Source organism: Anser anser, assembly GCF_964211835.1.
Source record: "Anser anser genome assembly, chromosome: 19".
Classification (NCBI taxonomy): Eukaryota; Metazoa; Chordata; class Aves; order Anseriformes; family Anatidae; genus Anser; species Anser anser.
In genome coordinates this window covers 7,404,159-7,676,276 of record NC_139740.1, presented here as the reverse complement: position 1 = coordinate 7,676,276, position 272,118 = coordinate 7,404,159, and the positions used below count along the sequence as shown (strand labels likewise).

The 272,118-nt window shown below is 59.2% G+C and overlaps 14 protein-coding genes and 2 long non-coding RNA genes across 44 annotated transcripts in view; 6 read left to right on the top strand and 10 right to left on the bottom strand.

The window, feature by feature from the left end:
* Positions 1 to 7,603, bottom strand: part of EXOC7 (exocyst complex component 7) — a 21,318-nt gene extending 13,715 nt beyond the window's left edge. For 7 of the 12 annotated variants that reach the window (XM_083805534.1, XM_083805527.1, XM_083805525.1 and 4 more), the window contains exons 1-6: positions 7,389 to 7,603; positions 6,836 to 6,901; positions 5,600 to 5,784; positions 5,009 to 5,114; positions 4,241 to 4,463; positions 2,521 to 2,688 (exon numbers count right to left, since the gene is read on the bottom strand). In XM_083805534.1, the coding sequence (XP_083661660.1) occupies positions 2,521 to 2,688; positions 4,241 to 4,463; positions 5,009 to 5,114; positions 5,600 to 5,784; positions 6,836 to 6,901; positions 7,389 to 7,448 (808 nt within the window). In that variant the 5' untranslated portion in view covers positions 7,449 to 7,603. Of the gene's footprint in view, positions 1 to 1,447; positions 1,460 to 2,520; positions 2,689 to 4,240; positions 4,464 to 5,008; positions 5,115 to 5,599; positions 5,785 to 6,835; positions 6,902 to 7,388 lie in introns of all 12 variants that reach the window. The other 5 variants (XM_083805533.1, XM_083805523.1, XM_083805524.1 and 2 more) reach the window with 1 other exon arrangement.
* A 9,555-nt stretch (positions 7,604 to 17,158) lies between these two features.
* FOXJ1 (forkhead box J1) lies at positions 17,159 to 24,690 on the bottom strand. Its single transcript, XM_083805564.1, has 4 exons — positions 24,548 to 24,690; positions 24,373 to 24,428; positions 22,795 to 23,348; positions 17,159 to 20,032 (listed from the first exon to the last, which is right to left on the bottom strand). Exons 3-4 carry the CDS (start codon positions 23,308 to 23,310, stop codon positions 19,217 to 19,219), a joined length of 1,332 nt encoding a protein of 443 aa, XP_083661690.1. The 5' UTR covers positions 23,311 to 23,348; positions 24,373 to 24,428; positions 24,548 to 24,690; the 3' UTR covers positions 17,159 to 19,216.
* Positions 24,691 to 25,940: 1,250 nt separating this feature from the next.
* Positions 25,941 to 45,925, bottom strand: RNF157 (ring finger protein 157). Of its 4 annotated transcripts, XM_083805549.1 has the most exons (20): positions 45,721 to 45,919; positions 41,812 to 41,930; positions 37,863 to 37,951; positions 37,217 to 37,363; positions 36,941 to 37,058; positions 36,649 to 36,715; positions 36,511 to 36,554; positions 36,315 to 36,362; positions 36,158 to 36,229; positions 35,453 to 35,612; positions 35,140 to 35,252; positions 34,580 to 34,824; positions 34,380 to 34,488; positions 34,001 to 34,112; positions 33,704 to 33,882; positions 33,492 to 33,557; positions 33,155 to 33,203; positions 31,479 to 31,589; positions 28,362 to 28,402; positions 25,941 to 27,681 (listed from the first exon to the last, which is right to left on the bottom strand). In XM_083805549.1, exons 1-19 carry the CDS (start codon positions 45,806 to 45,808, stop codon positions 28,362 to 28,364), a joined length of 1,977 nt encoding a protein of 658 aa, XP_083661675.1. In that variant the 5' UTR covers positions 45,809 to 45,919; the 3' UTR covers positions 25,941 to 27,681. The 4 variants fall into 4 exon arrangements, with proteins under 4 accessions (XP_083661675.1, XP_083661673.1, XP_083661674.1 ...); XM_083805547.1 differs by lacking the exon at positions 28,362 to 28,402 and having other exon boundaries at positions 45,721 to 45,920; XM_083805548.1 differs by lacking the exon at positions 28,362 to 28,402 and having other exon boundaries at positions 37,863 to 37,924; positions 45,721 to 45,920.
* A 3,807-nt stretch (positions 45,926 to 49,732) lies between these two features.
* Positions 49,733 to 55,577, top strand: UBALD2 (UBA like domain containing 2). Its single transcript, XM_083805574.1, has 3 exons — positions 49,733 to 49,944; positions 51,069 to 51,131; positions 54,450 to 55,577. Exons 1-3 carry the CDS (start codon positions 49,825 to 49,827, stop codon positions 54,777 to 54,779), a joined length of 513 nt encoding a protein of 170 aa, XP_083661700.1. The 5' UTR covers positions 49,733 to 49,824; the 3' UTR covers positions 54,780 to 55,577.
* Positions 54,934 to 65,631, bottom strand: QRICH2 (glutamine rich 2). Of its 4 annotated transcripts, XM_083805491.1 has the most exons (18): positions 65,503 to 65,626; positions 64,651 to 64,911; positions 64,398 to 64,502; positions 64,076 to 64,126; positions 62,837 to 63,938; positions 62,507 to 62,601; positions 62,346 to 62,419; positions 62,115 to 62,229; positions 61,756 to 61,986; positions 61,509 to 61,634; positions 61,339 to 61,413; positions 61,060 to 61,224; positions 60,752 to 60,873; positions 59,047 to 59,112; positions 58,367 to 58,766; positions 58,087 to 58,174; positions 57,883 to 57,984; positions 54,934 to 57,626 (listed from the first exon to the last, which is right to left on the bottom strand). In XM_083805491.1, exons 1-18 carry the CDS (start codon positions 65,563 to 65,565, stop codon positions 57,439 to 57,441), a joined length of 3,429 nt encoding a protein of 1,142 aa, XP_083661617.1. In that variant the 5' UTR covers positions 65,566 to 65,626; the 3' UTR covers positions 54,934 to 57,438. The 4 variants fall into 4 exon arrangements, with proteins under 4 accessions (XP_083661617.1, XP_083661618.1, XP_083661616.1 ...); XM_083805492.1 differs by lacking the exon at positions 62,507 to 62,601 and having other exon boundaries at positions 58,367 to 58,520; positions 58,665 to 58,766; positions 62,115 to 62,419; positions 65,503 to 65,628; XM_083805490.1 differs by lacking the exon at positions 62,507 to 62,601 and having other exon boundaries at positions 58,087 to 58,171; positions 62,115 to 62,419; positions 65,503 to 65,631.
* Positions 65,632 to 66,882: 1,251 nt separating this feature from the next.
* Positions 66,883 to 93,036, bottom strand: PRPSAP1 (phosphoribosyl pyrophosphate synthetase associated protein 1). Of its 4 annotated transcripts, none has more exons than XM_083805560.1 (11): positions 92,828 to 93,036; positions 92,254 to 92,358; positions 83,844 to 83,896; positions 82,169 to 82,235; positions 77,592 to 77,764; positions 77,067 to 77,182; positions 75,944 to 75,999; positions 75,271 to 75,416; positions 69,417 to 69,487; positions 68,588 to 68,734; positions 66,883 to 67,945 (listed from the first exon to the last, which is right to left on the bottom strand). In XM_083805560.1, the coding sequence occupies exons 2-11, from the start codon at positions 92,334 to 92,336 to the stop codon at positions 67,787 to 67,789; spliced, it is 1,071 nt and encodes a 356-aa protein (XP_083661686.1). In that variant the 5' UTR covers positions 92,337 to 92,358; positions 92,828 to 93,036; the 3' UTR covers positions 66,883 to 67,786. The 4 variants fall into 4 exon arrangements, with proteins under 4 accessions (XP_083661686.1, XP_083661689.1, XP_083661687.1 ...); XM_083805563.1 differs by lacking the exon at positions 92,828 to 93,036 and adding an exon at positions 92,504 to 92,803; XM_083805561.1 differs by lacking the exon at positions 92,254 to 92,358.
* A 6,666-nt stretch (positions 93,037 to 99,702) lies between these two features.
* Positions 99,703 to 112,003, top strand: SPHK1 (sphingosine kinase 1). Its single transcript, XM_083805558.1, has 5 exons — positions 99,703 to 100,247; positions 104,303 to 104,452; positions 104,700 to 104,794; positions 105,046 to 105,161; positions 105,611 to 112,003. Exons 1-5 carry the CDS (start codon positions 99,761 to 99,763, stop codon positions 106,380 to 106,382), a joined length of 1,620 nt encoding a protein of 539 aa, XP_083661684.1. The 5' UTR covers positions 99,703 to 99,760; the 3' UTR covers positions 106,383 to 112,003.
* Positions 108,315 to 170,910, bottom strand: UBE2O (ubiquitin conjugating enzyme E2 O). Of its 2 annotated transcripts, none has more exons than XM_083805487.1 (18): positions 170,361 to 170,910; positions 139,612 to 139,671; positions 133,953 to 134,063; positions 132,913 to 133,010; positions 131,346 to 131,409; positions 129,460 to 129,603; positions 128,696 to 128,805; positions 127,746 to 127,896; positions 126,409 to 126,911; positions 123,616 to 123,770; positions 122,040 to 122,152; positions 120,884 to 121,009; positions 119,516 to 119,605; positions 116,499 to 117,156; positions 115,394 to 115,530; positions 114,693 to 114,896; positions 113,917 to 113,974; positions 108,315 to 112,275 (listed from the first exon to the last, which is right to left on the bottom strand). In XM_083805487.1, the coding sequence occupies exons 1-18, from the start codon at positions 170,826 to 170,828 to the stop codon at positions 111,512 to 111,514; spliced, it is 4,014 nt and encodes a 1,337-aa protein (XP_083661613.1). In that variant the 5' UTR covers positions 170,829 to 170,910; the 3' UTR covers positions 108,315 to 111,511. The 2 variants fall into 2 exon arrangements, with proteins under 2 accessions (XP_083661613.1, XP_083661614.1); XM_083805488.1 differs by lacking the exon at positions 170,361 to 170,910 and adding an exon at positions 157,635 to 158,429.
* Positions 170,911 to 175,538: 4,628 nt separating this feature from the next.
* Positions 175,539 to 183,364, top strand: AANAT (aralkylamine N-acetyltransferase). Its single transcript, XM_083805468.1, has 3 exons — positions 175,539 to 180,670; positions 180,775 to 180,929; positions 181,377 to 183,364. Exons 1-3 carry the CDS (start codon positions 180,514 to 180,516, stop codon positions 181,680 to 181,682), a joined length of 618 nt encoding a protein of 205 aa, XP_083661594.1. The 5' UTR covers positions 175,539 to 180,513; the 3' UTR covers positions 181,683 to 183,364.
* On the bottom strand, positions 182,726 to 200,446 carry RHBDF2 (rhomboid 5 homolog 2). The gene is made up of 20 exons (XM_083805467.1): positions 200,350 to 200,446; positions 196,078 to 196,189; positions 191,925 to 192,066; positions 190,609 to 190,758; positions 190,375 to 190,499; positions 189,773 to 189,965; positions 189,467 to 189,679; positions 188,936 to 189,064; positions 188,323 to 188,456; positions 187,967 to 188,173; positions 187,666 to 187,777; positions 187,311 to 187,385; positions 186,799 to 186,960; positions 186,617 to 186,717; positions 186,074 to 186,137; positions 185,845 to 185,939; positions 185,567 to 185,642; positions 185,089 to 185,189; positions 184,696 to 184,849; positions 182,726 to 184,179 (listed from the first exon to the last, which is right to left on the bottom strand). The coding sequence occupies exons 4-20, from the start codon at positions 190,732 to 190,734 to the stop codon at positions 183,760 to 183,762; spliced, it is 2,487 nt and encodes an 828-aa protein (XP_083661593.1). The 5' UTR covers positions 190,735 to 190,758; positions 191,925 to 192,066; positions 196,078 to 196,189; positions 200,350 to 200,446; the 3' UTR covers positions 182,726 to 183,759.
* Positions 200,447 to 201,044: 598 nt separating this feature from the next.
* Positions 201,045 to 210,452, top strand: LOC310883942. The gene is made up of 2 exons (XR_014573953.1): positions 201,045 to 201,889; positions 204,367 to 210,452. It is a non-coding gene; the product is annotated as an uncharacterized lncRNA (long non-coding RNA).
* On the bottom strand, positions 208,765 to 222,035 carry CYGB (cytoglobin). The gene is made up of 3 exons (XM_083805032.1): positions 221,462 to 222,035; positions 214,118 to 214,349; positions 208,765 to 213,538 (listed from the first exon to the last, which is right to left on the bottom strand). The coding sequence occupies exons 1-3, from the start codon at positions 221,602 to 221,604 to the stop codon at positions 213,374 to 213,376; spliced, it is 540 nt and encodes a 179-aa protein (XP_083661158.1). The 5' UTR covers positions 221,605 to 222,035; the 3' UTR covers positions 208,765 to 213,373.
* On the top strand, positions 217,560 to 235,094 carry LOC310883935 (uncharacterized protein; the record flags this gene model as incomplete). 6 transcript variants are annotated; one of them, XR_014573943.1, is made up of 5 exons in its annotated part: positions 224,259 to 224,557; positions 224,691 to 226,409; positions 234,125 to 234,207; positions 234,368 to 234,528; positions 234,957 to 235,094. XR_014573943.1 is itself a non-coding variant. In XM_083805025.1 (3 exons), exons 1-3 carry the CDS (start codon positions 220,726 to 220,728, stop codon positions 229,349 to 229,351), a joined length of 942 nt encoding a protein of 313 aa, XP_083661151.1. In that variant the 5' UTR covers positions 217,560 to 220,725. The 6 variants fall into 6 exon arrangements, 1 of the variants encoding a protein (XP_083661151.1); XR_014573946.1 differs by lacking the exons at positions 224,259 to 224,557; positions 224,691 to 226,409 and adding exons at positions 228,250 to 228,309; positions 228,826 to 229,056; XR_014573947.1 differs by lacking the exons at positions 224,259 to 224,557; positions 224,691 to 226,409 and adding exons at positions 228,287 to 228,426; positions 228,826 to 229,056.
* LOC310883936 (uncharacterized protein) lies at positions 233,279 to 249,554 on the bottom strand (the record flags this gene model as incomplete). 2 transcript variants are annotated; one of them, XM_083805026.1, is made up of 3 exons in its annotated part: positions 233,279 to 233,779; positions 234,331 to 234,427; positions 234,934 to 235,253. In XM_083805026.1, the coding sequence occupies 3 exons, from the start codon at positions 235,251 to 235,253 to the stop codon at positions 233,279 to 233,281; spliced, it is 918 nt and encodes a 305-aa protein (XP_083661152.1). The 2 variants fall into 2 exon arrangements, 1 of the variants encoding a protein (XP_083661152.1); XR_014573948.1 differs by lacking the exon at positions 234,934 to 235,253 and adding an exon at positions 238,174 to 249,554 and having other exon boundaries at positions 233,577 to 233,779.
* Positions 249,555 to 251,479: 1,925 nt separating this feature from the next.
* Positions 251,480 to 255,108, top strand: LOC310883941. The gene is made up of 5 exons (XR_014573952.1): positions 251,480 to 251,616; positions 252,319 to 252,425; positions 253,444 to 253,532; positions 254,261 to 254,332; positions 255,028 to 255,108. It is a non-coding gene; the product is annotated as an uncharacterized lncRNA (long non-coding RNA).
* Positions 255,109 to 256,370: 1,262 nt separating this feature from the next.
* ST6GALNAC2 (ST6 N-acetylgalactosaminide alpha-2,6-sialyltransferase 2) lies at positions 256,371 to 267,021 on the bottom strand. Of its 2 annotated transcripts, none has more exons than XM_083805022.1 (10): positions 265,888 to 267,021; positions 261,113 to 261,202; positions 260,942 to 260,999; positions 260,225 to 260,399; positions 259,280 to 259,445; positions 259,061 to 259,199; positions 258,783 to 258,886; positions 258,593 to 258,676; positions 257,818 to 257,917; positions 256,371 to 257,709 (listed from the first exon to the last, which is right to left on the bottom strand). In XM_083805022.1, the coding sequence occupies exons 1-10, from the start codon at positions 266,010 to 266,012 to the stop codon at positions 257,542 to 257,544; spliced, it is 1,209 nt and encodes a 402-aa protein (XP_083661148.1). In that variant the 5' UTR covers positions 266,013 to 267,021; the 3' UTR covers positions 256,371 to 257,541. The 2 variants fall into 2 exon arrangements, with proteins under 2 accessions (XP_083661148.1, XP_083661149.1); XM_083805023.1 differs by having other exon boundaries at positions 260,942 to 260,996; positions 265,888 to 266,281.
* Positions 267,022 to 272,118: the final 5,097 nt, after the last annotated feature.

The following is a 272,118-nucleotide window of genomic DNA, read 5'->3' as shown; positions in this document are numbered from 1 at the left end:
GAGGAGACGATTTGGCTTTAGAAGCATCTCCAGCAGTCAAAGTTTTAATTGCACGCTGGAACAAGAGGAAACAGAACAGGGTGCACCAACAACTGCAGCAGTGATGGAGAGATGAAGACTCAGACAAAGCACGGATGTGGAATATGTTCTCCAGAACCCAGCACAGTGGCTGGGGGAGGGAGGGTGGGGGTCTCTGCCTGGTGAGCTTGTCCCTGCTAGCTTACCTTCCCTTCAGCTGCAACCTCCCTTCCATTTTGCTTTGTAAAAAGGTTATAGCACATCAGATTTAGTTGGTTATTTATCCCCTGCAAGAGGTTAAAGTGTGCGCTGGGGTGTGCGCTGGGATATTCTTCCTGAAGGAATAAGGAAACCAACTCCCTTGTTGAAACGGCGAGAAAACCGCTCGTCTGAAACAGTTTTGTGGGAATTCCCTTACCGAAGCGAATGCACAAAAAAAAAATCTTTGTCCATAACTGAACAAAGGCTAAAACCAGATGAGCCAAATGCCACCAGAGGAATACTGTTATGAAGAGTGCCACCGTGCCAGTGTGGAGAGAGTATTAGAGCTCCACATCAGAAGCTGTCCTTGAAAGCTGACAGAACTGCAGAAAAACTGGTGAACCTCTGCTCGAAGATTATTTTTCCCTCCTCTTTAATTTCATTCCAGTACAATTCCGCAGCCGTAAGAGATGGCTGCTGTGTAAGGTTTAACCACCCCCGTCCTTCAAGAGCTACAGTCCGGTTCTGTGTCCTTGTTCACAGATGACTGGAGACAAATTAGCCATTATTTTTTCCTTGAGACTGCAATACCCCAATAGATCACCTGAAATCCTTTCCTTCATACACCGTGAGCTCTGTGAGAGCATTCAGACTGTGCTCACTGCCTGATACCTGGCCCGTCTCACAAACTGATTAAATTTGGCCGAAAGATGCCAAAATCTCCTGGCAAATTTACAGCTGAGACATTCATCACGACAAGCGATTTTGGATGCCCAAACACATCCATTTTGGATGAGATAGAGAACAAATGCTTCTCAAACACGTGGGCTGTTTTCTCTCTCTGTGGACATCCAAGATCCAAGACTCGTTAAAAAAACCATTCCTAGTGATTTTTTTAATCTTCCTATGAAAAAAAAAAAAATCTCCTCTATTTCTGACTGTCTACCTAAAGCGTAAGAGCCGTTCACCAGAGAGTTCAGCAGCTGCAGCTCACGCTTCAGCTCTCAGGAACAGCTCCGGGGCACAGCAGCAGGGGCACAGATTGATTTTAAAAGCCCAGGGAGGCGATCGCTGGCTGTCACAGACTTCCCCGGGCAGCCTGCCCTCTCCAAATATCCCAGGCACACCCTCTGCTGTAGCACGAAGAGGCCCACCAAAGCCCCTCCATTCAGAAGTGAAGAGAGCGAGCACCAGGGCCAGCACACACACACACATAGACGCACGTTACCTGGGATGAGGACTGCATTCACATCAGGATTATAAAAATAAACACAACACAATTAAAATGGGTACTGCTTTCCCTCCCTTTCCCCATCCCATCAATTCCCAGTCCCTACCCGCAGTTCTTAAGTTAGTGTTTTCCTGGACTCAAGGAAGGATTTGGACAACGCAGGAAAAATACTGGGGTGGGAAAGAGTTTTTGCCAGGCAAACCCCCAGAAATCCGAACTTCTGACTTCCATCACTATTACACAGGAGACAACAGGGCGCTGGGAGACGCAGAGGGACAGCATCAGTGCTCTGCTGTCAGGCCCACGCCAGCTGTGGCTGGCCCTCCTTCTGGCCGTTTTCCCACTAGATGGCACATTTCAGAGGCCAGGACGCCAGCTCCACGCTCGAGCAGGAGCAGCCCAGGGGAGGGACCGGCCTCCCAGCTACAGAAAATGCAGCAAAACTCCATTACAAGGAGAGGTGGAATAACTCCCCAGCCACATTCACGTCTCTTCCAGAGACAGGCTGAGACAAAAGCTTTAACAGCTCTTCCAAAATCTGATTAGGATGACTTTGGATCTGTAGGCAAATTCCCAGACCCTCTTTCAATTTCTGAGAGATTCTGTTTCCTAGCCCAATAATTATTTACACGTAAGTAGTGATTAGAGTGATGTGCTTTATCAGGTCTCAGTTTTCCATTTTGCTGTAACACTGGATATAATCCATGTTCCAAGGCTGAGGACAAATGTTCTCAAACCATATTCATCTCCTCCTCTCTCAGGTCTCTTTTTGCTGATCTCCTTCGTTAAGGTAATGGCCTTTTCCTTATCTGTTTACAGACCCCATCCTGCCCGTCCCACTTCTTTACGGTGCCCAGAGAACAGATCTGATGATTTGAGAAATGGAAACAAGGTCTGTAACCTCTGCCCTGGCTTCAACACCGAGAAGAGGTGCTTCTCTCTGAAATCCCACCCTGCTCCTGCCCTGTAAGCAGGCAGAGGCCACCTCAGCAGCGAGAAGCCCTGCAGAAGTGTGTCAGATACCCAGGCGAGAAGATAACGCTGTACAGGGATCCCTGACTCGGACTCACCTGGTCTCTTGACTGGCTTTTTGGTGGGGGTGTCCTTCCTCTTGTTCTGAATGGCAGGGGAATACGGCACCCCCGTGGAGGAGCTGTTCTTACGAAAATGGTCTTTCAGCCCCTTGATGGAGCGGTCAAGCTGGACAGAGCGGATTTGGAAGTACACTGTCATGAAATCTAAAGAGACGAGGTAGAAACGAGATTATAAATAAACAGAAAACACGATAAGGAAAAACAAACCTTTCCTGAAACACAGTGGCCCAAAGACGACTTAGCGGTGTTCACGTGAGACCCCATCTAAGCGTTTTTCCCTACCAAAATACCAAATCCAGCAGTGCTAAATCCAGAAAGAAACCAAAATACAGACAGACTCAACAGAAAGAGCAAAAATGTAGTACAGAGGAGACAGGTGTTTCTCTATTTCACAATAGAGAAACCAAAGCACCCAAACAATCTAACAGACAAAAAGACAGCGAAACCTGAAACAGAATCCAGGCAACCGCTCTGAATCTTCCATTCCCGCAGGCAACTTTTCCTGTTCTGCCGCAGCCCTGAGATGTTGACTTTGAAACCAAGAAGCCATAAAGTGTCCTGTCACACCTTCCACACCGGGCCCAACCATTTCACCTCCAGGCCTTTCTTCCAAACAGAACCCTCAGAGGACGAGCCGATTAACCCACAGTTCAGTACACCGCTCTCCCCCCCCATCTCCTGTTCACCTTTCTTGCATTTCCACCCCCTTCCCTTCCTTTCCTCATGTGAACGCCACACCCTGAACCTGCCTCTTCTCCAGCCCGGGTCCCTCAGAACTTTCCTTAAGACTCTCTCGCATTTGATTCCAGCACGCAGACCGCCTCCCACACTGCAGGGTCAGCTCCTGTCCTGTTTGTACCCTAAAGCCGGAAAAATCTCCTGTTTTCTTCCAAACCCAGCTTCCTTCCCCTGCAGTGTTCACTCCTGCCCTCCCACCACACCCAACAGCAAGTCCACACGCTACTACCAAGAGCGCATCAGTTTTGGAAGCGATGGGGAGTCAATAAAGGGGTATAAAGGTGTAGGTAGATTCTGGTGCTGCAGAACAGGAAAGAAGAGATGTGTATTGACTGAAAAAAAAAATCCTGTGCTGCTTTTATACCCCTCTTTGGTCACATTTAACACACAAGGTTTCGTTCATAAACAGTTCCCCCAGGAGAGTTAAGTCATCAGCGTCTTGTACAGCTGTAGCACCTGGGCACTAGGTGACTGCAGCTCCAACAGGAGGTGTTGCAGGTGCACGTTAAATAACATGCTCCTGGCACGGATTTCTGCTGCAGGCCAGGCTACGCTTTAAGATGATTTGTGCTTTACTTACGCAGCTTTTGCTCTCATCAGATCACTGTTCAACTGACAGAGCGCATTTCAGCCCTACTACAAACGGCATAAGGAAGCAGGCTCTTAAGAAGGGAATTGAAAGGAGACTGAACTCCTACCCTAGAAGGTGCCGCTAAAGCTTTTTCTCGTTTTGCTCGTGCTGCTAGCTACCAGCGGCAGCGTGACCCTCGCTTTGTCAGTCCCGACCTCACCTGAGCAGAGGCTTCGTGGCTGGAGGTGTGTGATCTGCAAACTCACCTGCACAGTGCTAACAACAACCCTCACCACTCCACTTCTGCTCTCAACCAGGAGCGACAGTCAGCTGGAGAGCACTGACCTGACACAGAACCACAAGGGAATAACGCGCAGCGCTGCCCACCTTGGTTCCTGCCGTTCTCCACCAGCCAGCCAGAAATGCGGATGATATCGTGCAGGACACTCTCCGGGAGGTGCTCCAGCGACATCTCCTCCTGTGTCTCCATTTCATCATCTCCGCTGATCAGGTCCAGGATGAGGATGGGCGGGACTGGCTTGGTGTGCCGTGTCATCAAGCTGCGGAACTCCGACTCCAAGGACTCTTTCCCCCTCTCAAAAAGGGATTTCTGGCACAAAAGAGCAGAGGGATAGAAGAAGCACAGGGTTCCTGTAATCACTCACGGGTCTTTCTGCATGAGGTCTCATTTTCTGTAGTGTTTCTAACCACTGTCAAGTACCGCATGCTTCGAGCTCCGACAACGCCTGTAACTAAGAGACTTTTAAGGTGAATTAAATACAAAAATGCCTGGGAGCTGCTCAGTTTACAAGTGGAATTGCAACAGATCTCACATTCTGCTCAAGCGATTGAAGGATGGACAAGAGGTACGCAGGGGGAAGTTCAATCAACTCCGCCACACGTGCAAGATAGGCTTTCACAAGTCCGAACGGCACGAAGCATGAAGAGAGCACCACAAGCAGAAACACTGCTGGGCTCGTAAACACTTAAAAAGAAGCCATAGAAACCATTTTTTAGCTGTTCCCAAACACCTTTTTCGCCAGGCAGCAAGCCCACCAGCCTCTCGCAGCAGGAGGGCAAGCAGCACATGTCTGTCTGTCTGTCTGTCCGTCCGTCCCTCTCCCGCCCCTGCCAGCTTCCAGATCCGCGACCTACCACACGGTTCAGCTCTGGGCTGTCCGGACTGTTGTCCTGGAAGTATTCCACTGCCTTCTGGATTTTGTCCATGCAATTCAAGTATTCCTCCAGCCTCCCGGTGGGGCTAAAAATAAAAGCAAAAATAAAAAACGGTGCCCCAAAGACCAAAGGAAGAAAACACCAAGTAAGCACCAGACCAAACTCAGGATGAAAGTAATACAGAAAATTCCAATTTACTTTCTGTGTAAGAGAAGATCATGAACTCTGTTTCGACTGCACTCATTGCCACAACTGTGCAGTTCCTGCCAGGGCAGAAAGAAACTTTAGGAAAAGGGCAGAGGAAAGAAGAGAAGCCACCAATGCTCATGAGCTTCATATGGCACCACGGGTGTAAAATCTGGAAGAGACATCGGTACAGTCTGAGCAGACTTTGCCCTCTGGGGATTGCTGATATTCAAGCCAGGAAGCTTTCTGGATGACTGGGGGGGGGGGAAGAACGTGGGAAGTATATTAGGAACATTAAAATAAGTGTGCAGAGTCGGCTCCTACCTCTGTCCCAAAAGACCAATAGGATGAAGCTCCCCAGCAAGATCCAGCTGCTGAACTCACCCTTCCTTTATGATCTTCTCCGTGTCTTTAGCCACGTGGTAGTAACTGATGACATGATCCAAGCAGGACAAGGTCTTCTCCACGTTCTCCTGCAAGCGCTGCAGATTCTCTGTCTGTTTATGGACAGGGATGATCGAGTTCTCCAGTTTCATCAAACGGCTTTCAAAGGAGGATAGGATAGAAACCTACAGAGAAACAAAGAGAGCTGAGGACATCCTTCCACAAGGATCCACGCAGTAGGTTAGTAGTTAGATTGGGGCAGTCCAGGACCTTCAGATTCCAGCTTCTACGCTGGGCTCCTTAGAACATAGAAGATTTAAACAGCCTGCCTAATTTCTATCAATAATTACAAAACAAATCATCTGCCATCAAAGATAGGCCAGCTTTGAATTAGATGTTTGAAAACCACACAAACAGTGCACTGAAACAGTACCAAGGAAGAGAAACTTTTACCTGACAGCACAAAACAAAGCCACAGGAAAAGCCTGGAGGCATCCTTGGTAAACGGAGCAACAAAAGTAAAGCCTGGCAGCCACTTTGCTCTGTACCACTAAGATCTAAAACTGAGACATACAATGCGAAGACACACTATAGCATGAACCTTCTTTTGCACTGTGGACATTTGGTTTTTAAAAAGGGACTGCGGTATCACTTCTGAATGGTGAAAAGCCTTAGCAAGCACATAAAGGGTGCCTTAATGCCATCTTTTCTAGGACAAAATGCAGTTCTTTCAAGACGCACTCCTATGCTATGCTTTCCAGATTTCTCTAGTGATGCTTCTATGCCTTTCTTAAGTCACTGAACCCAAAACTGGACACAGTATGCCAGTTGAGGGCTTACTAGCACCACTTAGAGTGCAATAATTACATTCTACCTCTTTAGGAAAAAAATTTCAAAATAAACCCCAAACGAGACCTGCCTTTATGAAGCAACGATGGGATGCTGTTGCACAAATTAGTTTGGGGTTTGTTAATATCTCTTCCCATGAGAAAGCACAAACTGTAAAGCCAACAGCGCATTTACGCCCACATCTTCACAGGAAAGAGGCTTGGGTTTTAAACATTCACCAGCCTTTCCTTTTGCCCAACCACCAAAGTGTAAAACCGAGATGCCGAGCAAGTGGCTTATTACCGTATATTCTTCAGACAGGCACAATGAGGCTCTAGAAAATTGATTTTCCTACGGGTGAGCAGCCCTTGACCCAGCCATAAGGCTGAACCTCAAAGACCTCCTTACCATGTTCTTCGTGAGCTGGTCACTCTTCTCAAGACTCTCTTTGATAAAGGACAGAGTTTCTTCTTCCTGTCATCAGGATGAAAAAGTAGTTAGCTTTCACTGCAGAGCACCGAGCATTTAGCTCACTCAACTCCACATGTAGGGTTTCACAAGCCCTGCTAAACACAGCAGCGAGCCACCTTTGGTCTGATGCTGAGGCCACTTTTTAACATACCACCTCCTAACAGATACTAAGACATTTAACCCAAGGTGAGAGATACAACATAATGAGTGTGTTTTTTTACAGATTGCTCCTTTCCCCCCCAACACGCCGACCCCTCGAGCCTTAGCACACTTTGTGGACACCCTTACCCCCCCCGATTTACACCGCACACCCCCGCCCACCACAGGTGCGGTGCAGCCACCCCGACCCCCACAGACCCGACCCCCGCAGACCCCCAGCCCCTCACAGCAGGCCCTGAGGGGGGGCCCCGGGCCCGTCTCCACGGCAACGCGCGGGGGCTGCGGGCCCGGCCCCGCCAGGCCCCGCCGCAGGCCCCCGGCCCGGCCCCACCTGCTTGAGCTTGCCCTCGATCTCCCTCCTGCGGGCCGACACCTCCTCGCTCGGGATCATCGTGCCGCGGGGCGCCGAGGCCGCGCTCCACCGGGAAGCCGCCGCCGCTGCTCCCCCCGGCTCCGTCCCGTCACTGCCGCGGCGCCATCTTGGGAGCGACGGGGGCACTGCGCATGCGCAGGAGCGACGGGCGCCATCTTGGGAGTGGCATTTCAGAGAGGGAGACGGAAGGGCAGCGGGGTTGGAGCGCATGCGCGCTGCGGGTCTTGGCGGCCAGCATGGGAGTGGCGGGCGGGCCGTGCGGCCATCTTGAGAGTGGCGGGGGTGTGTCGCGGTTTGTCCGCTGCTGTGGGCCAAGATGTCTGGTCCAACCATCACTGCTACTACTGTCACCCACTGAGACATGTCCCCAAGCACCACGTTAAACACTCCAGGGATAAACCATGTCCCCAGGCACCACATCCAGCCTTTCCCTGAACACCCCCAGGGACGGTGACTCCACCACCTCCCTGGGCAACCCGTCCCCAACGCCTGACCGCTCTTTTCAAGCAGAAATGTTTCCTCATTTCCAACCTGAACCTCTCCTGGCACAACTTGAGGCCATTCCCTCTAGTCCTGTCACAGTTACCTGGGAGAAGAGGCCGACCCCCAGCTCCCCACACCTTCCTTTCAGGCAGTTGCAGAGAGCAATGAGGCCTCCCCTGAGCCTCCTCCTCTCCAGACCAAACCCCCCCAGGTCCCTCAGCCGCTCCTCACAGGACTTGTGCTCCAGGCCCTTCACCAGCTTTGTAGCCCTTCTCTGGACACGCTCCAGGCCCTCGATGTCCTTCTTGTAGTGAGGGGCCCAAAGCTGAACACAGCACTCGAGGTGCGGCCTCACCAGAGCTGAGTACAGGGGGACGATCACCTCCCTGCTCTTGCTGGCCACACTATTCCTGACACAACCAGGATGCCGTTGGCCTTCTTGGCCACCTGGGCACACTGCTGGCTCGTGTTCAGACGAGCATTGACCAACACCCCCAGAACCTTGTCCTCTGCACAGCTTGGAGGAGAGCAGGGCCATGGGAACAGTGCCAGCACAGGGGAGCTGAGGGACACGTGGAGGCAAACACGTCCCGGGCTCCCCACCACCCCCCTCGCACCGCACCCAGCTTGGGGTCACACACCAGGGCTGCCCGCGGAAGGAGGAAACAGGGCGCCTCGGCAGGTCACGGCCATTGTTTGCCTCTGGAAAGGAGCTGCACCCTTTCCTGAAAGGTGATGCGAGGCGAGGCATTGCCCAAGATTGCCCTTTCCCCCACGGGCTGGAGCTGGTCCTGCCAAAGTCACAGCCAGGTAATCTATCAGATCGGAGATCTGGGTAGGAATGGGGGAAAAAAGTCAATATTGTCATTCATTACATTAAGCATATATTAGCCATACTAAGCACAGGGCAGCTCTGCTTGGAAAGATCTCCCTGAGGCTCACGAAGTCCAGCTGTGGTGGGATTTACCAGCCCCATGGCACTGGGGGGAGAACCAAGGTGTGCAGGAAGGTCACAGAGGCTTAGCCCCAGGGTAGACGATGAATTGCAGAAATAGAGGCATTTGCAGGAGTGTAGAGCCCTCTACCCCCGTCCTGTATCTTCTCCAGAGAGAAAGGCTCCCACCACGAGAAGGCTGCCTCCACCTCCCTGCTGCAGCAGTGTGGCTGGGTTTGTCGGGAATGGGGGCGGTCATGGGGCTGCACAGCCTCAAAAACCACGTCCAGCCTAGGGCAAGAGCTGATGCTACCGCCGCAGACAGCCCCAGCCTCCCTGCCTTGCGCTGCTCCGAGGCAAGGGCAGCCTCCTGCCGCGTGAAGGGACCGCCGTGTTCCCATCCATCTTCTGCTTGTCAGCCCACCCCGGGCTCTGGAAAGGAGCTGAAACAACCCAATGGGCCTCTTTTGTTCAACAACTTTGGCACATTTCATAACCTACCTTATCATGCTGCAAACAGCTGTGCGCTGGCTCTGGCCACCACGAAGGGCAACGCGCGTGCAGAGCGCTGTATTTTCTGTATGTGACATTGCCTGGCCGTGACTGCCCACCCAGGGTTTATGGGGACATCTGCTAGAGGGGATTGTGTCCTGGGAATGCGAAGAGACAAGCTAGCTCCCTCTCCGGGTTGAGCACCCGATGCTTCTCATGCTTTTCCCTGCTGAGCTGGCAAGGTTGGGAAGGATTTTTTTCCTGTATAGCAGAGCCATCTCTTTTTTTTATAGTAATCCGTACCCGTTCTGCTATTGCTCACCCCACTCGTCAAGGGGCAGCCAGAGCCAAAAGGAAATTTACCTCTCCCTGAGCCCAAGGAATGATCATCCCCACCAGAGTCATCCACCCCTGTGAGCTACAGTGCTGGAGGTATGGGGACATGAGAGCCGTGACATGCCCCTGTTGTGCTACTCCCCTGAATTTAATATATCTCCTTAAAAAAAATGCAGAAAGGTCCCTCACCCCCTCGTGGGATGAATGAGCAAAGAGGGGGAGCTGGGCTAGATGCACCCGGGCCACATTCCAGCTGGGGTGTAAAGGGTGAATGCATGCACCAGTAAAGCCAGGCTGCCAAAAAAAACGTAAAAACTGCAGGTATCTGTAAAAATATAACGTGCAACGCCACATCCGAGGGGAGACAGCGGGCAAAAACAGGCTTGCAGCTCAACTGCAAAGAGTCAAAGCAGCAGGGGGCATTTCTGTTAAAACGAGAAAGACGGAGCAGAAACAGAATAAGTCTGAGCGTGCGCTAACACGGTGCGAAAGGGCGCCCAGCACACCGGGACCTCCAGGCGGCTGCTCCCGCGGCGGGGGCAGCCAGCAGCAGGACAGCCCCATCCCGCCGGTGCCGCCGCGTTCCCGCTGCTCGTGCCTGCCTTCCCGCCCCGCCGAGCGCCCGGCCCGCCAGCGATCGCTTTCCGCGCCGCGGCGGCCGATGAAAGGCAGCCACGGTGACCCAGCGGCGGCCGGAGGAATGCTGCGTCGCCCCTTGCTTCCTCCCCCTGGGAAGGAGGGGAGAGAAAAAGCCCCCTTTTTTCTCCCTGGGAGGCTGTCACCATCGGCACGGGCATGGCCGAGCCGGCATCGCTTCGCCAGCGCAATGTTTGGTTGGGGCTGCGATGTGCTAATAAAAGAGTTAACGAGTCTGTTTTGCAGCATTTGCTGGGGAAAGCTGGCTGTGCCGCTCCAAAAACCAAGCACAGGATCCCATCAGAGCCCCTTAGGGTGTTGGGACCTGGGGTTGGAACAACGTCACAGCCCCGTCGTTCAGCAACGGGAGCTTTCTCCGCCACAGGCACGAGGAAGTGGCTGCCACTGGCGGGGCCGTGCCGGCCGTTCCTCTCCAGGCGTGGGGTGTTTGGGGCGATGGTCTCCCAAAACGCTGGGGACAAGAGACCGGACCTGATGGGCACAGGGGGAAACTGAGGCAGGAGGTGCCTGGCTTTGCCTTGCACGCTCAGGGGCTGGCGCCAGGTCCCTGGAGAGACCCAAATGCCCCCCAGATCCACACTTCTGTCAGCTGCCTTCATGATGGCAAGTGTTATTGCACAGAAGGTGTAATCTTGACAAGATTGGGATAAATTCAATTGATAATAGCTCTCAAAGCGAGGACTTTCTGCCCCCTGCACTGTCGTTCACCCCAGGAAGAGTTCCTGTTTTTAAAAAAAACAGTCATTTAGTTTCAAAAATGAATTATGCTCGTACCCTCCTCCCACAGATGGGATTAATCCAGCTCCTGCATGGAGGGGACAGAGGGGACGTGGCAGCAACATGTCACTCCACACGCTGCAGGAGCACGCAGCGGTGAGGGAATAACAAGATTAATGCAGCCAGGAGCCTCCAGAGGGGCTCTGCATTTGATGTGAGGGAGGAGAGAGATCAGAGCGTGGAGGAGCTGGGATTAACATAAAATTACAAAACTTTCATTATGGGCCAAGGGGCGTCCCGGACGCGTGCCCCCACGGGGTGACCCGGGCCACAGGGACGCATGGGAACACCGTTCCTGGTGGCACTGCCATCGCCTCCTCCCCAGACACAGCCTCTTATGTCTCCCCTTGGGTCAGCCAGATTGAAAAGACGATTAATCTTTAGCCAGATTAATCTTCATCCAGAAAAGCCAGGGGCTGGCCGAGAAGTCCCTGACTTTCCCTTCCAGGTGGGGTCAGGACGGGAGAGCCACCGAAAGAGAGCACGAGCGTGTTCAGACAGCACCCAGGCATGCGCCGCCACTCTTAGGATGCCCGTGAACTTGAGGGGAGACAAGGGAAGCGAACCCAAAGGACTTTGCCTCCCCGGTGATATCTCAAGCCCTACCAGCTTCGCTTTGATCCGTGACACGCCTTAGAGATACTCAGTGTGCTGGAATAGTGGGTCCATGTGGGAGAGGGGCTGCTGTTGGGCTCCTGCGGCTCCCCAGTCCTTCCAGTACGGCACTGGGGAGGACCGGAGTGCTCAGGGCTGGACCACCCCAAGGGAAGGATGCAGCACAGCAGCGGCTGCACCAAAACAGTGCTCGAGCAGTCGGCTGATGCGGAGTCCCTAAAAAACAAAGCAAAACAGGCAAGCAGAGCTCCCAGGCTCGTTGCAGGAACAGGGTGGTGGGGATCAGCCCCTTGAGGGCCGGCCCCAAAAGTCCCCCAGGTCCCCATCCGCTGCAGACACAGGCTGTGCTGTCCCTCCAGCTTTATTTGCCGAGGGAATTAAGGTCCTGCTGGGAAAACCTCCCTGGTGCTCTGATAACTGCCTGCGTAGCCAGCTCTAAATGGCTTTTTGTAAATGAACAGTCAGGATTAATGAGGCTCCCCCATCGCTGTTTACTGAGTTCTCCCACCACGGAGGGCCGTGGGAGGGGACGGGACAAGGCGCAGCCCCCCTCCTCCAGCCAAGCCCCTCGGGCCACGGGGGAGCTGGCACACAGAGACCACCACGACGCCACCCCACTCACGCCCAAGCCTTTCCTCTCCTTAGATCAGGAGCTGAGCTTCCTATGGGGTTTCTTTTGGGGTGGGGGGCTGCGCACGCACCAGGAGCATCAGCCCCAGCGCAGAGGAGCTGCAGGGCGCCGTGTTCCAGGGGCTGGGGCCAGCCTGGGGGCGATGCTCATTTTCTCTCTCGGCCACGTTGCTGGGGGAGGCGGGGGGTGTTTGCCGTGCGGGTCGGCAGCGGGCGTGCATCCCTTCACGTGATGGGGCTGGGGAGGAGGCGAGGGGCTGCAGCTGGACCCGTCCCCCCCGGCAGGAATGTGCTTGGTGACCCCGGGGTGGCAAGGAGACAGCCGGACAGGCCAAAGGGACAGCAATCGGTGGGGGTTCGAGGAGCCCCGTGCCCGGGGGACCCTCCTCTGTCATCCCTCTTGGGGTCCTGCCTTCGCCTGCTCCGCTCCCAGGGGCTGCAGCAGCTGCCTTGCCACCGACCTTTGGATGTTTGCACATTCCTGCTTGTTAATGTGTCTCGTAACCAAAAGCTGCGGGATGGAGCGTTGTGTCCCCGCCGCCCGTTCTGCTCTCTTCCCTGGCTGGAAATCAGCACCCACGCCGGGTGGGCGCACACACGCTCCCCAGCAGCTGCCTCGCCGCACCCCAGCGTCCCGACAGCGCAGGAGGGCTCCGAAAGCTCCCGGAGCTCCCTGGGCAGATGGCAGTCACCTCTCCCGGCCGTGCACGGGGAAACCAGGCACCATTAGGGAGCGGAGCCGTGCCTCCCTTGGCCGCCAGGCTGGCACGCTGCCCACCAGCACGACGCCAGGCCAAATTCTTTGCGATTCCTAGGTTAACGCCCGCCGCTCGTGGTGCCCCCGCGTCCTCCTGCCGCCTGCCTCCAGCCCAGCGGCCCCACGCACGGGACAGGAGCATCCCAGGGGATCTGCACCCAGCGTCCCCATGCTGCCCAGCCTGGCCCCATCTGTAACCCCTGCCTGTTTGGGACTTACACACACACTGCCTCAAATTGGGCCGTTCTCCAAAATCACCTGCTTGCCCCCACGCCGTCCCTGCCTGCAGCAGCACCCGTGGGCGAGCAAGGTCTGCAGGGCGCAGAGCCTGCAGCCTGCCTGCCCTTCTGCCGTTTCTGGGGTGGGTGGGTTAAAGCCCGTCCCCTGGGGACAGACACCAAAGGAGGGTGTTTGCTTTGGGTTTCTAAAACGAGCGTCTCATCATCCTGAAAAAAAAATAAAATAAAAATCTCAGGACGTGGGATGACCCTAACGCTCCGAATCTGGAAATAAATCACCTGGAGAGGAGGAAAAAAAAAAAAAAAAGGCTTTGTAAAGAAATCCCCGTGGCCCCAACGCTTGTTTGCACGGTGGCCAAGTTTCGACCTCGGCATGACGTGGTTTCCCAAAGGAGGAGGCGAGGCTGGCGCTTCCCTGCGGCTCAGTCCCGCCGTGGGGGGGTTGGATGCGTCCCCCCCCAATTTCCCGCTGCGGCAGCGCGGGCTGGGCTGGAGGAGCCCCGTGGGGCCGCAGCCACCCACCCGGGCACGCGTCAGGGGCACAGCGGGGAAGAGGAGGAGGAGGAGGAAGGGGCAGCATGCCTCGCATCTCCTCGTGACAGCACTTACACAGGGGCCGTTGCGCGGCGCTCCCCCCGCCGCAGGGCAAGCCCCAGCCTGCCGGAGCATTGTGCTGGCCCTGCCGCGGGGAACGGCTGCTGGCAACAGCCCCTGACCCTCCCAGGCACCCTGGGGCGCGGAGGGAAGCGGGTGATGGAGGGGAGATTTGCTGGGGGGGGGCTCTGGGGCACTGGCAGGTGCACCCCCCTGTGCACGGTCCAACAACACGACCGAAAATAGGAGGACAGAAGCATGTTCCCAAAGCGCTGCCCGAGCATTGCTGTGGGGTATAAGCAGCCCCCAACAGAGCCCCGCACCCTGCAAAACCACAATAGGACCTAAAGCAGCTTCTGCAGCAGGAAAGAGGAGCAGAACTGGGGTGGGCACAATGAACACAGAACGCAGGGGCAGCACTGCAGGGGGCTCTGCTTTCCCCACCGGGCACTTTGTGCCCAACAGTGGGGTTTGGGTTCAGGTCCACGTCAAGGCACCTCCTCGCCCTGCCTCAGTTTCCCCATCGGGCTGTTGCGCCAGTTGTCCAAGCTGTGTGAGTGCCACAGGTCCTGCTGGGCTCTGAACGCAGTGCAAGGGCATGGCTGGAAGAGCAGAAAAGGGGCTTCGCCCCTCTTTGCTTTCAGAGATGCATTTCCCAGAGCCCTGGGGGCACCAAGGACTGGGAAGCTTGGAGCAGGAAGGTGTTTGCATCCAGCCCAAACCCTCCAAGCAGAAACATCGGGGTCCATCCCCATCACAGTTTTCCCACCGTTCAGCCAGTCCGGGTGTTGCCCCGACACCTCCACCCCCTTGGGTACAAACCCCTCCGAAACCAGTGTCACAGGAGCAGGGAGTCCCCAGGCTGTCCCCAGACTGATCCGTTTTCCTTGCCGCCTGGTGCCGTCCCCATCCCGTCCCACCCAGGGTCCTGCCAGCCCTGCCCAAAGCCCTTCCCATGAGATTTCTCACCCACGTGAACCCCTGGGAGCACGTTTAGGAACCTGGGTTTTTCTTTTTCACCCAAACTTGGGAAGTTTGTTCATTGCTATGCAAGGCAAATCCATTCCCTACCCTCCTCCATCCTGCCTCCCCCTTCTCTCCCCCCACCACTCCGGCCCGTCCCAGCCTGGGAAGTGAAAGTGGGCTGAATTTTTCACGACGAGGAGAAAATAATAATAATAATAAAAATCCGGGGGTAGGGGAAGAAACCAAGAGCTGTGACCTCCTCCAAAACGGCACCAAATCCACACAAGGAAAACAAAAGGCAGCGAGATTAGCATTTCCAAACGGAGCAGAGATGGCCCCAATCTTTGAGCTGTTTATTCTAGGCGTTGATTTTCAATATTTAGGATGATTAGCAAGTGAAAGCCGGCTGTTGCCAGAATGGCTCCGCGCCAGCCCCGCACTCAATGGAGGAGAAAGAAAGACACGGCAAGAAAAGGAGAGAAAAGAAGGGCTTATGTGTATATTTCTTCCCCCCTCCGTGAACGGGGAGATTGGTTTGAGGTGTCAACGTTTGCCCATCCGGGGAGGGTGACGGATGAGGGGACGGCTGCGGGGGAACGGGAGCAATAACTAATAACGGGACGGCCGCCATGGGTTTAACAACACCGCCGGGCTGGGGCAGGAGGAAGGAGCCGGGCACTTCCAAGCTCGGCAAGCCCGGGCAGGCCGGGCCCCGGTGCCCCTGGCATGGCCACGCCGCAGCCCAGGCCTAGGCCCCGGCCTGGTGCCGAAACCCCAGCGCCAGCCGCCCCCTCGTAGGGAGGGGGGAAATAAAAATAACAAAGAAATCCACGTCCAAGTTTGTTGTGTTGCTTTCAGGCGCTGAACAAAACGAGGTTGTTCCAGGCCTCGCCTGGTGCCTCCTTTATATTCGCCCTTTTTCGCTTTACAGCCCTCGGCTGGCTCAGGCAGGGAGGAATGTTTTTCTCCTGGCAGAACCCTCTTTTTGGTCCCCCCCCCCCGGCAGGGCTCTGCTTTTTGCAGGGGGCTGAAGCAGAAACTATGTGGTCGTGGCCAGCAAAACACAGTAAACCAGAGAAGCGAGGGGGCTGCCAGCTTTTCCCAGCCCTGCCGCTAACCCCGTTAATGTGGAGAAATGGCTGCCAAAGGGGAACGAACAGGAGGAAGAGCCACTGCTGGGGTTTAGTCACAGAATCATGGAAACATCTAGGCTGGAAAAGACCCCCAAGATCACCAAACCCAACCATCAACCTGACCGCCCAAGTCCCATTGCTAAGCTGTGTCCCTTAGTGCCACATCCTAAATATACCCCCAGGGACGGGGACTCCACCACCTACCCACATGGCCAATTCCAATGCTTGACCGCCTCCAATTCCCCATTGCCCTTCGGGGTTCCCAAGGTGAAAGGAGAGCCGAGATTTGCCCCTGGAAGACCCCAAAGGCATCAAAGCACAAAGACAACCCTACCTCATCCAGATGGCTGCATCCCAACCTTCCAGCACAAGCTAAGGCCACTGCCAGCAGTGAGCCCAGCCTTTATTTTGGGTTGAGATTGGCTGGATTGAGACCAGCTGTGACCGCTGTCGAGCTAACTGGCAGCCCTGCTCTTGGGGATCCAGCAGATCACCAGGGAGGTGTTAGGGCCTGAGGACTGTGATGTCCTGGAGCCGGGTCCAGCTGAAGCTCCGAGCTGGATGAGCCCGATGCAAGGTCCAGAGGGGACATCTCTGCCCCGAGGATGCCGATGTATGACCAGAAGCCCCTTCCAGCCCCTTCCTCCCACCACCCCCAGCAGCATCGCTGCCCCATGGATGTGGCCATGGACACCCCCAGCCCACCTGGCGTTGCACTGAGCCCTGGTCCCCAAGCCAGCCCAGCACCCCCTTGCCCTCCCCGAGCCTCCTGCTCCCCACCCACGCGCAGGCTCGCTTTGCTGCCGCTGCTTTGCTTCCCTGCCCTCGCACAGCCCAACTGCTCCTCGGCATAATTGGTCTCATGAGGGCTCAGCTATTCCTGAGGCTTTTGTGCAGCTCCTCTCGCCGCCCCGCACCCAGGAGGGCTCCCAAACCACTTGTGTTTCTGCAGGGTGAGGTGGGGACAGGGCACAAGCAGGAGAGAAACAGCGCCAGGCACCTGCACCATCACCCCCAGGAGCAGGGAAGGATGCTCCAGGGCACCTCTCAGCACCTGGCACACCAGGCACAGCCACCCTTGTGCCCCATAGATGGTGTGTAACAAGTGCCACACATCGGGTGGTTCGTGCCTCACTTTCCCTATGGGAAGGGGCTGAGAGCACCAACACTGCTCCCACCTTGTACTGGGCTGGACTGTGACAGCGAGATACCCCCTGCTTACACGGGAGAGCCTCAGACAGAGCCAGGCTGTGCTGGAGGGAAACAAGGAGACAAAGTATTTTTTTCCCCTCTCTCCCATTTTCTTTTCCTTTTTTTTTTTTTTCTCTTTTCCTATAAAAAAAATCTTAAAGTAACTTTCCATGAAAAAAGGTTAAATTGCACATGTATCTTTGCACTTCTCCAGCATCAGTCTGGAGGCCCAAAAACAGGAAAACATGAAAAAAGTAAAAATAAAAACCATCACCAGTACTGGTATATACATCTACACTGGCCCCCAAAGCTACCCCGAGACACAGCCCTCACTCCCCACCCCAGGGACACCACCCCTGGCTGGGTGGTGGCATCCCAGCGGGCTTCAGCTGCTGGCCCCAGCCCCAGCCCTGCTTCCATGAGCTGAAGTTGTCGGGCTCACAGAGCAATTGGGTCAGATCCTGGGGAGGGATCTGCCAGGTGAAAACCCCCCAGCAGCCCCCCGTCCGGATCTAGGGGTGCCACCAGCCTGTCCCACGCAGGACTGGTGCTCCCATCACTGCAGCTCCGACTTCAGTGCCTGATGCCCCCTCACACAGCACTATGTGTGCAGATTTGAGTGCAAATTACTCCAAGGGTAATTTTAATTTTATTTTTAAGACTGGTTTATTGACTCTTAAACTACAACTATATTCCCGCTAAGTTATGTTGCTCACATCAAAAGTCCTAAGTGCTTTTGTTAAGATTTTCTTTTTTTTGGTTGCAATCTTCCATTTTTCAGCAAGTCTAAGACACACCACCAACACTACAGCTTTTCCTTACTCCTATCTAGCAGCTACCATCACCTAAATCTCCTACAGCGAAGGGAAGGTGAAGAATCCAGTTCCCGAGAGCTTCAAGTCGAGTTTCGGCACAGTTTGGCTCCGCTCCCCAGATGTCTCAACTTTGCCTGGAGCTCCTCCACAGGCACTGGGAACGGTGGTGATGCTGAAACACAGGGAAGGGTTATGCTGGTCTAGGCCCTTGGGCAATCGCGGCGAGGATTCTGGGTGTAAAAGATATGAAAGTCACTTCTGGGAGCGACCCAGTCCCCTCTGCTCCTCTCCTGCCGTGGCCGAATCCTGGATCCTGAACGAAACTGCCGCTGCAGGAAGCCTCCCTGGCGCACACTCAAAGCGGACGTGCAGGACGCTGCGGTCTCGGTTTGCAGAGTGACGAACACGAGCTTTTACTCAGCAAAAATACAAAACAACCCCCAAACTGCATTTCCCCTATCCCCTCTAAAAAGACATTCTAATGCTAAAAATATAGGTTTCTTTGAATATATAATATATAATAGATTATATAAAAACATCTAAAGAGACGGATTTGCATCTGACTTTACAGACCTTTTCTTCTTCCCTAGGCACAATTCAGGAGGGAGGTTGAACTTGGAGAATCCAGAAGGGACCTCTATTTGCCTACTAGCTAATTATCGCCTTACACCTACAAACTACCCTGGACAGAAAGAAAGAGATAAACGGAGAGAAGAAGGGGTGAGGAAATTGCACGTAGTCTATCGAGTCCTAAGCCACCAGGAATCTCCTCTCTTGGATCCATTTAGCAGGTGCTCTCCTTTAGCCCAGGAGGAGTGTGTGCCGTGTCCATTTCCACGGAAAAAAAATGTAATTCACATTTCTTTCTTTAAAAAGTAAAAAAATAAGTACTGCTATATCCCTTTCTTGAGCAAACTCATGGACCACAGACTTCTGGTGTGTCCTTTAAAGATATTTCAAGCAATTTCTGTGTTAATGTGTCATTCCCCACCCCCCACCTTCCCACCCTCACCCGTCAGCATGTCTGTGAATAACCCTACGATGAAGCTACAGAAGTTGCTGTGGATGTCTGCCTCTAGAAAATCTTGTCCCCTGTGTGAGTTCCAGCAGCACAGGGGGAGCACCCTAAAGTCTCTGTGGGCTTGGTTGAGTCTTTCAAGTGGCCGCTTATAAAAAGGATCCCACACTGCTCCAGTCGTTCACATCCGCAGGCAAAGCGGTGTCGCTGAGCTCTAACAACTGCTCCACGCCGACGGAGCTGGAGAGGTAATCGTTCCTGCCTTCGTCCCAGGGGTGCTGCAGGAAAGAAGTGGCCATGAAGGTCTCGTCAAAGTCCAGGTTGTTCTGGCTGGATTCGCTGAGGACCTGCTCGTGCCCAGTGGTGCACCACTCCTGGGGACAGTCGTTGTGGCACCCGTGCACCGTCAAGTCCACGTCGCGCCTTATCGGGCTGATGGGAGGCGTGAGCTCCAGGTCCTCGAAAGTGGAGAAGTCTCCGTTCAAGTTGGTGTCGAAGATGGCCTCCCAGTCAAAGTCACCCTTCAGCGATCCCAGCTCGGTCTGCTCCTCCTGGGTGAGCAAGGCAGGGTTGGAAAGCCGAGATGACTTGGCCGTACGCTTGGGCAAGGGCTGCTTGCGCTTGTGGCCTGCCTTTCTGTCCGCCGGGTTCCAGTTCTGGTCACCGGTGACTTCTTCGAACTCCTTCAGCAGCTGCTGGGACTCCATGTTGACGTTGAGGACGTTACCGTTGGTCCAAGTGGAAGCCGCGGGGCTGGCGACGCAGCGCACTTTTTGCTGGGCTCTGCTGGTGAAGGCCGGGTGGATCTGCACCGGGGGCATCCTCCGTTTCTTGAAGGCGCCGTTCATCAGCCGGTCGGCGTACTGGGGGTCGATCTTCCAAAACCCGCCTTTCCCTGGCTCGTCCTTCTCCCGAGGCACCTTGATGAAGCACTTGTTCAAGGAGAGGTTGTGCCGGATGGAGTTCTAGACCCAAAAGAGAAGAGAGCGGGGTTGAGCACCTGCCTCCTGCCGCAGCACCTACCTGCTGGGGAGCCGGGTGGGAAGGCGTGTCGTCAGCAGGCAGCTTTGGGGGAAAAAGAAGGCAGAAATGGCAATGTCAAAACATCCCAGGCTACGTGCCCAGCAGAAACTCCCCTGCCCCAGGCAGTTTTCCTGCCCCTCATCTAGAAGCAGCAGGAGTCAAAGGATCGAGCTAGGACTTGCCAACCAACGGGAAGCGTTTGGGAAACTCTCCTTGGCTGTACACCGGGGCCACGGGGCTTTGGATGATGCAGAGCACTGGGAGAAACCGGCCAGACCTGCTGCAGGAGCTCAGGTCCTGCACAGCAGATAAGGAGGAAGAGGAGGGACTTCACACCGCCGTGGCCACAGCCACGTTGCAAGTGGCAATGCGTGGCAGCGCAGCGGGGGACAGCATCATCCTTCCTCACATCCCCCAGTTTTCCTGAGCTGATTGCTAGCAGCAAGGGGGGAAATATTTCTCCCCAAACCAGCCACTGTGCCTCCCTGCAGCCAGGCTGACGCAAAGGAGCTGGGCAAAGCCAAAGGGGCCCCCAGCTGTCCCACCGCAGCCCCGGGCACAGCCAGAGCTCGCCCGGGCTATCTGCCCCCAGAGGTGCCTCCTGGCCCAGGAAGTCTGGTGTGAAATCGCCACATCTTCATCAGCCATGGCTCAGAGTAGCTGGAGGGGGAAAAAAGGAAAAAAAGAAAAAAAAGAAAAAGAAGAGTTTCTGCTCCCGTCGAGCTGTTCTGAAGCCCTGAATGTGCCTAGAGTGATGTGAATAATCAGAAAGGAAACTCAGTTATTGGGTAAATAACACAGCGTCGGACTCCACAAAGCCAAGACTGTATTAAGAGATTGGATATGGTAGAGGGTTGGTTTCTTTTTTTTTTTTTTTAAATGTTGCCTGGATATCTTTATGCTTATTCATCCATAATCCGTAGTGCCGAGTAGGAAAAAACAAGGCTTGAATGCTCAGAGCTGTTGAAAAACACGCACACACACACACACGCACAACAAAACCCTGCTCTGGGCTGAAGCTCCTCGGGTGCGTTGGCTCCTCTCCAAAGCACTCAGCTCCCACAGGAATAGATCCATCTCCCCCCGGAGTACGGGTGGCATGACCTTTCGAGGCTGTCTTCACATACGGGAATTGGGATAGTGGATGAGAACACAGCCTCGGAGAGAAAAAAGGAAGGAAAAAAAAAAAGAAAATGAAAGAAGGGGAAAAAAAAAAAAGAAGAAGCGGGAACCGCAGATATCCCTGCGAACACTGCAGGCTGTGGCGATTCCAAGTTTACAGTTTAATGAAATTTTACAAGGGTCAGAGCCTTGCAAGCTGAATTCTCTGCTGTCTCCCCTCCCCTCCCCAAATTTCATTCAGCCTGGGCTGCCCTTCGTTATTCCCCAGCCAGTTAACATATTTATCATTCCTCCCTGCAACAATCCCGTGAGCCCCCTGCATGTCTGCAGAGAGGGATTGAAAACTTTTTTTCTTTTTTAATAAACACATTTAATTAAAAACACGGTGATTAGCTGGCCGTGAGTTTGCAGGAGAAAGCCAACATGCTGGCACACCACTCCTCCCCCCAAAAAGCTCCCGGACCCACCGGTAAAGCGGTTCAGGCTGACCGTCCCCGAGGGCTCCCGGTTGCTGGACCCCAGGCCCCCTTGTCCCTGGGGTCCCCTTGGGGACAGCGTGGGGACGATGGTCCCCGTGCACCCCGTGGCTGCGCCCCAACCCCAGCAATGCCATCAGGGAGCTTCTGCTTCACACCCCAGAGGCTCGAGGGGGCCCAGATCCTAAGGGAGGATGCAGGTCCCACGTGGCCCCAAAGAAGGATGGGGGTTCCCTTTTCTGGGATGGGCTTATGGGATGCTGGAGACCCTCCTGCCTGGGGAGAAGGTGGCCAGGGGGGTTGCAGCAGCTTTGCCTCGTGCTGCCCAGCTCGGCACCCGCTGTGACGGGTGTTGTGCTGCGGATTGTGGCTGGGAACGACCCGAGGAGAGGGGTGAGCCACCCCGCTGCCATCCCTCCTGCCCCACTGCATCCTAAAAGCCTCACGGAGACCTCGCGTGGGGAGGGAGGGCACCGAGCTGGGAAAAGCCCCTGGGTTCGGGCTGTCCCCAGAGCCGATGAGCCTGTGGGGGGGGGCTGTCCCCTACCCCTGGGGACGGGTTTGCACAAGCTGGGGGACAGCAGCCCTGCCCGGCCTCCCTCTGAGGCCTCACCAGCTCGGCACAGCGATGGGGCCTCCTCCACCTGCGGCGGCGTTTCTGCTCCGAGCCTCCCCAGCGAGGGATTTGCCCAACAAGCAGCACCTCCATCCCTCTCCTCGGGGACACCTGATTCAGCGATTTCCCACGTGCTAAGCCCCGAGGGGAGCCACCAGGGCCCCAGAAAGGTGGGGCTGAGGGCAGACACCAAGCATGCGCCTTCCTGCTCCTAAAATGGCCCTGGGCTCTCCCCCGTAATGGCTCCTTCCCTCTGCTGCCCTTGTGGCTGCATCATCCCTGTGTGCCCAAGCCCGAAGCTCCTTCTCTCCATCCTTCCTCCCTCTCCAAGCACGGGGCCGGAATTTGGGGTCTCTCCATCCCTGGGGACACCCGAGCTATCCACAGCCTCCCCAGGAGCAAATTCCCCTTTACACCGAGGATTATCCCCACCGCAGACCCGGCACCCCGCACATGTTGGGGGTCTGCAGGCCCACCCCAACGCACCCACCTGCCAGGTGGGGTCGGCGTGTCGGAAGTAGCAGAAGTTATCGGTAATCCACTTGTAGATGGCCGAGAGGGTGATTTTGGTCTTCTTGCTGGCCTCCATCGCCATGCAGATGAGGGTGGCGTACGAGTAGGGCGGCTTGACGTGCGGGTTGCTCTTGTAGTCGATGTCCTCGGCGGGGGGCTGCACGCCCACGGCTGGGTGGGCCGTCCGCGAGGTGGAGGACGAGGTGGGCTTGCCGGGGGTGTGGGGCATCCCCATGCACGCCGGGTCGGCGGCCAGGGGCGAGCACGGGGCGGCGAAACCGGGGATGCGGTGGTAATCGTGGGGGTCCGGGCCGCTGGGGCACGAGGACGACTTGCCCACGTTGGCGTTGATGATGGAGAACTCCTGCAGCCACTGCAGGCTGGTCAGGCTGTCGTCCAGGTTGCTCGAGTCGCCCATGCCGCCCTCCTGGCCTCGGGCCTCGGCCGCCCGCAGGCTCGGCCACCCCTCAGCCATGCCGGGGCGCCCCAGCATCCACGGGGGGTGGCGCAGGGAAAGGGACGGGGCCGATCCTGCAACGGTAACGGGGAGGGGATCAGGGTCCCCGAGGGTGACACCCGGCCCCGGGGGGGATGCGTGACGGAGCCACCGCCGTGCCCCCCCCCCCGGGGGGTTAGGGGAGCCCTGAATTTTGGGGAAATTCCGTTAGAGGCCTGCACCCTGCCAGCTCTCAGACCCCGTGTGCTGGTGATGCCCGGCAAGGCAGAAGAAAAGGGGAAAATAAGGAAACAAACAAAAAAAAAAAACCACAACAGAAAATCCCCACAACCAAACAAAACCCAGGCTCGCAGTCCCACAAAATGAGGATGCTTCTCCCCAAGGGGCAGGGATGCTTCTCCCCAAGGGGTCACCCACCTCTTTTGCCCCCTTTTGCCCCCCTTTTGTCCCCCTTTGCCTTAATGGGATGAGAATCTCAGCACCCAAGGTGCCAATAAACCCCCTTAAAGCTCCCCCCTGCTACCGACTTCCCTCGGCAGTTGGCTGATCCCTCCACCTCGCACCCCTACAAACGACCGCAGGGAACACAAACCCACCCCAAAAACACCCTTGGGGCCAGCGGGGGGGGGTTCAGGCCGCGTTAATCGTTGTGGGGACGGTGTTTGGTGTCCCAGCCCGGCTGTAGGGCCGCCGGAGAGCCCCCGAGCCCAGCTGGGGACGGCAGCCCGTGGGGGTCGGAGCTGCGGGTTCCGAGTTCCGCCGTTCAAATAAAGCGGCTGTAACAGCTGGGGGGGGGGGACCCAAAAACCCCATCCCGCTCCCCAAAATCGGGGTCATCCCCCAAAAAGGGGCTGAGGGCGGTGAGAGCCCTTTAGGACGCCTGCTCCCCGGGTCATGCAGCCAGGCCCTACAAACTCTGGAGGGGGAAATCCCAGAGCCCTTCGCTTTGGAGGGGATGGGGGGCAATAATAAAGGAAAATAAACGTCCCCCCCCCGCAAACAGCCGTCCCCAATGGCCACAGCTGTGGGATCCCCTCGGCGGAGCCACCCCACGGGCCCGTCCCGCGCCCACCCCGCTACCCCAAACTACTGCCTTACCCCGTTCCAGCGACCTTCCCCCGCTCCAAAACTTGACGGGAGTGCGCAGGAAGCTTCTGGAATTTAAAATTTAAACAACAAAAATCAAAAAATAGAAGAAAATATTTAACAAATTAGAAAAAAATAGGAAAAAATAGAAAAAAAACAGAAAAAGAGGCGCCAAAAAGAAACCAACCAAGCACCCCCGGCCCTGGGGCAGCCGGAGGAGGGGTGTGGGGGGGCAGCGGGGGTTAATTTTGGTTTAATTTCCCCCGTTTTTGGGTAAATGACGCCCCGGGCGCTGCCCGCCGTGATTTGCCGCCGGCCGCTGGGCGGCCATTAAGTAGCGGCTCCGAGAGGCTTCGCGCGTTGCCATGGCGACGCCCCGCCCCGTAAACAGCTTCGCGCCCCGCCATTGGTCGCCGAGTTGCCATGGTGATGGGAGGGGGGGGGAGCCTGCCCGCCCCTGGCGGCGGCCCCGGGAAGGGGAGGGGGCGGCCCCGAGGGGTTTGGGCTCAGATCGGGGGGTTTTGGGGTGCTCCGTGGGGTCTGGGGGGGTGCACCCCCACCAAGGGGTGTGGGGCATGGCCTTCTGCCCGAATGGGGCCTCGCATGGCCAAAAGGGGCCCCAAACAGCCAAATGGGGTCCCAAAAAGCACCGGGAGCACCCCAAAACCTAAACCCCGTGCCCCAGCCCTCTGTGGGGTCTGTGTGGGGCAAACCCGGCCCTTTCCTCCCCATCTGCGTCCCCAGAGGGAGCAAACACAGCACTTTCCTCCTCACCTGTGACCCCAGAACGAGCTGGAGGGGAAAGGGGGGGCTGCCAGATCCCCCCCTTATTTAATTAACGTGATTAACGCCGCTGGCCCTACAGGTGCCCCTGACCCCCACACACCACCCCAAAGGCTGTCCTTTGCCACAGGACTGGTTGGGGGGAGGATTAAACCCCATACATTACCCTGCCCCGCAGGGGAAGGGGCTGGGTGCCGCTCCCTGTGTGGAAAGGGGGCCGCCCGCCTGGAAGGTTTTATTGCCCCTTTTTTACAGGCCAATCCCATAAAAAGCCCCAAATCTGGCTGGTTTCTACCCTTTCACAGCAGCTCTCCCAGCAGCGGGACATGTCCCTGCAAAAAAACCCCTCCTAAGGCAGCGAGGGCTGGGGGGCAGCCAGCCCTTAGCCCACGGTGGGGTTTCCTGAGCGGCCCCATGGAGCATTTTAGGGTTGGCTTCTCCCATCCCCATCCCTTGGCGGGATCCCTTACCCTGCTCTCGGTGCCCCCACCTCCCCCTTCCCCTCCAGGGAGGGTCCCTCTGGCCGTGCCCTCGCCCACCCCAAAGCCACCAGCCCGGGCTCTTCCCCTGTGGGGTTTGTGTTTCGTGCCTTCTCCGGCCCAGCCAGGCCGGCAGAGCTGGGAGGAGGCCGGGAAATTGGGGTCGGAGGGGAGCTGAGGACGTGGGGAAGGACCTTTGAAGCACCTGGGCTGATTGCGGGGTGGTACCGGGGTGGTGGAGAAGGGTTTGCCCCCACCGAGCCCCGAACACCCCGATTGTGCTCGCCTCGCAGCCACAAAGGGATTCTGGATGCTCCGTCGACGTAAGATACCCTTTATTAAACATACTCTTAAAACCCGAAACATGCTCGAAGCAGAGTCGTAAGCAGCAGTCTGGTTTCCTTCCTTCAGTCCCTGACGGGTGGGTGGCTGGAACAGGGGGGCTGCCCCGCGGGGAAAGGGGCTGCCGCCCTCGCCCCGCACTGCCGGGGCTGGTGCCGGGGGGGGTCCGGGGGACGCAGCTCGGGGACACGCGGCTCGCAGCAGCCCCAGCACCCCGCTGCTCACCTCCTGGCACCCCCCCGGGGCCAGGACCTGCCTGCTGTCCCCCAACCTCCCCGAGCACCGCGGCAGCCCCGTGCCACGGTGCCTGGGGAGCTCTCCTCGTCCCTGCTGGAGCCGGGAGGGATGCAGGGACACCCCGCAGCATCTCCCTCGTTTTCCCCGCGCACACGGGGAGCCGGGCGGCAGGAACGCCCCTAAAGGGCTTTGTTCCCTTTCAGAACCCACCTTTCCGTCCTAAAGTGGCTCTGAAATGCAGTTTCCTCCTGAAAGGAGGAGGGAGGGCTTTGCTCTCACATCTGCTTCGGGGGCTCTCGCCCAGCTCGTGCTGCTGAGAAAACCGTGGGGAAGGGGCTCAGCAGCCCCTCGGGGGGGGCAAAGCTCACTGCGTTGGGGTGCTGGTCCCCGAGGAGGCTTTTGATGGATCCTCGTGCTCTTCAGCGTGGAGCCTGGCCTCTGACAACGGCCCCATGGGGTCCCCGAGGTCTGGGGCTGCATCCCTGCCCCACGGGTCCCTGAGTGCCCGTCCCCCTGAGCAAACCCCACTAACGCTGCCAGCCCAGTGCTGGAGGGATGGGGATGGAGGGATGGGGTTGGCAGGATGGGGGGCAGCTCCCCCACCCTCGTCCAGCCCCTGCTACGAAGTGCGATGGACACACAGAGCAGGACAGGGTGGCAGGGGTGACAATTTTGGCACTTGTTCCAGAGAGAGGGCACAGCCCCGAGCCCCGAGCTCGCAGCGGGGCGGAAGACAGTGAGGTTAAACTGGCGATGCCCCGGGGCGCTGGTGACGGCGGGGACCAGGTCCCCTGCCACCCCCCTCCGTCCCTGGGGACAAGCCACCTTGCGGAGCTCGCATGCTGCCCAGGAGGAGAAAGGGGGTGCAGGGGGCCGGGGAGGGGCAGTGCCATCACCGCCAGTGCACCGGTGGGGACATCCCACGGCATGGCACGGGGACGTGCCAGCAAACCGGGGGGGCCAGCCCCCCACGGAGGTCACCAGCTCGTGCACTGAGGATGCCACTGCTGCCACCTGTCCTCAACCCGTGGCCACCCTCCTGCCATCGTCCCCCTGTGGCCGTGCCCCGGGACCCCCTTTTTGGGGTGACCCTGTCCCGTCCCGCTGTGTGCTGCAGGGGGGGCAGGAGGGGGACCCCAGGCTGTCCCCATCGGTGCTGGGGGACAGAAAGGTGCTGACAGGGGGGGCTGCGAGGTGACACAGTTCTCACCACCCCCCCCCCACTCTGAGCTCCCAGCTGTGGCCACCCCGTCCTTCCACTGGGGCAGGGGACAGGGAGGGAAATACGAGGTTATCGGCTTTTCTTTCAGAAATAATCAGTTGCGCTACAGCCCAGGGGTGGAGGTGGCGGTGCCCGGGTCCCTCTGTGCGTGGTGGGGGGGTGCGTGCGCCCCCCGGGCTGAGCCCTGGCACGGGCAGCGCTCCCACGGCCGCCGCCTGCTCCGCGGGAGCCGCACGTTGTTTTTGGCTGCCTCCGGGCCTGGGGGAGAAAAACGGGGGGTTAGGGGCTGTGGGAGGGGGGCTCGGGGCTGAGAACACGACGCTGTACCCGAACACCCCCAGGGGAGCAGGGGCTCGTGAGGGGGGGAGACCTGGGGGGAGCACGGTGCCGCTTGGGGCTGCCAGTTTGGGCAGCTCAGCTGGGAAACCCCAAATCTCCGCTCCTGTGCCAAAATATCAGTTCTGGCAGGGGGTTCCCTTCCAGCACCATCCGGTCACCCGAAACTCGAGGTTTTTACAGGGCTGTCCGGCGATGCAAACTGCTCCGGCCTCAGCCCGCTGGGGCTGGGAGCTCAGCCAGGGGCAGGGCAGGCTGCGGGGTCCCCAGCCCTGGGTGCGGGATGGGGCCAGGGCACTGGGCTCTGCGCCCTCCCCGAGAGGAGGGACAAGTGCTCACAGCCCCAGCCCCGCGTGCTGCGCACCCAGGTCGCGTCCCCCCCCCGTGGGAAATGGCTCGGGAGAGGGACAAACACGAAGCGCCGTGCGGCACGGCCAGGTTTCACCAACCCCAACTGAAGGGGGCTGCCTCTGCCCCCGCCGTGCACGGGGAGGGGGCCCAACGCCGACCCCCTGCGGCCCCGCAGGCGCCCAGGGAACCTCACCCAGGACCGCGCGGGGACCGCCAGCAACGCCGGAGCGCGGGCTCTGCAGGTCTCCTACCTATTCGTCAATGTCTATGGGGCAGGAGTCCGGCACCGCGGCTGCGTGGCGGGGAGAGAGCAGAAGGCACGTGGTGAGCCCCGCGGGTTATGGGCAGTATTCGCACGGCGAGGGGCAGCGGCACGGCGGCACACGAGGGACGGGCGCCGGGGCTGCTCCCGTCACGGGAACGGTCGGGGAGAAGGAGCCGCGGGCACCGGGCACGGTCGATATCGCTTGTAATGACCCGGGGAGGGGGGACAGGCAGAGCCTGGGACCCGCTCACCGCCACCCCAGACACCAAGGTCACTCACGGTGGTGTGCTGGGAGGGGATGACCCCCGAACCATGCTCCCCCCGCCGAGGTTCAGCCCCGTGCCCAGGGCAGCTCTGAGCCCCGGGGGCTGCGTGGGGGCACCTCAAGGTGAGGCTGAGGACAAGCGCTGAGGTTTTTTCAGAGGAAGCAACGAAAACCCGCTGTGTGATGTACGGAAGGGGACGGCTGCCACTTCGAGTGGCTTTTCGCAGCAAGCTCAGGCTGGAGAGGGAGGCAGGTGAAGCCTGCGGGTCCCAGAGGGCCTGGGTAATTAAACAGGACCGCACGCACGCACGCACGCAGAAATCACATTTAGAGCTCGCTATTGCCTACGTCGCTCCAGCGCCACGGTGCCTTTGCGCAGATCCAGGGTGTCCTGGAAAGGCTCCCGAGGCTCGGGGCGGGACGCGGGGCCACGGCCACGCGCACACACACACATCTCCTTCCCTGGGGAGACAGGGACGGGCTCCCCCCGTCCTGCACAGACCGGCTCCCAAAGAGCAGCGAGGCAAAACCCGAGCAGCTCACGCAGCCCACGGCTCAGAGAATCCATGGGGTCACACCAATAAAAGCTCCTGCGGGATTTCAGCTCTTCCCAGGGCAGCGGAGCTGCCTCCACGCACTCCCCACCTCGCTGCTGTTATTTCCAGCACGTGCCTGCCCCCGGCTGCCCTTCCGTCCCCAGCAGAGGCAGTGGCCAGAGGCTGCTCGGCCCCAGGAACCCCCCTGCAAGCCCCCAGGGCTCCAGGAACTGCCTGAGGATGCGGGTCTGGGGTTTTTCCTTAAGCCCTGTACCCTAAATCCCCAGGATGGGGCCTGTCAACTCCTCCCGAACCATTCTCCCACCAGATTTAGATCCGCAGAGATTTCACAGCAGTGCTAGGGACGAACAGACATTTCCACGCTGAAGAACCACGTCCTGCGCCTTCCCTCGTTACAGAGAGGGCAAAAACCCACCCGTGGGTCTAACCACGGCTAAATGTCCCCACGAGAGAAACCAGGGGAGGAATATTTAAAAAAAAAACAATAATCCCTGGTCAAGGTGACGTTAAGCATTCAAGGCACGAGGCCCCAAATTAAAAACCTCCGTTGTTCATGCCTGCCTTGTGGATGCGGTCACATCCGAACCTGTAAGAGCCGGGTGGGAAACTCCGTCCCCAGCTCCCCACTGGGAACTTCCACCTCCTCCAGCCCCCCCGGCACCGGCCCAGCCCCGTGGATCGCAGCCCAGCACCGCCGACACGAATATCAAATCGTGGCTGCTCCAGTGCCGGGCTCCCACTGGGAGCTCCTTGCACCTCTCCGCCCCTTCCAGCGCAGAGCCCCCGCGCCCCTCCAGCCGTGCTCTCCCCCTGCAGGCCAGGCACCCAAAGCCCCCTCCCCAATTTTTCGGAGGGGGGGGGGATGGCAAGCAGCGCAGCCGCCGGGTGCGCGGAGAAGCGCGGGGGGGGGCAGGCAAAGGATGGCGGCCGCATCCTTCGCTGCCAGCCCATCGCTCGGGCTGCAAAGCTCGCCCCTCTCCCTCATCCTCCCCCCCCCGGCACGACCGAGGGGGACGCAGGCAGGGGTGTCTTGAGCACTGCCCGGGGCACCCAAGGGACACCCAAGGGGCACCCAAGGGACACCCAAGGGACACCCAAGGGACACCCAGGCAGCTGCCTGATGCTGGAGGGGGACGGGGCAGCTGGGGCAGGCGCCTGTTCCTCCGCCAGAGCCTCGCCGTGGTTCCCCAGAGCAGAAAACCACCGGGAACAGGGCAGCCGGCAGGCGAAGCTTTCCCAGAGGGGAAGGGGGGAGAAAGGACCCCGGACTGGGGGGGGGTCCGGGTGCTTTCAGCCCCCAGCCCGGCTCTCCAAGCGCCCACCGCAGCTTGTGCCGAAGGGAAAAGGCTGGGGGGGGGGGTTGCTTTCAGCTTGTCCACAAATGTATTGACGCAGAGCTGAGCGAGAGCTCCGGGCTCGCAGAGGGCTCTTTTTGGCTTTTTTGGCCCCATTTTTGCCCCCCACCCCGGGGCTGATGGAGAGGACGCGGGTCCCCTGCCCTCGCCCCCCCCGTCACCAATACATTTGTCACCTCTCCGCAGCTCCGGGCAGGGAGGGGGCACAAGCACGGGCTGAGAAAAACGTGTTGGCACAGAGTGAACATGAACTTCCACGTGGACGGAGGGGCCGCGGGACGGGAGAAAGAAGAGGGAAAAAAAAGGATGGAGAGAGGGTGGGGGGAAACAGAAGAGAGGCAGAAGGAGGGGGGGAGAAAAGGTACGAAGGGATGGAGGAGAGGGATGAGCCTTTGGGGCTGTGCTGGAGGACAGCCGGACCTGGAGATCCTCATCTCCCTGGGCCTGGAGGAAGAGGAGGGGGAGGCAGGCAGCTCCCTCCTGCTGTCCCGACGCTGCGGGGCCAAGGCTGGAGCACCTCTGGGTCCCGTCCTGACCCAAAATATCACTAAATACACCGTGGGCTCCGGTTACGCCACACGGCCACTCGTGGGGAGGCCGGTGCCCATGCTGGCATCCAGGGCCGACGTCCCCCAAGACCCTGGCCAAGGGACAAAGCGTCCCATCCGCGGTCCCCGGGCACCACGGCGGGGACAGGAGGATGCTTGGACATATGGCCGGGGGGGGGCACGTGCCTGGTGCTCAGCCTCGTGGCAGAACGGGCGGTGAGGAGCTGGTGGTGGGGCTGGGCATGGAGGGGGATGAGGATGGGAGGTGAGGAAGAGGAAGGGGGGGTGGGATCCGAAGGGCAGGGGTGATGCGGGGAGGAGTGGAAGCACCCCCCCCCCCCCCAGCCCCAAGTTCATGTTCAGCAGGCGGCCACTCACCAGGTAAGCGGGCCTCAGAGCACAGCTTATTGTCCAGCGCTTTCACGTGTGCGATGCCCAAGTCATTGTTATTGTCACACCTCAGACCGAGGAACGCGCCTGTCCTCCGGCCTGGAAGGGAGTTAACGCGGTTAGCCGGGGGCGTGCGGCCGGGGAGGGGGGCGCTGCGGGTTTTCCTCTCCCCACCCCCTTTAAAAACAAAGCGGGTAGGTTAAAAATATCGCTTTTAAACCAGGAAGAGAGCGGAGAGGGCCAAGAGCGGACAATAATGCCTGGGCTGGGCGCGGGGGGGGGGCACGGTCCGAGCCGCTCCTTTCCCTTGTGCCGGGGGGGGTCCACGGGGGCACCTCCCTCGGGCACCAGCAGCGCGGGTGCGGGGGTGCCGGGAGGAGGCAGCGACCGGCGCGTGGGGCGAAAGAAGCCGTAGCCAAGCTTTGCACGGAGGGAGGAGGGTGTTTTTTTTTTTTTGGGGGGGGGGGGGGGTGAGAGGTAACCCCGCTTCTTACAGCGTCACGCGCACGCCGAGAGGCCAGCGCCCCGGTGGCGCGCGTCCCTTGGATGCGGGAGGGACGTTCCCAACCGCCAGCGGCCCTGCTGGGAACGGGCGTCAGAGCTGGAGGCTTCCCCCAGACACCTCATTTCCCGGTGTTGGACCCAGCAGGCTTGCACCCGAGCTGAGCTCCCCACGAAGGAAGGGCGGCCTCAGCCTCTGGGGGGCCCAGGGAATGCCAGGAACGGCCCCCGCTCGCTCCTCACCACGAGCCGGAGCCTCCCCGCGGGGCTGGGACAACCCTCTGCTCTTTTTGCCGGTGAAAACCCGGCGCTGGGGAGCGGCGCTGAGCCAGGCTCCTGCTCTCCAGCTGGGCTGATTGTCCAGGTTGGACAGGGGGGAGAGGCTCGGGGCCTTTTCATTATTTAGAGACTCGCAAGCAGGGGAGGGGACGCACCGGGGGCCTCCCCACGTCCCGAAAGAAACCCAACCCAAGCCGCCTGGCAGCTGGCGGCACGGGGGTGACACCACCTTTCCTCGGCTACCTGAGCGCGTGGCAGGGGGCAGGAGGAGCGCTCAGCGCGCACGTGGCGGCTTGTGAAAGCACGCCGGGGGCGGGGGGAAAAAGAGAAGGAGGAAAACAGCCCGAGGGGAACAGCTTCGCACCCCCTTCCTACGGAAACCAACGTGGGGATAGCGCAGGGAGAGGTTTTCGGAGATGTAGAGAGAGACCTTCTTGGCAGCTTGGGGGAAAAACAATGAAAAAAACCATCGGGAAGCCTCCTTTCCTCTTGGAAATGGCTCCGGCTGCGTCCCGCGGAGGGGCAGCAGGATGCGGCCAGGAGCAGAGCAGAGCATCGCCCCCGCCTGCGGCACCCGGCCCCCGGGGAGCCCCACTGGGACCCCCCCGTCCACCACCCCGGCAGGGATACAGTCCCCGAGCACCAGTCGTCACCTGCTGCCTGCCCCGGTGTTCCCACAGCCACCTGGCCGTCCCCGTCCCCCTGCTGTCCAACCCACCCGTGGACGGCCCCGCCGTGACGGACGCGCCCCCAGCCCCGGTGCCACCAAGACCCCCCGCACTCTCCCCGTGGCAGCCGGGAGAGCTGGGAACAGCACGGCATCGGCCACCCGCGGTGACACCAGACCAAAAGCAAAGGGGACAAGAGCGACCCGGGCCTTTTACCGTCGTCCTGCGTGGGCGACGCGTCCTCGTCCTCCAGCACGGCGTTGCCCTGCGGCACAGAGAGGCGGCGCTGAGCGGCAGCCACCCCGCGGCACCCGCCCCTGCACGTGTCCAGGTCCCTTCTGGGCAACGTTCCCCGGCCCCGGGGGTGTCGGGAGGTTGAGCCCAGATGCGGCACCTCTGGGTGCTGCGGGGAACGGCCCCACCGCCCCATGTGTCCCCAGGGAAGCGCCCTCAGCGTGTTGGGGATGCTCAGCCCTCTGTGTGCACCCCGTAACCGGGCACAGCTGGGGTCCCCACGGTGCCGGGAGCGCCGTTTCCCCACGCCACGCGTTACCTCGGCGTCATGCTCCTCGGCCGAGATGCTGACGAAGTTTATATCCAGGGACCCCACAGGCGTCGACTGCAAAAAAAAGGCGAGAAAGAGGGGGGAAAAAAAAAAATAAATGAATTAAAAACGCCCATAAAGGCGGGGTGCTGGTGGGTTTGGAGGAGCCCCCTCCCACCCCATCTCAGGCAGCCGGCCGCGGGGGGCTGCCAGCCCCGTACCTCTCCGTCGGAGGCGGTGGCGGCCGCGGGCGAGGGCAGCGTGTCCCCTTCCTCCTCCGTGCCGGGGGCCACGTAGGAGCCGGACATGGAGGAGACGGTGTCGGTGCTGAGCTGCGAGTGCTGGCTCTGCGAGGACGCCATGGACATGACGGACTGGGCCAGGCTGCTGCTGACGGGCTCTGCGGGGAGCACAGCGGCGGGTAATTAACGGCAGGGCTAACGAGGAGGAGCGGGACGTGGGACGAGGACCCAGGAGACCCTCCGAGGCTGTGGAGAGGGGGTCTCCGGCGGCCGCACCTTCTGGAGAGGAGATGGTGGAGGACAGCGGGGTGCCGGTGCACGAGGACTGCTCGATGGCGCCCGACGAGGACAGGGTGAGGTTCTCGCTCTCCGGTGTGACGCCGCACTCCTGGGAGAAGGGACGGCGAGCTGGAGGGAGACGCCTCCGTGGGGAGGGCGGGATGGGGCGTCTGGGGCAGGGCTGGGGCCTCTCGCCCCCTGGGACAGCACCCGGCGTGGATCCCGATCTTCAGTCTTCATCCAAAGCACGCCCAGGAGGGGAAGTCCCCACCCAGACCCTGTGTTCCCTGAGAGGCTGCTTGGGCCCCCCAAAAACCCCGTGTCCCCCCCCCCAGAACATCCTCACCGGCTCACCGTGGTCACGGCAAGCTCTCACCTCCTCCAGCCGGGCAGGAGATTTCCTCCTGGTGCCCCTCAGCTCCGACTCGGTGCCCGACTTCTCGTCCTCCTCCTCGGGCAGCACGGAGGAGTTCTGCGAGACGGACCTGCGGGGATTTGGGGCGGGGGGATTCGGGGACCTGCACCCCCTCCCCGGGGACCCCCACCCACCGCCGTTTTGGGGGGGGGGGCACTCACTTGGAGATGCTTTTCTTCAGCTTGAGCCCCGGCGGGGCGCAGTCCGACAGGCGCTCGAGGGGCGAGAGGGCGCGCAGGGGGGGCAGGCGGCCGTCGCTGCCGTAGGGGGGCAGCGGCCCCGTGCCGGGGGGGGCCGCGTCCCCCAGCGCCCGCAGCCGCACCGCGCCCGGCGAGGGCGTCAGCGGCCCGTTGAGGGCCTCCAGCAGCGACACCACCTCGTAGCCCAGGGGGATGTTCTCCGAGGACTGGGGAGGGGGAGACGGGGTGAGGACCCCCCCCGCCCCGTGCTCCTTCTTTGCCCCCCCCCCACCCTTTTGCTCCCATGGGACGCCTGAAAACCAGGGCTGGGACAAACCCTCCGCACCCGTGAAAGCCCCAAATCTGTCCACCGAAGCAGACGCAGGCGGGCAACGCTTTCTCCCAATATCTCCCCCCCCCCCCCCCGATTTCCAGCTCGCGTTTTTGTGCTTCCCGGCTTTACAAACCCCGCAGGGCACGTCCATCCCCAGCCCTTCCCCACCCACCCCCGCGGGGCACCCGAAGCCCTCCCGAGCGCTGACCGAGTGCTCCTCGGAGTCGGAGGTCTGCGAGGCGATGATGGGGTTGAAGCCGGTGGGCGAGAGGGGCCCCAGCTTCTTCCTCATGGCTCGGATTTGAAGCAAGGCTCGGAAAGCTGGAAGAGAGGGGGGAAAAAGGGAAGGAGAAAGGGCGGGCTGGGAACCGGGACGGGAGCACCCCAAAGAAGCCCAAAACCCCATTTTTTTTTTTTTTAGGAGGGTCACCCCCGCATCACCCAGCCTCGTGCATCACCGAGGCTCTCCCCGGGCCGAGGGACCCCAAAACGGGGGTGGGAGCTGCCGGCCCCCCCCTTACGCAGCCTGCAGATGGGGCAGTTGTTGGCCTGGTAGCGCAGGGTGTCGGCGCACGTGTTGCAGAGGCAGAGGTGGCGGCAGGGCAGGATGAGCGTGTCGCGGACGTCCGAGAGGCAGACGACGCACTCGGCGCTGTTATCGCTCACCTCGTCCTCGGCGACCTGCCCGGAGGAGACACGACGACGGCTGCTCTGCACCCCTGGCAATAGGCAGGGTTGCCCCAAAATATCCCCCCCCCCCGAGCGCCCTGAGCTCGCTGCAGGACCCTGCTTCTCCTCCGGGTTTGGCTCCTCTTAAAATGCAGCCCCGGGACCTTGAACCTCCCCTGCTGGGAGCTGGGTCTGGAGGCGGCTGGCCCCACGCGGGGGGACGCAGGAGATGTGGCAGAGCAGCAACAGATCCCTCACCCCGAGCCCCACCGCCCCTCCTGAGCCATCGAGACCCAGCCGCCGCCACCCCAGGGCACCACGCAAGGCGGGGACGCGGGGACAAGCCTTCGAGGGGACAAGCCTTCAGCTTCCAGCCTCTGGCAGCTCCTCTGTGCCCCTCCGTGCCACCAGGTGCCCCAGCCCCGCACCGCCCCGGGCGGCTCCGTGCCGTGCTGCCACCCCCGTCCCACGGGAGCGACGTGATCGGGGGCTTCGGGAAGCGGAGGGGGACGAGGGCAGGTCCAGGGCGGTTCTGGATGCGCCCATCAGGCGCCTACCTTGGAGTCCTGCGTGTTGTACTTGTTCTCTATGCCGTAGATCTCCTGCAGGAGGTAGCTCACCCCGTCCACCTGCAACGGCGCGGGGAGGACGAGGAGGTGGCACCCCGGGTGCCGCTGCTGTCCCCGGGGACACCAGGGGACGTGGCGCACTCACCACTTGCTTCTGCTTGAGGGGCTTCACGCAGAAGGTGCCGTCGGCGTGCTGGGGAGGGGAAAACAAGGGGGTGAGCGCCGGGGCTGAGCCCTCGAGCCTGGGGACCACCCCAAAACAGCCCCAAGCACCTTCCCGAGCTCCCTCAGCACCCGCTGGGTGCCGGGAGGGGGCAGGAGGGCCCCAGCCCCGCTCTCACCTTCTCGAAGGTGGCCAGCAGCACGTGGCTGTGCCCGGCGTGCTCTGCAAGAAAACAACGAGCCGGGGGGGGGCTCAGGGCACACCGAGCCACGGCGGCACACCGTGCAGCCGGGAAAATGGGTGTCCCCTCCCTCACCGTCGCCTTCATCCACCACCGCGTGCACCACCATGGGGAACACCTCCCGGTCCAGGTCGAAGCCCAGCTGCGGGGGGGGGACCGGAGGAAAGGCTCGGTCAAGAGGAGCGAGGTTTCGTCTCCCACCCGCTGAGCCGCAGCCCCCCAGACACCCCCGGGTTTGCCCACCCCAAGGGGGGATGAGCTCCCGCGGGTGCTCCCAGCCAGCTGGGAGCGTTTCAGGGCCATTCCCCAGCCGGTTTCAGACCTCGGGGGTCCCGCACCCGACCCCGTCCCGTCTGACGCCGCTCACCTCCTCCTCGGTCCACTCGGAGGGGTCGACGGTGTGGGAGGGCACGCAGAACTGCTGGCACACGCCCCGCTTGTAGCGCACCGTCTCCGACTGCAGGCTGCTGTCCCTGGGGACGTAGCTGTCCCTCGGGCAGAGGGCAGCGTCAGTAGGGGAGCAGGAGGAGCCGGTGCTCTGCTTCCCTAGGGGACGCGTCTCGGGGCCGGGGCAAAAAGTCCTAAAAAGGGCTAAAATAATTCCACTGGGAGGGGGGACACAACGCCAGGCTGGGCTCCTCACCTCGCCACCCCGTTGTGAAACTCCTCGCTCGCCTGGTAGTAGATGGTTATGGCCACGCGGGCGTCCGTGTCGAAGGTGAACTCCACGTTGTAGTGCACCTTGGCTTTGCTCACTTCTTCCCCCGGGGTCTTCACCTCCTCCGAACACCTGGGGGGGGCACGGAGGGTGCGGGCACCCCGCGGGGACGGCTCAGGGACCCCGCAGGGACGGCTCCCCCGGCTGTTGGGGTGCCACGGGGCGTGCCACCGAGGTCACCACCCCGTTTGTGTCCCCTCCTCACCGACGGCCCCAAAAGGCTCTCAGGGCCTGACCCCCTCCATCAGGGGAAACTGAGGCACGCCAGGAGCGTGCAGCCCGCCCGAGATCCAGGCAGCTTCCAGCCCTAATCCCAACCCCCCCCCCCCAGCCGCAATCCCCGGCCTCCCTCCGATAAAGCCTTTTTGGGGGAAGAAAAAGCAAAAACCACTTCAAAGGCAGCGCTGAGCTCCGCTTAATCCCCTCGCCCCGAGAGGCGCGGGCTGGCGCGGGAAGCTCGCCCGTGCCGGGACTTGGGGAGGGGGCACCCGCACGGGGCTGGCTCCGTCCCCCTGCGGACAGCGGGGACGGGAGCACCCCCCCCTCGCGGGGAGCACCCCCCCGGACTCACCTGACGAGGCGCAGGGTGTCCTTGCGGATGTTGATCAGGCTCCTGAGGGTCTTGACGGGTTCCTGGGGAGGTGGAGCAGCGTAAGGGAACTAGGACGAGAGAGACACCGATGAGAGCGGGCGTAGGCTCCCCTGTCCCACCGCGATGGCAGAGCCCCCCAAAACCCTGACGGGAGCCCCCCCAGAAGCCCCCCAGGCCGGGGCAGTGCCGTGGGGACACCCAAATCCCCTCCCAGGCTGGGCAGAGCCGCGCTGAAGGGAACCTCTCCCCTACAGCCACCTCCCCAAAAGCCCCCCCCACACCGGCACCCCACACCGGCCTCCTAAATGCTCCCACTCCCTGGGGGCCGATCAGTTCTTTCTTTAAGGACCCTACCCTGGGGGCTCCTTTCCTTAAGGCCCCCACCGCAACAGGGCAGAGCCAGCCCCCAGCACCCCCCAGCCACGCTCCCTGACCCCAAAACGAGCTCTGCATCCACCCCAGGTAGCAGGTGGCGTGACAACGGGGACATCACCCTGCTGGGGACAGTTTATGGGGTCTGGCACGCAGAGAGGGGGTGTCTCAAGGACAAAGGGGAAGCGGGGCTGAGGTGCCCGAGCCCCCCCCCCCCGTAGATCCCACGGCGCCGCGGGCGGCCGCTGCTGTATTTTTAGACCGCTGCTGCAGCACGGAGCTGGGGGAGGAGGCTGGGCAGGGGGAGCACGGAGTTAGCTCGGTGCCTGGCGGCAAAGGAACGGCCACAAATCCCCCGGTTTTGACCCCAAGGTGGATGGGGTTCGGGCTGTGGGGTCCCCATCAGCCCCGGTGCAGCAGGGGGCTGCGAGGGGGAGAGCAGAGGTGCGCCACCCTCCAAGGTGACCTTGTCCCTCCCGTGTCACCTGCAGCCACCACGGGGGCTGCGGGGCTTGTAGAGGACGGGGGACACCGCGGCAGACCGAGGGCATCAGGAGGGACCCAGGGGGACACCTCCCCCCAGTTTCTGCCCCTCCTTCGGGGGTCCCCGAGGCGTGCTGAGCCCCGGGGCGCGCTCAGCCTCCCCGGGGGACGATGGAAACGTGATGGAGAGACAGAGCCGGGGGGCAGCTCATGCTGGGATTAACGCCCGGCTCGGTGGCGAGCTGTCACCGTCCCAAGGGGACATCAGGCTGCCGGGCGGGCAGCGGGTGCCAAGGGGACAGCAGGCACCGGCAAAAATCGAAGGGTTTGGGGCTGAGCTGGTGCCTGGGGAGCGGGACCCGTCACCAAAGGGAGCTGCTCGGGTCCCTTCACCCCTCCCGGTGCCCGTCCACCACGTCCCTGGCGTCCTCGCGTGGGAAAGCCACGGTCACCTTCCCCCGGCCGTGGGGCTCGGTGGGGCAGGGGACGGGCAGGGGACGGGCAGGGGACGGTCCCAGCACCCACCGGTGGGTTGAACCTGGGCTGGAGCCGCTCAGCCCGCAGGTGGTGGTGGCAGGGGGCCCTTTGAAGATTAATCCACGGCACCTGGAAATTGTCACCTTTTCCTTGGGGACGGAGAGAAGGGCTGCTGAGTCATTAAGCCGTGCTAACGAGCTCTGCCAGGAGCCTCGGGCACCCACAGACTGCCCGGTGAGGCTGGGAGGGAGCAAGAACCCGCGAGCCGAGCACAACCCGCAGCCACAACCCACGCCACGGGACGACCCATCCTCACTACCCTAATTAACGAAGCAATCCAATCAGCTCACTCATTTACACCTCACCATGCCCTAAACACCCCACGGACCCCAAAAGCCACCCGTCACCCATGGGTGCAGGACCCCTCCACGTGCAACAACCCCGGCGCAGCAGCCACGGCAGCCAGCAGCGTGCCATGGGGCACAGCTCCCCCCACGGCCCCCGGGGGGCCCTTTTGGGCCCCCCCAGGAATTTGGGGTCGGGGCAGGCAGCAGCAGTGGGGCTGGGTGGAATGGGGAAGTGCCGGGGGTAAATTTCTTGCTGCAGGAACCGTTCGGTTGCCACCGTTGGGCCCTCTCGCGCTCAGCTGCGGGCCCTTTTCTGGTGCCTTTTTTTTTTTTTTTAATGAAATTTTGCAAGCCAGATTTGCACAATCACAAAGGGGCCATTTAGAGGACTTCTTTCCGTCCCCTTGACTTAAATCAAGCCGAAAAACAACAGCGAACAATCCTCGCTCCGACCACTATCCCTCTGGGAACGCCGTGCGTGCGCCTGCAGCGATGTTTGGTCCTGGCCAGCTCCTGACGAGGCCAAAAAACCCCCAAATATCCCCGGGGTTTGTCCACGAGCAGGCCCGGGCTGGTTTCTGTGGCTCTGAGGAGCCCCCAGGCCCTTCCCCACCCGCTGCATGGCTGCAGAAGCACCCTGCACCGAGGACATCGGGGAGGAGCGGGCAGGGTCCCGCGGGCAGGATGTGGCCACCCCCGGCCAAACCTCTGCGCCTGCCCAGCCCCGTCACCGCCCTGCAGCTGATATTGAACAGCTCACCCCGAGCTGCTCGGCTTAGAGAGGATTTAGGGCAGCATTTCCCAGACATCAACCCCCCAGCTCTATGGGGACATCCGAAGGAACCCAAAATAAATCTCCCGGCGAAAAGCACCGGCGGCCTCTGACATTTCCAGCCCCGCCACGTCTCTGTAACAGCAGCCCGAAACAAAACAACAGCCACGGAGCATCAGAAAAGGGCTGGGGGCAGCACCAGGGATGCTTAAATGGGGCCTGGACACAGCATCGGGCCGGAACCAATGCGGGTCCTCCAGCCCCAGCCCTCAGATTCCCGCTGTGACCCCAAAATCTCCGAAGCTCAGCCGCTCAGCGCCCCCAGTAATTAAGCCCGAGTGATGCAATTCGGTTTGCAACGCCGTGTTAATTCCTTCTGCTGCTTCCAAGCTGGTCGTCTGCCTCCCCTGCTGCTCCCGGCAGGCTGCTGGCAGGGTTTGTGCCCCCAGAAGCGCACGGGGGCAGCTGGGAGGCTTTCACTGGCGTCAAGGGGATTTCTCAAGGGAGAGGAGGTGAATGCTGGCCTCTGGTTTCGGGGAAAGCAGGCGGGATGGAGAGAAACGTTCGGAAGCTGAGCTGTCCGGGGCGGGCACGCTCATCTTGATCCACCAGAAAAGCTTGGGTGCCTTTTAATTCCTCACCTCGAGGCTTTTTACTGCCTGACCCCTCCCAGAAACGAAACCCCACTGCCAGGACGGTCCTGGTGCCACTTCCTTGCTTTCTAAATGCATCAGGAGCAAACCCCAGCCCCAGGAGCGGGCGCACAGGGACCGTCCCCGGGGAACTGCGGCAGCCGGGCTTCCCCCTGGCTGGCACCCAGCACCCTGCTCGCACACGCACAAGAAGCAAACTGGCCCTAAATCCCTTTCGTCTGGGTAGAAATCCATTTAATAAAAATAACACCGGATTCGGAGAAGCTAGAAAAGGGGCAGAACAGCTCCTGCCCCAACCCCGCAGCTGCCTTTGCCCTTCAGCCGCACGCGAAGCAGCAGGAGCAGAACCGCCCGAGTCCCCCGGGGCAGAGCTCGGGCTCGGCTCGGCCACGGCTCGCGGCTGCGTGGTGAGAGGCGGCAGGAGAAAGCTCTCCAAGAGGGAGAGGGAAAGGAGCCGCGATAAACCAGCCCCTCGCCCCTCACCGTCTCCAAACCACGCGTGCCAGCAGCCCGTGCGCACCCCGGCCAGGCAGGGCGGGTAGGAAAACGCACACGGGCGCGATGGGGGTGATGCTCGTGCCTTAGGGTGGCACCCGAGGGGAGATGTCACCCACCACGCTGCCCCGGGGCGCGCCTACAGAGCCGGTGAGCACGGGAGGGCAGCCCACGAGGGGACACGGACCAGTCCCCTGCGGGGGGTGGCAAGCGGCCAACCTCTGTATCAGGCAGCAGAGAATCCACTCGGCCCGCCCCAGTGCGCTCGGCCGGCTCTGCCCTCGCGAGCAGACGGACACACGGACACGTGCAATCCCCCCGGTGCCTACCAGGACGGGCCGGTTCCCCAGGAAGTTGAGGTCGCTGTTCTCGCCGAAGAGGTAACCCTCGGGGTGCGTGGAGTCGAACTTCTCCCCTCCCATGATGAAGTGGTTGGCGAAGTAGCTCCCTGGGGAGGAAGGACGGACGGACAGACTGAGCGGAGGGGGCACCACGGGGGGGCCGCTGCCGGCGGGGCCAGCGGGTGGCTCGGGGTGGCTTTGTCCCCAGGGCGGCTTTGTCCCCAAGGCCACCTCGCCCAAAGCCTTTCGGACTGGGGCTTGCGGGACGGGAACGTGCAGGGGTGAAGGAGCGACCCTTTTGGTAGCCCTTCTCCCACCCGTTTTGCCCTTTCCCCTACAGCCGGGAGAGCCCCGGGGAGCAGGGGACGAGGCAGCCTCGTGGCGCAGACCTGCTCCCACGGCCCCATCGCTCGTCACGGGTAAGGAGCCGCTGCCGGCTCTGATTTATCGCCCGGAGCAGCCGCGCAGGCAGAGCCGAGATGGAAATCGGCTGGTGCAGGGGCACGGCCCCGTCGCAGCGCCCGGGAGGCGTCTGCTTGGTCCAGCAGGATTTAATCCGAGTGGATTCACCCCAAGCTTTAGCCACGGCCCCTGAAAAAAACACCCACGGCCCCTGGTTGCTTCCGTGAGGCCACATGGCTACACAAACATCCCCAGCTCCTCTAGGGAAATGCTCCAGGAGGAAAATGTTCGGGGTCTGCAGCTCCAAGTGGACGGGCTTTGGGCACTGAAGGCAGAGGCTGCAGCTGGCTCCCAGCCGACGCAGCTCCTGCTCGGGCCTTAACATCCCACGGAAAACCCCAAAACGAAGCCCAAAGCTTGGCGAGGCGCAGGGAGAACAGACCCAGGCTCATCCCAAGGCTGCGGCGCCCCGGTGAGAAGCCGCCCGTCGGTTCTTGCCGCCCGCCGCTTTCTGCCCCCGTTTCCACGGCCGTAATGCCCAGGCGGCTCCCCAGGGAAGGACGCGGCCGGGTGGAAAAGCCCAGGAGCAAAGCAGCACAGCCAAGGGGGACTGCGGTTATCCCGAGCTTTTCCTGACGTGGACTTTGGACAAAAGGAAGAGATGGAAAAAAAAAAATGTTTAAACCTACAGGAGAGCTCCCAGGCACCGGGGAGAAGCCAAAAAATGGAGCCCAGGCTCTGCGCGACGACCCCGGCCGTGGCTTGCTGGCACAGACCATCACCCAGCCTCCCCGCCGGAGGCTGCGAGCACCCTTGGGTGCTGCAGGTCCCCGTGGCACGGCCCAGGACCCTCAGCTCCCCCTTTGTGTGTCCTGGCGGGGCCGGGGGCTCCTGGCCGCGCTCGGCTGCGCCTTCGCCCTCCCGCGGGACTCGCCGCCGCGCAGAGAGCTGCATCAATCGTACACGGGCTGAGCGCTGCAGCCGGCAGCAAGGGAGGTTAAAGAGGCAGGAGATTAAAAAAATGATGGTGTTGGCTTCGGCAGGACGCTGCCAGCCCCGCCGGGTGACCGTGGGCACGGCCGGGCCCCACCGAGGGGCAGACAGGGAAGCACCAGTGCTCTTATTACGGGCTAATTGTAATTAACTCCTCACCCGAGAGCTGCCCCGGGGGGAGGAGAGCCCGACAAGGACGGTCACAGCGCCCGGGGACAGCCGGGCCTTAACGAGAGCTTCGCCTTCAGAGCCCAGAGAGCGCGAGCCGAAGGGACGGAGCGGCTGCTTCAAAGGGCGAACAAAACCCAACTGCTGCTGCACGTTCCCAGCAAACAAACCCCACGCGGCCGCCAGCACCTCGCTGCAGGACGTCCCCAGGCACCAGCTGACGCCATCGGCCCCTTTTCTCCACGAGCACCTCCCTGCACGGCACCCGGGGAAGATAAGGGGGTCCCCCAGGACCTGCGGGGTCCCCACGGACGCAGACCTTGGTGCCCGCAGCCCTGAGCCAGCGCTGCCCTCGCGGGGCTGAGCCCTGCGGCTCTCTCCAACACCAGGGCCCAGCTTTTAGCACAGCCACAGAGCCCCCTTCTCCAAAGCGGCCAAAACGGTGCTGCTTTGCTGGGTCTCAGCCCGCCCGGGTGCTGACGGCAGGGTGCTGTGCCTTGGGAGCCCCCCGGCCCCGCCGAGCACCCACCCCGGCGGCAGCGGGGAGCTGGCGCGCTGCGGGCTGTTGAATTGAACGCTCCAGAGAGGGAGAAAAAGCCAAGCCCTGGCCGAGGAGCTGCTGCGTCAGCCCTCGCCCCGCAGCCCCAGGAGCCCTCGGGGTGTCCCCAGGACTTGGGGTGTCCCCACTTGGCCGCCCCCCTTTGCTCCTGTCCCCACGCTTGCGTGGCCCCAGCCTCAGCCAGGGACTGGGGCTGAAATAAGGATCCTGCCCCCAACCGGGGACCCCGCAGCCGGCCCCACAGCCCCTGGGGCGGAGACCCCCAGGACAAGGAGATGCTCGATGGGGGCAAGAGGTGGCTGCAGCGGCCCCCCCGAGCGAGCCACGGCCGCGTCTGCAGAGGGGGCAATGTCCCACGGCCCCGTGCCCCAGGGGGGCATTTCCAGGCTCGATGCGGGCGAGGTGCTGCTGCTGTGCGGGATCCGGCCCCACTGCCTCCTCCTCTTCCTCCCGCTCAGCCACCGAAGGCAAATCCCTCCGGGATTAGAGGCAGAGCAGCCGTAATCTCCCGGGGCCACCAGCCCGCGCTCGGCGCAGCTGGCCGCGTCCCTCCCTGCCACCCGGGCACCTCCCGCCCCTCTCCGTGGGGATGCAGCCCCGAGGAGGGGTCCCAGCTCCGCTGGATGAGCCCTGAAAGCCCCCAGTTCCCCCCAAAATCAGGGGGTCAGCCCCAGCCTGACCTCTGCCAGCTGAGAGGACCCCGGGAGCCCCCCAGCCGGGCACAGTCCCTACCGCAGGGCAGGGGCAGCGCTCCCCCGGCACCCAAGACACCCCCCCTAAAAACACACGCCAGCAGAGTTCAAACAAAATAAAACCAAAACGAGGTGAGCGCGGCTTTTCGGGACGAGGAGAGGCTCTGGGCCGGCTGCAATTCTTCCCAACGAGGTCTTTATTCGTAACGAGCAAGTAATTTGTCCCGGCGCTAACGACCCAAGCGCTTACCTTATCCTATTAACCCCCAAAATAGTCACCTATTAATAACAGCCGGTGCCGCAAGGATGCTGTGGCGATCCCCGGGCACGCGCGGGCACCGGCCACGGATATTTATTCGCCTTTTTTTGTGCCGCTTCGATGCGGGAACCCCCCCAGGACCCAGCTCCGTTACCTCTTGGCGTGTGACCCCCCCTCCCAGGATATCCCCGCGCCCCCCCCCAGCCACCAGCTCAGCCCAGCCCCGTGGCACGGAGGGGAGGGCCCCGATTTTCCAAGGTCACGCACAAGGTTTGAGGCAGGGCCGGATTCGGAAAGGGAGAGACATCGCCACCGGGGATGGGGACAGGAGCCTGGGGGGGGGGGGGGGGTGACAGCAGAGGTTGGGGTGCTGCTGGGGGGCAGAGCACGGGGGGGAAGGAGGGGTCCCCTGCGATCCCTCCCACCCCAAGCATCCTCCCGGGAATTTAAAGCCGGCTTTGCCCGAGCAGCTCGCAGCGTTCAGCAGCCCCCAGGTGCGAATAAAAAGGGGATTAAAGTACCAAAAACTCGGCCAAGTTTCGCAGCTGGTAAAGGGACCCCCGGAGACGGGGCACCCCCGGGGGTCACCCCGGCCCCAGCCCGGCCCCGCGGCACCCAGCACCGCACCCCAAGTTTTGGGGTCCCCCCCCCCGAGGGGTGCGGGTGGGCGTTGGGGTGGGCGCAGGAGCATCCCCGACCCCACCGAGCCCCCGGAGCGGGCCGGGGCTTTTTGGGGACACCTTCCCCTGCCGGAACAAGGCGATGCCTCGTGTCCCCGTCCCCCCCCCCCTGCGGGATGGGGGTGCCCCCCCCTAAGCGCTTACCGGATTTCGGGGGGTACCTATAGACGGAGTTAGCGGGGACGTCCACCTCCTCCACCCCCGCGTTCTGCCGGCTGCTCAGCGCCCCCATGGCCGGGCCGGGGGGGGGCTGCAGAGGGGCACCCACCCGCCCGGCACCGGCACCGGCACCGGCACCGGGGCTGGCAGCGGCGGCGCCCCCCCCCCCGCAGCATCCCCCGCGCTGCGCCGCGCCCGGCACCGCCCCCGCGCTAGCGCCGGGGCTGCGCCAATGCGGGGCCGGCCCGGGTCGCCCCGCCCGCCTGGCACGGCTCGGCTCGGCACGGGGATGCCGCAGGGCGAGGCGCTGCCCCCGGTGCCAGCCGCCTGCCATCCCCCCCCCCCCCCCCCCCCAAGTTGCCCCCCGGCTGTCCCCGGTGCTGGCACCTGCCCCCAGCAGCCCCCGCCTGGCGCCCCCGGTGTCACCCAGCTGCTCCCCGTGCCACGCGCTGGTCCCACCTGCCTGCCCCAGCACCACTCTCCTGGCCCCCCATCACCCACCCCAGGGACCCCCCCGCCCGCCCCCAGCAGCCCGCCCACCCCCCCCCCCTCCCACCCAGCCGGGGTGACCCCAGCAGCCCCCGCACCCCCGGGACCCCCAGCGCAGGGCTGGGGCCACCCTGACCCACCCCTGCCTTCCCCCCGGGGTGTCCCCTGGCAGGAGCCAAGCCCCCCCCTTGCACCCAGAGGCCACCAGGCGCAGGAGCCGGAGCCGCCGTTGGGGTGTCCTCGAGCACCCCAGCGGGTTTCCCCCACCCTTGGGTGCCCAGTGCGGAGCTGCCAGGGGGGCACTGGGCGCCCTGGGGGCTTCCCTTCGGAAGGACGGGCGCTCGCACGCACACACGGGCGGCGGATGAATCCTGCGGGTTAGCCGAGCGTCGCCTGATTTTGATGCGAGCCGATAAGGCGCACGCCATAAATACCAGCCCGGAGATGTGCAGCCGGGCAGATCAGCGCCCCGACGGCCTCAGCTCCTTGGCGGTGCTGAGCGAGGGCCTCCCCACGGCTCCCTGCGGTGTGCCCCCCCCCGTACCGGCACGTACGCATCCCCCCCCTTCCTCACCCACATTTGCTCTCCTTTTTTCCAGCACAAAGCCCCGGCACGGCGGGCACGGGGAGGGTGGTGAGGCCGTGCTGGTGGGCACGGGGTGCTGCCGGGGGGTCTGCAGCGGGGTGGGTACAGCCTGGTGCTGGTGCTGAGACCCTCGCACCAGGAATCGCGGCCCCAGATCCCACACGCACCCGGGATCAAGCAGGGAACGTTTGCACAAGAGAAGCCAAGGCTGGATCCAGCCTCTCCCGAGACCTGGGAAAAATGGGTCAGGTCCTGGCTCGGATTGCCCAAAGCAAAGCAGCCCCCAAACCTCGACGGCCCCACGCTTGGGCACCAGCCGAGAGCCCAGGGGAGGCCTCGGGGCCGCATCCAGCCCCGGTCCCGGCTCCGGAGCCGTCGCGTTCCGGCAGCAGCGGCCGGCAGCCCGCGGGGCTCCGGTGCAGACGATAACTCCGAGTTGTCCCCGCGCGGAGCCAGAAAGCAGCCGGCGTTACGGGCAGGGCCGCTGCGTGCACGCACGGCTCGGCTGGCTGTTGGTTTTTTTCCAGCCGTGCGTTACTGCAGCAGAGGGTTTTGTAGGACGGTGCCGCAGCGGAGCGAGGGAGCGCGGCAGGAGCGGGGACAGCACAGCTCGGGGGCGTTTCGCCTCCCTCCCGTGTTTGCCAGATCCCTCCCGGACCCCGGCACACGAAAAGCTGTGGCAGACCCCAAAAGGGTCGGTGCTGTGCAGGAAGAGGGAAGGGGAAGCTGAAAAAGCAGTGTTTAACCCCAAAACGCACCTGCTGCTGGGCGGGACGTGGGGGCAAAGCATCCCTGCTGCCCGGTCGGGGGAGCTGGTGTGTGGGCAGGGGAAGGGGAAGGGGAAGGGGACCCTGCTCCTGCCTACGAGCTGCAGTGCTCGAGGTGGCTGCTGGCCTGCGGGGGGGGGGGGACAGAGCTGGGCTGTCGGGACCAGGCCTGCGGTGAGCGGACACCAAAGGGCCTGATGCAGGGAAGGGGCTGGCTGTGCCCTGACCCCACAGCGCTTCCCGGGGGAGGCACGGCACGTCCCCGCGTGCAGGGAGGGAAACTCGCCTGGAGCAGAGCTGGAGGTGACCCACCACCAATTCCCCACCCCATCCCCTCCCCTCCCCTCCCTTCCATCCCATCCCTTTCTCCTTCTCCTGCTGCTTATTCGGGAGCTGCAGGCTCCACCCCCCCCCCCCCACAGCTCCGTGTCCCCACCACCGTCCCCTGCCCTTCCTGGGGCTCCGTCCTCCCAGCCTCCAACACCCCTCGTCCCTTTGTGTCCCCCCGCCAGCTCCCAGCCTCCCCACGCAGCCCTGCAAGCTGGGGGGCAGCCGGGCCCCTCGTTAGCGGGCGCTGACCTAACGAGGGCCGCGGGCGGGCGCAGCGGGGCGCTGGGGGACCCTGCCCTGCCCCGGGGGGGGCTGACACCACAGCCCCAAGGGGCAGCGCGTCCCAGAGCCAGCCAGTGCCAGGACGGGACAGCATCTCTGGCGGGGGCAGCGGGAAGGGCGATGGGTCCTGCTGCTGCAAGGCTGCCCCAGGAAGGCTTCTTTGCCACGGGGGGGTTTTGCTCCACGCCGAGGCCAGACACGGAGCTTGGTTACGAAGGGCTGAGGCACGGGCTGCTCGTGCAGACGGGACGGGCGCTGTGCTCCAGCACGTTCCCGTGCGAGGTCCAGGCAGGTTGCCCAGGGCTGACGGCTCCGCTCACCCAGCGGACGGCGCGGTGTGCAGGCGGCAGGTCCCCAGCCGCCCCGTGCAGAGGGGCTGCAGGCAGCTGGGGGGGTTCAGAGTCCCCCCCGTTCCCCCTGGGCCCCCTCCTCTGCTCCCTCTGTAGGGCTGGCCTTGGCCCAGGGAGGAGGATGAGGGCTGCCAACATCAGCCGATGGGGGGGGGGGGTCTCCACCCAGCAGAGGATGTTTGGGGGGGGCTCCTCTCACCAGCCCCCACCGTGGGACCCGGGGGGGAGTTGCAATGATCCCCGGCGGGGCCTCAGCACCCGGTGCTGGGGCCAGTGGGGGGCTGAGGCTGCCTCCAGCTTCTTCAGCTCCTCTTCCTCAGCTTGCCACATCCAAACCCCCAAGGGCCTTTTCCAGCTCTCCCTACTCCCTCCCAGCCCTCCCTATTCCCTCCCAGCCCACCCTACTCCCTCCCAGCCCTCCCTACTCCCTCCAGCCCTCCCTACTCCCTCCCAGCCCACCTACTCCCACCCAGCCCACCCTATTCCCTCCCACCTCACCCTATTCCCACCCAGCTCACCCTATCCCTCCCAGCCCACCCTACTCCATCCCAGCTGACCCTACTCCCACCCAGCTCACCCTATTCCCTCCCACCTCACCCTATTCCCTCCCAGCCCTCCCTACTCCCGCACCGCCCGCTGCAGGCCCCGCTCACAGCCCGCCTTCCCCCCGTTAATCGCGGGCCCCAGGACGCGCCTGGCGCCCCCAGGACCACCGAACCACGGCGGGGCGAGAGGAGGGGGCTGGCGGGAACGGGACCCCGGGCGCTGCCCGGCGGAGCTCTCCCAGTACCAAACCCGACCGGACCCAGACTAACGCCGAAGCGGGGGCCGCGGGACCCCCCCCCCCCGGCGGCGGGGCCGCGCAGCGCGGGGCCGCTCAATGGAATCCTCCTCAATGAACGTGACGTCACAGCCGCGAGCCAATCAGCGAGCGGCCCGCTCCTCCCCGCGGGGAGGGGAGGGGGGAGGAACCCTCGGACCAATAGCGGGGCCGCCCGCGGCCAAAACACAGGGAGCCGGCCAATGGGCGCGCGGGGGGCGGGGCGAGGCGCCGGGGCGGCTGGAAGATTCGGAGCGCGGGGCCGGCGGGGCGGGCGGCGCGGCGGGGACCAATCAGCGCGGCGGGGGGGGCGGGGCCCGGCTGCCCCCCTCGGGCCCCGCCCACTCCCCCCCCCCCCCGCGGTGTCGGCGCGGGCGGGGCGCGCTCGGGGCTCCCACGGCGGCGCTCGGCGGGGGCCCCCCCCCCCCCCCCCCCCCCCCCGGCCCGGCGCGGCCCCCCCCGGCCATGTCGGTGAACATGGAGGAGCTGCGGCACCAGGTGATGATCAACCAGTTCGTGCTGGCGGCCGGCTGCGCCGCCGACCAGGCCAAGCAGCTGCTGCAGGCGGCGCACTGGCAGTTCGAGGTACGAGGCGTGGGGGGCGGGGGGGGGAAACCCGCCCCCCCCCCCGGATATCACCCCCGGGAACCCCCCCCTCCATAGATCCCCTCCATAGACACCCCCCTCCCGTTAACCCCCCTCCCTGTACCCCCCTGTGGACTCCCCCCCCCTCTTGTTGACCCGCCCCCCCCGTGTATCCCCCCAGTGTGCCCCCCCCGTGGACCCCCCCCCAATGTACCCCCCCCAGTGTACCCCCCCGATCCCCCCATATACCCCCCCAGTGTACCCCCCCGATCCCCCCATATACCCCCCCAGTGTACCCCCCCGTGAACCCCCCCGTTGATTCCCCCCCGTATACCCCCCCGATGCCCCCCCCCCCGTTTACCCCATGTCCCCCTCCCGTGTATCCCCCCCGTGGACCCCCCCCGTGGACCCCCCCCGTGATCTCCCCCCACATACCCCCCCAAATGCCTCCCCCCGCGGACCCCTTGTGCCCCCCTCCCGTGTATCCCCCCGTGTACCCCCCATGTGCCCCCCCCGTATCCCCCCCCATGTCCCCCCCCCCATGTCCCCATCCATGGACCCCCCCCCGAGTACCCCCCTGTAACCCCCCCCATGGATCCCCCTATATATCCCCCCCATACCCCCCCAAACATGCCCCCCCCATCACCCCCTCCCCGTGTGCCCCCCCCATTTCCCCACCACCACCCCCATACACCGGGGGGTGGGGGGTCACAACACCCCCCCCCCCATACAGCCAGGACAGGGCCCTGCTGGGGGGGGGGGCACTGCCTTCCCCCCCCCTCCGTGGGGAGGAAAAACCGGCTGCGAGCCGCCCCGGCTCTATTTATACCGGCCCGTAACCGGATCTGCCGGCCGGGCCTCGGCCCGGGGGGGTTTGGGGGGGGGGAAAGGGGTGTAAAAGGGGGTGCAGCCCCCCCTTATGTGGGGGGGGGCATGGGAGAGGGGGGGCAGCACCCATGGGTGCGGGGGGGGGATAGGGTGGGGGGCTCTGCATGGGGTGGGGGGGTGGGGGGGAGATTTGGGGTGGGTGCGGGGGGATTGGGGGGGGATTTTGGGGGGGGGGTCCACGGCCCCCCCTTTGTGCACGGAGCTAACGCCGGGCCCCGTGTGTCCCCCCCCCGCAGACCGCCCTGAGCGCCTTCTTCCAGGAGACCAACATTCCCAACAGCCACCACCACCACCAGATGGTAAGGCCTGGCCCCCCCGCCCCCCCCCCCCAGCCCCGTTACCCCCCCCCCGTTACCCCCCCCGTTACCCCCCGTTACCCCCCCAGCCCCCCCCCCCCCCCGCCATATTGCTGCCCGCCCGCAGCCCCAACGTAAACACGAGCTAAGATGTCTGCCAGGAAACGGCAGGGCCGCGCCGGCACCGGGGGGGCCGGGGGGGGCCCAGCCTCGCCGTGACCTTGCCCGAGGGCACGGCCCCTCACGGGGGGGGGGGTGAGGAAGTCCCGCGTCCCCCCCCCAGCCGTGCTTTGGGGGGCGGGGGGTGTTTGTGGGGTGCTTTTTTTTTTTTTTGCTCCTTTTCCTGTTGAGGACACGAGCCGGGTGCGGGGGAAGGAGCAGGTCTGGGCTAAGCCCGTTCGGTTTTTATTTATTTTTTATTTATTTTTTTTATTATTTTTTAATTCTTTTCCCCTTTTCTGGTGCTGTCGGGGGGCCGGCAGCAAATGGGGGAAGCAGCGGAGCCTGCCGGGCCACCGTCCCCCCCCCCAACCCTTTTATTCCAAACCCATACAAATTTCCTCCCACGTTCAGGCCCGGGAGGGGGGGCCCCCCAAAACCCCCCTGGGAGCACCCCAGGAGCGGAGCCCGGCCCCCGTGGCTCCTCTCGGGTGTGGGGGGGGATTTGGGTTTTGTCTCCTTCCTGGGCTGGAGCTTGTAGGGGGGGGACGTCCCCCCCCCCGCTGCCTTCGGGGTGCAGGGGAGGTTTCCCCCGCGCTCACGCCTGGCTCAAAGGGGCGCTTCGGAGAGCTGGCGGGATGCTCCAAAAACCCCTAAAAAGCCCCAAAAATCAGCTGGGGAGGGGAAGGGAGACGAGCCGGGAGCTGCGGGGCTGCTTCAGGCCTCGAAATGCTCCAAAAAAAAAAAATAATAATAATAATAAAACGCCAGCCCCACGCCCAGCAGGGCGATCCCTCCCCACCGCCGCAGGAAGCTCGACGCAAAGCGAGGAAACGCCTCCGGGGGGGGGGTCCCCGGCCCTGCACGAGGGGAGGGCCCGGGGTGTGGGGGGGGGCAGGGCTGTGTCCCGTCCCCCCCCAGGATTTCCTGGCCCCCTCCCCAGCCCCGCTGTGTTTTGGGACGACCCAGCACAGGCACGTGGGGCGGCTGCGGCACGGCTCCACGTGGGGACAAGCGGCGTCGCCCCCCCCCCCCATACACAGCTCGAAACGCCCTGCCTGGACGGGCCGGGGGCCGCGGCGAGGGACACCCCAAAATCCCATCCCAAATCCCATCCCAAATCCCTCCTGGCACCGGCAAGCTCCTGGCCACGGTGTGGCACCGACCCTGCGGCGGCCGGCAGCCAGCGGCTCCCCGAAAAAAAAAACGTCTCGGAGGAGGGAGGCGATGATCACACGGCTGCTTTTAGATTTTTTATTTTTATTTTGACATGAATCCTGCGCATCTCACCCCGAAAAGGCCGAGCTGCGTCCCGCCTCCAGCACCCGACCTCGGGCCGGAGCTGCTGTTTGCGCGCGGCTGTGTTTTGGGGTGTTTTTTTTTTTTTTTTTTTTAAAAAGGAGCCTCTTGAAGTTAACAGAGCGATTTTTTGGATCGAGCATCTTTTCGGATACTGCCAAATATAGGCTTTTTTTTTTTAAAATAAGGGGGGAAAAAAAGCTGGCTTACCGTCGCTTCGAGGTGAGCTCTGGGATGAGTCCCTGCCTGCGCAGGGGGAGCTGCTCGGGGACGGGAGCGCGTCCCGGCACTTATCTCGCCCCTCGGTTGGCTCCGAGTGGGCTGGGGCTGGAAAACAAAACAAAACAAAAAAAATCCCGCACGCTGCCGTCTGCCTGGCGCAAAGGTCCGGCTGGCCCTGCTGGCGTTTTGGGGTGCAGCTCCGTGACCCCAAAAAGGGGCGAAGGCGAGCGCACCGGGGAGGCACGGGACGAGGAGCCGCCCCCCACGGGGCACCACGGAGCCACCCGCGGGTCTTTCGGCCCCGCAGCAGGTCCAGGGCAGGCGGAGGGACGTGGAGCAGCGCTTCTGGCTCACGGGGGTCTTCCCCACCCCAAAATGCTGAAAAAGCTGCAGCACGGACCCCACCACCGCCGTCCCGTCACGCAGACCCTCCCGGCACCGAGCGCCGCGTCGCCCCCCGGGGCAGGGACTCGGGGTGGGTTCAGCCCAGCGGGGCGAAGCCCTACACGCACGCTCCCCGTCCGCGCGTGGCCACGCAGAAGTTTTGGCTCAAAGCATCCGGAAGGGAAGAGAACGCGCCCCAAAACCGTTCCTCTCGGACACCCTGGTGGATCAGCTCCGGCATCAATTCCCAGCCCACGGCACGGAAAGGAGAAAGGGGAGGGGGCTCCAGGACGGGCACCCCGACAAAAGCTCCTTTTGGCACACCCCTGCTCGTGTGTTAATTGTGCCCCCACCTGGGGCGCGCTCGCCCTCGTGGCTGCAGAAGACTCGGGGCTTCGGGACGAGCAGGAGAAAACCTCCGGGGGCTGTCCCCGTCCCACCGGGACCCCTGCCCCCCGCTCGTCCCATCCCATCCAGCCCCCAGCCCCGTCCCAGGGGCAGAAACCCGACGGGCAGCTGGGGCAGCAGCGGCTTTGGTCACCGGTTTTGCCGAGTGACGTGGGGGGAAGACGTCCAGAAGGATTTAATTAATAATGCAGCTCGGCCTGGGTGCCACCGGGATGGCGCCGGCACCGAGGGGTGCCGCACGCTGCCCTCATCCCGCTCCTCCCTCGTTGCCCGCTGAGGGTTTGGGGCAGGAGGGAGGCACCGAGGCAGAGCCCCCCCCGGCCCCGTGCTGGTGTCCCGGTGTCGGGAGCAGCCCCGGGAGCAGGAAACCCCAGGTCCCGTGCAAACGGCACGAGCGGAACGAAATCCCCGGGGATTTCAGGAGGAAAGCCCGCGGATGGGCTGGGAACCCTCGGGGGGTGCAGCGCTCACCCCGCGCCTGGGGGGGGGGACTCATCCTGACCCCACCAGCACAGCGCCGGGGACCCCGATGGCGACCAGACCCCGGCTCTGCACGTCCCCTGGGGGCCGGATCCCAGGGGGGGTCCCCGTTAAGCAGTTCGGCAGACGGCGGTGGGACCCCACAGCCAGGACCCGAAGCCACTTGTGGGGACCCGAAACGCCCCGTGGGGACCCTGGACGTCCCATTGGGGACCCTAAACATCCTGGTGGGGACCCCAGGTGCCCCACGGGGATGCTAAACGTTCCGTGGGGACACCAAACGTCCCACGGGGACCCTGGATGTCCCGTCGGGATGCTAAATGTCCAGTCGGGGACCCTAAACGCCCCTTAATCTCCTTCTCCCCGCAGATGTGCACCCCGAGCAACACGCCGGCCACTCCGCCCAACTTCCCGGACGCCCTGGCCATGTTCTCCAAGCTGCGGACGTCGGAAAACCTGCAGAGCAGCAACAGCCCCATCCCCTCCATGGCCTGCTCCCCCCCGGGCAGCTTCAGCCCCTTCTGGGCCTCGTCGCCCCCCAGCCAGCAGCCCGCCTGGCTGCCCCCCTCGTCGCCCACCGCCCACGGGCTCCACCACCACCACCACCACCTGCACCCCCCGCAGCCCGCCTGGCCCCCCGCCCCGCCGCCCGCCGCCCCCCCGCACAAAGCCGTGGCCACCATGGACGGGCAGAGATAAGGCTGGGGCTGCTGGGGGGGGGTGGGTGGGAGGGGGGGTGTTTTTTTGGGGAGGGGGAGGGCGGGCAGACCCGGGCCAGGGCGTTCGGAGCGGGGGCTTCCTGAGAAACGCACTGGAATCCTTTTCTAGGTTTTATTAAATTTTTTTTTTTGGGGGGGGGGGGTGGGGGGACGCTGCCGGGAAGGCCGCCAAGAGGCCCCGAGAGCCCCTTTCACGAGTCGCCAGCTGGTTTTTTTCTCCCCCCCCCCCCAATATTTTTTTTTTAAATATATAACTATAATATATAAATATATCTAATGTATATAAATCCAGAAAGAACGAGCAAGCAGGCACGGAGGGCATTGCCCCCCCCCCCCCCGGCAACACAGGAAAGGTAGGGGGGAGGAAATCCAAATAAAAAGGGATGGAGAGGTGGGGGATGGACCCCCCGTGCCCCCCCCGGCCCCGAGGAAGCCCTGGGTGCTCGTTGCTGCGCTGAAAGCTCTGGCTTCCGAAATTCAGCCTGGCTTCTTGCACAGACACCCCCCCCCAACCCCACGTACCCCGGCCCCCCCTCGGGGAAGGGGGGGGGGCTGTGATTTAACAAAGTGATGCCCCCCCCCGGTCCCTGTGACCGCCGCTCACGGGCCCTTCTGGGGGTGGGGGGGGGAGCTGTGGAGGGGTGGTGTTTTTTTTTTTTTTTAGTTTTCAAATCAAATCTTGCTTAAAAAAAAAAAGACAAAAAGAAAAAAAAAGGAAAACAGGTTGAAGGTTTTTTATTAATTTAAAAATAATAAAAAAAAAAAATCACTTTTTTAACACCAGCTGTCCCTGACTTTTCTCTGCGCTAGGAACCGAGGGTGACACCTGGGGACTCGGGGACACCCGTGGGACCTGATCCCTGTGGGACCTGATCCCTGAGAGATCTCCTGGGGATCTCCCGGCCCCGCCGGGGCAGCACGGTGCCACCAGGCACATCGGGACCGATGCCGTCGGGAGCCAGCGCGCGTCCCTGTGACCGCTGTCCCCAAAAACTGGGGCTCGGGGCTGGCACCGCTTGTTTTTCCTGCTGTTCCCAGCGGTTTTAGGCAAATCCCACGCCCAGGATGGGGTTTCCCAAGCATCCCCCTCCTGCACCCAGCCAGACCCCTGCCCGCACCCCAAGGTCTCTTTGCGGACCCCGTGGGGACAGCCCGGTCCCGCCCCCCAGCACCAAAGGGCCCCGACAGCGGGTGGCACGGTGACACGGGCAGCGCCAGGCTGGGGTGACAGCCCCAGCCCCCTACAGCCCCCGTCCCAAACCTGGTGAGCATTTGGGGTACCGTAATTCAATCCCACTGCAGGTAAAACACAGCACCCATGGGCACGCCGCAGCCCTCAGCAAACAAGTGGGGGACACCCCCCCCCCCCCCCAAAAAAAAAACAGGTCCAGGGACACCAGCAAGGGCTGGGGCACACAGCCCTGGTCCTATAGGGGCACACCAGCTGGGGATGGGCCCCCCCCCAAAGGCAAGAAAGGGGGAAAAAAAAAAAAAGCCCCCATGGGGGCCACTCACCCGCTCCAGAGCTGGCAGCACCCATGGCTAAAGGGGGGCCCACCCTTGGGTGCTGGGGTTTATGGGGGAACTGGGAGGCGCAGCTGGGTCCCATTGTGTGTGTGGGGGGCTCAGCCCGCTGCAGCTGGGGGGGACGAGTCTGGAGCCCCGCAGGGCCCGTCCCAGCTGGGCCTTATCCCACAAACGGGATTAGGCTCGGGGCTGCCCTTAGCTCGCTGCTTTTCTCTGGGTTTTCCCCGGTTTTGCCCCAGAGGTGGCACGGGGGGGGGACCCCAGACCTGTGGGGGTCTGGCCCCTCTCTGCCCGCAGCCTTCGGGGATTTTGGTGCCGTTCCCATAACCTGCGACGGCAGCAAGGGATGGGGCTGGTGCCACCCCGAGCACAAAGACGCAGCCGATGGAGGGGCGGTGATGGGGGCACGTGTAGGGGGTGCTGGGGCTGCCAGGAGGGTTGTGGGTTGGGGTGTAGGGGTGTAAGGAGGTGTGGACGCAGGGAAATACGGATGTAAGGGCGTGCGGAGGAAAGGACGTATGGACACGGGATGTAAGGAGGGAGGGATGTAGGGGTATAAGGAACTATGGGCGTAAGGATGTGGGGATGTATGGATATAAGGATGTGAGGAGGTGTGGATGTAGGGATGGATGGAGGTAAGGATGTAAGGACATAAGGACGTAGGGCTGTAAGGGTGTAGGGATGAAAGGAAGGATAGATGAAAGGATGTGGGGACGTAAGGAGGTAGGGATGTGGGAAAGCATGGATGTAGGGACGTAAGGAGGCATGGTTTGTAGGGATGTAGGGATGTAAGGATGTAGGGAGGCATGGTTTGTAGGGATATAGGGATATAAGGATGTAAGGATGTAGGAAAGCATGGATGTAGGGACGTAAGGAGGCATGGTTTGTAGGGATATAGGGATATAACAATGTAAGGATGTAGGGAGGCATGGATGTAGGGACGCAGGGATGTAAGGCTGTAGGGACGTAGGGATGTAAGGAGCTGTGGATCCAGGGACGTAAGGACGGAGGCAGCCCTGCAGCAGGGAACGAGACCCCCCCAGGAGCCCAGAGGACGGATGCTGACGGCCAAACCAACCCCGGCCACGCAGCCGCTGCCCATCCACCGCCCTTTATTGCTCCTGGCCGGCCCCCCCGTGTGGTGCCCGGGGGGGGCTCCCAGCCGGGCCCCCCCGGCCCCTCTCCGCTGCCGGGGTCTCTCTCCCGTCCTGCGGCGCCCACGGGGGCGAGGGGAGCCCCGGTCCCTGGGGGACGCGGCCGTGGGGCGACGCTGGACGGAGCTCCTGGAGCCTGGGGGTGCCTGGGGGGGAGGCGCAGGGGTTAATTCCCCCCGGGGTGGGGGGCACGGGGGGGCTCCGGCTTCGGGGATCGGGGCCGGGCACTGCCAGAGGTGCTCGGGGATGGGGTGCAGGAGCCCGGCCTCACCCCCCCCCCTCCAGCCCCCAATCCCCGTCCCACCCTGCCCAGGCTGGGGGCGCAGACCTCCCCCCTGCCCCGACCCCCCGGGGGACGTCTCGGTGCCCTCCCCACCCCAAAGCCCCCCGGGGGAGCCGTACCCGGGCGGCTGAGCAAGGACATGGCGCTGTGGGGCCGCGAGGGCAGGAGGTCCTGGGTGCCACGCTGCCCTGGGGACAGCTGGGGCTTGTCCCCCCGCGAGCCTGGAGGAGAGACCCGAGGGGATGCGGGTTGGGGTCCCACATCCACGGCCTACACGTGGGGAGGGGGCTGCCCACACCCCGACCCCCCCGGCCCCGCCGTACCGTCCTTCCCCACGAGGGCAGGCAGCCGTGCGTCCCGCCGGCCCTTGTAGATGTGCCCGTCCTGGCCCAGCAGCTCCACCTCGTCCTGCTGGGGAAGGAACCGGGGAGCGGTGCCAGCACCGACCCCGCAGCCCAGCCTGGGACCCCCCCAACCCCACGGGGACCCCGCTCCCAGCACCCCAAAGCCAGCCCAGCACCCACCACCACCCCTGGGGAAACCGAGGCATGCCGCCCAGCATCCCCCCACCCCGAGCTGCCCAACCCCGGGCCGGATCCTTACCTTCACGGGGAGCCCGGCGTGGGGCTGGAGGTGCCCGGGGGCGCAGGGCGGGAGGTGCTGGAGGCGGGGGCAGCGCTGCAGCGGGGGGGTGCGGGTGTGCTGCCCCCCGCAGCGCCGCGGCACCCGCAGGTACCCGCACCCGGCCCCGCACTCCCTGCAGGGTGGGTGCAGGTGGGTGCTCAGAGGGGGGGGTCCGTCCCTCTCCGGCCACCCCAGCGGCTGCTGGGGAAGGGGACGGGGCACGGCTGGCAGCCGGGGACGTGTCCCTCGTCCCCGATGTCCCCAAGTCCCCCCATACCCGCGGGCGTGCTGCCGTAGGTGCTCCGGCTCGAAGACGGCGTGGGGACGCGCGGAGAGGCGCGAGGGCAGCGGCGGCATGGGCGGGATGGTCACGATGTGCCTGGGGAGGGCAGGGCAGCGTGGGGGGGGGCACTAAGACCCCCTGCCCCGAGACATGCACCCCGTGTCCCCAGGGCGCTCACCGGTGGCCCCGGGGGATCCCCTGCTGCCAGCTCCGAGCTGGGCAGGGCTGCGGGGGGACTGGTGGGACTGGGACCCCAACAAGCAGCACCCACCGAGACCCACGGCACCCACCGAAACCTACAGCACCCACCGAAGCCCTCAGCACCCACCGAAGCCCAGGGCACCCAGGAAGCAGCCGAGCCCCCGGGGGTACTCACGGGCCAGGCACCGCCATGCGCAGGGGCCGGTCGCAGGACACGCAGTGGAAATGGGCCAGGAGCTGCCTGCAGAGGAAAGGGCTCGGTGGGAGCGGGTGGCACCAGGTGGGGAACGGGGCAGGGGGGCGTTCCCCTTGGGGTCCCGCTGGGGACAGGCTCCGGGGAACCCGCAGGAAGCGTCCCCGCTGCGGGAACGGCTCCTGAGGGCACCCAGCCCCTTGGGAACTGGGGGGTGCTGGGGGCGGCACGGACAAAACGTGGGATTTGCTGCGCCCGGGAACTGGGACGGGGGATCCTCAGCTGGTGTGAGCACGGCTCCAGCACGGGACTTGCACCCTCTTGGGAATTCCTTTCCCCTCCCTCTCGCAGCACCTCACGTTTGAGGCTGGAGCATCCCGTCCCCTGCCTTGGGCATCCCAGCACCGTTGCTGGGGGCAAGGAAGCCGCTGGGTGCTCAGCACCATCCTCCTGCGGCACCCTCAGCCTGGCTCCCATCCTGCACCTAACGCACCTGCTAAGGGGGCTGGGGGCTAGCGGGGACAGGCCCGTGGGTGCAGGGTGGCGTTCGCTGCCCCCGCTTTCCGCACGGCCGCCTCCCCCGCTCCTAGGGGCGCGCGACAACTTCTGCCCCCAGTGAAACCAGTGGAGGGGTGCTGGGCTGGCTGGTGGCAAGCAGGACCCCCCAGTTCCCAGTTCGGGGGGGAGGACGCGGCCTCTGCCACGGTTCTGGCTGCTGCCGGCCCCACGCCGCCCGCCCGGGGCTAAATCCCTGCCCCGACCCCCTCGGGGCACGCTCGGGCCCTGCGTGGGCACGGCGGGAGGGCTGGGGCGGCCGGATCCTGCCTGCTCTCACCCAACCCCACGCCCTGGGGGGCTCAGCAGGCTCGGCCGGTTCACGGCACCCCCTGCCCCACGGCACCACCAGGGCAAAAATGGGCAGAAAAAGCCCCAAATCTCCAATCCCCCTTTCCCAACCCAACTGCACCACGCAGCCCCCGTCCGGCTGCAGCCCCCAGGCTCCCTCCCTCGAGGGCGCTTTGCCACGGCTTCCCTCCCAATTTTTTCGGGCTGGGATTTTTCACAACGGCCCCACAGGTGTTCCCCATGGCGGGCAGAGACGCTCGCCCACGCCTGCCACCCAAGCCGGCCCACACACCCGTTTCGTCACTTCGTTAGCACTAATTACAGCCCTGCGCACGGCTGGGGGGGGCACGTCGGGGCCAAGCTGCGTGCCTCGGGGCATCACATCCCTGCCGGGGGGGGGGCTAGCTGCCTCCCCACACCCTCACCCAAAAAAAAACCTTTCGTGCCCACGCTGCAGCTTTGGTTGGGGAGCACTTCGTCCCCCAGGGGCACCCCGCGGTGCCGTAGGGTAGCAGGGAGCTGATTTAACGCCCTCGCTGCCACCGGCACCTGTTGGGCACCGCTGGTCGGGGAGGAGAAGGATGCTCTTATTTTAGGATCCTTATTGCATGGGAAAGGGGTGCTGGGTGGAACAAAGCCCCGGGACACGGTCCTGGGCACGGGGGAAGGACGGGCGAGCACAGCTGAGCTTGCTTTGGTCTGGTGAGTTGCGGGCTGGGGAGCAGCGAGCCTGCAGGGATCACGCTGCAGCGTGGCCACCGCAGGGCTGGGGGAGCTGGAGGGACCGGGGCAGTGTCCCCAGCTGTCCCCAGCTGTCCCCAGCTGTCCCCAGGGCACTCACTTCCTAATCCCAGCCGCATCGTCGGCCTCTGCCTGCGGCGCCCGCTCCTCGAGCTGCCTCAGGATGCTCCTGCAGCGCTCCTCCAGCTGCTGCCGCAGCGGCGCCAGCTCCAGGCGGTCCAGCTGCGGGTGGCACAGAGCCTCAGCGAGTTGCCACCGGTGGCACAGCGCCGGGGCCACCGGGGCCACCGAGGGATGGGGAAAGCCCGGAGGGGCCGCCCAGCTCAGCTGGGTGCTCTCGGCGTGGAGCGGGGGGTGGGAAGCCCCGGGGGTGCCCGCTTTGCGCGGCGGGGACGAGCCAGGCTGTACCTTGGAGCCCAGCTCCTCGACGAGCTTCTGCTGGACGCGGTGCCAGCCCTGCTCCTGCCCCGTCACCTTGCTCAGCGTGTCCTCGATCGTTTTGTTCAGCTGCTCCACGGCCGCGTCAAACTGGGCGCAGCTCACCTTGCCGGCCAGGGCGGCTCTGTCTGCCTTCTGGGAACGGGGACGGGGAGCGGGGATGGGGAGAGGTGGCACGGCGGGACCCCAACCCGGCCCCCTCCTCACAGGGCTGGCCCTGCAAAACGCCGGGACCCTCCGACACCTTACCACTTCGATTTCCAGCACCAGCTCCTCCTTGTCCGCCTTCTCCTTCTGCAGCCTCTCCAGGGACTGGAACAGAGCCTTGGAAACCAGAAGGCGCCCGGTGAGCGGTGCCAGGACCTCGGCAGGCAGCGGGACCTCGCCGTCCCCAGCCTGGGGATCCTACAGCCACCCACCTCAATGTCCTTCTGCTTCTGGTGATGGTCATCCACCAGGTTCCCCGTGACGGAGCCGAGCTTCTCGCAGTCCCCCTGCACTTGCAGGATGGAGGCCTGGATGCTCTTCAGCAGCTCCTCGTCCTCCTGCGAGGAGGAAGGCGACGGCACGGCGCTGAGCAGGGATCCGACCCGGGTTCGGGGATCAGCCCCGGCGGCCGCAACATTTACATCATTTCTTGACCCCCCGACACCGACATCTCCGTACCCATCTCCTCCCGGGGAGCTGCCGGCTCGCCTTGCCCGTGGCCTGCCGCGCCAGGACGGAGTCCACCAGCTCCTGGAGCTGCTCGTAGCGCCGCAGCAGCTGCCCGAGCTGCGCCCCGACGTCGGCGCTGCAGACGGGGCACTCGGCCGGCACCGGCTCCGTGCCAGCAGGGCTGCTGGTGGGGGACGTGTCCGGCCCCGCGCCGCCCAGCAGCGACCTCAGCTCGTCCAGCTGGAAACGGGCAGAGGGAATCGGCTCTCAGCTGGGGCCCCAAAGCCCCCCGGGAGGTGCGGTGGCCCCAGCTGGCCGGGGGGCAGCCGGGGGGACGTGGCACCGAGAGGTCCCCCCTGGCTCCCCACCTGCTCCTGCAGGTGCCCGGCCGCGGTGGCCACCAGCTGCTCCAGCGTGGCCTTGGCCGCATCCTGCTGCTCCCTCAGCTCCCTCAGCTCCGTCCTCAGCTCCTGCAGCAGGGCCCTGGGCAGCGAGAGGGGGCGTGGGCAGGCTCGGCCGCTAAGAGGGGGGGGTCCCTCACCCCCAAACCAAGCGGCTCCCAGCCCCCCGGGGTGGCAGCCCCTCTCCCATGCCCTTACCCCAGGCTGCCGCCGGATTTCCCCGCGGCTCCAGCCAGCCCCAGCTCTCCGAGGGCGTCCTGCAGCTGCTTGATCTGGGGTGGAGGTGGCACATCAGGGCACGGCCCCCGCGCGGGGGACCTTCGGTGTCCCCTGCGTGCCCAGCCCTGCCGCCCGCTCACCTTCTCCCCCTGGCCGTGCAGGTCGCCGGCCAGGCCCTGCAGGGAGGACGCGCGGCCCCGGAGGTCGGCCAGCACGGTGGCGACGCTCTCCTGGCCTGCAGGGACACGGCCCGCAGGGGACACCCGCCGTCAGGGGCTGGGCTCCGGGCACGATTAAACCCCAGCCCCGGGTGCTCCCACGCCACCCGCTCCCCCACCGCCTCCCCGGTTCATCCCAGTGGTCCCAGCAAAACCCAGAGCCCGCCCCGAGCCGTCAGGCTCCCAACCCCGCAGCACCCCAGGGTGCTCCCCACCACATTTAGAGCCCGTGGCCCCCCTCCGGGCACCCACCTCCCTCCGGGAAGCGCAGACGCAGCTCCTCCAGCTCGGCGCGGTCTGACTTGGTGGCCTCCAGCCGGGCCACCTGCCCCTGCAGGGTGGCACAGAGGCGGCCGAGCTCGGCGACCCGCTGCAGGGCCCCCGCCAGCCCCGCGGCGCTGGAGCCCGGCACGGGGCACGTGGAGCCGGCGGCGGTGTCGGGGGACATTTGGGGTCCCTGGGCGGTGGGCGAGAGGGGCTGGGCAGCCGGGGGGAGCTGTGCTTCGGGGCGTGCGGCATCCGCCCGTGTCCCCCGAGCACCTGGGGTGGCTTCAGTGCCAGGGAGGCCGGGTGCTGTGCTGGGGGAGCTCGGCTGGACCCCTCCTCCTCCTCCTCCTCCTCCTTGGGACCAGGGAGGTGCTGGCTGTGTCCCCAGGGTGGTGGTCGGGGCGCTGGGGGACCCTGTCTGCTTCCCCGTGGTGGTGGCCGGGGTGCTGGGGGACCCTGGCTGTGTCCCCAGGGTGGTGGCTGGGGCTCCAGGGGACCCTGGCTGTGTCCCTGGGGTGGTGCCGTGGGTGCCAGGGGACTCCAGGCCGGTGATGTGGGTGCCAGGGGACCCAGGCTGTGCCCCCAGGGTGGTGATCTGGGTGCCAGGGGATCCGGGCTGTGCCCCCAGGGTGGTGATTTGGGTGCCAGGGGATCCGGGCTGTGCTCTCAGGGTGGTGATTTGGGTGCCAGGGGATCCGGGCTGTGCCCCCAGGGTGGTGATCTGGGTGCCAGGGGACCCAGGCTGTGCTCCCAGGGTGGAGGTCTGGGTGCCGGGGGACCCTGGCTGTGTCCCCAGCACGGCAGCCTGAGTGCCAGGGACCCCCGGCTGCGTCCCCGGGGCGGTGGCACCGGCACCAGCCGTCCCCGTGAGATCGGGGGCAGCGCCTGCCCGCCTCTCGGGGGTCGCTGGTGCTCTCCGCGTCCCTGCTCGCGCCCCCGGGGAGCAGGGCCGTGTCCCCGGTGTCCCCTTGCCGGTCCTGGGCGCAGGCTGCGTCCCCCGCGGGGTCCCCCCACGCTCGGTGCCCTCCTCGCCCGACTCAGGGGACTCGGAGGACTCGGAGGCTGCAGACTGGCTCCCGGCAGCCTCCTGGGGAGCAGAAATCGATGGAAACAAATTTATGGGGCCGTGCAACGGGAACCGGGGAAACCATTGAGCTCACGTGGTGTAAAACACCCGGCTCTGTCCCCTGGAGCACCCCTGCTCCCACGGGACCGCGGACGTACCCCGTCGCTCTCCGGGCTCCCCCCGCCGCGGGGTCCCCGCTGCTCGCCCGCCTGCAGGGAGAGAGGGGGGGGTCAGGGCTGGGGGGCACGGGGCGGGGATTTAATGGGGACACCCGCAAATTGACTTCTTCATCCCCCCTCCTTGCCACCACCCCCGTTTCCTTTTATTTTTACGTCTGTTTAATTAAAAAAAAAAACAAACGCGTGAGCATCACTTTGGCCAACGCAAGCACCGGCGAGCGGTGCCCGTGGTGCTGAGCTCGGGGTGCGGGTACAGCACCTGGGGCACGGGGGCCCTGTGCCCGTCCCGGGGGCAGCTCACCAGGCCCAGCAGCTCCTTGATCCCGCGGATGTCCTCGGCCATGCGGGACTGCGCCGCCTTCACCCCGCTGATGGCCTCGAGGAGGTCCCGGGGGACGGACGGGGCCTGGAAGGGACCCGGGGGGAGACCCCGTGAGGGCGGCACGGCCCCCGGGGAAGGGGCTGCGTGCTGCGGGGGGGGGGGGCACCCAGGGGAACCCCAAAAAGCGCCCCCAAAACCAAACCCACGAACAAAACACCCCACAAAGCATCACCTCGGTGGCGTCGCCGTCCCGCGCTTCGCTCCTCTCCTGCCCCACGTCGGGGGCTGCGGAGCCCCCCGGGGGTCCCGGGGCCGGCTGGGGGGGCTGCCCCCGGGGGGGGGTCGGTGCGGGGAGGCGGTGCAGGCCCAGGTGCTGCAGCAGGGCCCGCAGCAGGCTGTGCAGCGCCGTGAAGTTGACGGCCCCCAGCTCGGGCGTGCCGATGGCCGCGTCCAGCAGCTCGGCCAGGCTGAGCGGGGGCATCGCCGCCATGGCCTGCGGTGGGGGGGGGGGGAGACATGGAGGGCTGGGGGGGGCCGCTGCCTTCCTCATCATCATCGCCGCAGAGGGTGGGGGTGCAGGGGTCCCCCAAATCCCTGTACCTCCCCCAAATCCCTATACTCCTCCCCAAACCCCCGTACCCCCCATCCCCATACCCCACCCCCAAAATCCCTGTGCACCCCAAAACTTCCATTCCCCCCTAAACCCCTGTACCCCCATCCCCTCCCCCCAAAATCCCAGCCCCCCAAATCCCCATAACCTCCCCCAAATCCCTGTAACCCCCATCCCCCGTCCCCAAAATCCCCATACCCCCCATATCCCTACACACCCTAAAATCCCCATTACCCCCCAAATCCCCACTGCACACCCCAAAAATCCCCGTACCCCCCCCAAATCCCCGTAACCCCCCCAAGTCCCCATGGCCCCCCAGATGCCCGCACCCCCCCCAAATCCCTGTAAACCCCAACTCCCCGTACCCCCCCAAATCCCCATACCTCCCCCAAACCCCCACGCCCCCCACACCCCCCAAAATCCCCATTCCCCCCCCAAATCCCCTTAGCCCCCCCCAACCCCCCCGCCCCGCACCCCCAGCCGCCTCCGGCCGCGCTCCGCCCGGCTCCCTTGAGCCCGCCCCTTCCCCCACCTCATTGGTCGCCGCCCGCCTCTCCCCGCCGCCCATTGGCCGCGGCGGCTGTCCGCGTGGGCCTGTGTTTACTGGGGGCGCGGCGCGGCCTTCCCCGTCGCTAGGTAACGGCCCGGCCCCTCCCTCCCCGCCTGGCCACGCCCCTCGCGGCCTGACCCCGCCCCCCGCCGCTTGGCCACGCCCCCCCCGCCCCCCCACTCGCCCCCCCCGCCCCCCCACTCGCCCCCCCCGCCCCCCCACTCGCCCTCCCCCCCCCCCAGCTGAACCCCCCCAAGGGCACGGAGCTGGGGGGGCCTGGAGGGGGGGGGCAGCTGCTCCTAAGGGCTTCGTACAGCTGGGCCCGTGCTGTGGGGCCCTGCCTCCTCCTGCCTGGACCCCAAACACCCCCAAAACCGCCCCAAAACACCCCCAAAACCGCCCCAAAATACCCCCAAAACACGACCCCGGGGAGGATTTTGAACGTGAGCAATGCCCCCGCCACGTACCTACAAAAACACTGACTTCGTTTCCCTTACACTCCTCAGCCCAACCGTGTGGCTGCGATTTGGAGCCCCAACACCTCCCTTGTCCAACGAGGCACCAAACCCTTCCCAAGAAAGCCCGAGCACGGACGAGGAAGACGCAAACCAAACTGATTTGTCTTCCAAAAGACGCCCAACCTCCCTTTGCAGGCATTACAAACGAAGTATAGAGATCTGCGCCTTTATTTTTTTTTTTAAGCTGTGAGGGGTGAATTCAAAGTGGGGTTACAGAGGTGGGAGCTATGCACCGAGACGAGCTCAGCCCGGAGTGAAGGGTCCTAAGGGGCAGAGGGGTCCTAAGGGGCAGAGGGGTCCTAAGGGGCCCTCCACTGAGGGGCAGAGCTGCTGGTTTAGGAGCCCCGAAGCTCTGTGCAGGGACCGCTCAGGCTTTCTACAAAGCACACAGGACCAGCAGAAGAAGCTGAAAAGCCCTGGAAAAGGCGGAGGGACAAATTGCTCCATGAGGAGCTCATCAGCACGCTGCTCCAGCACTGGCAGCCCCGTGCACCCCCGGTGGGATGAGGGCAGGACGCCCGAGGAGCCCTCACCGCTCCCCTCTGGGCTCCCCCGCACCGTCCCTGGCCCCGAGGCAGGAGGGGACCCTGCAAGGCGAAGTGCCCCGCTGCCCCGGCGGGGCTGGTGGGAAGCGTTCGAGGCTGGTCCTGCTCACAGCACCGCTGCTTGCCCCTCGGCACTGTTCAGTTTTAGGCGCTGGAGTGGAAGAGAAAGGTGAGAGAAACTAAAAAACCACCTGCTAGAGACAGCCCTTCAGAGGGCAAAGGACTCACTGAGCACCAGCCGTGATAAATCCTATGCTCTTTATTGCAGATTCAGTGTTAGTGTTCCGGAGAGCCCAGCTGCAGCGGGGGCACTGTTCCACCCCCCTTCCCCACGAGGTTCTGCCCCGGTCCAGCAGCCCCAGGCCCCTCCAGCAGCCGTGCCTGGTTTTGCAGTGCGGACGAGCGTTCAAGCGAGGACCCAGACCCTCGTGTGACCTTCCCCTGAAGCACGGTAACGATCCAAGGCTCGCGAAATGAAAAGGCCAGCACGTTAACTAGCACCTCTTGCCCTGCTGGGAGGTACGTGAGAGCTCGTTCCCAGCGCCCAGTCACGAGGGGTTTGAGCGGCCCCGCAAAGGGCTTGCCCCGAGCTGCCCTTCCTGGCTGCCGTGCTCGCCGGGCTCCACCAGCAGTACGTGCCACGCCGTGCGAGAGGAGCAGAGGCTGGCACGGAGCTGCTCGGCTCTGCCAAACGAGGCACTCCTCTCTGAGCTCTCCCGGGTGAACCACAGCCAGAAACAGAAACCCCAGCGCCGCTTCCTCTCTCGCTGTCCACGTGCAGCGACGAGCGTTCTCTATTCCTTTCTCGTGAGCTGGCAGCTAGGCTTTTTTTACTCCCCCCCCATCCCCTTCAGAGCAAGAGATAACACTAAAAAAATATAAAGGAATTTAAAAGTTCAAACCCTCCTCACTTCTCCGTCTCTCTCAAGGCTGTAAACCCTCCCCATCGCCAGTGGCCTCTCCTGTTCACCTGTAAAGTGCTGGTCAGGTGGATTTGCTTCTATTGGATCTCACGGCTCACGACCCTGAGAACCTTCACCCTCCCTACAAGAATAAACAGCTGTGTTACGTCTATAACTTATGGTATTGCCTTTTCATGCATGTGTCCTTCTCTCTTGGAAGCCAGGACAGGGGCAGCACCAGCTCTAGTCATCGACGGTGATGTTGCGGAAGAGATAGGCCATGGACTCCCCGTTGTGGATTCGCCGGATGGCTTCGGACAGGATCAAGCTGATATCCACAGTCTTTATCTTGGGGCACTGCAGCTTCTGTACCTCGTGAGGGACTGTGTTGGTTACTACCACCTGCAGAGTGCCAGAAAGAAAAGACCACGAATGTATCAGCGACGCAATTCTCATTCAACAGCCACCCCAAATTAGCTCCATGACTACCAGCTGCTTCCCGGATCAGGGCAAGGCTGAGAAACCCCTGTACGTCAGAGAAAAAGACGAAATGGGCTTCCTCAAGTGACAGTCAATCTGCTCAGGGGACAGCTATCACCAGAGCTCTACGACAGCCACTACCACGGAGGCCACCAGGCCCGTTCAGACCACAGGATCTGACACATCTGATACCGAGGACGAGGTCTGAAATCTCATCCTTGTGATGTACCCAAGAGCCCGTCATCAGCTGGGGGAAAGAGAGGCAGAATGCCTGTACTGTGAGACAACAGTCACATGCAGCCAGCTGCGGTGAGGGAAGTGTCCAGGCAGGGGTGACTAATATCTGTGCGTTGGGGAGACGACATGCAGAGAAGCAGATCTCACCCGAGCAAGCATTAATCACAGCCAGTTTTCTGTGAAGAACCAGAACTGAAAGCATCTGAAGAAACCAGACACTTCACAAGGACCAGCACGCGGCAGGGGCAGGACCTGCTTCGAGTTTTTAGCGCCTTAAATCCACCACCAGAGCCAGCCCTTCCTCTGGGGCCCAAAACGTGGGCTCACCTCGTCGATGGAGGACTCCTCTATGAGACGGGGTGCGTCTGCAGACAGGAGCCCGTGAGTGGCCATCACGAAGATCTTGTAGGCTCCGCGCTCTTTCAGAATCTCTGCGGCGGCTACAAAGCTCTCCACGTCATCGATGATGTCATCCTGAGAAGAAACAGAAATAGCATCAAAGCCAGAAGCTAACCGCACCTGCAGGGCAGGAGGGGATCTGCAAGGTACTGTGGCTTTGGCCACGCACAAAGAAAAAAAAATCCCTGCCTATCTCAGCTCTGTTGAGATGCGAGAACATCCCTATGCAAAACCTAGGGCTGTGCACGCCGTTTCCCTTATTTACAGCTCCTTTTTATTAGGGCACAACACAAACAGTGTCTTGGAAGCAAACGAGGCTCCGCACACGCACGCAAAGCAGAGCTCATCTGCAGAAAGGAATTCTTCCCTGGTGGTAGGAGCTGCGTGTTGGTCATTACGCAGCAGCATGGCAAGCTCAGCCCGGTTTTGTTTGTTTTAAACACTTCAGGAGATTTCTTTACATATCCTAGATTCACTAAGTATTTGTAGATACCTAGTATTTGTAGATTCAAGTGGACAAAGTTTTCAGGTTTTACAAGGCTAAAGTATGAAGGGTTTTCAACAGAAAGCTGAAATAATCAAGAACTAAAGAAAAATGGCAAAATAAAAAAAAAAAGAACTGATGAAAACCAAAACTGAAGAAAACGGCAACAATCGTGTTCCCTCCCTACACCAGGGGTCCCTCTGGGATAAAGCAGCTCAACGAAAGCAGCTGGTAGGAGGCCCCCCCGCCCACTCCTCTCCATCACACTCATACCACGATGATGGCAATTCTTCCTCCAACATCTCCGACCACAGTTATCGGTGGTTTCTCCTTGGCCATCATCACTAAAGAAGAAACAAAACCAGATCAGTTAGCTGTGAGTCAAACCGCAACTGTCCCACCGTGCAAGAGGCCCACTCCTTTACCGAGCCTCGCGCTGGTGCACGGACACAGCCGTGCGCCTTACATCATCCTGATAACCCACCTCAGCGGGTAAGCGCTGTTTTAACCATCCTCCTCCTCCTCCAATGAACAGCACTGCTGCCTAAAGATGAAACTCTCGGTTTCTGCGGGGACCAAGCACTGATCTCAGAGACTTGTGAACCTCAGCTTCTAACAGATGCTTGTGCAGGGCGCACTCCGAAGCCCTACCTCCTTTATGGGGAACCTCAGCGACTTCTTGCCTCTGTGCTCCAAGACAGGACTCGAGGAAAGGGGTCTCTCACGACTGGGAACAACAAAGGGGATTCCCTGAATAACCCCTTTCAAAGGCACACGGTTTGCAGCGTGCGTTTTTTCACTGGCTGAGCTCACTGATTTTTTGAAGGATTTCACTCAGACTGCAGCTCGCGCGCTTACTCTTGGATCCCCAAACGTGCCATCTTCCAGAGGGCACGAGCACCTTAACACCACCTGCACAGGCAAAGAGAACTCGCAACGTTTTGCTGAATATTTTAAAGCACGTTAATGGAAAGAGCAGGAGAAAACCCAGCTCAAACTCAGTTCTACAACCACAGCGCAACCAGCAAGTGGAAGCAAAAGTATATACGGATGATCTGTGCCATCTGGCACGTGGTAAAGAGATGTACCAAGAAATAAGGATCCACTCCTTCCTGGCTCTACCTTTGCACTGACAGGGCTCATGCAAAAACACCATACAAAAAACCCCAGCAGGGAGAGCACGTGGAGGTGGGTACGGGAGTTTCGTTACGTGATAATCTGGGCCGACCTAACCACTGAAGCAAAGAGGAACACCAACATTTTGTAACTCTTATCCAGCACACCCGCACCCCCGGCTTTTACGCTATCCACAGGGAGTGCAAAGTGTCCTCCTGAGGCACTTTGTATCCCCCCATCTCTTTGTAACGCACCCTGCCAGTATCCTGCCCACAACAGCTTCTCAGAGCTTTAGACACCTAGATAGCCAGGTATTTCTCCTGTGAGACAACCTGCTTCCACGTAATACTTTACACTTGAGCAGCATGAAAAAACACAAGGCGCTGCCCATCAAAAAGCCTGTCTGAGCATTGATCTCAGCCCTCCCGGGTCAAGAGTCCTACCTGAAACTCCCCGTCCTGCACAGCAGGCTGAGCCAGTACTATTCCCACAGCTCACCAGCACCCGGGAACGCTCGCAGCCCAAGCACCGCTGCGTGAGTCAGGCTGAGGGATGCGATGAAAGCAATTACGGGGACCACAGCTCCGAAGATTCATGTGCAGCGCTGTTCCTCACACACAAAACGTACCCTAAGCTCGCCAAAACTGTATAAAAGGTGACCAATAAGTTCTGCTTTGTCCAAAAGAATGTTACTCGTTGCTAGGCTTTGCTGTTAAAAATAAAAAAGCAATCACAGCTATCTTGGACGTCAGAGTTAATTGCTCTTTGGAGCACGCGTTCCTCAGCCTCCCTTGCATTGTTGTTTTTGAGGCTCTTATCAAATGCAAAGTCCTGTCTAAATCCTGAAGGAAAACAGCCTTATGAGAAGGAAGAGTACTTGTCATAAAGCAGGATTAAGCTTCAGAAGAGATAAGCAGACCATAAATTTCAATTACAGGCTCTACCTACCTGCTTTGGTTAGCTATTAGTTTATTAAGCTAGTTGGGACAGTAACAAAACTCCTGGTGGGAGCTATGAAGTATCGAAAGGATTAGGTCTGGCTGCTATCCGTGTGCATCCGCAGACGAGTACCACTTCTGTTTACAACAGCCAGGCTAGGGAAGACCCTGAGCAATGGTGAACAGATCCCAGGGAGTTGAAATTCAGCGCCATTTTACTGAAAACCACATGAAGTTTCAGCAAATCTGTATCTTCCCATTCCATAAAGAAAGCAAACACATTCCTTATGAGGCTCAGAGGCTAACATTAGCAGTGCTTTTAACATCTTTTGTCTGCTTTTAAACGCTGTACTTCAAGTTTGCTTTATTTTTAAAGTACGGTAGGCAACGTGTTGACCTACCCGGATCCTAAAGAGATGTTCTCCCTTTTCCTTGTTCAATTTTCTCTGCAAAGAAAAGAAAAAAATTGCAAGCCAGAGATCCACCCACAACCACATCAAATCACAAGAGAACTTTGATCGCTCCAGCACGATGAGGGTGTATGCAAGGGTTACTGCAGCCACTTTTTTTTTCTTCCAAATCTTTGGAGGTTTCTATACGTGCACATCAGAACTGCTGCGAGAAGGTGGCTCGGAAAATGATTCAAAATAATAACGAACATCCTCCTCCCAGACACAAAACCTCTATTTGTATGTAGAAAAAGAAGAAGGCGACAGAAGTAAGCCACAGCTGCACCTCTGCCAGACATAGCCCCTTTGATTATTACAAGTTTAGGTCAAAAAGTGTTGCTGCTTTTTTTTCCTGGAAAGTCAGGAAGGATGCTGGTTGTATCTGTAGCTTTTTGAATATAAAAAGACAGCTATTTCTATAAAGCAAGAATATCAAAGAACACGGGGGTGGTGGGGAGATCAGCCAAACGCCCTGACCTGCGCCTTCCTTCTGATGTAATACACGCCCAAGTGCCACGCATTACAGGTGAGATGATCACCGGCATGAACAAACAGCATTCCCGGGTGCTTAAACCTGCTGCTTCAATTAAGTGGTCAAAAACAGGTTAAGGAATGCTAAAATTAAAGTAAAATAATGCTGCCTTTACAACAGAGCCTAGGAACAAAAGGCTGCTCAAGAACTGCTGCAGAGAGATCTGGAAGGGTTGATAACATCGCCGGGCCCCAGCCTAAACATAGAAGAGATAAGGGGGCAGGGAAACAGCAACAGACCTAAGGTCACTCCAGTTTTTCCACCCAACTCTCCTCCTTCGTGGCAGTTTGCTGGGCTCTGGGTTTGAAGCAGACCATTACCAACAAGTACAAAGTAGGGAACGTCAAAGCCACTGCAATGGCTTGTTGAACAGACGGTGCTCCACGCCTTTTCTCTAGGAGGGGAAACATGCAAAGCTTCCACGTGCACTTGTTAAAGCACAGCCCCAAGCTTCAAGACACAGAGCACAGAAAGAAAATGTCTCCAAGGCTCCAACTCCTGATTTTTGGGTGACACGAGCTGTTGCTGCCCCTTTTAGCACAGCACTTTAAGGAGTGCAGCTGGAAGCACCTCCGGCATGTTGCTGTTACGGCTCCACATGCCACCTGACCAGAGCATCACACCAGCCCACAGACTCCGGACCATAAATAAGCCGTTACGCTGCGTAACACTTGGTAACTAAAGGCACGTGTTCCTTACCTGAACAGGGAGGACAGGGGCATGCCAGGATGCAGGAGCCTGGCCAATTCACTCAGAAACCCGCAAAGAATCACAAAAAGCATTAAATAATTGCCGTAGGGCTTTGGGACTGCTCCCAGTCCTGGGTTTTGCCTCCCTTCTGGCTCCAACAACGCCCTTGGGGACCCCAAACTGCGGAGTCTTGAGAGGAAGGATGCTCCACATCGATCTGCTTGCAGCCCAGAGCAGGATGCTCCACTGTTAGTCTCAGTCACTTCCCCGAGGAGGACTCCCGCTTCCTACCTGGGTTTATGATATCTGAGCCAGGAGGTTGGGTGTTTTAACAGCCAGATTTTTTTTTTCTGGCCGGTTTTGGTGTAAGGAAGCAGACAGCTGTGGGTTAGGAGCGCGTGCCCTACCTTCCACAAACACAAGACGAGCACGGAGCCGAGCCCTGTTTTACTCTACCGCCGAACTTTATGATGCTGGGATTGCGGGTGCTGGTACACAAGGCAGGAAGAGCTGATCAAAGGTTTTGTTTGATGCGCCACTTGAGGTGGGAAGACACCTTCCAGATGACTGCATCAGATAGGAAGGGAGGCGTAACCGAGGGGGTAAGCACAGACTCACAGCATCGCCATCGTCAACCCTGCTGCGTTTTCACCTCTGCTGGACAGAGAGCAGATCCCTGGCAGAGAATGCAGCACAGGCAGGACGCACTGGAAGCTTACAGGCTGCTTTCAGACAGGTATTACCCCAGTATCCTGCAGCTCCAGTACCAGAGCCCAGCACTCACTCAAAACCAGGTATCTACTAAGATTATAAAACTGGAATCATAAAACTGGAGAGAAAAAAAAAAGCAGCTTTCTGCTGAAAGTTTTGGATAAGCTCGCACCATAATCCACCCCACATCTCCCCCGACAGACAGCTACCGAGCTGCAGCTTGCTTGTTCTACACGTGCCGTAGGCATGCGGGAATGTAAGGTCATTAGTCAAGGGCTGAGTTTCTGCAGGAGATGAATAAAGTGGTGGTACACAGCAAGCTAGTTCGTGTTTGGGTAGCTGAGGACTGAAAACATTTTTCCACTGAAACCATAACGAAACGGGGCAAGGGCAAATTTCTGTACGAGCTCCCATTTACGGGGCTGTCCAGCAGCACAAGCTCCCACAGCTGAGATTCCTTCAAGTGACACGACTGGAAATAAAGCTACAGTTCCATCGAGGCCCTGACAGCAGCCAGATGCGACATCCTGGAGGACAGGATCCTCTGCAGGGTAGGACAGGAAGCAAAAGGCCGAGAGTAACCGTGCACATCCCTGTTTTGTTGCAAGCGCACGAAAAACTCCGCTGTCAGGAAGGAGACAGCCACGATGAAGTTCCAAACTTCACTGCGAAACCCCACCTGTCCCCCAAGGCCCAGGAGGAGTTTCACCAGCATCACAAGCCTGGTTTAACTGATTTCATTAGTGAGCAATGCCTGGGTTAATGCAAAATGCCTGCAGTCTTACTCGCCTTCCCCCTCCCTGACTTGGCCACAAACTGGTTGGATGTTCTTAAACTTCAAAAGGGGAGCTGCTTATCAGCAGCCCTAGCCACAGCCCGTAATTATGCATGGCTGTGCAATGGATGGCTCTATCGCAGGCAGCAGCATGCTGCAATTCCCACCATCGGTTCTCAGCTACCTTCGCTGCACCCATCGTTTTTGTCCTACCACCATCTACCTAGAAAGCTAAAATCCTCCCAAATAAGAGCTGGATTTCGACTGTTTGATCGCTGCTGTTGCGAGAACACAAGCAATCCTACGGGATCCTAAGGGGACCGTTTTTCCCAGAATAAGAGGTTTCCTCCTATTTACTTTGCCTTTGCTTTCAAGACGGCAGCTTATCAGCTGGTGGCAACAGCACAGGAAGAAGCTCAACAATGGTCCCAGAGCCTATTCACAGTAGCCACACAAGCACCAAGGCTGTGCCAAAACAGCCCCACGGCTAGTGCAACGCGACCACCTGGCTCTCAAGGTGAAGAAAGCTTCCAGCAGCAACGATGGCTGCACGAGGGGAAAGCAAAGGCCAGCTCATCTCCTCAAGCTGCGGACAGCAGTCTGTCTCTAGCTGTTCCCTTGCTAGTCCCACTTTTGCATTTCTTTTCTGGTTTCAGTGAGTTCTGCACTGTAAAACCCCACCCCTAGCACAGGTTTGCCTGACACTGCGGAGTGGGTGAAACAAAGGGGAGCAAAACTGGCGCTCTGCACAGCCAGAAAGAGTTTAACAAGGACCTCCCCAGACCTCCTCCTCCATCAACCTTTCCACGAGGAAAATCTGACGGCCCTAGGGCTGGTTATCCCTGCAGAGCCCCACCGATAGCCATTTCCCACTTGTCTTTTTTGCTCAGAGATAAGCAGAGAAGCTTAATCTTACACGGCAGCTCCAGACCAGGATGCACGGTTGCATTTTTGACCATCGGAGGGGAGTGACGTCCGTCGTCCATGTCCTGCTCCGTGCACTGAGCCTCTCCGTGGATCACTGCTAGTCCCAGCCGCAGCCTCTCAGCGTAAGACTGAGCCCTGCAGGACAACCACAGCATGTCAGGAAGAGGTTGGCTTGATGCAGCTTCACAGCCCAGTGAAGCACGACTCCCCCACATCCAACAAGCAAAGGCTGTGCAGGATTTCCCCAGGAAAGAACTTCACTGAAAAGCACTTTTGATCCCCAGTACCCCAAAGCCCACTCCGCCACCTGGCCCCACCACAGGGATCTCCCGGCGCTCCTCTGCGTGCTAAATGTTCCCCGAGATGGTCAGGCCCTGCTGAAACTCACGCAGCCAGCCTGACCCCAGGTGAACCACCTGGGTTTGCAGCAGCAGCAGCAGGAAACTCCTGAGTTTACTCCCGTGGGGCTGGGACTGCAAAATGCAGCTGCCCATCTGCGCCACTGCAGATGCCCATCTGATTTCCAGCCACAAACGCCTTATGAACCAGATTGCTGATGCAAACCCTCCCTTACTTTTCCCCAGTGTATTCCCCAGCAGCCCAGACGTTTTCCAAGTTATTTTTAAACCAGATAATAATAATAATAAAAAAAATCTATTTACCTTTTAGCTGCATCAGGAGATTTGGCTACAATAACTGCGTTTCTGTAATCCGGAATCTGGATACGATAAAAAACTGTTTAAGCAGAGACCTTCTTGAGAGTGCATTTCTGATTTGATACGTGGCTGAAGAACTGCACCCACTCACTCTCCCCAGCCCAAATCTTCCTTCTGGGGTACAACTACTGCAAGGCAACTGCACCCCTTTTCAACACTGGTATTTGCATATTCTGCCCCAAATGCCACACAAATAGGGTTAGCACTGGCAATAGCGCAGGTGGTGCAATCTTTTCACAGGTCCCACTTCGCACAGGGCTGCAGTTCACTGCTGGCATCCACAAGCTACGGGCTTACCTCCAGTGCTAACTGCAGCTGTGTCTGAGACACGGGGCACAGTGCAGGGAAGGAAAGGGGTCTGCTTAGAGACAGACCCTGGGGCCAATGGGGTCAGCCCTGGCTCTACAACGCGGAGCCCCCAGTGCCTGTGCAGAGCAGGCCTTATCCTTACGCTCAAAATGGTCAAAAGCTGGGAAGAGTTCACTGTGTTTAACCCACCCACCCCACACGGGCTGGCTGCAGGTCCGAACCCAGGGCCTGGGCTCCCCACGTGCAGCAGCCCTGCTCTCACCACGCAGGCATAAATCAATCTCCTGCATTTGGGAGACAAAACTCCCATCCCCAGGCCCTCTGCGCTCAGCGTTCCTAAGCAGAGCCCAAGACAAAGTCTATCAATAATTCAGATCAGTCAGACATCCACCGCAGAACAAAGGGTGAGTGGAGACGCTCTAACATGATTTAAAAGGTGATTAGAGGCAGGAGCATAAATAGCATCTCTCAAATGGCACGAGCTCTACAGAGAGCAATGAATTTCAATTGAGGGCTTGAGCTCATCTCCAGCTTATGGTCAAAAATTCAATTTCTATCCAGGTGCAATCATGCAATCTAATTTAATATAGCATTTTCCCACTTCCTTGTGAAACATCCAAAAGGTATCCCAGAGAAAAAAAAAAGATTCATGAGCAGAACAATTGATCTAGCCTGACAATGCAACCTCTGCGTAAGCAGCACCCCAACACCGCTACTGCGTTAAGCCAAGTTGATATACACAGAAGTAGAGTAACCTCACTTCTTCCTGTATATACTGAATCAAGAAAGGGGATGCTCGCAGGTTGTCTACAGGGAAGCTGAAGAAGCCTTGAATTTCCTTTTGGTGAAGGTCCATAGTGATAATATGCGTTAACCCTAAGAAAGGGAAAAAAAAAAGTGGTTTATTGAGACGATTCCCACAAGGCTGGAGTTTCTGAAACATCTCCATTTTCCAGACTGTTTCAGTTATTAGATAGACCAGTACGCCACGTGTTAAAACGAGCATAAGCAGGGGAAAAAAAAGTTTCAGAGACACGGGAAGACACAGGCATGCGATAAGACACTGCCAGACTAGCAACCGTGACTGTTTCAACGCGACACTTCTAGGCCACTTCCCCAGGCATGAGTTAAAGAAATAAAAATAAACTCCCCCAGAGCAGCTCATGGTTTTGGCAGCACGCCTGCGCATCTGACAGGAGAAGAACGGAAGGGCAGGCGCCCTGCAGGACGCCGGCAGCTGCGAGGCAGCGCCCGGGCCGGCCAGGCTGCTCCCTGCGACACTCACCTGCCTTGGCCAGCATGGAAGCCAGCAGCTTGCAGACTATGGAGCCCCTCTTCCTCATTTTGCTCTGTTTGCTGTAGGGGAAGTAAGGGATGACCCCGATGATGTTCCTGGCACAGGAGGTCTTCAGGGCATAAGCCATTATCAGCAGCTCCATTACAGCAGTGTTCACGTCTCTAAAAGGTTTGAAAAATATTCCAAATATTAGGTATTCTTCCAATGCAAATCCTTTTCGTACTATACCCATAACTCTCTCCTCACCAATTTTCCAGGTATATAGCGTTGCGTCTTATGCTAATGCAAGCCAGACCTGTACTGTGATCCTGCAGCTCCTTCCACCGTGCCACAGCACATCATGATCAACTGCTAAATGCGCAGGAAGCGACTCCAGCACTCAAGAGCTGCTGAACAGAATTTGATTTCTTATTCTGACACAAGGGATATGATGACTCCTTCCATCAACGCAGCAAAAAGGGCATTTTTCGCCAGTAATGTTGGAAAAGATGTCACTTCATACAGTATATTCTAAAATAGAACAGTCTTTAGAAGAAGGAGCACCACACGTGCAGCCACCACAACTTCATCCACACTACATTTACTGGACTATATATTATTTTTTTTAAACAACGTAAAGCAACTAACTTTCCCTGTATTAAATACTGTACTCTGCAGCTGTACCAAGTCCCAACAGATCGTTTAGGCAGAGGTCAGCATCTCCATGCTATCTGAGATACCTAGAGGTGGAAGGGACAAGAGCAGTATAAGCCCCACAGAACACTTACTTGGAAAGTAAAACAAAAAAGTGACGTTGGCAGAGCACGTGTAAGCCACAGCTAGGAACGCACAGAAAAATCCATCTGTGATGAGCTGCACCATGATGACTGGTGCGCCCCAGGAGGAGTGCGTTATCTGCATCTGAACTCATTTTGGAAAGGAAAAAGAAGGGCAATTCCTTTCAATTCCTTACAGCCAACACCAGGGCAGGCCCAAACCCCACATCACTGCCCGCAGCGTCACAAAGCAACTCGAGATCGCTTTGCAAGTGAAGAACGTGCACTTGGGAGCGAGCAGGGCTTGCAGTCCCCGCCCTGAATAAAGCCGTCCGTGCTTGTTTCTTTCAGCAGTCGTCCCACATACCACCGCCCCAGGTCCCCGGCAGGGCCATGCTGAGGGTGGCCCCGCTGCAGAGCCACGGGGTGACAGAGCAGAGGCTGCCCGGGCCATCCTCCCACGCAGAGCAACGAGCAGCACAGAGCACCTCAAAGCCCCGCAGAGCTTTTTGGCAGCTTATATTTGGGGATTATCCTCCAGCCCACCTGGCCTGCCTTCCCCCAAGAGCTCAGAGACACATTTCCCATCCGTGTGCGACGCACCACGTTCCTCTAACCGTTTCTCCATGGCTCTCCCTTCCTTTGGGACCAAACCTTCATTTGCGGCTCTTCATTTGCGAACGCTCCGCGTCTCTTTATTCTCCTGCTGGCTCCGCCGAGCCTCCCGCACAATGCCGCTCGTACACAAGAAAGCTTTGTCAGCCCCGAAGCACCCAGCCAAGAATTACATAAAACATAACCCCCTGCCACGTAGGGCAGCGAGCTAACAAAGAACCACTTCTTCCCTTTGGTGTTTTAGTCGTGCCAGCGTGGCTGGGAGAGGAGAAGAGGATGCTGCTATCAGTATCGCGTAGAACAAAACAGCCTGGGTTACGTCTATTTGAAGGTCGTCCACGAAATTCAATATTTTCCATCATCCGTCACTTCTCAAATTACTTTAAAAAAAAATGTAACAAAACAGAGATCGTGACTGCTGCTGCGAGGGGAGCTCGCCAGCAATCTCGAAAGGTACCCGCAGTCCCCGTGCTGCTGGGGGATGCTGGCGGGGGGAGCGAGGGAGAAACTGCTCGAGGAGGAGGAACGCCCCTCAGCACGCAGCTGGGGGTACACGCTGGACTCTGCAGAGCTCCTGAGGCCTTGCCATCCACCTCCAGCAGCCTGGAGCCCCCCTCGCTGCAGATCCCTGCTCTCAGGGCCGAGCAGATGGCCCAGGTGAAGCTGCCAAGGAACTTCACAGCAGCTACCAGCACCACCACAAGCCTCTCCTTTCACTCCCAGCGTCTCACTACACCGGCAGCTCCTCCGTTTTCCCTACCCTCACTGCCCAGTACCTCCCATTACAGCACGGTGCCTGTTTCAAACAGGCAGCAACCTACAAACGGTCGTGCTCAACCCTGCCGAGCGGCGAGCAGAACACGAGGATGCGGCGATGCCCTCCCAGCTGCCAGCAGCTCGCAGCTCCTGCTGAGCCAGTAACGCTCTTTGTGGCCCTAACGAACCTTGATCTACTCCCCATGCCCACCAGGAATCCGTCCCGCAGCTTTTTGATCCGACAACCCCCTGGCACAGGTAGCAGCAACCACACGGTAAGGAGTTCCTGAAACTAAAAGGCTCGCACTGGGAAGTTGTGAAGCACCTCGTAAGGGGAAGCGCCGCCCCTTCTGCGCGCTCTGAACTTCACACCTGCTGTTGTTGTTTGTCGCTTCCTTGTTCTCATGGAGCAGCGCCTCTGACATGCCACTTGCCCAAAGGCCTCTCGCAGATCTCCCCACAGCCCTCCCTCTCCCAGTCTCAGCAGTACCAAGACATTCAGTTTTCCCGCATACTCATGCCAGTCCCTACGCCAGCAGCCCTGGCTGACACCTGGCTCTGTAACTTCTTTAGTTCCGCTATATTTTTTGGACAGAGAGCTTGCATCAAATATTCAGGTCTTTCTGTTCCATCTCCATGCATTTAAGATGCAGACTGTGGATTCACACTGCAGCATAACAAGGCTGTTTCCTCTCTCTAATTTTCCAGTCAGTTCTAATATTTTATCTGCTTTTTGAACCAGAAACGAGTGTAGAAGTCCTATTTTCAGGTTATCCAATACAGCGGTTGTTTTTTCCTCTCCTGAAAAGGTCCCTGAAACCCTCTGCAAAATGGAGACGTCCTTGAACCTGTCCTCTCAAGCAATGCAGCAAGGCACAGCTGCAGCTTAAGAATAAAAGATGACCTGTCTGTACAACAGTGGCACCTCGACTGAAGGAGCTTCAGCATTTTTGCTAAAAGGAGACATTTCTCGACCTGGAATAATCAGTTCAGTTTACAGAAAAACAGGGGAATAAACAAGTTGAGGGCAGGGGAGCTTTTCCCCTCCCAAAAGCATTGTTACTCCCTAATGCTCTGAGTTATCTCACAGAATTCCTCACCCGTCTCCTGTTGACAAAGCTCTCAGTTACAAGTTAGTTCGGAGAACTCTCCCAGCAGGGACAGCAGGATGGCACCGTTCACCTGGAACACAACCCTGCGTCAGCGGGTTCTCAGCTTGCAGAGATTCAGTTGCTCCCTAGGGGAGGAAACCCTGAGAGCATCTCTCTGGAGATAGAGGAGCTCTAGGAAAACGTCTCAGCCTGCAGGAGGAACTCCACAGGTGAGCGAGCTGCTCTCGTAGTCCTCCCGATTCTGCTAACAACAGGCCAAGCATTACACGGAGGGAATGAGCGTGAATTCTCAGTGGGCTGTATTTCTTACGCAAGCTAGGAGAATATTGGTTTCCAGGTTATTTTGCTACCTGCCGGAGCTCCGGTACTTACTAGTTCTCGTGATCTCCAAAATCGCAGCAGAATTTGGCATCTTGGAGAAAGCTGTTAGAACTGGAACACCTTTACTTTTCCTAATTGTGCAAAATGCATCGTATCAATACCCCATCCCTGAGAACAGCACCTCCCCTACCTGCTGTTGGTCGTTCTGCAGGTGCCATTTGCATAATTTGCACACAGGCTCCCTCCCACTATCTTGCATACACTACTTGGTCAGGACTCTGGAACTTCCTCCGTGCTCCGATCTCAGCTTTCCCATCCTAATGCCATCTTTGTACACTCTTCACCAGCCAGAGAGAACAAGGCTCCTGGGTCAACAAGTGGTTTTCTGGCATCAGGGTTACTTTCAGCATTTATTTTACCTCTTATTCCAAGGCTAGAATGGCCCAAAGTTAAAAAAAAAAATGGCCCACTTAGGAAAATGCATAATACCGTTAAGAATTACAAGCACAGAGGAGGGAAGGTCAGGATTTCCACACGAGCTCAGTTTCACACCACTGCAGGGAGAGGGGCAGAGTAATCCAGCCTGTGATGAAAGCAGTAGCTGCCATTCGCTGCTGGCTCTGCTGCTCGGTAATGGGAAGACAGAGGAAACTGCACGTCCTGAAATGGAAGTGCCGGTCAGAAATCACCGAGCAACTGAGCCTGCAAGGACACCACCACAGCCCGGGGCTGTTTCGCTTCGCCCCATCCGTCGGGCTCGCTCTTGCCTCAAATGACATTTGTGCTGTTTGATGGGAAGCTTCTCCGTCGGCTGTGGTGCAAGCGATCCTCTGGGAATTTTACCAGCTTAACGCTACGTTGTGTCCTAAATTAAGTCAAAGCAATGAGAACCCTGGAAAAAGCCATTATCACGCTGGCTAATGGCTAGCAAGCTAACCAGAACGATCTGCTGAACCAGAAATTGAAAGCACATCACAGTTGTAAAATCAAGCCACAAGTCCCTTACCTGGGGATCGTCTGTATAATGAAGATATCCTGTCCCCGGACAGACTCTTTTATTTCAACTCTTGTTTCTGAAGAGGAATGAAAACACAGTCAGTTTTATTCCCAAACGTCAGACTTCCAGCGATAAAACATGTTTTAACGACAATTTGGCGCAGAGGTCAGGGAAGGCAGCAGGACTTGCTCCTTCACCCTGCGTGCACATCTGTACGCTAGCCATGAGGAGGAGCCAAGTGGGTTTTTCCAAAGGCCTGCCCTGGGAAGCAAGGAGCTGGCATTGCATTCTGGTGAGTTAGCTGCATTTACAAGGCAAAACTAGGCTCAATGGCTGCTACCTTCCATGTAGAAGGCAATTACTTAACTCCCAACGAGAGATCCTTCCATTTCTCCTGCTGAGTGCTGAAAGCTGTCAATACCTCATTTATTAGGTAACAGAAAGCCACCCAGAGCAGAACACCCTCCAGTACCTACCAGGAGGTTAACCCAGCTCCTCCACAGCCCGCAGGGCCAGCTTCGTACAGGCTGGGAGCCCAGCACGCCACCTGCAGCAGTGCTCAGAGGAAGAGCTCCCCAGCTTCACTACGAAGGTCGAGGTATCTCAACGCTGACATGAGCTGGAAACCTGAGCCTCCACTGAAAACACTTCCTACAGCCCCTTACTCAAAGGGGAAGGCTGAGCACCAAAGCAGCTGAGCAAAGCCAAAGGTTTCCCAAGGTGCCCTCCTTGGCTGCTCATTTCCCACAGTCACGAACCCAAGGGCAGGGATAAGACAAAAGAGAGCAAGATCTACTGAGCTGCAGAACCCAAAGTCTAATCGTCCAGACCTCTGCAGCAGCCTTAAGGGCCTCTGCTGGAAGGAGGCTGATTTGTTGTGCGGTGATGAGGAACGACTTCAGCCCTTGAAGCAAGCAGCCCGATTTAAAACCAACCCCAGAGGGCAGGGAGCTCTCAGCAGCACGAGCACAACAGACAGCCCGGTCACAGCCGTATGCAACACCGCGTGGCTGTCCTGGTGCTCCTGGCAGCAGCGCTACCAAAACTCCTCCTGGTGAGCCAGAGCCACTTCCATCACTTACTCTCACCTGAAACTCTCCTGCAAACACGGTAAACAAGACCTTGAAGCGGTAAATGACTTTTAGCCAACCTCCGTTAGCCAATATCCCTGTGTTTCAGCCCAGCACAGGCAACTGAAAATGGGCACCTGCTACATTTAAAGAGATGCAAACAAGCTCCAAGAGGCACAGTCTCCAGCTCAGCCTCGAATCTGCACTCTTCAAAGCAAGACAGGTGTCTGTGAACTGCCTGCGGCGGGGGGAGGACTGGGAGAAGGGAGTAATTTAAATTTTACAAGGCAGACATTTAGAAAGAAGGCCACTACTTTAAGCTCGGAGGGTGGCTTCCTAAGCACAACAGCAGGCGATGTGTTTTGTAGCAGCTAACATCCGAGGTAGGAATCTATTATAGATGAGAGATAGCTGACGGGCAGGCAAACGAGATAACACGGGGGAACGAGGAACACACCTAATTGGTTTGTCTAAGGTTAGGCACAGGAGATCAGCGCTGCCAGGAGCAGCGGTACCATCACAGCTGAATCACTGCACCTACTAGACAGGTTTGACTGTCCAGGTGTCTAAGATCACCCCAAAATAGGTTTGTGAGCAGTAAAGATTCCTCTTACCTCCATTGGTTTCCTGATACACCACGGATTTCCCCAGCTCAGCACCGAGGCGTCTGGAGAGAAAGAAAGCAAGTTAAAAACGGAGACATTGAGCGGTTCACGATCCAAATCCTGCTTGAGGAACGCTGACAGAGCACAAGCGCTGCCCAGCGGGGAGCTGAGCCCCGCGGCCGAGCTGCAGGAGGACACGTCTTGCCTGGTGACAACAGCCCGCGGGAGGATTCATCGGGACGGAGCATGTGAGAGCTCACACGCAGCTGTGTGTGGGCCCTGCGGCCGGTCGGGACCGTCACGCACCCGTCCCGTCGGTATCAGCCACTGAGCAATCCATCCCCTGTGACCAGCACCACCCAAGGAACCGGCACAAACCCCACAAAACTCAGAGGAAGAGGCCACCCCAAAGGCTCACACTTCCTCCTGTCCGGCTGAGACCAGCAAGGGAGCTCACGCCTATCAGAGAGGCGGCACAATCGCATCAAGCCTGATTTTCTCAGGAAAAGCAGCTCGACGTGTTCTAATTGTAACAGCCAAACAGAAAGAGGGCTTGGAAGGCACACGACTCCTAACGCCCAGTTCCCAGAGCCTCTCCAAGCTAAGGAGTAGGGCACAGGAACGATCGCACACCCCTCCGCCGACACAGCCACCGCCGCCCCGTCCCATCACTCACCAGCTTTACGGCTGTGCACCCGCTGCAGTGTGCCAGGGCCCGCTGCCGGGCTGCAGGTAGTCCAAACAACCACCGCTTTCAGGATTTACCACACCCCACGTCTCCTGAGACACAGCAAAGGACGTCTGTTCTAGCCCAGGCTTCCATCTGAGCAGCACCCATCAGCACAGCCGGACCCACCGGCCACCAGGCTGGGGTCAGCGCCGGCGCTACGCGACGCTGCCTGCGGCAGAACGAGGCAGCCAGACTCGACTAACAGCAACCGAGCCACTTCTTTCCCCCCTCCTTCAAGTCTTCCTTCTCAAATAACTCAGCTGATTGAAGAGATTTTAATTCCAAAAAGTTCTGATTTTTTTTTCCCAAATTACTCCTTCCTCAAGCATCAATCCTGAAGCATTAATCACGGCAGATTACAGCCTTCTTTTTCATTTTAAAGAAACCTGCTATACAATAAAGACTCGTTTTGGAGAGCATTTTAAAATGCTCTAAAGCGCAGGCTATTCCCCCAGGTGACGCTTCTGTATTTAACAGTCCCGACAAGTACTCCATCAGCAGGCATTCAGAGGCACGCGTGCCCAACGCCAGCACGCTCCCACCCTCCAAAGTGAGCCTGGGGCAGCTGTGACGACGGACACCCAAACGGACACGGCGTATTTGCTGCAGTGGCTGCAAAGGAGGCATTTGGTGCGCACACACCGCGGTCCTGGCCCCGTCCCGCAGCACGCCTTGCCACGGCTGGAGCTGGGGAGTAAAATCCCAAATCGGGAGCCGCGTGCGGGTGCCTGGCTGCAGCAACCAGCCCGGCTCAGCACCCACAGCAGCGTCACCCGCAGCAGGAAAGCCGCCCGAACCTCGAACACAGCTTTTCCTCTCACCAGCCCCAGTACAAAGGGGTGCTCAGCACCAGCACTGCAGAGGGGCAGGCAGCTGGTCGTGGCCCCCAGGACCTGCAGAGAGGTGAGCTCTGCAGCCCGGACTCGCCAGGCACTGCTCCCTGGGACCCTGCGGTCCTTCTGACAGCGGTCAGGCGTTCGCACGCACGAAGGGGCAGCCCGATCGCTGTTAAGGCACCCAAGTCAAAACGAGCTTCAGAACCAGGCACAAAACAAAGCGGTGTGTGGGGTGAACATTCAGTGACCCACCTGTTCCTCCAGGACCGCACGGCACGTCCTGCGAGCTGCCTTCGGGGGCACGCGTGCCCTGCCTTCGCTGCTGCTGCAGGAGAAACACCCCGTCACCCAGCCCGTGCGCGTGCCCTTAGCCAACTTACATCTCACGGCACGAGGGAAAGCCTCAAAACCAGCCCAGCCGGGCACGGCTCTGCAGGACGCCCCTCGGATGGCGGCAAACGACCGCGGAGGAGTTCTGTGACGCCTGGAGGATGCGGCTGGCAAGGTCCCGGACGTGCACGGGGACAAAACGAGAGCCCGGCTCGGGCAGCACGGCAGCAGCGCGGTTTCCGTGCCGCTGAAACGAGGAATTGGAGCGGCAGGTTTGCTTCCTGATGGGAAGAGCGGCGCTCAACAGCTCAGCGTGTCAACGCGGGGCGCAGATAAGAGCAGAAGAAGTAAGCGGCTGCCAGCCTCGAGGAAGGAGCAGCAGCAGCTGCTCCGGCCGGACAATAAATACCACACACGCTCCTACTGTCGGCTGCACGTAAACGAGAGGGGGGCAGCAACGGGAAGGATAGGAGAGAGAGCTGCCCGCAGAGGTCAGGCATGGACCCTGCCTGCGGTGGTGTACGCCGCTGCGAGGTGCAGGCGGGGCAGAGGCAAGAAAGCAGCGCTCCAAGGAGCCGAGGTGCTACCCGCGGGCACGGCTCCCCCTAACCCTGCTGCGGAAGTCTCTGCACCAGCCGAGGCTTCAGCCCCCCCGCGGAGGAGCTGTGCTCAAACCCCGATTTAGCCAAGGCTATTAAAAGACCATTAAACGAGGAGGGCTGTTCCCCCAGCTCCTGTTGTAAAGCGGCGAGTGCCACGGGACTCGTGTCCAGAGGAAGATTTACACCGAGGGCAAGGGCAGAGAGCAGCCCGAGCCACCAGCCAGCCTCGGAGCGACCATTTGGAAGAGGTGCAGAAAAATTTCCACTTCCTATCGCTTCGCCCTTTTTCACCCGCTTTCCCAGCTCTTCTCTTTCCGAATCGCCTCCGTGCGGAAGCTCCCGGTTGCTCGTTGCTTTTGGAGGAATTAAACTGACAGCAAGAATTTTGCTTGCATTTGGCTTCAGGACCAAGCACGCAGCCACGCAAACGGGGCTGTCAGAATTACTGCATCAAGCTGGCTACAGACGCAGGCAGGGAAAAAAAGGCAGTCATTACAGGTGATTCAGTGCACTCCCACCAGAGAGATCCGGCTTGTTCTGCCAAAAAGAATGCTCCTGGTATCGTAGCTAAAGTGGTTCTTCAAGCAAAATGAGCTCCGTCAGCAGAAGTCCTACCACGCAGCACGGTATTTGGCTACAAGGGGACTTCTGCTGGCACTGCGGTGTTTAAGACTGGAAGGCGGTCAGGCTGATTTTACACAGTCTGCAGAAATGTCACTCGGTACCAGCCCCACGCAGGCACCAGAGCACAAGCTCGCTTCTGGAAGCTCCCTTCCCTGCCCCAGAGGGGCGGAAACTCAGCCTGGTGCTGGTTTTGTTTTTAGAAGCAGCCCTTGGAACTGGGATCGGCGCTGACAGCTCCGCACGGAGCAGCCGCTGAGCCCCGTGCAGAGGGCCGGGCACAGCAGGGGTCAGGGTACGGCTGCTCCCGGCTGCTCCCATCGCTTCAGGTTTTCGGTGCCACCTCAAGAGCAAGGCTTCACCTTGCAGCCACTCACGGCTCCTAAAAGGCAAAAAGCCCTGCTCCCCTCTGCCCTGCCGTCCTTGCACCAGCTCTGGCACCGACCTGACAGCGTGCAAGAGAAAATTCTCTTTATGGCTTTAAAAAACCCTACTGAGAGCAATTGGTCAGTAAAAATTTACACTGATCTGGAATATCCCTCGCTAGAAACACTGCGCAGGAAAGATGACTGAGCTCTCCACGGTCTCAACACACGCCAGGAGGATACGAAGCCGTGAACAGAAACGCATTTAAGATCTGCCTTAAATTCACAGTCCAAACGTCAACAGCCCGCAGGTCGCTTGCAGCTCAGTGAGGAAGCGACACACCGCAGGACTTCAGGAAGCGCAAGGTTTTATCAGTCCTCGAAGCGCTGCTCTGAAGGCTGCCAGAAGCCGCGGCACCAGGCTCCTGGGACAAAGGGCAGTCCGGTTTAGAGACGCGGTTAATCAGAACTCGAGGTGCTAATTCACTTGTGGCACTTCGTTTCAATTCGTTTCAAACTTGAGCAGATCTTCACAAGGTCACAGCCGGCTGGCCCAGACAGCGCAGGGGCAGCTCCGCGGTGTTTCCTCATCTCCCCTTCAGGAGCAACTCGGGACAGAGAAGGGCAACAGAGCAGCTTCCTGACGCGGGGCCGCCTGCTCAGCCCTCGTTATCGCCGTCTGGGCTCCCCCTTACCTCTCTCCCTGCGCCCCCAGGGCTGGGTCCTGGAAGAGCCCCCGCCGCCCGCCTGCCCCTTGCACCCAGCGCCGCTCAGCGCGCACATCGCTTGTTCCAGCCACCACGGGAACCACGCAGCCGGCTGCTGGCAACCGCGGCACGGATTTCCCTCTCCTCTTACCTGTCTGCCCTGGGGAACGCCCTTCCCCTAAGCCTGGCACCAGCCGGCACACAACGCCATCTGCTCAGGCACCTTACAAGCTCCATCAAAGTCCCACGGGAGACCTCAAAGCCCAGCTGGTTGCCACGCTCTCCCTCACCCTTACTTTAGGGCCGTACCCCATCACTCGCCCTCTCCAACCGTTCTATTTTCAGCTGGTTGTTCACTCCCCTTTGTCAGAACCATCTGCTGCAGTTTCACCCCGTTGTATCTGTTTGCTTCCCGCCGCGGTGCTGCTGTGTCTGAGACGGAGGAGTCGGTGCCAGCCCTGCTCCCGCAGCACCAGGCAGGAACTCTTCCCAGGAGAGAAGGACAGGGTTTGGAGACGGGACGGCAGCAACACGAGGCTTCTGGGAGCAGACTCCCCGGGGCCCCCCTCTCGTGCTCTGCCACTCGCCTAGCTGACCTGAGGAGGAAGGGTGACGTTACTTTTCCTCCGTCCCACCGAAAGCTCCTTCCTCCAGCTGCAGAAGGCTGCTGCGAGGCCTCCCACCTCTGCCAGAAGCAGGACTTGGTCTTCAGCTGTCCCAGAAAGCGCTGCGCTGGTTTTACTGCTGTGCACAGGGCTCCCTGGGACCAAAGATCAGAATAAAAAGTCTCCGTCTTTTCCTTATTACTCCGCGTTGCTTAGGCTTATGGCAATGCTTTACCTTCAGATCAGCAGCGTTTTCCGTGCTGCACGCCTCGAATATCCCCTGCCGCAACAACCGTATGACAACAGCAAGTCCTACACAATGCAGAGCTGCGGGAGCAGCGGGGACGCGTTTGCAAGCTTCAGAAATCAGACCTCCTCCAAGCGGAACGCAACGGTTGTACCCCCGTGCCAAACACCGCAGTCAGAGCAGACCGCAGTGCATCTGTTGGACTCCAGAGATTAAAGGACTTGCTCGACTCCCTCCTCCTTCCCCCAGCAGCACGCAGGGCCCATCAGGGATCGGCACTGGCCACAGAAATTATCCTTCTCCCTTGCAAATGCAGCTTGTCATCAGATGCCAAGTGTCCTAATTACAGCAGGAGTTTTCTTTCCATATGTGAAAGAATTAAAAAAAAAATCACAACCAATTCACAAGATAGAAGCGGGCGGAAGGTTCAGACTCCAAGGAGCAGCTCTTATTTAGTTTCACAGTCTTTGGTTGTCCTAAGTCAGCACCATCTCCCCTCCCCGGCAGAAGCTAACATAAACAAAAGCCCTGGAAACTCCGAATGAGCTGAATCAACCATCCAGTCACTCGTCCTAGAACCAGGCAAGGAGGCCTAATAGGAAACGGCAGAGATCGGAAGCGGGCCAGAACGCCACGCTCGGAGCCTGCATCAAATCAGCTCGGGAAGTTTTGCATTAAACGAAGCAGGAGATGGAACAGCTCTCAGATGGCTCGTTTATGTCATGCTGCTCCTCCCCAGGGTTAAGATTTTAAAAAAGGATAAGCTAGGAGTCCTCAGGTATCGATTTTAACTCGAGAAGGGATCTTCGGAGCCTCATTTTCACCCAGCTGGTAACAGACTGAACGTTCCAAACAGATTCAAGGCTATTTCTGGGGCTCGCTTACCTTTCCTGCGATGGCAGCAGAGCTCAGCCCCTGCGCTCTCCCCAGTCTGCCCCCTGTGCACCAGCACCGCTAAAATAAGGCACCTTCAGCTCCTGGCTTCCTCTCAGCGCTTCAGCACAAGGACCAGCTCCACCGGCATCACGCCTACAGGCGGAGAGCAACGGAGCCTGGGTGGAGAAGGGCCCCAAGAGGCCCTCCTCCTGATACTGCGTGTGGTCTTCGAGCTCTTTTACTGCTCATACTAAAGGCCATTAAAACCCTTTAGGAAGAACACACGACGTCAGACGCCAGACTCACCCTACAAGACTTCTCCACCTCTACCAAAAGGCACAACTGACCGCCCCAGCAAAGCACGCGCTGGGATGGCACACGGAGGGGAAGCCAGCAGCCACGCGTCCTTAGCCACCTGAAAAAAGAAGGGGTGCATCGTAAAGGTGGTGAAACAGCCCCCGGGCTCCTACGGGAAGTCAGCGCGCAACCACAGCACGAGAGGCTGAAAAACACCACGGAGGTTTTGGGAGACTTTTTACAAACCTGTACTATTCGAGGTCCCAGATTTTATACATCAGCGCAGTTCTGTTGGAGAGACGTGTAACACTTCCCACGCGAGTGGTCACTGCTCCCGTTTTACGTACGAGAGCTTTGAGTCTCACTTGAAGCAGCAGCTGCACAGCACACCAGTGTGCTCACGCCACCGCTCGAGCATCCAGCGCCCTCACCGACACTAGAGCCAGAGCAAAAAGCCCCCAGTGCCTTAAAAAAAAATAAAAATTATAAAAGCGTACTTCAGGAAAGACAGCCAGGAGGTCATGCTCTGGATTCTGCCGCTGTTCGTCCTCAGAGCATCCCTGGAAGCCCCGCGGAGGATTACGACCCGCTACGCACAGGTACGTCCAGGAGTACCGCTGCTTCCCTCCACCAGGGAGAAATTCCAGACATTTTTACCACCCGACATGTATCACCTCTTGCCAGAGAAAAGCGAGTACAGACAGCACATCGCACAGCCAGCTGTGTGCCGCAGCCTGTGGAAGCCTGCCCTGCGTCTCCTCTCATTACGGCTTTAGAGGAAAGCAAGTGATTTTTAAGACAGAGAGCAGAAAATAAAAGATCTCTGGTTTGCTCTTTCAGGCCTGAGAACTCAGAGCTTGTCCCCTGTCCCCAGGGGACTTCTGTCACAACCCGCGTTGATGTAACAGGACAGGCCTTCCCACGTCCTAGCTGTTTACGCGGACACTGTTCTCAGAGTTGTATCAGTGAAGGAAAAGCGATTTGGAACTGACCAAATATAGCTGAAAACAAAACCAAAAGACCACCCATGAACCAAAAAAGCTTTCCACTCCCAAATACAAGGACGTCCCACACCCAAAGCAGCCCATCGCTGTTATCCAACATGTGTCCCATCAACACCAGCGATCCCAGACAAACAGCGAAGTCAGCTTCGGGGAGATTACCTGTGCTAAGGGCTGAACGCGCTGTTTGTTAAGCCAGCTGGACGGACAGCAAAGTGTTCTCGCAGTTCAAGGCAGCCCACCTGCTTTTAGCGACGCTTCCAATTTAGTTTCCCACCCCTTGGAGCAGGAATGAGCAGGCAGCTGCCTGAGCAGTGCGAGGATGCTGCCTTCCATGGAAGACAGACAAGGCCCCCCAGTTTTGGGAGCAGCGTCACAATACGCACGTCCCTGCTTCTTAGGAGTTCAGCTGGGAGCTCCCACTTGTTGCCTGCCCCTGTCTCTGTTCCTGTTTGAACGGAACTAACCCGAAACAAGAGATGAGGTGTCAGTGGGATCTCCACGCACCAAGCGCCACATCTCGGGGCCGGCTGTTACCTCTTTCAACAGGACCCAGCGCCTCCACCCCCACCGCCCCGCGGTCAACCTCTGCCTAAAGCAATGCGCTGGAAAAAAACCAGAGGGGAGGAACCATGACATTTCTGTCCCTAAACTAGTTAGCACACGCTGCCCACCTCTCCTAGCGCACCGAGACGCCAGCAGAACAACAAACCCACCCCAGTCAGTGCAGTGCTGGTGCTGCACCAAGGTCTGCACAAGGATCACCTCTCGGGCTCCGAGCAGCGAAGCAAACAAGCTCGCAAGTCCCTGTCCACAAAAAGCAGCAAGGTTTTAAGCATCTCCCCGAACAGCTAAACACCTTCCGATGCCGGTTTAGCCAACTTTCACCTCCTCCTTCCCCAAAGCAGCAGCCGTAGCTGCGTGCCAGCCCTCCCGACACCGAAATGGATGTCAGAGGCACCGCGCAGCCGGCGTGTTTTCTTCACCAGGCCTAAAAAAAAAGGGCCGAGAGGGCTCAGCCAGCACCGAGGCTCGGACGGACGGGGCTGCTGGAGGCTCTCCACACCAAACCTCCGGCGCAGGGGCGTCCGCGGCGCGGCTCGGCAGGGGAAGGCGGACACGGGAAGGTGCTGGAAGCCTCCTGAGCCTTCACCCTGCGCGCACGGCCGGGCTGCGGGGACGAAGGCTCTCGAGGGACTTACTCCGTGATGCGCTTGGCCAGCTCGGTGCAGGCGGCCGTGGAGTTGGCCGAGAAGACCCGGTAGCCGCTTCTGGCCGCGTTCATCGCCAGCGCGTCATGCAGCCCCCTGGGAGCCCGAAAGTGAGAAAAAACAGATTTGTAAGGCAGCAACAGCTTCCGTGGCATCCTTTTCTTCCTCCCCGCCGCTATCGCCGCCCCCTGAGGGGTGGGGAGCAGCAGGAGGAGGAGGAGGAGGAGGAGGAAGGTCTCACCCAGGGCTGCGCAGGGACGTGTCCGCCCAGAACCCGGCCGCGGTGAGCCCCCAGCCCCCGGGGCACCCCAAAAACGGGCTGGGGGCAGCCGGGGGGGGGGATAACGGGGATGGAAAAGGGGTGAGGGGGACGTGGGGGGGTCCCTCTTCGGGCTGGAGTCCTCCCGTCAGCGCCGCGGCCCATAGAGGCGGGCGGCTAGAGCGGCGCCCCGCCCGGCCGCCATTTTCTGCCGCGGGGGGGGAGCGCCCCCCGCCGCCATCTTAGGTGAGGGCACGGCTCTCCTGCCCCTGCTGCGGGGCGAGAGGCGGCCGCCGCCGCCGGTACCTGAGGAGGAGGAGGCGTGAGGACGGCGCAGTCTCCCCCGCCGGCCTCCCGTCGCTTCCCGAGCGCGGCTGCGGCGCTCCGCGGCCGCCTCTCTTCTGCGGAAGGGGGCGAGGCAAGGCCCGGGCACGGCGGTGGCTTCGCTGCCCGTGCCCAAGATGGCTGCCGTCCCGGCGGAAGCGGCGCGGGGGCGCTCTGGGCTCCGCTCTATGGCAGGCGGGAAGGGGCGGGGCCCTGAGTCCTCCAAGGTGCCTTGGGGTCCTGGGGGTGGGGGCACAGGGGGAGGTGGGTAAAAAAAAGAAATAATTAATAACGATTAATAAATTATCACAGAATCACAGAATTGTAGGGGCTGGAAGGGACCTCAAGAGGTCGTCGGGTCCAACCCCCTGCCAAAGCAGGTTCCCTAGAGAAAAAATATTTTTTCTATAGTTTTTTAGTTTTTTGAAAATAAATAATTATTATTAATTATAATTATAACAGTGATAATGATAATAAAATAATAACAATAATGGAAAGTGACAGGCGGAAGGAAGAAGAAAGAAGAAATGATGATGATGATAATAATAATGATGATGATAAGAGGAGGGAAAAAGAAAGTAAAACAAAGATAAAAATAATGAAAATAATAACAAAATAAAAATAATAAAGATGATGATGATGATAGGAGGAAGGAAAAAGAAGAAAATATAATAATGAAAATAATCATAAAAATACCCGTGTTTTCTGCCCCAGCCCTCGGAGCTGCCCGCAATGACATCCTGTCCGTGGTGGGGACCGCCGATGGCGTCCGTGTCCCCTCAGGACAGCCCCGTGTGCCCCGGGGGGGCTGCAGGGGGGGGGTCCCCGGCTGATTTCGGGGCCAGAGCACGGTGACACCAAAAGAAAGTCACCGACACCAAAACCACCACCCCCAGCCTGCAGAGGCCTTCCCCGCCGCCTGCTGGAGGTGCAGGTGCTGGCGGCCCCGTGGCTGGTTGCCCCGTGGCTGGCTTAGGGTGGCCCCATGCAATGTCCCGGTTCCAGCACCTCACCCACAGGCAGTGGGAGTCCTGAGGGGACCCCCATGGGGTCACCCGCTGCCTCCCCACGTCCCCTCCGCCCCCTGCGGGGCCTTCAGCCGTGCTTCGTCCCCGTGAGGGTCGCTCCAGCCCGATTCCTCCATTCCCCTCTCGCTCCCTCACCACAAGCGGCCTCCGCGGGCCCGCGGCTGCCACAGCCCGGCTGCCCCGAGCCCTTCTGTGCCCCCCCATCCCCTCACCCTGCATGGGGACATGAATTTAGTGACCCCACAAGGCTGCCCCACGAGTGACGGTCATCTGCTGGTGGCTGTAGGACACGCTGTGGCTGTTAGTGCACGTGGTTGGCTTTGCCCTGCGAAAGGAAGCAGCTGGGGAATTATTTATGGGATCTGGGGAGCTGGCTGCACCCTCCAGCTGCCGGGGGAGCGGGGACCCCCCAAAGGATGGGGACAAGGCTCGGGTAGCCCCGTGGGGGTGCCCAGATCCGGACCCCACAGGTCCCCAGCACCATCCTCGTGTGCCTGCTACCTGTCCCTTTTCCCCAGCCCGCCGCTCCGTGAGGGCCTGATCCTGCCCACGCCGTCACCTCATGAGCCTCAATGCGGCTGTGCCTGCGCCAACCCTGCCTGATGGCCAACACGTCCTGCTGCAAAACTACCCCGATCCTGCCCTTTTTCGGCCCAGATTTCCCTCCGGTGCTGCACACTTTGCCCTGCTGGCAAAGGCCCCGCCGCCCTGGGGACGTGGTGGGGACGCGCCACCTCTGTCCCCTCGGGGTGCCCAGGCAGAGGTCGGCGCTGTTATCTCCCGACAAACAACTTTCCTCCTGGAACAGGCAGCGATTGTCTGCCTCGGGGCTGAAGGTTACGGCTGCTTTTAGGGCCGGGCAGAGGAGCAGCAAGCAGCAGCGCCGTGTACCTGGGGAATATTTCCCACCCGAGCCCCCGGCGGGTCCCCAGGCAGCAGAAGGCCCCCGCAGTGCTGCTCGGAGCGAGGCCTCGCAGCGCTTTTATTATTTCGTTTCATATTTCATTAACAGCCCGGCGGGACTGGGGGGGTAGGATTGGTGCTGCCTTCGAGCGGGTTTAGCTCCTTGCGAAGGGTTTCCCCGGCCTCATGGGCTGGGATTTGGCTGGGAGGGGGCTTTAGTAATGCTGGGGGGCCGTGCGTTCATACACCATGGGGTAAAGCCCAGCAGGATTTTTATTTTTTTTTACCATCAGAAAGCTTAATTTGTTGAATTTCAGAGCATGGGGGCAGCTTCGTGACCCTGCTGGTTCCCCCGTTGGTTGCCCCCATTCCCCCCCCCTCGCCCACCGTGGCCGGGTGCTGGGGGGGACGCGGTGCCCCCGTGGGTGTCGCTGTCCCCAGACACCACGCGTGGCAGGGGGGGCCCGGCGCGGCGCCTGCGGCACTCAGGTGGTTCTCATTGCAGCCTCTGAGTCACCTCCCAAATATGCCTCCACTCACCCTGCCGCAGGAAACCGCTACCGGGAAGTGGTGCAAAAAGCCGGGCCATTTTCAGGAAAGAAAACGGGGGAAAAAAACTGGGAGAAACGGGGGACGTGGAGAAGGGGTGCTTGGCCCCCGGACCTCCGGCACTGGGTTCGGCATCAGGCTGGCTCCCGGGCCGAGCGCGGGGCCTGTGGTTCCTCAGACCAGGAATGTTTCCCCGTGGAGCGGTGACCTCAGGAATATTTCTGCGTAAATCATCGGCTGGGAGGAATGAGCTCAGCTCGACGGCCTCGCCAAGGGCTTCGTGGCGAGCCCCGTGTTCCTGGGCCGTGCCGGAGCCCGGCTGTGATTTAGGAGCTGCCAAAATCCCCAGGGGCTGAGAAACCTCCGGGTGAAGCTCTGGTCCCCACGTGAAGCCGGGCTGGGCTCTGTGGGTCACAGGGACACTGCTGTAGGGCCTCAAGGACTTGCCAGAGTCCCACAGCAAACCAGTGGCAGACCCAAAACCTGCATCCTAAACCCCAAACCTGCAGCTTGTGGGACACGAGCCCCGTGGCTGTCCCCCAGGAGATGCCCTCATCCTTCCCATCCCCGCAGCCCCCCAAGGAGATGCTGGTGCTGCCGGGGGGGAGCAGTGTGACCTCTCCCCGTGCCCAGGGGGGCTGCGAGGGGCCGAGCGGCAGCCCCCAGGCTGGGCCTGTCCCCAGCAGGGTTCATCTCCTGCAGGCGCAGGCTGGAAAGTTCCCACTGCTGCAGTCGGTGCCTGTCCCCCTGCCAAGCCCTGCAGCCCGCCGGCCCCGACGCAGCGCTATTTCTGGCTCCACCTTGAGCCGCGGACCTCGAGCAGCGGGAAGGATGCTCTGAGAGCCCGATCCTGAGCGCACGGCCCCGGGGGGCTGGCGGCAGCCGCAGCGGAGCAGTGAGGGTGCAGGCATCGGGAGAAGCTGCCTGCCTGCGAGCCAGCCGCTGCAGCACAGCCGTGTCCCCCGCACAGCTCCTTTAGGGCTGCCAGGAGCCGCCGTGTGGGCAGCTGGAGCCCAAAACCTGGGCCTTGCCCCAGCACGGAGAGCCCTGGGTCAGCGCTGGAGCTGGGAGGTACCGGCTGGGGCGCTCGGGGAGCCGGGCATCTCTCCGCGTTCTCCCCCCGGGATGTGTTCCCTCGGGGAAGAGCGGCTGGCTCCAGCAGCTGGATCGGGGAGCTTGAGGAGCCCGGGGACAGGACAGAGCACAGAGGGTGTTTAATTGCTGTGTCTAATCCTCGGATTCTTGCACAACTCCGGGCAGCTCTGGTCTGCCTCTCCTGCCTCGGTTTCCCCAAACCGTCCATCCCTTTTTGCAGCAATCCCACGGTGAGGAGCTCCGGGTGTCCGAGCCTTCTCCCCCAGCTGGTATCTGAGCGGCAGGGGATGGCATACGGGAAAAATGTGCACAGGGATGGGGACAAACCCCTTGAATGGCCACCTCCGCCGTACTGTCACACCGCTCGTGGATGCTAGGTGGCCTGGGCTGCACCTTCCCCTGCTTTGCAGTGACAAATGGGTGGCATTGTCACCAGCTGTCCCCACCAGCCCATCCCAGAGGTGCCTTTGTGCCATGTCCCCATGCCGTGTCCCTGGGCCACCCTCACATGCGCCTGGGTGGGAATGGAGCCGGTCAGGATAAACCCATCCGCCGAGCATCCTTCCCTCTTCTGCCTGTGCAAGGCAGCTCGTTAAGGCTCCTGTAATTAGGGTAGCCCCAAATGACTGTTTATCAGCACCAGGCAGTGACGGAGGCGATCCCGCTTCCGCATCAAACGCCGTGACAGGGGGCAAACGAGCAGCGTCTGCGTGGGACCGGGAGGAATTGGCCGGTGGCTGCAGAGCGCAAAGGTGCGGGGCGTGGGGTGAGATCCGGTCTGCTGCTCCCCCCCCCGATGGCACGTGGACAGGACGAGGACGAGGACAAGGACAAGGACAGCACAGCAGCACGGGGACCTGCATGGGGCTGGCGCTGGGTGCCGGGCTGTGGAGCAGGCATCGGGCGAGGGTGGCACAGCACCGGGATGGGTGCATGCAAAGCCCCCGTAGACCAGCACCCAAACAAGAAAGCTCCTCCCGGGCGTCCCCTGCCCACATGTCCCTGCTCACCCCCCCCGCCCGCTGTCCCCCCCCTTGGGAAGCCCCACACCGACCCTCCTGGCTGCAGCACCCCCGGGTGCAGCACCTCATACTAAAGCTGCTCTCAGCCCCTTTCCCCCCACAGCCCACCCTAGCATCCAAATCTTATTTAAAGCACTTTCGGGGGGGGGGGTGAGGGGGTCCCCGTGGCCCGGAGCCGCAGACGGATGTAACGCAGCGTGGCCAGAGCCCGACCCGGCCCCGTCACCCCGCGGCACCTGCCAGGAGCCATCCAGCAGCTGCTCTCATTTCCTCCCACCGTCCCGTGCCTTCCTGGGCGGAAATGCAGAGCGCCTTAGTCACCGGCGAGGCGGCGAGGCGAGGGGCAGGTCGGCAGCCCGTGCTCCCCGGCGGGCGGCCATTTCCTCCCCCGGGCACCTTGCCGAGGCTCTGGCCGGCGGCGTGGCCACGCTGGCCCCTCGCTGGCCCCAAATCTCAGCCGGCATCGGCCGCGGGTGCTTGGGTTCCCCAGCCAGAAGCATCGGCCGGCCGATCTCTGGGGCTGGGTTTTGCCCCACCTCTGTCTTTAACCGCCTCTCGGAGCCCGTAGCGCCAGAGAAGTCCTCCTGGGAAGCGCGGTGCGCCAAGTCCTGCCGCCTCTCCTCTGTTTTTAGGGCACCCCGAGACAGCCAGGCTCACACAACCGCGTATCTGCCCGGCAGGCCATCCCCTGCCTGAAACTTCTGGCGGGTTTCAGGGTGTTTAAATGGGCACAGTGGGCTCGCAGGGAGCGAAGCTGCTGTCAGAGTGAAGAGCAATGCCTCCCCGAGCTGCGAGCTCAAGGTTATGGGGTCTGTGGCTGTCCGGCATCACAGGGCACGTAAAACCCACATGGGTGCTGCCACGAAGGGCCGAGGGCACCTCTCCTCCTGCCTCGCCGCTCGCACGGTGCTGGCCTGAGCGCTGATCGCCCACCGAGCTGCCCAGGGGCACAGCGCCCAGGGGCTCAGAGCCTCAGGATGGCAAAGGGCCAGCGGGAGAGAGTGCGCGGCGAGCAGGCGGTGGGCGGGATGCGGCCCCTCCATCCTCCTCCCTGCTCTGCCTGCGCTCCTCCAGGCTCCTCCGCTCCTCTCACCCTGCGGGGGGACTGGGTGCGGGGCTGGGGCTGGGTGCGGGGCTGGGGGTGGGTGCGAGGCTGGGGGTGGATGTGGGGCTGGGGATGGATGGATGTGGGGCTGGGGGTGGATGCGGGGCTGGGGATGGATGGATGTGGGGCTGGGGATGGATGCGGGGCTGGGGGTGGATGCGGGGCTGGGGGTGGATGGATGCGGAGCTGGGGGTGGATGTGGGGCTGGGGGTGGATGGATGTGGGGCTGGGGGTGGATGTGGGGCTGGGGATGGATGGATGTGGGGCTGGGGATGGATGCGGGGCTGGGGGTGGATGTGGGGCTGGGGGTGGATGTGGGGCTGGGGATGGATGTGGGGCTGGGGATGGATGCGGGGCTGGGGGTGGATGTGGGGCTGGGGATGGATGGATGTGGGGCTGGGGCTGGGTGCGGGGCTGGGGGTGGATGTGGGGCTGGGGGTGGATGCGGGGCTGGGGGTGGATGTGGGTCTGGGGATGGATGGATGTGGGGCTGGGGGTGGATGCGGGGCTGGGGGTGGATGTGGGGCTGGGGGTGGATGGATGTGGGGCTGAGGGTGGATGTGGGGCTGGGGGTGGATGCGGGGCTGGGGCTGGATGTGGGTCTGGGGATGGATGGATGTGGGTCTGGGGATGGATGGATGTGGGGCTGGGGGTGGATGCGGGGCTGGGGGTGGATGTGGGGCTGGGGGTGGATGTGGGGCTGGGGGTGGATGCGGGGCTGCTGACGGATACCGGTGGTCTCTGCTCGGCCCAGCACGGGGGGCTCGGGGGCACGACCTGGCCACGACGCACACCAACCGATCCCGGCACAGCCCCCCTCGGCCTTTCTGCGTGCGTGCGGGTGCCGGCACCCCTCCGACCGCGCAGCCCAAGCACCAAACCCCCCCCGGGGCCCCTCAGCACCGCAGGACAGACCGTGCTCCCCCAGCACCCCGCGCACAGACCGAGCCCCCCGCACCTCCCCCCAAAAAAACCCCCATGAAGCCGGGGCCCCGCGGTGCGCGCCCTCCCCCTGCAAACCACCCCCCCCAAAAAAAAAAAAAAAAAAAAAAAAAAAGAGAGAATAAAAGAAAAGAGCCGGGGGAGAGCGAGGCGGCGCCGCCTCGGTTCACCCCCGGGGAAGGGGGGGGTTAACGTGGGCCGGGCCGGGCGGCCCCGCCTGCCGCTGCCGGGCGGGTGTCGGCAGCGAGCGGCGCTGCCCCGGTGCGCTCCGATGGCCGCCGGCCGCCGACCCCCCCCGCAGCCCGGCGGCGGCGGAGGAGGAAGAGGAGGAGGAGGAGGAGGAGGAGGAGGAGGAAGAGGCGGCTGCAGCGGGGGCGAGGACGCGGTGCTGCGGGGCCGCTTCTCGCCGGGGCCGGCCCCCGGGGCGGCCGCCTGGGCGCTGGCGCTGACGGAGCGGGAGCTGCAGGTGCTGCGCCCCGACGGCACCGGCGCCGCGCTGCCCCTGGCCGACTGCGTGGGCTCCGCGGCCTTCCCCTCCTCCTCCTCCTCCTCCTCCTCCTCCGGCTCGTCCGCCGCCTGCTTCTCGGTGGTGTGTTATCCCTTCCGAAAAGGCCGCTGGGGCTCCCCCGCCCGCCAGCGCCTGCAGAGGACTTTCCGAGTCGCCCACGGCCCCGACGCCGAGGGGAACCTCCGCATCGCCCAGGCCTGGAGCCGGCGGATCCGGGAGCTCTCGGTGCCCGCCGTGCCCGCGCGGGATGGTGAGTGCCGGCCGGGGGATCGGGGGGGCTGTGGGGTGCCGGGGTCCCCAAGCTTTCCCCGGTGCGGTGGTGGGGCCGTAGCCCCCCGCCCCATCCCCCCGGCGCAGCCTTCGGGGCACCGGCAGTGATTTTGGGGTGCTGCCCCCCCCCCTTCCCTCCATCCCCACCCCACCCCCGTTTGCCTCTCCCCGTGCCCGGCCCCGCACCGAGCATCCCCCGTACGCCGGCAGGCCGGACCCCCCCGTGCTGGCTGTGGATTTGGGGGCTGGGGGGGGATTATTGGGGTTTGGGGCTGGGGGCGGCCCCCCCTCCACCCGGACACCCCCCCTCGGGTGCGTGGTGTGGGACCGGCGGCCAGGAGGGGGCTGGAGGGGCTTAGGAGGGGGGGTCTGGCCCCGAAGGGTCAAGGCAGGGGACCCCCGCAGGCACCTGGGTGCCCCCCTGCGTATAGGGGACAGGGACGTCAACGCACAGCCCCAGTGCCGGGGGTGGCCGCAGCCCCCGGGGGTTCTGCGGGGCCAGGCGTGGGCTTTCCCCCCACTTTTCCCCTTAAATTGAAGGGGCAGCAGGGACGCGGTCCCACCACAGCCCCCTCGCACGTCTCCTGCTCCTCTCGCGTTGCTTTTTGAGTAGCAAACCTTTCAAAATAACATTAATGAGGAAAAAGCCACCGCTGCCGACAAAGGGAGGATGGGGAACCTTCACTGTCCCTGGCGGGTCCCATCCGTCACCGGGGAGTGGGGAAAAACCTCTGGGGCCAGCGGGGTCCCGGGGGGGTGCGGGTCTGTCCCTCTCTGGAAGGGGCAAGGCTGGCTCGGGGGTTTTCTCCCCCTCCTTCTGCAGGCCGGCACGCGTTAGAACATCTGAGCGGAGATTCGATTATATGCGCTACTTCATTTATTTAGCTGTCCAGTCGCACTGATCAGACTTGGAAATTAAGAGGCATGCGGTTAGAGGGATCCTGTCACATCGCATTTAGCCCAGCTCTCCCCGCCCGGGTTGGAAAATGCAGCTTTTTCACATGACCTGCAGCTACAAAACAACTTTCTGCTACTCTTAGTAAATAAGAAGGGAAAAAAAAAAATAATCTGGCGGAAAGGGGCGAGGGTGAAACCGGTTTCCCGGCCGGATTGCCAGCCCGAACTCCGCGGCTGCGAGTCTCCAAAGGGTTTTAAACCCCTCGCCCTTGGAGCAGGCGGCGTGATTGTGCTCGGGCACGGGCGGCTCACGGCACGGCAGGGGCCTCGGGGGAGCCCGGGGAAGGAGGACGGCGGAAGGCGGTGCGGGATTTTGCAGTTATTTTCTAGCTGAGGGCCAGCAGGATTTACGAACCTCCTTCCCCAAGTTTGGGCCGGAGCTACAAACGCTGCTCGCCACACCCTGCGCCCGCACGCACCGGCATGGCGCAGCCGGCGGCGTGTGCAGGACAGATAAGGCCGCACCGGGAAAGCTTCGGGCCAGGGTGCGAGAAGCAATCGGGGCACCCCGGCCCTTTCGGGAGGGGGACGGGGAGAAGCCAAACCCTCCCTGCAGCCCCCCGGCTGCGGCATCCTCGGGGGTAAAAGCCCCGCGGAGAGCTGCAGCTGGCGGAAGGTTTCTCCGCCTGACTTCGCCCCAAGGATAAAAACAACCGAAAAAAATCCCCCAGTGCTTAATAACCACAAATCTGGGGGAAACGAGCGCTGCCGTGCCCTGCTGCTGGCTGGGCAGGAGCAAACCGCCCCAGGTTTGTGGGGTTGGTGTCACGATGGAGGAATCCAGCTCCTGGCCACAACAGGAGGCTGCTGGCAGCATGGCCGTGGTGTCATGGCATGTTGGCACAAGCACTGATTTTGGGGGACCCCCCCCCCCGTATTGTGTTTGTTCATCCCCTCGCTGTGCACGGCCACCTGGGTGACCTGGGGAGCCGGACAGCCCAACCCTGTCCTCCGGCAAGCCTGGGAAGTTCGTCCCTGGTGCACCAAAACCGGACCTTGCAGAGGGATGTGGCAACGCGGCCGAGCTGCTGGGGCTGCCCGCACGTCTCCAGCTGTCAGCGGAGCCATGGAGAGGGCACGTGGCTCGTGGGCGATGCGGTCGGAGCCGTGCCCCTTCCTCCTGCTGACTCGGCCCCCGTCCTGCTCGCCCACGAGCCGGGGGAGCAGCCGGGCTGTGCTGTTCCGGGCAGCGCTGAGATGCTGCGGCCGGCGTTGCGCAAGGGGAAGGGATGCTGCCGAAATCCGCCGCGCCCGCCAGGGTGGAGGGGGGGAAGAGGAGAGAAAAAAAGAGGAGAGAAAAGTCCCCACGGCCTGGCTCGGAGCACGAAGCCCTGGGCTGTGTTTACCAAGAGAGGACCGAGTGCTGTTCATGAGCACAGAGGCTCTCAGGGGGCCGGCGGGGCCAAGACCTCGCTGCCCATCGCTCCTGGTGTGTGCTGGGGTGAGCTCAGCTCGCAGCGCTCTGCTGCCAGCCCCGAGGCCCATTCGGTCCCATCCTGCCTGGTGCTAGCTGATAAGGAGCTGCGGAGGGCGAGGGACAGCTGGCGGGGCCGGCACCGGACCCAGCTCACGGACGGACAGACAGAGGCGTGCAGATGGACAGACAGACAGGCGCCTGCTGGAGGCTGGTGGAGACCAGAGCCGTCCCAGAGCAGCGCAGCCTCCCCGGCGGGGTCAGGGCTCACCAGCTCAGTCCCTGCGGGCAGAAAATCAAGGAGACAGCACCAAAACCAGCGTGGGAGCTCGCTCTGCTCCCCGGGGCTGCGACAGGCACGGGGCTGGGGCTGCCGAGCCCTGCTAGCCATCGGGGAGGCCCCGGCGTGGCCGTGACCTCGGCGAGGCCAGGTGCCAGCAGGGAGGCGGCGCACGCGGTGGCCTCCCTCGGCCTGGCCTCCCCTGCTGCGGTCGGCAGGAGGTTTATCTGTACAACGATGCCTGGATAAACACGAAATCGCCCCGCGTGCGCAGGCGAGGAGGAGGACGGGCGGCGATCCCCGCGTGCTGGCCGCCCTTTGCCCTGGGTCCATCGCCGCGCTCTGCGGCCGCTCCCAGCTCTGAGCAAGGGGCTTCCCGGCCCGGGGCAGTGCTGGGAAACGGCGGCCGGCGGCTTTCGTGACTCAACGCCGCTGACGGAGCAGAGCTCGGTGCTTTGTCAGCAGGCAAAACCTCAGCGCGGTCCCGTGGGGCCCCTACACCGCCAGCTGCGGGGGCCCAGGGTTGGAGCGGGGGGGGACCCCAAACCTGGGGTCACGCTGCAGGCTGGGAGGGGTTTAGAGGGAATGCAGGAGTGCCAGGCACGTCGTAGGAGCTCCCCATGTGGGATCGCTGCCTTTTGGATATAACACAGGCTTGCTGGTGCCACTCCTGGCTCTGCTGGGGACGAGGGCTCATTTTTTTTTTAGGAACCTGTGCCAGGGACACCGGGCTAGGGACAGCAAGCGCAGACCGGGGAGCCCCGAGCTCACCGGGGAGCCCAGAGCAGAAATGCTGCAGGGTATTCATGGACCGTGCCCATGCCAGGTCCCCCTTGTCCCTGCTGCAAGGAGCCCTCGAGCTCCGCGGCGCTGACCGGCTGCCATCGAGGCGCAGCAGCGCTCAGAGCCCCGCGGCCACCCCAGGCTCTTCCCCGCTCCTCCCAAGGAGCGCAGCTGCAGCGTGGCCGGGGCTCGATGAGCCAGGGGGCACGGGGACCGCAGGGTCTGGGCAGCGACCGCCCCTGTCAGGCCTGTAATTACAGCCCGGCCGGGGGCATCGCGCGTGAAACCAGAGCCCCGTGGGGAGCAGGGGGAAGAGAAGCGTCCGTCTGTCGGCACAGGTGTCAGTCCTGGCCCCGCTCCAGCTTGGAGGGATGTGGGGAATCAGGACCTCAACCCTCCCAGCCCTCACCCCCGTCACCATCCTTGGCTCGCTGTGCAGGAACGTGGGGGACCTGGGGGGTCCCCAGAGCTCCCCAGCTCTCCCAGTGGGGACCCCCCAGTCCGCGCCCAACACTCCCCTTCCTGCGGGGCTGCAGCAAACGCTGCCCTGGCTCACCGGGCACCCCCTGGCCTCGGCTCTGAGCCCCTTTTTCCCCACCAGGTGCCAGCTACGGGGTCCTGCCCCGGCCCTGCCATGCCCTGGTGCTGCTGAACCCGCAGAGCGGCGCCGGCCGCGCGCTCGATGACTTCCACGCGGTGGTGCAGCCCATGCTGGCCGACGCCGACATCACGCCCTCCATCTTCATCACCGGTGAGTCCCCGAGTGCCCCTGCCCCGTCCCCTCGCCGTGACCCCCTCCGACCCGGGGACCTACCTGGGACGGGCTCCTATACGGGGTGGATTCAGGCAAGGTGTCACCAGTGAAGGGTGCGAGGGGCCTGCCCCACATCCTGCACCCCCACGGGGACAGCGGGGCTGGGATCGCGGTCCCGGGGGTGGCAGCAGGCAGGGCAGAGGCACGGAGGACGGCGCTCAGCTCTCGCTGCTTTCCCCTGCAGAGAGACCCCACCACGCGCAGGAGAAGATGCGGGACGAGGACCTGTCGCAGTGGGACACGCTGGTGGTGATGTCCGGGGACGGGCTGCTCCACGAGGTGAGAGGGGCAGCGCCCGGCAGCTTCCCCCGGCCAGGATGGGGCACGAAGCTGGGAGGAGAGGGGTGCTGGGGGCAGGAGCCGAGTTTTGAGACCTGTAGACAAAAAGAAACAGCAAAGAGAGAAAACCCAGCTCAGAGCCAGCAGGGCAGGCACAGCCTCCATCCTGCCCTTGGCCGGAGGCGCTGCGGGGGCAGCGGGGTCCTGGCACGGCCCCGGGTACGACGAGCTCCCTCCCTCCGTCCCTGCAGGTGGTGAACGGGCTGATGGAGCGGCCGGACTGGGAGGAGGCGATGAAGAAGCCGCTGTGCATCCTGCCGGGGGGCTCCGGGAACGCCCTGGCTGCCTCCATCAACTACTATGCAGGGTGAGCGGGGGCGTTGGGACGGGGACACCCACCCGGGTACCCCCCTGCAGCGCAGCCGGTCCCTGCCAGCATCAGGTTGCACCCCTGCATTTCCAGCTCCCCCCACGCCCTGTCTCTCCTCCAGGCTCTGAATCTGGCCCAACTTCACCCAAAAGAGCCGGGGGCTGAGCTGAGCCCCCGGGGTCCAGCTGGCTGTGCCGTATGGCAGCAGCTGTAGGTGCAAAGCCGTGCACCCCAGGAAACACCCAGGGTGGGAGCGGGGTTGTCCTGGGCAGCCCCACATCGGTCCCCAAATTCAGGAGCTGGTTTATGCTGCCCCTTCCTAGCGGCTTCACCCAGCCGGGATGCATCCCAGCACCAAGACAGCACCACTGCCCCCAAAGGGGGCCGCACGTAGGTGCTGGGACGGCAGGAGGAGCCCCCAAACTCACCCTCTCCGTCCCTCGCAGCAACGACCACGTGGCCAAGAAGAAGCTGCTGACGAACTGCACCTTCATCCTCTGCAAGGGGCTGCACACGCAGATGGACCTGGTGTCGCTGAGCACGGCCTCGGGCAAGCGCTTCTTCTCCTTCCTGGGCTTCGGCTGGGGCTTCATCGCCGACGTGGACATCGACAGCGAGAAGTACCGCCGGCTGGGCAACGTGCGCTTCACGCTGGGCACCCTGCAGTGCCTGGCCCGGCTGCGCGTCTACCAGGGCCGCCTCTCCTACCTGCCCGCGGGCCCCGAGCACGGCGGCGCCCCCCCGGCCCCCAGGGACCCCCCGGCGCCCGGCGCCGACGGCCAGGCGCTGCCGGAGGGGGGCACGGAGGGGGCTCTGCCCGCCGACTCGCTGCTGGTGCCGCTGGGCCAGCCGGTGCCGGCGAGCTGGGCGGTGGTCCCCGAGGAGGAGTTCGTCTGCGTCTACGCCATTTACCAGTCCCACCTGGGCACCAACCTGCTGATGGCGCCGGCGGCGCGGCTGGACGACGGCTGCATCCACCTCTTCTACGTGCGGGCGGGCATCAGCCGCGTGGCGCTGCTGAAGGTCTTCCTGGCCATGGGCAGGGGCACGCACCTGGACCTGGGCTGCCCCCACCTGCACCACGTCCCCGTCCGCGCCTTCCGCCTGGAGCCGCGGGGCAGCGCCGGCGTCATGACGGTGGACGGCGAGGCGCTGGCCTGCGAGCCCGTGCAGGGCCAGGTCCACGGCCGCCTCTGCCGCATCGTCAGCGGCTCCTGAGCGGCCGCAGCGCTGAGCCGCGGGCACGGCCGAGCCTTCCTCCCACTCAGGAACCACCTCCTCCTCCTCTAGCAATAGCTCTCCGGGGCCGCGGGCACCTCGCTTAGCTTTACTCTCTTGGGGACGGACCCAAAAACGAGCCCCGAGCCCCACCAGGTACTCGGCGCCGGTGAGACGCCCGCGTTTCGCCCCGGTACGAGCGGTACGAGGGGTGCGAGGCCCCGGGCCCGGGGCGGCTGCGCCGGCACAGCCCCGTCCCCCCCCCCGGCTCGGAGGCACACGGTGGCACCGCTCGTGTCCCTGCCACGGAGCCAGCCTGACCCGGGGCGGTCAGGACCAATATCTAACATGAAAAAAAAAGAAATCAAAAAAATTTTTTTTAAAAAAACAATGTTTCTACCCAAAGCTTCCTGTAGAAGCAGAGTTTATTCTTGTGAGAAATGCAATAAATACCTAGCGTTTGCAAAAAAAAACCCCAACAACAAATAATAATAATAATAATAAAAAAAAGCCCTGGGATTTAAATCTGAGCACACGGCTGTCCCAAGGGGCTGAGGCCCTTTACTCCCTGGAACCTTGGGGTCAGGATCAGTGCAGAGCCACGCACCGAGCGCTGCTCACACAGAGCGGGGCGGGCGGTGGCTGCAGCTTCCTGGGGTGCGTCTGTGCCCCACGTCCCAAGGAGATCACTGAATCCTGAGAGCCGAGCCCTGCGCAGGGATGTTTTTGGGACGTCTTGGGAACGGCTCGGTGCCTACGAGCGAGGGAGGCATTTGGGGGAGCCGGGCGGTTTTGGCTCTCTGCCGCAGCCGGGGCCCTGCGGGGAGCTCTGGTCTCCACCTTCCCGGACAGCCCTCACTCGGGGCCCTTCCCGGGGCTTGGCGCAGGGATTACTCAGCCTTTTTGGTATAAAACTGCAGTAATTAAAGCTCATTTACTGCGCCGGAGTACAAAGGAGGAGGGTAAACAGCAGGGGCTGTTGGCATTTATTCATCAGCGAACCCTGCCAGTGGGATTGCAGGGCCGGGAGAAGAGCGCGATTGTTCCCAGCCCTGCTCTGAGGGGCCGGGGTGTCCCGGGTCCAGCTGGGAGCCACGACCCGAAATACAGCAACTTCCCCCGTGGGGGGAAAAAAAAAAAAAAGAGAAAAATGGGGGGGTGAGGCTTTGCTGGCCTCTAACGGTGTCCAGCCCCGGCCTCTGCCCAGGCAGGGGATGTGTGTGGGGCTTCGAGCTGCCTCCGAGCGCAAGGGGTCTGGGGGCTGAAGGGGTCCCTGGGTCCTGTAGGGTTGGGTGGTGGCAGCGGGGTGGTTGGGGGGATCTCCCAGGGGCTCAGGTCCCACGTTCTGCTGCACAAAGAACCTTCCTTTCTTGACCCAAGCTCTCCCACAGGCTGCCAGCCAGCAGCTGAGGGCCCTTCCAGAGGAGCCCCCGCGGCTCCCCCTGCCCAGAGGAAGGGCAGCAGCTGCCAGCCGACCCTCAAATCAAAGGCAAATTCTTGGTTTTACACAACTCCAGCAAAGCCACGAGCCTCAAAACACCGCCATCGCTGCCCACCCCGGTGCCCTGCACCTCCTCACCCACCAGCGAGGGCTCAGCGCCCACCCCCAGCACCCATGGGTGTCCCTGCGGGGGCGATGCAGCCCAGCACACGCTTACCTTGGTGCTGAGAATGGGGCCACGAAGGCTCGGGGCCCCCAGGGGCTGCGCTGCGCCCAGATCTGGACCTGGCTGCACCAGGAGTGGCCCAAGAGCGCTGGGAATAAAAATCCAGGCAGGCATCCCATGAAACAAGGTTCTGGGGGGGTGTTTGTGACGGTACGGGGGCACTCTGGGCACCCCGGTTCCGGGCAGTGGGGTCCCCTCCGGCCCCAGCACGTGGGAGGGGAGGCGAGGGCCAGGGGAAAAAAATAAAGAGACAAAGAGTCAGAGCTACTCACAGAGGCAAAATTTAATGGCAAGTCATCTTCCCTCCTTTATTACACCTTGGTTAGCCAAACGGAAAAAAAAAAAATCTGCAGGTAAAAAAAGTTTTAATGGTCACACAGCACTTTATACATATATCATAAGCAACCAAGCATCCACATCTGCACGTGAACGACACACCTCTAAGCATGGCCTCAATAGTCAGGTCGTGGGTTTTTTTTTCTTTTCATTTAAATACTGTACAGAATGAAGGCTACAAACTGATTTTGTAATGCTTCTTCCCCAACCCCAGCACTTAAAACAGTTACAGGCTGTTCTTATTTGTACATCACACAGTCGTGTAGCCAGTTTTAAGGCTAACAATATGCATCATGCTTTGGCTTTTTTTGTGTTTTTACTTTTTTTTTTTCTTTAAGGTTTTAGCCTTTTAAATTTTGTTACCCTTAAATATTACATACATACACAAAAAAATTACATAGCTGCAGTGTGCTCACCACCAACCTCGTCACCCAGGAGCTTCACATTATCAAAAGCTTAGAAAATCTGTAAACCTCCGCGCACGCCTCGGGGTGGGACACCGGCTATGGAGAGCGATGCGAGGGGCAGCGGGGAGCAGCGTCCCCTTCCAGCAGGCCAGCACGCACCTTCCCCGGTGGGAAGCCCCAGGAACCTGTGCAAAAGCTCTTGGTTACGATCGGAGGCCAACGAGGAGACTCCCTGGGCACAGGGGAGGACCTGGGGCGCGAATCCTGGCCACCCCCGTGCTGGCACCGACCCCTGCCCACCGCTTCCCCGTGAGATGAGCTGCAGGGAGTGAAGGGAGGGTGGAGCAAGAAATTGCAGAGCTCCTCTGCCTCTCCACCCCAGTCACGTCTGGCCCTAAAGGGTTTTCTCTCTCTCTGCCCTGCTGTTTCCAACAAAGAGTGGCCAGAGCTCCCTCCTGGCCCTGGATGGAGCGGGGTCAGGACAGCCACAGCGCGGCAAGGGGAACGGGGGGCGAGGGGAGTCAGTGCCTGCAGGTCACCAACTGCAACTTTGCCTGGTGAGCAAGAGGTTTAATCGTGGAACAAGCCTCTCCGGCTGCCTCCCCTGCCCTGAAACACAGCCTCACCCTCCTGCCCCAGTCGGCCCTTCGTGTTTTGGAGATGCCCCTCCTCACTCCCAAAGGGATTCATTCGCTCAGCACCAGAAAGCAGCCCTGAGGTACGCCTGCACTTCAGGCTGCCCTGCCCGGGGCTCAGAGCAGCTCCCCGGGCCCTGCAGACCCCCTGGCAGACCCCCTGCCTGCCGGGCCCCCAGGGCTGCCGGCACCGGAGCAGGGCGCAGGCGACCCACCTGCAAGAGCGGTGTTCGCAGCCAAGCCCCGCTTCCTTCTGGAGCTCCGGGACAGGCCCTGGAAAACCCTGGCAGGGGACGTGACACAGGGAGGGCTTGGTGCAGCCAGCCTGCGCCTCCAGGCAGGCTCCGGGGCACGACGGGGGCAGGAGGCTGCAGGCCGCTGGGTTCCGACCCTGGGGTTTCAAGTAGCAGGAAGCACTGCGCAAACGTGCCGAGACCGGGCTGCTCTTCGGGGTTTCTAAACGAGGCCAGATCCTGGCCAGGGTGGAGGGAAGGGGACGCAGTCACGTTGAGCTCGAGTAAGGGAAGGATTTGTCTCTGTCCTGAACGCCCAGCCTGACTCCCTCCCGGGGAAGCGGCGCCCAGCTGGAAGGACACGCTGTGCTCCGCAGGGATGCTGGGGGTTCTCCAACGCTGTGGCATTGGGCAAACGCAGCAGGGCTAGAGTGCGACCTGCTGAGCTCCAGAAGTGAAAAAATAAAGGCGTGCACACCCAGAAAGAGGCTTCAGCAAGGTGCCTCGGCCAGGACACCGTGGCTCTGGCAAGCCCCCGCCTCAAAGTGCTGAAGGTCAGCAGCTCAGGAGCTGCTGCTGCTGCAGCGCGGCTGCTTCCTAGGAAGCACCGCGGTGGAGATGAAGGGGGTATGTGCTGTACCCACACTGCTACCAGCCAGGCACATCCAGGCCATCGCAGGAAACAGCTGGCCAGGGGAGGAGCTGATAACAGCCCACACCAGTGCCTGCCGTGCTCGTTACTGGGTGAGTAACGGCGCAGGAACCATCCCCAACTGCTGCTGCAACGGGGCCTCGCCACGACGCGCCAGCTCCTTCCCTTCGGGTGACCCTGCCTCAAACAGCTCCCGAACACCCCACCTGCAGCCCAGGGATGGAGAAGCAGCAGCCGTGCCAGGCTCACCAGCCAGACGAGCTGCCAGAGATCTGCAACGGGCCCCGAGATCGCTCGCTACCACCTCCCCACGTGGGGCTGAGGACCGGGGCACGCGCAGCGCCGTGCGGCAGCCGGGCTGGCTGGAACAAAAGATTCAGATACCTAAGCAAGTTAACGAGGGCAGAACCCCGGATCCCGTTACTTCTAGAAGACAGGCATGCACGGTAGGGAAGGGGAAGTCTGCCTTACTCTGGAGAATAAAGAGTGTGGGTGGCTGGATCCGATTCCAGAACGACCAGAAGCCCCGGGAGCAGATGGAGACCCCGCAGCACCCCCAGGGCAGCACGGGGACTGGCGCTGAGCGCTGCTCTGCCTCTCAAGTCCTGATCAGAAGAACCTCGTAGCTACTGGTGAACAACTAAGACTAGAGCAACTCTGTATGGTGTAGACAACTCCAATGCAAACACAATCCAATGTCTAAGTACATCCAAGCTTGGGTCGGCTTCAGAAAACCCATGGTAATGCAGAGAAAAATGAGAGAGTGGGAGGGCATCGCCCCTCGCTTCCAGACTACAGCAATCCCTTCTCCTGGCCTGAACCCCAACAGCACGGACCGCTGGGCGTAGCGCTGGGTGGGAAGAGTCTTTGGGTGGAAAGGTGCCCCAAGATGAAAGTGCAGAGGGAACGTGGCTGCAAGACTGCTTCTGTGCAGGTCTCAAATCTTACCATTGCAGGGTCAAACTCGTAAGAGGAGCACGTACATGGGACAGGGGGAAGGAAGGAGGGCTGGGGGCAAATTCATGCTTAGACAACCTTTCCTCGGAGGAGCAAATCAGGCCTACCACCTTCTTTGGAACAAACCAAGCTGAGGAAGAAAAGCTGGAAGGAGAAGCCAGTTTACTGGTAACAGCGTTTGCCAATTTCCTTTCTGCTGCTTTCCCTTCTCCCCTGCACCTGCCTGTCCCTAACCTGATGGTTTATTTGTCCTCTGTCCACTCTGGGATATTGGCCCCTGCTAAGGCAGCCCGGTACTGCTGCAAGACACCACGGATGCTCTTAATGAACCCCTTGGACAAAGGGAAGAGGGGGAACCCAATATCGGGGTAACCGCTCTTCTCCGGAAGGAAACTCCTGTAGCTCTTTCTCCTTTTCTTTGGTTTCACGCTAGGCTGCGAGGCAGAGTCCTGGGCAGCCTTCCCCTCGTCCGTTCGGTCTCTGGCCAGGTCTGACCCCCTGGCTTGGCCCGTGCTCTCCGAGTCTGAGTACTGTTGGAGATCACCGGCATTGGGCGTCGAGGTCGTGAACTCCGAGTCGTCCAGCTCCTCCTTCCCGTCGAGCGCCGAATCAGAAAGCTCGGCTGCTGCCCCCTGCTCCGCTGAGCTGCCGTACTCCCCCGGCGATCCCGCACTGTCTCCGGGGCTCTCGGCCAGGGTGCCGCAGGCGGAGAGGAGGGAGGCAGAATCCGCCCCGTTGGCCTGTTCGTGACTCCTCTCCACCAGCTCGTTCGTCTCCAGCCAGGACTCGATGCGGGACACCAGGCGCCAGCCGTTGCAGCGAAAATGCTCGCGGATTTCGTGCTCAAAGACTTCCACCGGCCGGCGCAGCAGCTGCATCATGGACTGCACCACGCGGATCAGGGTCATCTCGTTGTAGCAGCGACTGTTCTCGTAGCCCTCCTGGAGGCCCCGGTCGCTGTCAAAGCCTGCCTCATTGTAATAGGGCTCGTTCACTAAGATAAGACCTGCCAAAAGAAAGGGAGACCAGCGGGTTAAAGAAGGAACTTCACTGTGAATCACTGCCCGCAGCCCATGCTGCTGGGCCCTGATTTCTGCCAACACATTTGAGGGTCACAGGAGCGCCTCGCCGAGAGGCCAAGCCAGCTTCAGCTCCAGCCACGCTGATGCAAAGCCGGCAGCAGGGGGAAGGACTGCAGGAGATGTGTTGCAGGGAAGCTGTGCTTTGGCTTCAGGCAGGTAGCAGAGGCCAGGCTGGACAAACAAATCTGCAAGATGCATTGGACCAATACGACAAAAGAGAAGCAGTTGTGTTTGTGAATGGCTCTGTGGCCTTTTGCTAGGGCGGTGAGGACTCCAGACACCACCAAGAGCAGCATTCAAGAGCGTTGGCTGGCAAAAAGAGGTTTCCACTGGTGTAATGCAGACGGCGTGCAACAACAGAGGAGGTCAAGAGGGTGGAAGGAGAAGGATTTCACAGCAACTTTCCCTCTCCTAGCAAATCTACTGCCAAAAAAACCATAATGCAAACACCCCAAACATTTTTAAAATATTTTCTCTTCCTTCTCTTAAAGAGAAAGAAATCCAGTCTTTGGTAACAGGCTTTGTTTGATCTGACCGTCCTATCCAGTACAGTCCCACCAGGGCAGCACTGAGCACATGAAGTGACGAGTCACCGACACCGAGCTTTCTCTGCTTGCTTCTGGCCTCGTCTAATTACATGCATGGAGCAATGGCACCAACGCTGCCAGGCTGCTGGCACCCTGCCACGGGCTGCATTATTGCCGGTGGAGGTGAGATCATGAGTCTCTCAAAGACCAGGCAGCAGGAGGGAGAGAGGAGATCTTTCACTAGCACCAGGTTGCTCCCGTAAAACATTCGGTATTTCACCTTCTAAATTTGGATCCTCAGCTCTGTAAATGAGACAAGGCTTTTATCATGGCGCTGTCCCCCCACAGGAGGATACAAACAGACAGACTTCAGGAGCCGCCCGTGGACCCGAGGCAGCAGCCCTTGTTCTGTGTCAAAGGTTTCTCAAGTCACATTCCTGGGCTCCCTGCATAGAAAGTTGGCCTTGAGGAGATTTGATTTAGTCTGTCTGCTCTCAAACTAGATATTATAGGGCAAAGCTCTGTAACAGGAAGCCCTGGGGCTTTTCTAGACACACCCCTGATTATTCTGCTTTAGAAGGAGTGTAAACACCAGCATCATGTGCAAAAATATGCCCAAAGTAGGATGGGTGGGTGACTCAGTGGGGATAAAAACAGTCCTGCAAACTGAGCCCGGTTTAGCAGCAGCTTCAATTAGCTTTGGGAACTGACAGAGAACAAAATGGTTCACCTTTGTCAGCTCCGACTAACAAGCAGAACAGCTCTGTGGTTAGCTGCTGCAGCGAGAAGGAGGGAACGCATTGTCTCAGAGACCTGGGACACAGCCAAAACTCAAGGCGTGAGGACAGCTCGCACCTGCCTGGACTGCTGAACTGGAGAGATAAGGACGCCGCTTTGTCCAGCAAGGTGAGAGCAAAAGGCAGCAGAAGCCCAGCTGGGGTGGCACATCCCAATTGCGTGTGCCCCCTGCCCCCTGCAAGCCCGCATCCCCTCTCCCCCTGCCTCTTCCTGTCCCGCAGGTTCCGCAGGAGCACTTACCCTGGATGGAGATGAGTACTTGAAGGAGGCTGGATTTACTGGTCCACCTTTCCGTCCCCTGAAATACACAGACAAACACATCAAAGGGCCGAAGCGCCACCGGTTTGCTCCGTGCTAATTGCTGGCTGAAGGTCGTGTGGCTTCCAGCAGGAACAAGGCTTGTCGGACTTGACACGATGTGCCAGCGTGCCTGCTGGGCCAACCCCTCTCTGTTATTTTTGCCAGCCCAGCACCACCCTGTATCAGGCCAGTTCTGCCTGGAATGGTGTAAACCTACACACCAGACACCACTTCCAGCCCCCCGCAGCTGCCCTATTGATCCCCCTGCCAAAACCACACCATTTTGGTGGCTCTGGTTACACCAAGTCTCCGACAGGGCTTTGTGCCCCACTACGTAATTTGTCCACTGCATGAGGGACAGGGACCGAAGCCACAGGAGAACGAACACACCACATCAGACATCTCTGCTGTACCCCACCTTGGTCCAGCCGTGACACAGAAACGCATGGGATCTGGGCTTCTGCCCTCGTCGCTTGCTGGTCTGACTACAGGCTTCTCGTTAAGCAAAGACACGCAAGGACCAAACAGTCCCAGCAGAAGCCCGGCTCTGCCAGCTGCCTGCTCTGGATACCTCAAACCTAAAACCTGAGCCACCACCAGGCCAGTCACCCAGGACTCGCGGCCTGGTGGGAAGTGGTTTGTTCCAACAGTGGCCTGGCACAACCGCTGCTACCTGCAGCAGTTGGAAGAAAGTGGTGGGCGGAAGAAAGCGTTACCTTGCCAATCCACGTCCCCAGGAGGCTGACGCACACTTTGCCGTTGTCGTAGAGGTTGGGATTCAGCCTCCCGCTGCACTGCGAGAGGTAGCGAAAGAGAGGCGGGACAGCAGGGTAGATGTTGGGGAGCTGGATGTCGAAGAGGAAGAGGCCATCTTCGTAGGGCGTGCGCGTGGGTCCTTTGATAAGTGCTGAGAAGAGATCCTGCGGAGAGAGGGGATTGAGCCACGCGGCGCTGCGCAAAGCCCGCTTGGCACAGAGGTACTGGCACAGCGATTAACTCAGCCCTCGCTGGGGAATTGCAGGAGTTCTCAACCACCACATCTCGGGGCACCTTCCCCCTACAAGCTGCACTTCTATCGTGGCCTTACTGTGCCTCTGGGTCTGAAGCAGGGCTTGAGAGGGTGCCCAGCAATCCCCACCGGTTGCACCCTCCCTCCTCTGGCTCCGTGGGACAGGCACCCCCGTGGGCAAAGCACCCGAAGCAGGTTTCCTGCCGTGAGAAATCCGGGGTTGTTTGCCACCCCGACTCAGGGAATGCAAAAGCAGTTATTTACAGTAATTACAGCCGTACTTCACAGGCTGCACACATTCCTGCACCTCTAACGCAAGGGATTAAGGCTAAGCAGGGAATTCCAGAGACCGCGAGCTGGACTTTGAGCCCAGCTCCAACACACAGGCACTGCAGAGCAAACACTTGCCATTCGATCCTCGAAGGTTTTAACCATGATGCCGTCCGGCAGGGAGGTGGCCAGGAGAGCCATTTCTTTCCGCACAGTGCTAAAGAACTTCTTTGCTTCTGGGGGCTGGAACTCCATTTTCTTGAAGGCATGGCTGTCTGTGGGGCAAGGAGAAAGGGATTAAAGCCTTGAAACTGCCAGAGGCTCCTTCTGAAGGCAAATCTACTCATGTATCAAACCTGTCATTCAGCAGAGAGGAAATGGGGGGTAGCAGCAGCAAGAGAAGCTTCAGAAGTATCCCGCTGAAGAACCCCAGCTCTCGCCAGTGAAGACAAGAAACCCTAGAGCTTTTCAAAAATAACCCAGCTCCTGCATCAGCCCGGGGCAATTTAACTTGCGTTGGTGCAGAGCCAAGAGGCAGCTAGAGATTATTTGACTTTTCCCACACCGTACAGCAGCCACAACCTGCACCTCCTGTTCTTTGGGTCCCACAAAGGGCCCTGTCACACAGCTGGGACAATGAGGCATCAAAGCGATGACCTCCTGTCTGCGAAACCTGAGTGCAGCTCCCTGGTTTTATTTATACATACCTCCGGAACAGGTTGGCCACCTCCCCTTCTCAGGTCTGGCCGGCTTGCCGAGCACACCTTGGGCTCTGCTGTCACCAGTGTTCCGCACGGCCAGATGCTCTTTTTTATTTTTGGCTGATTAACGTGAACAAGGACACTCACCCAACCGAGGACACCCAGCACAAGAACACCAGCTGTTCCTGCTCTGCCTCTAAACCATTCCACCCCTGCAAAAAAAATCCTGAACAAACCCCGTAGCTTTGAAGCGACTGATCCCCACAGCCCTCCAAAGTCAGTTTCCAATGTGGGAAAAAAGGGAAGCCCCGTTTCTATGGTTGGAGAAGCAGTTCCACCAAAACCCCAGGTTCATGTCCCAGAACAGACTGTGCTACTGAAGTTGTCTCAATTTCTCCTCCCCAGTTAATAAGCTGTGAGAAAGATCACGGAGGATACCCAATCCAAGAGGCCTAGAAGCAGATGTTTTGGAGAAGGAGAAACGTTGCAGGACAGCAACAAAGGACAGAGCCTCCCACAGCGGCCTGCCCCGACACGCTCACCTGGAGCATACTCCAGCACGGAGAAGACTTCTCCCTTAGCGCTGGTGAAGGTGACTCCAGGCTTGCCCCCGCTCTGCTGGCAGAGCACCGGTGTCTCACTGGGCCACTCCGACCTCACCGGTGTCTGCGCCTCGGCTTTTTCTTCTTTCTTCTCCGTCTCCACCATGGCTTCCATCTTCTCCTCCTCTGCAATGGCCACGTTATCCAAGGTCTTCTTCAGATTTTCCTGCAGCTTTTTAATATCGTCCAAGAACTTCTTCTCCCGGGTGGGTTTTTCCAGCTCCACAGTCGGGGAGGTGGGAGAACCAGTCAGCAGCTGCTCCACAGTCATATTTTTCAGGCTCTCCAGGATCTTGATGGCTTCCTTTAGTTCCCGGAAGCTCTTTGGGGCTCCGTCCTTGCCAGCTTTCTCCGCAGCAAGATCTGCGACCGCCATAGCCACAGCTCCCTGGACTTGTTCCTCTACTTTCTTCACCTCCTCTACCACCGGCTCCTCAGGCTCTAACTCCTCAATTTTTGGGTGGTCGTCTTCCATGAGGCCGTTGTCTGTCTCCCAGCTGTCGCTTTCATCCTCCCACTCCGAGGATGCCCCGCTGGTGCTGCCGTCAACAGAGTCATAGTCTGACTCCTCGATTTCCGACTCAATGTTGTATAAGTGCTAAAAGGAGAGCACAGTTAGAGAAGGCACCCGAGCACTTCGGCTGAAGCACACGCAGAGTTTGAATCATTTCTAAATGCAGGCATACCAGTTCTCACCACGGACAGGGAGCTGCTGGATAGAATTTGTCTGGTTGTTTCAACCTCTTCCACCTATACGGGGCGGATTGTGTTTGATCCCAATAGCGTGCTCGTGGATAACCCGCGCAGACCATGAATCAGCATTGCCCCATCCTCCACTTTTCAAAGTAGGGCACTGGGGGAAAACTAGGGCAGGTCTAGATAGGATGCAGCCAGCTCAGTGGCTGGGATACAGCCGACCAAGGAGAGCACGCCAGGGCCAGGGAGCTACCCAAATGCCCCAGGGTTTCTGAACACACGGCTATTTCAGACGGCACTGGGTATTATGTGTGGAGCTCGTGTTTCTAAGGCCTGCCTCTGTACCAGAAACCCTGCTGGCACAGAACCCTGATTTTGGCTGCCTCGACGCTGTCCTTCCACAGAGACAATGCTGGAACCAGGAAAACATTCACAAACCAGATTTCTTCTCCTGTGGCACACACTTCTTGCCATCAGAGCTCTGCTGTGTTGCTTTAGCCATTGTATGTCACTTCTGCTTAAAATTCAGCTGGGACAATAAAGCCCAAACAGCTGCTGAATAAGCCCTCACATAAAATGTTCTCCTCCCTTTCGCAGCTGAAAGCTGAGCCCATCCCCACTCCGTCTACCCTCATCTCTTGTAATCGTGCTTTTGCACATGCTGCATCCCCCGCGAGGTCCCCTTGCAGAGGCTTACAGACAACTCCAGCTCCAGGTTCCATCACGGAAGCAAGGGAGCAGGAACGACTTTGCTCCTGACACTTGAATGACGGCCCCAAATCCTCTCATTCTTGCAAGATGTGAGCCTAGAGGCTAAAGATATGAGCCTAGAGACTACAGCACGTGGACACTCAGTCCTCTTGTCAAAGCCCCGAGCTGAACAAGCGCTGTTCAGCCAGTCCCGTGCCACCCAGAGACGGGCAGCTAGCAGGGGTCAGCTGGGTTCAACGCGAGTTGACTGCAGGCAGGAGAAGCCATCAAAAGTCACTGCCCTCAAAGCTAATCCAAACCTGAGCTGGAAAAGTTAATTAGCCAGTTATGCCATCCTTATTTTTAGAGCTGAGAAAAAGCACCCAGCCAGCTCGTCTCTGAGCACACGGATTGATAAATCACCGCTTTACCAGCTGATAATTCACGCTGCTGACATTTCCCCGGCTCCTGCAATTACGCAGACGAGCAGAACCGAAGGGACTGGCGTGACACAGCAGGAGCTGCGGCGGAGCCCGAGCTCCGCAGCGTGAGAGCAGCCCTTTGTGGGGCACGCATCAGACCTCCGATTGTGCCTGTGATCCGAGCGCATGTGACATCAGGGGGAAGGGAGACAGCAGCCTGCTTTGTGGCGCTCCAGCCCACTGCCATAGTGCGGGCATTGACTATTCTGCTGTAATTAATGCAGAGCTGCTTGCTTTAAAAAGAGATCTTGATCAAGCAGATGCACCTCTCTAGCAGAGGCAAGGGTGTTCGCTGCCACGCTGACGGAGATGGGAGCTTACAGAAGCAGGGCTGCTCTTATCTTTAGGGTGTCTGCGCTAATTTGAAGCAACAAGGGGGAGAGCCATGGGACGGAACTGTATGTAGTCGTGAATACGGTTACAAGACAGTACGACAAAAACCTTAAAATAGAACAATGCAGAAGACAAATGCATGGGGTTAAGTGGAATAGCAGCGTGGTTCTATCTCTGTTTTAAAGCTTGCACTCAGCTCCTTCCCCTCCCTGCCTTGGGAGGAGATTTGGGTCTGATTCCTAGGTTAGCTAAGGTCACAACTTGGGGCTCTCATCCAGCTTCTGGGGGAGCTTCTTAAACCAAACAGAACACTACAGTGCCATTTCACAAGCGAGACAGAAGCAGCAATAGTTTTTCAGCAGTTGGGCAACACGGTTAACCTGGGCTCAAGTCAAAACCGGTGATCACTTCGCTCTGCAACCCCCGTCTGCAAAGCAGCAGGTGCTGGAGGAAGGCTGTGGTCAGAGCTGTGAGCACGCGGCACAGAAGGAACCAGCAGTCTGCCTGTACTTTCCTGGCAGCATAAGGCTCTCTAGATTGAGAAGTAGTGCTGACCAATTAGCTGCTCAGTCCTCCTAAAAAAAGGCAACAATTTTTGCGCACTAACAGAGGTGTGAAGCCACCCTTTCACATGGGAAGGCAACAACAAATAGAGCAAGGTTCCCTTACAGAGTGAACCTCTTTGCATCTGGCATTTAAAACTTGTCATTCAGCTAAGAATTACAGAGATATCACAAGCTAGGCATGGGACCTCACCTGAGGCAGAATGATAGTCTTGGAGTTATCAGCCCACACCACTTCCACCTTGCTGCTGACATCCACGCGAGCCACCTGTCCGACCGAAGGCTGTGGACACAAGAGCAGTTCGTCAGCCTCTTTTCTTTCCCAGGCTGTTCAGTGCAGAGCAGGAAGCTCTGGAGAAACAGCTGTGCCCCACGCTGGAGGCCTCCAAACCTGCACCCTCCTAAAAAACGCTTGCTGCTTAGCCAGAGAGCCGGCTGCAGCAGAAGTGACAGGAGTCCTGAGGTCCCACGGACAGGGGGAAAAGAATCCTATGTGTAGGGTTTCCATGAGAAAACCCGTAACACTACCACGGAGATGTGGAAGACTCCTCCCCATGGCAGAGGACCCCCAAAAGGCTGGTCTGGCAGCAGAATTCCAGAATTTTCACCAGGATCAGAGCTGTGGCCGTCCCAAGGGGCAGCAACCAGGGGTATCTGCCAGAAAGAGACCTGGCAGTCCCCTGGAGCAGGCTGCCCTCTAGTGGGTCGCAGGAGCCACCCAGCAGGAAGGGCTCACAGCGGCCCTCGCAGGGTGCAGGAACAGACCTGCCGCATGCAGCTGGCACAGAGGGTGCATGTTAAGCGGCATCTTGCACTGGAAGGTTATCTGGGTCAGCCGAGCATGCACAGATATGTTTCGCGCTGCTGAAACCAGAACCGCAAGAGGAGCCATCCTACACCCTTTAACCCTTTTCTAGGGCAAACAATGTCTCAACAGGTGGAGGTCTTCCAGGCAAAATAAGGAAGCCTCTTTCCTAGCAAACAGCATATTCATAGAGTCACTTAGGTGGGAAAAGACCTCTAAGATCATCAAGTCCAACTGTTATTTTCTACAAAATAAATTGCTTCCCTTTCCTTCCCAGGAGATGAATCCACTCAATGATCAAAATTAACACGTACTTGATAAAACAGACAAAAATCAGAACCCCAATCTTCTGTGGCCAAATTAAATTGGTTGTATGACAAATGCGCCTCTACTCTTGGCTCAGGAATCCACGGAATATTCTCATATTACAGGTTACTCAAATCCTAAGCAATCCTTAAGCCTGATTAAAAACCATAAGGCAAATCTTTGATTCTTGTCTCAACATGTGTTCTGGCTTTGTTACAGTCTCTGTCACCACGGTCAAAGGATTTCAAGGTTACATCTCCACCAGACCTGGAGATGTGATATGGTACTCGTGACAGCAGAGGATACTACAATATAAAACTAGCAAGCTAGGGAGTTTAGGATGCCCAGGATGTGGGCATGTGGGGTCATAGCTCTCCCACTGACTCTTTCAAGCGTCCCCAGACTAGTACCTGGTGACAACATGGTCATGTAAGTGTGCTGAGAACCCACCTCATCTTCCTTAGCTGTGGCTCCGTCCGAGTTGCCGATGCGAATCACAATGTCAGTAGTGCGGAAGCGAAAGTCTGGATGGTCAGCAATGTCATACACACTCACGTCCTCCTCCTCCCCGATCAGCTGTGTTGCAGACAGAAGGCAAACATGTCAGCCCCAGGATGCTGCGCTGATCCTCCCAGCACTCTTTCAACACCTAGAGTACTCCTCATCACATCTCGTCCATTTTCGGTTCTCTAACAGACTGCAGGAAGGAACTGCTGCGGTTTGTTAGACTCGTCATCCCATCCTGTAGTGCACCAGCCAAGGAACAATAATGAAAGGAAACTGATGCTCTCCCTCTCATCTCTTCAGGTTCCCTCACCTTCGCTTTGGGTTCCACACCACTGAGATGGCGAGACATGCAAGAATGTTTAACTCCCTTCTGAACACCCAGATTTCTCACAGCAGTTTAGCGGGGCCCAAAGGACTGCATTTACTTTAGAAACAATCAAACTGGAAATGTCTGGCAAAGAGCTTATCAATTGATGGGAAACATCTTTCCTTTTGTTTCTCCTGGAGAAATGCTAGGAGCTCACAAATAATGAGAAGTAAAGCAGAACACAACCCCAGACGAGACTGATGTTCTGTTTCTAGGCATACAGGGCCCTGCTCAGTTACAACACAGCCCCCGTCCTAAGGCAGAAGGCCCTGCACTAGATTTGAGAGGGGAGACTCGAACCACACATCTTCCACTAGACTGTTGTCCACAAGAGTCTGTGAAATCGTGTTCCTATAAGCTCCCCAAAAAGCAGGATAACAAGCCATGGATTCTCTATCAACTAGTAAAGACACAGTAGGGAAAAAGTCTTACAGAGAACTCAAGAAACCAACTGCCTGTGACTACAGACATTTCCATCCATACCAGAGCCTGGTATCGATCATGGGATGAGAACTCTTTGCTTGTTCTTTGCTGCCTTGCAGGCATCTAACAAATATGCGGTGTCACCACTTCTGGCTGAAGTCTCCCAGGCCCACGAGCACATGACTGTTCCCATCCTCAAGGACAGACTCCACCGCAGAGCTGACTTCCAGGTTTATCTGTGTGAACCTCATGCTGTTTTGCGGCTGCTTTCTCTTAGCTGGCCTCAGCAGGCACTGCTGCTGCACTTACCTCCACGTCGTCCCCGCTGGATTTCAGCTTGAACCACTTCACCACGCAGGTACGGCCGATATGGTCACCAGACTGCACGACTCCGTATACGCCGGGGTCCTGGGAGCTCTGAGCTTTTGGTCGCAATGGTAGGGGAAAAAACAGACAAGTTAAGTGAAGGAGCACAGCCTTCACACACGCCTGAGGCTGTCAGCTCCCCAGCTTCTAGCTGAAACCTTCCGTTTGTGAATGGCATGAGGAAAAACAGTTCTTCCTACACAGTTGAAACCGTGCTCAGATAAGGAGCTACATTTTAATAGGGCACAGAGTGATGATAAAGCAAGATGATGTTGCATCGGACAGGGTGAACACATTCACTTCAGGACCCCTTTTGAGCTCTATTATAAGGACAAAACAAGAAAACGAGCCATCCCCTTAGTGCTCTGCCCTCCAAAGCACTTCCACGATGACAGAGTGTCTGCGTTCCTGGACAGGACAGCCAAGAGCTCCCTGGAAGCAGCCCTGGCTGCCAAGCTCATCTGAAACTGCGCCACCCACAACAGTTTTGCTCCTCTGGAAAAATACACAGGACAACAAACATGGAAGGCAGGCAGGATGAAGGCATACGTGTGCGTATGTCTGCACCGTGTGTCCTACAGAAAAAAGCTGGGCCTGGACCTGGGCTGTTATCCAGACACCTCTCAGATTTGTGGGGCTGACAAGATCCACCTCTCAGCACACTTAGCAGGGACACAGAGAACTGCAGGGAGCCCAGACTCTGCTGGAGGGCATGCATGACACGGGAATGCAGATCCCAAACTGGGACAGAAGGACTGGAGCTGATGGGTATCTTCAGTTTCCACAAAACAGGTTTAACCCACGAGACTGGCCAGACAATTACTCATTAAAAATGGGCACGCAAAACTTTTTTTTTTTTTTGACAACCAGCTTTCCATCTTCCCAACCTCTGAGAACATCTTGTGCTCCCCACCGCTGAGGGTCGACTACAGAAGCCAGCTAAGAGCCAGCTGGCGTGCCATCAGTATCTCATAGCCTACAGCTGTAAGTCTCCCAGTCATCTCCAACTTGTACTGTGGCCCTCACTAGCATCTCCAATTGGTTTAGTGAAGAAAAGGAAGGCGAGTAGATGTTGCCTCTGGGTTGCCAAAACACTGAGAAAAAGAGAGGGTCATGACAGGCAGGTCTTTCAAAGAAAGCAGCAGGAGATGAGCTGTTTGTCCCTCCCCTCATTCTGGGACGGAGCTCAGAGCCATTTGCGCTCTCAAGGAGACGGCAGGCCACCCCTGCTCTACAGAAATGCTGAGAACCCTGGTTTCGTTCCTTGGCATTTACTCCTTTCACATCCTGCCTGTCACAGTTCAACCTTGGTATTTAAATAACGGTTCTCTGCTGACATTTGGGTAAAGTCACCTGAGTCGCTCTGCCCCCTGTAAGGCTCTTGTGCCTACCTCACGTGAGTAGTACTAACAGCTACTGTAAAAAGGGCTAAAACGTACATTAGAAGATCCAGATTGAGAAATACTTTGTAATTAAGAGCATGTTTGCTCCCCGAGAGCATGTCTTTGACACTCAATACCTCTTTTGTCCACCACGAAATCCCCAGGGCAGAACTCATTGTTGTCCAGATGATGGACTGGAATCAGCTCATTGGAGCGAATGTTCGTCTCCACGGTGCCATCCTGCCACATCACATCAGCCGAAGTCATCGTGGTCACCACTTCCACAGCAACCCTGGGAACGCAAAGCCGAGCAGTTACCAGAGGGAACGTGCACGAAACCCACCCAGAACTCGATGCTGCCGACATCAGGAGTCAAGACGGATCTCGGCACTTTGCAGCACCACAAGGAGAAGTCACCGGGCTGGGAAGGAAGCCTGGTCCAGGGGAAAGAGCTGCACAGCAGGCTTGGTTTTGACAGGTTCTCAATCACTGCACGTTACACTGCAGATGTTACAACACGCACCAGTCTGTATTGCATGAGGATTTACTTTCCAGGGAGCTGAGCTTATTTCATTGCTAGTGGAATAAATTAACATGACTACTGGCACCCACTTTCCACAGCCAGCTGAGGTAAGACAGTAGCTGGAAATACTTTGAAACTGAAGATCTTCTCCACTGAAACACCTACTGGTATAGCCTGGCAGCTTGGAGGAGCCTAGGACTGGAAAGGAAAAAGAAAGCAGCATCCATCTCAGTCCTTCCAGAAAGGAAAAGAGGCTGAAAACACGGAATGTGGGTAAAGCAAAAGGACATTTTGTTTAAAAGAGAACTCTCCTTCCCGGCTGTTCAAACATACACATGTATTTGTCTGCAGGTCAAAACCAAATCCCAAGCACACAACAAGACCGCATGCTGGTACTCCACTGTGAAGCATGACAGCTGGAATTTATTCCATGCCGTAGGAGACATGAATATGGTGGAGGGTTCTTTAGAAAAGCCTGTCCAGATAGCCTGCAGCTCCATTCTGCCTGGCTCCACGCAACTTGTCTTTTCAATCCCACGCTGATCTTAAATACAGCCTTTATTTGGCTGGCCAGGCCTTGCAGACACAACACAAGTGCTGCATTTGTGTTGGGTTCAAGTCAAACCATAAAGCGGATACAATAGGCTGTTTTCGCCCACCCCTGTTTTTATGCGTGTCAGCAGTGAAATGTTCTGAAGTGGAAATAATCCGAAATTTCTGGCAGGGCCAGCACCCAACTGCAGAGCTTATCAGGGAAGGAAGTCTGTAGGAGGTCAAGTGTGGTGGGTGACACGCCAAGGGAGGATTCCTTGTCTCGTAGGGGATGCACTGCTGAGGATGGGAGAGGGGAAAGGCCAGGAGACACGGTCTGGTCCTGTCTGCAGAGCTGTTTATGCTGCTTCACAACTCATTTTCAATGATCCATCGCTCCTGGGCACTAGTAAAAATCAGGATGCGTCCTCACTAAGAGATAACCAGAGGTGTGCAGGCTGGCCGGGGAGCTGCAGCAGGTCACTAAATGATGGAAAAGCCTCGTGCTGAGCTGGCACCCTGCAGCTGGAGATGCCCACGAGCTGACACACCGGATCTGGTGAGCGACTGCAGCAAGCTCATCGGCTTTGCTTTTCTCTGCAGCGCTTGGCAGCACACCTCCTGGTGGCCTCACCAGCTTCCTCTGAATATTCAAGCAGCGAAGACCACTCATACTGAGCTTCACTCGGAGGGCGGTGAGGCACTGGCACAGGCTGCCCAGAGGAGCTGTGGCTGCCCCATCCCTGGCGGTGCCCAAGGCCAGGCTGGATGGGGCTGGGGGCAGCCTGGGCTGGTGGGAGGCGTCCCTGCCCGTGGCAGGGGGTTGGAATGAGAGGAACTTCAAGGTCCCTTCCAACCCAAACCATTCTATGATTCTACGAATACTGCTCTGCTGAGCATTGTGACCTTCAAACAGAGTTTCTCCAAAACCTGCACGGAGTAAAGGAACAGCTCTCCTTGTATACAGGCAAAGCTAAAATAAACAAAATGAGAATGAAGCTCAAGGCATTCTCAAACTACTGGATCTCTTAAATCCTGGTAATGTCACTTTTCTGGGAGGATTCTCACATCTCTGCATCAGAAATAAAGTAATGCAGAGTTTTTATACAATTAAGTAGCCCAGGGAAGCTAGCAAGGTAGGCTAGCCAGCTGTCTGGTGCCCGTGCTTCCCCTAAACACAGCTTAAACATTCTCAAATTCAGAAAAAGGGGAAAATGCTGAGATAGGTATTTCTAGAAACGGGCAGACACATGCAATCCGCCAAGCTACTGAAATCAATTCTTCTGAGGCTCTCAAGAAGTGCATTTTGATCACTAAAAAAAACAATTAGAGGCATATTGCTAGCAAAGGTTGCAGATCCCTCTACAAAGCAGGGTAAGGATAAAGCAGAGAGCACTGCAGTACGAACCCCTGCCAGCACAGACCTCCCTGAGCTCTGCGGGCAGCCCTCTATGAAGGCTAGCTGTCCGTTCACACTGTCGTGGTCTGTCCTCAGCCTCTCTGCAGAAGCTGCCAGCGAGGTGGCCAATTAGTGTCACGTTTAAGCTGTGCAATCTTTATACGCCTCCTTCTCTGCGTACAGAGCCTAGCACAGCACAGATATTCCGGCGATGCCCCGAGGCACAGCAGAAATAGAGTAGCATCGGTGTCAAATCACGTGGCCCCAGTTTCATCACGGGTTGGACGGAGACCAAGCTGATTTCACACAGGTCGCTGCTCAGTTATCACAAAACAATCACTGCTGGTGACTACCAAGCAGTGTCCTAACACGAGGCACACCATCAGCCTCCACCCAAGCTGAGGAGGTGGTTAACATCTGAGAGCTTTGATAAAGGAAATTTTGGCACCTATACCTGAGTTTGGAAAGCCAGCTCACCTGTCTCCTGGCTTAAACTCTCTTGAAATCTTGGTCTTCTTCTTCTTGTGCTTCCGCTTCAGGTTTTTGATGGAGAGGGGGATGCTCTTCTTGCGGCCGGTGCCGCTGCCGCTCTGGGACGAGGCGGTAGAGCTGGCAGAAGAGGTGACAGAGCTAGTATCATCGGTGTCATCGGCTGCCTCGTCATCAGCATCTTGCTCCATGGACTGAAGCCGGTAGTCAGACGGTGCCTCGTCTTTCAGCAGGTAGGGAGGCTGCTGCTGTCGTGCTGCTGCTCCCCCTTTCTCTTTCCCCGTTTCTTCAGGCTGCTCCTCCTTTCTCTCCCCTGCACTCAGTGCGCTGTTGGAAGAGTCATCCAGCTCACACTTCGATCCAGGCTTAATGTCTTCTGCTTTCTGGTCAGCGGCTGTAGCAGACTCTTTGTCAGGGGCTTCAGTGGTACCCTGAGACTCCGGGGAGCACGACATGATCTTCACTATCTGCTTCTTCAGCAGCCTCCTCACCTACAGAAAGCAGACATGGGTCAGACAACATGCTTGTACACTCAGCAAGCTACCTAGGAACAGGTGACTTTGTACAGAAGGATACAGCACCCCGTGGGCCTCTGCACATTTCACTACACCGGAGTATTCTGCAAACCAGCAAGTCATGCTGGCGAGAGCACACTGCAGCCATCTCAGCACTACTCTGCTCAGGAGCAAACACCAGCCAGCTCTTGAGCAGCATCAGACTCGTCCGCAGGAAGGCAGTTTGGCTCTTTCAGGCTATTTTAAGCGAGCTCTGAACTTTTTGTGATGGAAGGTCACAACAGGCTGCAGCAGTTAATCTATGTAACAGGCGCAGCTGTGCGGGGAGGTCACCGTCCACACTGCTGATATCCTGTTATTCTAGGAACACCGCTGCTCTACAGCCAGGGTGTAGGAATCATAGCCTGACTCATTAGGCCTAGGAAGGGAAGGCTTCTTTGTATCACTGTAGCAAGGATTTACCTGAATAGTTCAGCTCCGTTAAAAATCTGAGGTTATGTTAATGAAAGCGACATGCGCCCGAGTCCGGGCTGTCAGAGCACAGCTTCACCCCTGCAAGGTGACACCTCTGTGTTCAGTGTCCTGTTCATGTTCTCTGGGGGCATTAGCTGCATGCCTCGCCCGGGCAGCGAAATTGCTGCACAAGGTGACTTGGTTGCTGGCAACAACAAGCCATTACTCTTTACAACAACTGCTCCAGGAGCGGCATTTCAGACCACATGACTACCAGGAAGATCTCTGCTTTAAAAGCCGCAGCGATCAGAAATGATTTGAGAAGTCACATCTCCCTCCCTCCACCCCTCAGCTCACCTTTTTGGCAACCGATCCTTCACCCAGGACGCAGTTCCTCTCCGGGCATTCACAGGTGATTTTTGCAGGCTCCACTTTGTCTGGGAACACATAGAGGCACCTCTCCCCGAGCTGCCTTTGGGCATGGTCAAAGCACCCCAGACGCTTTACCCTGGTAGGACGGGAGGAGAGCCATGAGCACAGTGTGAAAGCAGTAACAGAACCTAGCTGCGACCATATCCTCATGCCACTGAGGCTTCTTCTGGGGTGCCAGAAGCTAAAACCGCACCAAATCCTTCCCAGGCACACAATTATAAAGGAGGAGTGGGAAAATCTCACTAGGGACCGGGCGGGGATACAAAGGGTTTGGGTGGGACACCAGTTGCTCCTCTCCCTCTGGTTCCCCCTCCCAGCAACAGCTGCCAAGAGGCATTTGAAGTTGGCATTGTTTTTTGCTGTCTTTGGAGAGCTCCCCTCCTCCAGCCTCCCTCGGAGCTCCAGACAGGACTGTGCTGCATTGTGCTATTACTCATCTGACTTTTCTGTCTGAATTTTGTCCAGCTCATCTTTGCAGCTGCAGCCTGCAGAGGGCACCAGATGCTCCTTCAGCAACAGCTCGTGTCTAGAGCAGGACACTTCATTGCCTGCTGCACAAACACACATTTAAAAGGTGAAGCCTGCTTCAGGCACAAATGGAAGGACAAGGGAAGAAGCGAGCAGTTGCTAGACACCACTTTCCTCTATGCACTCGTTGGCTGGAAAGCACTTGGAGAGAACAGCAGGATGCTAGCCCTTGTAGCGGTAACTCAAGGGCCTGCTCAACTCATTTGGAAGCTATTCCTTCACCTTTTTGAACCTCTGGAATACAGGCATATAACAAGGCAGAGAAGAACAGCAAACAGCAGCTTTGTGTCTGATCAGCTGCAGGCATGTCACCCCCAGTTTGTGCAGAGATTTCCAACTGCCCTCACCTGGACAGGTTCTCCTGGCTGATCACAGAGGGGGGAGGGCTCACACTGTCAGTACCTCCAGGACAAAAGCTTTTAGTGATCCAAGTAACTTTTAGTTCTACCACCTGCACCTGCAATGTAAAGGGAGACAAAGACATTTAATTTTTCAGAGGCTTTCCTACAGCAGCGTCTAGGATCTGAAAGCTGCAGCACAGGAAAGCAGCAAACCTGCTTTTGTCACCGAAGATGGCAAAGCACGTTTCAGTGCATCCAGAGCCACTGCAGCAATCCCATAGCACGGCTCTGGGCAACACTGAGAGCTCCTACAGGTTTTAAACTTTAAGAGAGACATCTGGCTTTGGAAGGGAGCTACAGTATATACAAATCAGCAGCCCAATGTCACAAAGAGACATGCTAATGGACTTGGAGCTGCTCCCTCTTTCAGCACGGAGTCAGCAACATTTCTCCCTTTTTGGACAGCATGCAACATTAAGTTTCAATAGAAGAGGTGCTTCCACTACCCTAACGATCAGCCACATAGGCCTTTAAGTGTACTGGCACAGGATCATCTCACGGGGTGCCAGCAGGGACCCTCGGGAGGAAAAGCCAAACCCTGCTCCAAAGTCCCGTCAGTCCCCAACGAGAAATTTGTCACTGCAGAAGAACAGAGCCCCAGCGCGTTTGCTCTGGGAAGGTTACCATGGCAAGCTGACTCCGCTCCAAAACGCCAGCCAAGGACCCATTCTGTGCAGAAAGTGGCCGTGTGTCAGCTCGTCAATCCTTACCTCTTCCACCACCACTCTGAACTTGCTTTTTGTGCTCAGAACGGGCTTCACACCCGAGAGCCACTGCACACTGGAAAAGACTTTAGAAGGCCCGATGAGGACTTGCCCAGGATAAAAGCCATATGAATCATCAAAGAAGAGACCCTGTAGGGGAAAGGGAGGAAAAAAAAAACATAAAGGGCTTGAGTTTTAAGATTCCAACGTTTCTCTTCCCTCATCCGTGATCAGTAAGACTAATCAGAGAGGAAAAAGTCTCGCTTGCAAGTTGCCCATCTCTTAAAGTTCATTCTCCTCCCGAAATCAACCTAGCAGTTTCTATAGCAACCTACTCGATCACACATTCATACGGGATTATGACTCAGTGTGGGAGAAGCAGAGGTACTTGCAAGAAACAAGAGATATGGATTTCACACAAACGTTCTCAGTAACAAGGCAGCCGAGGTGGGCTCAATCCTGCGGAGGGACACCCCGTCTTTGCCACGCTCCAGTTCGAGCACCTGCAGCTTTCCGGCAGCCAGAGGGATCCTGCCTTCACTCCTCTGTTTGTCAAATTAAATTTGTGAGTATTCCTTTTGTCTTAGGTGGATTAGTCAATGTGACAGCCCTCTGAAAACAAAACAGGACTGTACACAAAACAATTACTTCCCTAGAACGCTTTTCCGCTGATATTTGGAGTGATTTGAAGAGCCAAAGACTCAGAATGTGGGGGCGGACAGAGCAGTTTAGAGTAGAGAGAATACAGAGTACAAAAATGTATGGAGTCTTGTAATTTGTCAGAAAGGATAAGAGCAGTGCGACAAGATCTAAATCAGGCATGTTTCCAACACAGCAATTCTGCGCACAGGATCGACTAACACTGGAGACAACTCACGTCTCAGGTGAAACTGCAAGCCTCTAGAAGACTACGTGCACTTTAAAGGCAGCCTGACTCCAAAAAATATCTCAAAACCAGGTACCTAAAAGCTGGATGCTGCTACAACATCAAATTAACAAGCACAAAACATGCTGTACAGCCCAAAGCAGCAGAGACTAAAATACTGGAGAACGTCTAGCAACAGACCACACCTTTTCTGTACAGGACAAGAAACCACAGCAGCGCATCCTATTAAAATGATATTCCATTTACTCTGAAGAAACAGGCAAACAGAAATGAAGTTTTAGATCTTTGCTTTGAAGGCTGGGAAGGATAAGGGCTGACTGTAATGTTAGTTTTTAAGAATTACGTCATTCTCTCAGTCGATTCCCAGTAAAGCTGCCGGGAATGCAGCAAGGCCCTGCTGATGCTACTTGGGAGGACAAGCAAGCTATTGTCTGCCTTGGAAGGTAAGGAAATCTAGATTCCACCATCACACAGGGAACCCCACGTTTCAGCTGACAGGCTAGCAAAACCTTCCCCATCACCTGATTTGGAAAATGCCAGTATGACGGCAGGACTCCATTCAGGGAATGCAATGGACTCCAACAGCAACAGACAGTGTTTTACACAATCTAGAACACCTTTTAAACGAGATGCCCTCTTCCAGAAGAAAACGTGAAATTTGAAAGTATTAAATGGAGCAAGGGCCTTTTCAAGCATGTACAGATATAAGGAACAGACAGGGAACTGCCTTGAGACCAGCCAGCTGACTGCATGTTATGCGAGCTGTTTGCAAAGAATGCAGCTGGATATGCACTAATTGTAATACCTCCTCCAAACCTGCTCATTAACATTACCTTTAAGCTACAACCTATTACATTTATTTTCAGAGAAGATCTAGTTAAGTGATTTTCAGCTGTGATGCATCATTTAATTTTTAACGTTAATGAACGACTACAGTTTTGCCTTCCGCCCTCCCTCCTACGCAGAAAGCTGATCAGAAGGACTCTCAGGAGAACCAGAAGCTCACCGAGTCACTGACGTGAGGACAAACGTCATACAGCTTGGCTCCATCTTCTGTACTCATAGAACACCTGGAAAACAGAAGAGACACGGTCACACTTCCAGAGCCATCCACCTCAAAAGCAAACAGCACCAAATTAACAGCTGCTGCCTGAGCAACTCTGCCCATATGCCCAGCAGCATATTGCTGAGCCTTTATGGTCCAGAGCAGAGCTGGCTACGGACAAGCTATAAAAAACACTGCCTGGTATTAAAAGGCTCCATTCAGCAAGTTAAAAAAATAAATTAAGTAATACGCAGGGCACTGGACAAGATTTGTCTGCTGCAAATGTCCCGTTTGTTATTCACACTGCCACTGGAAACTAAAGGCAATTTGGGTATGCTTGCTTCAGTAATAGCTTCATTTCCAGAGTAAGTTCTGGTGGGATTTCAAATGATTCATTAGGAAGAGATTTTGAAAACAGTTACCTCATTTGACACAGCTACGCATGAGCTGGTAACAGACACCAAGCAAGATTTTAAATTCCACCAGTAACTGCAGACAGTACAGAGAGAGAAGTGCAGCTATTTTTCACTCCCAGTTTAACATGTTTTTAAGAGCCTTCCAGTCTGGATTAACCAAAAGCTAAAAATCAAAAACATCACAGAAGCATCCACCAATAATCTGTTATAGCTCTTGCATTGCTCACTTCTCTGAGAAAGATTCAGAGCTGGCTGCAAGCTTTTTAAAACTCATTTATATATTTAAAATTGTCATCATTCAATTTACAAGACAGATGGGTTGTTTCCCAGCTGCATGACCCATGTGCCTTTTGGCCCCCCACTAATTCCCTTGCATCAATAAAAAAGTTTGTTGGACAAGACAGGCCTCAGTAACAGCGAACCTAATGAGTTCAGAAGGTTTTAGTTTATAAGTAACTGCCCGACATGCACAAGAAACCAAATTCAAATCATTTTACTAGCTTTGCAGAACCATAAATTAAGGTAATGAGATATTTGTTCCAATGTTCCTGGTTAAATCTCCCTCTAGAGTTACGACTTTCGATTACATCTTCATTAAAAAACAACATTCCTAATGCTGTTGCAAATAACAGTGAAGATAAAGCAAGGCTGACCTTAAGAGCTCAAGTTCCATCTTGAGCTGCTTTTTCAGCTTTAATAAAAAGCACTAGCCTGCAATTTTCCACGTTTTTGCAGATGTTTAAAGGTAAGAAGCTTCCCTCCCTGCATCTCAGTGAAGGTATGCTCTCCTACTGAGGTTTGGAATACGTGATCTGTCTTAACCAGCCATTTTTCCAGGGCAGAAGAGCAGAAATATTAACATATTTTAGTTCTGGAGAACTGATCTGCTGGCAGTGAAAAAAATGACACCTTTCAGATAACACATTTTCCAGAGGGTGATCACTGAACCTTGATAATTGCAGCGAAAGATGTATTCTTACTCTGCATCTGAAGATACAGCAAGCAGACAAATTAACAGTATGTGAATGGGAAGCCCAGCCTGTTTCTAGTTCTCCTAAAACAGATCAGGATCATGAAACTGAAGGGGGAGAGTATTCAACAGAAAGAAGTACCTGGCTCCATTGGAAAGCTTGAGGATGACCTGGTTCTTCAAATCATAGACCTTGCCCAGCCAGCAGTCATAGGCTATGTAGTCACCATACATGAAGGGCTACGAAGAAAACAGAAAACAAACCTTATAAATCGCAGCCCTTGTACTTTGAGCCATCAAGTAAATTCTCACACAACACAGACTGGATAGCAATCCCAAAAGGGGATTAGGGCAGCAACTGCAGACCTCGCTGTAAGCTAGAATTAAGATACACCGAGGAGTTTGCTCGACAGTCAGAACACAGCCTGGATTCTCCATTTAAAAAGCTCTGACTCTGTGGGATTTTTCCTCAGATCTTAAACTTGCTATGTCAAGTGTCCCATTCTGTTCAAAAGCTACTCTGCAAAGGAGGCGCATACTCACTCTTGCCATCAGCTAACTTTAACAACTAATCATTATTTATTTTCATCACTGAGCCTAATATTCAATCCCGGGCAGAGAAGCCTGTATCCCCCTGCCTTTCCACAGGACGTTTCTTGAGAAGGGTCCTGACACTCCTCCTGTTCACTCCCAAATCATTTTTTTCTCAGAGCAACCAGAATGATAAAAACCTATACCACTTAACATCTGAAACCCCCCCCACCCACTCAAGTGAGAGAACCAGGTACGTTGCAGTTTCAGCTTGACTCCTCTTAGCGTTTTTATAGCCTGTTTAACAAGTAATGATATTGCAGCTCGAAAGCACTGTGCCAGTACAATGGGGCTGCCCCAATCAGGCACCAATCTCAGCACAGAAGCTCTCACCCAATTTAATCACAACCTAGCCCTCTAAGCCAATTTGATCTCAGCAATGTGATCAGAAACACAGAACAGATGGGGAGAAGAGGAGCTACTGCATCTTCTTGCAGGGAGGATGTTTTCAGTATGCCTAAAATAAAACCAAGCTGCAGATGCATCTTGCACAATATGGCTGCTTCCCTTGCATGCATTGCTTAGAATAGAGCAGCATCCCTCTAAACAACAGGGCTCTGGCTCCAGTGTTTATTTTGGCTGCATTCTCACCCAGATATGTTGCAGGTCTTTGCTGTTGACAGGGTAGAGGATGCAGTTGGTTCCTACCAGCTTCACAGCACACTCTATGTTGACATCAATCACAGTCCCACATTGGCTGTCCTGAAATCACAAAAGAGAAAAAGGGGTTATAACCTAGAAAAGGCCCTACATACACACGTACATGCTCTATGCACAGACAGGAGGTGCAGAAACAAGTCTCAGGAGCAGAGTCTGAGTGCCCTCCTCTCAGCACTCAGATCCTTGCTCTGATGAGGGATTTCACGTGATCTTAAAACAACTCCGAGGTTGACATCGCTATTAAAGACCTGTGCCATTTTCTTCCCAGTTAAAATCTGCAATGGCTGCTAACGAAGCAGCCCAGAGACTCTGGTATCTGGTCAAATAAGACAACACTGTCAGGTGATTAGAATTTATTTGCTTTCAAATCTGCCTGGCTGTTTAGTCTACGCAAGCGAGCAGATCTTTGCAATTCCGTAGGACCATCACGCAGATATTGCCCTGAACCAACAAAGGCAGGGTAGATCAACCCCAGAACACAAGAATTCTTTAAAGCAATCTGTGACACCTCATTTAAAGCTTGATTTTGGAGGACTTTATCAATGGCCGTCACTTGCTGCTACGCAAAAAAAAAAATCTGGCACCTTTCAGATTTCAAGGTTTCAAGCCAGATAATTTACAGTTGGTCCAATTATGAGATGGCTGTCATTATCTCCATCACTTCGCTAAAAAAGTTGTATTTATTTTTTTTCTGTCCCCAAGAAAAATACCGCATGCTGTCAAGAGCCTTCTGGGGCTTGCTTGGCAGGGAGCACGCAGTGTGCACGTTGCTTACACATATGGCAGAGGCCTGCAAGGAAGGGCTGCTAACCCAAACACTGTCAAATGCGGCAGCTGCCCTGGCCTGCTGACAGCTGGGACAATCCATACTTTTATTTATTAAAGACCGGAGTCCACTATGAAAGCTGGCTGAGGCAATCCGACAGCAACTCCTGAAGCTGTCCTTATCTGAAACATCAAGGTCACTGCTCCAACAGGACTTGAGCATAACACTTGAAGGGCTTATGCCCCGTGAGAAGTGGATTTGTTTGCTCGGTTTGCTTATAAGCACGCCGTTCTTTTGACCGTATCAAATATTTATTCAAGGCTTTCACCCAGAGCCCTCGACAGCCCTTTGGGGAGCTCACGAGTTTGCTGGTGCTCATCTCAACACGGGGCCTGGCAGTTCGAGCAAAGACACCCTGCAGATGCAGGCAGTCCAGGGTAATTCCTGGACAGATTGCTCAGCCCCCTTGTCCGTCTGCCTTTCCACCTGCCTGCTGCAAGCCCCCTCCTCGCACCGCACTGACCCTGTACCCACAGCTCCCGCGGAGGCGTCGGGGACAGCAGCGTCCCCGCGTGCTGCCCGAGCGGAGCTGTGCCAGGAGGCTGGGAGAGCTGGGCTGGCACAGCTCGAGGCAGCAGGGGTTCGTCCCCTCCAGCTGCCCCACAGATTTCTGCCATTTCTTTCTACAAAGGCTGGGAAGCAAAAGGAAGCCTCTCCCAGACGGAGCTGCGCCGATGGATGCGGCTAAGCCTGGCGCAGCTTGCGGCCCGCGAGGCCTGCCAGGAGGAGCCCGGCTGAGCCAGGAGGGCCCAGCAGAGCCAGGAGGAGCCCAGCAGAGCCCTGCTGTTCTCTCTCACCTTCGGAGAGCCCCGAGCAGGCTTTGCCAGGGCTACGCCTGATTCACCACAGCCGCTGCCAGCACGGCTCCAGCCGCAGATGAGCGAGGCCTGCTCACAAGTGGCACCTGCTCAGCTGAAGCTCACAGCTTCCGAAAGCCAAAGCACAACCACTCACCCTGCCTTTCCTCCACCTTAAGCTATTTAAATATGCTCAAATCCAGCCTCAGCCCATCCGCTGCAGTTTAGGGTTTGGTTAATTTGTGTTTTAGATTGCTTTGTAGCCAGAGTACAACAAAAAACAAAAACAAAAAAAAACAACCCCCTTGTCCTACGCTGAGCATTTCAGGATTTATTTCCTTTACCAGCAGCTCTGAGACGTGGTACAATCCAGCACCTGTGGTTTCTGTGGATCGTCTCGTCTCTGGGCTGAAACCCTGCCTTTCCCCGGAGAGCACCCAAAGGTGCCCTGCAGCACCCCGCAGGCCTGCCCGTACTTGCGGCCGGCCCCGGGGACCTCGCGGTGCTGAGGGAACGCCTGAGCAAGGACAGCTGAGAGCAGTCTGCTCTGCAAGAGTCCCCACAGGCCTTGTGAGGAGGCTGTGTCTGCGGAGAGATTACAGGAACTGGTGCTAAGGAGCGGGCAGCAGAGTTTCTCCCTCCATGCTGCAATGTCCCTGTGCAAATAATGATACCAGCTAAGGACAGATTATGGAGGCCCTGTGCCCTTCACCTACCCCCAACCCACACTGGGTGCAGATTCCCTTCAAGATTCCCTTCAGGCAGAGCACGAAGCAAGCTGCTGCTCTGGGATTCGAGTCCGTCACCCTGTCTATACCAACTTACGAAGCACCAGGTTTCCCATGGCAAAAACCCTTCTGCCATCAGCGCCAAACAAATGAAACCAGTACCACATCAGTATCCCAGTGCCTCGCACTCACAGCTCCCATTTACTGCAGTTGGATGCTGCCTAGTCACGGGCAGGAGCACGGGGTTTGTTCGGCTCGCTTCCCCTTCCAGTTACTAAAATGCTTGAGCAGGAACAGAGCTCTGTACGTGACTGCTAAGAAAGCAAGGATCAACGCTGCGAGCAGCCTTAGAGGCTACAGGACTGTTGAATCACAGCTCTCCTCTCTCACCTGCCACTGAACCTTTGTTAATATCAGTTTATTTACTCTGCTGTCACATGAAACATTAGCCTGCGACAGGGCAGGCAGCCTTGCAGCGGGGAGGTTCTGCTGAATCACGCCGGGAGGTTACAGCAGCGCTCAGCACTGCGGTCCCCAGGCGAGACGTCGCCAACTTGTCTCGTCTTCCAGGCCAGAGCTCGGCTCCCCGCCGCCCTGCCCAAACACAACCGTCCCGGTCTGCCTGTTAGATAAAGGAAGGACCATCTGAAACAAGCCCACGTTTCAGTTTCGGTATAAAAAAAAAATCCCCCTCAATCCCACCAGCAGCACTGGCAAGGGGAGGTGACTGATCTTTGTGGGCACTGCAGGCTTGCTAGCAGAGCCGGTGGATTCCAGCCCCATTCGCACCAAAATTCAGTTTTTTCCACAAATGTTCTTCCTGCTTCTTCTGGTGCCCACAAAAGCATACACCACGGTGGAGATACTCAGTATTTAAGCAGTGCATGGACAGCAAAACGACCCATTTCATGACCCCATCTGAAAGAAGGGCAGCTCAGCAAGCACATCCCCCATTTTGTGCCTCCTGTCCTTCTACTCATTCCCTCAATGCTCCCTTCTAATTACGCCACCCTCTTAATCCCTTCCTTTAGAGAGGACAGCAGCGCCCGGCAGCCTTTGAAGCAACAAAATCCAGGTGTCTGACAGATTACAGACCCACTTCTAAATCTTCTCCCCAAGCTAGCGTATCACCTGGAAAAATGAAGTCTGCCACCGTTCCTCATCCATCTGGATTAGACCTGTGGGGGCCCAACCGCATTCAGGGAAAATGATCTCATTTTACGCTTCAGACCCCGAAGCTTTCTTTCCTCACGCTCAACGCTAGACGAGAAGCACACGAATTTGAGTCAGCTCCCTTCTCTTGAGGAACGGAGGATTTCAAGTCCTTCCCGCTCAAGGTTAAAAACAAGCCCGAGGAGAGTGTGGTGAATACAGAATAAGTTCCACATTGTGCATTTGCCAGGCCAACTGGTGCAGGGCAACCATCCCACATCCTGAATTTGGCAGGCTGACACTTGCAAATTTTCTATTTTAAAGACTTTGGTAATTTTTGCAATACATCTGGTGAGTAAAGGTTTTCTTTGGGATGGAAAGGGGTTTATTTTTTCTTTTACCACTGATATTTAAAATATACTTGATGGTAAGGTGAAATGTAAGTCATCTTCAGATTTGCTATGCTTTTGAATAGAGGGGAGAAAAACTGAGTTATGCACTCACCATTCCATCAATAAAACATGACGTTACCAGCCACTAGTACAAATGGTCAAGTAAATGCCGTTGTTTAAGCATGCAAACAGACAAGAAAGGAGTGTGCACCTGCTGGGACACACCAATGCAGCTACCGATACCCGTGCAGCAAGCTAGAGAAGCCAATTTCTGCTTAGGTGACTACGGAAATCACAAACGAAAGAAGCACAACCACATTTGCCAAGAAGAAAACAACTCACAGTCATTTTAAGCTTTCAGGATAGTACCAAGCATTGGAGAACAGACAATTGAGAGGCAGGACTCGAAACATCCTTCTTTGAGCAAGAAGGATAACCACAGTGCCCAGCTGGGCCAGGGACAGCAGTGTGAACAGCTGATATTTCTATTTGCTAGCAGTTCTTTGTTTTGGAGTGAAACGTTTTCATAAAGCTGCAGTTTTAGTAAGGTATCTTGAAGTCAAATTTCCATTTCAAACAAGAATTCAATTTCTTAAGGAAATGCTTTGTTTCAGCATTTTCCTAATTACCCTTCAAGTTCTTTTCACTCTTTTCTTCTCCTCAGAACATTCCACGCAAAAGGGATGGGCTTACTGTTTTTTCCCTTTAACTGACAAATAAAAGGGCTTTATGTGAAGCACCCAGCCAGGTCAGGGAAGGGACTTCTCCATCCCTGCACCAGGCTGCACGCCATGTGGTGCAACTGCAGCAGGCCGTGGCCAGCTGCCGGCTTCATCACAGCCTCGGTAGCTACGCTGCTGGAAGCAAGTCAAGAGAAGATGCGAGCGTACACATGGCAGGCCATATGGCTCGAGGTTACAGGTTAGGTGTTAGCAGCAGCAAGGAACTGCCAGCCCAGCTAAGCTCCTGAAGAGATCACATCTCATTTGATAATCGATACGCAACAGTGTTCCCAGTATTCCCCACAAAAAGCAAATCCACGCGTCTCTGACAAGCACAAATGCTGTAAAACCAGAACAAAATGACTAGGACTTAAAATAGCATCCGGGAGTAGTAAAGGTAACGATCGCAGGCTGCTGATTAAGAAAGCTTGCTTTCTGCCAACCTAGCTGTGGCAGATACTTCAGCGTGTGTCTTGCTCCAGGAGAGTTGGGATTTGCTGCATTTCTTCTGGGAGCAATCAGACAAGATGGTGCTCACTGCAGATTAAGAGGTCTCCCTGAAAATATTTCCTCCTGTTTTTCTACCACGGCACACCAAAAGGCACACAGGGATCGAGCGACCTGCCTCTGCTCCAGCTTCCCCATCAGGTCAGGGAGAGCAGGTCCACACTCCCCACAGCTCACACTGACTTGATTTAAAACTTAAATGGTGCCAGGTTTAGAGGAGCTGCTCGTCTCATTACCTGACATTCCCAGGCTTGCCTGCTCAGGAGACCTTTGCAGATACGCAGCAGCAGCGAGGCAGCCTTATCAGCATTTCATTTTCAAAGGATGCTGCTAGGTCTATTAAACACACTAAAAATAGAACACACTCAAAGCTTTACCGTTCAGTTCCATTCAGGCAATTTGGCAAGCCTCAGAAATCCATGCAGCAGCGTTATGGTCAAAAAGGGACAAGGAAAAAAGCACTTACGCTGGAGCTCATGTGTCTGACCACATCTCGAGGGACGACAGAGCGATCTTCAAGCTTCAGCTGAGGGGAAAAAAAAAGAAATACTGGATTTAGTGAGCCCAGGTGACGCTAGGTCAGAAATGACATGACAAACACAAACAGTGCCCCATCCCTCTGGACTGGAGAGGCTTTCAGCAGAGGATGCTGAGGCACCTCCACATATGGAGTTAACCTCCTTGGAAAACTTGCAAAATGCCGTTGGCAGACCTGAAACACAGCAGCCAGGTGATCCCTCCCTGATTACAAACACAAAAAGGGGCGCAGACATCCTGACCTAGTGCCCCCTTCCTCATCCTCCGCCGGCATCACACTACTTCCCACCCACACCCAGTCTCTGCAGTAGGGGAGACAGGAGACACACGAAGCAGCGCGCCACACCACGCTTCTGTGCCTTCTTCTGCATGTTTTTCACCCAAGATGTTCCCTAAATACCCCTGGAAATCCCATTTGGCCTGGAGCATTTTAAGCAAGAAGCACTACGGTGAGGAGACCTAGCCAGCAGGAACGGGCTCTGGTGTCAAACTCATTGCAGCAAGCACTTGCCTAAAAAGAAAAGTCTCTTGCTGCACTCATTAGCCTGCAGGTCCATGCAGGCAACACAAAACATCAGAAACAGCACGGATGAAGCCACAGCACCGCTCGCACCCCGCTTCCTGACACAGCACTTGCTGCGAGGAGCCGGTGCTGGCACCAGGAGAGGCAGCCGGGCCACCGGCGCCTACCCTACACACACAGAGCTGTGGCACCAGGACCCGTTACTGGTACGGGGAGGCATTGCCTGGTGGATCTGCAGGCGTTTCGGGCCAGTTCACCAAGCCACGTCCTTCCAGCAGAGATCAGTCATCGAACTGCTTCAGAGCGCTGCTTGCGGGCTCTTTCATTACGTGTTATTAACAGGCTCGGAACTACAAAATGCAGTTCCCACCTAACGCACTACAAAAACGCTGTACAAGGGCTAACATCCTAAGCACACCGACAGGGAGGCCACGAGGCTGAAGGGCAGTCCCAGGCTTGCTCAGCCCCCCAGAAATTCAGCTACGGCTTCCTTCTGCTGATCGGGGACAACTTTCAGCTGCATTTCACCGCTCATGAATGTATTTGCAGAGCTCAGCGTGCTGCACCGACGCAAACGCACTAATTACAGCCGGGGCGTTTTGGGAAGCACCACGGGAGCTGAGTGTCAGGGACACACTTTCACATCTTCCTTTGAATTCACCTCGCCGCTGCTGCTGCACACGCCGCTTCTCCTTGATCCCCAGCCCAAAATCCACCGTGCTTCGTCAGCATTTCAGCCTAGCCCACGCCCTGGCCTACAGCCTGCATTACTAAATCAGACATAAATCTATAATCTGAGGACAGGATCCGGAATCGAACCAAAGCACCTGAGTATTTCTTGCCTTCTTGAGAGCGTGTTTCAGTAAGGGAGGAAGGGAGGCAGCCAGCTAGGCTTTTAGACCAGCTGCTGGAGTCAGGACTCCACCGGAGTGGGAAACCTGAAGCCTCCCACAGCCCGTTTCCAGACTGGGGAAGTGTTTTCATCGCTTCCCACATCCCACCGGGGTATAGATAGACATCAATTTTTATAACGCTTCCTCAAATGATTCGTTCAGGTACCGCGCCGATAGCCCCTTCGCATCCCGAACCAGGCAGCGACGCTCCCACTGCAGTAAGCACACTTGCAAGGACAGCATTTGGGGCAGTTTAACTACGGAGTTCTCTTACTGCAAAACCCAAAGCGTACAATGATAGTTTCTTTTATTTCAAGATGTATTAGGGCCATTTGACCGCCACATGCTGGATTAAATTCATGCGTAACCTACCACAGAGCCATACCGCTGTGTTCTGTATTGAACGGTACCCGAGGAACTCAACCTGACAAGCTGACCCTATACAAATATCACCACTGCCTGGTAACTCTGAAAATCGTAAATAGAGCCTTCCCAGTCGCCTGCACCGGAAGGATATAACCACAATATTTCTTCCAAAAGGCTCCAAACTTTCTCTGCAGGAGCTGCGTTTACCCTTTTCCCCGATGCCTCCAGTTCCAGAGGCAGCACAACCACTTTCGGCTCCACGCGCCAGACCCACCTGCCTCGACGCTAGGATAAGCAAGCCAAGTAGTAGGCAGGATGCCAGCACCAACAACGATACGTAGCAGGTCTGTCAGCACACAAAAGACTGTCAAACCCCAGACGAAACCCAGCGAGGGAACAGCAGAAGGGCTGTTTATGAACGCAGCCATTCTTCTCGTCTGTTATACCCGGGTGTGCGATCGTCAGCTGGAGGTGAGCCCCCTCACTCGGCAGCCAGGGAGCTCTATAAGCACTTTTAAAATAGGCACTCCGAGCTCAGTTGCTATATTTACCTCCGTGCAAGTCGGTGTTAACATCACTAGAGTTTTATGTTCTCGTCACGTGCCCTGGTAATAGCCCCGGGAACGAGAAATAGCAGATCCCCAGCGCTGCGCTCAGCCGGTCCTGGGCTCCCATGCGCCAGGCTGGGCTCAACACCCTCCAAAGACCTCAAATACAAGGATGTTGAGAGCGTTACCCCATCACCTTTTTTTTTTTTTAATTCACGTTTATCTAGGTTCAACAAGACAAACCTGAGACGCCCATCACTGCGCACACATTTCACCCCGGCGAAAAGGGATGCCGGCAGTTCCAGGGTTAACGCACTGGCTGCTGAAGGGAGCAAGTTGAAGGCAGAACAGTTATTATATATTATTATAATTATATTATATATATTCTATATTATAACCTGGTTATTCCCTCTGCTGCTCAGCACCGAGCTCGGTGGCAGAGCCGCCGCTCAGCCAAAACCACCGCCGCTGCTTCCCCAGGCGCGGCGACGCTCTCACAGACGTACAGCAGGGGTGCTACGGGTCACTTGGGTTTTTTTATTTTGGAACAAGCACCAACCCAACCGTGTTCCCACTCCCAGCTGTCACCTCACCTCCAACAAGCAGCTACGCAGCCATCGCTGCTTTCACCTGAAACTGGGTAGGCTGGGAGGAAGGAAAGAGCATCAGCGCATGAAGCCTTGGTAGCTTAATTGCTTCCAGTCAGTTGGATAATTTCGTACAGCAGCAAACAAATTCATCATCCCCTGAACCAATTTTTTTCTTTTTGGTTACTTGCAGCAGCACCTGTGGCAGGAACCTGGCCCCAGCCAACAATTCGGCAGTGAGGTGCAGGCAGCCTGGGGTAAGTCACATCTCGGCTCCTTGGACCTAACCCCTCAACTCCACAAAGCAAACGGGAGACGCGTGGCCCCCTTTCCTCCCCGAAGAGCCACCTCCTGACTGCAGATCAGCACCAGAGCAGTTCATTTCGATGACTGGGACCGGCCAGCGCCACGTCTCGTGGCAGGTAAATCAGCAGCAATTGCTTCTGAAGCTGTTACGGACAAATAATGGGAGATTGCTGTGGGGGCACAGCCGGCCCTGGCTCTGTGTGTCAGAACAAAACCAGTACTGGCAGTGCTCGGGGGTGCCATAAATCCCTCAGCACTACCTGCACGGTTAAAGGCAGAGCTTAAGCTCACTGATCAGCTGCTCAGGTTTGCCTGTGGCATCACAGGGGACAAAAACACCTCTGCACAGGCTCCGGCTACCAGCATCCACCCCCAAAAATGAACGTTTTATCCAACACAAGGAGCATTGGCACTTAACTTCAGGAGACACCAAGAGAGAAGATAATTCCACCTCCAAACAGCGATGCTTCGTTGTGCTACGGCCGTGTTTCGCTCCAGTGTTGTCACACGAGATAATTAGGAACAAACCCTGCCTTGCTCTGCACAGATCAAGACCAGAAGCTGGGGAACAAGCTTAAACGCAGAAGGGAACGCCAGCTTTAAGACTGGACGCATCCTACACGAAGTCAGTGGCCGTCTGATCCCACGTACGGCAGCACGCAGCTCACCAGGCGTTTTGCACGGGCGCCCTTACCGGCTTGCAGAGGATTTGATGACTTCCCAGTGGTTCGTGCAGCTTCGGGCAGGCTGGAGAACTCTGCAGGGCCGCCTGGGCACCAGGAAGGACGAGACCTCTCCTCTCTGATCCATCCCTGCCCAGGGCAGACCCTCAGGTCACAGCTCCGTGATTTGGGAGCAGATTTGGGAGCCGACATTTCACCTGGGTGTGCCACAGCAGCGCAGCCGTGCTTCTGCTCAGCCGCCAGCAGGACAGAGCTCACCCTGGCTCAGAAGACGACACCTGGTCCTCGCCAAGAGCAAGTTAAAGCTGCTGAAGTTCCCGGCGGGTCGGTGCTGTCTCACGTTGCTGCAGCGTGAGACCAACGAAGAATAAAACCTGCCCCAAGGCGCTAGTGGGATCCCACAGCCCCTACCTCCACACAGCCGCTGCACAGAACAGCTTCTATTTCTGACGCTTTCCACAGATTTCATCCTCTGTAATAAGAACTCTGGGAACGTGCACATACGGATGGAGGATAAAAAGCAGCAGTCACTGCCCTCTCCTTTGGTGACTGCTTAAAACACACGGAGGAAAGCGCGACCGCTGCAGACGAAGCCTGTGTGTCCAACAGAGCTGCTGGATGACGGGAGGGATGTTCATCCACCCAACGGCTTACCAAGAGCCACAAGGGCACAGGGTGTCATGGAAGGTGGAAATTTGAGTGTAGCAGGGTCCTGGCTGGCAGCAGGCACCAGCAGGGCCGGGAAACCAGGCTCTGAGCAGCACAGACCTGCTACCAGCAGCCCTTCTCGGCTCCTTCTCCATCCCACGTGTCCCAGCAGTCCTCGGACAGCTTCCCTAACCGCTCCCATGCTCTCCTGCTACGTTTGCAAATAAAGAAAGCATCGCCTGCCATTTTACAAAGCCTGTCTCGTAAAGGGGACAGTAAGCTCTCCCAGCAGGGCTAACAGAAAGAAAGGGTGGTGGGCAAGACACCGCCTTTCGGGTCTGTCGTTGAATGAACTAGCTCTCTGTCCACGTTTGACAGGAGTGTGACTTTAGTTCTGCCCGTACTTCCCTCCTGGCCCCCAGCTCCAGCTGCCAGGGCCCTGCAGTCCCCAGGTCAGCATCGGTTTGGAGGGGACAGCGCCCACGCGCCAGCTCCCAAGTTGTCACGGGAACTTGGAGCATCGACGCTCCACGTAGAAAAAAATATATATAAAAAAAAATCAGGTTAGCAGCAAGCCATAGGGAAAGCAGCCTCCTGCCAGAGATGCCCAGAGGCAGCGTGCTCCCTAACCAATTAATTAAGGCTAAGGCCAAGCGTGGCAGGCAGTGCTGGCTGGGGACCGGGATGGGTGGCGGGGCAAGGGGCCACCCCACCACCAGCCCCAAGCGGCCCAGCAGCTGCCCCGGCACAGGGCGAATGCGGGATGGGTGCTCGTGGAGCTGGCCGAGGGGCGAGCCACTGAGAGCAGCCATCCCGAGGTAAGCGTCCTCGGCCAGGTCGGCACCCCCTGCTTATTTTAGTTTTTAACCCCCCCCGGTCTGACTGCACACCCAAGTCCTCTTCAGCGAAAACAGCAGCGTAGCAGTCATCTTAGCGTGAGCTGGTCTTATTTAAATCCAAAGGAGGTGTCAGAAATCGCAAGTCAACTGTCCGAACACAGCCTGGATGCACGGGGCCGGACGACAAAGGTTCAGGATTTCAAACATCCAGGAGACGTGAAGCCAAGACGTTTGTAAGAGTTTCAGTATCGACGCGCTACCAGCGGCACCGCACGTGACCCTGAGGGAAATATGCTCCACGTCCAAAGCTCACTTCCCTCGAAAGACGTTTCTGCTGCGTTGATCATAACGTGTTGTACAAAAAAAGCAGCGCAGAGGATAAAAAAAAAAGCCAGAAGAGAGAATCCTGCGGAGCTGGGTTTGCTCTGGGACACTTGCAGCAGCTCACAGCACCGCTCCGGCCAGCTGGAGGCTGGCAGCCACGCAGGGATTGTGAGGGAGGAAGGAGGGAAAGGAGAACGGGGCAGAGGTATGAGAAACGCGACCTTCTGAGAACCAAAACCGCACGACCTCGAAGAGCAGACAAACTCGAAAACAGAGGGTTTGAAAAACAACTCTTGTGGGATGAGGCTGCAGAGCAGCGAGAATAAATCCGCACTGATCCTCTGACAAGCCCTGGCTACTCCTACGTGGCGAGCACGTGTAGCCCTGCCAGGCAGAAGCTCAAAACCTGAGACACGGGAGGTCCTGGGGAGCCCAGCACTGCTTACGGGTGCCCTTCTGGGGCACGATGTGGGTTCCTGAGCAAGGCGGCAGGACACAGCTCCCGACGCCCTGCTATGGAGCGGTGCAAGGTAACGCGTTTAGAGGAGTTCAGAGTTTTAGCCGTTTTGCACTTCAACATCATTTGGCATTCTCAAAACACCACATTGCATTTCACAGCTCACAAAGAGTTACAGGAGTAGGAAAAACTTAGAGTTACTCAGAAGTTGCAACGTGCCCTGTGTTAAACTGACTCTCAAAACCCATGAGCAGTTTCCCTCTGTGTTGGTTAAAGGGGGAAGGACAGCAAGCATAAATCTTTTGTTTCCTACATTTGGCGGAAAAAAGTGCAGAGGCTCGTTGGTGAGGCTGTCGCGGGCAGCGCAAAGCCCCGCGCCAACAGTTAACTTCGGCTGCAGAAGACGACGGGGGGAGGCAGGGAGGTGCTCCGCAGAACTGAAATAAATGCTTTAAAGGACTTCTCGGAAGCCAAGAAGAGATCAATACTGCGTCACGCCACTTGCAGCACTACCTGCAGACGGCCGAGCGGTACCACATCACGGTGCTTTTGTTGGGGAAAGCAGATCTGACGCCGTCACTCACCCGCCGCAGCCCGTACGCAGCCAGCAGCACGAAGCAGGGGTTGTTACCTGCAAACTACGCCGGGTTTCATCGTATGTGTGGACAAAAACATGCATTCAAACAAGCAAGAGGCGCGACCTAAAGGAGGATTCCCTAATCTAGCTCGCTAGGACGCCACGGCCAGCAGCAGCTTTCAGCCCCAGGCCCTCGCTGCTCTGCAATAAACTCCCCTGGCACCCGCTGAACGGCTACAACAGCTTCACAGCCCCTGCGCTGCTGAAGTCATTAATTTCCATCAAATTACACACCCCCCGTTTATGGGGTACACAGCCAGCCCTTTGGGGGACCCGGGGCGGGTGGCTGCACACAGGGCAGCAGGGGGAAGCCTCTGCAGCACCTGCAGGAGATGAGGGATCCCAAAAAGCCATGAGATCCCAGACGGCTGGCTCCTGTCACCGCTCCCTTTTGACGCTGCAGGCGGGGAGGCTTGTTACAGGGGCAGTTTCAAAATCCAGCTGCGTCATTAGCCTCTATATCATCTGCCCTCATGGGGAGCCTCCCCGGGGACCCCCAGCTCTCCTAAGACAAACTGACAGCTCTCGGGTTTGTCTTTATGGCACGCTATAGACACAAACCTGAGGCTGCGTCCTGCCGACCCCAGAGCTCTCCGAGCCTTCCCCATCATCACAGCCGCCTGCGAGGCACTTGCAACGACTTCACCCCTCTCTACATTTCTAACCACCCCACTTCGGTTCCGTCTGTCACGTCCCCCCCAATATTTTGGGGCAGTAAAGTTCTTTGGGGGCAGAACCTCTTTCCACCCTCTGTAAGCACAACCCCCCCCACAGCACCCACAGCGACGCGTCCCCACTCCCCCCAAACACCTTCGAGCCTGCTGGCAGTAAGGCTGAAAGGCGCTCCTTGCCTTTTCCAACAAGTGGAATTTGGGGAAAAAAATACCAAAAAAACAACCCTGAACGAGTTGTTTGACACAAAGAAAGTTCAATTATAACGTGGGTAAACGCTGTGCTTCAGAGCAGAGGAATTTGGCTTCGGAAATAAATCTCTCTCGCAGCAAAAGGAAATCTTTTACTTGGATTTTCCTTGTCCAAGACCGTCAAATGTTATTTATTATACCACCAACAAATCTTTCCTGTAGCTCTGCAAACTTACATGACGTTTTGGAAATCGTGGCAAGGCAGATTCCCTGGGGCTGGGGAACCCATGGATCTAAAGAGGAAGCTAAAGCCCCCCGGCAGCGATTCGGGGGAGGGCAGACAAGGCGACGGGAGGGTTACTGGGTCGGCTGAAGGGAGAGCAGCGGGTCTGGAAGCCTCTCGCAGCAGAGGGAGCGAGGCACTGGCAGAGGAGGGCAGGAGCAGCCCGGGGAGCAGGCGAGCAGGGAGCTGCACCAGCCCACCCTGCCCTTTGCTTTGCTCGGGAGGCGAATGCCAGCTGTAGGCAGCAACAGCAGCTCCCAGATTTCCAGCATCTGTAGCCTCCCGTTTTCATCCTACCTGCTTAAAAGCTGAGCACCAGCAACCTCGAAAAGCCCCAGGAAACCCGCCTGCTTGTGAGCCGGGGTTAAACGTCTGGTGAGGGGGTAAAGCAGCAAGACAGCATGTGAAAAAGCTTTATAAAACCTTGGAAGAGATAAGCAAAAATAATCCAGAAAGAGCAAAACGATGCTTAGCGTAAAGATGGGGGAGAGTAAAGTTCAAAAATACACGGCTAGGACTACAACACGTGGAGGGAGAGACCTCGTGAGAGAAGCTGCACTGAACGGCAAGCCCAGCAGTGAGCCACCTGGAGTCATTTGGTCCTTACAAAGATGCCCCCAGGTGCAGGATTTAACCCAAATACAGGGTTTTTCTTCCCAGCAGCAGCCTGTGACGGAAGATACGTCCCAGCAGCACAGATCCCCGCAGCCCCCCACCCATTTTCTTCCAGGAAAGATGGCTGATGGCGAGCTCCTGCTGCATCTGCCTACGGACAGCGGCGAGCCAGCAGCAGATGGCACTGTTACCTGGAAAACCCACAGGAGACTGCAGCTGGAGACGGGAGATGCCGGCTGGCCGCAGCGAGCAGAGCGACAGACAGCATTTTGCCTCCACGCCGGCCGTCTCAAAGCCTCCCCTGCAGCACAGGGGGGAACTGGCAATGCCCGGCCGTGGGGCAGCAGCCGGGGGCAGCACAGCCCCGTGCAGCCGCCCCGACCCCGCCGAGAGGTGCCCGGTGCTCAGCCAGGACCCCGGGGGGCGGCACTGGAAGCCTCGGTAAACGCAGCCACCCAGACTGCAAGCAATGGTTGTGCTGGTTTTTTTGGCAGTGCCTGAAGAAACCTAAGTGGATCTGAAGAATGAGGTGCATCTGTTCGCGAGAAGAGTCCCCAAAGGGACAGCTCGCCTGGGTGACAGGGAGACAGCCGGAGCCCTCCGGCCACCAGTCTCGACTCCTGGGAGTCCCAGCAGCCTCGGTGATGAAGCCGTGTCCCTCCTTCCGCACGAAAAGAGGGCGTCTGGGGGCTCTTCAGCGTACCTGAACCAATTCCTCAAACCGCCACCCTGGGATGGAGACGGCCGGTATGACACGGTGGGTTTTGGTGGCTGGACTGCTCCGGGGCTGCCATCCGGACGGCATCGGCGCTGCAGGGATCAGTCACTCGCCTCTCCGAGAGGCATCTGGGGCACAACGTCGGGCCTGGGGGAAAGACTGGGGCTGCTGCACCTCCTCGTCCACCCGGGGGGATAAAAAGGATGCTGCGAGGGAAACCACGCGGCTGCTGCGCCTTGCGAGCAGGTCTGCAGGCGCGCCGCACCCTTCTACATCTTTTGGCGTAGGAATAAAGAACATATTTGTCAAAAATATTCCTTAAGCACTGGCTTGTTCCCTCACTTTTCCTGCAAACCGCGCGCACAGCTCTGTGTCCTCCTCGCCTCCCCAAAACCGAACCAAGGAAGGCTTTTTTGCAGAGCTGAGAGGCGGCTGGTGGCGGCTCTGCCCAGCGAACCAAGCACCGTGACAGGTCAGCGAGGCCCTGCAGGAGCTCGTCGTTAGCCCACAGCAAAAAACCCACCTTGCAAAAGCTGCCAGGGAAACAACGAGAGGGAGAGGCAGCACCAGAAAATCACCGCGCCTGCTTTCCAGCCGGTTAGCTCACACGCTGCTGCTGTGAATACAAACCAGCCACCTAAATTAGCTTCTAATTGTTCACAGCCATTCAGCGCCGGCACAACCTGCAAGCAGCTTTGCGACAACAGACGAAAAGGAGAGAAAGGACGGTTTAAGGCGCCTTAAACTCATACGTTTGTGCTTTGCAGTCGCCAGCAATGCTGCCTGTCTGACCCACCACCACCCCGGTGTGTGCTCTGCATCCACCAGGGGAAGATGCTTCCACGGGTGTTTCTGCTTTTCCTCTCTCTCCTCTTTTCGCTCTGGGCTGGTTCACAAATTAAACCCGGAACATTTCGGTCTCCCCTCGCCGTTCGCAGTCCCCGCACACACACGCAGGCGGTTTGAGCGCCGCTATTTATAAAGCTGCTTCAAATCCCGGACGCAGCCCGAGCTCCTCGGTGCGATGTCAGCCGTGCGGCACCCCGGCGGAGGAGGCTGCCACGGGACGGGGGGCGTAACGCAGCCCCCTCTTTCCTTTTCCTTTTTTCCCCACCCGTAGCCTCCACCGCCACCTCCCCAGGGTCCCTTCCCCCAGGCGCAGCCGGCGATGCTTCGCAACTGCAGCGATTTTCTCTCCTAGGAGAGGGACGGTGTCGCAGCCTGTTCTCCTTCAACCCCCAGCACGCCTGTTTTGGTCCACACGAGCAGCCAAACCTAGTCCAGCCTGCAGGTCAAATTACTTTGGGGACCGAACCCTGCCGTATCTTAACACCGAGATTCCCTCGCGTTCAGCCGCGCTCGGACACGGGAACGGCCCTGCCGCGAAGCCACAGCCCTCACCCAGGTCTTGGGAACTCCGGCAAATTTAATAAACTTAAGTGGGATTATTTTATCGAGTACAGAATCTCCTGGAGGAGACAAAATAAAGCTGAAAAGCGATGTATAAATAGCTCTCGCTGAAAGCGCAGCAAATGCTGTGTCATGCTCGCTCCCAAGGCAGCGCCGGGCAGCGGGGGCGCGGAGCTCAGCGGTCCCTCGGGGCTCGCCGAGGTCTGTGCCTGCTCTGAAGCACCCCTTTGGAGGGATATTTGGGGCTGAGTAACACGGACTGCAATGCCTCCCTGCTCTGCTACACGTGAGGGCTGCTGCAGGGACAGCAGAGCTGTCCGAGGCCGAGCAGGCTGGTCACAAAGCGCACCGGGAGGTGGGTGAGTTTGTTGGCTGAGCCCGGGGATATGGGGTGCTCGGGCTGGAGTTAGGGCTCCACGGGTTGGGATTTAGGGTGCTCGGGGCAGGGGGATGCTCCGCAACGTGGCTCCCAACGAAAACCGGCACCGCTGCCTCGGTCAGGACACAGCCAGAAGCCGAGGGTCACCTCTCCGGTTCCTCCAAGCACGCCAGCAGGCGGTGATTTAGGAGGTACAACGGCTAACGCCGGCTGCACGCCGCCCCAAGTGCTCTGCGACAGCTTTCTGCTAAATAACAACGCCTTCTGAACCAGCTGTATATACACACGGGGAAGTCAGATATGAAAAAAAAAATAAAGCTAAGCCTTTAAGAGCAGCTCAGAGTCTGGAATACCACGGAGAGCCCACCCCGAATTCGGGGGCAGCGTGAGCGCCCCGTGCAGGCGTTCATCCGTGACAAACAGCAGGGCCACTCCCCCAGCTCCCGCTGCAGACCGGCGCGCGTGAATGCCACCGGGACAATGCAGCACAATTGCATCACTGCCCGAAAAAACCTCAGCTGCATTTTCTATTCACTGGAAGAGTTTCGGTTATCCCTCCCTCACACAGCCGCTGCAGAAGGAAGGGGCGGCCCCCGCCCAACCCGCACGCCGGGCTCCAGGGGCTCTGGGTTGGTGACCGAGGTTTTGCAGCCCCTGCGCCGTTCCGTGCCTTTTTGTTCAAGAAGGGAATTCGCCACTCGCAGAATGGCCGGGGGGAGACCCAAACGCCTCCAGCCAGAGCGAGCGTAACTCGCCACCTCCCTGCCATGCCGCTTGTGCGGCCTGTAATGCGAAGGCAAACCACCTTCAATTCCTGCAATAACCAAGGAAATCTCACACGGAGTGGTGACAGCAATGACGTGACAGGGACTGAGGTGTAAGGGCCTTTCCGAGCCCGATTTAATACTCCTGGGACAAGGCACCGCTCTATCGTCCCCGCGCAGCTAAGGCTGGCAGGCTGACATTTTCTTCCTTACCCCCCAGCCAGAACACGGAGCTTTCAGCTTCATATTAAAACCTGTCAATGCAGTCATCGACGTGACTATCGTCGTTTTGCCTTGAGTGTCTTCTAGGGTGACTCTTAGAGCACTTACCACGAGCTACCCAACACAGCACTTACCCAGCAGAACACCCACCACCTGCACGGAAACCTCTCCTACATGATTCTGCAAGCAGCCGTTCGGTTATTCGGTGCCACACTGGAGGTGACAATTCAAGATTATCCACCAGGGAACCTTCTTTAGTCCCCCCCCCAACCCTTTCCTGACAAACAAGCAGCCAAAAAGCACAGGGGTACGTGCACACAAGTCACAGCCCCCGGCGTACGGCAGCACCGAGCAACGGCACAGGGGTCACAGAGCGATGCGAACACAGCAACGGCAGAGAAGCAATAAAGCCAGATATTCTGATTTGTTAATATAAAATACAAAGTTCTCATTCTAAACCTGCTGAAGTTAAATTAAGTAGCCCCCCATACAAGGATTTTGGTCACTATCTTATACTCGAATTAATCCCTGCCAGCCGGGCATCCTCTGGACACTGGACAGACAACGGTAAACTCCTCGCAGGACCACAACTTTCTTAAGAAGGAGGGCAGCACTGAGGAGCTTTATTTATTTCAGAGACCCATGGCTTTGCCGCGCCCCTCACCTCTGCGTACAGCTCAGCAGGCTGCTCCTGGCAGCTTTTGTAAGAAGTTTTCGTGGAATTTGAATGCTTCAGGGCCACGTCTCTGCTCCCCTCCCAGCCTAACGTCCCGCGCAGCGGGCAGTAAGCTCGCCTGCGGGATGCTGCAGCGCAGATGTGCTTGGAGAGGGCGCTACAACGGCATTTTGGGACCTCACCTCTGGGGAACACCGTGCATTCACACGGCTGGCTGTTCCCTCCCATCCTTCCCACCTCTCCTTCGGACTCGTGGCGCGGGACGAGCCGAGGTCCTACACCTGAAGCATCCCCCTGCCCCCGCGGCCTCTCCCGGGGGACGTGGGCAGCTCTGCCCTTAGGGGCACAAGCGCTCGCTCCAGGCAGCAGGAGCGCAAAGCAGCAAGAGCCCGTTTGCCTGGAGTCAGCAGATCTGCCTCCAGACAAACACAGCCAGTCGGCGAGAGGGGTTTTTTTTTCCCCCCTTCTTTAAAGAAGCGCTGGCTTCTCGGAGCAGGAAGGCAGCGGCTTCCTAGCACAGACGCGGCACTCAGCCCGGCGCTGTACCTGTGCTAACAGCCCCCCGGGACTATCTCCGCCCGGAGGAAAAAACGCTAAAGAGGAACGATGCAGCTGATCGCTTACACAGCCACCGATCCCTGTCCCTGCAGCGGCACGACTCCGGGAGGATGCTGCGTACCCCGGGATGCCTTCGCGGCTATACCCTGCACAAACCCAGCCTGGAGAGCAAGCAATCGATAACCACGTCTGCAAAACACATTTTACCTTCTTAAACCGGGTCCGTTAGCCTTGACGGGGAGCCCCATATTTCCTGGAACCGCAATTTGCTTGATGCCTGCTTCCTACTGACTTTTTTTTTTTATGGGGATCTATCGCTATGCACATACACAGCAGGGAAGCGAGCGCTTTGCTGTACCGCCAGACCCTGTCAGGAGCCGCGCACAGAACACGTCCCTCACTTTAACGACTTCAGCTATAACAGAGGAATTTCAGCCCATCACGGCCCCGGTGAAACATTGAGCCATAAACGCAGTTCGAGGAGGTTTGCAAACACTCCAGGAAAACACGAGGTGATTTAGGAAGCTGCGCTCCCCGAGGGCTGGGGAGGTGCTCCGCGTCCTCCTCCTCTCGGCACAACGGAGGCTGGCTGAGATCTGCCGAAAAGCCACGGTGAGGAGGGTCCTAGGAGCCCCCGAAAGATGCACAAAGCTGCAGGCGTGCCACCGTGGAGAGCAGCAGGTTACAGAGTCACCAAAAAGCCACGTGGAGGCACGGTGGTACGCAGAACCGCCAAGGTGCTGAGCCCTAGCCACGCTCTGGGATGGGTCATGGGGGGCTGAGAAGCCTCAGGCTGCATTATACCGGCTGTCATCCTTAATTAGAGATATAAACTGCATTCCCCCTCAAAGCTGCCCCGTTAATTACGGCTGCGTACTTGTCGGGCTCCTGGAGAGGGTGCCCAACTTACAGCAGCAGCCCAAACCGAGCCGGGATGCTCCCACGCTCCCAACGGTGATTTTTACTTGCAAAGACTGCCCAGCTGCCCAAGCTGCACGCACGCAGGAGCTGTTCCATCAGCCACTGCCACGCACCTAGCGCTGGGGTGGGACACGGAGCTGTGAAGAAATCAGGGGCATCATTAAAAAGCGGACAGTGATAAGCCAAGAACACAGCGCTTCATTTGAATACACGCTCTGCATACAAGCTCAAGATACAAAGCGCGTTGAGCATACAGAAGAGGCAGTAAGAAGGATAATTTTTTGCTGTGAGCACAGAATGACGCCTTGCTCTTGCTATAAACTCAAAAAAAACAACCAGAAAGCACCTGATGCAGCAGAATCCCGTAGTGAAAGGTCCTCAGCATCTGCATAATACCTGCCAGCCATCGGCTCGCTGCTCACATGCCTGTGTCGGCTTTGTCAGATGTTTTTCAGCACTCCTCTCACCAGGGGTGCGCCAGGAGATCTCCAGCACGTTACGCCGCACACCTTCCCAACAGATTTACTCACTGAACACAAAGCAGCGCCAGCTTCCAGCCCGCTTAATTCACCTGGCCAGGTTCGTTTCTCATTCCCCCGGAGCTACGTGCCCGGCGCAGGCAGCCGACGGTCCCTTCACCCCCCCAGGGACTCAGCAACGCCTCGCGCCTCCTCCTCTCCCCTCTCCTTGGGCACCGAGGGCTGGGAGCACAGACTGGGACAGATGCGGCCGGCAGGCGGGAGGATGTACGAGTCGGGGTGCCAGCCCTACAGCCCCAACAACCACGTGCCGTGGCATTTAGGAGGGCTGACGCTGCTGCCTAATTAGGTTTGCTTAATGAGTCATATTAAAGAGCGTATATGTACGAACAGGTTTTCCATTAGCGCGAGGACCTCTCCGGATTATCTAGGTGAAACGCTGCCATTACAATCAAGCCTTTTTTCATTTTACGTCGCTAACTCTGACCTACATTCCTCGGCCGGAGGGAGGCCCAGCTCCAGAGGGAACGTGCCCGTTTCATCGGTTCCTGCATTTTGTCGGCGTTCAGCAGGGATGGACGCGGTAGCCTCGTGTCTCTTCAGATAAAAAAAATGTACAGAAGCTCCAGGAGGGAGGGTAAAAAAGGCACCAGGTCCAAAGAGGGGCTGCCCGAGGCGAGCAGCGTCTGCAGAGCACTGGGATCGGTGCGCACCAAGGCCCCGAGGAGCCCCAGCGGGTGCTTCAGCGCCTCTGCCGTGCGAGGGGGTGCTCCTGGAAAGCTGCAGTCAGGTTTGGGGAGGAAGAGGAAAAGAGAAGTCGTCGGGGAGGTCACTACCCCCGAGACGCAGCCTCTCCCCTCTACTAACACAGAGCCAGCAAGAAAATATCCCTAAAACTCACCCCTGGGGCCAAAAACCCCACGCAACACAAAGGAACCACAGAAAGGTCGATGGAGGAGGAATTTAGGCAGAGCGCTCCCATTCCCGAGGGCTCTAACCCAGGCTGCTCCCAGCGCAGGGTGCCCTGTGGGGACGGCAGCTCCCTCCCCGGACGCCAGCCAGGGAGAAGAGCTGGGGAAAAAAAAACAAGAGTGAAAGGCCAACACCCCCTGCGCTGCCACGGCCTTGGGAAAACACTCATCTGATTAACGCTTTCTCCCTATCAGGGTTTCAGGTTCAGTCTTTTACAATCCCGGATCAACTTCAGAGATTCAAATTTTTCCGTTATTATTTTTTTTTTAATGAAAAGCTACCACAACATTCTTCTGCCCTCTCCACCACCGGCAGCAATGAAGACCCCGGGTAACTCTGGATGCTCTTCGTTTTGTCGTGGCACGACGCAGAACGGGATACGCCCAACACCGTAAAGTCCAACAGCACTGACAGCAGTGAAAATACCTCCGGCTTCGCTACGCCGAGCTCTTGAGATCAGGAGGTGCACGGAGCGCGTGTACCACGAAACGGCAAGGATTAGGATGCACAAACAGGTCTGAGATTTACACAGATAGGAGTTCATCGGGGGCGTGGTACGAGAGCCACAAGTGGAAAAAAAAAACATGATTTTTCCTTTTGTTCACAGCAATCCGAACAGAAAAAAAAAAAACTATGGAGAGATCAGGATTAGAGATCCCTCCAAGTGGAAGGAAACAACACGCCCTCTATTTTCTGCCGGGGTGAACCCCTTCCTTCCAGCAGTGCAGCTCCACTGCTGAAACCCGGGGTACTGGCACAGGGGTTTTGCTGCACCACGCCTGCAGCGAGGCAGCAGGACAGGCCCCGTGCATTTACTCCAGGAGGCAACCGTGCCTCTTATGTTTGAGAAACCCAAAGCTGGACTGGGAATTAAACAGATTCCTGGCTGTGATGTGAAACATCTTCAGCTGAGGGCCCCTTGTGCCTGCTGGGGCAGAGCAGCCGCTGCCCACCAGGCTGGGAAGCAGGCTGGGAATTCAGCTCTGCCTGCGGCGAGCAGAGCAAGTCGCTGTCGCCCTGAGCAAGCCGCCGGGAAGGGAGAGGCGCCCACCGCCACCCGCTCCTACCCCAAAGCGTTCTCCAACAGGCACCTCCCAGACCATCCCCTGGCAGGCAGCGGGCTGCAGCCGCAGCGCTGCCCTCCCACAGCAGCGAGCGCCCTGCTGCCACACGCACCAGTGACAGCCACAAACTGGTCCCGAGCCGTCCCCAGAACCCCCCCGGGTGTTCTCCAAGGCACGCGCGTGTTCCTCCCTCGGGGCTGCCGCACGCCTGCAGGACGCGGAGGCAGCTCACGGCCACCCAGCGCCTGCCCCCACCGTACCCCCCTGCCTCGCTGCAGCACCGGCACCCCCTCAGGTCCTGGCGCAGCTCAGCACCACATCTCCCTCCCAGCCTTTCCATCCCGTGTGCCGGCTTCGGGGGAATGCAACGAAGGCACCGGACTCGAAAAAAAGCGAGCTGTCCTCTACCAGAGCACGACAGCCCTGGCACGGAAGCGAGGGACGGAGAGGGGAGGTCTGCTCGCCTCCCTGCCTCCCCTCGCAGACCTGCCGCTTCCCCTGCCGCTTCGGAGCCGTTTGTTTTCACACGGCAGCCAGACAAACACGACCTGGGAGCACAAGGCCCGAACTAAGCGCTTCTGGAGGCCGAGCGGCTGGAGGAGGCAGGACAGGAGGATTTTGCAGAGGGTTCAGCTCACACGGCCATCAGTCTCTGAACAACAGAACAAATTTCACTGAAAATCCCTCCAGAAGAGGCTGCGCAGCCTGGTGTGGGGCATCCTCGGCGGCCACTGCACGCACCAACCACGCTGCAAACCGCTCTAATCTCTTTAATTCTGTGTTTGCATATTCAAACAAGATAAGGCCGCTGTTCACAATCACTGAAAGATACAAAGAGCTGAACATTTACCTGGTGAGCAGAGGACTGTAACTCCGGATTTTTAGGAAAACTTAAGCCGACATCTGTATTTAACCTGAAAGGCAGCAAGAAGGGCAGCCCCTTCTGCACACCTGGCCAGCAGGGACACAAACTGGCCAATTCTTGGGAGAAACACAGCCACACACCCAACCTCTGTGCTGGTGGACGGCTTGTGCTGAAGTACTGCAATAATCACCAAACTGGGAGCTGAATCGCAACCAACCGTCTCAAATCTGCGTTTTCAGTCCCCGAAGAACCCAAACGCCACCTTCCTAGGCAAAACAATTTTAAGGCAACTCCAGGTCTTACCGCCCTGCTGCCTGTGCCCTCAGCAGGCAGCCCCCAACGACACTCTTACCTGCTTTATGTCCCTTATGGAAAAAACATACATGTTGCTGCAGCCCCAGAGTTCTTCCTAGCTCTCAGGTTATCGACAGGCTCGGCTGAGATGGTAACAGGAAAAAAGGACATTAGAAGAAGTCCTCTACGCAGCAGGGTGGTGCATGCTGTCCGTCCGTGCTTGACCCTCCTGCCTCGGCCGCGTTCCAGAACCTTCCCTTACACAATTCCGTTGTCACCACTGTTACCTCACGCCCAGGTGTCAGCTCTAAGCCTCCTCGACAAGCGGGACAACGCAGAGGACGGCTCGTAAGCATTTTCAGAAATGCAACAGGCGTTGGAAATTCAGAGATTTGTACCCCCACCTTACTAGCTCACCTAATAACGCAGTAAGGGGACTGCCAGGAGGCACAGGTAAAACCTCCATCCAGCCACTGAAGCCTCTAAGCACCTCAGTGACAAAGCGTTAAAGCACTGAAGTGCCGTGCACCTCTGAACAGGAACAGACCAACGATCAGAAGTTGGCTGAAAATTCAAAGCCTACGACTGAGAAGTCCCAGATCCGGTTCACCTAGCTGGTTCTTCCCGAGCAGATTCAATACGATGCTGACGAAGGTTCACAAGAAGCTGCTTCTCTCAAGATGAACTGAGCCCATCTCAGAAATAAATCATGATAAAAGTCAAATCTGCAGCTGGATCTTACTTCGCCTCTACCACACGCACCGCAAGGTTGAGGTAACGCTCCCAGGCTGAACGGATCCCAGCAAGCTGCAGCTCTCCTTTCGCAGGAGCCTCGGCAGCAGGCGCGCGATGGGGAATATCTCAGCGAGCTCTGTCAGAGGACAATTATCAAAGGAGAATTGTGAAGGATACTCGAGCACTGCACCAAAACCCATATTGCTAGATGTTATTACCACCAGGCTGGCCACTCGAACAGCACTCCTTTTCATAATTATGAAAAAAAAAACACAGACCTTTGCGATGTGCACAAAAGAAGGGAACTGAAAAAGCGGTTTCCTGAAAACAAGTCACTTAGGCGGGGGAGTGGGATGGGATAAAAACAACGCACACCTCTCAGCATGAGATTTTAACAACGTTTTTGTGAATGGAGCACCAACACGATTCAGGAAGATATCGGTGTTTTAAAATGCCCCCAAAGAGAAGCTCGGAGCTGCCTTACCTTTACAGCATCTCGTGGCGGACACAGGTGCCCAGTTTTCAGTACACCCACCCAAGCAAGACAATGCCCCAGCTCTAAGCTGTATGCATTCAACACGTCGCTCAGATTTCACCCAGGTGGCACCTCAGCAGCCCCTGCCCCCTGCCCAAACAGCCACTTACAGCCAGGCAGGTGTCGAGAGGGGGAATTTCACCCGTCGCCGAGGGCTGGGGTCAGACCGCAGGCTGCACGCTGTCATTCCTGATTAAAAGCTCTTCCTTTTCCTGGTCTCTAAGGTAGATTTGCCACTTGGCTACATCACAGCCCAGCTGAACGTGACAGGTGCCTCCTATTCTCGCGAGCCTAAAATAAACTCAGAGACAGCGTTTAGGCGAGGCTAAGCCAGGAGCAGCAGCACCAGCCCTGCACGCAGCACTGCCAGCCTTGCAGCGTTCCTCCTGGGGCCTGAGTTTCACGTGGGAACATCATAAACATGCTTTGTTTTGCTCTTCCTCAGAACGCGGATAATCCCAGCTACTTCGCTTCAAATTCCCTAAAGCAACTGGGTGAAAAAAAACAACAACAAAAAAACCCTTCTAGCTTAAATTAGTGGGAAAAGCTAAAACCCAAGCTCAATGTCACCCCGCAGTTCAGATGCAACACTGCCAGGCTAGCAGGTCATACGTAACTGAGCATTTTGAGAACATCCAGGGATTTTTTTGATAAAACTGGAAAAAAGAGGGGGCAAGCAGGTGCCCTGCCAGTTGGTGGCAAAGCATCGGACGGGTCTGCTGCTGTCAAAGCAGGGAGAGAACTGCAATTTCAAGTCTTTTCTCCCATGCTCAGTGGTACACACAGGCTGGACGAGGATGCTCTGAACTTGGTTCTGCGTCTACTTCTTGATCTTTTGTTTTAAGGCTTCATTCAAGCACTGGCAGCACTGCAGGCCACAGGCAGGCACCCTGTGCAGAACTGGTCTGGGGCTAAGTTAGCAGCAGAGAACAAACGGCATCCCACAAAGACTTTGTGGGCTGCTCACCCCGGCAAGCAGCACGGGCTCTGCAGCTGCTGGAGCACTCAGCTCGCCGCCACCGTCACAGCAAGGGGATGCTTTCAGATCCCAAAGAGACGCAGACACGGGCTGCAGGGCAGGGTCCTAAGATGGTCTGCAAATGCTTCTAGAAAATGCCTTACCAGCCCAAACGGGACGAGGTGGTCAGCAAGATGTGAGTTTGGATAGTAACCGAGCTTGTTCCCCCCTGCCCCACGCTTACCTTAGCTTATAGGAGCAGTGACAGCAGGAGACAGGGACCTGTCCTACAGGCACCACGTTTAACAGGCATCTTTTCAGTCCCTTGAGGGTTTCTCATCACGGCGCTCCTGACAGCGAACACTTATCAACGCCAGCTCAGAAGAGATTAAGGAAAACTCAAATTAAGCTTCCCCAAGAGAAAGTTAAGGTTCACGACAGAGTCGCCACGGGCAGGAACAGACATACAACACCGCCTACGAGAGGCAGGCTGGCTGATGAGACCAGTTTACCCCACAGACTACGGCCCAGGAGGGTAAATACAGCTTGTCAAACCCCCCACCAGCAGTTCCCAACCATCTCCACAAACGCTAAGAAAAAGATTGCTTTTGAGTACTCACTTTGCAGCAAGAATGCCAGCTCTGGGAGTTGTGATAAGAGCATTTTCCCTACAAAACTGGCTGGCTCGCATGGTTGCACATATGCTAATCAGAAGGACTACCCTGATCTGAGAAAAAACAAGCTGCACGGGGCAAAACCAAAAGAAGCAAAAGCAACACCGACACTCGTGGCACAGTCGCTGTAGGACATAATTCAGCTCTCAATTATTTTCATCATCATGCAAGAGCAAATAGATTTTAAAGGGTAACCAATATCAACAGACGACAGTCTGGTACTAAATCACATTACTGAGCACAGAAATAAACATAAAAATACACAGAAAAAATACCTAGCCACAGCACGATTAAGAGGAAGCCAGGAACTTAGCCTGGATTTCTTCCAAAGCTCCAAGTGTCAACACTGGGAGAAAAAAAAAATAGGCTCCTACAATTAAAGATTTTATATCTGCATTATGGCGACCACATCACTTACAATAGCTGTGATACTCAGTTCCTGTAAATTATTCATCCTCCTCTAAGATGCCTAACAAAACAAGAAATATGAGAGCTGATCACATAATACTCTAGTGAAATACAGAGAGTGCTCGATGTGGAAAGTGTTAAGTTTTTATCTGACACGTGGTCTTAGATAAAAGCAGCCTCTGGAAAGAAACTCTAATGCCACCCAAGGAGGGTCCTTGAGGCTGATCGAGGCAGCCGGGGACAATTCTGAGCAAGAAAGCCCTGGGCAAGTGATCAAGGGCTGCAGGGTGAGCAGGGAAAGAGCCCCTCTTGCAAAGTAGTGATAGACACTGAGGGTGAGAAGGAGACAGTGAGCGTGCCTCACCACCGAACAGCAGGTTTATAAAGACAAGAAGCTACTTAGGAGCCAGGTTTGCTTTCTGTAAGAAGGGATGGGTGCAAACTGCTTGCACATTTCTGGCAGAAATTACAAATCCCATCCAGATTTGGGACAGCTTCCTAATTGCAGAGACCAAAGCAGCCCGGTAACTTTTTATGGCAGACCTTCAGACACAACAGGGCTGCTGCAGCCCACGACAGCAGGGCTCGGGCTGCCCTCGCCAGCGCCCACATAATCACAGGGAGCGCTTGTTTGGCACGAGTTTTGTTACAGGAAAGTCACCCAGCACTTAGCACTTTGCTTTGTCATTGCAGGGCAGGTTCAGCCTGTGCACCAAATGAGCCATTTCTCTGCCGTGTACCAGCAAAATCCCCAGCGCTGCACACAACTAAATGGAGGAAGTTTCTAGCCTGAGAGTCAAAAGGGCAAACAAGCCAGCTCAGCCACACCGCTCAGATGTTCTGGGTGAAAAGGCAGTCACTGAGTCAATAGCACTTTTATATAAAAAACTGACACTAAGATATGGAGTGTGAGACCTCAAAACACTGGCACATTAAGATAAAAGCATCAACTAATGTAGCAAGAAGACATTTTGGGCTTTTTTTTTTTTTAATTATTATTTATTTTTAATCTAGGAACCCAGGTATTGGGTTCTGGCATTTCCTCCAGTGTCACTTTCGCTGCTGTATAATTCTGCACGGTGCTCTCCTTCCCTATATTTCAGGAATATACAGCATCTATCAACTTGCTTCATCCTGTGAAGTTTATTCCAGTTCAGAAAGCTTCCACAGCGAGAATAATTCGGGTCTATGTTCATCAATCACATGCCGCATTAAATACACTTCAAGGAAGGAACATTACATACTACTACACCTCATTAGGAAGAGCTTCCCAAGCTCCTTGGAACATACCCGAACACTGCTCAGCCTGCCTCTTACAGGAAGCAAATGAATCATCCACATCTGCAGACTCTAAAAAACAACAAAACCCAAAGATTTCCAGGAAGGACAGAGATTCCTCCCTTTCCTCTCCCCAGCTCCTCTTTTCTTCTTTAACCTGAAGACTGCAGACAACTCGCTGAGATTGTACTTCAGCACGGGAAGCCAAAGCAGTTTCTATAACCTGGACCCCGCAGGCTTCCTGTGGCACAAGGACAGAAATTGCTCAAGTTAAGGACAAAACAATAAATATGAAGAGCTTGTTCACTTACAGCCAGTTACACAACCACATAGTAACTCTAAATTTAGAAAATGTGGCTAGTTTGTCTCAAGACTAACGCTGTTTCAAGGAACTTGGACTCAGACGCTGAACAGAAGCACGAATACTTCTTGCAGCAGCCATGAGAATTATTCACTTGGATTGGACGCGTAACCTACCTTCCAAGGAAAAAAAACAACTTCCATCTTCAAAAGCAGCCCGAAGAGCAAAGCCAAGGGACAATTCCAGCTCAGGGCCCTCCTGGAAATCTGATCACTTCTGAGCAGAAATATCCTGCTGTACACTCACCTCCAATTCTGAAAAGCCAGTTTCTGGGGGGAGCAGCCCTGCAGCGAGCAGGGCAGCTCCCGAAATGCCTGGCTCCTCTCAAGCAGCAGGTATGGCAGGAGGAGCTGGGGTAGGGTAACTGTGGAGTAAAGCTGGAGGAAGCAGAGCATGAAGCTACTCAACCTACAGAGCTACTCAAGCTCCAGTTGTGTTTCAGCGTAGCTGTTGCCACCAATTTTACCAAGGACTATGATCTAGGACGTTATTTACTGCCTACATATCTTTCTAACTCGGCCTTCCAAAATTCTCCCAGCTTACAAGATTCATACCCAAATTAACTCTAAAAATGCTAGGTTACTCACCAGTTTACTCACGCGAGGGAACAAATCAATCTGAGTCCCTCAGTACCAAGAGATCCGGTATGCCATCTAGTTTCCAAGCCCCCTTTTTACCCAAACACAGAATAACCAATGTGTTACGGTTCGGGTGAGGGTAATTTATCTGTACGGAAGTCCCCAGCTATAACTGCACGGAAGAATGTCAAACATTTTTCCACCATCCAGACAGCTCACCATCTCCAGCCCTGCTCAGAAAGGGTCAAGTAGAGAAAAGAAGGAGCACAGCACCAAGAAAACACAGCTGGTGGCCTTGCACTACTTCGGGCTATCTTGCCCACGGGCACCTGCCCCAGGCACAGCTGAAGAGGCACTGCCACATCAGCGCCCGAAAACGCTTTGAAGATGAAAGTCCTACTTACTTGCTAAGTATCCTTATCAGTAGAGAAGCAGTGCTGTTTCTTAAAACAAAAATGATTCATATGCAAAATTCCTTTATTCGTGAAGAAGTTACATCCTTTCAAAAGTAGGTAAAAAAAAAATAAATGAGCTGTGATGGAACTAATTCCAGCTCTGCCAGTATTACTGTATTTCACTTCAAGCAGAAGGCTCGATGTCCGCTGACATGAAAATGCCACCAGTCAGTCCCGCAGGAGGGATGCACGAGGAAGTCCCAGCTTTGGGCTAGGAAGCACAGTTAGAAGCCTTAAGCTCCACATCCTTTCAGATTAAATAGCCCTTTTGCCTGCCAGCCTCCACACCTCTCCCTGGGCAGAACAGCTCCGCAGGCAGCTGCAGGGACGTGCCTCCTAAGCCGTGCTTGGCGCCTGCTGAATCCCGCACCGCTGCTGCGATTTTATGCTGCAAAATGAACGCTGCTTAATGGAGCGAGGGCACGGCTACCTAGCTTCCCTTCGACTCCACACACTGTAACCAGAGGCTCCCAAGTGATACCGCAAGCACGAGCCCAACAGACTCTTTCCTTGTTTCAAATTAACTCCCACCCCTAAAAAAAAAAAAAAACAACCACAAAAGTGAGTCCCCAAAAGACAGTGCTCTAGACACCACTTCCACAGCCCTCCAGCTGCTCTCTTGGCGAGATTTAGACCAGCGGGTGAGCAGAGACATGGTGCACCAAAATCTTAAAGATCTCCCCCAAAACCTGAACCAAACCGCACCACAACCCCTCCACGTCACGAGGCTTCTCTGGAGCAGCTCAAACCTGAACGGAGACGGATGAACAAGGCACATAGCCAACATACAGGTACCCAAATCCGCACACATCATCACCAAACTCATTTCTGCTCCCTTACACCATGCTCTGGAGGTTTTGGCCCGGAAAGGTTTCGATTTCCACTCGGGCCTCCTCCCGAGGCTTCCTGCTGGAACAGGGCACCCAGCAGCTACCAGCCCGTAATTCTGCTTGCCCCGCACCCAGGCAGATGCACGAGGGAGGCAGGAACGACCCTAAAACATCCAGGGTAGATCAAGAAATAGGAGTCGCATGAACCCAGGCTACGATGAGGCAGCTGGGGCCTGCGGGGTGCCCCTCAGGCCCCCTGAGAGCACCACAGCTGATCTGCAAGCACCCCCAAACGCCAAGCCCCCGTTTTTTGTAGTGTTTGATGTTTCACCCCCTACCTTTCCACCTCTCACACGGTCTACCTGTCTTCCCAAAAAGCACGTAACATCCAGAAATCAAAAAGCCTACCGAAACCCGAGGGGTACAGCCGCCACCCAGTCAGCCCAAGGACTTTGCTGGGAGGAGAAACTGGCTTTTGCTGAAGTACAGTAACTTTACAAATTTTGGTTTCAGACACAAACACACGCACATTTAGCAGCCTAACAGCAAGTGGAATAAAAGCCCAAAGGTTACCATGAAGTGTCCCAGAACAAAAAATAATCTGTAGGAAGACGACATTCTCCTACTTTACCACAGGCCTGAAGGCCCCAGGAGGGGACACGGCAGCGGTACAAGGCAGTGCTGAACTGAGCTATGTGTCAAGTGCTCCAGAGCACAACATAAAAGGAAAGAAACCCAAGTCACCTCTCTGTTCTCGGCCTTAAAGCAAGTGCAAAAATTTCAGGCCAAAGGATCGGTTTCTAGGCTTGCACTGACCCATTTGGGCAAAACCCCAGCACAGGGTGGGAGGAGAGTAGAAAGGTAGGAGGGGAGTGGAAACAACGAGGCAGGTTCTTCCTGAGCAGCATTTAGGAAGGTGTCATCACCTTCAGAGCCTTTGAAATCCCACAAGTAATTAAGGCTCTGAGCCTCACAAATGCTGGTGATTTCCCCGCACCAACACAGACGCTGAACATGAAAAATTGTGGCTTGCTCTGAAGAGAGAACTGAGGACAGCTGGCAGAAGCAAGGCCTTGCCCCAAAAAGCACCTGTCAGAGCTTCTGCCATTTAACTTCTGAGAAGAATCTTTGCCAAAAAAGTAACTTTACATAATTGTTTAAAGCCTAAAACAGAAGCCCGTTGTGGAGCTGCACAGCACAAGCGAAGGAGAAACTTTATGAGAAAGTCGCAGCAAAATGCCTCACTTACGCAGGTATTTCAAAGCCTGTCATGGGCTTTGACTGATTCCTTCCAAAGCTTTTAGCGCACATTAGTTTGTTTACTAGTCCTAAGAGCATTACTAATTTAGCTGCCTTTCCCCCCCCCCCCCTTTTAGCTACACCAGCACATCGCAAGCGAGTGCACCTTGGAAGAGGGGGCGAGCCACAAAACTGCTTGCTCAGTGAGGTTTTGTCCATTTTAAAAATAACACTCCTGACTGGGTTTGGAACAAGTATAATTAATTGCTCAGCCCAGGTGGCCACTCATACTCCCAAATTGTCAATTCACCTCGCACACGGTACACAAAATCTCTCTTTGTACAGTAACAGGGTGTAACATCTAGTACTCCGGAGGTTTCCACACCACGCGGTGTACAGGAGGCCATTTCTGTAGTAAAATATTTATGATGATCCCCAAATCCATATTGCAAGCGTCCAACAAATCAAAGTAAAGCAAGAATCAACTCAAGGGTACGTAACCTTGCAACGAGTGCTCGCGGGGCGGAAATGATACCCACTGAAGTGACTGTTTTACACAGAACTACACAAATTCCAGTAAGCTTTCTCTCCTCCTTGCCTCTAACGGCCGCGCAGATCAGGTGGTTTCAAAGCACCCCCCTGGGAGACTAACCGAAATGTCAGATGCAAGAAGAGGGTTAGACACAGCTTCCTCGTGCAATAAAAAATATCATTATTAGCTTATGGGCGTTGAATTTGCACAGTTCTGCACTGTGACCAGCATTCATTCCTGGCTCCTGAGAAGCAGCCGTACCCAGGCCATCCCTCTTCACCTGCTGGAATTTAAATACTCCACATCGCAGCACTTTAGACAGTGAAGGCACTGGCCAGGTCTGAAGATGGAATATTTTTAAGGCTGTGTTTTCATCCCTCGGTCTCAAGCAGGTAGCACACAGTCACTTGTTGCCGGATTGATGCCTGAAGAGCCCATGCTAGCGGGCTGGGAGCCCAGCACTGAGGGCTGGCAGTGGCTGCAAGGGATGGACAGGAGAAAATACAGACCTCCAGTAAACAGAAATATTTCCCTCTGCTGTTGTATAAACACACTGAAATCACAACTTGCAAGTTTAGGTCATAATGACTATATGACAGGATTCAGACAGCAAATAAAATATTCATGAAAATATTGAAATTACGCAGGAATAATGTCTTCAGAAAGCTCTCCTGCGAGCTTACATTCATGGCTCAATATTTGAGGTCAAGAAGTTATGGCAGTGAAGGGTGGGAAGGAACGGGAGGGCTGTGTGGGATGAAGGAGAGCTGAGTTCACAGAAACTCGCGGAGATAACATCAGCCAACTTCCAGCTAACAAGCTGAGCAGCCACTGGGCTGTGCCTGAGGAGCCCTGATAGCACGAATCCGTTCCCAAAGCAAAGCCGAATGGTGTAAGAGAGCCATCCAAACCAAGGGGGATTCTGGACCTTACAAAACAAGAGGCTAAAAACTTCCCGAGGAGTTTCCCCTCGTCCTGGGTCCCTACATGCTGCCTCCCTGTACACCCACAAGCACTGCGAGCAATACAGCATCACGCCAAGACGCCAGCGCAAGCATTCGCTCCCCGAGGCAGACGGAGGAGCACAAGGCAGGAATTCAGCAGGCCGGCCGGCTGAAGGCCTCTAGATAAGGTGCTGAAACACAACACCTGCACTTTCCACTTCCCCCGTCCGCAGAAGGCGGCTATCAGCCTCGCACAAGCGCCGCGGCGATTAAAGGCGGTGGAAAACTCCGAGGCTTCCAGGTGAGAGGCAGGAGGAGGAAGGGCAGCAGCGTTTCAAAGCACCTTGCGAGCCCCACTAATACCTAACAAAATCGAGAATTTTTGTGGACTTCCCAAAGGCAGCTCAAGCATGCAGCAGGGATACCAACCTACAGCCGAGAAACCCTGAAATTAAAATTCAGCTGTGGCTAATTCCCTGCCAATTTGTTAGGGCAAGCACCAAGCGCTTGCACCCGTGAGCAATACCTTCAGGATTTCTGCACCAAGCCTTCCAACGGCAGCGTGAGGACAAGCAGGGCGGTTCCAGCAGGTCGGAGGAACCGCTGGTTGCATGACAGCACCGGGGTCCAACAAGACACGGTTGGCAAACCTGTCTGCAAAGGGAAGCTTCCTCCTTCCAGGGCTGTGTTTGACATTATTTGGCAGCAATTCCTTCCCGGTGTTCTCAATTGGGAACGTGCTCATGGGAGGCACGAAAGGAGCGCAGACACCAAGGATAAAAAACCCTGGCTCTTCTTTTATTCGCATGAATGCCACGATACCGGTGATGACTATCAAGCCAGGAATGAGCTCAAATAAACTACTAATTCTTCTGGAAGAGCTGGTGGGCCTTCGTACCAAATGCTAGCTCTATTTCAAGAGAAAGTTTCTATTACTTATTAACATCGGTAATTGTGTGCTTGTGGTCAAGTGGCAGCCTGCCTACCGCTTCCAACAGGAAAGAACAAAAGTAAGCATTGAACTTCTAGAAGCAACAGTAGAAATCATTAGTTTACATATTCCCTGGCTGGAAAAAAAATAAAAAACACACCTAACCCCCAACTTTAAAGAGAACACGGGGAAGCTCTCCGATTGTAACCCAGCTTGGGTACAGAACTGCTGCTGTTGACCTTTGCACTAGGAGCAGAAGGTGCTGTTTGGCTCTCCTCGAAATCTGCAGCGACTTTATTTCCCCCCTTCGGCAGGTACAACACGTGCTCTGACCGACACACGTGGCAAGGTTCGTGGATCTCCAAGTGCTCGAGAGCTGACAGAGGCACCCAGCCCTCGGCACACACCAACCAGGCACACCAGAGCACACGATGGGCCAGCAGGGGCCTTGGATGCAGGATTTACCTTTATCCTCTGCCCACCGCAGGGAACTAGATGGGACCTTGCAAGAGAACCGCAACGAGCACCCTCCCAAAGCCATCATGTAGCTGCTTCGGGACTGGTTACCACTTCCAAAGCCGTCAAATAACTCACAGGCAGAGATGCTAGAGAGTCAGAGCCCTGGCCAAGAGACATAGCTGCAGGTGAGGGCTGGCACCGGCGCCCAGAAGCCAGCAAGCCTCAGCCCCACGGCACCCACGCGGTGCCCGAGGGCACCAAGGGGATTTGTTCCAAGGGGTTCCCAACGGCACCAGATTTGGGTTCAGTAGGCCCGAACTGCAGCGCAGGCTGCACAAAATGCCTCTCAGTCCTGGTGGGCAGCTTTTCAAATGGGAAAATCGATGCGGTAAGTGCACCTGAATGCCTCAAGCTCTCAGGAAACTTCTCCCCGGGGCCCAGTGCCTGCGTGGTGAAGATGCCGACCCCGGAGAAGGACCAGGAAAAGGGAAGAAAAAGGAAAACCCTTTATTTATGTAACTATCTTTGACTTCTGGTCATCCCCAGCCTGTTTTTTTCTAACGTTGGGCACTCAGTACCCTGTGCAAAGTCAGAATTAACAGATCTGAATACAGGAATCCAGGAACAATTCCTAAATCTGGGTTGATTCACCTAAACCGAGGCGGCCTTACTTAGATGCTGAAAAACACGCTCAACTTCGGACTGATTTTTGCTGCAACAGCATACAAAGACTTATTTAAGGCTGCAGTGATTGAATCGTGGTTTCTTTAGAGAAAGAGGGTGGTTTTTTTTCCTTAAAGGTAGAAACATACGGTGTGCAAACATCCTCCCTTAATGCCCGTTTTCATTTTTCTTATCTCCAACTGGTCACGTGCCCAATGACACTATCCCCTAAATATAGCTCATCCTGCCAGCACTCGCAATCCCACCGCTCTCTGCAGGACCACAACACACCTTCCTTCCCCGCTTCCTCCCTCCGCATCACCTCGACACCTCACCGTGACGATTTCGGGGTGGCAAAGCCGCCGGCACGCCGGGACCCTCGGGCTCCCGGTGCCCCCCCGGTGTGGCAGCCCCCCGGGCGAGGGCAGCGCCAGCCTTCTGCTGTGCTCAGCGCAACGCCCATAGCTCGATGGCCCCTTTGTGCTGTATCGCAGTGCCCCCTCTCTCTCTTTTGTCTCCGTGCCGCCAGGCAGCCTGCTGGAAGCCCCCCGGCCAGCCTCACCCCGGGCACTGCGCCCATCCCGGCCTCCCTCGCGCCCCGCGGAGGCGAGCGGGAGGTCGTGGGACGGCGGTGGGCTCGCCAACGGTGCCCAAGGCTCGCACGGACGAGGGCACGTCCCGTACCATGAGCCGCCCGCCGTCGGCTTGCCGGGCCGCCCGTTTCGCTGCTGGCTGCCCTAATAGAGGCCGCGGTGCCGCCGTCCTCTGGTCCCACCGTCCTCGACGCGGAGGCCACGTCGCCGGCAGCGCTCCGCGAGCTCGGTGCCACCGAGAATCGCCCCGGTGGGCAGGCTCGGGAAGCCCCGAGACGAGGCCTCCAGTGGGGAAGGCTGAATCCCAAAGGGTTTGAGGCCCTCGGGTGGCGGAGGACGAGCCGCCCTCAGCCTCCGGGAGGCCGCAGGCCAACCTTGGCCGCTCGGATGGCGGCGGGCGGCCTCCGCCGACCCCTCGGGGTGGTGACGGTGACGGTGGCAGGGGGATAACCACGGCAAACCCGCAGCCTCCCGCTCCTCAGAGGGAAGGACGGAGGCTCCGGGGCGAGGCCGGGCGGCGGCCTCGCGAGGCCCGGGCCTCCGTGGCGGAGGGTTTGGGGGGGGGGGGGGGGGGGCACGAGGCCGGTCGGTGCGGCCCCGCCGCCGGTTACCTTGGTCTCCTTGACGTGCTGCTTGATGCCCTCCGGGTACCACTGCACCCGCACGTAGCCCCGCCGCAGCGGGGAGGCCCGGCCTTCCTCCGTGCCTCCCGCCCCGGGGCCGCCCGATTCGGAGCCACCGGAGCTGGCGGCTCCTCCGCCGCCGCCTCCACCTCCTCCTCCTCCGCCGCCCCGGCCTCCTCCGCCGCCTCCTCCTCCTCCTCCTCCTCCCCCCGCCGCCTCCTCTTCCTCCGAGTCCGAATCCTCGCCGTGGATCAGGCGCACCAGGCCGAAGCGCACCGAGCCCCGGTACCGGCCCGACACCAGGTCGTGCGAGAAGAGGAGGCGCTGCGAACCGCCCGGCGGGGGCGCCGCGGGGGGGACCGACGGGACCGGGACCGGGACCCCCGGGGACGCGGCGGGGACCGGCGGCGGCAGGATCGGGCCCCCCGGTGCGGGCGGTGCGGGCAGCTCCGCCATGGCGCCGGGCAGAGCGGGAGAAGCGCGCGGCCGGCGGCGGCGGAGGCTGGGGGAGGGGAGGGGCGGGCCGGGGCGGGGCGCGCGCGCGGGTAACGGCGGGGGGCGGGGCTTAGCGCGGCGATAAGCCCCGCCCCCTTCCCGCCGCCGCCGCCCCGCCGGGCGGTTACGTCACGGCACGGCCTCAGGGCACGCCCATTGGTGGCGTCCGGCCACGCCCCCTTGGCTGGCCACGCCCATCGCGGGGAGGGAGGGGGAGGAGGGGGAGGGGGGGGGGGGCAGTGGGCTCCATGGGGAATGGCCTCGGGTTGTGGCGGGGAGGGAGCGAGGAGCCATTTCTGCTCGGAGAGAGCGGTCAGGGCGTCGGGACGGGTTGCCCGGGGAGGTGGTGGAGGCACCGTCCCTGGGGGTGTTCAAGGAGGGGTTGGACGTGGTGCCCGGGGACATGGTGGGTGGCGGTGGCGGGAGGGGGACGGCAGGACCGGATGGTCCTGGAGGGTTCTTCCAGCCCTGGTGGTGCCGGGATTCGGTGAGAGGAGGAGGCCTGGCCAAGGCTGGAAGAGAACCCAGGCCTCAGCAGAGGAGAGGTGGAGGCTGAGGTGGCCTCCGTTCCTGGGGCAGTCGGAGGGGCACTGCAGTGCAGACAGAGGGCTCTGAGCTGTACGGTGAAGCGATACCACGCCCCAGCAGGCACATCCCAGGCCGCAGCTTCTGCTCAGGCCTCCCAGGTGAGGCCCAGGTCTGCAGGAGAGGCCGGCACCCACCCACCCGCACGGGGCGAGCACGCCGTGCCCACATCAGCCAGGAGCAGCGCAGCACTTGGGGAGCAAGTGAACCCCAGGCCGTGCCCCAACACCCTGCGCTTGTGCAGCCCCCGAGAGAGATCAGGGAAAGAAACCAAAAATGCCGCCACAGGAATTTAGGGGAAACTGCCCAGAACATGCAGAGGTTGCACAGGATAAGGGCCTGTCCCACAGAGACCACTCTACGCGATACCCGTGGGGCTGAGTGCTGCTCTCGGTGTTCTCCGGTTCACAGCAAGGCACAGTATTCCTCTTTATGGCTCCTGAAAGTCCTCATTAGGGCGTGCAAATGAGCCGCAGACTTGGCTTCATTGACTCAAATGTTTTTTCCCTCCTCTATCCACGGGGGGGTTTGAAATAAATGGTTCTTGAGAGGGTCTCGCTACTGGGTGTCGTGGTGATGTGGCTCCCCGCTGGAGCATTTCTCAGCACCGACCCCAGGGACAGGGAGCAGAACAGAGCTAAAAGGGAACACCAGGTGAGGAAACGGCAGCACACCCCTGGGGAAAGACAGGTTAAATAGCTCTCAGTGCCACACGGGTGTACAGCTGGTTACACAGATGTGCTTCTGGGACCACAGATCTCCATCCACATCCAAGACAGGGCAGTGACCTCTGCAAAGCGAAGGAATAGGGGGGTACAAAGTCAGGGCTCAGGATTTCACGCTCTGCATGGCCCCACCACTGCTGTGCTGCTGGGGGGGGGAGCACGGCACAGCTCCCAGCCCCCTTCCCTCTGTGCCTGGCCCTCTGGGAACAGGATCAGGCCTTTGGGAGGGGAGAAGGTGCCCTCTGACTCCGCTTGAGCCAGCGCTGTGTTCTCCTTACGGCTCCGTGGAAGGTTTCAAAGCCCAGCTCTGTCCAGCCGCGGTGGTGATGCTTCGCATCATCTCCTTAAAGCACATGGCAACAGCTCCTAATAAAATATAGATATGGGTAATGGGCACAAACTTGTGTGTGGATGGAAACTGTCCCTCTTCAGAGCAATTACGTGCTGAAGAAGAGCAGTGGGGTTTCAGGGAGCCACAAATAGCCACGCAAACAATCACATTACACAACCAGCCAGGCTCGCAGCGGGGGGATTTTAATGGGGACGAGTCAGGCTGGTTGCTCGTTAGCAGGAGTTGAGCCGGGTGTGCTTCTGCACTCTGATCTCAGCTGGGGCTCTGATGAGCTTTCCTGGGGAAGTGGCGCAGAAGAAGGACTCATCTCTTTCGTGGAATCACAGAATATCCTGAAGAGGAAGAGACCCACGAGGATCATCAAGTCCCCCTCCTGGCTCCACACAGGACCACCCAAAAACCAAACCATGTGTCCGAGAGTGTTGTCAAAATGCTCCTTCACCTCTGGCAGGCTTGGTGCCGTGACCACGTCCCTGGGCAGCCTGTCCCAGTGCCCGACCACCTCTGGGTGCAGAACCTTTCCCTCACACCCAGCCTGACCCTCCCCTGTCCCAGCTCCATGCCGTTCCCTCGGGTCCTGTCGCTGTCCCCAGAGAGCAGAGCTCAGCGCCTGCCCCTCCGCTCCCCTCGTGATGGAGCTGCAGGCCGCCATGAGGCCTCCCCTCAGCCTCTTCTCCGGGCTGAACAAACCAAGGGCCCTCAGCCTCTCCTCACACATCTTCCCCTCAGCCCCTTCCCCATCTTTGTTGTGTGGAAGCTCCCTTTGCCATCTTTGTTGCCCTCCTTTGGGTGCTCCCTAGTAGTTTACGTCCTTCTGACACTGCGGTGCCCCAAACCTCACACAGTGCTTGAGGTGAGGTCCCCAGCCAGCTGGACCACGTTGTAAAAAAAAAAAAACCCACACAAAACCAAGAAACATTTTGGGGGTGTTTCAGGAAAGGTTGGACGTGGTGCTTAGGGACGTGGTTCAGTGGGTGACATCGGTGGTAGGGGGACGGTTGGACCAGATGATCTTGGAGGGCTTTTCCAACCCTAACGATCCTAGAATACTAGGATTTTACAGCCGTGATCTTTGAGGCGAACCAGACCGTTTCAGCTGGGGCCCCGGGCCCAGCCCCGGCCTGCCCCGGGCCCGGCTGAGGCGAGCGGGGCTCTGCTGCCACCGCGCGGCCGCTGCCGGGGCCCGGCCCCGGGGCTCCCTCCGGGAGAGGCTTCGCCCTGGGCCCGCTGGGGGTTTGCGGTGGAAATCCCGGCCTGCAGGGCTCCACAGAGGGCTCCGGGCAGGCGTCAGCGCCTTTCCGTGGTTTTTGTTTTCCTTTTCTGCGCCCCCGAGGCGGCTCGGAGAGGTGCTGCGGGGCTGAGCTGGGGGGACACCAAATGGCTCCCGGTGCTCCCACAGGGACGGGCTTGGGGCATACCGCCGCTCTGCAGGCTCAGCCACGTCAGGGGACAGACGTAGAAAAAGAAAGCAGGAAGAAATTCTGTACTAGGAGGGCGGCGAGGCGCTGAACAGGCTGCCCGGAGGAGCTGGGGGTGCCCCGTCCCTGGAGGTGCCGTGGTGAGCCCAGCAATCTTGTTGAAGCTGGGCGGGCAGGGGAAAGCCCTGCCCTGGAGAGAGGAGCCCTTAGGGGTGAGCAGGGAAGTGCCCTGTGTCCCCATGTTGCTTACGGTTACCCTGCCCTCCCCTCCTTGCTCCTGCTGCCCTGCTCAGGCACCTCTGGCGCTCCCCACCCCAGCTGCAAATGGCCTCCGAGTGGCTTCACCTTGCTTACCTACATCTTTATGCACGCACAATCCTCCTCCCCTCCCTCCTCTCATCCTCTTTGCTGAGACCAAGACCTTGCAAGCCCCGTGACGGGGCTGGTCCGGGCCCAGCCTTGCTGTGGGATGCAGGGTTTGGCTTCCCCGTAGTGGCAGCCGGAGCCCATCCATCTCCACGGGGTCACCCCGGCTCCCGCTAGCAGCGTGCTGAGCCAAGGGCAGGAGAGCTCCTGCAGAGCTGTGGGAGGCAGGGTGACCCAGTAACATCACCCAGCTGCCGCGTCCCGAAGGCAGAGCTGGATCTAAAATGCCTGGAGGTCTGGGACGGGAGGGAAGGAGCTGCTGGAGCCCTTCCCACCTGCCCAGCCCTCTCCTCCCGGAGCAGCCCGCTCTGAACTCAGTCCTCCTTCGTCATGGGGATTGTGTTACGAGTGTCCATGACCTAGTTACAAACTACTGCAGCCCAGCAGAGAGAAGGAAAGGAGGCTAATCACTGCCAAGTGCCTGTGCTCTAGGGAGGGGATAAGAAAGGTCCCGGCTGGGTCTCCCACCCCTGCTTTAGGCTGAAGTTGCCCTGGCCAAGCAGCCTTGGGTGAAACCCTCCCCTCTCTGTCTGCACTCTTTCCTCAGAGTCCCATGTAGAGGAGCAGCAAGGAGATCTCCCAGCCCTGCAAAGGCATGTGTTGCTCAGGTGCAGGTCAGAGCCGGAGCTCAAAGCCTGCTTCCCCTGGGATCAGAGAGATCCCAAATCCTTTGACATGCAGCATCCCTTCCCTAGCTTCCTGCGACTGCAGAGGGAAGCGCTCTGCACCTTCGCCAGAGAGGAACCGACTGCACTGATGAGCCAAAAGGAACACGCCAGAGGAAATCCACATATGTGCACATTTGCAGATTAACATTTCAAGGCAGAACCAGCCCTTCTAGGGTCTATTTAGAGCCCGGGGACATGGCCACTGTCCAGAGCAGCCCTGCATTGCTATTTTGAAGGCACATCGGCTCACAATGTGAGCTGCGATGAATACCCTGCTCCAGTGGAGCGGATGGAGGCACCCCGGCTTTGCAGCACCTGCTGGAGATTTCGAACTGCTCTTGACAAGGCGAGAAGGGAGCACTGCGGGGTAAAAGCAGCAGGCAGCCAGCCTGGCAAGTGCTGGGAATACTGAGGAAGCCACAAGAGCTCCATCCTGCCGCAGAGCCTCAGCGATGCCGAGCGCTCGCACGCTGCCGATCTGTGCTGCTGCCTGGGGCAGCTGGTGGGAGGGCAGGGCATGAGTAGGAATAAAACAAGAGCCCGTGGCTGACCCTACAGTGGGGCTGAGCCCTGCTGCTGTCCGTGTCGTGCCACTTGCGTGCAAGCCAGGAGAAAAGCACGGCCCTTTTCGGGTACACGGCTCCCTTTGGCTAAGCCAGGAGAAGCTGCAAAAATGGGGAAGTGAGCAGCATCTGGCTTGATCATAGAGGCTGAATAGTCACAGGAGTTTGGGATGACGCCACCCGGGGAAGGACCCTGATGCCACCTTCATTCCCTGTGACTGCAAAGCAGCCCCTCGAGGCCAAGAGATGACGAATGCTGCAGCTACCCCAAGCAGCTTAATCCCCGGAGCAGCGGGATGACCCGGTGCTATTTGCAGCGCAGACGAGGGGGCTGAGGAGCCCCGGAGCTGCATTCGTGTCCCTTCCCTGCCAAGCCCTGGCAGAGGGGGGCCGAGCAGAGCCCCAGCTGCCTGTCCCTGTCCCTCGCTGCCCCGAGAGGGCTGCTGACGAGCAGCCTGCTGCAGAGACAGCGGCGACGCTGGGCTCTTTGAAGGAGCTGAGAGCACTGCTAAGTGTCTAAATCTCAGCACGCTGCCGTGGTTCTCCCTTAATGCCGTTTTTGACCGTCTGCAGCTGTAGGAGCAGGGAGGGATGGACCAGGCTGACCCTCCTGCCGCGGTGGGCAGAAAGCAGCATCCCTGCTCGACTGTTCCAGCCACAGCCCAGCCCCTGTGCCGCGCGGCTGATTCCTGGCTGGGAGTTGCTCTGAAATGCCATTTCTGAACAGCAGAAACACACTGGGGCATCTTTCTGTTTCGATTCCATGAAAAAAAGATCTAGAACAGGGAGGTGAGGGCTGAGCCCCGGGTCACTCTGCCTGTGGCTACAACACACAGCAGCTCCCGAGCTGCCCTGGCAGGGCTTGGGGGCTGCGGGGCCAGCTCCGCCTGGCAGCTCCGCGCTCCTTTCAGAGCCGCGGCTGGTTCCTGATGATAATGATGATGCCGACATTTTTTTTTAATTATTATTTCTGCTGATCTTACCAGCCATTTCCTTTCCAGGAGGTTACGCCTGGGATAATCTCCATTTTATTACACTTGTCCCGGTGGGAACAAATACTACTGGTTTCACCTATCTGGTTCCTTGTGTAACGATTCCCAGCGAGCTCAGACTGCGGGGCAGAGGTACTCAGTCTTCGGGGGAAGCTGCGTGGGGCGAAAGCCCTACCTCTGGCCCCAATCCTACGAGCAACCACATATGCAGAGCCCACAGTGCCTGGCGTCACTTCTTTCTACTTCCCAGAGCTGAACCCAACCCTTGCAGTGCCCCCGAACACCAGAGGAGCCACACGGGTTTCACGAGGGCAGGATCAGAATCAGGCTCTGCTATAAAAGCCCTGACTACACTTGTTGCTCTGCCAGGGACAGCTCGCAGCCTGCTGGGGGGGCAGAATTTATGGCTGAACCCCAAGAGCTGGCACCACACTTACTAAACACGTGCTCAGGCACAGGCTCTGTGCGTTGTCTGAGCAAGGACACGTCCTCTGGAAGCCAGACAAGCACATCCAGCTCTGCGGGGCTGCCTTCGGACAGGTCTGGGTCAGGCCAGGTGCACTTCTCTCTCCTCCAAGTCCTCTGCTCTCCCTGCCTGCCAGCTCACCCCGAGCACTCAGCGTGGAGCAATCAGCTAAATGCTTTATCCCTCTGCAGGCACTCACGCCAGGGGAGAAGAAAAAAAAAAAACAACAAAAAAAAATCCACCAACAAACCAACACCAACAGCCTGACGGGATCCTTTTGCTGGCCTGTCACCGTAAAGCCTCTCACCTCTCCCCATCTTTCATCGGGGTTATAAACTCCTTAGAACTTCATCACGTGCTCCATGAATAACAACTATATAAGCAGGGGCTCCGTGCGTGGCAGCAGACGAGGCGGACGAGCCCCTGCAGCCGGATTTCTCCCCTCCCGTGGCTGCGAGGTGGCTCTGCTGGCGGAGGGACATCGCCAGGTCCCCGTCCCACGGCCGGTAAGCCCGGTAAGCCCACGGTTCTGTTGTGTGCCCGTGGTGCTGACAGCCTCGGGGGCAGTTGGCAGCCTGCAGGCACTGCCGCGTGCCAGCCCCGGTGGCTCAGGGTGCGGGGAATTGTCCCGGAGGGAAGGGAGCTGGTACACCGAGCTCGGCTTGCCTGCACAGGGCTTTGGAGGAGGTGAGAGCACGGCTCTCATCGCAGCCCTGCACCGACACCATCTGCTATTAAAGTCTGGGTGTAGCGAGTCTTCTCATCCAAACCCTCCACGTTCGGGGTGGGAGAAGAGTTTCAACTCTTCTGCAAAGAACATTTGGCCAAAAATCTGGGTGAATGAGTCCTTGCTGCTTCCAAACCATTCAAGAATCGAAGCTCCAACTCCAGGCAGATATTCCTAATATAAGAAAAAGATGCCACCAGGGGGGTGCTGCAGACTTACCTGGTTTTTGTTTGTTTGTTTTGTTTTTTACACGCAAGCACCTCTGCGGGCCATGTGGATGCTTTGGTCCCTGTAGTGCACAAACACAAATAGGGGGGAATTTTACAGAGTGCACTTTCTATGCTGCTACAGCCCCCAATGTATGGGGCTCAGCTCAGGAAGGTCTGGAAAAAGAGTTTCTGGGGCCAGGGAGAGAGGATTTTCCTCTTGTTTCTCACTTACTCTGCGGCTGGGGACCTTCACCTCTGCAGGCCGGACGCTGCCCACGTGTAGGTGCCCCCCAGCAACCCCACACAGCCCCGGGCGGGGGTATGGGGCTGGGGGGGCCAGCAGCTCCTCTGCTCTCCCCTCTGATGCATGGCATGCCCTGCGCAGCTTTCTCGGTGTGCGTATTCCCCGCACGCCAGAGACCTTTGCATCTGCAGGGAGCTGAGAAGCCAAGCAAAAAGAAAAAGTTCATTTCCAGGAAAGAAACACCAACACATCAGCCCTCCAGCTATCTGATTTGGGCTGCCAGGAATAAAGCGCCGGAGGGGAAAAAAAACACGAGAGCAAGCCAAAGAGCAGCCTTTTCCCCGCATCACCGACTTCTGCTCCAGGCTGTTGCTGTTGGGGTCCCGAGAAGCTTCCAAAAATACCTGGAGAAGCCTGGTTCCCCTTTCCCATCCATTTCTAACACAAACTGAGCTCATGCAAGAGATCTTGAACCCCCCAGCTCTGTGGGTAAATGTATCCAGAGAGACTTTCCAGCATTTGCAGGTCCTTACAGCCCCTGCTCCTGCCACGCACGGCCCCGTGTGCCGGCGGAGAGGCCAGCGGGCCGGCTCCAGCAGGCGCCCAGCACCCAGCAGCGGGGATGCAGGGCCCCCTCCTCGCCTGCTGCGGAGCTGCCGGGCTGGGCGAGCCCTGATCCAATTAGCGGGATGAGGAGATCCAGAAGAGTCGACGATAAGCCCTACAACACTACAAAAAAAAAAAACCACGCCTGCCTCCAGCTCAGCCGCTGCTTTTCCTCCCTCCTGCAGGCGTTTCGCGGCAGCACGAAGCTCTCCCTTCCAGCACCATTTTCAGCTTGTCGCCCCTTGGTGACCAGAACTGGCGCTGGGGATGCTGAATATTTCCCCCGCCAAAGAAAACACCTCTTCCTAACAGACCCAGTCCCTTAGATGACACAGCCCCTGCTAAACCAGCAAAACTCACTGAAACCAAACCCCAGCGAGACCCCACCTCGCCTCCCCCTGCCTAAACCAGGCACCTCCAGCACCCGGCCCTCAGCGCCTCCAGATGGAAAATTCCCAGCTTACTCCGCTCCTGCCCTGCGCACCGCTTGCGCTGGTAATGCTTTTGTTTCTGTAAATCCTATTAGCCGGGGGCAAGCCTATAATTAGCAGGGAAAGCCGGCACCTCTCGAACGCGTTCAGAAATGACCTGGCTCCGCGCTGCCTTTGGTGCAAGCGGCTCGAGTATTGGTCAGCTCTGGAGCTGCTCGCGCCGCTCCTGCCCGCGGGCCACACGTGCTCGCTTTCGCTCAGGTTGTGGTTCTCCCTGGATTTATTCACCTGGTTTGACCGTGCACGAAACGCGAGGCAGGTTTAACCACGCAGGACCTGACCCAAGCGAGGGGATTTGGCTGGGGGGTGGTGGATGGGATGGGGCGGCCGGGGCACAGCCGTGGGACTGCAAGGGAGCTTTGGGCACGGCCGGGAGATGGGGAAAAAGCAGGGAGATGATGAGTATCAGCACCCAGCACCTTCACCAAGCCGGGAGGGTGGGTTTGGACTTGCCTCGGGGATATTTCTCACCTGCAGAGCTCTTCTTGGCCATGTGCTCACCTGGTTGCAGCAGCCCTTCGGCCTCCCCAACGTCACGGTAACGTCCCCGGGCAATGGCATCTCCCTGCCCCCAGGCAAAGCTCTGCCTGCGGTGTGCAGGACCCAACTCCACGTCCTTTCAGCAAGGGCACCCCGATGGGTGGAGGGGACCCTGCCCAGCCCTTGTGGCTGCTGGTGCTGTGGGCACCAGAGCAGCTGCAAACCCACTTGCCCTGCCCCGACACATCCCAGCCACATTTTCCAGCACGGCCACAACCTAACAGGGGCTAAACCACATCATTTACCCACTGAGCGAGCCGGGAAGGGGAATAAAACCCCAGCAGCACAGGCTGCCTCCGGCTGCACACACCAAACCCCCGTCCCCCAGCCCGGACCCCCGGTCCCCATCTCGGTCCCCAAGGCTGGAGGTTCGCAATGGCCACATCTTGTGCCAGCTCCAGGGATGGCAAACCAGCAGCGGGGGCACCGTGGGTGGGTATTTCCTGCGTGCACCTATACACACGCACATTAGGGTGGCAAGCAGCCTAATCCCGCGTGCGATCAACAGGTATTTTCGGCGGCTAAGAGCTCTGGAGGAGATTGGCTGAGATAAAGGCTGCCGTGACGCCGCCGGGGCCGGAGCTGACGGAGGCTGCCCCAAATAAACGCCGCCGCGCGCCGGGAGGGGAGCAGGATGCCGGTGCTCAGCACGTCGCCTTTCCTCAAGCCCGCTCGCTTGCGGTGCCCCCAAAACTCGCCCGGGCGCCAGCGACGCCACACGCTGCCCGCCAGTGAGTTCCGCTGCCTCAGCCCCGAGGATGCCATCAGCGTGTTCGAGATCGAGAGAGAAGGTAAGGGGCTGCCCGTCCCCCCCCGTCCCGTCACAGCCAGCCCCAACGTGGGTGCTCTGCGCGCCCCCGGCCCCTCGCCGTGCTCACCGCCGGCCCCCTTCCAGCCTTCATCTCCGTGTCTGGGGACTGCCCGCTCCACCTGGATGAGATCCGCCACTTCCTGACGCTGTGCCCGGAGCTCTCCCTCGGCTGGTTCGAGGAAGGGCGGCTGGTGGCCTTCATCATCGGCTCCCTCTGGGACCAGGACAGGCTCAGCCAGGTACGAGCTGCCCTGTGCGCGCTGGGGGAGGCGGCACGAGAGCCTGGGGGCCGGGAGCAGGGAACGGGAGGGTGCCCAGCATGGGGAAAATTAAAACTAAAAAGCCTCCGGTGATGGCAGGGGGCAGGTGAGCGGGGATGGCACTGAGCGGGGAGCCAGGGGAGGGGCGTCACCGGCTGTGTGACACCTTTGGGGTGGTGGCAATGGTTTTAATTATGCCATTTGGAAGCAGATGGGCCAAATCTGTTGGGGAAAGCAGTTCAGCCCTGTGCTGTGCCGCTGGAAGGTCCTGGAGACCTGGAGGGAGCCCTTGGCGAGCCTGGGGGGGGCTCCCCATGAATTGGGAGCACAGCTTAGAGACCACACCCCCACATCCCACTCCTACCTTCGCAATCCTCAGCAGCCCCGGCCCCCGGCCCCGCTAACTGCCCCGCTCCCTCCCCGCAGGCGGCGCTGACCCTGCACAAGCCGCGGGGCACGGCGGTGCACATCCACGTGCTGGCCGTGCACCGCACCTTCCGGCAGCAGGGCAAGGGCTCCATCCTGATGTGGCGCTACCTGCAGTACCTGCGGTGCCTGCCCTTCGCCCGGCGCGCCGTGCTCATGTGCGAAGACTTCCTGGTGCCCTTCTACGAGAAGTGCGGCTTCAAGGCGCTGGGGCCCTGCCAGGTGACGGTGGGCGCGCTGGCCTTCACCGAGATGCAGCACGCCGTGCGGGGCCATGCCTTCATGCGCAGGAACAGCGGCTGCTGAGCCCCCCCGCTCCAGCCCCTGCCCCACCGGGGGAGGCTGGAGGGAGGCAGAGGGGATAAAAAGCAGCGAGGCCTCTCCGTTTTTCCCCTCACGGATGCACATTTTTCCCCGCTGGCCCCGGTCACGCTCCCTGCCGACACATCTGCCTTTTGGCCAGGGGATGAGCTCGGCCCCGTGTCACCCGTGTGCCACCAACACCCCCCGTAGGGCTGGGGGCCTGAACACCCAGCCCGGCCCCGCTGCACGCGCCAAGCCCGCTGGTCTCCTCTTTAGCTGGGGCTGCCAAGGGGAGCCCATGGGGTTGGCACAGCCCAGGGGCACCGTTGGGGCTGGAAAGGCTGAGACCCTATAAACACACGAGCCCCCAGCCTGGCGCCCCTCTCCCAGCGCCCTCCCGCTCACACCAACCCCATGAGCGAGCCCAGAGGAGGCCAAGCCCTCCCCAAGCACCCCCAGAACAGGCAGGGTCCCCGCAGCCACCCCCGGGGGTGTCCCCCTGCCCATGGCCACCCTGAATTGTGCACCCAAGAGCCTCCCCGCAGGGCCAGTCCTACACACAGACATGTCTCCTTCCCAGGAAAATCCTTCTGCAAATGCCTTGGTCTGTCGTGAAGCAGCGAATAAAGATACAGCGGTTGTTTTCTACGCAGCTTGTGTGTGTTTGTCCCCAGCTCTGAGCGTCACCTCTTGGCACACATGGCTGGGAACCATTCGGCACCTTGTAGGGTGTCTCAGCTCCAAGGCGGGGCAGATCCTCCCCAGGGCATTTGATGGAAGGGGGGATGAAGGCGGGATGCAGGCTTGGGGCAGCTCTGCCCTTTGACAGCATCTGGAGGCTCTGTGGGTCACTTCGCTTCCCCTTTTGCTCAAGGAAGCTGTCCTCAAAACCCTGCCACTGCCCCAGGAGGGATTTGGGGGGATACAGGGAAGAGTCCTCGCCCTGCAGAGCAGGGACGGCCCCCGGCAATCCCACCTCCTCCTCTCCCTACAACGAACATCACCAAACCCCCTAAAAGCGCCAAGGGAGACGAGGCCTCGTGCATCTCATTAAATACAGGTAGAAATTTATTAAGGGGAGAAAAAACCCAGAACAAAACACGGCTTTTAAAAAAGTATCAAAAAGAGACCAACGAGGTGAGGCACCTGCCTTTGGCTGGAGCAGCACCGGAGGGAGAAGGAGCGGGGCTGCGGCCGGCCCGCGGCGGAGCAGGGGTGCAGGCACCACTGGGGGGGCGCGCGTGGAGCCGAGCCCCCAGCACTCGGGTGCTCGTCCTGCTGGGGAACTGGCTCTGTCCCCGTCCTCCAGCACTGTCACCCACCAGCGCCGAGGCAGCCCGGAGGAGCCACCCAGTTACCCGGGTCCCTACACCTGGAAGGAGGACAGGAGGTGGCACCGGGGACCCGGGGCAGCAGCAGAGGTGTCCCCAGGGGTCCGCGCTCAGCCGAGCCCTGCCTGGGCTTCAGAAGGAGCTGAACAAATCCGCCATCCTCCACGAGGAGCCCGCTTGGAGAAGCACGAGCCTCCTTCTGAGGCCCTGGGGGAGCACCAGGCACAAAAGTGGGACAAAAATACTTCAAACCTCAGCTCTGAGCATCGTGGGGCCGAAGCTCCAGGGAGCCCACAGCTGGGGAAACCATCAGGGATGCCCCTTGCAGCTCACTGCTTGCATTCAGAAAAACAACTCCGAAATTAAAAATCCTAAGGCTGACAAGGCAGGAGCTGTTGGGGGGCCAAATCCCACTGGAACGGGTTAGGAAAGGGCTGGGACGAGCCACAGCGCAGCCGCAGAGACCCCGGGGGGTCCCCAGGCACCCCCGAGACAACAGACGTGGCGAAGAGCCACGGATAAAAAAAAATACGCGCCCCTACAAAAAGGGGGTTGTGTTCACAGTATGAGTGGCACCGCGGGGGGACGCGGGACGGGACTGGGGGCACGGCTCCCACTCGGCCCCATCCTCGCCCCGCAGGTCCCCAGCCCCAGCGGTTACGGCCCGGCCGTGCCAGGAGTGCAGCCGGGGCCGGCTCCAGCCCCACGTCCCCGCCGCGCGCCACCGGGGCCGCGTCCCCTCGGCGGGGTCAGTGCAGGACCTGCTCCAGCTCGTACTTCTCGCAGAACTTGCTGGTGAAGGGCAGGCAGGTGAGGTACTCGATCCAGCGCCAGTTCACGGGGTAGACGTAGAGCCAGACCACCAGCGAGGCGAAGAGCCCCACGAAGACCAGCAGGGACACGATGATCATGGCCCGCTTGCGGTACTTGTCCACCGTGCCGAAGGTGATGTAGGGGAGGAAGGCGAAGGAGAGGAGGAGGCCGCTGAGGAAGCCGAAGAGGTGGGCGATGTTGTCGATCCAGGGCAGGAGCCCGCAGATGAAGAGGAAGAGGACGATGCCGGAGAGGTTGAGGAAGGCTTTCCACGGCTTCTCCAGCACTTGCCAGCTCTGGAAGAGCTCCACGAAGAGGCAGGCCAGCAGGCCGAACTGGGACCCGGCCGGACCCACCTGGGGGACGGGGCAGGACGGTCAGGGACGGACACACCACCCGGCCACGTCCCCGTGTCCCCAGGGACCGTTTCCCCTTGCGAGGCGCACCCGTCCCCCTCCCACGCCGCAGCCCCCGGCCCCACCGCGCCGCAGCGGATTTAGGGCGCTCTGCGTGATCCCCTCTAAAGCCCGCAGGCTCCGCTGCCAGCAGATTAGCCATCTGCCCGCCCGCACGCACACCGACACGTGGGGACATGTGGCCCTCGCCAGCCCCACACGTGGGGCAGAGACCCCCCCTCCGTGCTGGGCGCTGCAGGCCCCTCACCGAACCTTCCTCTGGGGCAGGAGTTGATTAAAAACACCTTTTTTTATCCCCGGGGAGTTAAATGGGCTCAGGGTGATGCTTCACGTTCGGAATCCCTGGCCGCAAGCAAGTTTGCTCAGCGCCCAAGCATGGCCCCAAAGCCCAGGGGCTGGTCCGGGGGGGTTGGTGTTACAACAAGAGCCCCCCCCAGCCCAGCAAGCCGCCCTCACCTCCGCGCGGTACGGCAGGAAGATGGCACTGGCCAGGTTGCCCGTGATGCCGCTGAGGATGAAGATGATGGAGATGCGATGCCAGCCCGCCAGCTTCTCCAGGTCCCGCAGCACCGTCATCTGGAAAGTCACCGACACCAGGCAGTGGATGATGCTGGGGGAAGAGGTCCTGCGTTAGACCCCCGCCCCGCCACGGCCCCTGCCCAGCGCTCCCACCCGCTGCCCGGGGACATGGGGCACCCCACAAAGCACCCTCCGGTGCTGCGGTTTGGGGGTGCTCCTCCTCTCGTCCCTCCCAGCCCATCGGGGACCACAGACAGGCCGTGCCGAAGGACGCTGAGGTCCCCGGTCACCCCAGTGCCCCCATCCCAAAGGCACGGGGCCGCCGCTCACCCCGCGTGCAGGAACAGGGACAGCCACAGGCGGTAGAACTGGTCGGGGACCTCCGGGTTGAGGAAGGGCAGGAGGCCGCAGACTTCATCCAGGCAGTGCACCTGGAAGGGCAGGCGGGGTCGGGGGGTGCCAGGAGCCCAGACCCCAGCCCAGCACCGCCGGGGAGCGAAGGACGGGCTGCCGGGAGGCGAGGGCAGCGGTGCCAGGTGTCCGGCAGGGAAGGGACCCCAGAGGACAGAGGGCACCCGTGTTGTCCAGGTGCTGGGGAGGGATCACCCGAGCACCTCCAGTGCCCCAGCAGACGCTTTCCTGCCCAGGAGGTGCCTTTACAAGGACAGTGGTGCAATGGCTGCAGCCCTGTGTTTCCTCCTACCCGACGTTAGCAAGCACGGCTGGTAGCCGGGAAAGCCCCTGGACCTGCGTCCCCCTGACTCACACCGATCCCTCGAGCCCCGACCCCCCCGCCAGCCCCTCTCACCTGCGAGCAGAGCGTTGCCTCCTCGTGGAAGTAGCCGTGCATGAACTCGCAGTACTCCCGCGTCGTGATCTCGCAGCTGGGCACAGGGCGGGCAGCGGGCTCGCTCGGGGCAGGGCGCGCTCCCCGCTCCGTGCATCCCCCCGGGCATCCCGCAACCACCGTGCGTCCCACCCCCAGGGCCCCACGGCCTCCCTCCCCCTTCCTGGCACAGCTCAGGACACCGACGGGGCGCCAAAAGGTGCCTGGAGCCGATCCCAGCCTCGGTGCCTGCAGCTCACCTGCCCTTGGTGCCGATGCAGCAGGGCCGGCCCTTGATCTGGCAGTCCATGTGCGCCAAGCCCGTGTGGTTGGTTTTGGTCTCGTAGGTGCAGATCTACGCGCGGGAGGGAGAGGAGCCGAAGTGGGGGGGGGGCTGCTGAAGGCCTCCTGCAGCCCCCCCATGCCCCGCTGGAGGCTGCGGGCCTCCTGTGGAGGTCCCCTCGTGGAGGTCCTCCCGCGGGCTCTTACCGGCCACCTGGTGATGTCGTCCGGCCACACGTGGGGAGGGTTCGAGGCCGGCTCCTCGCATGTCCTGGTGGTGGGAGGAGGACGTGGGGGTCGCTGAGGGTCTCCCCCAGCACCGCTCTGCCCCTGACTTGAAGCCCCCCCAGGCACAAGACCAGCAGAGGCCCCCTCCCCAAGCTTCCCTGAGTCAGCGATGCGTGCTGTGCTGAGCCCGCTGCAGCCACGACACCCCCCAGGTAATTTCTCTGGGTGTCCCCCCGCCACACCGCACGTCCCTGCTCACATCGCCCCAGGGGTGAGCAGGCAGGATGAACCCCAAGACAACAGTGCCCCCCGGGTGGCTTTCAGGCTCACCATTACATTCAGGACAGACCCACCCTAATTTCCCTACCTATCCCCAACTCTCCTACGGTGGCGCAAGAGCCACCAGCCCCCCTTGGAGAGGTGACCCCAAGGCATCCAAACTGGACACCCGGCCCCACGGAGCCCCCGCCACGCACCCCGCACACACCCAGGCCACCACCTCTCCCCAGACACCCCTCGTACCTGGGGTCCTGGTGACACACGGCCCCCGACGTCCTTTTCTCACCCGAGCCCATGGCCGGCGCGTTGGTGCCCGGCCACTTGATGAACGTCGCCAGCGTCTCCTGCGGGGGCGGAGAAGCTCAGGGCGCGGGCGCGCAGGCGGGCGCCGCTCTCGCTGCGCGCACCCTGACCCCGGCACGCACCGAGCAGTCCTGCGGCAGCGTCTGGATGCAGCCCGAGTTGTCGTTCTGCACGCAGCAGCCGGAGCCGCGCTCCCGGTCCCGCTCGCGCTGGATGAGGCGCTCCACCTGCCGGTCCTTGCGGATGCAGGGCGAGAACTTGGCCCCCAGGTGGATCAGGTCGATCTGGAGGGAGGCGATGCTCCAGGGGGTGCTCCGGGGGATGCTCTAGGGGCTATCCCCGCCTCCCCTGCCAGCAGCTGCCCCGCAGACCCAACCCCAGGACCCCCAGAGGACGGAAGGTGGGCAGGGACCGGGTCTCCCCTGAGCATCCCACCGCGATGCTGCAGCGCCGGGAGCAGGCAGGAGGTGCCCAGAGGGACGGGGGGGGGACCAGAGATCAGGCTGGGACAAGGGCTGCTGCCATGTAGCTGGGGCAGAGGAGAAGGGAGCACCCCGAGGACCCCCCCTTGGCTCTGGGATGAGGACAGAGCCTCAGGCTGGGTGAGCACCCAGTCTCCTGGCCGTCCTCTTACTGAGCTGGGCCCGATCCAGAAGTTCTCCTGCTGGATGTACTTGACGCTTTCGTACACGCCTTTGTTCCTCAGCACCTGCCAAGCAAGGCCAGGGTCACACAGCTGGCTATGGGGGGGACACATCCTGCCCCGGTGCCACCTCCTGCGGGGGCTGAGCCCCGCTTTGTCCCCACGGTCACCGTCACCCCGGGAAGGCTGACTCGGCTGCACCCCTCACCCCTCTGCAGGGTGCTCGAGGTGCCCTGCTGAGCACCAGGCTGGCTCTCCCAGCAGCGAGCCGGGTGACATTTTGGAGCCAGCCGTGCCACTGGGCACCTGGGAGGGCACGGCCCCGGCTGGTAGCTCTTAAACTTACTAACTCTGTCGTCACGTGCTGGGTGAAGCCGATGGGAGCGATGCCGTACGTGCCGATGACCAGCAAGGTGATGAGGATGTGGACAAAGGTGATCCAGTAGGTGAAATACGGCCTGAGGAGCAAAGGGGATGGTGGTCACGGACCCCAAACTGGGATGGCTGGGCACTGGGACGCTGTGGTCACCAGGACGGAGCAGCTTTGGGCACTCGGAGCAGCCCCAAACCCCGCTCTGAGGGGCAGACATGTCCCAGTTCCAGCTGGGGAACCCCAAGGAGCTGGGGGCCGTGTCCCCCCCCCTCACCGGTGGCTGTCAGTGTTCTCCAGCTGCGACTGCACGATGCTGCTGAGGCTGCGGCGGTACGTCCTGTTCAGCCACTTGCCCACCACCCCCAGCCCGTAGTAGCGCTTCTTGCGGTCGAAGGCGAAGTGCTTCACCTTGGAAGCGATGCGCCTGCCCCTCCGGGGAGCGGTGCCAGCGGAGGATGCAGCGAGCCGGGCACCTTCGCGCCTGCGGAGAGGAGAAACCCAGCGTGCCGGCGGCGCAACGCCCCGCGGATAACCCATCCGTAAGGGCTAGGGGAATCCCTTGGCCACTGCCCCACGGCAGGGATGGGGGGGGACATTGCTCTGGCCGCGCCGGGAGATCCCGGTACTCACAGAGGGGGCTGCTCGCCCTCGGGGGACGCCCTGACGTCCTCCCCCACCGAGTGCATGCGCAGGTAGGTGGCCGAGAGAGGCGGCGACTCGAAGACGTCGTCCGGCATGGAGTAGGTCTCGTCGTGCAGGTCCATCTGGAAGGGGCACGTGCGATAGGTGAGAAGCCTCCAACGTGGAGCAAAGCCACCAGCGGGGCTCGACTTGGCTGTGGAGCCCGGAAAAAGGGCGATCCCCACGGACACCCCGCTGACTGCACGTTGCAGGGGCTGGAATGTCCCCACGATGACAGCACCGTGCCCTCCCCGCACCGAGGAGCATCCCCGAGCCCCAGGCTCCCAGCGCTGGGCACGGCAGCCACCGGTGCCCCAAGCTCCCAGGGCAGGGCTAAGCACCGACACCGGGGTCCCTTCCTACCCCAAATACAGCCAGAACCCCGTTTGGGTCTCAGACTGACCCCAAACCCCACTACTAGGACGTGACAGCCATGCTCCCAGCAGCCGGGCGGGTGGCAGCAAGCCGCCGTCCCCACTGGCGCCCTGCCCCACGTTCAGCCCCCCACAAAGGGGCACGGGGAACCCCCAAAATCCGACGGCCGGCGTGGAACTGCGCTTGCCTTACTGAAGAAGGAGGAGTCCAGGGTATCGGCAGCATCCACCACGTCCTCGTCCATGAAGCTGGGGTACACGAAGCTCCTCTTGTTGCTCCTCCGCTTCTGAGCCAGCGGCTCCAGGGCCGAGCGTCCCTGCGGCAGGGGGAGCAAACGGGGGTCAGAAACAGGGAGCCCCCCGGTTCCCGCAGCGCCCAGGGTTTGTCACAGCCGCCCCAAAGCCCGGCAGGTCCCCTTTGGTGTCCCCTGCAGCAAAAGGTCTGCGGTGAAACTCAAAAGCTGCTTTTTTTTGAGGGATGCCACGCAAGGCAGTTCCACCCTGGTGGCAGTTTTCACCCAAATTTCTCTTTCTAAGCAGAGTTCAGGTTAAAAAAAAAAAAACAACAACAAATGAAACAAAAAAGCACCCTTCCTCCTCAAACCTGCAGCGGGGCACAACAGCAGAGCAAAAAGCCAAGAAACGAAGATGAGAGGGGAGGGAGGGGGTTGACAAACGGGTCGGGAAGAAGGAGAGGATCCCTGCTCCCCAAAACTCACGCGGAGAAGCGCGGCGGCCGCCCTGAAGCTCATGTGGGCGACCGACTCCCTCTTCCTCCGCGGCAGGCGGCCGTAGCCGGAGCGGGCGCTGTTGAAGGAGGCCAAGGACACGACGCCGGGGGTGAGCGGGGGCAGGACGTGGTGGGGCGTATGGGGCCGATCGGTCTCGTCGGGGTGGCGGAAGGGACGGCCCCTGGCCAGCGGGTCCACGATCTGCAGCAGGGAGGGAGGCGTGGGTGCGCGGGGAAGCCGGGCTGGCAGCAGGTCCCCGCGCACCCCCTCTCCCCCCCTCCCCCCGAGCTCTACCTTGGGCATTTTGGCCGGTTTGGGCGACTCGGTGCCTTGGAAGGAGGGCGCCTCCTGGCTGGGCAGCTCCATGTCGCGATAGGCGGCCTTCAGCTTGCCGTACCTCATGCTGCAGTGCTGCAGGCTCCTGCGCTGCCAGTGCTGCCGCTTCCCCTCCCAGTCGCTGCTGACGCCGAACCACTCCGCCGTGCCCCTGGCCGCGCGAGGGACGCGCTCGTCACACCCGGAGGGACCCCCCCCAGGTGCCACATTCCCACCCTGCCCTCAGGACGGGGATTTGGGGTCGCGTGGCTCAGCTAGGCACGGAGCAGGGCACGCTATAGACCTGACCACAGCTCCAGCAGGGCGGCTGCTGGTGTCGGGGTGCCCCCGAGGGGGAGCTCCCTTTGGCACCGCAGCAGACACCACACCACCTCTGCGCTGCTGCACCCCAAAGCTTTAGGGCAGCTCCTACATAAAACGCCACCAGGACGTTTCCCCAACCCCAAATTTCCCCAAACTATTCTACTGTGGGATTATTCCCAGGCTGAGCCACACGAAACCCCCCGAGGCTTTCCCTCCGGATCCCCCTCCCTGGCACCCGGCCGCCCCCGAGCCCTCACTTGCGGATGCTCTGGGACAGGGAGGTCTGCCGGCGAAAGCCCGGCCGCCGCTCCGAGCTGTCGCATCCCTTCGAGCGGGGCTCCTGCAGGCTCTTGCTCTTGCGGTAGATGGGGGCCTTGGCGGGCTGGGAGGCAGAGCAGAGCGTCAGGAACAGAGCACGGGAGGGCGGCGATGGGTGCCCCTGGGATGGGTGCCCCTGGGATGGGTGCCCCCCGGAGCTCGCTGCTGCTCACCTCCTTGTGGGCGCCGTCCTCTTCTGCCTCCCTGGGGGGGATGACGATGGAGAGGTTGGGGGGCTTCTTGCTCTGCAGGCGGCTGCTGCCGGAGCGGCTGCCCCCGTTCTTGTCGCTGGAGGACATCTCGGGCAGGCGGCGGGCGGCAGGCTGCGAGGGAGGGAGCGGGGAGTCGGCGAGGGGGGGAGGCATCCACGGCCATACGCCGCGTCCCCTCCTCCCTATCTTTCGCAGGGTAAGTGCATCGTGCTGGAGATGTTGGCAGAGCATTAACCATTAACGGGGCTTTGCCCCCCAGAGGGGAGGGGAATGCTGCAAGCGTTTCCCCTCCTTGCCAGGAAGGATGCGCGTTGCTCTCCTCTGATCTGGGGAGGGACCAGGGGTTTGCACCGCCGGCAGCAGCATTTCGCCCCTTGGTTCCCTTCCCTTTCCAAGGGAGAGACCTGGATACCTTGCCCAAATATTGCAGGAGCCCAAGATTGCTTTTCACATGTAGCAAAGAGACGCAGCAACCCGCTGGCACTCTGCAGGACAGGGGGTGCCCAGCGCTCCCCTCCCGCACGTGCATGCGCACACCAGGCTCTGGGCCAAGGCAGAGCAGATGAAATCCTCCCCGTGCAGGGAGCGGGAGGCTTAGCGGCCAGAAGGTGGCTAAGTCTTGGAGCAATCCCCTCCCGAGGGTCCCCACAGCCCGGCTACATCGGGCAGAGCTTCGTGGGTCAGCAGGGAGAGGTAATTCCACCTGAGCACCAGGGAGCCAGTCCCAGATCCTATTAGGGATGATGGGGCTCCCAGCGGGAGGCTCAGCCCCACGGCCTCTCCCCAGCCTCCCCGGCCACGTGCCAGCCCTGAGGGGACCTGTGCAGGTCTCCCTGCTCACGAGCATCCCCTGCCTGGCACAGCCACGGGGCAGAGGGACCTCGGAGAGGCAGGAGAGGGACCTCGCCACTCCGGGGTACCTCTTGCCTGGCCCCTCTCTGCCCAGGACCCCAACCACCAGCCTGGCTGTGCCGCCCCGTAACTTGCTCCGCTCCTGCCGGGCTGCTGCTCCCCACCACCGTGCAAAGCCCGGCCTTAGGAGCGTGGTGTCCCCACGGGACCGGCTCCCTGGGAGGCCGGCACTAGAGGGCAGCCACCAGCCTCATCCGGTGCCAGCCCGGCGCTCCGAACGCGCAGGGCTTAAAATTGGTGCTGGTGTCCCACAGAGCGTGGGGCAGGGTGAGGACGGGGAGGGACGCCGAGGACATGGAGAGGTGTGCGTGGCAGGGGGAGTGCTGGATGCCACCCGAAAAGCTGCCCCACTGGCATGTCCCAACCTCATAAGAGTGGCAGGGATCCCACGCAGCGTGTCTGGAGGGCAGCCGGCAGCGGTGGCCTCCTCCTTCCTCCCGCTCTGTCCTTCATGCACGGCAGCCCCAGGGCACGGCCGGGCTCCCGCTCTGCCTGGCGGGAGAGATGCTGCAAGAAAAAACACAGGTGAGAACGGTCGGGGCCGCAGGAATCGCCGGCGGCAGGAGGGGAAGGGCTGGGTTTGGCTGCTCCTTGCCAGGAGGACGAAGAGCCAAGAGCCGCAGCTTCTGGGGATGGGGCTGTGAAAGCAGCCAGGGAGCAGGAGCGCAAGGACGAAGCCAGGGTAAGGCCAACAGGAGCGTGGGGACGTTCCCTGGGGATCTGCTGGGTGTGAACAGCAGGGCAGGATGCCGCGGGACACAGCCACAAACCCACACCACCGCTGGGCTGGGTTTGGGGCGGCCGCAGGACATCGGGGACCCGCTGCAGCCGCTGGCGGGGGGCGAGGAAACGCCACCTGCTGCCGCCACGCACCTCGCTCCGCTTGTCGCTGGGCCACCACGCAGGGCAGGAGGGGATTTTTCACCCGCTGCCGCCAGCCAAAGCTCTCAACGAGCGAGATACTCGTGGAAAAAAAAAACAACAAGGCAAGGAAGAAATGCAAGCGCCTCGCCGAGGTGTTTGATGACTGCTGGGCTGGGAGGGCGCCAGCCAGACGGGTCCAGCCCCAGCAAGCAAAACTTTCCGTCCCTCTGGTGAGCTGCAGGCTCTGTTTGTTTTCCTCCCGGGGCAGCCAGCAATGAGCTCGAGATGCCAGCTGCAGGCAGGGCTGGCTCCGGGCAGCCCGAGGAGCTGGAGCCAGCGCTGGGGACGTGACAGGGACAGGGACGGGGACCCGGCAGCGGGAGCTGGGTGCGCCCCGGGGCACCGCTGTGGCCACCAGCATCCCTCATCCTCCTGCGGTGTGTGCGCCCAGGGCTGGGCAGCCCTAACCCTCTGGGCACCTGCAGTCCTTGGGGCACTTCTCATGGTGCCGAATTAACCCAAAATTCAGCACTCAGCGGGAGGAGGGGAGCAGCCTCTGATGGCTGAGGTCCCCTCGGCCACCCCGGTACGGGGCTGGGCAGCACCCGTGGGTGAGCACAGCACCCGGGGCACCAGGAGCTTCGCCCAGGGCCAGCACAAAGCCTCTGGGACGGGGCTGGGAACACATTTTCCCGTTCCCCACGCGTTTGGCACCCGCACCCAGCCTTTCCAGCACTGGCACAGCCCTCGCCCTGCGCGCTCAGCATGAGAACGGGCGATCCGGCGCCCGTGCCCGGAGCAAGCCTGGCAAGGAGGAGCAGGGCTCCGGCCGCCACCAGCTCAGCCCTTCGCCCTCTTAACCCACAGGACGGGCAGATTTTGGCACTGCCCGCCCCAGGATCATCGCGGTGTCCCCAGGGAGCCCAGCCACGGGTGGACGAGGTGGCCCCCGCTGCGTCTGTCCGCAGCCGGCAGCGGGGACAGGAAAGGGAAGTGAGAGGTGACACGCTGCGCCGGCGTGGGGACAGCTGTGTGCAGCGTGCTGGGGACAGGGGGGGTGACACCGCCGGGGGGGTGACCCACAAGGGGGACGGCACCTGTGAGCATGGCCTGAGCTGTGCTGTGAGCTGGGAGCCGCGTCCTAGGGGCACCTCGGGGTGCAAAGGATCTCCAGGGAGAGGGAAAAACGCCCTGGGGACCCCACATCACCACAGAGCAGCAAGCAATGGGTGTGGGGGATTTACCCGGAGCAGGATTTAGTCTTCAACCAGGCGAGGCTCGGGGACGGCTCCCAGCCCTGGGCTGAGCCACGAGAGACGCTGACCCAAGGAAACACGCCCAGCGATGGAAAAAGTGACGCGGCTCGTGCATGGCATCAGCATGGGCCGTGCCAGGCGTCTCCGAGCCAGAAACCAACCGGGCAGCAGAGGGACGAGTGGCAGGGCCGGCAGCAACGCGCACAGCCACGCTACGAGACACCGGAGACACCCCTCCGGGGGCAGCCCTGCGAGGGGCCGGCTGTCCATTAGCGAGCGGCGTGCTCGTGAATCATTTATGGGCACGCTCAGGCCATCCATCAACGGCGGGGTCTCGCCGAAAGGCGCTCGTGGTCGTCAGCCTCGAATTTCCACGGGGCCCGAAACTGCAGGCGCCGCTCGGGGAAGTCCCCGGGGCGCGCAGCGGCTGTAGGACCGCGGGGCACCGGGATCACACCGCAACCCCACAGCGCTCAGGGAGGAAGGCAGCAAGGGGATTTCGGTCCGAGCCACCCCACTCGCCGCAGGATGGGCTGCAGCCTCCAGCACCGGGTAAATCATTAACGCCCGGCACGGATCCTGCCGGGGCCGAGCGCGCACGCCGCCACCACCGCAGGCAAATGAGCCAAACCCCACAGCTGAAGCGGAAAGCCGCGGTGCTGGCAGACAGGACTCTGTCGGTTAAGGAAGAGGGACGAAACCCGCCCGGTCCCACGGGACAGACGGACGTGGCGCTGCCCCAGCCGAGGGCTGGTGACTCGCCGGTGCCAAACGCGACACCCGAGGGGTTTCACTCCGAGTCTGACACCAGGACAGCGACGTCTGTGGGGACGTTTGGAGCTGCTGCGGCTGCTCGTGGGCAGTCAGGCGTGCAGCACGAGTGCCCACAGAGCGCCGCAGGCATGCGCGCTGCCTCCCAGGGGCTTTAATCCCCATCTTCAGCTCGGCTGCCTCTGCCCGGGGGGGCACCAAGCCAAGCGAGCCTCCCCCGACCAGCCCAGCTCCCTTTCGGGCTCCTCAAGCGATCCTCACGAACCCAAAACCTCCTCACCCGAGAGCGGCCGTGCGGGGCAGGAGCCCAACAGGTTCCCCGGGCGCACACCTCACGGCGATTGGGAAACCCTCGGCGATTTTCCTCTGCCTTCTCCTAAGCCGGGCAGGAGGTGAAGCAACCCTGGCGCGGTTTGTTCATCCCGGGCGAGTTTCAAGTGCTCGGCACGCCCTGGAAGGAAGCAAAACCACGCAGCCGAGATAGAGCCTGCCAGCCCACGGGGCCGCGCTGCCGGCTGCCGATAACGCTGCGCCAGGCTTCCCTCTCCTCCTGCCACGGGCACGGAGCTCCCTCGGCTCCGGGAGCGAGGGCAGCCCCGCTGCTCACACCGGGTCCCCACCGCGACGGGCTCACGTTGGGGGGCACGTGTGGTTCGGGGGAATACGGCACCACTAAACACGGGGTTCCCATCCCCATGGTGTGGGTGCACGTCCTGCCCAACCCAGCATCCAGCTAGGGATGCCTTCCCCCGGTGCGGCCCCGCAGGAGGATGGTCCCACAGTCAGGAGCAGCCCTCTCCCCACGCCAGCCCTTCCAGAAGCCAGGTTTCCCCAGCAGCATTCTCGGAAGAAGCTGATATCTGCGCGGAAAGGGAAGGACTCGCCCACGATAACCGGCCGGGAATCTTCCCATCTCCGACAGAGACCTCTCAGCGTCATTCCCTTCCTTCCTGGCTTCCAGCAGATCCACTCAACCTCGCAGCAAAATCACCCAGGGCAGGTGGTGCAGCACAAACCCACCGGGCTTCCCTTAGGGCTGCCACGAAGCCGCCCGGCTCCGGAGATGCTCCGGACAAGCGGCTGGGCAGGCGCTGCTGCAGGACGCGGCACCGAGCCCCCCGAACCCGCTCGCCCTCGCCTCCTCGTGCCCAGGGCCACGTGCCAGTCCAACCCAGGGCAGACTCGCACGTGGAGGCTTTGAGGCACCGCCAACGGCTTCCGAACGACCAAAGGGCAAAAGTCTCCCGCGGGCAGCGCTGGAAGCCGACGCGGCACGAGCCCGGCGAGCAGCGCAGCGGCGTGGGGGCTGCTCCCCAAAGGTTCCTGCAAACCACCCCAAAATCCCAGGGCATCCTGTGCAGCCCCGAGGTGGGGGCACCCAGAGGCCCCTGGGTGCCACATGTCCCCCCCACGTCTGTCCCCGCCCCGGGGTTTGCTCTTCGTGCGCCCGGCCCCGTCCAAACGCATGGGATTGTGGCAGCCCCGCATCCACCCTGCGCAGGCACCCCGTCAGCACCGCAGCGCTCCCCAAAAGCGAGGATGGCTCTTTTGTGGACCCTGCCCAGATTTCCCAGGCTGCTGGGATGAATTAACCCGGCTCGGTTTTATCTAAGAGCTGCTCGGTTACCTGGAGGTTCGGTTCCTGGGTAGCTTGGCTGAAATCAGGGGCTCCCACGCGGGCCGCGGCTCCGGCAGGGCTGGGGACGCCACGGGTTGTTCCTGGGCTCGTTCTCGCTTCCCTGTTCAAAGCGAAATTCTTTGTGTGAGAGGGCAAGGGGCGGACGTTTCCTCCTCTGGTTCTGCAAAACGCCGTGGCTTTGATAGCAGCTCGCAGAGGGAGGGCACAGCCGGCACCAAGAAACTTCCTCAATGCTCTGTTTCACGGTCCTGAGCGCACCGGACACCCGACAGCAGCGCCGTGCTGGGCGAAACGCCCCACGGGGGGGTCCTGTGTTTGCTGAGGGTCCCCCCCCAGGCTCAGAGCACCCCAGGGACGCGGCGGCAGGAGGTGATGCTGAGCCACGTGCAGGAACTCAGCTCGTCCTGTGCACAAGATGAGCCACGGGCCCTCGGTGGGGCCCCCAGCACGGCAAAATAAGCCCAAGAAAAGCCTCTCGGCCACCAGCTCCCTATCTCCTGGAGCAGGCTGCTTATCGCAGCGCAGCCACCCCGAGGCTCTCGCCGTGTCCCGCCAGCCCCCCCACACCCTTCCCTCCCCCAAAGCCTCAGCAGCTGAACATCAGCTGGTTCCTCAGCCTCATTTCCTTCCCTCCCAAACTCCACGAGGCCAAACCCGCCCAGGAAGGTCGGCGCAAGGCACGCGCGCCCCACGGGAAAGCCCGGCCGGGAACAGTCCATCCTGCCCCGTGCTCATCCCCATCCAAGGCGGCACGAGCACGGCGCGGAGGGCTCGCACACACACCGGTGCTCCTCGCGTGATGCTCTGCCTCCAGCCCAGCATCGAGCCCGGTCCCGGGAGGACGCCCAACACGGCTGGAGGATGCCAAGCCCTCCTCCTGGCCCAGCGTCAAGCCCAGAGTGCTCTTCGCCGGCATCCCCCTGCCCCATCGCCGTGGACACGTGCCAGGAGCACACTCTGCAGCCTCTTGGGTGCCAAGAGTTGCTCTGTTTCCCTCCTCCTCCTCCTCCTCCTCCTCTTCCCAGCACTCTCCCCACCGTCCTTCCCTGCCCAGGGATGCTTCGCCCCCAGGGGTGCCCCGGTCCTGGCTCCCCGCTCGCGGAGGTGCTGGGTGCCCGCACCCAAGGGATGCGCAGGAGGCACCCACGAGGCACAGGGACCTGCCCGAGCCGCCCGCCACAGCTCCCACGCGAGGGACGGTCACTCCCAGCCCTCCCCCCCGGCCCCAGCATTCCCGCAGGCCGGCGAATTACGGGGCTCACCAAACCAAATCCCCGGCGCGAGCTGCCGCGTGACGCACGGCGAGCGGAGGCACCTCCGAGCTGACGCAGGCTGCGTGGCAGCGGGCACCGGTCCGCGGGGGCACCGGCCCCACCTCCCTGCTGCGAGCTGCCCCGGTCAGCTGGACGGATGAGGAATTATTAACTTTAAGTGAAAGGCAATAAAACGACGGACCGCTGGACGCAGGGCCCCGCCGCCCTGGGACGGGATCAAGGAGAGGCGGGTGTCGAGCGCATCGGTGCGTGCCCACGCTCGCCCCTCTCGCCACGGGGGACTCCCACGCCGCACGGCCAAGGAGCTGGTGCACCAGGCACACGGCTCCCAGCAAGTGACCCGGTGTCCCCGGGGTCCCCCGGTGTCCCCGGTGCTGCAGGGAGGCCGCAGTGGGTGCTCGGGCCACCCAGGTCCCACGGCAGCACCCAGCCGCACCGCGCACGGCCCGGACCCGGCCAGGAGCGTTGCAGGGTCTGGCCACGGCAGCCAGCGCGGCGCGGGGCTGCTAACGCTCACCTCGAGAAGGCGGCCGGCAGCGGGTTTTGCAGACCGGGAGGCTTTTTGAGTCATCTGCGGCATCACGCAAGTGGGGAAACCGAGGCACTGTGTGAAAACGAGCCTCCTGCTCTCGCCCGCGGCAAAACCCACAGCAAAGCGAGGGCAAACAGGGTCCGGGGGGGCTGCTCGGCTTGCAGGCAGCACGGGTGGGCGTTGGGGTCCCCCCCCCCCAAAAAAAAAACCAAGCCCCCAGCATCAGTGCAGAAAGCTGGGGCAGGAGCGGGCAGAGGGAGGGGTCGGCGCCAGCCCCGCTCCCCAGTCCCCAACCAAAAGCCTCGTTAGGAGAGCAGCAGCCGATGAACTGCCTTGGGGTGGTTTGTGTGTGGTTTGTTTTTTTTTTTAAGTGATTATGTGAGAAAAAGGGTAAGAACGCCAAGGTTTTCATGTACACTCGCAAGGAGAGGTGCAGCTTTCAGCACTCACCCGGAGCTGGGGAAACGGCCGTGACCCTGAGCCCCGAACGCTCCCAAAAGAGCCCGGCTGCCGGCCCTTGTTGGTTCCTGGCCCAGCAGGGCCCAGAGGTCATTAAATAAAAAGCTTTTCATAACCAAAGAGTTTCCGAGCCCATCACTTACGGGCTCGTACAGATTTAAGGGAAGTAATCAGGCTGCAGCCTGGGGTAACTCGCTCCCTTCGCACAGGGCCTGCGCTCCCCCCGCTCCCGGTCCCCAAAATCAGCGACCAGCAGCTCCGCGGGGCCGGCAGCGGGCCCCGGGGCCGTCTGTCCATCCTGCTCCCGCCTGGGATGCAGGTGGAGGCCAGGCCCTGCTTCGATTTAAAAGGTTTGGAGGGTTTTGCGCAGCAAACAGACCGGCTGGCAAAGGCACGCGCGGCCCCCCCGGCCCCGGCGGACGCGTGGCCCCCGCTCCCCCTCCGCTCCTCGCCGTTTCCTTCGGCTGTCAGCGCGGCTCCGAGCCTGCCCGGGAAGCGGCTGCTTTCTGCTGGAGACACCCCGAGGCCAGGATGCGTTTGGGGTTCCCCCGAGCACACCACAAATTAAACGGGAGTGACCCCCCCCGGGCACAAAAACCCCTACCCCGAGGCCAGCCCCCCTCTTTCAATCCATCGCAGCCAAACCCCACAACCGGACCCAGCCCGAGCTCCCCCGACCCTTCTGCTCACCCCAAGGGGCTTTGTCCCCGCGGTGAGCCCCCGCCAGCCCTATAACCCCGTGGGATCTCGGCCCCACGCGGCCCCACCACCGCGCGCCCGCCCCCATTGTTCCCCCGCCACGCGCCCGACGCGCCGAGCGCTCCCACGTGCGCCCGAGAGCGACGCCAGCGCGGTGCCAGGGCACAAAACCCGGGGTGCCACCACCACCCCCGTCCGCCCCCAACGTGGTTTTCTCCCCCTTTTTACCTCTCCCCCAAACGGGGGGTCCCGCAGCACCCCCGCCACCCGCGCCCCGTGGGAGCCGGGGGGTGAGGATGATGAGGACGGGGATGAAGCCGGGTGCTGGGCTCCCGGCCCCGGTGCTGGGCTCCGTGCCGCCGCGATGAGCTCAGCCTGGAAATCCCCGGGAGTGACCGGCGAGAGGTGCGGGTGCCGGTGCCGGGGGCTGCGGCTTCCCCTTCCCAAAGGGAACCCCCGGGGGACCCCCCCTGTGGGGTCACAGCACCGCGCTGTGCTGGGCTCCGGGCCTGGGGAGGGGGGGCTGGAGGGTGTCATAGGGGGAAAGGGGATGGGGTGCGAGGCTTTGCCCCAAAGCAGCATGGAGTCACCCCAAAACAGCCGTGCCCGGGGTCCCCCCGTGCGGGGTGCGCCCCAGCCCCTCGGTGACCCCGCACAGCCCCCGCGGGGTCGGTTTATTTACCAAGGGCTCGGGGCAGCCCACGGGCACATCGAGAAAACCCCAAAAGCAGCACCGAAACCGAACCCCACAGCCCAGCGGGCGGCACTCCCGACGGGACGGGCTCCAAATCGCCCCAAATCGCCCCAAAACAGCGCCCAGCCCGGTGCCAGCCCTCTCCGGCACCCCCCAGCCCCGGTGCTGCCAGGGGCATGGGTCCGAGCCCCGGAACAACCCCGAAAGCTGCCGCTGCGCCCCGTTAGGGCGGAAAGGGGAACGGGGGCTCCCTGCCCCAACCGGGGCACAACCGGGGGCTGGCACCCACGGGGGGGGGGGGGGGGGCGTGGGGTGACCCCCACCCCCCGAGCCGGGCCGGGGGCCGAGACCCAGCCGGGAAGAAGCCGCAGGGGGGGTCCCGAGCCCCCCGGTTTTCCCCCCCCGTCCCCTCCCGGTGCTCACCCCCGGTCCCCCCCCCCCGGTGCCCCCCCGCACGCCGGAGCGGGGCGGAGGCGGAAGCCGGCCGGGAACCAAGCCGGGGGGGGGGGGGGGCTGCCGGGGAGGGGGGTGGGGAAGGGAAGCGAAACACCGCGGGGGCACCGCGCCCCCCCCGTGCCCCCCCCTCCCCGGTCCCCGCTCACCTCCGCGCCGCCGCCGCCCCGCGCCCGCCGCCGCCGCTCCCGGCCGGCACCGCCCCCACCTGGAGGGGCGGGGCTAAGGGGGGCGGGGCTAAAGGGGCGGGGCTAAAGGGGGCGGGGCTAAAGGGGCGGGGCTAAGGGGGCGGGGCTAAGGGGGGCGGGGCTAAAGGGGGCGGGGCTAAGGGGGCGGGGCTAAAGGGGGCGGGGCTAAGGGGGCGGGGCTAAGGGGGCGGGGCTAAAGGGGGCGGGGCTAAAGGGGCGGTGCTAAAGGGGGCGGGGCTAAGGGGGGCGGGGCTAATGGGGGGCGGGGCTAAAGGGGGCGGGGCTAAGGGGGGCGGGGCTAAAAGGGGGCGTGGTCTCAGGGGGCGTGGTCTCGGGGGGGTGGGGCTCCCCGGCCGGGGTCCGCCCCGCAGAGCGCCCGCTGCTGGTGGCACCCGTGGGTGCTGCTGGTGGCACCCATGGGTGCTGCCCCGTGTCACCCGTGGGTGCCACCAGAGTCACCTGTGGGTGTTCCTGGTGTCACCTCTGGGTGCTGGCCGGTGTCACCCATGGGTGCCCCCAATGTCACCCGTGGGTGCTCCCAGTGTCATGTGTGGGTGCTGACCAGTGTCACCCATGGGTGTCCCCAATGTCACCCGTGGGTGCCACCAGTGTCACCTGTGAGTGTTCCTGGTGTCACCTCTGGGTGCTGGCCGGTGTCACCCATGGGTGCCCCCAATGTCACCCGTGGGTGCTCCCAGTGTCATGTGTGGGTGCTGACCAGTGTCACCCATGGGTGTCCCCAATGTCACCCGTGGGTGCTCCCAGTGTCACCCGTGGGCGCTCCCAGTGTCATGTGTGGGTGCTGCCCGGTGTCACCCGTGGGCGCTGCAGGTGTCACGGGTGGATGTTATGGGTGTCACCCGCGGGTGCTCCCAGTGTCACCTGTGGGTACTTCTGGTGCCACATGTGGGTGCTGCCAGCACCACAAGGGGGTGTTCCCAGTGCCACCCCTGGGTGCTCCCAGTGCCACCCCTGGGTGCTCGCTACCCCACCAGCCGCCCACAGAGCCCCTCTGGGTGCTGTTGCCCCCCCCCCAGCCACCAGGTGAGCCCCCAGGAGGACAGCACCGAGGGCAGATTTGGGTTTCCAGCCCCTGCAGGGCGAGGGGCTCCGCAGGGCGCGCTGGGGCCACGTGCTGCAGGGCCGGGTTTGGGGTAACGCCAGCGCAGGGCCCAAAGGGGACCCCCAAGGGGGCTGGGCACGGCGTGCCGAGCCCCATCCCCACCAGACCCCATCCCCACCGCGGGGACCCCATGGGGGCACGGCGGGCACGGTGCGGGCAGGCACAGCAGGACGGCACCACGGGTCCGGGCACATCCCCGTAAATGCATGACGGATTTATGGGGCTGCAGAGCCGGGCTCTCGGAGGTGCTCCCAGAGGAGTGACCGGCGTGGGAAGGGCTGAATTTGCCGGGGAAATGCCTCTGCTCATCCCGGCCTGGGCAGCGAGTCGCTTTTCTCAGAAACCGGTCTCGCGTTTAGAGTCATCCCACGCCTGATGGTGAGACTGGGTGCTGGGCGTGGGGGCTGAGACCTTCGTGGGTTGGTCTGGCTATGGGGAAACGTTTTGGGTTTTGCCACAAAATCAAAACTCACTTCCCACCTTGCTGCTGGCCAAGGGCAGGCAGCGCTCGGTGGGGCCAGCACCAGCCAGGACCGAGCACGATTTTTGCGCCTTGCAGTTAAAAATCTGCGTTTTTCCTTTCCATTTACCTCCCCACGGAGGGACACCTCGCGCCGCCCGGCTGCGCCACGGGGGTTGTGCCGAAAGCGTCCCTGGGGCTCGCAGATCAGCTCCAGCCTGGGCGCACGGCATCGGCGTGAGCAGGCAGCGCACTCGCTCTGGGTTCCTCGTGGGAACGTGGGTGGAAAAAGCTTTCGGGTCCTCCCGGCTCCTTCGAAGCTGTGCTGGGAAAAAGGTGGGGAAGGGGGAATCCCCTGCTCTGCCAGCTCCAGGCGTGGAGCCGGGGGTCTGCGCCCTGCCCCAGGGGAGCCCCGTGCTGGCCACCAGGGTCCCAGGAGGAGGACACCCCGCAGGGTCCCCCCCCCCCAGGCCAGCAGAGCATTGGGCAATAAGGAAGCGAAGCAAATGACCGAAAAAACCCCAAGGGTGCAGCGTCACCCGAGGGTGTTGAGTCAGCGTGCCGGCACACCACGCGGCCGGCTGCAAGTGCCGGGGCTGGCTTGGCCCCGAGGGGGCCGCGGGGAGGGGTCGCGGTGCTGCGCTCCCCGTGCTGGGTGACCCCGGTCTGGGTGCGCTCGGGCTGGATGGGGACGGTGGGGACGGTGTCAGGGAGGTGACCCCAGCTGTGGAGGGGCTCCGAGGTCTGGCACCAGCTCCGCTGGCATTTCAGAGTCACAAAGATGGGTGAAATATCCCATTTTCATAACCCTGTTGTATCTGCCCCCAAACCCCACGCTCCTGCCCTGGGGCTGCACCCCGAGCTTTCATTTCCCCTACACACCGACCCCTTCCTAAACCACCTCAACCCAGGACTTCCCCCCCACACCCCGCTGGCTCCCCACCAGCCCCCAGCTGCTCGTGGGCCCCCCCGCGGGCACATCCCCGTGTTAAAGCCCTCCTGTCCCCGGTGCCACCAGCAGCCACCGGTGCCACCAGCGTGGCCGTGGCCAGGAGCTGCCCGCAGCCGGTGCCGGGGCCCGCTGCCTGCAGCGCTGCCGTTCCCGGCACGGACGGCAGAGGCCAGGCCATGGCCGCTGCAGGCGCTGCTGGGAGCGGGGTGGGAGCCGTTCCCCGCAGCAGCAGGGGATGCTCAGCCTCTGGCAGTGCTCAGCACCCTCGTGGCACCCGCATCCACCCCACGCGTGTCCCCTGGGTGCCCAGCGCGGTGGCACCGCTGTCCCCGCCGCCCAGCCCACACTTTCCGTCCCCGTGTTGGGATGTTGGCGTGGGGGCGAAGCCCTCCCCGAGCTGTTCCCGCTGGCCTCGTGGTGCTGGTGGTGGTGGTGCCACCCCCCTGTGCTGTCCTCAGAGCTGGTCACGGCGTCCTCGCCCCCCCGTCCCCCGCTGCACATTGGGCTGGCACCGTCACCTGCCCGTGCCGTGCTCGGGGGCTGCCCCAGCTCTGCCCCCTTTGGGAATTCAGGGATGTTCCTGGGCACCTCCAGCCCCGGGCAGCTGGGGACCCCCTGCTGCTGCCCCCAGAGGTGCTGGGACCCCCCTGGGTCCTGTCCCTGTCGCATCCCCCCCCCAGCCCATGGGCCTGGGGAAATCCTACTTGTGCCCCCTTCGAGTGCTGTTTCCTCCCTCCCTCGCTCCTCGGCCAGCCTGCAGTGGGGAAGCACTTAGAAATAAAACAATCCCTAACGAAATTAAAGGTTGGCAATCAAAGACGGGCTGCTGGGAGCTCCCCTGCTGGGTTTTCACCTTCTTTTATTGCTTTCCAGGGAAAAAAACTCTGGTATGCCTCTGGGGCGATGCAGCCAGGCAGGACAGGCCAGGGGCTGGGAGCTGCCCGCTCCCTTCGCTGCCTCTCACAGACCATGGGGATTTTCCTCCCCCTGTGAACGATTCCTGGCCAGGCGATAGGGCTGGGGATGTCCTGGCTTGGTGGCGAGGCTGGGACCAGAAGATGCCACCTCTGCCCCATGCCCCCCACGATGGGCACGGGGAGGAGGCAGGATCGGAGCGGGCGAAGCACAGCGGCGCGGAGGAGGAGGTGACCTTTGCGAAGCAATCCTCCTCACCTGCTGCTATTTATCCAGCCTTCCCCGCGGCTCCTCCTGCTGAGCCTGGCCTTGCACGTGCTGGCAGCTCCGCTCCGCAGCTCCCTGGAGCCCTCCGTGAGCGTCCAGGTGCCCACAGCCTCCACCTCTGTGCTGGGCTTCCACGGTGGCTGAGCCCCTCCGTTCCCCCAGGAACCTCTCCAGCCTCTTTTGGTGGGGGCGAGGGTACAGGAAGGGCTCAGACCGGGCAGGATTCAGCATCCCCCCATGCAGGGTCCCATTTTCCCCCAGGGGAGATGGCAGAGAGCAAGGCTGGAGTGCCACAACAGCTGCTTCCCCGGAGCATCCTCATCGGCACCCCGGTCTCTGCGGGCACCCAGCCTCTCCGTGGGCACCCGATGTCTCTGGGCACCCGATGTCTCTGGGCACCCCATCTCCATGGGAATTCTCTCTCCTGTAGGAACCCCTGCCTCTGCGGACACCCCGTCCCTGCAGGCACCCCTCTGCCACCCCTGGTCCCACATTGCCTTATGACATCAGTGGGTTGTCACCCCCCAGCCATCACCATGAGCATCATTTTAAAACCGGGTTCCTGCAGGTGCTGGTCCAGTTCCCAGGCCCCGATTCCTGCTTTTTTTCACCCGCTCATCACCAGCACAAGCAGCACAGGTGTCACCTGGTGTCCCCGCTGGGGACAGTGCCACGAGGGACGGAGGGAAGCAGCGTGCTGGCAGCATCCCGGCACCATCCACGCAGGCAGGGCACGGCCGGGCAGCGAGCAGCGGGCAGCGTCACCATCCCGGGGGGACAGCGGCACCTCTGGGTGTCACACACGGCCCCGCACCTGCTGGGTGGCACCGAGACCTCGGCATATGTACAGGACGACACGCAGACGGAGATAAAATACACAGGTAGAGCGTGGTATAACTGCGATCATGGCCCAGCCCCAAGCAGCGCGCAGCTTGGTGTTCCCTCGCACCGCCGGTTTTCTTCCTCCTTCGCTCTTCCTCAGATCCCACAAGTCCGTTGTGGTGTGCGGTGACAGCAGCTGCTCACCCTCCTGCTCCGTTTGTCTCCCCCCCAGAAATGTTCTCTTTATTTTGTTCCCCCCTCTCCCCCACAAGTTTAAAGCAAACCCATTTAACCCGTCCGCGCACTGCTGCCCTTTGTGTCTGGCCTATTGTTACCCTTTACCAGGAGAACAATGAAAAGAGAGAAAATATTTGTAGTTACTTATTGGAATATCCAAAAAAAGAAAGTAAATGATTTGCACTATTGCTTGGAAAAACGTCCCTAAAAGAAATAAATCCCTGGGCTGTGCTGCCCAAATACAAAAGCGCTCTGATGGGACAGAGCCCCGGGGTTAGTTTATTTCAGGGTCTGTTCGGACCACCAGCCTCAAAACTGATGGATCATGCAAAGAGCATCCGTGAGGTGACTGTCTGAAGCTTTCCCTTAAAGAAAATATACTCGTCAATCTTTTTATTATTATTTATTTATATTATTTATGAGAAGGAGAAGGAGAAGGAGAAGGAGGAGGAGGAGGAGGAGGAGAAGGAGAAGGAGAAGGAGAAGGAGAAGGAGAAGGAGAAGGAGAAGGAGAAGGAGAAGGAGAAGGAGAAGGAGAAGGAGAAGGAGAAGGAGAAGGAGAAGGAGAAGGAGAAGGAGAAGGAGAAGGAGAAGGAGAAGGAGAAGGAGAAGGAGAAGGAGAAGGAGAAGGAGAAGGAGAAGGAGAAGGAGAAGGAGAAGGAGAAGGAGAAGGAGAAGGAGAAGGAGAAGGAGAAGGAGAAGGAGGAGAAGAGAAGGAGAAGGAGAAGGAGAAGGAGGAGAAGAGAAGGAGAAGGAGGAGGAGGAGGAGGAGGAGGAGGAGGAGGAGGAGGAGGAGGAGGAGGAGGAGGAGGAGGAGAAATAGGAGGAGGAGAAGGAAGCCTCCTGCCCCCCTGCAAGCCCCCCAGCTCTGCTCTCTCTCAGAAGTGCCTGTGAGAAGAGAAACCTGGCTGCGAATTACCCCGGAGGATTTTTCTCTCTCCGATGCGCTTTCCTCCCCCCGGCGCTGTGACTGCATCCCTCGGCTGCCAAAGGCCCGGGAATTAATCTCGGCCCGCGCTGACAGCGTTTACATTGGGCGCAGCTCAGATAAACCATATCAGAGCAGGAGCTGGGCGAGGAAGGAAGGGCCGTGCTCCTGCTTAGTGTCAGCCCCGCGAGGGCGGCTGCGCCCCGGCCCCGCGGCGTCGCTCCAGCACCCAGCGGCCCCATCCGGGCGGCTCCGAACCACCCCCCCCCAGGGCTGAGGGTGGCCGTGGGGAGGACTGGAGACAGGGTTCCTCCTGTACTTTACCCCTCTGAAGGCAGTGGAGAATAAGAAGGGGAATTTTGGGGTCAGCAGGAGCACGTGGGTTTGGTCTGCAGCCCTGTGTCCCCCGGGATGGGGACCTGGTGGGGTACGAAGCGTCCCCTGGCACCGGGTTTGGGTGCCCCTGTGCTCCTCAGGCCAAGGGCTTCTCCTCGCTGAGAGCTCACAAGGGCTGCTTTTTAATAACTATTTTAATAACTATTTGCACAGCACGGTTCTTGCAGCCTCTCTGCTATCTCCGCCTTGCAGATGTATTCCTGCCCGGCCCTCGCAACGACCTCCGGCTCTCCCCATCACTGTCTGCGGGCAGGAGGTGGGCAGAGGGTGGGGATGTGCCCCCCGGGACCCCGCACGGAGCCCCCATTCCCCGCGGGCAGGGCTGGCTGAGCTCTTCGCAGACCCCACGGCCAGCAGGGACAGGCTGGGAGCACACCCCATGCCACGGCTCAGCGACCCCATTCCCCTCTCCCCCCATTCCCCACCCCATAAAACCCCACCGGGGCAGTTCCTAAAACCTCCGCTCCCTGGGGTAAGGGTTTCCTCCTGGAAAAAAATCATCCCGGGGCGTCAACGCTTGGTTTTGGGATTTCCCAGGCACAGGGCAGCAGGAGCAGGGCGCAGCCCCAGCACCCAGGTGCCCACGGCAGCCCCCAGCACACCGCCAGCCTCAGCCTCCCGCGGCGCCTCCGCTCTCCTTTGGGTTTGGGTTTGGGTTCGGGTCACGGCGCGATCGTCACAGCCACCCCCGGTGACGGGACCCGGGGGTAAATATTAGTGCGAAGTGAAGGGCTGTGTAAATATTTTCGCTCGGCAAGGTAATGATGAAGCTCCCAGCTCCTTTTCAAGCAGGCGCCGGAAAAAACCAGCCCCGTGTTCCTGGTTTCCAGTCAGCCCCGGCTCTGGCTGGCCTCAGAGCGGCGCGCGGAGGTCCCGGAGCCTCGTGGCCCCACCGCAAGCCCCCCGGAGGCGCCCGGTCCTTTCGCCCCTGGTTTCCAAGCTGATGTTTCCCACCTGGAGCACAGCACCTGCAGGCTTTGCTGGCCCTTCCCTTCCGCCTGGAAGCGCACACAGGATGGGGCAGAGACTCCGAGGATGGCTTGTTCATCGTGGGAACAGCACCGAGTGATTTTCCCAAAAAAGAGGCAGCAGGAGGAGATGGATTGAACCCGGTGCTCCCCTGCAGGGGCTGGCCTTTGGCTTCCTTCTCCCTGGCCGTGGCTGAGCTGCCCCCCGGCTTTGTGGCCACGTGTTGCAGGGGGCCAGGAACGGTGTCACTGGGGTCCCATCACCCGTAGGGGAAGAAACAGGCTCCCCTCGCGCGGCCACGCCAGACCATGTTGCTCAGGGAACCCAGCCCAAGAGTTATCCTGCTGCCTGCAGGGCCTGGAGAACCTCACTGCTGCCCTGACCCGAGGGGAGAAGGGTGGCACTGGGCTCCCAGAGCACCCACCAGGCTCCCAGAGCCCCTGGGCAGCAGCTATGGCCCTGATCCCCTCCTTTCTCCATCTCAGACCTCACTGAGACCCTCATACTGGGACCCTAAACTGGGAGTGCTCCCCTTGGAGCTGGTTGTGGCCAGGCGCTGGGGCTCTGTCACCCCCATGGGATGAGTTTTCCCCCCTGGAAGCCCATTCTGGTTCTGATGAACTTTTATTGGCACTAGCAGAGAGAAGCACAATAAAAGGGATCGCCTGGATGGCTTTTCCAAGCCCTGCATCTCGAGGAAATGAGGCTTACGGGACGATAACGTGCATCCGGCTGCCTCCTACCCATCCTCCACCAGCAACATTTGGACAAGCTGGCCACTGTCAACCAAATCTGACGGCGATCTCAAATGCATCACGAGCCTGTTCTGCACAGCAGGGAGCTGGAAAGACCCCAGAGGGAAACTGCACCATGCTGGGACCTGTCCCACGGCAGCAGGACTCAGACACAGCGCAAGGCACATGAGGAGCCACGAGGGATGGAGCAAAGACCCTGGCTTCTGCTGCTCGGGGAGCCGTTTGCTATTCCTACAGGCTGGGAACCACCTCCTGGTCCTGGTTGCTGCCTCTCGTGGCAATCACCTCTGGGGGTTTCCCTTCCAACCCTGTCCCACTGCCTCCTGCAGCCGGGATGGAAACAGGGGCCCCTCGGGCACCTCCACCAGCCCTAGATAGAAGGGGGGCGAAGGGCAAATCTCCTCCCTTCGCCTCTGATTTCTGTCCACGAGGCTCCATCGCTGGTCCCCCACTGTGCAGGCACCCACGGGGCAGCCCCAAGCCCCCGACAGGACGCCTGCAGCCCACCAGCATCGCTACCGCCCTGCGGGAAAGAAACCAGGACGAGCTGGAGGGTTTTGATCGATTTATCCACTGAAGATACAAGTTTCAGTTTAATAACACCATTCTGTCTGGTTACAAACATACTAAAAACCTACAAAAAGGCAAAAAAAATAAAACAGTTACATCCATCGTACACTAGACGGCATGTATAAAACCAGCACGGAAGCGCCGAGAAACACGTACATGAAGAGCATCCGCAGCAGCATCGGTAACGGTACAGACACAGAGCTACATCAGAGCGCGCCGGCTCACGTCTGTGGGTCACTGGGGGACGGCTTCGGACAAACTAACGATTAGAGACAACTTCAGCTATGGAGAATAGTTAGCGGCGCAGCCCGCTGAACGGGTCAGAGCCACGCGGGCAGCTTTACCCCTCCCGAAGTCGGTCCGCGGTGCGGTGGCGGCGTTCCCGTCCTCGCCTGCCTTCCCGGTGCCGCCGCGGGTGGCCCTGAGCTGTCCTCGCACGGGCACCGGCACACCAGGGCTGAGCTCTGGTGGCCAAATTCTGGTCCCTGCTGGAGTCTCCGGGCAGGTCCCTGGGGAGCGAGGGGTCCCAGCCCCCTGTGCTGGATCGAAGCACAAGGGCAGGGACACGGCCGGGCTCCCCGGCCCTGCAGGGAGGTGATGGAGGGGGCACAAGGTCCTCGGGGGCTCCTTGTCTCTGGTGGAGTCGGAGTCTCTCTCTCTAGGTATGGGTGTGAATGGGACGCAGCTATGTGTGCACTAGCTATGGTGGTGAGGGGATGGGGTGGACGGGGTCTGTGTCCCCTCCCGAACCCAACGCTCCCGCCGTCCTCGGGCACGGAGCGCCCAGCTCCAGCCGACCAAATGCCGTGCCAGACTAGGGGGGGGACACAAGTTGGGTGTCCCCAAAGGGTGCCAAGAGGAGATGCCTGGGGCCAGGTCCTGCCCTGGGGGTGCTGAATCCCACCCCTCCAGCTCAGCATTCATCCTGCTGATGGGGGCACAAACCTTTCCCACTGGCTCACGGGTCCAAGCCTAGCGCTGAGGCTAAGCCAGCAGCACCAAGCTGCTGTATGAGCGAGGGGCCACATCCTGCCCTAGTGCCAGGGGTGGCAGCTCTGAGCATGGCAGGCTCATGGGGGGCACATGGGGAGGCGAAGTGCCACCCTTCCCGGAGGACAGGACGGCCACCAGCTGCCAGCTGGCTGTGACACCAAGCAGCTGCGCACGCGTGTGCGCACTGGAGAGCCAAGCCCTGCCCTCCCTTTCCGCTCTTCCCCACCGCATTTTTCATCCCTCTGTCACTCCGGAATGATATTTTTTTCCTTTTTCTGTTCATTTTCATCTCTCCCCAGATGACAATTTTCCCGATTTAAGCCATGTCTGCTTTGCTGAGGGCGGCAGAGCGGGGGCGTTCGCTTTATCTCTGTCTCTTCCCCGAGCGAGCTCTGCCCTGGCCACCTTCCCCACTTCATTTTTACTTCCTACAGAGCTGGTAAAAATAAACATGTTTTGTTTGCATATATTTGAGTGGCTCGCAATTTGGCTGATGGGGTGGATCCTCGAGGGACAGCAGCTGTACACATCTGGATTTGGTTTAGAAAAGTATGTCTGGAAAATAAACAAGCCCGACACACACATGCGTGCACACATGCAGCCATGGGCCAGTTTTTCCAGGCATGGAGGGGGAAAAAAAAAGAATAAACTAAACAGAGGGGGAAAAAAAGAAGAAACCAAACAACGTCCCAAGGTCCTGCAGCTCTGGGGGTGATGTCTGAAGAGCAGGGGGCACCAGTGGGGATAGGGCTAAGCCAGGCTCAGACCCCAAGCCCACCTAACTTCATCCCTAACCTGGGATGGCCACGTTAAGAGACAGTTGTCCAAGCCCCTGGGGACAGGGCTGTCCCCAGCCTGAGCCACCCCTGGGGTCCCAAAGTCTCACCAGGAGCTGGGGGAGACACGAGGGTCCCTGCAGGCACCTGGTCAATGGCTTTGAGGCGTGGGGACCTCACTGCTCCTGGCTGCTCCCCCAAAGCCCAGGTGGATCAGACGTGAACCCGGGGACTTGGTGGCCTCCCCACCGTCACCTCCCCTCAAACCGCATCCAGCTGGAGCCGATGGAGGGGGGCCCTTGGCACTCGGCAGAGCATCCCCATCCCCAAGCCCAGCCATGGAGCAGACGCCCCCATTTCTTTCTAGCTGGAAAAATTTTCTCTGATTTCTGCAGGGCCACAGCTGAGCCCGGTTTTGGTTGAGGGAAGGGAGAGCAGAGGAAAAGGTTTCCACCCAAAAATAAAGCTTCTGCCTGGAGAATATTAACCTCAAAGGTTAACACGTGAACTTTTGTCTAAAGATGAAACATCCCCATACGGCCCAGCGTCCGCAGAGCACGGAGAGTACTGAACTCGGCGAAAACACGCCTGGCTGGCCCCGAGGATTTGGCAGAGGTCGGTGCAACTGCACTTGTGAGAGCCTGGTGATGCACGCACAAAAAAACTTTCAGTCCCAATCCAAGTGATTGCTCTCCGCTCTGTGCTGGAGCAAAGCCTGTGACTGACCAGGTCTTTTCCCATCTGCAAGGGCCTGATCCTGACAGCGGCCAGCTGCGAGCACAGCTGATGGTTGAAAGGTGCCTCCGCAAGTGGTGAGCAGCTGCTTGGATGCTCAGAGCTGAGCCTGAAGGTGCTGGCACCTTTAGGGGTGCACGTTGGTGGGCCGAAATTCAGGGGTGCCGACCGTCAGGGACCCTGCTTTGGGGGCAGTGCCCCTCCTCGCCCCATGCCCACCTTCCTAAGGCTGCTTTCGGGCTGCAGTGTGCCTCCCTGGTTCAGGCAGGCCTTGGGATCCCGCTCTTCGGTGGAAATCCTCCTCTTCCTCCTCCTGGCAGCTTTCTCCCCCCTCCCTCTGCCTCTCTGAGAGGCTGAAGGCTCTCCTGCTGGCTCCCCTCACAACCCAGGACAGGCTGCGAGCCAGGAAGGTGCGGGAGCACAGCCAAGGGGCTCCGCGTCCTCCCCAAATTCCCCTTTGCCTAAAGCCAGTGGATAACAGGACAAACTCCAGGCTGCACGTAACCGAGCCCAGAGGATGCGAGAAAGCCTCCAGAGCTGGTGTTTGCCCCTCTGTGTGGGCTCCCACCCACCCGGAGCTAAACCCTGTTACAGCCAGAGAAGGGAGGAAGGGGAAACCCCCAAAACATCTGTAGGAACAGGCACACAGGGCTGGCAGGCACAGGGGCCCCAGGGACCTCTCCAGATCGTGTCCAGCTTGTTAGGGGAAAGGCCAGGGCATGTCACCATTTAGGCAGCAAAACACCCCAAACACCACGAGCAAAAAGGATTCCCTGTGGGTGTTTAAAAGAAGAGAGGAGCCAGCTGTGGGTGAGCAGAGCAGGAATTCCTGGCTGCTCACCCACACAAACTTAGATAGGTGACATTGCCTTGAAAGGTAAGGGACAGTTTGGGCAGTACCAGGTGGCAAGGATGCCAAAGCTTCCTAGCTAAATACAATGCTCCAACCCCAAACTCCCATCAGCCGGTCCCCAAGCACCCTATAAAGCTAAAATGTGTGCAGGAGGTAACGGGGCTGCCCCATGGGGAGCCCTCTGCCGGGACGGGGGGGAGCACTGCTGGGCCCACGAGGTCCTCCTGCAGGGACAGATTTCTACCAGGCACTTCATCTGGAGGAGCCCAGTCTCACCAAGAGGGCAGGAGTGTTCATTACATAAAAGCTTTGATTTTAACAGGGCAGGGACCTTCCTTCACCCCCAGGAATCCCCCCTGCTGCAGCCACTTCGTCTTTCCCCTCCCTCAATCCCCAAATTCCCCTTCTCGCCCCACGATCCTGCCGGACAGACAGACGTACACACATGAGCCGCCAGGGCTGTGGGCAGCAGCCAAGGCACAACACGTGCCACCTGAACCCATCCTCACGCACATCCCCGCCATCAGCGTCGACCCCGTGGGAGCTGCAGGGAGGCGGGTGGGCTCATGCGCCCACCCAGAGGCACCCCATCTATCCCTTTTCTCTCTACCAACGGGGCCAAGCGGCACAGCCATCCGTCCCCTTGCTCCCTGCAGCCCTGGGATGGTCTGCAACAGGCAGCCAAGAGCCGTGGGTGAGGAGAGCAACAAGGACTGGCCTGGGGATGCAGGGGGCACGGGGCAGCCCTGCGAGGCTGTGGGGAGCGGTGCAGGCAAAGCGAAGCGCGGTGGTGGGGAGGGCAGCCAGGGGTCCCAAAAAAGCAAGGGGCTGGGTTTCCCCAAGGGGCTTTGCATGGAAAGCGAGGGTGGTTTCGCCCACCGGTGAGCTGCGTGTTGCTGCCTTTCGGCACAGCTCGCCCAAGGGACATGGCAGCAGCAGCGGCGAGCGCAGGATTCGGTGATGGACGGGCTGGGATGGGAGGATGGAGCCCACAACCAACGCACCCCCTGCTTCACCCTGACCCACCCGCACCCTTCGTGGTTCTTTTTGGCTTGTCGTTGTGATTTATTATTGTTTTTTTTAAACCCTATAGAGATCAAATTATGACTTGGCAGCTCCCGGAGCCGGCCCCACTGGGCTCCCCAGACCGAGCGAAAGATCTTTGAGAAGAGACCAGAGCGGGGTCCTGGCGTGAGCGACCCCCTCCCTGCCCCTTGCCCGTGCCCGCTGTCCCTCACAGGGTGGCGTTGGGGTACGGCGCCCAGCCCACCTCCTTGTATGCCGCCGTGACGTGGGTGTAGATGAGGGTCCGCATCTTGGTCCAGGCGCCGTGCGCCTCCGGGGTGAAGTCGTTGCCGTACGCCTCGGAGATGACCTCCAGCAGGACGCCAGTGAGTTTCTGGGGGGATAAGGGGTTCATGAACTCCACAGGCAGTGCAAAATACTGAAATCAGCTTTTTTTTTTCCCCTAAGGAAATTCAGTGCTACGGGTGAGTTCTGAGCAGGACAGCCCTCTGCGGGGTGGGTGCAGGATGTCGGGTCTCACAACACCCTGGGATAAGGGACGGGGCAGGTACCCTGCCTGCATGGGACAAGGAACGCTGCTTGTGTTCTCAAGCATCCCCCTAATTTTGGCATCTCTCGTGTTTTAAGTGCCTCCACCTTTAAGTGCCTCAACCATGCTTAATTTCTAGAAATCACGACAAAGGGACAGACATACAGCCACAACCACGCTGGAAGGGGTTGCAGGACACCAGTGGGTGGGGAGAGGTCCTTGAAACCCCAACGCTCCATCAGCATCTGCATTTGGGAACAGTGCTCTGCACGGGACAGCATCTCAGTGGGAAAGCACAGCCACGTGGGGAGCGCCCCACAAACACCCAGCCTCGGGGCGAGGACAAGCAACACCTCCACGCCACCGCTCCCCCTCCCCAACTCCGAAAACATCCCCCGAGATATTTCTGCTCCCATCCTTTACCTTAAAGTAGACGGGCTCCACTTTGTGCTTGAGGGCGTGGGCCTTGCCCACCAGGGCCAGGACGGAGGAGACCTTCTCCGGGTCGTTGAGGTTCTCCACCACGGTGTTAATGGCCCCCATGACCCGCTGGGCGTGCTTACGCAGCTGCAAGCTCCTCTCCATCTCCAGCGTGTCGTCCATGTGCTTGAACTGGCTGAAGTACTGCTTGGCCGACGGGAAGTTGACGAAAAACCTTCGGAGAGAGGACGGACACGAAGTGCAGTGAGGAGACGAAGCAGAAAATGGAGAGGTGGAGGCGCTGGGAATGACCCCACCGGGTTTGGGGCAGGCTTCTCATTGAGCTCCCGGGGGACTTCAGCAGGGTAAATCAGGAGGGTAACACCTTGCTCCCAGAGCTCCCCTATCTGCTACGAGGGCATCCCAGCTGGATATTCACCGACAAAGCGGAGGCACGGCTGAGTCCTTTATCATCACATCCATACCTTTATCATCATACCCAGAGGCTTCAGCCCAGCCGTGCCAGACGCCGCATCCACTCCCCAGACATCAGAGCACCGCTTCCTGGCTCAGAAAGTGAGACGCAAGTTTCCCAAACCCCTCCTTCAGCTCAGCCAGCCTCTCCCTGCCCCAGCCCCGCTGTGAGCCCAGGTCCTTCCTTCCAGCTCCCCAACCCCAAGAGCCTGCCCGGGATGCCCCCAGCCCCAAAGATCTCACCAGAGATCCCCAGCAAGGTCTCAGCCCAGAGTTTCCAGCGCTAAACTCACATCCCTGCCAGGAGCCGCTTCCAGCTGCACAAGGGCAGCCCCCGAGCACCTGGGGACCCCCCTTTTCCGTGGGATCAATCAACCCCAACGAAACCCAGCTGGGGCAAACAAAGCAGGCAGCTGCCCCCAGGCACCACGCGCCCCTTCCCCACCCATCCCCACCTCCCCCCAGGACCAGGTGGGATCCTCGTCCCCCCTCGCCACTCCACGGGCAGTGGGAATTCGGGGCTCAGGCTCGTTTGCTGCTTTGTTCCCCTGCTCCCTGCCCGTCCCCGCTCCCTCGGCTCGCCACCGCTTCCCCGAGGCACCTGGGATTCATCAGGCGGCCCCAAAATAGGTTCCGGAGGTGTGAAGAGTGCGCGGCGGAAAGGATGGGGGAGGAAGGAAGGTGGAAAGGGGGAGACGAGGTGGGAAGGACAGTTGTTCCTCCCTGCTCCGAGGGTTTTCTGTCCTGCCTCCCTCCCGGCATCCCACAGATTTTCCCTCACCGTGCCCCGGCCTCCCCGCAGCCCCCAGCTTTCAGCTCGAGCCAGCACCGAGATCAAGGATGCTCAGCCCCTCTAGGGCAAAGCTTGGGTTTTGGCTGTCCCCGTTCACGGATTTTCCCCTCCTGCTGCCCAGCCGTCCTCCCAAGCTCCCCCAAAAGCCCCATTTAGGTCCAGCTCACGGGCACGATGCGAGGACCCGGGGAATGGGCTTGGAAACAGTCCTGGCACAAATCACGCTGCAGCCGGCAGGACCCCAGGGGCCGCAGCATCCCCCAGGAAAAAGAGGGGCCGAAAGGAGCCCCCAGGGCCGTGTCCTCCCGCAGCACCAGCGGAGGCTCCGACCTCGCCCACGGCATCGCTGGCACCTCCCTGCCTCCCCCGTGGGCTCCGCTGGCAGCGGGGATGGATCCGACCCCAAAGCCCCGCGAGGAAATGTCTGCGGGGCCAGGCCGAGAGAGGGAGCGAGCCTCTCTTGCTTAATAAACAGAGAAGATTAATGTAACACAAAGGTTAAATATAACCAGAGGGAAGGAGAACAAAAAAAAAAAAAAAGAAGAGGAAGAAATAAAATAACTCAAACAATACTGAATTAGAAGAGGTGTTTGTTGCGTTTTTTTTCCCCATCTACAGAACATTTTTTCAGTTCAAACATCTCAGGCTCTGGAATTTTGTTGGCTCGTTGTGTGTGTGTGTGTGTTTGGGGCTTTTTTTCTTCACTGGAGTCATTAAAAATATGACATTTACCATTGCATATCACACAAAATTATGATTGATGGAAAGCAGATGCCTGAATACCGATCTCATTAAATTTCTTTTTAAGCGATCCCGTTCTGCGCCCGCTAATTTGTTCCCTGGGAGCTACATCTGGACGGGGCGGACAGGATGTCAGAGCTGCCTTCCTCCCTCTTTTGCCCTTCTAACAACTTTAAGGACGCAGTCCTTCCCGGCGGCAGAGCCGAAGGAAATAATTAAGGTGCAAACCACGCCGTCCCCATGAACCTGTTTTGTGCTCAGACGCGGCGGTGCTGCCTCGCCTCGCCTTCCCCCGTCTCCCTCCCTCTGCCCACCCCTGCAGGGCAAACCGAGCAGGGAGAAAATCTTCAAACCCGGCCGTTTCCTTCCTTGCCTGCGCTCCGAGCTCCAGCTGGAAGCAGGACCCCAGGTGCTTCGTCATCCTCAAACCCTCGGTGCTTCACTTACCTGGCAAACCGCCGGGAAAAATCAGCACCAAGCCCTGAGTCCCCGAGGGGGACTTCGTACAGGAGCGGGGAGCACTTGGAGACTTTTTGTTGGACTTTCATGGTGCTTTCACGCTCATCCTGCAGTCTATCGGCTTGTTTTTGGGGCCAGGGCTGCCGGGCACTGCGTGTGTTAGCAGAGGAAGGGAGCAAAGGGGCCGGGATGCCCCGATGAAGCCCAGGGAGGTTTGGGGAAAAGGCAGCGACCCCCGGCACGCATCCTGCCTGCTGTGCCCGGCTCGCAGCCCCACGTCCTCGCTGCCTGCCCCATCACATGCGGGAATTCAGCCTCTCAGGAAAGCGCTGGGACCGAGGGCGAGGAGAGCACCAGATGAACAAATTAAGAAAGCCAGCATGGCTTTCCCACCGCCCTTCAGTTTCCCACATCCCCGTCTCCCAGAGCCTTTATCTCCGGCATCATCCTCAGCTCCTCCACGCACACATCCCAGCCTCTCCTGCTCATGGCAGTGGCGCCGCACAGGGACGGCCACATCGGTCCCACCTGCAGGTCCCTGGTCCCCATGGGGTGCTTTGGGGTCCCCCCAGGACCTCCCCATGGCCTTGGGGACGTGGGGACGCCCGTGCAGCCACGTCCCCCCCGAGCATCCCAAAGAGTGCCGCAGTCCCACAGGACACAGCCATGAACCAAAGGCACCATCGAGCACCCTCCCCTTTTTCTACCTCCTGGGGGGCTGCCATATAAAAAAGCCTTCCTCTTGCCTGCCCTCAGTACCAGAGCAGAGTCCCGTTGGTCTCCGTCCGGCCTTTCCTCCAGAAAAACATCAATTGAGATGGGCCGCGATGATTCACGAGTGTGTGATGTGCTGTGGGACGGGGACATCCCCACCAGGGGGTCAGGCTTGGCTCTGGGCCCCTTCCCGACAAAATATTTCAGGGAGGGATCTGGGCAAGCTGCTTTGCTCCGAAAATTTACCATCCGGCAGCCAGAGAGGGGCTCCTTGCCCCAAGGCACACCTGGACACAGCGCACGTCAGCTTCGGGCAGCAGCTGCAGGATTGTGCCTTTAAATGCCATTTGGGGGGCTTCAGCCCGTTTAATTTGGGGGCTTCAACCTATTTAATTTGGGATATTCAACCCGTTTAATTTGGGGGCTTCAACCTATTTAATTTGGGATATTCAACCCATTTAATTTGGGGGATTCAACCCATTTAATTTGGGGGATTCAGCCCATTTAATTTGGGGACTCAACCCATTTAATTTGGGGGCTTCAACCCATTTAATTTGTGGATTCAGCTCGTTTAATTTGGGGGCTTCAACCCGTTTAATCAATTCAGCCAGCTGAAAAATACCAGACCGTTTTTTCCACCCAGCAGAGCGATTACTCAAGCTCTTTGGTATTTTCTCCCAATTCTCAGGACGGCGCCAGGCGCCCAAGGAGCGCTTTTCCATTTCAAAGCTCTTTGCAGACCGTCGGGGGCCAGGTGTGTCAGCTCACACAAGCAGCTGCCGAAATCTGGGGGCCTGATTCTGCCTTCTCTGCCCCTCCTACACCCCTGCTTCGTGTCTGAGAGGGGGAGCAGTGACGGAGGGATGGAGAAGGCAAAAAATTTGGAAATGTGGAAAGGTGACGGTGGGCCTGGAGCAGTGACAGGGGAAGGGGAAGGGAGAAACCCCCCCAGGACACGGCACAGCTCTCTCATTCGGTGTGGGTTTGACTAATGGGAACTGTCCCTGGCTTTCATCCCCACGAGCCCGGGGGGATCCATAAAGTTTTGTGGTCCTACATCCGCGACCGCAGAGCGTGTGTGTGGGTGTGGGAGCGGCCGTGTGCGGCCGGCAGGACACGGGGGGCTTTCATGGCTTCCCAGGCTTCGTCAGGGGCTGCGAAGGAGCCGGGACCCCGAGCCCCAGCGGTGCTCAGCCCCCCTCTCGTGTCGGGCACTCGGCTGCTGCGTGGGCGCCGGGGGGCTCTGAGCAGATGCCGGAGCTCTGCGCCCCGGCTCCTCCGCCACGAGGTCCCCAACAGGGAGAGTTTTCCAGAGAGAACCGATTCCTCAATTACGGGTGGGGAAACTGAGGCACGGCGATGTGCCTGGGGGCATGGGGAGGACACGCGTGAACATCAGCTCCGGTCTGTTGGCTGTGCTGGCCGGAGTGACCCAGCCGAAATAAAACCCCAAATGTGCAGGTCGGGGGTCTGGAGCCCCACCCAGCCCCGACCCCAAAACCAGCCCCAGCCCCAGCAAGGGTTAAGGCAGCTGCTGCGAGATGGATCCCAGCAGCGTTACCCGCAGAGGGCCCCGAGCTCCCGAGGAGGAGGAGGAAGACGAGGAGTCTGTGCTTCCTCCGGAGCGAGGCTCCCCCGCCGAGGGAGCCGTCAATTAGCGACAGTTCTAACCGCGCGGCGCACGTTCCCATGGCCCGGTGGCCGCTCAGCCAGAAGTCCCCATTGTTCCCGTTCACGTCCCACCGGACCCCGTGAGCTCAGGACCCCGCTGTGCCGCTGGAAGGGACCCATCTGCCGCAGCCACCGGGGCTGGGAGCCCGCCGGCTGTGACCCCGTGCCTCAGTTTCCCCAGCTGCCAAGCGGAGGCTGGGAGGATAAAAGTGGAAATGCTGGGACGGGGAGGAGGGAGCTGCGCTGAGATGTGCCGTAGGTTCCCTGCGGGACCCCCCACCCTCACCCCGTGTCTGGGTTTTGGGTGGGCATCACTGCACATGGGGGTCGTGCCGGGGAGGGACCCACGGCCGTGCAGCCTCTGCCCCTCTCGCCAAGCCACCTTCTGGCACTCCCATTTCTGCCTGAAAGCGCAGACCCCACCTGAGGCATCCCAGAGATGCCCCGGTGAGGGAGCAGGGCTGGGATCACCAGGGCAGGTAGCACGGCCGTGGTAAGGCTCCCAGCGAACCCCAGTTCATCCCAGGTGCCAGCTCTGTCCTACCCCGCTGGCATTTGGGGACGCCCCTCAGCGCGGTGCCACAGCTCTCCCTGGGGACAAGAAACCCGGAGCAGAAACTTGTGCTGGGAGAGTTTCCGTCAGGATCAGAGCTCAGCCATGTGGTCCTCGCTGCCGCACCTCGCTGTCCTCGTCCCCAGCCCTGCTCCGAGCTTGTCACAGGGCCGTGGGGACACCGCCAGCGAGGAGCCGCCCTGGGCACGTCCCCACGAGGGATTTTCGCAGGGCGAGGAGCTGGCCACGCACAGCTGCTGGCCAAATCCTGCCCACCTCCTTCCGACACTGGCACTGCCGTCCTGGCTGCTGCCCGGGGCTCTGCCCTTCTGTGAGGAGCGGGGAAATGGCAGCAGCAGGGACCCCCACGCCCCATTATCCGCTCTCCCCCACCTCCTCTCCCCCTGCCATGTGCTGAAGCTCACGGGAACGGGAAAAGGGGCACGGAAAAAGGGAATTTAGCATCCCCCAGACCTCTGCCACGTGCAGGCTTCATGCCAGGCCCTGGGGGTTTGGTTCCCCAGGCTCTGTGCTGCTTGTGGGGAAAGCTGCGGGTAAGATTTAGGTGCTGAACCTACAAAGTGGCGGATGGAAACCCCGCTGTGCCCTGCGGCTCCCGTGGGCTCGGCACACCAGCTTTCAGCCCCTGGAAAACTTTTGGGTGGTTGTTAAAAAAAGTGCATGCACACGAGGGGCTCTCCACGCACAGAGCCCCACTGTGGGGGCACAGGGGGAGGTCACAGCCCCGTCCCCTCTCTGGGGTGCACTTGGCCGGGTGCTGGCAGCGGGAGCCTGCCCGAGGAGATCCCTGCTTTGCTGCTCCCCCGGTGGGTGGTGGGTGCTGGAGGTCTGTGGCTCCGGGGAGCCCCTCTGCTGCCTGCCAACAGGTCAGTGCAGGCAGCTCGCCTGCGCCTCTGCCCGTCCTCCTCTCCCTTTTTAAATAAGATAAAGGCTTGATGCTCAGCGCCACCAACACCGCGAGCGCTCAGCATCCCTGCAGCCCCGCGGGATTCACCTCGGCGCCTTCCCCAGACACGGGTCGCACCCCAAACAGCCTGTCAGGGACAAGAAACCCCTCCTGCCCCTATTTCCCCCCACAGAGCCTCTTCCCCTTTTTGCTTTCGGCGCAGCCCAGGGGCTTTCCACTTGCCCATCTCTCTGCCACCCTGCCCCACACTCGTGCGGGATGCTCCGTGCCGTGGGGCGATGCTCCGAGCCATCGGGCGATGCTCCGAGCCATCGGGCGATGCTCCAAGCCATGGGGGATGCTCCGAGCCATCAGACGGTGCCCCACACCTCGGGCAATGCCCCGTGCCCTGCTCCTGGTCCTTCTCGGTCCCTGCCCCCCTGGTCCTGCTGCCTCCCCCCGGATCTGTGCCCTCCGCACCCCCTCCCGCAGCCAACTTCGGCGCTCTCCTTCCCGCCGACGCTGCCGCCGGAGGGACAGATGGTGCCCTCGGAGACACCTGCTTGGGTTTTGTCTTGGCTCCCAACTTGCATTATTTCACCCGCCAGCCTGGTACGTACCAAAGCCATCCGCACGGATTTATTTGGGGGGGGGGGGGGGGGAACAAAATACCCACAACAAAACCAACCCAGCCCCGGCGAGCCGAGCCCGGTGCCGCTCTCCCTCCTCCGCGCTCCCCCACCTCCGCGCGCAGGCTAAGGTGACCTTTCCGAGGGAAGCAGCTTCCCACAAAGTCCCCGCGGAGAGGCTCCCCCGCTCCCCCCGCCGCCGCCCCCCGGCTCGAACGTGTGGAAATCAGAGGAGTGCTGTGAAACCGTCCCTGCGCCGAGCCAAGCGATGCACCGAGCAAGCTCCCCACTCGCTGTCATTCATCGCATTCCAGTTCTATATATTGTTCTGCCTCTTTCTTAGCTATAAAGGGATTCGCTTGGATCCGCTTCTTTTTTATTGCTATTTATATTTTTTTTTAAATACCTGATGAGCACGGAGACCCCAACGTCCTCGCAGTTTGCGTATACTCTGCTCCATGTCTCCTGAATCACCTTCTTTTCCGCCTCCGAGATCTCTTCACTTCTTTCCCACCTCTCAATCTCCATTTCTCCCTGGACTTTCTCCATGGGAAGCAGCCGGCACGATCCTCCGGGAAGCCAGGAGGAGGCTCGGGGAGATGCGTGTGAGTGTGCGCGGGGATCTCCTGCGAGAAGAGAGAAGGTGTCTGCTCGGCGGCCGCGCGGGCGCTGGCGGCTCTGCCGGCTGTGCGAGCGCAGCGTGCGCTGCCTGCCTGCCTGGCTGCGTGATTTTAGAGAATATCCCCGAGGTCGGGTGCCTGCGGTTAGACCTCAGGTCTCCCCGTGCTGCCCATGGCCGTGGCGAGCCTCAGCTCAGCCTGGGTGCGTGTGGCTGACTGATGGGAAACTGCCGAAAAGTAAAATATTCAAAGGCATTGCAAGACCAGCCTCTTCCCCAATGTGTGAACGTGAGCTCACTTTCTCCCTCTCTCCTCCTCTCTCCCACTCCTCCCTCCTGCTCTCTCTGTCTCTTTTTTTTTTTTCTGAGAGGCAGAGAGGAGGAAGAGGCTCTGGGCAGCATCAGGACGGTGCGCTAGGGGGGGGGGGGGGGGCTGGAAGTTTTTTGTGATTTTTTTTTTTCCTTGTAAACAGTGCAGAGGAAATTCCAGACCCGAAGCGTGCCGTTAAACTTATCCCAGCAGCTGGCTCAGCTGAGCTCTGCCTCTCCTCTTGCCCCGGCGCTACCTTCGAGCAAGCGCTCGTGTTTTGGGCGATAAATCCTCGGAGCCGCGAGCAGCCTCGCCCGTGGCGCTCCTCTGCCACCCAAGGGAGCCGGCGCCCGTCCCGCGGGGCTTGCTAATGGAAAGGATTTGCTCTCCCTTCTTGTGCCAGGACTGAATGGCAAAGGGAGCCAGACTTAAGGCAGTGGGGAAATAAATGAGGGGGTTAGTGCTGCTGGCAGGGACGGGGAACACGGGGACACCTCCGCGCCAGGCTCCCCGCTGCCCCTGCGTGCGTCTTTGGGTTGTTTTTACCCAAATGCCATTTTCTGCTCCCTGCAAATCGGGCATATCAACCCTGCGGGGCAGGGAGAAGGAAACTACCGAGACTTGTAATAACCACCGGTCCCCCAGAGGGGGATCGGAGACAGGAGAAAACAGCCGGCGAGGGAGCCTGGGCTTGTCCATCGTGCTCCTGCACCCGCCTGCATGCAAGAGGAGCAGCGGCTGGATAGACAGACGCACAGACAGACACACAGACAGGCAGGCAGAGGGTGCAGCTCTGAAGGGGCTGGAGCTCTGTTCCTGCAGACCTGCGGAGGCTTTTCGCTCTATTTCTCCTCCAAACCAGCCTCGGCCCCCACCCCGATACCAGCAGCGAGACCGTCGGCGTCAGCAAATCCTCCCCTGCAGATGTAAAGGGAGCAGGCGGAGGGGATGCTGCTGCCACCACCCCGCTGCAGGTCCCCCCCCAATACACCAGGACCCCCCCGACACCAGCCCAGAGCCGAGCCCCCCAGCCTGCCAACCCAGCGGCACAGCCGGCCCTCGCCACCGGGGTCAGGATGATCCACGTCACCAGCACCACCACCAGCACCATCGGGTGCTCCCCAGGCAGCTTAAAGTTTGGGTTTGCCTCCTGCTCGTTAGCCACCAGGATTAGGGCCGACGAGCCTGGGCTCAGGCGTTGAGCACGATGTCCCCAGGTGGCCGCCCGCAGCGCAGGAGCCGCTGCCACCTCCAGGGAACGTGCCCGCGCCGCTCGCCCTCCCCGGGGAGGAGGCACAGCGCCGAGATCCTGCTTCGCCACAGCACCAGGCTGCAATGCAGCGCCTGCGGGCTCAGGAACAGCTCGGATTCGGGCAAATATGAAAGCTCAGGCCACGATCCGGGTGGAGAACCGGTGGAAAAAAAAAAAAAAGGGCTCTTCTCCTCGGAGCTCTCCTACCTGGTGCTTTGGCCAACCCTGTGGCGTCAGCAAGAGCTTTGCCTGCTTTCTGGCACCTGGGGTCAAAGCTTTTGGGTTGAGAGGCCCAAAGCTGTATTAGGAATGAGTGAGGAGTCCCCAGGCCCTCCCAAGAGGGTTCCTGCCCCCTGTCCGGGGACATCACACCCGGCTCTGCCACGTGCACGGCTCCTTCCCAAGGAGGAAGGCGCTTTGCAGGCACAAGGGGGTGGCTGTGCTGCAGCAGGGATGCTCCATGCCAGCCAGCTGCCTACGAACCCCAAACAGATCCCAATCACCCTCAGCTTCTGCTTCTCACCTCAGACATGAATTAGGGGCACGAGTACAGCCACACATCGTCACACAGCAGCATCCCGTTTCCATCTTTTCCCCAGGTACTGCTCCCAGGGAGCTCGGGGTTAGGAAGCGAGTTGTTCCAGAAGAAAGATGCTGCGTTGGCACCACCGCTGCAAAATCCCAGCCAGTCAGCATCGCCTGGTACCGCCCCAATGGTCTACAAACCCCACAGGGACTCAGGTGTCCTGTCAGTCCTGTTGGTGCCAGATGCACCATGGAGGGAGGTGGCAGTCCCAAGGACTGGGGTAGCACTGGCTGGGTGCCCATGGTCCCTGCCCACCTCCTCGGGCAGGGCACCCCAGGGTGCTGGGGCTTGGGGACAGGGACAGGGGACTTGGTCCCCACGGAGGAGGCTGATATGGGATCAGCGTGGGTGACCCCATCCTCTGCTTTCACCCTAAAATGGATGGGGATTGGGATGGGGATGGGGATGGGATGGGGATGGGGATGGAGATTGGAATGGGGATGGGGATGGGGATGGGGATGGGGATGGGGATGGGTTTCCTGGCCCTCTGCACCCCTGCTCCTGGAGTGCTGTGCTTGTGCGTGGTCCGTGGCCACCTGCCGACGGCTTCTCCCGCTCCCCTGCCCTCCCACATCGCCTCTCCTCCTCCTCCCCGTGCGCTGGGTGCAATGAGAAATGTACTTGGCTCCCGATCCTAGAGTGGGAGGTGAAGGCAAAAAACGCGACTTCAGCTCCACAGCGCGTGGGATGTGGCTGATGGCAGATCTCCACCCTTGACTCCTTGCTGAGGCTGAGGTGGGAGCCCCACATCCAAGCCCTGGCCAGCTTTGGAGCCTCTGGGCTGAGCCCACCGTCCCCTTGCATGGGGACAGCCGCGGCATTGGGTTCCTGGAGTAAGGCGTGTGGCTTCTGGTGTCCCCGTGAGCAGGTCTGCAGCGCCGTGCCCTCGGACCTTCTCACAAGCAGAATTCTGAAGCCACGTGCCTTGGATCCCCCATGGGAGCACAAGGGGAAGGAGCTGCTGGGCTGCCCAGGTCACAGCCCTGGCGCTGGTGTGGAGCTGCGTGGCCGAGGACCACTGCTACAGACCCCCCCAGACATCGACCTGGCCAGAAGAGGAGCAGCCCTGGGATTTGAAGAGAAATACAGCTGAGTGCACATGTGTGGCACAGCCCAAAGCATTTAGAAGGAGCGCCCTGGCTCCTGGCAATTTTCCCTGGGCGCAGGACAGGGCGGAGGGCACAAGGTGCTGCTACGGCTCATCTCATTTTTGCTCCCATCACCATGGCTGAGAGCTACTGCGGGTTGTGCACGCGTGCTCCATCCTCCCCAGCAGCCTCCTCTCCCCCCGGGATCTGCACTCTCACCCCCAGACGCTGGAGGTGTCCCCCCCCAGCACCGCCGACCCCAAGCCCCCGTTGCCAGAAGGGCATTGCCCTCACCCAGCCCTGCTGCCAGCTGTGAAGTCCTGGCCTGCAAAGGAATAAGGAGACTTTAGGAAAGGGCTTTGCAGTGCCTGCTACAGCCAGCCTCGCTGGGAGGGGAGGATTTAGCTTAAAGCCTGTGCAAATGCTCTGTACTTATTGCAGGTTTCCTTCCCCTGGCTTCTCGGATCCCAGGAGACCCGCACAAAGCTGGAGCTCCAGCTCTGGCTTTCAGCTGTGCCGGGGGGGATGTGTGGGGGCACAGCCAGGGTGAGGGCCAGCAGGACCCCCCCAGTCCAGCTGGGGCTGCACCACTGCCTGCATCCCCACCCCGTGGGGCTGGGACCCCTGGATTTAATCACGCCTCCATCACCCACATCCCCAGCACGCTGCCGTGCTATTCACTCCTGAGCACCAGAAGCGCAGTGAGACCCCGCTCTGGGGCTTGTCCCCATCCCCATGTCCCCACACAGCTGGGAAAAGCTGTCCCGGAGAGGTGGCGGTGCAGGGAGGTGCTGTCCCCCTGCCTGTGTCCCCCTGCCCCGTCCCCTCGCCGGCTCCTGTCCCGGGAAGTGAAACCCAAGCTGTTTGTGCAGTGCGAAGCCCGGGGCAGACATTCCTCCCCAGATTGAAACCAGACCTCCCGCGACGCTGCCGACGCTGGTGGGGAAGGCGTACGGACCAGGGCAGAGCGGGATCTCCTTCCGAAACAGATTTAGGCTCTTAGGTTTCCCGAGTGGATCGACGTCTGAGTGCTGCGGCTTCGTGCGGAGACCGGGGGCTGAAGCGATCCCCGAGGCAATCCTGCCCCAAGCCCCCCAAGGAGACCCCAGCCCCTGGCTGCTCCCTGACCCCCCAGCCCAGCCCTCCCGGCACCACAGGGTGGGGATATCTGCCCTGGGGGGGTCCCGGAGGGGCAGGGATGTGGCTGGGGTGGAAAACGCTGCCAAGGCTCCGGCACAGGGAGTGCGGGATGAAGACGCACAGACACGGCCGGCAGCAGCTGCGGGCACAGGGGAGGAAGGTGGGTGAGATGGGGATGTCCCATCTTGTGTCACCCCCCCTTCCCCCCCCCCAAAAAAAATATCCCTACCAACCCACAAAACCTGAAAAACAAGCATTGGGAAATCCAGGGGGGGGAAAAAGGGAAGTGGGGAGGTCAGCGGGGCCTGGCACGGGTCTCAGATGGCGAGCGGGGCCAGAAGCTGCTGAGGCAGCCCATGGTGAGTGCTTCTCCCCCGGGACCAACCTGGTCCCATCCCAGGAGCTGCTGCAACACGCCCCCCCCCCCCCCCCCCAACCCTTGCCACCGAGAATTTCGGGAACTGAAACTCTGTGATGCAAGCTGCGGGGATGAAGCAAGAGGCGCTCGGGTAGGAAGCGGTGAGTGTGCACCACGGCGCACCGCGGGGTAAGGTTTACTCCTCGCCACCCTGGTGCCGAAGGGCTTCGAGCCCACACCGGTCAGATATCGAGCTCTCCGTGGGCTCCCAGCAGGATTTGGCCGCCCCGTGCCCGAGCACCAGCACCCCTGTCACAGCCCGACGCGTCGGCAGTAAGCGAGGCTGACAGGGCTATTGGAAAACAAGTCGGCACTTCCAAACAGATTCTCTTTGCTGCTCTTTTCCTTCCTGAAGCCGGCCTGGCTGTGGCAGGGGTTGCTCAGGAAAGCCAGCAAGCTAATATATTCATGTCATCTTGCATTTGGTGCCAGGACATGAAGTAAACACTGTCAGGGACCTCGCTCAGGTTCAAAGCCGAGCCCTGTTTCTTATTCCGATCACATTATCCATGCTCCCCGTACAGATTCATTGATTCATATCTTAAAAAGAAAAGCCTTCAAAACCCATTAAGTCTGCCTTGCCATTCCAGCCCTGCTCTCAAGGGCTAGGGCAAGAAGCATTAACTAATCTGCTCACATTACTTTGCCTTTGAACCGAGCATCTCGCGGTGTCAATCAAATGTGTTTGGAAGTGATACGCTCCGGCGCAGGGCAGGCTCGGCCGGCGAGTTCACTGCATGTCAAATAAGCAGAGGAACCAGCACCTGGGTGCTGGGTGGGCGAATCCATCCGGCTGGGCTCCCCCCAGCTCCTCCACCCAGCCCCTTGGGGTGCTGGGGGTCAGCACGGCCCCGGCTCAGCCCTGACCCCATGTCCCCGCAGCCTGCCCGGTGCCAGGCACGGGCCAGCCCGTGGTGTCCCCCTGCGGTTGGGTGCGGAGGTGGGAAGGGTGGAAATGGGTCCCCAAAGGAGACTTTGCCTTGGCCCTGCCACGGGCTGAGCTTTCTCAGGACCTCTGATGGCGTCTGGGGCACGAGGCGGGGACCTCGCGGTGTCACCCGGCCAGGGGCGAGGGGCTTTCACGCAGCGACGTCCTCCCAGGGATTACGAAAGCTGCGCTGCCTCTTGCCAGGGAAGGGAAGGTCCTTTCAGTCTCTTGGGCTCTGGCTCAGCCAGCAGCCGCTGTTTATTTGGCTTTGAGGAGCTCGCAGCATACCCCAACGTGCTCCTGGGAGCCCCGAGCGCTCCAGCGTGGCTGCCCAGGGCATCGGGCTTGGCTTCCCAGTGCCTTGCGTAAGGGAGCCCCATGCCCCTTCATCTGGGGAGGAATCATTCCCTCTCCTTTCGGTCTGGCTGGAGGGGATGCTTGGGGTGCTCCTGGCACAGGCTCCTGAAGGCTTCCCATCCCTCCAGAGCCAGCAGGGAGGCCGGATCCATCCTCTCCGCCCTCCACGTTCAGGTCCTGGAACTGTTTACTGGACAGGCTTGGAGGGATCTGGCTCTACTGATGTTTCAAGTGCTGTTGATGGCTGTTGTTTTTAAGGTTTGGAGCAGTCCAAGAGGATGTTGCCATCGAGCAGGGATTAATCACAGCCGCCCCAGGCTCCTGCGGTGGCTGGGCTCGCAGAGCATCTCTGGGGATGCAGAGCCAGGCTTCCCAGAAAGCTCGCTATCGCTTTCTATTTCAGACCCCATCAGCTGATGAACCAGGGCCAGTCTAGGTTGTTTGGGTTTGACCCCGATTTCAAAATCCTTTTGCGTGGGGAATCAGTTTTCCGGCTGGAAAACGGGAACAGGGATCTGGGGAGAGAGCGTGGGGCCAGCTCTGTGCCGGGGGAGAGGTGTGCGTGCCGCCGAGAGCGGGGAGGGGGAGGCAAAGCCGGCCTGGGCGAGGGGAGGATGCAGACAAGGTCTCGGGATCAGCTGGCTGAGACGTATCCATGGGGAATTACACGCAGGTCTGAGCCTGTCAGATTACCCAGGCTGGGAAGGGGGGAGCGGGATGAGGCAGGAGCCAGAGGGAAAGGGAGAGGGGAGGAGTGGGCAGAAAGTGGGCAGGAAGGGGAGGGAGGCACAGGGGAAAGGGGGGTGCAGAAGGGAGCCCCCAAAGATGGGTGCCCCGGTGGGTTGGTGAGGGCAAGGAGGAGAGGGGGGAAAAATGGGATGGAGGGGATGGAAAGAGGCTCGGTGCACCAGGAGCCCCCCAGAGCCCACCTGGCCGAGGGCTGGGGTGGGTGGCCAGCCAGGGCGCGAGCACAACATGCCACAAGCAATTAAGCGCTAAGGTCAGAGGAGAGCGTCCTCATTTGCTGCCTGTTAATTACTTCTGATCCTGCTCTAATTCCTCCTAAAACCAGCCCCAAGGAGAGCCTTCAGGTGGCCGCTGGGGAGAGGCGCCCGCCAGTCGGGGTGGACGCGGGAGCCGGGCACTACCACCAGCCCCCGGGGGCGAGCGGGGACCCTCGGGGAGGGCAGCGAGGGGCAGCCGCGCCGCGCGGTGATGGAGGCAGCGCCATGTGCACCACCGTCCTGCTCATCGGCACGCTGGTCGTGATGCTGCGCCGCCGCTTCTTCAACAAAGTCGAACCGTACGTCCTCTCCCTCCCCCGTCCCCTCGGGGACCCCCTGTGCGGGGACAGGATAGCGAAGGGTGGCCATGGGGTGGAGGGTCCCGCTGCCCGGCCCGGCCCTGGGGAGCTTTGGTTTCCTTCTGGCTCCAGTGCTCTGGGTGGCACCAGGCAATGCGCCCCTGTGCCGGGCATTACGGGATCTGTTGTCCTCTCCTCCTATTTGGCCAGCAAGGAAGAAATGCAGGATCAGTCCTGTCCCTTTGTGGGGCAAAGGGATGGGGCTGAGCTCCTGCGATGCTTTTACAGGCGCTGATCAAGGCGCTGGTGGTTCCCAAACGGCAGCAGCCCAGCACCGTGCTGCTCACCCCGGCAAGCTGCAGTTTGCCTGGGGAGGAAACAACAAAGTGCTCTTGGGCATGGGGATGTGACCAGGGACACCCCAGCAGCGCCGAGCCCCCAACCTCCACCTGCTGCAAACTCGCCACGGGGAGGTCCTGCTCCATCCCTGGGGTGCCGGGAGGTTTGGCTGAGGGTCTTGGTACTGAGGAGGCTTGGGGGCTGTGCGCACACACACACACACACACATCCCGGCGTGGAGGTGCCAGCCGGCAGCAGATGGGAAGGGACCTGCTGCAGTCCCGCAGCAAGGCAAGGACAAAGCCGTGCCCGGAGCGCGGGGTGGGCTCTGCGCGTCCCCGCCGCGACACGGGCACGGTGCCGGCGGCTGCGGCTACCTGCGGCTCCCCACGGCCCTCGGGAGGGAGCTTTGCTCCCGTTCAGGGCTCTCCGCCCTCTCCACTGCCAGGCTCAGCTCGAGGTTTCCGCTGTAGACGCGCAAATCTATTTACCAGCGGAGACTGGAGACATCTGAAAGTGGGGAGGTCAAATTGGCACTTAATGAGCCAATTAAGTCGGGGCAAGGAGAAGCAGGACTCGAGGCAGGGAAGGCATCTCCTGCCCTGTGTGCCCTCCAGCCCTCCCTGTGCTACCTGCACCACCGGCTGAGTTAAAGGCTTTTTGGTGCCTGAGCAAACACGCTCTTGCTGCAGGCGTGGGGCTGTCGGGGGGCACCAGGGGGTGTTGGAGGCACCTCCAGCCCTAGTGTGAGCCCTGCCTCGGGGCAGCATGCCTGGTGCTGGCAGCTCAAGGCTGCGCACAGCATAAGGGCTCCCCGGCATGGCACAGGGCCCCGAACAGCACAAGGGAAGGACTCACAGGTAGACGGCTAGGAGAAGCTTCCTCCAAGCCCCGCTGCAGCTCTCAGACTGGTGTCTGGGCCAGACACAGACACCAGCCGCTAGAGAGGCTGTGTGCTGCTGGGTTACTTCTTTTGGAGATTAATTGCTCTCATCACGGGAGACCACCGGCGATTAAAACTTAAAAGAGCAGCAGTCACATCCCAGTGAGTCCTGCAGCGGGTCTGTGGCAGAGAACAAACCTGTTCCTGCAGGGGAAGGTAACAGGTTTTCTACTCGCTCTATTTTGGTCATCCATCTACCCACCTCGCTCTGCGCTGGCATAAATCACTGCAGCTCCGCTGACAGGTTTATGCCAGGAGAGAATTCATCTCCAGCCTCTCGTCGTCTGAAAAATAGAAGTGACAGGAGGAAGAGAAAGAAGTGCTGCCCATCAGGGACCGTGGAGAAATGTTACGGGCAAGCAGGGCAGAAGGGAGCAAGGCTTTGGACGGGCACAGTGGAGGGCAGGCAGTGTCCTCCGGTGTCCTCCAGTTCTGATGCAGCTGGATGTCGGTGAGTGAAAGGACCAGGCTCAGGCCAGGCGGCCACCGGGGTCCCCATACAGCAGTAAGGCTGGGATTTCCACCACATGTGCCTTGCTCTGGATGACCCCTGGATTAAAGATCTCTCTGAAAACCAGCACAGAGCGAGGAAGAAGACAGGAGCGCACACGTTGCGTGGGATAAAGCTGTCGCGGCGCAGGAACGTCCCTCCGGCTCTGACGTTCCCGTGCGCCAAGCAGGGCGTGCGTCCTGGGCAAAGGACACAAATGAACAGCACAGGCAAGAAGAGATTATGTAAAATCCCCTGCTCATTGACCTCCTTCACGTCCCGTCTTCTATTTATAAGCCTTGGGGCTGCCAGGGACAGCGCGGGGTGTCCTTGGCCCGTGCTGGCAGGGCTGGGGTGCTCAGCCACGGGGCTGGGTGCTCAGGTTGGTCCCCAGAGCTGGCTCCCACCGTCTTGAAAAAAAAGGCTTGAAGGGTCTCCTGTAACAGCCCGATGGCTGGAAGTGATGTGCTCACCTGGACTAACCTCCCCACAGAGGGATAGGGAGGTCCAGGGGGGCTCCTTGGGCTCCAGCCCTCGGGTTTGCTCATCGAGCAGTGATTTCTTCGCTGGTTTGTGGGATATTCGGCGAGAACGTCCTGGGCTGGTTATGGATGTCTGCTCTGTTTGCTTTTCCCAAGGTCTTCCCCTCCGGTCCCTGCTGGGGTACGCTGGGCAGGGGCTGCTCCTGGAGATGAGAGGCTTGGGGGGATGGAGACGCTGCTGGCCCACAGCTTGGTCTCGGTGCTGGTTCATGGCGCACAGGGTGGTGAGCACCCAAGGCAGCACGGGAGCACCCGAAGGAGCCTGCAGGGAAGAGGCAGGAGTGCGAGGGGAGACGTCCTCCAGGCGGGGGTCGTGCGGAGGGAGCAGAATGGGGGCTCCGTGGTGCAGGGCTGGGCCAAGGCAAAGTGAAGGAAGCACTTTGGGGAAGTGAAACGTGGCTTTGCCCTTACTGCTGCTTTCTCAGCCCCCCTCAGCACGGCAGACACAAGTCCCCCAGACCCAGGAGGGTTGTTTTCCTAGGAGAAGGTCCGCACTTCACGGGGACAGGGAGCGTTAGGTGCCTGCACCAACCTCTCCCCCCACGAGGACACCTTGATCGCTCCCCACGGCCCAAGGCAAGAACAGATCCTCTGCACCTTGGGCTGAAGAAAACAGAGCCGGTAGCTTGGCATCATCTGGATTCCACCTCCCAGCTCCATCCCCTCTGGGAAGCAGGACGTGACCTCCTCGTTTCCAGCGCCAGGCACGGCTGGCAGCCAGCAGCAGCGGCGCATGGCTCCGCATCTCCGGGCTGGAGCAATCAGCGCGCAGCAGGCATGCACAGACAAGTGTCAGCTGAATTTCTGTGCGACTTTAAATACATTAGCAAGGCCACAAGTACAGCTCCAAAGTGCTGCAGGCACAGCCAGGCTGATAAATAACCCCCAAACCGACCAGCGGGGAAATAACCCACCTCCTTCCGTGGGAGACAAGGCAAGAGCCGGTTTTAACACTGCTTCCCCCCTAATATCTATAAAGCAAGAGAGCAGATCTGCTCCCTGCCTCGCTGTGCTTTAATCCAGTACCACAAGGGTCAATTCTGTGCCACTTCTGCGGAGTCATTATACCGCCTGTTATATAAATGTCTGGGCATGCACAAAAGGCAGTGCTGATACAGTGGCTCCGACACCAACTCTCTCCAACACCTGCTTTTCAGCTGGAGAGAGAGCTGAGCACAAGAACATCTCGAGAGCTGTCACACAGAAAGCGGCTGTCTTTCAAGCTGAATGGAGGTCTAAATAGCTCTCACTTCTCCTTTAGAATCTCATTTCTAAATGCAATTAATACTGGCACATGCATAATGAGAGACTGACGAGCGAATACAGACTCCGGCAATAAAGAAGCCAGCCCCAAGTGCTATGTAAATATTACAAATCCTCACTAGAAGCTGACCCGGGGAAGACAGCTTTCTGATGATTAAACCCAAGTGACAATGCGACTGGATTCCTACATCTGTCACAATACTACCTGCTGATACATAATGAGCTACTCTAAAAGAACCAGCTCTCGCTGCTCTTCAATGCAGATAAAATGTCTATTTGCAGAATGTAATTAATCTCTTCTTCAAAATCAGGAACCTTAGTGTCCTTGGTAACAACATGCCAGTGACTCAGAGGGAGTCTCAGGCTTTTTCGTCTGGTTTTTGAGCGAGATGTTGGAAGTGACCCCAAATTCTCGTGCTGGAAAAGAGCTACGTTCTGGAAGCGGAGACCCAGCCGGGTACCCGCGTGTGGGGATGGGTTTCACCCCCTGCTCCGGGCTCTGCAGGGTCCCTCCGGTGGCTCCAGACGATTCCTGGGCACGGCTCAGCCACGTTCGCTGAGAGGAGATGCCAACACTTGGTCCCTGAGCAGCCACGCACTAATTCCACTTCGCCGCCAGCTGCTGAACGATTGCACCGATTGCCATCAGGTGCAGCTCGGGCAGGGAAGGATACCAGGAGCAGGGCAGGGCGAGAACCACAGCATCAAACCTCTCTCCCCTTTGGCTCCCACGGGCAGCAAGCACCGTGCACACACGTGTGGTTGTTCCCCAGACAGCTTCCGACCCCGCTGCCTCATTTCAGCCTGGTGGGGCAGGGGATGGAGCTTCAAAGGCTCAGCCGAGATGCGGAGCCTTGGCATCGGCACGGGGAAGTGCTGCCGGCAGAGCCCCTGCTCCCTTCCCATGTGCTTGGGCACTGCTGGCTCCTCTGGCCACCCCGCTCCGGGCTGGTGCCGTGGGCACCCAGAAGTCAAAGTCCTGCCACCCAAAAGCACCCCAGGGCCGTGGCAGCTGCCTGTGAACGGCACCAGGAAGGAACCACTGCTGGGCTTCACGCACTGACCCAGTTTGGGATGGGCCATGGTAAAGGGATGGCTGGGTGGGAAGAGGGAATGATGGAGGACTTGCATGATTCCTTTAATTTCCTGGCAAAAAGGGAAAAAAAAAATATTTGTTGGCTAAACTCAGCATATTTGCAGCAATACCTCGTGGGACTTCAGCTGAGGTGCCTGGCCACCCTACAAGGGATGCTTAACCTTGCCCTCTGCCTGTTGCTTTGCAGAGCCAGGGGAAAAACGGGTAAAATGTGGTGTTTTCCTGCTATTGAAGGCTCAGCTCCTTGGGTGCAAAGCCGTCCTTTCTTGCAGTGAGTTAGCATTTAGAAAGGCAGACGAGCACAGAGCAAGGTGCTGGAGCACTCTGCCTGCAGGCTGCTGGGGGGGCTGCAGCAGCCCCCCAGCCCCGGCTCACCCCTTCTCCTCCATCCCCAGGCACCCCGAGGGAGAGGAAGAGACCAGGAGGGAGGCTGGCTCTGACCCTGGCACCACGTAGCACCACTCCGGAGTAAAACCAGGTGGGACGTAGCAGTTACAGGGGAGCGAAGCAGCTTGGGGGAAATTGGGGGAAGGAAGTGCTAGCTTGGGGAAAAAAAATGGGTTTTGCCTTTCTGCCCTGCCACACGGCTCATGGACTCTACCTGCTTTTTGATGGTGGTTTCTTTGTGTTTCCCCAAGGATTTACAGGTCTCATTGCCTGTCGGTGAGGCTGTGAAGGCTCTGGAAAAGCAGCTCTTCCTGGGGGGAGGAAATGAGAGAGGTGCTCGGAGCCTGAATTGACCAGATCAGAAGGGAAAAGCACGTTTCTCCGGCACTCCCACTAGCAGCCCAGGTCCCAGGTGAGGGCACATCCAGCCTCTCCTCCCCAGCCTCCTGCCTACTGCCCTGACGTGGGGACATCTCTTAGGGACAGAGCCCACGGGGCTCCAGCTGGGGTGGGCACGGGGCGTGTGGGGGCTGCTGCAGCCTCATATCCTGCACCACAACCCCAGGGTGTGAGGGAGGGCTGCAGGCTCTCCGTCTGCAGATCCCAGTAATCTCAGCCCTGCAAGGACAACTTTGGTGTTGAGGGTGAGGATTCCTTGGCCTGGGCAGGGGCGGGGACATATTTCCTAACGCCCCCCCTAGCCTGCAAAGCACTGACCAAATGCCCACGGGCAGCTCGTGGGCTCGCCCTGCCCTGCCTTCCCTCTGACCAGTTCCCTTATAACCCTGCCCACAGCAGCTCCCAGCCAGCCACTAACCATTCCTCCTCCTCCTCCTGCAGCCTCCCAGCCTTGGCACACGCCGACACCTTCCCCAAAACCCCGCTCCGCGCTGCACCGGCAGCCACAGCACCGACAAAGCCCCAGTGCCTCGGCTCCCCTCCTGCAGCTGAAGGGGATCCGGGGCTAAATGCTGGCAGAGGAGATAAATTCACCCGTTTTGCAGGGGGGACATGGGGGGGCAGCCAGCAGCCCCCTGGCGATGCCCCCTGGGAGCCGCGCCGCAGCCCGCGGGCACGGGGCGATGGCACGTCCCGCTCCCGGCGGCGGGGCTCGCGCGGCCCCCGCAGCTCTCCCATCTATACAAATTCGTTAATAAAAGATCAGTTTGCAGACGCAGCTTGCTGTAGATGACAGCATTAGAGGCGCATCTGCTTCTGCTAAGCACCAGTCTCGTGCTGGGTTTATTTGGTCCATTTGCGGCAGGGAAGAGTTGCTTTCGGCATTCAGAGCTGTCTCGTGTCTGGGAGAGGTGGGGGGGGGGGGAGGAAAGATATATTTTCAGCTCTATTTAGCCACAAAAATTTGGTTTCGGAATAAAGAAAAATATTCCTGTTTGCTGCCAAACCGAGGCAGGCGATCTCCGTGCAAGCCTCCATTTGTTTGAGAACTCAGTGTCCTGTTGGAAAAATAAATGTTCTGATGGGAAAAGCCTATCGGCACGTATCGATCAGTCTTTGGGACCGGTGGACTTGCAAACATCAGCTCCAACCTAGCTGAAAAAGCAATAACCAAAGCTTTTGCTGATAGACACGAGGAAGGCGGAGACGGGTCTCTGCGCTTTTGGCGGGCGAAGCGGTTACACAGCAGAATCCCTGCCGCGGGCACAGCTGCACCGGCCTCACCGCAGCTAACACGAACGCTCAGTGCCAAATACGCGGCTTTTCCACCCAGAACAGGCTGTCTGGGAGAGCTGACCACCGTTGGTGGCCACAGGCAGGATGCGGCGAGGGGGAGAGGAAAGCTCCTGATGTGTGGTGGTGAGAAACCAGCCCGGGACGCGCCTCCTGCCCGCAGGGCTCCCGGGTGCCCTCCCTGCCACCAAGGCAAAGCCAGCCCTACAAGAGCCCCCAGGGGCTTGGCTCTCCGCAGCGACAAGTTCACAAATGCCTCCAGAGGTTTCCTAATAGATTTTTTTTTCCCCTGAAGCTTTCTAATTAACAAACCTCAACTCACTTTCAACATTTTTTTTTTTTCCGTAAAGGAATTATAATGTGCAGGAAGAATAAAAGTGGTGTTTTACCTGGAGCTGCCTTCATTCTATAGCAGATTAAAAGCAAGACGGAGAGTCAATAATGCCAGGAGCAGGGGGGTCAGGGGACGGTGGATAAAAGGCACACGAACCGAAGGCAGCGCAGAAGGGACGGGGGCTGGAGAAACAAAAGCTTGCCTGGATTGGAGCCTCAAAAGCAGAATCAGCTCCTCGGATGAGATAAATCACCTGGGCTCCCTTGACGTGCTGGTATTGCTGCAGCACGGCTTTTGTGTATTGATTTAAGGGAAAATAAAGGTCAGGGGCTGAGCTGCAGGAGGCGTCGGGGCTGAGCCTGTTCGGCTCTGGGCGGCCGGCGGCGAGCAACAAGCAGGAACCGCGTTCAGGCAAGGTCAGGAGCAGGATGGGGACGAGCCCCAAAAGAAATGCACGTGCACTGGCGATGCAACAGCCCCAAAACCTCGGATCAGAGCCCGCTGGAGCCCGTTTGCAGGGTTAGGCCAGGCACAGCCATCCCGGGCTTAGGGAAAATCCAGATTTCAGCACGGACTTTACCATCAGCGACTCCGACCTTTCCTCCCATCTGGCCGCGTACACACAAAATGAGAAAAAAAAACAACAGAAAGGACAACGAGGGGCCAAATGGGAGGGACGCAGACAGCGGGAGGCAGCCTGAAAATGGCACGGGGCTGCGGGGAGCGGGGTCACTGCTCTGCCAACCCGGCGCGCTGGCTACACGGCGGGGTTGGAGATCTGGGGGATAAAGGTCTCCTGAGCTCTGTAGCGGGGCCAGCTCTCCGCCTGGGGACCTCCGAGAGGGTGGATTTCGTGAGAAATGCTCTTTATTTATACTCAAGGAGTTGCAGCCAGCGGCTGAGCTAAGCGGGGTGAGCCCGATGGGGCTGCTGGCCGCTGCGAGGTGTCCGCTGCCCGCGCTGAGATGCGTGAGGGTCCCAGGAGGTCCTCAGGGGGTGGGAATTCGCTCGCCCTCCTCCACTGCGTCGCCCCACAGCTTTAGGACAAAGGCAGGAGCAGCAGTGCCAGCCCTCGCGGGGCCACCGTCAGCTCTCCGCGGGGCCAGGAGGCTGCGGGGACGCGGTCCTGCCACCGTGGCCCCTCCGAGGAGGGGAGGAAGGAAGGGTTGTGACATCTCTGCCTCCCGAAAATACACTTTGGGAAAAACCAAACGGGAAATGAAAGCGCGAGCGGGCTGGGCACAGCTGGGGCCGCTGGAGGTGGTGTGGGACCGGCGGTCCCACGCAGGCTCACGGCGAGCGAAGCTTCGGGGCCGTGCTGGGCTCGGCTCCCCGGGGCTTATCTGACCGTCTGCTTTCATCGTTTGTCCGTGAGAAGGGAAAGGGACCACACAGCAGCAGAAAGGCCTGGAAATCTGTGAGGGAGAGCGTTCCCAGCTCCCTTCCCTCTCCCGTCACCCCTGTATGCGATTGGCTACGGGGGACGTATGGCTCTGTATAGGCTCCAACCCTGTGAGATAACGCCTCGCAATTAAATTCCTAATTACAGCCAGCAAAAGCACTTTCCCAGCTCCGGCCCTCCTGCCTCAGTCACACACGTGGTCGAACTGATGGAGCAAGTGAGCCGGGGCCCCACCTTGCCAGGTCCGTCTGCTCCATCCCCTCCACGTCAAACACTGCTCCCTGCCCTCCGCTCCAAGACATCCTGAAGGTTTCCTGCATCCAAAAAGTTGCCATTTTCTTGGGGAATTTAAAAAAAAAAAAGAAAAAAGAAAAGCAAAGCTACAATAGAAATGGGGGGAGGAAATTGCTTCAAGCTTCTTAACTATCTCATGGAACAAAAATGCTGCTTAGGGCTGTTCAGGGAAAGAGAGGGTCAAATGTCCCTCATTAACACTGATTTACTAAGAGGGCTGGGAAGCGGGAGGGGGACACAGTCCAGCTGCCTGGCTCCGTGCACCGGCCTGGGATCCAGGACCCGTGACGGGGCGGTGGGTTTTCCAGCAGAGGGTGGAAACCCGCGGACCTCACCTGCTCTGACGTGGTGGCAGGGCTCCCTGGGCTGCCAGCAGAAGCGTGGAAAACTGGTGATTTTGTGAAAAGAGCAGAACTGGAGTCCTCGGCGGGAAGCTGGCGCTGGGTCAGGGCAGCAGCCGGCCCCGGGCAGCTGGAGCCTGGCGAAGGGGAAAGGGAGAAGGCTGGCCCAGATTTGAGGGTGTAAACCAGCAGGGTTCCTCTCCAGAGAGAGCTCAATTACATTGATTTACACTTGCTGCGGATTTGGTCCATTCAACCCAATTAAAACTCCAGAGGAAGTGCAGAGAGGCAGGATGTAATTACCCGCGCTGGAATCCCAGCTCGGAACAGGAGGCAGAGCTCTCCGGATCAAATTAATCCCTGGTGCAACTCTGCCGAAGTTACACCAGGGCTATAATTGGCCTGAAACATTTTAACTATCTCATTTAATGTTATTCATGCTCTGCTGGAGATGAGAATGTTTATCCTAAATGAGAGACTCTAATGCTCCATAGCAATAATAGAGTGTGAGGCTTATGCGGTTTCTCATTTACGAGGATGCTGGGGAGGCCAGATTGTCACAGAAGATGCGGCAGATCTGGACTCCCCAAAACTTTAACCATTTCCAGGGCTCCTGCGCTGGCTGCTCTTCCCGTCCTCCCTCCTCCAGCACCCATCTCTTGGAGATGCTGGGGGCTGGAGTAGGGAAGCAGAGGGAACGGAAAGCACTGAGACAGGCCCTCCCAGATGAAAGCTCCGATAAATCAGCAGAAATGACATTTCCTTGCAACAGCCTCGATTCCCCGGTGATCGTGGAAGAGGGGATTTCCACTGCCGGGGGCCTGTCCCCGAGCCTCTGCCGGGAAGCAGCCCCCAGGTCCCCGCGGGGGGATTGGGGTCAGCGGTGCCGGACGGACACCCCCACGGACACTGCTCCCTGCTGCCGTCCCTGGGGCATCCTCCGGCACGAGGACGGGATGATTCCCGGAAAGCAAAGGCTGCAGCCCTCCTTCCCCCTGTGCTCTGGCCGTGGGCTCCTTGCCACGGCCGTGGTTTAGCCCCGCATCCTCCCGCACGCCCCGCATCCTCCCGGAGCCAGCCTGGCAGGTACCGCTCGCTGCGGGCAGCGCTGAGCTGTCGGAGGCTTTGCTATGATCCATCATTAAACCCTATTTCCACTCCCCAGGCTGCTGTTAAGACAGATCCCTGGTCGTTCTCTCTGCTCCTTTGCCAGTGCAAACCACAGGAAAGGCAGACTGCTTGTTCCAAAGACGTTTTTAATGCCCTGTGGCTTAGCAGAGGCTCGAGCGTTACAATTCATTCTGGCTCCTCTGTGTTCTTCAGAGGGCGTCAGCTCCTTCTCTCGATACTTCCTCGCTCTTTATAGAAATTACCCTAGTTTTAATTTCCAGGGCTTCCAGACTGCTTTTAACAATGCTGAGCTTTCAAGTTGCTTCCTCCAAACTTTCTCCAGCCATGCTTTCCCAGAGCCTAAATAGCTTCGATTATTCCCAGATGTTTCTCATTCGCTAACCCTGGAGCAGTACTGTGCAACCGCTTGTAAAGACAACTGGTAGCAAGCAACCTGGGTTCTCTGTCCTGCTTCACCAATTTCTTCCCAAGCAGAGCAGCGATGGGATTTGTCACGGGGATGCAATGCCTCTGGCACCAGGTTATCGTTCTAGAGAGAACTGGCCTGGAGGTGGCTGAAATCCTAAGAAAACCCTCCAAAAGCGCAGGTCATCCTCTCCCCCCCGGTTTCTCCTTGACGCCTGTGCTGAGATCTCGAAGCAGGATGGTGCTGTGGGGCCAGAGGCCCAGAGGGAAGCCCACGAGCAGGCACCACGAGCCCAAAGGACCTCATTCCACCCAGGCTGGACTCGAGCCGCGACCACGCCACGCGGCCAAAGGCACGACTGCAGCCCTGCTCTGCCTGGCCAAGTTTTGCTTGGCCCGGGAGGACGCAGGCAGGAGCGAGTGCGGGGAGTAAGGGGCTTCACCCGGCTGGCGGAGCTCCCGACAAACCCCTGAGGCCCCCCCGACCCCGGCAGTCCTGCAGTCTCACGCTTCACGCGCTGCTAACCGCCCACAAAACATCCCCATTCCCACCAGCAGAGAGCCAGGGTGTAGCCGAGCTGGCGGAAGATGACGTTCTTCTTATCCACCATAAATCTTCCCACAATCACCCCGAGTACCCTGTATTTCTTGGTCCCTCCACCCATCCTGGATCCTTCCCCTTCCCTTTCTCAACTCCGCAGACCCCAGGGTCACCGGGATGGGTGTGAGCGCACCACGCAGCATCCCCCTCCTGCACGTGGAGGAGCAGGGCATGGAGCAACCAGGAGGAGAAAAACAAGAAGGGAGAAGGTCCTCCCGCAGCTAAGCCCACGTACAGCCAGGCCGACCCTGCCCCAAGGCAGAGGGGCTGGCACCCCGCAGCACCCACCCCACCGCAGCATGGTGCTGAGCCACCGGGGCCGTGCCTCGGAGGAGGAGCAGAGCACTGAGCTGCGAGCGAGGAGTGTCGGTGCTTGGAAAGCGCAACCAATTTGCTGTCAGTACAGTTCATGCCTCTCCGCCAGTGCCCAGAATAACAAATCCCCTTCCACCGGCCGAGCCTGAATTGCTGGAGGAAGCTGCCGAGAAACTTAATTGATTAGCTGGGTGCGTGCGCAGAAAAACATCGCCCGGCATCAAGGAAGTCACTGTGCTGACAGTTACTGCAGGCACTGGGGGGAGATGGGAGAGAGACCAGCTGCAGGTTTTTAAATCACACAGCCCCTTCTTTTAGCCTGGGAACAAGGCGAGGCCTGTTTCCGTGGGGTGACCGGTTCTGCAGTGGCGTCGAGGGGCTGGAGCATCGGGGCAGCGCGCTGGGGCTGGCCGGGCACGGTGCGCTCCTCAGCCCGGCAGGGATGAAGGCTTGGGGGTCCCTGCACGCCTCACTGGTCCCTTGGGCATCAGCAGGAGATGCCCTGAGAGCATCCTCAGCATCCTGCGGTCCTGCAGCCATCTCCTCCCACGGCCAGGCTGCCAGATTCACGCCCCTCGCTGTGTCCTGCCCTGCAGGAGCGCAGCCCGCGGCTGTCACGGCGCAGGATCGCTTCCCCTGGCAGAAGCAAACAAGCAGCCAAAGGCCTGCCGGGGCTGCGAACCTGCCTGTCACGTTCCCTGACAGCCCCGAAACCTTTGGCTGCCTGTGTTTTTCCCCAACTGTCAGTGCCCGTCACAGCCCGTGTTTAAGCCTCCCATCCGGAAAGCTTCCCCGAGCCCTCCGCAAAAGGGGCAGAGAGGGCATGCGCCGTGCCCCGAGAGGTTGGGCACCGTCACAGGCACAAGAACCGACGCTGCCGGGGCTCTGCAGCTCCCTCGCTCCCCGCAGCAAGCAAGGGCAGAGCCAAACATGAGCCAGCTCTAACTCCTGGCTCCCTCCAATCACATGTCCCCGGCTTTTTGGCCAGGGGAAGCCAGAGAGAAGGGCAAGGGCTCAGCCCTCCCGCGCGCTCTCTGCTGCGCAGCACTGTTCTCCTGCCCCCCTGCTTCCCCTGCTGCTGCTATTTGACCTGAGCAGCCCCGAGGAATTTTAGTCACGGTGCATTCCTAGCGCAGCATCTGTTTTCTAGAGCAAAACGGGAACAGCTGCCAAGAAACAAATCTTCCCCCGACGCCTGGCACTTCTCATGGGTGGAACGAAACTTCTTGAAACCCCGGGAGAAAAACCGCCAGAGCTCAGCTGCAGCGAAAGCCATCCCCTGCAGGGAGGGGGCGCAGACAGAGAGTAATGAACTCCGTGACAGCAGCCATACGGCACCGCTCCGAAAGCCTCGAGTGGAAGAGGAGCTAAAGAAAGATCCCTTCTTCCCTTGCTGAAGGCAGCGCTGCAGGGAAGAGTGCACTTTGGCTGACCCCCCCCCGCCCCAGCATCCACGTCCAGCATCCTGCTACCTGCCCGGGCCTGCTGCGCCTATTGTCACCAGGCAGAGACGGTGGCAATAGGGGACGTGCCGAACATACACACGGCTTGTTGTGAAAGGGCTTTTGAGGTTCGTCAGGGCTCGGCGAGGGCTGTCCCCCAGGGCTGTGAGAAAAGCAGGTCCTGTTGGGTCCAGCGAGGAGGGATGCACGCAGGGGTGGCACGGGCTGAGCAGGGTCCTGGACTGCAGGTGGAACTATCCATGTTCCTGGGACAGCAGAGCTTACAAATATACATAACCCCCTTCCCCAAGGGGATAATATCCCCCCAGGTACGTGGGACGGAGCCTGCAACAGCCTCCGTCGTGCCCACGGGTCGCTTCCCGGATTGCTGTGGCTCAGCAGGCTCTCAGGGAGGGTAAAGGCTGGTGCAGACGGAGCCTCCGAGTGCTGGGGGAAGGAGCAGAGCAGCGCGGGGAGCTGACGCGCCAGGCACAGCTCTGGCTCTGCTTCAGGGAACAGGGAGGGGGGCAGGCAGCCCTTCCTCCACCGAGGCTGCAGGAGGCAGCCTGCCGACAGCACGGAGGCAACGCGCTGCTCCTCGTTCGCCCTGCTCAGGACCGAGGTCTGAATCGTGTGCGCACCCACCGCAGTCAGCACTCAGCGGCCTCAGCCCGGACTGACGGCACCAGGGCTGATGGGCGATCAGCTCCACCTTCCCCGTGCATCGTTTTAGCACGGCGTGGTCAAAACAGACCCGCTGAGGGAGCTGCCGGCCACAATCTCACACCACCGCAGCGCCTCACCCGAGCAGGGGCATCGCACCTTTCCTCCTGCCGCGAGGCTTTTCAGGCACGAAGCCTGTAGGGTTCACTGCTAGGACAGCCGTAGCGCTGAGCCGGGAAGCCCGAGGCAGTGACACCAGGTTGACTGCAGTTTGGATGCACTCAGGTTTTGCCGCGAAGGTAACGCGGAGTTCACACCGCGTCGCAGCCTCGGCCACGGGGTCCCAGGGGGCTGCCGCGAGCGCCACAGCGGCTGGAGCTGCCGGCTGCAGGCTCGTCGTGGCAGCTCTTCAGCAAGCTGAATACGGACAAAATAAAAATAAAATAAAAGTCCGATCCTTGACAAAGCGAGGGTTCATTTGTCATTCATCCAGGATCTCAGGTCAGGTCCACAGAGCGAGCCGGCCCCACGAGAGCAGACTGCAGCTTCTCCTTCCGCCTCTTGGCTGGGCCAGGCCGTTCTGTTACAACGACGCGCGAGAAGTCCACTGCCGCAAACACCATCTGCTGACGAGGAGGAAGGTTTCACGCTGTGTCGGTCTCTTTTATCTCGGTGTAGGTTCTGCACAGAGCTGGCTGGAGTTGGAAAGGCGAAGGAGACCCCAGCAATAGCTTTTGCTGGTGCTGGTGGGACGGGAGCAGGCTCCGGGGAGGCAGGAGTGCCCGCCAGCAGGGCTTATTCTCCTATGTCCCCCCGCCCAGGATGCAGCCTTTTTCCCAGCCCCTAAACTCTTTCCCCGGGAAAAGCCCCTTTCCCTGGGATCCCCTTGGGGGTGGTGTCCCAAAGAGCAGGACAGATGCTCCAGGGCTCGGGATCTGGAGCATCAGATCCACCCAGAGGCTGGAGGGCAGCCTCTGCTCCCCGGCAAGCCCTCGATACCCAGGGCTCCAGGTCCCCAAGACCCCCTCAGCCTGGAGCCAAGCCCGCATGCAGCTCTAGCCCCTCAGCAGTAAGGAGCTGAATTCAAACATACTCCATTGCCAGCTGTGCGTTCAGACAGCAATCATCTAGGGTTTCTGCTGCGCTAACGCTCCAGGTGCCGGCGGTGCTGCTGATGCAGACGAGGAAGGAGAGGAAACGGGGTGGGAACTGGGAGCCCCCCCATACCCATAGGTGCTCGGGGGAGCTCCTGCCCCACTCCCATGTGGGCGAGACACCCCGTCAGCCAGCCGACGCTCAGCACCTCCACTGAGCTCCCCAGCTCCTGCCGGAGTCTGGCCACCGTGAATTTTAGGTCTGGGAAAGGGAAAACCTCGCAGGGAGCACTCAGCCCCTGACCCCAAGCGGAGATGCCCTGGCTGTGAACCGGGATCCTACAGCACGAGGTGCTGGCCAAGCCCCGACATCAAAGGCAGCGCCAGTGCCAAACTGCAGCCTCTTGGAGGAAGAGGTTAGGGAAGTAATAATGAATTTGGAGCCTCCCAAAGCGTGTTGGCAGCTGGATCCTCTGGGTGAATAAAGCCCTGCCAAAAATTAAGGGTTGTTTCTGCAAAGCTCAAACAGCAAACTTGTTTGTCTTTCCTCCTTCCCCTCCCAATCCTGATGTTGTTTTAAACATTTACAGAGAACTTTATACTGTTTAAATAATGATTGGGGAGTGGGGTATGTGTGCGTGCGTGTTGTTTCCACTTTTTTGCCAGCTGCACTAAGTCAGCAGCACTGCACACACAGCTTCTGGTAAATCAGGTGCTGCAGTTTGAGAAGTCAGCCCTGCCTTGTTTGCTTTCCCCCCCCTGCGAACCTGGGTCATGTCCCACCAGGGGAAGGGGACACCCTGAGAGCAGCCAGCCTCAGCCACTCCTCTGCGTGTCCGTGTCGGAGTGCCAGCAAGTGCAGCCCCCCGTTTGCTGCATAAAGGGGTGCGCATCCAGCCCCCCACACACGCACAGCCCCCAGGCAGCGCTCCCCAAGACACAGGCTACGCGCAGCGATGCTTTCTGCCCCTAACACTTTGGGGAGAAGGTGGAGGAGGATTTTGCGGTGCCTGAGCTCTGCCATCCCCGAGCACAGGAGCTAGGGAAGATCAGCCATCTCCCGTGGCGCGCGTTCGCCCGCCCACCGCCTTCAGCAGCGAGGCTGCTCGAGATGACAGCTGGGGGGAGAAAGGAGAGCGCTGGAGATGTGCAGGAGGAGAGACGGCTGAAGACACACCAACCTTTACGCAACAGCAAGAGCGCGAGGTCAATGGCAAAGCCGCGGCACACGTGGTGGTAGTTACCGCAGGAAGAAAGGCGCGTGAATCTCTTTTTTGGGCAGGCCTCCAAGAATTTTGGGGGCTGCGTTGGGCTGATGGAGCTTTACTCGCAACCTGGCAGGAGCTGGGGGGGGAAGGGAGCGAGGAAGGCTGTTGAGAAGAGCTAGAGGTTTCTGCAGGATGTTTGGACTGTGCAAGAGCACGGAGACGCGAGTATGAGACATGCTGGGGAAGCAGGATGTGGGATAGAGAAAATGTTTACACAGTCAACCGTGGGCTAATCCATGGGAGGCTTTAAAGACCATAAAAGCCATCTGTAAGTGGATAGAGCACATTCTGTAGGAAAGCCGTGGTTTGAAACAATGCTACCCTCGTTCTTTGATCTGTCCTGAAGAGAGCAGGCTCGAGAGCCTAAAAAGGAGGGGAGGATTTGTAGATCCGTAAGTTCTGCTGGCACAGGCAGGGTGGGTAAGGAGGACTGCTCAGGATCTCTTCCCATACAAGAAGCTGGGGCTGTTCAAACAAAAGTAACAAGAGCCAGGTAGAGGAGAAAAAAAAAAAAAAAAAAAGGAGGCTGGTTCCTCCCACAGCATGGGCAAATCCCCCCCACAGGAGGGAACAGATGTTACGGGTCCACAGGGACATTGGACCTGTTCATGGAAAAGAGTTGTTGAAATCTCCGTTCAAGAGAAAAATCCACTAGTGGATGCACAGAACCGACACCTGGAAACAGCACACTGTGCTGGACGGCCCTTGGTCTGATCAGGGCTCACTCCAGGAGATGTCATCTGGGGATTGCCCTCAGGAGATGCTCTTACAGCAGGAGGAACGATCACAGCTCTTGGACCAACCGCCCTCTGCAATCTAGAGAGATCTCAGTTTGCCACCTTGGGCATGGTCAGCTTTAGGCATTCAGCCTGCTTCCTCTGCGCAAGGGCAAGGAAAATGACCTAAAGGGACCTGAAATAATGTGATCCTTCATCATTTAAGCACATTCGTTCCCATTAAGCAATGAAACTAGCAGAGATGCTATTCCTAAAAGTACCTCTAAACAATTACCTCCTTCGTTTGGTGTGAACAATGGGAAGCAAGTGGTGAGCCAGATGCAACGTATGCAGCTCTCCATTTCCAGCCTCCAGAAGGAAGAAGTGTCGGTGATTCGTGGTGTTCTCCAACACCACCGCTCGACCTTGGTGCAGCTTATGCTGATTACGTGCAAGAATATGCCTGTTCGCTCCGTGCGTGCCTAGCATACTTCCTCTATCTAAGCATGATAGGTGAAATATTGCTTATATGACAGTGCAGTTTGCATTGACTGAATCAACGGCTGCTTGGCTGAGTAATCCAGGCAAACAAACACTGCTTGTGATAAAAGACGACCTGAGAGTTTCCTCATCAGTATTGCCTAGATATTTTTTTATACCATTTCACTCCCTTTGTGCTTACCATGCCTTTAATCTTCTAGGCTGACGCAGAAAATAGAGAGGATCCAGCTCTTTGCTCAAAGCAAGGTCAACTCCTGGCAACTGCTTATCTAGCTTGGCCTTAAAGGTCTTCAGCGGTGGCAGCCTTCCTCCTGGTTTCACTCACGTTACAGCGTGGAAGTTTTTCCTACCATTTTCGAGTGCCTTTGTGTAGCTGTACACACCTGGGTATGCTCTGAGGATATACGCTTTAAACAAACATCTTCATTGATGAAGGAGCTGGATTCCTCCTGCTGCTGTTTCAACAAGACATACGTCTGGCCCCAGAACAACGTGCAATCAGAACAACGTGCTGCGTGCTCTCTGTTCCGATCCCAGGAACGAAGCTGTGAGCACAGCCTGGGTAGCTTTGACCAGGTGGTCACTGTCTATCTGGGACATCAGATCTGAAGCTAAACGGCCAGTTGATCACCTTGTCTCCATCCCCCAATATGATCTTAAGCTCTATTCCCCACCACAGTTGAGGACAGCACATTGGGACCAAGTTTGCCGCAACGTGCCCAAAACTCAGTTGAGGAAAGGGGCAAGAAATGGGAAGAACAGTGGAGGGAAGCTGGGAAGGAAACCATGCCTAAGCTGAGGGGCTGGCATTGCCATTTCTTTGGCTGTTCAGCACCATCAAGAGAAGAACGGGGAACCTCTTCTGTTCTCCACCTGCAGGAATCCACACTGTGGCCCTGCCTGCAGATACCCACGCTCCCAGACGGGCCACCCCTTCACTTGACAGATATTCCATAAAGATAAAGCCCTTGTTATTCAGCACAAAGCTCAGCCTTTAGATAGGCCCCAGTTACAGCAGAGCATTTCTGAGGCCGCTAGAGTTCTGTTTAAGCATACAGGACAGGCTGTAGAGGAATGGGTTTGAGCATGCATTTAACATTAAACGGAGGCTTAAGGGCTTTGCTACTGGGGGAAGGGAAGGATGTTTTGTTTGCAGCATGCCCTGTCCTGTGTGGGAAGATGTTGCTCCTGTCTGCTACCGAGCTCCAAAGAGCCTTTCTTGCATTGCTTGGGACTGATCTGAAGCAGCAGGATTTGGGATCTCATGGCAGGCTTTTCTTAACTCTACAGATCCTTCTCCCTTACAAGCCTGGCACCTGAAATACCAGCAAGCACTCTCCAGCCGAACCCCAGGGAACCGTTCTTTGTGCCCTGCTGTGCACGCAGCGGAGACAAGCATCAATCTGGTTACCCCCCGCACCTCGGCTTCTCCTCGCGCTTTGCAGTTCAAGCCACACAGGGGGCTGATGCAGTTAGCCATGGGGGACTCGCTTCTTAATGCGTTCAAATACCCCGCTTGCTTCCCCCGGCCATATGTCGAAGATGATAACCTCAGCAGGGCGTCTCTGAGCCTGACGCTTTGTTCCTCCAGGCTTTGTGGAACCCTGTCTGCAGGGTGGGACTGGGGCTGCTGCAAGGAGGGGGGGGGAGAACTGAGCTGCTATCAGTTAAGTGTGGAGAGTTGTTCCCCAGGCAGACTCGCAGGCAGCCAAGAGGGGAAAAGGGTGGGAAACTGGGAGGAGACCTCATCCTTCAATTAAAGCGTGGGATCAAAGCCCAGCTGAAGTTGGAGGGGTTCTGTCATTGATTTCTGTTTAGTTTTCTTTCTTCCTTTCCCTTCTCGGTCACATATTCTGCCCATTTTCCTGTTCTCTGATCTGGGGATAACCAAATACCCTACAGCAGCGCTCGAACTTCTTTGCGGAGAGTAACGCTGTGGCTTTGCAAGATAGATACTGAAAAACCTCCAGAAAGCAGAAGGGTAAGGCCTTAATCTAGTGTAGGACTGACTGGAGGAAGTGATCCACTCCAGATGATCTGGTGGGAAGAAGCTGGAAGCAGCCCCAGAATGATCACACGTAGAAGATCCCCGTGCCCTTTTAATAGCTTTCTTTACTTGCTCAACAAAAATAGAAGTCCTTTCAAAGGCCGGAGGAAGAAAACACCGTAACTAATGGAGATCAGCCACAGGAAATCCATCAAAATTATATCCAAATTGCCTTTGGGAGAAGCTTGGCAACTGCCTGAGGAAGCAGAACGTAGTCAGCCAGAACCACCCAGAGCAGACTGTTCGCATCCCTGGGAAGGCTCAGAGCCCTCGGGGGAGCCACCACCACCTTCTGCTGACCTCTGGGAGGCTTCGCCTTGCTCTGCAGCTCCTGGGCGAAGCTCGCACGACGAAGATGTGTGTAGCAGGGACGCCCTCTAAAGGGAAGATCAGGGAAAACCTGATCGAGTCACGCAGGCAAAGTTGGAAAGATTTAAGAATAAGGGCACGGGAGAGGCGATGACCACCTCTCCTCATCCAAGGTCTTTGTTCTGCTTCTCAAGCACGGTTGGAAATATGATTTATGCATTACAATCACGAATAAATCCAGCCAAACTACTGCACACTTAGCTAACGCCATTCACCTGAGCTTTTAGTTGAGTCAGTTCATTACTCGACACCTGGCTGAGCTCATCCATTTATAAGAATAAGCAACAATTACTCCGTGGTGTGAGCAGCTTCCACCCCAAAATTAAGATGGATTAAGACAGTTCTGTCCTTCCAGGATCCAAACACTGCACGAGGCAGGATTTTAGTTGTTTTATTTTAAAACTTGATGTCCCTTGGGGATTTAAAAGGCTAAAGATAGTTTGAGTTTTACGTATCTGCTTCTCTGGAAGGCTAAAAGCAGGCAGGCAGGTTGCCAGACATCTTCGCAGACTGCAGTGGCAGAGGCCATTGCAACAAAGGCAGTGTTAATTACTTCCATTCTCTATCATCGGCTGCCCTCTTGCTCTCCCTTCCCCCCAGGTCAAGCACCCTGCAGCAGGCTATTGCAGGACACAAGGGCTCCGGAGCCAGCTCCCACCAGGGCAGGACATGGGACTTGCTGTGAGCAGCTCCCTTTGTGGTCCTGTGTTCCCCGCCAGGGCAGCCCACGGGGATTTTCACAGCTAGTGGAGGGCACAGGAGGCTGGGGAAGACCTTGTAGTTAGCTACCTACACTGGAAGAAGCTTATTTTAACAGCACATTGGTGTCTCTTTGCAAACGTCTTGCCTCTCTGTACAGAAGTGCTTCTTACAACCTATTGACTTCGTAAGAAAGACTTTTAGGAAGCAACGTGGGCCATTCTGAAAAGCAAAGAACTTACTAGCCAGTTAAATCCACGCTCTGGAAAAAATCAGGTACTAAAATAGGAACAAGGCCAGGAAGACCCAGGCACTAGAAATAAACACGATGCCATGCTGCCTTTCCCTGGGAACTCAACTGCCTTGACCGGAGAGGGGCCTCACGGTGCAGGCAGCGGCTCGCAGCCATCCCCAGCCGTCGGAGGGGATCCAGGAGCAGAGGCTGAGCTCCTGGGCAATGCGGCTCCTTAGGACAACGCTGGGTGTTGTCTTCACAGACTCAGCAGCCCCGGCGGCCAGATCAGACAGATCAGTTAGTCACAAAGCCAGCATAGGAAGCTTACTCTGCCAGAGAACCAGGCACCTTTATGTTCAGAGAACACGTCTTTGATTCAAACACCCCCAGGAACTGGATCCCCCACTTTAGGATCAACACCTGTTATACATCACACTTTCATCCACACTCAGATTTGTCTGCTTTCAGACTCAGATTTGTCTGATTTCCAATAACGGAGCTTTTCTCCACAAGGGTGCATAAAGCTTTGGGGCAAGAAAGTGGATATTGCTGATCCACAGCTTTCCTGCCCGGTTCTGCTTACAGTTCATTACCGCTCATAAGCTAAACAGGATCGTGTAGATTTCGCGGCAGCTTTTAACAGCAAAAGCTAATCATAGTACACACTGCAAGCACCACGTATTCGAAGCACAGCATACATTTACTAACTAATCTCTGACTAATCCCCAACTTCCAGCTAATTAGTCTTTTTGAAGTGTGCCCCTTCCTGCATGAGCTAATGCTTGTTCAGTCCTTTGAAGCATTTAGCGTGCTAACTACAATCACATGCGCCTCCCTAGTAAGCAGCACACATGAAGAACCAATAAAAGCAATTAGTGAGAAGCATGGAAATGCAAAGATCTCCATGCAAGGAGCCTGGGGCCCAGCTCTGAGTGATTCGTGGAAGAACTCTACAACTCAAAGCAAATGAGTTATAAAGTAGGTATGTGGTTTATTTCGGTGCCAGGCGCATGTGGGATAGCTCCCAAAGGCATGCGCACCCCAACACGGCAACTTGCCTTGGTTATATGCAGTAAACGTGTGCATTAAGTTTCCCAATATACCTATACATATGCATAACCTCTCCCTGCTTCATATTAAAATTAGTTCCAAGAAGTCACTTCTATGAACTCCTTCTGTCTGCACTTGCACAGTGCCTTCTGGTGGTGGTCGCCGGGGGCCGCGGGGATGAAGGCAGATAACTCTTCTTCATCACCACTAGTTGACCCCCTGCCTTTGTACAGGCTCAGCTGCTCCTTGGCTCTCGTCCAAACCACAAGGTTGGTCTCTCTCAGCTGGTTTTTGAGACAGTCTCCCCATTTTTGTCAGGAAACATCCTCTGTAAGGAGCCCCAAGACTCCTCGTTTCTGTTAATTTGCACAGTAGTAAGCAAAGACACTCGGCAACATCTATTTTTAATGCGATTAAGCAAGCCCCCATTCTTCCATTCCTGGCTTTAATAATAACGATTGTTTTATTTAGAAATCATTAATGCAATTAAGCAAGCCCCCACTCTTCTACCCCTGGCTTCACGAGTGTTTCTGCTGTGCCACCTCAGCCACCCGCTGCCCCACTATGCTCCATGAGAGGCTGCAAAAGCAGCCTCTGGAGAGCCAGGCCTCGCCCCAGTGCTACTTTATGTCTTTATTTCTTTATTTTTCTCTTATTAGACACCGCCTGGGGCACGCCAGCCCTGAGGGGACCTCGCCTCAGGCCCGCCCCGGCCGCAGCGTGGAACAGGTCCCGCCATGAGGCCTGGGGCCCCCCTCAGCCCCGGCCTCGCCCTGGGGGCCGGGACTACACTTCCCAGGAGACCCCGCGCTTCCCCCCACCCCCCTCTCGCGAGACTTGGCAGGCGCGCGCGGGCCGCTCTCCCTTTCCCCGCGACGACATGGCGGCCGCGCAGGGTTCGGTGAGTCGGGCGCGCCGCCATCGGCGGCCATCCGCGGTTATGGCGGCTCCGAGGGGCTCGGGGACAGCACCGGCAGAAGCGGGAGGCGCTTGCGCGCCGTCATGGCTGCCCGTGGCCGTGCGGGGAGGCCTCTGCGTCTTGTGGGGGAGTCAGATCGCTTACCCCCCCCCATGTTGGGTCCGGCTTGTTATGGCGGCCGGCTGAAGGGGAGGCCAGGCCGGGCCCTGTCCGGCCTTGTGCCCCTCATGGGGACCTGGCCGGCCCCAAAGCGCCGGGCTTCACCGTATCCGGCTGCCCTCCGGCCCTCCCCGAGCCGGGGCTGCTCCCCAGGAATTTAATACAGGTATTTAATGCAGCAGCGGGCATGGCTCAGCATTGCTGTCAATACAGGCTTCAAACAGCGAAGCTCGGCGGTCAGAGGCAGCGTTCCCCATCGCTGAACCGCCCAGCAATGCGAAATGGAGCGTGTTGTGCCCGCCAGGTGTCGTTGGCACCCGGGTAAGGAGCTGGGAGCAGGCTGAGCTAACAGAGTGGCTCCGGGTGGTCTGGTCTGCAGCTGAGCTAGTGATGATAAGGTTATCCCTGTCTGAAATTAAGTTTTCCCCTGTGGAATCATGATTCTGAGGCTCAGCATTAAAGACAAAAAGGTAAAAGAATGGTCTGGTACGTGGATTAACGCTCTGTATCCCTCCACTCTTTCAGGTGGCAGCATGTTGTCGAGCAAGCATAAAAATGCACCTTGCACTCACCTTTCGGGGAAGCTGATTCTTTCACTCAGTTGGCAGCAGACCTGCACCATCAGCACATCGGTGAGAAACATCAGCATTTAGTTCATCCTGCTCGAGTTTTCTCCTGTTGTTGGGCTGTGGACATAAGACTTGTTCTGCTGTGACAGATGATAGCCTTCTCAGGCTGCTGGGAGGAGGTATAAAAGCCTAATGGCTTGATTAGTGTAATTAAGCCAATCAGGGCTGTGGCTTTGTTGCAGCTGCCACCTGAGTGTGCAGCTCTTTGCTACCATGGAGCTCAGGCTGAAAGGCAGCACGCAGTGAATGGGAATTTTAATGTTGTTGGTGCCCTGTGGAGCACCTGGTTGGCAATATTGTCAAAGATGAGCGAGAGTGGAAGGGGTTAGAAATAAGAGGGATTGAATGGCAGCCCATTATGGAGACACTTGACACAGCTCATCTCCTAAGTGTGTTTGTCAAAGGAGTAGACCTAGTGAAAGGATAATTGGTCTCTGTGCTTACCCGGAGGTGTACTGGGATAGTTTTGTGCTTGCATTGGGTGGCTGGGAGTAGGGAGGTGCAGCTCACATACACCAGAAGGTCAGCCTAGAAGGGGGACGCTGAAGAACCTTTCCTAGAAGGGATGTCTGATGGTCGTATGCTTGAATGCATTTCTCAAGATAAATCCGTAGGTAATTCACATCCCAGATGAGTGCATTATTCCTCTCTGCAAGGAGAGTTGCATTAAGATCCTGTACGGTGAGGAGAAGTAGCGCTGTCTGCTTGAAACATCTTACAAGGGTCTAAACCATTGAAGTCTCAAAGCTAGTGTTTTTGTCTAAGTGAGGATTTAAATAGCACCCATCTCCAAAATTTTCTTATCTCTTGAGTGAAACGGCTCATTGGCAAATCTGCTCCTGTGTGAGGGACGGGTTTCTGCTGTGCTAAGTTGGAGGCAAAAATTGGCTCTCAGAAAGGAAACCTTCGATTCTTGCTTTGTGACTTGGTGCTGTTTTTGTAAGAGATGGAGAGGAAACAAGGGGAGGATGAACTTCACTTGAAGGATCGCTGCTAAATGTTTAACGCAACTTATATTTAGGAGGAAAACATCCTGTAGACTCCTGGGTTGTATCTTCCCCCAAGGACAGCTTTGGCAAGAAGGCAGCTGTGAAGTCAGACGTCGAACTGGTAAGAAAATCCTTGAGTAGTGCATACTGCTCATCTTACACTTCACACGCCAAATCCGTAGGCAGCATGACTCATCCGCTGACCAGAACACCTAATTCTTGAACGCTTCCCAGGAAGAACACAGGTCATAGACGTGCCCGCATCTGGGCGTCTCCACTCTGTTTCATTCCGTAGAACTTGAGTTTATGTAGCCAAGGACGGGGGAGAAACTGAGCCGGTGATGTGCTGTTATCCCTGTCTGACAGCTCATCTGTGAGGGAAAAACTGTCCACTGAGGCTCACGTATTCCCCCTCAGCAGTTCTCCTACGTCTTGCAAAGGCTGAAGTGACACAGATGACCCTGGGAAGGCAAAAGCAGCATCTGTCTGCTTTCCTCCCGCCCTTGTGATGCGCGAGCACAGCACAAAAACTTTTCCGTGTGCCCATCTGTCCTTCCAGCAGCCTGCCTGTAGGAGCCCAGATGCGGCAAGGTTGTGCAGGGAGTGTAATAAACACAGGCTGCTCTTGTCAGAGCACAGTTTAATTCTAGATTTGTGAATAGCTTTTAAGCCGCTTGGGCAAACAGTAAGGCACATTTAGAGGGCAGATACGAAACGCGTTTTTATCTGACGCGATGTACAGTCACTGAATACACACACTGTAACAGTACTTTATCTCCAGGTGGCTGACAGCTGCATTCTGCTGAACAGTTCCATGCTTTATTTAACAGAACTCGTATTTGTTTGCAGATCTATAATGTTCGGTGACGGGCTGAACCGGCAGACTTGACAACAGTGCACTGCCTTAGTCCTTAAGTAAAGGTTAGTATACAAAGCGGGAGGGAACGTTACTACAACCCGGCAGAGTGGTTGCTTTGCAAATATAGTTACCTTCCAAACTAGTCACTGGGAAGAGCCTGTGGGGCTTTGGGCTTCCACAGAACAAGGGGAAAAAAGGTGAAGAGACAGCGCGATGATAAAGGGGAAAAGTAAAAGCTATCCAGTGTTTGGTGAATAGAGAGGGGCAGGAATTCGTTTACAGCAGACGTGCTTAAGGCAGTGACGGCATTGTTTTGTGGTGTCTCCCGAAACCAGGAGGAGGATTTTCCTGGAACAGGCCTCACAAATGATGGCACTTCACTTGAGGTGATATAAAACGGGTACCTGGGCATAACTGCAGGTACCTTCATCTCTGCTCAGTGGCTGTTAAAACTACATCACTGCTAAGTTCCCAGTAAGACCAGAGAGGATTCAGGTGCTAGCGCTGGGTTTGGGGGAGAAGCACAGTTTTAGAACCCTGAAGCCTTAGCTACAGGGAGGCTAGCTGTGTTAGGAAGAGCAGGATCACATTTGGCATGCAGGCTTCTGCCAACTGGATGCAAAATAAAGGCTGAGCTGTCACTCGTAAGAGTACTTTCCGGTCTTCTGAGATGTATACTCTTGATTAAATAATGCCAATCAGTGGAATTTTTTTAATCTGACAGTTGCTTCTGCTCTGACACTGTCTTTTCTACTAGGACCTGCTCTACAGCTGGCTGGAGGAAGGAGTGGTTCCCTGCAGTCTTCTGTTCCAGAATAAAAGAAAGTATTGAAACTGTCTTGAGAGCTGGTGTTTTTTTGTTGTTGTTTTTTTTTTGTTTGTTTGTTTGTTTTTGTTTTTTGTTTCTTTTTGTAATGGGTATCTATTTAAACAGAAATGATTTTGAGCAGGTAGAAAGGACTTCAGGGTGAAATGCTTTCTGAAATCATAGAAACTGTGAGCTTACCCTTCATAGCAGTGCCTGCTTCTGCCCAATACCTGACACAGTCTTCTGACTTGGATGTCTTGTGCAGGCAAATGCTGAAAGTTGAAGAAATTCGTGGTAACTGTGACAAAACTGTGGCTAAGCTAGGACTGGTGAAAGACGCGGTTCTTGTTGTCTGCTTAGAAGCTCAAAGAGAAGTGAGAGGCAGTAGTACAACAATCAGGTTCCTCGATAAGGTCATAAAACGGGGGAGGGATGTTTAACTGCAGGGCTAGCTGTGGACAGAGGAACTTCCCTTTTTGGGATAAGAAAGGTGTGTGAATGCAGTAGGTCCTGGTTTGCGCGCACAGCTCTACCCCTGGAAGCTGGCTGGGAGCCCTGGCAGGATGCTCGGCTATGACAGCATTCATCTTTTTTAAAACATTCCTTTTTGCCATGTGCGTCAGTGCCACCCATCGCTGTGTTTACAGCCACAGGGGTTGTGCTCGTGCTTGGCCAGAGCTAGTTTGAGGAGGTTTTGGTGGTACATTATTTAGGCAATATGAGAATCAGGCTTGTTCTTGTCGTGGAAGGGGTTCTGCTGAGTGCTTGCATTCAAGAACAGGCCTAACAGCCTGCCTGGGTACCATTGTGAAGTGATTGACGTGAACAAAGGTTAATTTGAGACTCACAAGCTGGGCTCCACACTGGAGATTAGCCTGTCAGCCCGTTTCAGATGTAATCTTCGTTAACGCTCACTCTTAACTAGCTGAATGCAGCCTGCCATCACAAAGGGAGATGGAGCTTGAGGGGGTGCAGGGTTCCCTGGCTAACAGCCAGGCTATCTCTTGCCATCTCTGCAAGAAGTTGCTCCTTCAGCTGCTGTAAAGCAAATAGCATCAAAGGTGGGGAAGGGCCGCGCTCGGAAGAGTGCCCAGCGATCCGCTCCAACGCAGCCGCCGCCCAGCTGGGGAAGTTGTGTCAGGGCCCTGCTGGGGCACCAGGAGTTTAACCCCGCTCAGCCTTTGGGCCGTTCCCAAGTTGAAGCCTCACTGTTTCACAGGCTACAGCCCCTCTGCTACAGGACATGGGATGTCTTAGCTGACCCCCCCCATTCACCACATCAGGCACAGAAGAAAGTTACAAAAATTTCCTGTAATTATACAAAGTGGGAAAGTTTCAGGTCACAGCGCTCCCTCCACTGTGTGACATCAACCCTCCAGCCACCCCGTCCTCAGGAGCCTGCACAGTACATCTTCCACAGCAGCATTAGTTCACCCGGGATGGCTGAAGGGCTCAAGACCCTTCACCCTGCTCTTAAGATTTATTTTTTTTTCCTTTTTAAATAGCTTAGCCTTGCCCCAGGAGTGCCCTAACTCACCTGGCACAGCGCAGCCCTCTTCAGACACGTGGAGGACCACGCACCAGCCCCGTGCAAAACAACCAGCACCGCACACGTGGGCTGCAGGCCAGCTCCGGGCTGCTCAAAGGCCAGCTGCACGTCTGATGTCCCAGCTGAGCTGCAGTAACCCTGCCCTTAGCTGACGGATTTCGAGACTCCGTTGCGTTGACCAACACCACAACTTAGCGAAAGGGAAAAAAAGAAAGCTGCTGTGTGTTTTGTCACAAGGGAGAGCAGCCAAGACTCGGCCCAGAGCTGTCTGAAGTTCAGGCGTTAAACAATCCGGGAGAGGAGGTGTCCGAACACAGCACCATTCTTTAATTCAGACCATTTCGTCTCCAGGCCAAGGATTCCTCCCACTTGTCCTGCCCCGGTGCCAAGCGTTTGGGCTGGGGCGTGATGGCAGAGTGAAGGGTGTTTTCCAGCTGGAAACTTTGAACACAGAAGTCTGTAAATCTCCAGAAAACGCAAAAAAAAAGAGGGGGGAAAAAAAAAAAAAAGGTGGTCGGATGTACACTTCGTCAGCATCCTCTTCCAGCATCCCCTTGCCCCAGCTGCAGACAAGCACCGTGTTTCCCGGGGCCTGCTGCTGCCCCAGGGACACCTTGGTGGCACGGGGAGGTGACAGCCACGCTCAGCAGCACTTTTCGGTGCCCCAAAGTCCACGCTCGGTCTCACGGAGCCACGAATGAGTTGCTGGAGATCCCTGAGGGATCACGGACTTTCCCGTCAGCACCACCACCACGGCCCTGCTGCCGGCGTGCCGTGCGGCGGGCCTGCACCTCGGGCTGGCCTGCTGGGTCGGGAGAGCCCTCCGGGGACAGACGGGGCCCTCGGGAAGGAGGAGCCCCCTTCCACGCTGCGCTGGGAGCCCTCGGGGTCACCCCGTGGGCCGGTGCCCGGCCTCACCGCTGGTACAGCTCCATGATGCCCGCCTGGTGCAAGCTCCTCCACAGCTCTGCTTCCAGCAGCATGTCGTGGTTGGCGTAGAACACCAGGGGTTTCTTCTCCACCTCGTAGTAGTGGTCCGAGAACTGCTCGTAGTTGGCCGTGATGAACCCGTAGGCGCTGACCTGCGACGGGACGGGTGGACAGAGGGCGGTGGTCGCCTCGGGGGGGTCCAAGCCCGGCCCAAAGGGGACCCCCAGGTGCCGGGGGAAGGTGGCCTCGCGGCTTCTTACCTGGTCGCAGGTGTGCAGCGCCGTCAGGAGCATGAGCGCGCCGGTGCTGGGCATGTAGAGGTGGCCGTACTGCATGTTGAGCAGCTCCGACCTCAGGAACCTGCCGGAGCAGACGTGGTGCTGGAGGGGGGGGCACGCGGCCGGCACAGCACCACGGCCCTGCTGCCAAACAGCAACGCCCGGCGCCAACACATGACACACACCCGGCACCTCCGGCCCTGATAAGGCAGGGGCACCGAGCGACAAGCACCCGCAAATTCACCGCGTGTGGATTCTTGGGTGTCTGCTACTAAGGTTCAACTTGTTCTCTGCAACCTGCTAACACGCGCCTCCTCGCTGTTTTAAGTTGTCCCAACCGTGGCACTGGTTTGCATGAAAAGTAGGGGGAAAAAAACCCTTTGGACCCTATCTCTACTTCTTTAGACTAGTTCAAAACTGGATAGTGCGTTTTGGGAAGTGGAGGGTCAGGTGAATGCAGCAGGGCTGTACAAATCTCCCCGCCAGGAGGAAACGTGCGTGGCACTGCAAGGAATGAGAATGGCAGCGGGGAATTTCCCTGCCTTGTCTGCAGAGAGCAGGACAGAGGCGGCTCCAGCACCGGTGGAGGACCAGGGCTGGAACCAGGCTGGAACCAGGGCTGGAGCCCAGTTTTGGCACCGGGCAGCTGCGGGGCCACGCTGCACAAAGCGGGGCCAGGAGGCGGGTGGGCAGAGCCATGCACCTCCGGGTGCCAGAGGGGCGCTGAGCCAGGGGTTTGCATCGGGCTCATCCTCACCTGGCTGTGAGGTAGTGTAAGAAATCCGGGTGCAGCAGCTTGAACTTCTCTGCGGACGCCTCCGGTCCAAAATATTTCCGTGGCCTGCAGCAGGGAGAGGAGAATTGGTGCCACTTGGGATTTATCCCAGCAGGGACAAAGGCGGGGGCAGCGCGCGCTCCCTCGGGTGCGCTCACCCAAGGGTACTCACTCGTCACCCTTGTCCGAGCCCTCGGGGACCGGGCTGCCCTGGATGGCCGACCTCAGCATGATGTAGTCCCGCACGTCCGAGGGGATGAAGATGTACTTCAGGTCCTGCAGCGGGGACACAGACACGGTGCCTGGGGGGTTTTGGGGGCACAGCCCTCTTGCGGGGTGAGGACTGAGGCTCCTGAGACTTGGAGAAGGTTTGGGGCAAGGCGTATCCTAGCCTCAGGGGACAATCTGGGGTCAGCCACCCACCCCCTGATGTGACCTCGGGGGTCCCACCTCAGCCTGGGGTATCTGGGTGAAGCCGTACTCCTCATAGGCAATGAGCGAGTTCTTCATGGTGTTCACCGTGAACCCGTAGAAGGAGATCTTGGTCCCGACGTCCTCCTCGAAGCCCCTGATCACGGCACCGTTGAGCCTGCGGGAGCAGCGCGGGGCCGTGTCCAGGGCTGGGACCTCCCCAGCACCCGCGGCCCCCCAAATCCTGCCCGGCCCCACCTGAACACCAGGTCGTGCGCGTCGATCGCCTCGCCCTGCCGCGAGCCGTTGAGGATGCCGCCGTTGCCCACCACGGCGCAGCGCACGCAGCCCCCCGGGAAGCGGCGCCGGTCAAAGAGGTGCCTGTTGGCCGAGGCGTTGAGGAGCCGGAGGGTGCTGCTGACGGCTGCGTCGGGGCAGGATGGGGCCAGCCAGGGGGAAAGGGAAAGGTTTGCATCAGCGCAGCTGCAAGTAAGCATGTCTGCACCTCGAACCAGCGTGCTGCAGCGTGCGCAGGCAGCTTTGCACCACAGCACGTTGGTGAGCAGCGTGCAAAAAAAGCTCATGGCATCCTCGTGCACAGGAGGGTCTGCAGGTGGGGTGGACAAACACCAGCTGGGAAATTGCTCGGTACCCCCAGAAAGCCAAATGCGCCCAGGTTACAGCCCCCCCCCCGTTACTAATCCTGCTCCAAGCAGCGGCTGCCGGGTGCCGTGCAAGGCACGGGGACACATCCGGACGTCTCCAGCCCCGGTCCCGTGGGTGCTGATGCCAGCACCGCTCATTTCCCGTCCTGACAATGCCTCCTTGCAGCTGCCCCTGGTTCACCCCCCCGCCGTCCCCAGCACTTCCCAGCCCAGGGCCTGAAGCTGGCGGCTGCCAGCAAGAGCAGGGAGTAGGTTTGGGGTTGGAAGGGGAACAATCTCCTCTGGCAACAATGGAGCGGGTTGTCCGAGGTCCTCCGGGCCCCAGTTAATAATCATGCACACACTGAGGCTTTTATTTGGGGAAAATGTCACAAGATGCTGCGAGTGGCATTTGCAAAGCCATCCCCTCCATCCTGCTCCCGGGGAGGTGGAGTGGGAAGAGACCAAAGTCCCCGGTCCCCATTCTCCTGTGGTCCCCAGTCCCCTCGAGCCACCCCATACCCCAGATGCCACCACCCCGGCCCGGTCGGTGCCGTACCTGCGTGGGACAAGCCTTGCCAGCCGTAGGGGACGTGTCGCTCCTTCAGCCTGTTCCAGGTCTCGGGGCTGAAGTGCTGGTCCCACATCAGCACTGGGGTGGCAAACTGGAAGAGCTCCCCAAATGTGGGGTGCGCCTTGGCTGCCTCCACCACCGAGCGGGGGCACGGGCTGGGCTGGGGGCGAGAGGAGCACGGTTCGGACTCCAGGCTGGAGCCCCTTTTCCCCCCAGCATCTCCACCCAGCTGGGGACAAGCCCAGGGACAGAACCGCTCCTCATCCGTCATGTTTTCTGCTGGGTGACCTGGGCACAGGTGCCTCATGCCTGGGTCCCCCCAGCACCCGGCTCCCCAGGGCACGGAGGATCAGGGCTCACGGAGTCACCAGGGGAGCGCACACCGTGACAGATGCAGCATCTTCTAGGCCTTTACCCTGGCAAAGCACAGCCCAGGTCCCAGCTCCTTGGGAGCTTGGGGCTTTTTTCACAAGTCTCCAGCCCAGGTGCCACTCGGCTGGGGGATTTGGAAGCTCACGCTTCCTGCGACCACGCCAGGGCAGCCCAGGGAGACCCAGGTGCATGGATGGACAGGTTGCTCCTCCCCACACAAAAAAAAAACCATGCTGCTTTCACCTGAATTGCTCCTCAGCTTCCCCACCCAGACAGAAAGCCCACAAAGGAGAAAGCACCAGGAACGCACCACATTTTGCAAATTATTACCTGCCTTCTGTTGTGTTTGGGCTCCTCTGGCTGCGAGGAAGGTTTGAAGGACTCCCTGCTAGGAAAAGGGAAACAGAGCAGTCAGAACCTGTCCCTTGGGGCCTGGGGAGCCCCGCAGGGCTCTCCCAGCCTGTTCTGGGTTCCCCACGCACCCCTTTTCCCCCACGTTACCTCTCCAAGCTGCCTCGGAGGGCCCTGTGGCTGCCGGCTGGGCGCGAGGTCCCCGACGGAGCCAGGAGCAGCGGCTCCGGCTGCAGCAGGCTGGAAGGGGACACCGGGATGAGGGGAGGTGGCACCGAGCCCCGCATCCCGACACCCCCCCTCCACGAGAGGCACGGTGCCGTGCCAGAAAAGCGATGGGAACCGGGGATGTGGAGGGTCCCTGGGGTGCGTGGGGCTGGTTGCGACGTGCCCTGATCCCCCCATCAGTGATGGGGATGGTCAGCGCCCTTCAGCACCCCATGTCTGGGGACACGAAACACCAAGCCCCAAATGAAACAGGGCCAGAAACTGCCAAGCTGCTACGTCTCCAGGAAAACCCTTCCCTGGGGGGATCAGGAAAAAAAACCAGCAACAATTTCTTTGGCTTCTCTTTCCTTTCCTGAAGCTGGGTGCTCACTAACTGGGGTCCCCTCCAGTTTTCCAAGCAAGCACAGCAAGGAAAGGGGGGAAAAAAGCCCTGCTCCCATGGGTGGGAGGAACTGTGCCTGCATCTCCATCACCAACCGGTGGGAGACAGAGGCAGGGAGCTCCCCACCCCGAGCATCTCGGCGGGCCCAGAGCCCCAGGGGTGCCCCCAGGGGGGGTCTCATGGCCCGGCAGGGTCCCAGCCTGGCAGCAGGAGGTGGGAGCCCACCGGCGGGGAACAGGCTCCCATTCATCCCCGCACAGAAGGGCCCTTCAGAGCACCCCGGCGCCAGCCCCAGCCTGGGCAGCAGGTGCTCCCGGCAAAGCAGGGTATTGTGGAGCAGACAAGGGCCCCTTGTTACGGGATCTGTGCTCGGGGACAGGTAGAGGCAGGTGGGGAGCGGAGCTCTGCCTCCCCCCGCGCAGCGAGCGTTGGGTTTCCTCCCACCCACCTCCGCTGTCCTCTGCCACGGGGACGCCTCCTCCCCATGGGTGCCAGCCCTGTCCCGGAGCTGATCCGGACCCGTTTGCCACCAGGACACTGCTCAGTGCTGGGTATGGCATTCCCTGGGGGATAGCCCAGCTCCTTGGGCTCCATCCCACCAGCTTTGGGTGGGGCTGGCTCAGGACTGGAGACGCCGAGGGCGAAGGGGAGACGCCGAGGACGAAGGGGTCCCCGTTTCACACAGGCTGAGCATCAGCAGCCCCGGCATGGCCATGCTGGGGCAGGAGGGGCTGCAGGTGCTGCCCCCAGCCCCACAATCCCTACAGCTGCTCCCATCAAGGCCACCCCAGCCCGAAGCAGCAGGCACCATGCTGGGGCTGCCCCACGCACACGGAGCAGCCGGTGCCTCGCTGCATTTTGCACGCAGGAGTGCTGGCACCGGGCTGGGAGAGGGGTCGGCTGCTGCTGCCCGGTGGGGAGGAGAGGGGGAACCCCGGGGGCAGAGCGAGGAGGGCTGAGCTGTCCCGGTAAGGCTGCAGAGCTGCAGGTTTCCGCGAGGCGTTCCCGCTGCTCGCACAGCGGCTAAACGCACCCAGCCTGCCCAGACCTGCTCGTCGCTGCTGCTGGGAACCGAGGGGCTGCGCACGGCGAGATGCCGGCTGGGGAGGGCTTGTGGAGAGGCAGGACCTCGGAGCAGGGACTCGCAGTGGCACCAGGGGCTGCTCTGCTGGCCCATCCCTGCCAGCTGCAGGCGGCACACACGGCTCAGAGCACAGCTCAGCCCCGCAGTGAGCTGGAAGTCTCAAGAAACAAGAAAACTATTTGCCTGCCGGGTCAGCCCAGCAGTGCCAAACCCTGGAGGCATCTCACACGTAGCTGAGCCTCCAGCCCCAGGCATCTCCTCCATCTGGCACCACAGGAGATGCTCAGCCCCAGCCCCAGCCCCTCCCCAAAGGACCTCCTTGGTGTTGCCACCACCCGAACCCGAAGTCCAGAACCAAGTCCTGCAGAGCTCTGGGTCCTGAAGCACGGCGCACAAAGCCCCCAGCTCGGCCACCTGCCCCTTTCTGCCACCACGGCCACACAGCCCACCAACGAGCCCCCAGGGCAGATACCATCAGGCACAGCGCCCAGGCTCCTGCCTCCCAAAAAGCTGCACGCAAACAGCCTGTCCCTGCCCCACATCTTCCCCAGTCCTTCCCCATCAGGCTCACGAGCCCCAGCTGCACCTCGCTGCCTCCCCAGCTCCTTCTCATCCCCTCCCTGCCATGTCCTGGTGCCTTTGTGGTGGGCACAGCACCAGGCACAGCCCCGGGCTCTTGGTGCTGGCTACTTTTTGCGCTCCGAGAGGTGTTACAGGAGCATCTGGGGCAGCACAGGCTGCTAAAACCCGCTCCTGCTCAGGCTGGCGATTGCTTGATGCTCCCCAGGAGATGGCTCCCACCTCCCTTCAGTGGCCAAACTTGGTGCCAGGCGTCTGCGGATCCTCTCCCAGGCCTTGTGCCGAGCACATGACGCCAACCCACGCGGCGCTCCCGTCCCGCCCGCCGGTGCCGGTGCCATCCCCGAGGCGCGGTGGCGGCTCCCTGTGCCGTGGCCGCTGCCCAAGCCCGGCCGAGCCCGGCGCCTTGACGTCACTCGCCAGGATGTGGCGAAGCCTCGGTGGCTCCGTGCCCTGCGATGCTTGGTTGACTCAGAAGATGACCCCCCCCCAGGGACCGACTGATGCACAATGGGGCTCCCGGGAAAGGAGTGGCCCGCGGCCGCCTGGGCACACTGGCCACGGCAGAGGAGCGAGCCAAGCCTGGGTGTGTTCTCTCCCTGCGGTAAAGCTGCCGAATATGACGCCTCTGGTCCGTGCCCACCCTCCATTTCCGGAAGATAAATATGTGCACAAGTGTTTGAGAGCACACACTCGAGCGCTATCTTAACCAAATACTCCTGGGTCCCTGCGGGGCTGTTTGAAGGAGCCGCAGCAGCACCGCGAACGTGTCCTCCGGGAGCGTGGGCTGCGTCCTGCTGCAAAGGGCCGGGCTCGGGGCATCGTCCCCTGGCACAGAGCCACGGCAGGATGGTGCCCGGCTCTTCTGCTGGAATTAAAGCCATGAGAGGTCCCAGCAGAAATATGGAGGGGTTTGGAGAAATGTCCGGGCAGGGCTGCAGGACGGGCTGGCAGCCCGCAGCACAGCTGCCTCGCCGCAGGGACAGGAGCGTTTTGCCCATCTCCCCGGGGTCCTCACCGCTGCCACCGGCCTTGCACCAAACCAGAGGGGGTCAGGGCACTGCCACACATGCCCCTCGTCGGGTGGGTTGGTGCTTGCAGCAGCCAGCACCGCCCAGGGGGGTCAGCTGCCTCCCGACCCCTTTTGTCTCCCCCTAAAGCTGGAGCAGAAGGAGGCACCCACCGTGTCCCCAAAATGGGAGCACTGCTGGCCTTCCCCTCCTGCCCCAACAGGAGGAAAAGCACAAATCCTGCACCACGGCTGTGCTTTAGCAGTGAGAAGCACTGCACGCACAGACTTCACTTCCAGATTCAGCCCTGCATCAGCCGCCGGGCAGCGCTGGTTGCTCCGGGCTTAGGCTTTAACCCAACTTTTATGGACGAGCAGGGATTCGGGGTTGGTGTGCTTGTAGATGTGGGGAACTGAGGCAAACGGGACCTGCTCTGCTGTGGCTGTGGCTTTAGCGTTTGGCTTGAAGCCGAAGGGAAGAAAAAAAAAAAAAAAGAAGAAGAAAAACTCCTGGAAGTGTTTTGGAGCCTGTGGAGCTCCCAGGCACATTGCTGCGGGCTCCCGGAGGGGCTGAGCCAGAGGAGCCGGGGCTGGGGACGCAGCTGTGCAGGGAGCAGCTCAGCACCACAGTCGTGACCGCCCCAGCACCATGCTGCATGGTTTGGCCCCACTGCCACCAGGATCCCCGGTCACCCGGAGCCAGCTCCTGCCACGGGGATGCTCCTGCAGGGAGCAGAACCCCGCGCCGGGCAGGACAGAGGGCGCAGGCAGAGCTCCGTGCTCCCAGCGGGGCAAGAAGCAGCGTGGGGACCCCAGGGCAGCCCACCCAGCGGCACCCCAGCAGCTTCCAGTGTAACCCTGGCAGGTTGCGAGCAGGACCAGCCCCGGTCCCCGCAGCATCCTCCCCTCCCTCCCGAGCTCTGAGAGCACCCGCGAGCACCCAGCGCGGAGGCGAAGGACGCCTGTAACACTCTGCTGGTGCGTTACCCGCTGCTCGGGGCAGAGGAGGGTGCCTGCTCCTGCTGGCCAAATGCTCTGCGGGCAGCCCCAGGGCTCCCCAGCACCCAGCCCAGCACCAGGGAGACTCTGGCTGAGGCTCAGGCAGGGTGGAGGCTGCAGGCAAAGACCGAAGGGAAAGCGAAGGGGGAGATGCCCACCGCTGGAGTTTGGGACTTGCTGGAGTTTGCGAGCAGCCCCGCAGGAGCTGAGCAGGCTGCAGGCAGCCCTGCCCCGTCCCTGCGGCTGGGGAGGGTCAGCGCTGCAGCGTGGGGCCGGACCCCCCCGGGGAAATGAGCCGGCTGCAGCCCGGTCTGCCCGGCTGCTGGAGGTGGTTTGGTCCTGCTGGGTGCTGAGCACCCTCAGCAGTCCCTGCACCTTTGGCTCCTTGGCACCGCGATGGGCTGAGCCCACGCGGGGACCCCTGCAGCCCCCCCTCACCCCGGGGTCCCTCCCTGGGCACCCCTGGGTGCTGCTGGTGGCCGTGGGCACCTCGGGGAGGCAGAGCCTGCTGTGATCTCTCCTCAACCCAGCAAAGAAACTGGGGCACAGCTGGGGTAACCTGCGCCAAGGGGCCTGCCCCAGCACCCCAGCACCCCAAATCCCCCTCCCCAGCCCCTCGCGCTGGCTTCGCACATCACCATTACCTGGCTATGATCCTCTGGCCGGCGGGCAGCTCCACCGTGGCGTAGTAGTGCCCGTAGAGGATGAGGGAGGATGAAAAAGCCGCCAGCAGCAAGAGGCAGAGACGTTTCCAGTGCGGGGACCCCATCCCAGCGCTTGAGCGGCGCGGGCGAAGGCGACGCGCGAGCCCTGTGTGGAGCTGATCCCCCCGTGGAGCTGAGCCCCAGCTGCCCCCGCTGCCCACCCGGAGGGGTAGAGGCTCGGGCTGGCTCCCTCCTGGCCCCGCTGCACCTCGGAGCGCTCCTCGGATGTCCCTGGGGAGCGGTGGGAGGGAGAGCGCGAGCGGAGGGAGGAGGCACCGGGCTGACTGGTTCGGGCTTGCTGAGAAAAAACGCACTTTTGAGCTGCTTTTGCTCCAAGCCGGGGATTAAACATTTACTCAGACCAACGGAGAAATGAGCTTTTTTTTTTTTTTGCCTCCCCTTCGTGCCACCCACTTACAGCTCACAAAGCAGAGCTTCTCCCCCTTTTTCCCATTTTTCGTAACTTTCTCCTTCGCCTCCAGCCCCGCACTCCCATGCAGCCCACGCCAGCGCCTGGGGACCCCGCGGGGCTGGGGTTGTTGTGGCAGATCCGAAAACCTAGGCTCCAGCCCCCGGTGCCCAATACAGCTCCGCAGCACGTACGTGCAGGGATCCACAGAAACTCCCCGCCACAGGAGCAAATTTGGGGTGAAACGGGGAAAAAGGCAAAACTGCCTGAGCGCTGGCGGGGCTGCCCAAGGGGGGTTGCTGCCGGGACCCGCAGGCTTTAGCAGAGGAACAAATTATTCCCCACCACGTAATTTCACGGCAACCAACACGAATTTATAAATTTGTGCTGAATTCAAGTTTGGGCTGGTGAGGGGAGGGCAGGAGGGAAACCCGAACGAAGCATTTTGGTGTTTTCCGAAGGAAAGTGCTTCTGTTTCGTTCTTGAAAGAGCAGTTCAAGCTAAGTTTAACTAAAATCATTGAAAGAAAGAAAACAAACCTGAAAACTAAAGGAAATACCCAAATGTTTTCACACTGGGGGAAGGGATTCAGCTGGGAAAACAGGCATTTTAAGTGAGCTGCAGTGACTGGGGGGGGGAGGGAGGGGAATTTTTAGGAAGCCACCAGCCTCGGGGAGCAGCAGCAACGAGCCCTGCTCCATCCAGCCCCGCGGCTCCCCAGAAACCCACGACGCGGCCCCCCCAGCACCTGCAGCCCCCTCCCCAACCGGTGCATTTTCCCCAGCACTTCCCAGCCCCCCCAGATCCAGGCCCCCCACCTCCATTCCCACCCACACAGCCACGCTTCCAGCAATGCTGCTGGTTCAAAGATAAATGCAAAAATCCCTTCAAACTACCCTGCTTCAGTCTCTTTTCAGCTTTTTTTTTTTCCTTCCTACAAATCCCCTCCTAGCCAAAAGTCAGCTTTAGGGCCACGATTAGCATCAGACCAATAAATGGGAGGAATTGGAAGGTGCTGAGTGGTCTCAGGGCTAAGGCTGAGCCCCAGAGACCCCAAGGGATGCAGCACAGGGCGGGCACGGAGCGGCGGGGGGGGGGTCCCCTGCAGGAAGGGGTCTTCAGCTGCACCACACCGCGGGGTGACCCTCTGCTGAGGCCGGCAGGGAAAGCACGGCTGTCCCAAAACCCCAGCCAGGGGGATGCACCTCTGCGGGCCCCCCAGCTGCCAGCCCTGGTCCCCAGGGGGATTCCAGCCCCCAGAACGGGAGGACACCGCACCGGCCCCATTCCCCTCCGTGCGCCAAGGGGGATTCTCTCCTCGTGACCCCATGCTTCAGCTCATGTGTTCTTGGCTCTTCGTTAATCATGGCTAATTATTACCAACTGCTCGAGTAAGTCATGGGGGAGCTAGCACGGCCCCGGAGGTGCAAAGCTCCCCCATGAGTGGCCTGGGGAAATTCTGGGATTTGGCACATGGGGACATTTGTGGCCCCAAAATGCAGACCTCAGTGAGCAGCAGCGTTGGTGCCTTTGCCCCATGGGGTGGAGGAACTGCTTTCCTGCCCAGCTCTGTTTCCATGACACATGGGGTGATACATTTAGTGGGTTTTTTTTGTTGTTGTTTTTTTTTTTTCTTTCATTAGGGGATGAAAATGAGATGCAGTTCTTCATCTGCTCTACTTGTTTCATGCTACAATATGTTTTGGCCCATGCCCCAAAATTAAGTAGCGCCTATTTCGACGTTGAATAAGTGTGAAAACCTTTTAGGGTGATAGTTGCCAAATAAAGATTAGGAAAAGAACACAAAAGAAATTACAATGACAGTCAGTGTGTATCATTTTTAGCCTGGGCTTTTCATCCCAGTAATTACTCTTGGAAACAAAACCTGAGCCATCCACATCGCTAGAGAGAGCAGGGGGAAAATGAGAATGATCCACACCATTTGGCTGTTGGTGGAGGAAAGCCCTGGGGTCTTTGCCACAACGAACTGTCCAGCTGGGAGAAAGTGATCTCCAAAAATCTGCTGGAGGATTCATACCTCCCAGTTTGTCCAGTACAGGTCAAAGATACGTTTAACAAAGTGCCAAAAAATCCGTTCCTGGGAAATTTCCCTGAAATTCAAAGCATGGACCTTAGAAATGCGTTGCACCGTCAGCCCCGCCAGGGAACGCGGGGCCATATGGCTGCTTGCGGGGACGAGGTGGTTGCATAACCACGAACCGGTCAGCAGATGTCTCGGGAGGCTGACGCACGGCCCCTTCCCGGCGGGGTGGGAGCCCGGCTTGGCCAAAACTCCCTGTGCCAGGTCCCCGCAGAGCCAGGCTCAGGCGAAACGCCCGCCTCTGTGGCACCCCGGGTGCTCCCTGCCGGTCCCGATGGGGTTTTTGGGGAGAAGTGACTGCACGGAGGGTGCGTGGGCACGTGGAGCACGGTGCAGCTACAGGACTGGGGATGTTCAGGGCTGTGCTCATCACCAATCTGTGGAGACTGTGGCTCTGAGAAATGGGCTCTGTCTTTCTGCCTTTTACCCCAAAAGGCTGTCCGAGGAATGGGGGAGTCCTTCCCCAGGGCGCAGCCCCACATGGATAGTATGGAAAGAGTGGGATGCCGCTTGAGGGGAGACCGAGCCGATGGGGCCCATCCTTGTGGCAAAACCATCAGGATCCAGCCCACTGGGCAAACACACCCTTTAGTCCCCTCCTACTCCCTACAAAAGCAGGAATATCGCAGGGACAAGCCACAGACAGGGTGGCAGGTTGGACAGCACTGTGGCTCGTGGTGACTTGTGCCAGTAGCTGCTGCCGTGCTGCCGGGCTCGGCCCCGCTCTTATCGTGGAGCCTCCTGTGCACGGCGGAGCTGCCGGTCAGCCCCGGACCATTGACCAGGACGGAGATAAGGCGAACACACAGTCCGAAGGTCTCTGCAGGGCATGAGGCAACCGCTGAGGCTCTGGGTTATGGCCTGGAGGGGCTCAGAGCTGGAAAACACCTCTGAGAAATTGGGGTGGCGCAACCCAAACCGCTCTCTTGCCAGCTCCAGGCTGGGCAGGGCAGGCCTGGATTGATCCTGCCCCGTTCTCTGCGGGCCAAACAGCCCCAAGGTTTGCTCAAACAGGGGATCATGTTTGCCACATGGCCAAGGGGTCTGGCCAGGCCCTGTCCTGTAAGGACACAGCTGGGGACAGGGGACACAGTCTCTGAGTGTGCGATGCTGCTGGCCCCTCGGCTGCCTGCGTGGTCCCTGCCTGCCACGGCTGCGAACACGGCAAGGGAGGGATGGAGGGAGCCTGGTGTGTTCCCAGGACCCAGCACCTGGGATTTGCTGCCTGAGGGTCCGAACAGGCAGGGAAAACCCCACAGTGCCCAGCCTGGCAGAGGAAACCCTTGGAACCAGGGCCTGCTGCGTCCCCAGGAGCTGTTTGCCCGCGGGGCCCTGCTCCAACACCCACCTGGAGGTCAGGGCTCGCTGGAAGGGAACAGCCCGGAGGTCATCTGGTACTTTTGTGCAGAACAAAGCCACGGGCTGCTCCTTTATCTTGGTCGCCCTCCCCTGTTATCAATAGTTTTTCTTGTCTGACTGCATTTCCCTGCTGCCACATCCCTGACGCAGGAGGGAACGCAGGGCCGCGAGGTGAGCAGGGTGCAGACCTCGCCGCTGCGCACTCAGGGCCTGCCCCAAAATCCTCTCTCTGCTTGGATAACATAAATAAATGTAAAAGCCATCCTGAAAGTCACCACCACAGGGGTGTTTGTGCTGCCAGGGAGCGCCCGTTCCATGCTGGGAAGATGGGTGCGGGTGTCCAGCGGTGTCCAGCTCACCTCGCTGCTGGGGATTTCTTGCTTGGGAACAGAGGGACGGGAGTGACAATGTGGATGTCACGCATGGCACACGCAGCAGTGCTGGGGGAGAGAGGTGTGGGGTGGTCGGCACGGCCCAGGAACCCCGAACTGCCTCCTCCGGCCCGGCCCCAGCCCGGCAGTGACGTGCCCTCAAGCACTCGGTCGGCCACGGCTCCTGCTTCTGCTGGGGACAGGCGAGGCGTCACACCGCGAAAAGGGCAGCGAGGAAACCAAACAAACGATTCGAGGCCCCGCCAGGAATGTGGCACTGCGAGTGAGAGGATTTGTCTCTCACAGCCCCGCTGGCAGCATCCAGAGGCTGTGTTAACTCCTGGGGAGCCCGGGGAGGAGCAGGGCATGGCAGTACTTACACCTTGCGGTTCTCCCCAGTGGCTTCCCAAAAAACAGGGCAGATGCTACAGAAACTTCTGGGTGCACTGATGCCCAGCTGTGTATTTCTTACTCGCATCAGAGGCTCGACATCCTGCTTTAAATCCTACAGACTCTGGAGCTCCTGGCTGGCAGAGGCGAGCAGGTGCTGCCACCGGCTGGCACCGGGTGCTGTGTCTGCACCCCAGGAGGAGCAGTGGGTGCTGTGCTCGTACCCGAGGAGGAGCACCAGGTGCTGTGTCCGCACCCGAGGGGGTGCTGCCACGTTGGGTCATCTCCCGGGACCTCATCCTGCTGCCGGTGCCTCCGCTCACGCTGCCTCCAGCACCGTGCCACGTTGCACAAGCCGAGGCCGCACCTTGGCACATCCTTCGCAGCTGGGTGGCACTCGAAGCCACCAAATCACTTCTGCACATGTCCCCGGGTACCTGAAGGAGCTCCAGGCCATAACCCCAGGGGCAGGCGGGCGTTACAAAGCTTGGGACGCCCGGGGACAGCAGCCTGGCACAGCATGGGCAGCTGCACGGCATTTGGCCACTGGACCTGGACATCTCGGACACAGCAGGGTGCTGGTGGGTCCCTGAACAGGAGCTGCCACCTGGTGGCACTGGGACAATGCCGCAGGGACACGGGTGGGGACAGTTGGGTGGCCCTGCACCACGGCACTGTCCTTGGTCATCCCTGCGGCTCCGTTTAGCTGTGCTAGGGAGGCTGGGGATGCGCTGGCACAGCTCAGCGCTGCCGCTTTCCCCCTGAGGGACAGACCAAACCACAGGGCTCTAAACCCTCTGAGGAGCTGGCTCCATCCCAGGAGCACAGCCTGGAGGGAACGGGCTCTGCGGGTGGGGAAAACGCCAGGAAATTTCCTTCCCTTGGTTCTGGGACACCTCAGCCACAGAGGAGTTGGGCACTGGGGGGGAAGCTTGGACTGGGGCCTGCCAGCCCGTCTCCAGAGCCCGGCCTCCTTGCCCACCACGGTCCCCTTGCTCAGCCCCGTCCCATTTCCCAGAAGAGAGAGAAACAAAAGAAGAAGAGGGGGGAAGGGAGGAGTTTAACAGAAACTTCTTCCAACTTCTTGGGAGGAGAAAAGCCCTATTCAGATGGGAAGAATAGCCGCTCGGAGGTGGTCACTAAGCAACCCGCAGCAATTCGGCAGGGCCCCGGTGCATGGGCAAGGAACAAAGCCACCTCGCTGCCCACCCAGAGCCACGGGTGGCCCGGCCGCTGCAGGGAACAGAGACGTCCCGCTGAGCCCCGGGCGCCTGGGTGCAGCAGGAGGCTGCCTCGGTTGGCCCTGGAAGGCAGCCAGTCCCCGTCGGGGTGTCCCTCTATGGGAGGCTGCCCGCTGCTCAGGGAGGATTTGGGGTCTGCCCCAAATGCCATGACGGCTCCACGTGGGTCTGGAACTCACACAGGGCTGTAAGTTGTTCCCAACAGAGGCATGTTGAATTTCGGGTAACTACACGACAACATTGGCAACACCCTCACCCAGATAAGCTGAATTCCTCATTTAGGTTATCGGTGGGGGTAGG

Bases quoted from the DNA above. Each gene is read 5' to 3' on its own strand.
- FOXJ1 (XM_083805564.1), bottom strand. From the start codon at position 23,310: ATGCTGGGGCGCCCCGGCATGGCTGAGGGGTGGCCGAGCCTGCGGGCG. The intron at 20,033-22,794 runs GTGGGTGCGTTG...TTTTGGGTCTAG, and splicing joins ACGCCGACCCCACCTGGCAG to AACTCCATCCGGCACAACCT.
- RNF157 (XM_083805550.1), bottom strand. From the start codon at position 45,808: ATGGGGGCGCTGAGCAGCCGGCAGAACGCGGGGGTGGAGGAGGTGGAC. The intron at 34,489-34,579 runs GTGAGTGCCCCC...AAATCCCCGCAG, and splicing joins CTGAAGAAAAGCATCTCCAA to GTCCGTCTCGCAGAACTCCT. The intron at 30,821-31,474 runs GTGGCCGCCTGC...GTCCCGCGGCCC, and splicing joins GAGGCCCGCTTACCTGGTGA to CTCCGTCCACGTGGAAGTTC.
- UBALD2 (XM_083805574.1), top strand. From the start codon at position 49,825: ATGTCGGTGAACATGGAGGAGCTGCGGCACCAGGTGATGATCAACCAG. The intron at 49,945-51,068 runs GTACGAGGCGTG...CCCCCCCCGCAG, and splicing joins CGGCGCACTGGCAGTTCGAG to ACCGCCCTGAGCGCCTTCTT. The intron at 51,132-54,449 runs GTAAGGCCTGGC...TTCTCCCCGCAG, and splicing joins GCCACCACCACCACCAGATG to ATGTGCACCCCGAGCAACAC.
- QRICH2 (XM_083805489.1), bottom strand. From the start codon at position 65,565: ATGAGGTGGGGGAAGGGGCGGGCTCAAGGGAGCCGGGCGGAGCGCGGC. The intron at 64,503-64,650 runs GTGATGCTTTGT...GGTCCCTTCCAG, and splicing joins GGGACGGCGACGCCACCGAG to GCCCCGTCCGTCCCCCGGGA. The intron at 62,420-62,836 runs GTGGGTGCCCGG...CCTCCACCCCAG, and splicing joins TCTGCGCTTCCCGGAGGGAG to ATCAAGCAGCTGCAGGACGC.
- PRPSAP1 (XM_083805562.1), bottom strand. From the start codon at position 92,417: ATGCCACGGAAGCTGTTGCTGCCTTACAAATCTGTTTTTTCTCACTTT. The intron at 75,417-75,943 runs GTAAATAGATTT...GTTGTCCTGCAG, and splicing joins TCTCCTGATGCAGCTAAAAG to GGCTCAGTCTTACGCTGAGA. The intron at 68,735-69,416 runs GTATGAGTGTGA...GTTTCTTCTCAG, and splicing joins GAAGAATTGCCATCATCGTG to GATGACATCATCGATGACGT.
- SPHK1 (XM_083805558.1), top strand. From the start codon at position 99,761: ATGGCCGCCGGCCGCCGACCCCCCCCGCAGCCCGGCGGCGGCGGAGGA. The intron at 104,453-104,699 runs GTGAGTCCCCGA...TTTCCCCTGCAG, and splicing joins GCCCTCCATCTTCATCACCG to AGAGACCCCACCACGCGCAG. The intron at 104,795-105,045 runs GTGAGAGGGGCA...CCGTCCCTGCAG, and splicing joins GGGACGGGCTGCTCCACGAG to GTGGTGAACGGGCTGATGGA.
- UBE2O (XM_083805487.1), bottom strand. From the start codon at position 170,828: ATGGCGGAGCTGCCCGCACCGCCCGCACCGGGGGGCCCGATCCTGCCG. The intron at 114,897-115,393 runs GCAAGTGTTTGC...CTCTCTCCGCAG, and splicing joins AAACCTTCGAGGATCGAATG to GATCTCTTCTCAGCACTTAT. The intron at 112,276-113,916 runs GTAAGTGCTCCT...TTCTTTTGGCAG, and splicing joins AGTACTCATCTCCATCCAGG to GTCTTATCTTAGTGAACGAG.
- AANAT (XM_083805468.1), top strand. From the start codon at position 180,514: ATGCCGGTGCTCAGCACGTCGCCTTTCCTCAAGCCCGCTCGCTTGCGG. The intron at 180,671-180,774 runs GTAAGGGGCTGC...GCCCCCTTCCAG, and splicing joins GTTCGAGATCGAGAGAGAAG to CCTTCATCTCCGTGTCTGGG. The intron at 180,930-181,376 runs GTACGAGCTGCC...CCCTCCCCGCAG, and splicing joins ACCAGGACAGGCTCAGCCAG to GCGGCGCTGACCCTGCACAA.
- RHBDF2 (XM_083805467.1), bottom strand. From the start codon at position 190,734: ATGTCCTCCAGCGACAAGAACGGGGGCAGCCGCTCCGGCAGCAGCCGC. The intron at 189,680-189,772 runs GTAGAGCTCGGG...TCCCTGCTGCAG, and splicing joins AACCGGCCAAAATGCCCAAG to ATCGTGGACCCGCTGGCCAG. The intron at 185,940-186,073 runs GTAAGAGCCCGC...TCCCGCGCGTAG, and splicing joins ACGACATCACCAGGTGGCCG to ATCTGCACCTACGAGACCAA.
- CYGB (XM_083805032.1), bottom strand. From the start codon at position 221,604: ATGGAGAAAGTCCAGGGAGAAATGGAGATTGAGAGGTGGGAAAGAAGT. The intron at 214,350-221,461 runs GTATTTAAAAAA...CTCTCTCCGAAG, and splicing joins GGGGTCTCCGTGCTCATCAG to GTTTTTCGTCAACTTCCCGT. The intron at 213,539-214,117 runs GTAAAGGATGGG...TTATCCCCCCAG, and splicing joins TGGAGCCCGTCTACTTTAAG to AAACTCACTGGCGTCCTGCT.
- ST6GALNAC2 (XM_083805022.1), bottom strand. From the start codon at position 266,012: ATGGGGTCCCCGCACTGGAAACGTCTCTGCCTCTTGCTGCTGGCGGCT. The intron at 258,677-258,782 runs GTGAGTACCCTT...TCCCTGCTGCAG, and splicing joins GGCTCGGACAAGGGTGACGA to GCCACGGAAATATTTTGGAC. The intron at 257,918-258,592 runs GTGAGGATGAGC...CTGCTCCGGCAG, and splicing joins TTACACTACCTCACAGCCAG to GTTCCTGAGGTCGGAGCTGC.